Source organism: Calliphora vicina, chromosome 1, assembly GCF_958450345.1.
Source record: "Calliphora vicina chromosome 1, idCalVici1.1, whole genome shotgun sequence".
Taxonomy (NCBI): Eukaryota; Metazoa; Arthropoda; class Insecta; order Diptera; family Calliphoridae; genus Calliphora; species Calliphora vicina.
The window spans coordinates 80,261,355-80,549,712 of NC_088780.1; the positions used below are offsets into that span (position 1 = coordinate 80,261,355).

The following is a 288,358-nucleotide window of genomic DNA, read 5'->3' on the forward strand; positions in this document are numbered from 1 at the left end:
TTTGTGTCGAATTTTAGCATGGTAAAGGTATTTATAAGAAATTTATAGTACTTACCGATTTTCGGAAGTGGACCTTATATGGGAGCTATGGTCAAATATGGACCGATATTTACAAAATCCTGTGGTATGATTTCTAAATATAAATTAGAGATTTGTGTAAAATTTTGTATTGATATTTTTTAGATATTTATTTATGTTAATGTGTTTTTCGGAAGTGGTCCTTATATGGGAGCTATAACCAATTATTGGCCGATCTTCATAGAATTATGTACAGCGATTTTGGTATATATGGGGACTATTTATGACGAATTTAAACTTAATAGCGACATTATTTATGCTTATTTAAGTGGTTTTCGGAAGTGAACTTTATATTGGGGCTATATTCAAATATGGGCCGATCCACAAAAAAATTGTTGTTGTGATTTTTTTAAGCACGAAACATAGTTTTCCTGAATTTGGTGTGGATACTGGAATTTTGTAGGCATCTACATACCATAGAACCATATTTTGGGAAGAAATTTGTATGGGGGCTAGGTGAAATCATGGACCGATTCTTATAATTTTTACCAGAGTTAGTCCTTTTAATATAAAAATAATTTGTGCAAAATTTGATGGTATTATCTGCGATATATTTGCACATATAACAAAAACAATTTTAAAATTATCATGTTTTATTTTAGGTTGTCTCACATTTTGGTTCATAACTCTGGTTTTCAATACCAAACTGCTTAGGAGAACAACAAACATTTTTCTTGCAAATTTACCAATTTTGTTTGTCTATTTTGGACGTGAGCGTGTTTTACACAGACAGACAGACGGACATAGCTCAATCGACTTAGAATTTCATAAGGATCAATAATATATATGGGGCATTTCACGTCAAGTGAACCAACTTTTGAAATCGATGTCTTCCGATCGCGATGAAATTTGCACCAATGTTAGTTCTATTGGATAGTAATTCGGACATCATTTTTCAACAAGATCGGTCAAGAACTCTCTGAGTTATAGGAGGTCAAAATTTGACATTTTGGCCAAACAGGTGTTTTTTTTTATCCATATAACTTATTACCTATTGTTCTTAGCAAAATGTGTCCCAAATAGTTTAGATAGCTTTTTATGCAATCTTTCGAAAAAAAAAATTAAAAAAATTTAATAAAATATTTTTGATTTTTTTTTTTTAAAATCAAAAATATTTTTGACTTTTTTTTCAAAATGGTCCCTTTTTATTTTTTTTTTTTATTTTTTTTAAGAAAGCTTAGGTCTTTTCCTAAGCGACCTATATGGTCGCTTAGTGGGATGCGAGTGGGATATCTATCAAAAAAAATATTTTGTAACTCAAGATTTAAAATTTTTGATTTTTTTTGCAAAATCAAAAACTTTGTTGACTTTTTTTAAAAAAATGGACCCATTTTTTAATTTTTTTTTTTTGCTCAGAAGAAAGCTTATGTGTTTCCTTTAACACACTTTTTGTCGCTTAGTGGGATGCGAGTGGGATATCTATCAAAATAAATGTTTTGTAACTCAAGACAAATGTTTTTAAATTGATTTTTTTCATATTTGTGTGTAAGTGTTTCTAAAACCTTAAAAATAAAAACCACAACAACTGACCGATAATAGCCACTGGAGGGGTGCAATATGAGGCCGACCGCTATTAATTTTCCACCCCCAAAATTTGTCTGAGTTTTGTATCTTGCGGCTTTTTTAGTCAATCCTAGAGGTAGTTTTCAGCGCACGTGATTTTCATTGTTAAAATATCAGGTGCCCCAGAAACAAATTTTTGGAATCAAGTGGAAATATTTTATGGCCCTTCTCCGAAGTACCAGTTTATTTATTATTTTATGACATTTGACTTTAAGAAGTGGGTGGAGAGGTAGAAGTTGACAGGTAGGTTATTTATATGGTGGTTTATTTTTATTATTAATTGTAACATTTGGTTAAACTAGGTACTTTAGTATGTATGCATCTTTCAGTCTGAAGCCAAGATTCAAATTTTAACTCCTCAATACATTCTCGATCAAAAGAGTTGATTAAATTTTCTTTGATGGATGTGGTTTCCGGGCAATTCGAACATTCACCTAAGTGGCAAGAAGTTGTAGCATTAGGGCACATAGTCAATTTAAGGCAATCGCGGTAATGGTGTAAATCTTCTGATGAATCATCTTTTAAGTAATTTAAGTTGATTTCCTTCAACATCAATTTAACATTTTCATGGTAAATACAAACACATACTGTGTGAGTTCCGCAGCTTCCTGCCAAAACGCAATGTTTTGGCCTCAGTTGTGTAAATTTTGTGAATCCAATTTTGACATCCTCGTATTCAGATTGAAATGTTGCGAATAATTCATTCAGGTTACAGAGAACCATTCTCTTCTGCATTTGAACTTTCTTGCCATCGATTCGTACAGACATCCAGTCTTTCATCCCTGGCATCAGGCGACTCATATCATCTCGCTGATAAAACTGAGTTATTAGAGATTTAGTATCGCACTCCAAAGTTTTTCCCTTCTTCTTGTTTGGGAGTGTGAGAATCCCATGCTCAGCAACCAATTGTTTAGCAATTCTTGCTTTTCGTTGAGACGTTCCAAACTCAGTCATTGTTTTTGCAGAACTCCATGTTCTTGGAGCAAGCGTGAGAAGTTGAATTCTTTCAGCTTCACTCTGTGACGTTTTGTATTTCTCTTTTATTTGTTCAAGAACTTATACTGCATCCTTATGGTATTGGTTTCGACACTCATTCGTTGAATTTGAAAAGTTAGAATAACCATCATCATCAACAGTTCTGTCTTCATTCTCGGAATTACTTTTGTCTTCATCTGGAATAACTTCAACGCAAGGCTCATTACTATTCAAATTCGGTAATTCGTTCAACTTTCCGAGCTCTTTCCTGCATGATCCACAAATTTTCAATCGTTTTGACAGCGTAGGGAATTTTTTTTAATAAGCCGTCGGAAATATTTCGCATATCTGATGATCTGTGCTTCATTTTGTTAAAGGGATTAAAACAAAAAGACGAATAAATTTCATTTTCAACCTTAGCCTTTTTAGAAGTCGTAGACATTTTGAATTTTGTAAGTATTTATGTAAATAACACACGTCTTAACTTTAACGCTGTTTCTAAAAAAACTGATTTCCGTATGTCTTCAGAATGACAATAAATAGTTTTTTAAGATCATATAGGTAGTACGTTTTAATGAATGAGTCTAAAATCTTTTATTAGGGTCAAGAAGGGCTTACATACTAAAGTACCTAGTTTAACCAAATGTTACAAATAATAATACAAATAAACCACCATATAAATAACCTACCTGTCAACTTCTACCTCTCCACCCACTTCTTAAAGTCAAATGTCATAAAATAATAAATAAACTGGTACTTCGGAGAAGGGCCATAAAATATTTCCACTTGATTCCAAAAATTTGTTTCTGGGGCACCTGATATTTTAACAATGAAAATCACGTGCGCTGAAAACTACCTCTAGGATTGACTAAAAAAGCCGCAAGATACAAAACTCAGACAAATTTTGGGGGTGGAAAATTAATAGCGGTCGGCCTCATATTGCACCCCTCCAGTGGCTATTATCGGTCAGTTGTTGTGGTTTTTATTTTTAAGGTTTTAGAAACACTTACACACAAATATGAAAAAAATCAATTTAAAAACATTTGTCTTGAGTTACAAAACATTTATTTTGATAGATATCCCACTCGCATCCCACTAAGCGACCAAAAAGGTTTTAAAGGAAAAGACCTAAGCTTTCTTTTGAGAAAAAAAAATTAATAAAAAAAGAGTCCATGTTGGAAAAAAAAAGTCAAAAAGGTTTTTGATTTTTCAAAAAAAAGTAAAAAATTGTATGTCTTGAGTTACAAAACATTTTTTTTATAGATATCCCACTCGCATCCCACTAAGCGACAAAAAGGGTGTTAAAGGAAAACACATAAGCTTTCTTCTGAGCAAAAAAAAAAATTAAAAAATGGGTCCATTTTTTTAAAAAAAGTCAACAAAGTTTTTGATTTTGCAAAAAAAATCAAAAATTTTAAATCTTGAGTTACAAAATATTTTTTTTGATAGATATCCCACTCGCATCCCACTAAGCGACCATATAGGTCGCTTAGGAAAAGACCTAAGCTTTCTTAAAAAAAATAAAAAGGGACCATTTTGAAAAAAAAGTCAAAAATATTTTTGATTTAAAAAAAAAAATCAAAAATATTTTATTAAATTTTTTTAATTTTTTTTTTCGAAAGATTGCATAAATAGCTATCTAAACTATTTGGGACACATTTTGCTAAGAACAATAGGTAATAAGTTATATGGATAAAAAAAAACACCTGTTTGGCCAAAATGTCAAATAAATAACTCAGAGAGTTCTTGACCGATCTTGTTGAAAAATGGTGTCCGAATTACTATCCAATAGAACTAACATTTCATCGCGATCGGAAGACATCGATTTCAAAAGTTGGTTCACTTGACGTGAAATTCCCCATATACTTTGTTGGGTCTCAGATGAATATTTCTCAATGTTACACACGGAATAACAAACTTATATATACCCTCACTCACCACTTATGGTGGATGGTATAAAAACATTGAGTGACTATTTAATTCTGTTGTTGTTGTACATTTTAAATAAATAAAGAGTTGTTACAATTTTTAAACTACTAAACGGCTTTTATTTGCAATCAAAAGTATCCGGTTTATTTAAAGGAAATAAACAAACGTTTTGAAAAGGTTAAAACGATAGGCCAGTCAATAGTGTGCTGAACTATTAATCTGAGGGTTGCGGGTTCGATTCCCGCCAGAGACTCTGGGTGTAACTGCAGACAAGCAAAACGCTTCGCAGTTTGTGTTTGTTTTAAAAAAAAAAAAAAAAAAAATTACTAATATAGTATCCATCTTATTTATCAATTAAGTTAGAGTTCTAAATTCGAATCTTAATTATATAATAAAAGGTGAACTGAAATTTACCCTTTTTATAAAAACATAATTTTTTGTGATAAAAACTTCAAACCCCAACATTTTAAAAATCGAATATTATAAAACTCTTGATTTCTCAAGGACTTCTAAAAAAAAAATATCAACTTATTCCAAAATCGATGAATCTACTTTTTGAAAACGGACAATAGTGAAATTTAGTATTAACAATATAATTTAAGTTTTTTTTTTAAATTTTGTCTTTTATAAATACATATAAACTTATGGGGACAAAATTGGGTATTTCAATTTTGAAATGGGGATTTTTTGGGGACATCGACTTTCAAATTTGGGACATGAGGTAAACTTTGTCTGGCAACACTGCATAAATACAACAATACAAAAACAACAGGTACTTTGTTTTTGTTAAAAGTTAGGCGAACTGTCAAAGTTGGCTGTTGTTGTTGTTGTTTTTGCTTTTGGTTTTTTTTGTATTTTTTGCCACAACAAACACAAGTGAATTGACAGTTCAATTATAATCAAGGCGAATTCATACAAGGTGGTGTCAGTTCTACAAAAACAAACGTCAAAACACCAAAATGAAAAATTAAACAAATAAGTATTTAAACTTAATATGGTGTAGATAATTGAATAGAGAGGGCTTTATTTATTTATGTAAACAATAAATATTTTGTTAATAAGCTTAGAATATGTAGATATTTAAATATAAAAACAAGCTTTGACAGTTGTTAGAAACAAAAAGCGAAAAAAAAAATTATCAGCTGTTTGACTGACTCCACCTTGTATAAATTCGCCTTGATTATAATCAAAATATTAATCAGCTGTTTCATCGCAGTCACCTTTCTAAGTGTGCCCTGACCCCGAATATAAGTACATACCAAAGTAAATTAATAAAGTAGCGACAGTACTACAACAAATACAACATTTACAAAAACCACAAGCAATTTTGTTTTTGGTTTAAGGTCTGAGCTGTCAAAGTTGCCTGTTGTTGTTTTTGCTCTTGGGCTTGTTGTATTTTTCGCCACAACAACCACAAGTGAATTGACAGTTCAGACTGAATAAAAAAAATCAGCTGTTCTACTGAGTCTACTTTATTAATTTACTTTGGTACATACTGTACAAGGCGAATTTGTACAAGGTGGTGTTTCACTTGTTTAGAGGCTCGCTCGAGCTATCAATTTCACTAGTATTGTTGTTTGAGCTGTCAAAGTCTGCCTGTTGTTTTTGTTTCCTTTACACTAGTAAATTTGACAGCTTACACATCTAAACAACTAAAGTAAACATTAATCAGCTGTGCTATCAACACCACCAAGGCGAATTTATGTGCAAGGTGGAAAATACGAGCGAATTTATTAATTTTTTATATATTGAGTTTGACATTCGAAACAATGAGAGAGTTGTTTTAAATATCAAACTCTATATATAAAAAATAAATGAATTCGCTCGTATTTTCCTGAATTCGCCACGGACACCACCTGGTACATAAATTCGCCTTGGACACCACCTGGTATATAAATTCGACTTGGTTCCAGCCAACATAAACAAAAACATATTGCATGTGGTTTTTGTAAATGTTGTACATAACAAGTATGTACAACATTTACAAATCGCTCTCACCTTATAATGAATTCCCCTTATACATGTATTTATTTCAGCTGTCAGTCGCAGTTGAAGCGAAAGTATTGTGTGTGTTCAAGGTGCATTTAATAAGGTGCCATCGGCAGCACAGCTGATTATAGAAATAGCACGCACAAATGTCAAACTACATATATAAAAAATATTCGCCCGTACGTCCGTATGTCAAACTCTATATATAAAAAATAAGTGAATTCGCCTGTATTTATTTCAATTCGCCACTGCTGTCACCTTGTTAAATACGCCTTGTGTGTGTTTTTGAGCCAAGGCGAATTCATACAAGGTAAAGTCAGTCAAATAGCTGATTAAATTTTTTTCGATTGTTTGGTTCGAGCGTCCGTCAAAGCATGTTTTTATATTTCAATATCTACATATTCTACGCTTATTAACACAATATTAATTTTTTACATAAATAAGTTAAGGCCCTACAATTCAATTATCTACACTATATTAAGTTCTAATACACATTTTTTATTTCGATTTTTTGACATTTGGTAACACCAATTGTGGTTTTTTAGAACTGCCACCAACCACCTTGTATGAATTCGCATTTATTTGGTCCTTATTACGATGTAATATTGAATGTATGTATGTGTGCATGATATTAATTTTCTCTTCTCCTCTGTTCTGTTATGTTGTGCTCTTTCTCTTTTTTTCCGTGATGTTATTGTTACGAGTATTATTGAAAATTGGGTGAAGGCGAGTGAGTGCGTGTTGCCACTGTATACATTTTGACAACTCTTTGTACTAAAATGGAATAAAAAAAGAAAACAAATAAGTTCGTATCGTATTCGTCGAATTGTTCGTAACGCTGGAGTTGGTGGTTGTGGTGGTGGTGATAGTCGATGGATGGATATACATACATATAGATAGACTAAGTTCGTAATGTTAAAGTCCAACAACATTGTATAGATAAAAGTGAAAAAATACCACAGAACAAAGTTGTTAACAATTTTATAAAAAAAAAATAATAAAAACCCAAAATAAATACATATTATAAAGAGACAATTAAACATTTATAACAACCGATAAATGCAGCATGCAAATAACAAGAATTCCATGAAGGAAAAGGATTAACCAACATTTTAAATACAATTAAGGGTACGCTTTTAAAGCAAAATAAAATTGTTGAATAGAAAATTTTGCAATTGTGACAAAGAAATCCTTCACATAAATACACACACATACATACATATACAATATTATTTTTGCCATCACGCATACATTCAGAAGCGTTTAAGCAAAGGTACATATGTATGTGTGTGTATGTTTGCATATACAAATACATTAAAAACATCCGCAGATACATTCGAAGGCGAAAAATGTTTTTTGGTGTTTAAAATTTTCGCTAAAAGTTGGAAAATATATTCAAAAGTGATTTTTTTTCCAAATGGCTGATGTTGTTTTTAAATATTTTAAAAATAATTTTAAATTCATACTTTAAATTAAAAGAAAAAAAAATATTTCTAGCATTTGTGTCGTTGTCCCACCCAATCATTGGAGGGACTTCACACATACATTCATATATTGATTATAATATACAAATGTAAATGTATAGATACATACATCTATGGATGAGCATACATATGTACGTGCATACATATGAATATTTGCGTATGTGAACGTGTAAATAATTCTGTTACACGAACTAATAGAGACCATCATCATCTTCATCACATCACCATAAACATCCTCATCATCATTATACAGAATACAAATGTATATGATGAATGTGCACTCGTATGTATTGCTAATTAAATAGTACAAGTCCAGAATTTTTGTTAAAATTAATTCAAACGTATGTATCTACATATTATACATATATGGAATCCAAACAAGAGTGTGGTGCACTGTTAAACTAAAAAAATACCAAAATAACAGTTCCATGTGCAAAATCTTAATAATATTTAAGTGTCAGCAGTGAGTGAATGAATGGGTCCATGAAATAGACAATTTTGTTTAGTTGACATACATACACCAAACATTAATACTAATACATATGCATAGATATTTGCATTTGAATTAAATATAAAATAATATACATATGCACATCTATGTACCTACATATATAAGTGTACATATGTATTTTACAAAATTCTTTTGTTGCTAACCTTTTATCAACATCACATAGTTGTTATTAAAAACATTATCTTCCTTATCAAATGTAATATTTATTAGTAACTTATTGTTATTTAAATTAGTGAATTCACATTAAACATTATATACAAGCATATTAATAACAGAGATATCTCTGGACTGTCAACCCTTGATTATAATCCGGAAAACTCCGAGTTGTATTTATAAAGAAGACTTCAAAAACATGTACAAATTATTCTTTTCAAATGCTTAAGTTTCTTTTGAGCAAATTCTCATAAGCAGAAATATCCCAGCTAGCATTGGCTGTTTTTTAGACGATTGTGTTTAATATACAACTCTTAAAAGAATCTTCTGATGATGATCTGATGAGTAACAATTTACATTTTTATAGATTTTCAGACACGCGCGTCTTTTAATCTTGGAGTGTCTAACAAGCTAATCTTAAAATTGTTTTATTAACAAATATGCAATTTACTGTTATAGATAAACGAAAACAAGCAGCGTGTCATAGTTTATTCTTCGTTTTTCATCAAACTTTTATTTCAGTTTTGAATTTAAAGAGTTCAGTTGGTGATTTTGTAATACATATGTTAAAATTGCTTAAAAAAACTAATAATTAAAAAGTGAAGTGTGTGTGAAATTAAAAACTAAGATTAAAATTTATTCGATGATTTTAATCTTATAAAAATTATACGGCTGAGCATTTCACGAGTTGTAAGATAATCCCTACATGAGTCTCATACGATTTTTGGCTTACTCTTTAGATAATCTCTACACAAATCTCAAACGATTCTCTCTATGATTAATGTTAGCGTATTTCGCTGTGTTGTGGAAGAATCTCACAGAAGAATCAGCTGCTGAAACAGTTACTCCAGTGCAAGGATCTTCTGTGATTAAAAAATGCGCTCGTCGACGATCAAAAACGCACTTCATGAGAGTGCTGGGTTACCTACACATTCATACAAAAGTACTAGTATCGAATATTAAAGATTTTGTCTTTATATAAATGAAACCTTTCCACGTTGGCAATATTGTTATTATTATTTCACTTTCCCATTTGGTGTTTCTAAGTTCTTAAAAAAACTAGATAACTATTAGTCTGAGGGTTTGATTCCCGCCAAAGTCTCTGGTAGATAATCCAAAAGGCATACATTAAAGCGACTTACTTCGAATGTTGATGGATAAAGTGATGTTGTTACACCTCTCCAAATAAACCTGGGTAAGATTTATGGTGTTTTCCAAAATGTTTAGAGCCTAGTGATAACCGTTCGCAAGGACCGTTAAAAAAACGTTTAAATTGTTTCAAATACAACATCTTGTCATGTATGTAGTCATGTGCAACAAGGTCCTTATTATTGCGATATTCCTAAATATAAATGATTTTATTTCAAATATTTAAAACTCTATTAATTTAAGTAATGATTTGTTAATTTTATTTTTAATATATTCGTACTAGTTCGCGTGTTATCGGAAATTCGGTATATTAATTAAAAAGATTAAGGAATAACCACAGAGGTGAATATACGATTCCTCTTTTTAAAATGATTGTAGATGGGCAAGATTGCATCCGGACTATAGATAACAAGAAAAGAGCAGGAAACGGCAAGAACACAATTTACGTTGATTTACGAAACATAATCTAACTCAAGGCGAATCTATACAAGGTGGAGTCAGTCAAACAGCTGATAATTTTTTTTCGCTTTTTGGTTCTAACAACTGTCAAAGCTTTTTTTTATATTTAAATATCTACATATTATAAGCTTATTAACAAAATATTTATTGTTTACATAAATAAGTAAAGTTCTCACTATTCAATTATCTACACTATATTAAGTTTAAATACTTATTTGTTTAATTTTTCATTTTGGTTTTTTGACATTTGTTAAGACCAATCGTTGTTTTTGTAGAACTGACACCACCTTGTATGAATTCGCCTTGATCTAACTAAAAGAGAGCATTATGTACTTAATACAGTGGAACACACTACACAAATTTTGTACAAAATTGTGAATATTTTTAATATTAAAAACAATGTCACCGTTGCAATGGAGAAAAAGGACTATGGGAGCAGAGCGACATGATGGACTTTCTAAAATCCACTAAGAAGAACACCCTCTTACACCATCTAGTGAGTTATGCAAATTTCTGACCAATATATTGAAGAAGTTGACAGATTCTTCTATTTACAACATAAGGGATGCGGTACAATATGGACGAATATTTAGTTTCCTTTGGTGTGGTATCACTTTTTCGAAGTATACCAGTGGTCTACGTAATGGAGATCATTAAAATAAATGGCAGAAATATACATGAATTTTAATATTTTGGGTTCAACAGAATCACCCAATATGGCTGATAAGTGATGGAGGAACTTCTGGAAACTTGTATAAAGAATCTTGAAGAAAAAGTCCAGAATTTTTACGAAATATATGGGATTGTAAAGAAAAGTGCAAAAGAAAATAACCTGAAACAACTAAATTCATTCCACCACAAGATTCAATTGTCAATGGAGAAAAAATAGACGGACTAGTTATACGAATTGAAAATATTGTTACATTTTTACCTTTTAAAAATGGGGGTTTATTTCCTTCAAATAAACCGGATACCGGAAGCAAATAAAAGCCGTTTAGTAGTTTAAAAATTGAACCAACTCTTTATTTATTTAAAATGTATAACAACAACAATTTTAAATTGTCACTATGTGTTCTAATACACACACGCTTTATAATGTACAAGAATTCACTGGAAATACAGCACACTTTAAGGCACAGCGTTGATGTTTACTCGAACAGTGTTCTCACGGTCAATTTATATACACTGCATTACCATCTAGAAAGCTTTATTTCTACAATGATCTTTAAACTAGAAAATTCGAATTCTAGAGCTTTCGATATTAAATAATTACAAACAACGTTCAACTCAAAGCTTTTATTCAATGTTAATAATACCCACAGATCTGTTACAGTTTGGGAGGCACTGCTGGTAGAAAGCATTATGCAACTTTAAATCAGCCGTTAAAATCGCTTAAGCCTGTTCGTCCCGAATAGGCATATATTTACTTCTCCGATAGGCAGCTAGTCGTTCTAGATACGACCTTCATTTTAGATCTGTCGTCTAATTTCTTAACAACCCTATGTGGTCCTTTCAAGTGATTCTGTAGTTTGGAAGACAACTCTTTATTACGTTGTGGGCTATATCTGGTTTTCATTTTGTCGTTTGTCACTGTAATTCATCTCCGAACGAATTCATGTATTTCTTTGGAGAATTTATTGCCAGTATCTTTATCACAATTACTCACTGCCTCTGCTGAAGTACATTCACCCATCTTTGAACCCGACCTGATGATCTTTTCACTGAGGGACAGACCAAGCACTCCAAGAGGAACCATTCCGTCGTTGCACTGTTCAACGAGGGCCTCCATTGTTAAATGGCCACTTTTCACATCTGCTGGTTCCATCACCAACAAACCACTGTCTATACAATCCTCCACTTCCTCAAGGGCCCATGCCAAATCCTGTGACTGCGGTGGCAACTTTTGGTGCTCAAAAAATACTAGCTTTATTACTTGAGACTTGATCTCATATGCGACGTCAATTTCGAAAATTAATGACTTTTTGTCCCATATCCAAAGTAATGCTGTGAATAATAATGAAGTCTGCACCAATGATAACTTCGTCCACAATATCGACAACAACAAAGACATGATTTACGCTAATGCCACCAATAGTTAGGTTCACATTAACTTTACCATGTACAGTGGCAGGCTCTCCAGTAGCGGTGCGTAGACTTACATTGCAAATTGGTTCCATTGATTTCTTTACTAAATCTGTTCTCATGATAGACTGCTACGCTCCCGTGTCCATAGTAAGGATGTGCTTCCGACCGTTGATGTACCCACTAGCAGTAAGATTGTTATTTTCCTGCTGCAGTACTGATATGGAGATGGTAGGGCCATCAGGTGTGGGTGTCAGATCCTGACCCTCAGTGCTAGCTCGCTTTAGAGGTGGCTCCTGTAATACTTGATGATTCGCCAGCTGGTTATTTCTTGATGGTGAAACATATCTGATTCGCTTTCTTGGTGCTCTGCAGTTTCGCTGAATGTGACCCATTTTTCCACAGTTATAACATTTAACTTTGGCTTTAGTTTGTCTCTTACTTAAAGCCTTTAAAACTGCCTCTTTTAATTCCTTTAATTCGTTGATCACATTTCTATCATTTTCAGCGATAACCTCGATTTTCCGCACATGTCACATCTGGGGTTTTGCTGTTTCTTGTACCAGCGCGAATGATACGGTTCCAGCGAATGATGACTTTGGTGTGGCACATACCGCATATTTTATTTCAGGATCGCGCATACTATTCACAAATGCCTCTATCTTCAAATGCTCCAAAATCGATGGATAAATAAGCTGTAGCAAACGCTCGATTTCCATAGCAAAATCTTGTAGCGTCTCATTGGCATTCTGCACTCTACCATGCAATTCCATTCGGTATAATTGCTTTTTATGCTTACCACCATACTTACGTAGCAGCGCTTCCGTTATGTCAGCATACAAATTTCTGTTGCTCGCTCGCACACTTTCAAGATCTACCGCTGCATTTCCTTTTAAGGCCAAAATCAACTCGATAGCTTTTTCTGGAAACTTGAACACATTAAATGGTGTGCTGCCATCAAAACTAGGAGCCTTGATTCTACTCGATGCTTCTGAAATAATTTGTACCGGTCCATCTTGGCATTGAAGAAAGTCTATTTATTTTCATTTCCAGATCGAGAAATTTGTTATCAACATTTTGGGATTGTTTTTCTAGGCCGCTCTCTAATTCGGACAACTTTTTGTCAAATTTGGATACTTGCATTTCAAGGTTATCTTGAAGTTTCTCGTCTGTAGCTTCTCGTTGTTGACCTGAACTTCAGCAAGAAGTTTATCGTTGTTTACTTTAGATGTTTCTTGAACTTCAGACAGAAGTTTCATACATCAGAAAGCACATTGAAACATGACAAAATGGATAACACCAATCTATATATATAAAAGAGTAACGTTACTGACTCACTGACTGACTGATTCATCATCGCACAACCCAAACGACTGAAGCTAGAATCATGAAATTTTAACTGTGGGTTCCTCCCTCTCCAAAACTATCCGATAAGAATGGATTTTTGGAAATTCGAACGTTTAGGGGGTAAAAAGGGTAAAAACGGGTAAATTCGGTAACCTTATATCTTAAAAACTAATAAAGATACAAAAAAACTTAAAACTGCATGTTACTCCATTCAAAAAATAAGCTGACAGGTGTTTCGTACATTTTCGAAATTCGAAACTTTTAGGGGAGAAAACGGGTAAAAACTGTATTTTGGTACTTTTTTGGCACCCTTTGTATCTTTTAAACCAATAAAGATAGAATCAAAAAATAAAAAATACAAGTTTGGTACTTTTTGGAAATTCGAAACCTTAAGGGATACAAATTGTGTTTATTTTTGGTACTTTTTCATAAAATATGTTTTAAAATACGTTACAGAAATTTATTTGAATAAAATTGTACCACCTCAATGGGGATAAAAAAGGTACCAAAAAAGGGATAAAATCGGGAAAATACATTATATTTGAAATTATTATGCCAATTTTGATCATTTTTTTAACGTTGGTTCCTGGATTCATACAAAAATTAACTAACAGGGTGTTATTTGGAACTCGAGTACCAAGGTGTATATTGGGCCAAATCCGGGTAAACAGTTTGGTACTTTTTTTAAAACATATTTATTCTTGGGCACATTAACCAGGTTTTAATATTTTGAGACATGCCAGTAGCATAAACAATTTTGACAAAATGGAATATTTTTAAATTTCAAACTTGAGGGGTGTTCAAGGAAGAAAAGGGAAATTGGTACTTTTCTCCTAATGGTACTTTTTTAAAATTTTAAATTAATTCAGTTATCGACATTAAAGTTAGCTGATATGTATCTGAGTGAAGTTAGTGTTAGGAATAGGGGATAATATTTAGGTACCAAAATGTGTGAACTGAACTATAGGTACTTTTTTGTTCTTCTAATGGTACTTTTTTGAAATTTCTATAACAATGGACTTAGAAACATGAAATTAAACATATATAGTCCTAAGTGAGTGAGAATTCTAGGGGGAGACTTTTTGGTACTTTTTCTTTATTGGAATGGTACTTTTTGTAATTTCTTCACCAATGAATCTAGAAACATGAAATAAAGCTTATATATAAACCGAGTGAGTGGGAAACCACAAGTGTGGGTTTTTTTGGTACTTTTTCTATATTCTAATGGTACTTTTTTGAATTTTCTATAACTATGGACTTAGCAACATGAAATTAAGCATATATGGTCATAAGTGAGTGAGAATTCTAGGGGAGACTTTTTGGTACTTTTTGTTTATTATGATGGTACTTTTTGGAATTTTCTATAACAATAAACTTAGAAACATGAAATTAAGCATATATGGTCCTAAGTAAGTGAGAATTCTAGGGGGAAACTTTGTGGTACTTTTTCTTTATTCAATTGGTACTTTTTGTAATTTCTTCACCAATGAACCTAGAAACATGAAATAAAGGTTATATGGACCAGAGTGAGTGGGAATCCACAAGTGGCTGCTTTTTGGTACTTTTTCCATATTCTAATGGTACTTTTTTTAATTTTCTATAACAATGAACTTAGAGACATGAAATTAAGCATATATGGTCCTAAGTAAGTGAGAATTCTAGGGGGAGACTTTGTGGTACTTTTTCTTTATTCGAATGGTACTTTTTGTAATTTCATCACCAATGAACATAAAGCCATGAAATTAAGCTTATATGGACCCGAGTGAGTGGGAAACCACAAGTGTGGGCTTTTTGGTACTTTTTCTATATTCTAATGGTACTTTTTTGAATTTTCTATAATAATGGACCTAGAGTTTCCAAAAAATCTAAGAATTTCAAAACCGCGGTTTCGGTTTTAAAAAATTAAAAACCGATCGGTTTCTGTTTTGTGATAATTTATTAAATATTAAGTATTATAGAAACAAAATTAGTTGATAATATAGGAAATGATATACAAATCTAAAATTCAAACTTGACGGGTTATGGTTTAGTGAATGCGAATTTAAAAGTGATAGTCAATGGTACTATTTCCTTATTGCAATGGTAGTTTTTGAATATTTTATAATAATAAACCTAAAAATTTAAAATTATGAACACATTTTGCATTTTCTATAATAATGGACCCAGAAATATGAAATTAGACATTTACAAATAGATTCACAAAGTGAGACTTGATAGTACTATTTCTTCTAATTGGGGTGGCGAAGCGCACCGCGTCAGCTAGTGTTATATATAAGTATATGATTAGCTTTATTACACACAAAAAATTCTATAGGTTACAATGCCCAAAAATATAGTATAAATTCAACTAAGCGCAAGGGTAGAATGGCATTTACAAAGTTATTTAGTAAATATGCCTAAAATTTTAGTTGATTTCCTTGTTCGAAAAATCAACAAAAATTTTGGTTAAATTCACTTATAAACATTTCAAAATTACAAATGATAGCAAAGTAAATTTATTTATTTTATTTTTGGTAAATTATCATAGTTGGGGGTAGTGCACTAATTTTTAACTATCACTAATAGTTAGTGGTAGTGTAAAATATTTCACTAATTTTTTTAATGTTTAGTGATGAGTTGAAAAATATAAGCCTCACTCAATAATATTGATAGTGTAGTTAAAATTTTTTAACTAATAATATTTTGAAAATAGTTAAAATATTTTTTTTGCAGCCTAATGAAATAATTTTTTCTACACTAAAATTTTTAGTTAAAAAAAATATTCCTGCACTATTTTTTTCAACAAAGAAATGTTTTACTCTATTGATAGTTTAAGTTAATATATTTAAGGAAAAAACGTAAAAGCGGTATATAAATACACAAATTACAATAAAAAGAGTAATAAGCAATTACACAGAAAATAATTAGCGACTATTGGCTTTAAAACAAGCTTTCGAATTACTTAATTTATTTCTCGGAGGAGAATCCACCATTCCACTAAAAGAAAATAAACGCTCTACTGGAGCAGAAGAAGCCAAAGGCGTGTTAAATTTAAAAAACATTTGCCTTATTATTGGATATTTTTTGAGACTGCAAATATCAGTGTCCGAGCTTAAAAGGAATGCACGTATTTCACTATGCCATCTTTCTGAACAAAGGTTGAAGGTCCTAATATTGAAGATGTTAATAAACTAAGTAATTTCTTCAATAACTTTTTCACTTACTGTCAATTTCCCCAAAATCTAAGAATCCTACATTATCAGTGTTTTTTTGTGTTATTATTTCTTCGGATGCTGAAAAACACTTTGAAGCTTGCTCAACAAACATCTGTATATTTAATATTCTAGTTTAAACTGGAATAACTTCATGATCACTAATTTTGAATATATTAGTGCAAAGAAAATTATTCAAGCTTTTTTTTAGTTATTGTTAAATTTTTTAACTATTTGAGTTTAGTGCTTATTTCTACACTACCACTCAATTGATTTATAGTTAAAAAATATCACTATCACTAAAAAATATTAGTGATAAAAATATAAGCTTCACTACCACTAAAGCTGATGAAAATTAGTTAAAACTATATTTTTTAAAATAATATTTAGTGCTAGTGAAATGTTGATTGCACTCAACATTTAGTGCACTACCCCCAACTCTGTAAATTATCTATGTAATAAAATATCTGTTTAGTTAAATTAACTATTTTTTCTATGCTCTAGTACTAATAATTTATCTTTATTAAATAATAATAAAAAGGTTATATTAATGTTTATATATCATAAAAGTACTTATGGAGTAAAATGTTACAAAAAAATTTATGTGCAAAACAATTACTATCCAACCCTATGAATGTGAATGGTACTATGTGGAATATTCATCTCTATCTCTTGATCTGTTTCAGTACTAGTCATAATATACTTAACAACTAATTGATTACAGTATCACTAATTTTTACTGTACTGGAACAGATCTAGATATAGAGATGGACATTCCACATTCATAGGGTCGGATATGAATTATTATCTAAATAATGAAAATAATTAATTAGAAAAACAGTGGTTGGTTTATAGCGATGTTGAAGAAGATGAAAAGACGAAAAATATTTAAAATGATACTGATTACAAACAACATAACATATTACAAAAATTACATTGATTTATTTTGTGAATTGCAGTGGCCAGTATGACCCATGTTCTTCACGAATTCTCTGTAAAAAATAAAATTTGTGTCATAAAGTTAATATGTTAATGTAAATACGAATATTTATGTAATAATTACCTTAAGAAATCTATACAAACAGGATTAATATATTTTTCTAAAAATATACAATTATTAAAATAAATTTTATTAAATATATGTATGTATTTGTACAAACCCTTTTTCTTCATAAATGTTTTTAAAATGACAATAAGTTGAAAAAACATAATAATGTGCCAGAGTTGGGAAACTTTAACCCCTCCTCAAATGAAATTCAGATGTAAACTTTCAAAACGCCGATACACGTGTATTTTTTTTTGTCTCCTCTATCAAAATTTATTGGTCGGATCTTGTAATTTTGATTTTGTTGTATAGTGTTATCCAAGTAAAAAGTGTGCTGGGAACAAAAAAAAGTCTCGAAATGCATATCTAAAATGTTTGTGTTTTCCTCAAATTCTGAAGAAATATAATTAACATTTTTAATTATAGATACAAATGGTTAAGAAATAAAATATTATTATTCAAAGTGAACATAAGCACTATAAAATTAAAATAAAGAATGTCTAAAAATGTAAAATCTCCAAAAATGGATGTAAATCCCCAAATTTTGTTAAAATCTCCAATACCTCACCACGAAATTCTGTCCACAAAAAAATCTTGAAATCCCCAATTTGGGGACAAATCCCCACATCTGGCTACACTGGTTGTGTCAGCCACAAAATTTCGAAGAATTATTTTTTTTTACTCTCTGCTTACTCTTCTAACCAGGGTTTTCAGATTTTTTTACCTCCATCGCCAAAAGCTAAGCGAAAAATCGCCAAAATATTTTTTTTGAGTTTTTTATTGTAAAATACATACTTACATACTAATTTTATGTATTAAAGTCAATTTTTTTCGGTTTAAATCTAGTACATTAGTTATTTATATTAAATTGATATCAAAAGTATACATTGTATTAGAATTAAACATTTTTAACATTTTATCTGTAGGCTGAAATGAATTGGAAAAAAATTTCAAATTAACATTCTTATCAATGAATCTAAAAGTTCATATTGAATTTTATTACGTAAGCAAGTTTTGGTATAAGTTATAATAGAAAATACCATTTCTACGCCAATGCTATGTCTTTAAGATGAAATGTTCCACCTGCATCGCAAAATTGTGGCCAAAAATTTAACAAATTTTTTTTGGAATTTTGCCTTTAAAGATCTGATTTCAATTGATATATGCTAATTTTGACCATTGCAATTCATATTCCCCTGCAGATACTTTTGAATTTAAAAATAAAGTTAATGAATTTTGAACTACCGAAAATTTCCATTCCATTTCAATATTGAAAATTCATTATATACTTTAAAAAGAGTTATATTTTCTGGTAACCATTTAAGAATTTCTTTTAAAAGCTTTTTAAGTACATAAAATTAATTTTCTTTTAAAATTTCTACATCATATATTCCTCCATTTTTATATTTTGTAATTCCATTTCAAATTCTGTGCCAAAATCGACAAATTCCGGATTCCAAAGAAACTGTCGAAACAATAGCCAATTTTAATGAGCCTATTAAGTTATCAATATATCCATTATTATTTAAAAATGGCGGCTTAAATATTTTAGAAAAAACTTAATATTGTTGAAACTATTTGATCATGTGTGCTACCTGCATCCAAATGATCAGATAATAAATATCAAAAAAAATATTTCAAGAAAAACAAATAATTTGTTAAAAAAATCGCCAACTAGTCTGTAAATCGCCATGTCGCCAATTGGAAATTTTGGTGCCCAAAGGCAATGAGAAATCGCCACGTTTTTCGAGAAATGATTCAAATATACAAGGTTACTCCACTTCTCTCTCACAAAAATAGTTTTGAAGTTTATTGGAATTATTTGAAAGTATTTTTTTTTGTAATCAAAAGTAAAATCGTTGCCACATATGGAAAAAGGGATATAATGTTTAAGAAATGTTTAATTTTAATGTGTAATTTATATTAATTCATAAAAGATATATATTTAATGAAAAACACAAAACATTGTAGCGAAAAATATTTTCCCCACTGAAATGTTAGCATCAAGGTACATTTAATAAGATGCCATCGGGAGCACAGCTGAATATAGAACTTGCACGCGATAATGTCAAACTACATATATAAAAAATATTCGCCGGAACGCCATTATGCCAAACTCCATATATAAAAAATAAATGAATTCGTCTGTATTTATTTCAATTCGCCACTGCTGTCACCTTGATAAATACACCTTGGTTAGCATGTTTGCAATACACTCAGAGTTGCATTATATATTCTGGAGGGAAAATAAACAGGGATGTTTGTATATTTATTATTTATACCATGTAGCTTAAATATAGGTTACGCTATGAAACTGCCTACGCTCCATGGAATATTAAATAAAAAATTTGTTTGAACAATTTAGAGGAACTCAATTTAAATCTATTCTATTTGTACTACCATAAATTAAATTGCTGTTCCCGTGGCACTGACCACGTTCCATGGAATATTAAATTCCATTTTTATTTCTGACCAATTTGGAGGAACATGATTTTCTCTGAAATGAGTCTTCCGATTTTTTGCACGGAAAGCGTTTTTTAATCTATACCATGTATACTTTCATCTCTAATATAGGTAACCTCTTGGCACTGACCACGTTCCATGGAATATTAAATTCCATTTTTGTCTGACCAATTTGGAGGAACTTAATTTTCTCTGAAACGGGTCTTTCGATTTTTTGCACGGTTAGCCTTTTTTTAACCTATAGTATGTATGCTACCATCTCCCATATAGCTGTTCCCGTGGCACTGACCACGTTCCATGGAATATTAAATTCCATTTTTTTCTGACCAATTTGGAGGAACTTAATTTTCTCTGGAATGCGTCTACTACATACCACCTGATTTGTATAGAAAACTTTACAAAATATTTCTAAATTTATTTCCAAAATTTCTCATAAATTCATATCAAAAATAGCTAGATTGCAACAAGCTAGAAATAGCGGAGTTCAGTATTAAGTGCGAATGGTATTGCATCATTACAAATGCAAAATTGTAAATGTTTTTGTGTGTATTTTGTTATTGGATTACGGTAAAATTTTGCATTTGCAATGATGCTAGATCATTCGCACTTAACAGTGAATACCGCTAATATTTTTCCCGCTAAAATGTTAGCATTTTTGCTATACACTCAGAGTTGCATTATATATTCTGGAGGGAAAATAAACAGGAATGTTTGTACAGTTATTATTCATAGCATGTAGCTTACATATAGGTTGCACTATGGAACTGCCTACATATATATCAAATATAGGTAACCTCGTGGTACTGACCACGTTCCATCGAATATTAAATTCCGTTTTTTTCTGAACAATTTGGAGGAACTTGATTTTCTCTGAAATGGGTCTTCCGATTTTTTGCACGGAAAGCTTTTCTTAATCTATAGTATGTACAATACCAACTCCCATATAGCTGTTCCCGTGGCACTGACCAAGTTCCATGGAATATTAAATTCCATTTTTTTCTGACCAATTTGGAGGAACTTAATTTTCTCTGAAATGGGTCTTCCGATTTTTTCCACGGAAAGCTTTTCTTAATCTATAGTATGTACACTAGGCATATAACTAATTTTGGCGAAATTTTTGGCATACCACCACGTGATGGCCAATGTTATATAAGTAATGAAAATCATTTTTTTAGATCATTTGGAATCAAAAGCATCACGCACCAACACCAATTTCTAAAATAAACCAAACTTTTATTTCTCTGAAAAATTATATAAATTATTTCATTTTTTTTTTTGCAAGTGTGAGGCATACTTCCCTTATTTAAAAATTATATCTAAAAGTATGTCCGCAGTTACTATTAAAATAAAATATATTGTGTTTCAAAATAATTGAAAATATTTCATGAAAAACTTTATTGCGTTTGGTGCGTGAACTTTTTAACAACCGCGAAAAAATAATACCGTGGTTTTTTATATTTTTTAATGCTGTATTTGACTATGCTATACCAATTTGCATATTTGCAAAAATTGTCAATATTTATATCCCTATTGTACACTCCCACTCCCATATAAAAGCTACCAGCTCCCATCAAAGCTAGTAATTTCTAGTGCTTTCTCATACATACGCCATCTGTGGTGTACTTTCTACAATGTTCTTTAACTGAGTGTTCGAATTCGAATATACTGTCGCAGCAAACAGCGTTGCCATACTTACGATCAATGGTCAACTGAAAGCTTTTATTCAATGTTAATAATGCGCACAGATATGTTACTGTTTGAGAGTGCAGTGCTGCTATATGAAAGCATTATGCAAGCCGTTAAAATAGTTATATTTGAATTCAAGTACAATTTCGTAACAATATTTATTAATTTTACCTTTACTATTACTACGTTTATACGTAGCCTATTCGCAAATAAAAATTATTTGCAATTAACTAACTCACTGTTTATAAGTCGGAAATTTTTTGTTTTTATGTAATGCCGGATGGTAAACTTTAAAAATTTGGTAGTAAGTCCCGGTCCACACTGTGAAACATTTGCTGCAAAACATTTGAGTTTGTCGATGAAAGGGGAAAGAGGAATGAAAAAGGGAACTTTGTTTCATGTACATGAAGTTTTGGTTGAGTATGTTATCCACATTTATTCGTTCGTATTCGTACTGTACAGAAATGTCAAAAACTGAAAAGCAAAAACTCCACACAGTGAAGTACACGAATGCAGTTTCAAAAGAGAATTTAAAAATGTTTTGCAGCAAATGTTTCACAGTGTGGACCGGGACTAATGTTTTTGAAGAAAATATGATAATTTCTTTGTTTTTTTAAATGCAAAAATTATAAAATCTAAAATTCATATTTGTTTTGCAATCCAATTAATGCAAAAACACAATGAAATATTTCAAAAACGTCTTAATAAACTAAAAACGTTAAAACATATGGCAATTGTTAAAATCTTATTTGAAAATAGTGTCGTTAATCAGGAATTGTTTTCGTGAGTTAGCTATTCGCAAATAAAAAATTAATTCACTGCGGCAAATTTTTCTAAATGCAATATTTTTATTTGCGAATAAGCCGTGCGTGTAACGTAGTATATATCTTTTTGCTCATAACGGTTGCAGTTTTTTAATAATCCTATAGGGGAAGAAAATCAAAAGATATTTTATTTTTATACCACTTTGCTCGAGCTAAATTACAGCTCAGAGTTGGTAATGCAAAGTGTGTCCATTTATTAAAATTTTATTGATTATATACTAAATTAATGCTTACATTGCATTTTAACCTAAAGTGGAGAATGTAGCAGTTGGGCAGAACATTGAACGCAAGAATCACATAAAAATGAAGTAACGATTAGTATAACACACAAAGTGTTTACTGTTTTGTCGTTTCTGTAATATGATATTAATTCTTTTGTATTTCAATATTCTGTCGGTATAGTTGACATATGGTTTATGCTACACCTCCCTTTTACGGAAGAATGTTCATACAGTTTTTAAATGTATGGACATTCTTTAACAAATGATTACAATAACCTTAATATTAAATTTTATTACAAAATATATATCTTATAAGTAATTTAAAATATGTCTACGTAGACTTTATAGTGGAAAATTTTAATTCTATTCATTGTTAAAAATCTTAAGTCTATTCTTATGAACTATTTGCTCTTTGTTATTTTTCTTATCTATTATTGTTACATTATTTCTTAAATCAATATTTTTAATTTCAAAAGGTCCTTTATATTGTGGATCTAATTTATGACCTGCTTCATTTTTAACTAAAACTAAATCTCCTATTTTAAATGTATAGTCTAACAATGTCTTATCATAATTTAATTTCTGTTTTAACTTATACCTATCAATTAGTTCTCGGGCCCTCTTATGTGCCACTTCTAATCTATATCTAACTTCCTTAGCATAATCTTCTACATTATATACAGGAGCTATTGATTGAACCTCATTAAATTGTTGAAACCCATTAGGAAGCTTACCAAAAACTAACTCATAAGGACAGTAGTCATGTACCGTAGATGGCGTAGTATTAAAACAATAAGTGAAATACTTGAGCCATTCATCCCAATCGCTTTTGTCAACGGATATGTATGATCTTACATATTCGTTGAAGGTTCTATGACTTCTTTCCACAGTTCCTAGTGTCTGATGATGATAAGCAGTCGATGTAATATTCTCTATTTTTAAAAGGTTACACAATTCATTAAGTACTGAGTTTTTGTACTCTGTACCCATGTCCGTAATGAACGTCTTCATCGGACCATAAGTAAGAATAAAATGTTCAAATATAGCTTTCGCAACTGATTTTGCGCTTTTATCTTGTATGGGTACCGTTACAAGATATTTTGTCATGTCACATATTATTGTGACAGCATAAGAATTTCCGTTATAAGATTTTGGTAGTGGACCTATAATATCCACTATTACCGTATCAAATAGTTTAGTCGGTGTGTTTGTCAAAGTCAATGGCATTTTTGTGTGTTTTGTAATTTTAGCCGACTGGCATTTTTGACACATTTTAACATATTTCGTAATATCACGAGTCATATTCTTCCAGAAATAATATCTTTTTATTTTATTAAGAGTTCTTGAAACACCAGAATGTCCTCCTTCTGCTGGATCATCGTGGTATCGTTTAATTATCTCTGTTATTAATTTGGCATTTGTTACGTGGATCACCTCATTAAGTAGCGCTACTTTTAATAATTTTAATAATTTATTGCCCATTTCTTTAAATTCATTAATAGAGATAAATTCGAAAATTTTCTCACTAGGTGCCACTTGTAATTTATTAATGTTTAGTTTACCGGCCACTTCTTCGAGCCTTGGGAAAAATTGTCCTAAGTCAAATTTCCCATTAATAAACAATTTATTCATTTGTATACATGCTAATGCAGATTTGCCACGTTTAATATAAAACTTTTGTGGGGTAATCTTTAGCTTACAAAATTTTCTGACGTCAGAATTCATAATTGGTACAAATATATTGGGCTTCTCATTTTCATTTTCTAAATGCCGTTTGTTTATTGTAACTGGAGACTTTTTAAGTGACTCTTTTGCCATTGATCGTGTGTTTATTTTGTATATATTGTTATTTTCATTGTTTATTTTTTTCAAGTCATTTATGGATATACGTGATAATGCATCAGCAACATAATTATCTTTTCCCCTAAGATATTCAACTGTAAAATCATATTCCTCCAAATCAAGTCTCATTCTTGTTAACTTTGAGCTTGGATTTTTCATTGAAAACAAATAAGATAATGGTCTGTGATCGGTGCGGACTAGGAAATGTTTGCCATAAATGTATGATCTAAAATATGTTATTGCCCAATGTATGGCAGTCAACTCCTGTTCAATGGTGGATTTGTTGCTTTCACCCTTTGTAAAGGCCTTCGACGCATATGCTACAGGCAAATGTTGTCCTTCATACTCCTGTGTTAATACAGCGCCACAAGCTTGTTTGCTTGCGTCTGTGGTTATGCAAAATTGTTTTGTGAAATCAGGATATTGAAGTAATGTTGGGCTCATTAACTCCCTCTTTAGGTATTCAAATGCATAATTGCAATCTTCTGTCCATTCGAACTTTGCACCCTTCTTGGATAATTTTGTTAAGTGTCTCGAATATTCTGAAAATTTTTTTATAAATCTTCTATAATAGTTGCAAAAAGCGACAAATCTTTTCGCACTATCTGCATCCAATGGTGTTGGATAATTTTTTATTATGGAATATTTACTATCATCTGGAAGTATTCCTTTATCAGTACATTTATGACCAAGATAGGTTACTTCTCTCATAAAGAATGAGCATTTTGCTGGATCCATATACAGGAAGGCTTGATCTGGTTTTAATCCACTAAAAGCGAGAGTCATCATTCTTTGAAAGGAGTTAGGAGCTACCTTCAGACCATAAGGTAATCTTGTAAATTGGTATGAACCATTATTGGTTGAAAATGATGTTAAATTTCTTGATTCTTTTTCTAAACCAATCTGGTGAAATCCAGACATAAGGTCTAAACAAGAAAAATATTTTGCTCTACCAAGTTGATCTAAAATATCGTCTATTCTAGGCAAAGGGAATTTGTCTGCTATTAGTTTTTTATTTATTTGCCTATAATCGATCACAAGTCTCCACCTCTTGTTTTCAGAATTTGGTAATGATTTCTTTGGTACCAATAAGATTGGACTATTATACTCAGAATTAGAAGGTTCAACTATTTTGTCATTTATAAGTTTTTTGACTTGTTTATCTATTTCTTCCTTGTGTGTATGAGGTATTCTGTAATTTTTTATGTATACTGGAGTTGAATCTTTTATTCTTAATCTTTGTTCATAGAAATTATTAACAGTTATAGTTTCTGTTTCCAAACCAAAAATGTCACTATATTCAGAACAGATTTTTGTTAAAATTTTATCGAATTGTTGTGGAAAATTTGTCTGTAATTTTTGTAATATCAATGACTTCCTATCTTCGCCAGTGCAAGATTTCTCTGTTACTATATCATAATCTGCAATCTTCTCCGTCCTTAAATTTTCTTTATTTACTACTGAAATATTATCATTAGTATTTGGAATACGAATATATGCATTGTCAGATTTTACCAGAGTATTTGCTATGAATACACCTGGCATTATTTCCTGATTTGGTATTAATAACTCTTTTTCGGAAGTGGGAAGATTTACTTTTCGTATCGTTTCTGATCTAGCTGGCAAGACAATGTCATTGTTTGTTAGTGGTATTTTTATAACTTGCGAAATATTAGAAGGTCTAAGGATAAGGTAATCGTTATCGTCATTAAAATCCAATACACAATTGAATTTTTTAATGAAATCCATGCCAATGATTCCATCGCATGGTATTGGGAAATCATCAGGTACCACATGAAAAACATGAGGTATCAGAAAATTTTGATATTTTAATTCGAAAAATTTAACCGAATCGCTTTCATTTTCGATTGCGTTAACGTAGTTTCTATTCCTACGGTTATTATTATTATAATTTTGTCTGTTTCTGTAGTTGTAATTATTTCTGTTATTGTTGTTATCGTTTTGATTGCTATTCTTGTCATTTTTTCGTGGATAGTTATTTCTTCCACGAAATCTATTATATCGTCCACGATAATTGTTGGAGTTTTGCCTATAATGAAGTATTGCATTCTGTTGTCCAGTTGCTTCTGTACAACTATTTACGAATTTGCTTATTGCGTCAATCATAGTATTGAATTGACCTGCTTCCATGATAATTTTTACCTTATCTATGGTACAATTTTTAGTTAGTGCTTTTACAGCTACTTGAGTTGAGTATTTGCTTGCTAACTCTGTTTTTAAGCCGTCATTTATGTAAGCACTTTCTAGCGATTTTGTCAAATTTTCAATTTCGCTGCAATATGCGTTTGCAGTTTTATTGTTTTGTTTAATGTTCATGATTTTGGCAGTCAGTACCTCGACTGATTCGCCTTTAATGCTATTATTTAGCTTATTTATAATTGCAATTATTGTGTTTTCATTTTCAATATAATTTCTTGCTGTTCCTTTTAATTTTGTTTTGATAATGGATACAGCAACTGCTTCGTGTTCGCCCTTAATTGAATCAACAAGTTGCAATGAGTCAATGAAAGAACGTAGGTTTTCAGACTTTCCATCAAAGTCATTAATAAGCTTTGAAGCTGTATTAAGAAACTCTACTACTGTTTGGGTCATTTTGGAATGTTTTTTGAAATCTTTATTTGAAAATATAGTTTCGATTTTTATCTTTTCATGTATAGTGTCTGGAAGTTCAATTTCAATTTTCTTTTTGGCTGCTAATGTTGTTATTCTATTCTTGACATCATTAAAAAATGCCTCTGCTGCAATTTTATGTGCAGATGTTAATCGTTCATAATTTACGTTTAATACTGTTCTTATTTCCTCCAAACAATGCAAAAGAATGTTAAAATGTTTGTCTACTGTTTCTTCCTTAGTTGGTCTGTCAACATTTAGACACTTATATGAGCGGTCAAATTCTTCTCTAATTAATCTAACCTTGTTCACTATATCTTGCCACTCCATCTATACTCTATCTAAATTATTTGCTCTACTCGTGTATTTCTTTTTTAATCTTTTATTGTGTAGTGCGTAAACACGCAAGACCGAATTTAAACCTATCAAAAGTGTTATTATTATTAAGCAAAATTCAATTAATTCTAAATTTACGTTTCCCTGTACTCATTGACCACGTTGGCTGAAGGATTTTCTATTTTTGATTGAGGTTTTCCCATTTTAATTTTCGAATTTCCTGATTAATAAAATCTGCAATAATAATGTTTTTATACTTTCTACTCTATTTCAAAGGACCTTAAAATTTTTTACTTAATTAGAACTAATTAATTTCTATTTCATAAAAATTATTTATTAGAATTAAATTTTTTTTTTTTTTTTATACATACATATGGGGGATTTCATGTCAAGTGAACCAACTTTTGAAATCGATGTCTTCCGATCGGGATGAAATTTGCACCAAGGTTAGCTCTATTGGATAGTAACTCAGACACAATTTTTCAACAACATCGGTCGAGAACTCTCTGAGTTATAGGGGGTAAAATTTTGACAATTTGGTCAAACAGGGGTTTTTTCTTATCCATGTAACTTATTACCTATTGTTCTTAGCAAAATGTGTCCCAAATAGTATAGATAGCTATTTCTTCGATCTTTCGAAAAAAAATATTTAAAAAAAAAAATAAAAAATTTTTAATATTTTTTTTCCGAAATCAAAAACTTTTTTGACTTTTTTTTAAAATACGCTATTTTTTTTTATTTTTTTTTTTTCTTAAAATAAAGTTTAGATATTTTCCTTGAACACCTCCTTGGTCGCTTAGTGGGATGCGAGTGGGATATCTATCAAAATAAATATTTTGTAACTCAAAACATAAAATTTTTGACTTTTTTTGCAAAATCAAAAACTTTGTTGACTTTTTTTTTTCAAAATGGACCCTTTTTTAATCTTTTTTTTTAGGTCAAACAAAAGCTTAGATATTATCCTTGAAGACCCTTTTGGTCGCTTAGTGGGATGCGAGTGGGATATCTATCAAAATAAATATTTTTTAACTCAAGACTTACAATTTTTGACTTTTTTTTTTGCAAATACGATTTTTTTTCCAAATGGGCCCTTTTTTTTAAATTTTTTTTGTAGTCAAAAGAAAGCTTAGGTCCATTCCTTTAAGATATTTTTAGTCCCTTAGTGGGATGCGAGTAGGATATCTATCAAAATAAATATTTTGTAACGCAAGACATACAATTTTTTAATTTTTTTTTGCAAAATCAAAATTTTTTTCCAATATGGGCCCTTTTTTAATTTTTTTTTTTTGCTCAAAAGAAAGCCTAGGTCCATTCCTTTAAGATATTTTTAGTCCCTTAGTGGGATGCGAGTGGGATATCTATCAAAATAAATGTTTTAACACAAAAATTGTATGTCTTGAGTTACAAAACATTTATTTTGATATATATCCCACTCGCATCCCACTAAGCGATCAAAACCATCTTGAAGGAATAGGCCTAAGCTTTCTTTATAGCAAAAAAAAAAATTACAAAAAGGGCCCATTTTAAAAAAAAGTCAAAAAAGTTTTTGATTTTGCCAAAAAATCAAAAATTGTATATCTTGAGTTACAAAATATTTATTTTGATAGATATCCCACTCGTATCCCACTAAGGGACCTAAAATATCTTAAAGGAATGGACCTAAGCTTTCTTTTGACTAAAAAAAAATTTTTAAAAAAATGCCCATTTGGAAAAAAAATTCGAATTTGCAAAAAAAAAGTCAATAATTGAATGTCTTGAGTTACAACATTTTTATTTTAATAGATATCCTACTCACATCTTCCTAAGTGACAAAATAGGTCTTAAAGGAAAAGACCTAAGCTTTCTTTTGAGCAAAAAAAATTTTTAAAAAAAAGTCCCATATTGGAAAAAAATTTCGATTTTGCAAAAAAAAATTAAAAAATTGTATGTCTTGCGTTACAAAATATTTATTTTGATAGATATCCCACTCGCATCCCACTAAGGGACTAAAAATATCTTAAAGGAATGGACCTAGGCTTTCTTTTGAGCAAAAAAAAAAATTAAAAAAGGGCCCATATTGGAAAAAAATTTTGATTTTGCAAAAAAAAATTAAAAAATTGTATGTCTTGCGTTACAAAATATTTATTTTGATAGATATCCTACTCGCATCCCACTAAGGGACTAAAAATATCTTAAAGGAATGGACCTAAGCTTTCTTTTGACTACAAAAAAAATTTAAAAAAAAGGGCCCATTTGGAAAAAAAATCGTATTTGCAAAAAAAAAAGTCAAAAATTGTAAGTCTTGAGTTAAAAAATATTTATTTTGATAGATATCCCACTCGCATCCCACTAAGCGACCAAAAGGGTCTTCAAGGATAATATCTAAGCTTTTGTTTGACCTAAAAAAAAAGATTAAAAAAGGGTCCATTTTGAAAAAAAAAAGTCAACAAAGTTTTTGATTTTGCAAAAAAAGTCAAAAATTTTATGTTTTGAGTTACAAAATATTTATTTTGATAGATATCCCACTCGCATCCCACTAAGCGACCAAGTAGGTGTTCAAGGAAAATATCTAAACTTTATTTTAAGAAAAAAAAAAAAATAAAAAAAAATAGCGTATTTTAAAAAAAGTCAAAAAAGTTTTTGATTTCGGAAAAAAAATATTAAAAATTTTTTATTTTTTTTTTTAAATATTTTTTTTCGAAAGATCGAAGAAATAGCTATCTATACTATTTGGAACACATTTTGCTAAGAACAATAGTTAATAAGTTACATGGATAAGAAAAAACCCCTGTTCGACCAAATTGTCAAAATTTTACCCCCTATAACTCAGAGAGTTCTCGACCGATGTTGTTGAAAAATTGTGTCTGAGTTACTATCCAATAGAGCTAACCTTGGTGCAAATTTCATCCCGATCGGAAGACATCGATTTCAAAAGTTGGTTCACTTGACATGAAATCCCCCATATATATATATTTAATTTTTTTTATATTTTGTTGTTAAATTTTTGTCAAATGGCGGTTAACGCCTACTGACCCTATACGTGCAAATGGATGCAAAGTAGTTTTTTTTAAATTTATTATATACATATTTTTTTCTATATTTCTTTTTATATACATTTTATTTTGATGAGGCTTTTAGAAGGATATCGCTCCGGTCGATTTTTAACCACATGGCAGGATCTTCCTTTGGTTTAGGACTTCTTCTATAGTGATCGCCTTTGAGCCAGGCGATCTCATTCTGTACTTTGGCCGTACAGAACCTCTGGCGGAGACTTGGCTGTCCGCCAGGAACCACAAGATTACTTTGGGGTGCTCTTTTTTGTTTGTTAAGCACTCCAAAAGACTGGTGTAAATAAAATATTACAATTTGTAAACAATATTTTTCCTTGGGTGCTCTAAAATTAAGCACTCCGAAGGACAGGCAGGATCAAAAATATGCCAATATGCTTTTGGGTGCTTTTTTTATTTTCTAGCACTCCCAAAGACTGGCAGGATCGCCATATAGGGGAAGAAAATCAAAAGATATTTTATTTTTATACCACTTTGCTCGAGCTAAATTACAGCTCAGAGTTGGTAATGCAAAGTGTGTCCATTTATTAAAATTTTATTGATTATATACTAAATTAATGCTTACATTGCATTTTAACCTAAAGTGGAGAATGTAGCAGTTGGACAGAACATTGAACGCAAGAATCACATAAAAATGAAGTAACGATTAGTACAACACACAAAGTGTTTACTGTTTTGTCGTTTCTGTAATATGATATTAATTCTTTTGCATTTCAATATTCTGTCGGTATAGTTGACATATGGTTTATGCTACAATCCCTTCCCATGAGATCTATAAGACCCAAATTGAACACATTAACTGAGTGTTAAATTATGTATCTAATATACATAAGTTTATATATAATCAGCCCAATTATGAATAAAAAAGTCCGCGGGAGTTTGTTATCCGGGAGTTTTTTCCCATTGAATTTGAATAGGAAAATGAGAAAAGGGAAAAAACTCCCGCGCAATATGAAAGTAAAGGTTTATGTCTGTACTATAGTTAGATTGCTATTTTATAGAACCATTTGAATTCCACTAATGGTAAATTGGATGAAAAACTATATTTGAAAATAAAATAATTATTTTATGATAAATATTTGTCAAGTATAGACATGGGGTAAGAAATTATTCGAATATTATTTTTACTCGTTATTAATAATAATAAAAAATTATGAACTTTTAGTCGATTTATTGACAATTGACACAATGTAGATACTAGGATTGTCAATAAATTCTACATATCGTCACCTTAAATGCAAACGGACGTAACTTCATAAAAATTCAAAATCGAATTTTTGATCGATAATGTTTCTTTCAAAAATTAAAGTGTAGTTACGTCCGCTATAAAAGTGTAGTTACGTCCGTTTGCATTTAAGGTGATGATATATTAATTTAATAGAAGTGTTTGTTAGTGTTAATTAAACTAAAGAAGTACTGCATCAAATTGAACAATAGTTTACATACAGTTGCGAGCAAAAAAATGCAACGCTGTTATGTTATCTTCCACTGATCAAATATAACAAAGCTATATTTATTAAAAAAAAAATGTTGTTCGTCAAGTTGTAGAAAAAACTTATGAGTTCGTGGTGAATATGTATGAATTGATACAGTTGAAAAAAACACTTGTATTTTAAAACAGTCCATATGCATACTACGCATTTCAACTAATTTTAAAGTAATGGTCAGAAACCCATTGAAAACAAGTAAGAAAGTATAGTGGGTCAAGCTCGACCATGTGATATGGTGACGATGGGACCGATCCACACTGTGGTAAATCACAAATCTAGCTGGACAAAATTAAAAAATAAATGTCTGGCAATATTCCTTCTGATCATTTAATGAGCTTCTCAATACAATAGGGAACTGTAATTCAAGTTTTTTTTGGTTTTTAGCTCCGATTAGGAAAAACTAAGCTTTAAAGTCAGTTGTTGTCAACTGGTACATTAAGATTTCAAAGAGAAGTGTATTTTTTTTAATTATTTCCATTGTAACTATTAAAAAAAACTATTTTTTGTGAGATCAGAAATTGGAAAAAATAAAATATTTCCTTTTTTCAAGTAGAGTTAAAGCTATATTTGGGTTAATCTGTCAAGTGTTCACTTTAAGGTAAATCAAAAACATCTTGCGCATTTTTGCGACCGCCATACATTTTTTTTCACTTTGCCAGTATGACCTACACAAAGAAAAAATAAAATATTTCCTTTTTTCAAGTAAAGTCAAAGCTGTTTATTCCGGATAGTTCCAGTTTAAAACTATATTTGAGTTAATCTTCAAGGTAAATCAAAAACATCTTGCGACCGCCATAAATTTTTTCACTTCTCCAGTATGACTTCTACTTTTTCACGAAAGAAAATTTTTGAAGAATGGGTAAAAACTCCCAAAATACATTGCAAAAAAAAAAGTTGTTTTTTTATAATCGTTTATATATTTGAACTCATTTTTTATATGATTCATAAGTGAGAAGTGAACCCAACGTGATTTATTAATTTTGTCCAGTTAGATTTGCGATCTACCACACTGTGCGATCGTCACACAATTTGGTAGTGCGGCTTATATAAAACTTATTTGTGCTGAATTTGGTTTGGATATCTATATAACTCTGATATTTATGAGAGTTTATCTACACAGAAAAAATTAAGTAGTAAAAAACTGAACAAACATTATGGCTGTACACTGAGGGAAAAATGACGTTGCAAAATCGACAACGGTTGGTGTCATTTTGGCACCATACGGTGTCACTTTTTTTCGACATCGTACGTTTACAAATTGTAAACAAATGGGTACGAATCGACAACGCAATGTTGTTAAATTAAACGCCGACGCATCTCAACGTGAGTTGCTGACAAGTTATTGTCAAAGTGTTGCGGCGAAACTTTTTGCTCTGCTTTGTTTTTATAAGTGAGTTTTAAATTTTATTTACATTAAAAAAGTGATAATATTTAAAAATGAAAATATGTATAAAAGAAAGTGTAATTGTGTTTAATAGTGAATTTGTGTTGACGCAGATGAAGATCCAGGCAGAAATGAGAAGATCACCGAATCCACTGACGACATACAACTCCAAAAATTCCTGGAAACAATAAACATACAGTTTTTGTACAATTAAAAGGAAAGTAGAGCTATATATATAATTATCAGCAATGTAGAATACAATAAGTATTTGTTTTATGTTTTAGAATGATGACCTGTGGAAGCAGTGCCACAATTAGGGATGCTATTTGAAATTTCACATACAGGAACTCCGACAATTGCCACCAATGTTTTGCTAAATTTAAACATGAAATTTATATGTATTTTATATTTAAGTATTTATTCGTATTGTATTTAAAAATAAATGTAAAACATAAAGGAATTATTATTTATTTCAATTACCAAATCGTACACGAACGGTATCAAATCCACAACATATGGTTTCAAATTGACAACGGTGCGGTATCAAATTGACAACGGTCTGGTGTCAAATCGTACACGAACGGTGTCAAATCGACAACGGATGGTGTGAATTCGACAACTGCATGGTGTCATTTTTTCGTTGTCAAATTGACACCGTTCGTGTACAATTTGTGCACATACGGGGTTGATACACTATTGACACCGAATGGTGTCAAATCGTACACGGATGTGTTAATTTTTTCTCTGGGTGTAGTAGAAAACAGAATAAAACGTTCAGCTTTACGTTGAACGTGCGTTCAGCTTTTTCTATATAGAGTTCAGATTGTGCAAAAGTAAACGGGCATTCTCTTTTTAACTATATTCATTTAATTTTCGCAAGACTGAACGAGAGTTTAGTTTTATATCAGATGCGTTAAATTTCTTCATTACTGAACGTAAGCTTATTATTTTACCAGCTGCGTTCAGAGAATTAAATAAAAGATTTTTTTTAATATTATCAAAATTTATTCAATATATTTTACAAGCATTATTCATACATAAATTTTTACATAAACAACTATTTCTATAAACTCACCGAAACCTGCTCTTCTTGAGGAAATTCCTGCATATGTCATCGAAAATTACAACTTTACTGCATTTTGCATTCAGTTATGCTAAAAGAGTGTTCAGCGAAGAATTATTTAATTGATTTTAAAAATCTGAACAAACCGTTCTGGTCGCTAGTAGGAAAGTTTGGTTTTTAATATGCTGCGTTCAGAAAAACTTTTGATTGGTATATTACGAGCTGAACGTCGCGTAGTAAACACCAAATAAGCGTTTAGATCTTGGATATTTGAATGCGACTTTAAAGGGGCGTATTAAATCCGCCTAGTAGCATTCAGTTTGACTACTTCTAAACGAAGCGTACAGATAATTTAGTTTTTTGTGTGTAGGACTAGGAGAAATAATGGACCGATTCTAACCAAATTCAATAGGCTTCGTCCCTTGGGCAATTTAACTTGTTCCAAATTTTGTAAAATTATCTTTGAAATTGCGACCTGTAGTTTGATTACAAGGTTTACATGGACAGACGGACAGCGCTTAGCCGACAATGAATAAATTAATACCGGAACTTTTTGTCATTGCAAGTATAAAAAATATCCTGCGATTTAAAAAAATCTTGATACTTTTTTTAAGTTACAATTTCGTATGATTTTACAACGGTCAATGATAGGAAAGTAATTTATAAAAATTTAGAAGACTCGAGCTATAACAGTTCTTAAGATATTCGAAAATAACTATTTTCTTTGTATATTTTAATATCACCCATTTGCGTTCAGTTCTTCTCACGCAAAGTACTGAGAATATCACTATTGTAATAGATAGGCACGTCCCTATCTCCCATCCCCTTAATTTTTGGCATAACAGGACAATGCATCAACATAATTCACACAATGATTAAAGTTCAGTTGATATTCGAAAACAACTAAATAAGGACTGAAATCGAAAAAACCTTAACACACGTTTTTCATTAAAACTTTTAACCCAAGTATTTCCGGAAAAGGTTCACAAATTCAACACTATTGATTAGAACTACATACATATATAAATAAAATTTTTTGTAAATTGTAATAATAATTTCAAAAATATCAAAACTGAAAGTTTAGTGGTTTCATTGCTATTAACATATATTTATGTTAAGATTTTTTCGGTCTCAGTCCTTACTTGGTATGGAAGTTCCACTCCACTGTTCTAATCCCACATATTTTTATATGTTTTATGTACAATGATAACAAAATAACTAATTTCAAGCTTTACTTTAACTATGTATTATAATTCTCCAGATTCTTAATTATAGAATAACTAGAAAGTGATTCAAACAAAGCATAAATACTGTCGCAATTACAATTTACTTTCTTTCCGATCTTGCACTTCCGTACTAAGCTTAAAGACTTTCACAATTATTGTTCTCCAAATATTCGAAAATTACTAATCCAATCCTTCAAAATTTTACAGATTTCTCTAATACAGTCCACAAGTTATTTAATAATATCTATTAATTTTGTAAATTAAAAAAAAAAAAAATGTTTCAGACAATGTTTCAGGAATCTCGCAATTTTAGTTATACAGATATTAAAAATTGACTATGTACTTTGAATGGGAGGTGCCACACCCACTCCAGACCATTTTAAAATAAACTCCGTACAGTAATATGAAATTGATTCATACTAAATTTAAATAATTTACAATTATAGTTCTCCAGATATTCGAAATTAACTAATTACTTTTTATGGGAGGTTCCACGCCCACTGATCTAATCCCGACCATTTTTTTGAGCTCAAGCTAATTTTTTAAGTCAGGTAATGCTTCAAATGCTTGATCAGACCTTTCATCCTCATTCGTCATCAGAAATGTCAAGACCATCGTAATTTTTCAGGTCATTAGTAGTTGTATTACGCAATTTAAACCAAAATAATTACAAAACGTAATCAAAATTAGTTTTGCAAAAAGCATATGGGCAAGTCCCATAAATGAATCAAACTTAGAATTCTTAATTGTATTATTAGACTAGATATGTATATTATATTTTATATATATACAAAATGTATTTCGATGGTCACTCATACAAAAATGATTACCAAATCCAATACTAGCTCAGATATCTTAATATTACACAAAAAAATTTTAATTTTTTAATGTGTTTTTATCATTACTTAAATGTTAACAAGATGGTTCGATTGTCAGCTATATTTTTGACCATTCAATTTAAATACAAATTAATTTTGAGTAATTTCACTTTGAATGGAATTTTTCGCAACTTCTCACGGAAAAGGAGATAATTTTCTAGCATCTGGATAATTTGTAACGAGCGTCACGTAACGTGCGTCACAAAATGTTCTCGGCTTTTTATGAAAACTGCAAATGTTTTGTCATGCAAATAAGTTATATTAGAATTCTCTTTCATTCCTTTCTTTTAGGAATAAGATTTTGTGTGCTTTATTATGCCAAATTCGCTAAAATTACGAATAAAAACTTCAACTTTTAATGTTACTTCCACTTTTTGTAACGCGCGTCACAAAATTTTGCGATCAATTATTTCGCAAGAAATGGCAATTAAAAGGAAATGTCTTATGCCATTTGGAATTGCACTTAAATCTCACTATAGCGTATAGTATACATACGTTGGAAGTATCTTATTTGAAAAACCAAAAAATTTTCATATTTAAATATGAAAACGTGTCACGCAGGATTTGCCCATATACAAATGATTATTGAAAAATACCCTCTTACCTTTTTTCAATAAATAATTTTTCGTAAATGAATTCGAAGAGTGCAAAACATATTTGTACACATGCTTAACTTGAATGAAATACCTAATTGTTCCCATCTACAAAGATTATTAGCTTATAAACCTTTAAAATGTTTTGTTGCCAATCTTCAACATCGAGTTAAATAAATGGGTATATCAGCATTTATCATATTTTTACACTTATTTAAGGTAAATTGCTGAAATGGAACATGTCTCTGTAAAAGGTTAAAGCTCTAGCAGTAGTTCAAGGCCGTGTTGATAAACATATAACACCGTACTACAACAGAAAAAAATCGTTAGACGAACCGGATGATATACGTAAATGGAGAAAAACTGCGTTTTCAGTTTTTTATTTCGTGATCCTGTTTCCTGTTAAAAGGACTTACAATTTTCAGAGGAGTACATTTTTAAAAAATGTTTTAAAATACTTCTGATCATCATACTATGCCAAGTTTGGTGTCAAATGATCAAGAAGAGTGGTAAAATATTTTGTATTTTTTAATTTATCCTTTAAGGATCAAACGATGTCAGAAATGCCCTTTCAAATTTTTATCCTTGAATATCCTTTTAGATTTCCAATAATTTTTTTCCAAAAAAATAGTGAGTTATAGATCCAAATATTCTATACTAAATGTTAAAATGTCACCCTTTATATATATAAAGTTCAAATTAAAATATAAAAAAAAAAATTATTTGTATACAAAAAAGTTTTATCAAGATAAGTGCATGTTTATAACCTACACCAGCATAGTGGGGGAGGTATAATGGGTTAGGGCTGATGTTTGCAACATACAAAAATATTGTCCCAATACCCACCATAAAGCATACCAAACTGCTCAGGATCACTTTCTGAGTCGACTAAGCCATGTCCGTCCGTGTGTCCATGTAAGCATTGTAATCAAACTACAGGTCGCAACTTTGAAGATAATTCGACAAAATTTGGCGCAAACCTTTCCATTATTTCTCATTGCCCCCATACGATTGTCCTATTTGAAAATAGTTAAGCTCTCATAAATATCTTAATTATAAACATATTAAAATTAAATTCAGCACAACTCTCACGACCAAATTTTGTGACGATCGGTCAACAATGTTCCATAGCTCCCATATAAGCAACATTTTCGAAAATGTCATTAATATACATAAATCTCTGAAATATGTCAGTATCTAAACAAAATTCAACACAAATACGTTTCATATATTCGCAAATCATCCCACCAAATTTTGTGACGATTGGTCCATAATTAGTCATAGCTCCCATATAAGGCTCACTACCTAAAATGTTGGTATTCAAATAAGATTCAACACAAATAAGTTTCATATCAAAAGAAATCTCTTTATAATCATATACTCGGTGTAGGGTATCATAAGGTCGGGCCCGTCCTTCAAAAATATTCCACTTTTTCAAGAGCTCTTTTAAATAACTAAAACTCGAATGCTTCGCAAATGTCGAATTTGGTACCAACAAAGCCTCAAATGGGGGAAGTTTGACTTCTTTGAAAAAAGTGCCGCTGAAGCACACCGATTGATCATCAAAGCTGATGGTGAATGTGTTCCATCGGTTTCAACGTGCGAGAGATGGATTGTGCGGTTCAGACAAAGATAGCCCAGACCAGCCAAAAAAGTTGGAATTGGAGGCATAACTCCATGAAGATTGTTGTAAAACTCAACAAGAACGCCACTGATTAATTTTAATCGAGCATTGGCCGAAAACCGTAATATTCCATCATGACAACGCTCGGCCATGTTGCAATAACTGTTATAAAGTATTTATAATGAAGTTGTTGGGAGGTTGTGTCTCAGCCGCTTTATAGTTCAGACCGTGCCCCGTCCATTTACTATTTCATTCATCGATTCAGAACGCTTTCTTTAATTTTAATCGAGCATTGGCCGAAACCCGTAATATTGCATAATGACAACACTTGGCCACATGTTGCAATAACTGTTAAAAAGTATTTAGAATGAAGTGGTTGGGAGATTGTACCTCAGCCGCTTTGTAGTTCAGACCATGGCCCGCCCGACTACTATTTCTTTCGATATTGGCTTGATTCGTTCTTAGCTTCAAAAGATTAGCAGTTCGTTTGGCTCGGAATATGTATGTTGCCAGAACGCACTATAAGTTAAACAGCTACCAAAACTATGCTAAAGTCCAATTTTTCAAATGCACTTTTTTAATGCCATTGTTTTTGGTAAATATTAAATTCCATTTGACAACACGCAGTCAAATACATTGCATCGTAATTACTTAATAAATTTTGTTGAAAAGCCTGTCTGTATTGCTTTCAAATTTTCAATTGCATGTTTAAATAATTTCGCGAGTTATAAACTAGAAAGTGAAAATGGAGAAATAAATTAAGTAAGTAATGTTTTTTGTTAAATAATGTGATAAAATTGTTTAACTTGCTTGAAATAAATCCACTTTTTTAACATAACCTTAAAAGTGCTGCGATTGTTTTCAAAATGTAACTTCGTGAAAGCTTTTAAAATTTCGGCAGTTCGGTAGATTAAATGAAATCAGAAATGAATATATTGAAATGTTATAAACCAATTTTCATTTACATATAATAGCCATTTTTAGCCGTTTTCGAATAATACTATTGGTCAATTCACAAGGTCTCTTATCATGTCATATTGTCATAATGTCCTAATATTTCACAATGGTTTTTATTGTTTTTCAAGCAAAAAATGTCCTAAAATAATACTACTATGTATGTTATGTTTATTGTGTTATCGTAACAAACCAGTAGAGACTTGCGCCGAATGTCTAAGAGTCGGTTAAGCCGAGCCGTGATATATTAGGACATTATGACAATATGACTGATAAGAGACCTTGTGAATTGACCATATATTTTTTAGGTTATTGTTTGAAATTTGGCTTAACGAAAATTCAAAAAAAGAAAAATTGTATACCATTTTCAAACATGTAGACAAAATTGAAGTAAACATATTTTCAGATGAAGTGGAAAAGCATATAACGAAAACAATAAATTTGTTATACCCTACACCGCCATAGTGGGGAGGGTATAATGCGTTTGTGCAGATGTTTGTAATGTCGAAGAATATTAGACTAACACCCACCTTAATATGGTACATATAATTTTTTCGGCCCAAGGACGAAGCCTATTTAAATTGGCTGAAATCGGTCCATTATACCACCTAGCCCCCATACAAATTTTCCCCCGTAATTGGACTTTATCGGCCATAAATGTTTAATTTATATACACAGAGAAAACTGATTCGTGATAGCAACCGAATTTGTTGCCAATCGAATGATTCTGCCTTAGTGACCGAATTTTACAGTTGTGACTAGAAAATTTTAGAAGGGGTAACAAAAGATTGGTTTCTTCAACTGAAATTCTTCTTTATCAACTGACTTTCTGTTGATAGAACCGAAAAATTCTATGTGTACAACCGAATCATTCGATTGGCAACAAATTCGGTTGCTATCACGAATCTGTTTTCTGTGTGTAGGTATCTACGCAAATTTTGCTCCAAATAAATCTTATATACAAAATTCATGTCAGCTAATTTTATGATGATCGGTCCTTAATTAGTCATAGCTCCCATATAATACCCGCTTCCGAAAATAACTTTAACGTGCATAAATCTCTTTAAAATTTTGGTATACACAGAAAATTCAACTCTCATAAAGAAAATAATCACACGACTTAATTTCATGACGATCGGTCCATAATTGGTCATAGCTCCCATATAACCCACTTCCGAAAATCACTCACGAATATAAATTATTGAAATTTTAAAAGCAAAGTTTCTTTGCAATCTATTTTCATATTGCTGAAAAATTTTTGAGATGCAAAAAGACGATGTAATGGAAGCGGGGAAGACATATTCTTTAAGCTCCGAAGCTACCTCAGATCCATTAATTTCCACATCATTTTTAGATAGGCGCTTACAAAACCGGAAACGTTCCACACTTCTACCAGAAGTAATTCAACTGTTATGTTGCAGTGAACCCATGGAAGAATTTCACTTTAGCCACCAAGACGATAAAATTAATGAAAGCGAAGAGGACCTTTTTGATTTAAATTTACAAAATGAATTAGATTTAAGCAATTACTAAAAGTTTTAGTATAATTAAAATAAATAAATAAATAATTATTAAGTTTGCATTAATGATTGTAAATGGGTTAATTTTTGGTCGTTAGTGGGTTAAATTCCATTTTTTTAATAGAATTATTCTTACTTTCGAAATTCTTTAAGGTTTTGGTTTGAATACCATGATTTTGTAGTCGTTATTAATTTAGCACAGAAAAAGTAATCATTTAACCTATAGTTGAACGATGGGAATAGGTCATAGCAAACAATCGCCAATACTTTGAATAAATTTATATTGTACAAACGTTTCAAAATAAAACCTAAAAATTTGAAAAATCCCTAATTTTTAAGTCATACACCCAATAATTATTTTCAAATAGATTTAAATTTCTAAGCACATAACCGTGGAGTACAGAAAATAGGAATAATTTCATAACTTAAGGTAGGGTCACATATGGCAAATATTTGCTCAAAAAAGCGTAACCGCTTTTTTTAGCACAAATTTGTTTGACGTGTTCACCCTTACAATTGATTTGTAAAATCAAACAGCATCAAATAAAATAAAAATAAATTTTTTGTTTTGAATCATCCAAAGTAAAATAAGTTTTTGGAATAAATAAAACAATTCAAATATATTTGATTTAGCGATTACATCTTTTTCGTCAAATATTTGTCATGTTATTAATATTAATTATTCTTTTAATTCCAGTTCAATAAACATCTAATGGGATAATGACATTTTGAGAATTTGACTTGAAAACTTCAACATTCTCAATCGGTACTTTATCTTTTGGAGCTAAATTGTTCCCTATAGCAACTAAAAGAATTATTTTTAAAACAATTGGTTTCACTGCAATCTACAGAATTCTTAACTGTGGGATATTATATAAAGATGATAATACAAGATAATGGTAACGAATCGATAAATACAGTCGGCAGCTGTAGACGTTGACGGTGTACAACGGTATTACTATAATACGTCGTTGATGTTTATGGTGTCATTTGTTGACATAATAGTTTAGAGAAGGATCTAAGTAGCAAATGGATTCAAATAAATTTTATTGTCGTAATACAACGCCTGTTACGTCAACATCATCAGTGACATCAAATGGAGTCGGTACTACAACGTCGCAGCAGGAGTACGCGCCTAGTGATTCAAATTATTCTGCGAGTGCGTTTAATTGCAGGGAATCACTTTCACGCAGTAACCACGGCAGTGGAAAATCTTCGCACAACAACTTGCGCGTCAATAACTGCAATGTTGCATACGGTAACGCTACCAGCAATAGTGCAGTTATTGCCGTATCAAGTGCTGGCTCTGTAGCTTCAAGCATAAATAACGGCGGCCATTGCAACAATTCCAATGGAGCTGGGAATTACATAAATGTAATGTCAGTACCAATGGGAACACTACAATATCATCGAAGAAAATTAACACCACAAGAGTATCAGTGAGTAAACTAAGATAGAAATGTAGCAAATACATATTTTTCCAATCCCCTATTTTAGATCTCGATTGTATCACAACACTGCCGATTACAGGTGTCGCGATGATTATTATTCGGGCAGCAGTGGAACAGCTGGAGGTGGAGGAGGAAGTAGTAGTGTTACTGGCCGCATTAATACAGCTTCACCGTCACCCTCAATACAATTACAGGGACAAGGACAGCAGCAACATCAACAACAGCCACAACAAAATCATCAATCGCAACATCAACAACATCATCATCACCACCATCAAATGTCTCAGCAACAAGCTCACCAACATCACTACCATCATTATAATCAGCAACAAACAAATTCTGCTGGTGGTATCCAGCAACAACTACAGCAGCAGCAGCAGCAACAGCAGCAACATCAACATAATAATACGTGTAGTCCCACTTCAACAGTTGATCCTGGTGACGATACATTGAGCTGTAGTTTAGCTTTAGGAAATGGTCGTATGGTGGCAGCGACACAAACACATCTGAATAATAACTGCGACCAAGTGGTAGCTCCCACATCGTTGGCAATGAGCTCATTACCGTCTCAAGTACCACCAATAATGTACACAGTACATCGAGTGGTGACCACGGCGCAAATACAAACAGCTGGTGGCAACACATTCACGTCATCGTCGAGCGTCTCTAGCGTAGTTAGTGCCGTACGAAACGAAACAGATAACATGGGGAATGTTTTAACACCGGTATCCTCCTCATCAAATCCAGGATGTTTTGTTGGTGCCGGTGATATTTCCGGTTGCAGTGCTAACATTGTTGCCGATGGAAATATGACATCCAATGTCACAGCCGCTCAAACACACGTACATTATTCCCCAGGTATGTAAACAAAACATGAGCGATCTGTTTTTCATAAGTTTTCAGTAGAACGGAAAAAAATTAAAACGAAAATTAATTCTCCATAAAACAGAATTTTCTTTGGAAAATTAATTTTATATAGCCCCTAATATTCAGTGAAAACACATCTCGGGTGTTCATTGCACTTGAAATAAATTATATTTTACAGTATATTTGTAGAAGTTAAAAGCGTACAGCAGAATGTAATACATTAGTAATAGGAGGTTTACACGGTATGTATTGCATGTATTTTGTGACAATGTACATTTTACATACCGTGTGATACATATGAATCTTTGATTATGTAAAATACAAGTTATGAAGTTTAAAATAGAATATGTTACAATGTGGTGTACTGCTTATTTATTTTATTATTTTCTTTTTATAAACTTATTTTGCTTACTTTATAATTAACAAAAACTTATTTTAACCTAATTTCAATGTTTGGTTTTTATACAATTTTTATAAAAGCTTAATTTGCAAGAATATAGTTTTATTTATTTGTTTAGTAATCGAATATTGTAATTGGTTGTTATTGGTGGTATTTGCCGGATATGTTAACTACCCCCCTTCTTAAGTATCAGTATACCACTGATCAAGTAAAGCAAAATTTATTTTATTTTGAGTTCAGGAAAATAAACAGAAGGTGGAAATTGTACTGATCTTTGGCGATTCTTACATTTTGAATATAATTGAATAGTTAGGATTATTGAAAAACCAATTAGAAGTAAAACGTAATAAGAACCTATATGAAAGGTTATATAAGTGCTCAATGTTCTTGAGATGAAGATGGTGAAGTTATTGTAAATCCAATTTGATTTCCTTCTCTGTCAAGTTGCCCTGTAATATTGGTGGTATAATTTCCATTACTGATTTTTCAGATGCCTTGTTTTATTTTAACTATTGGTTGTATTGTTGTATATGCAGATATCCACAGTTGCCCCTGTCCAGTGTTCAAGTTTTTAAATGGGACTTGTGAATTTTGTGTTGTCGGTAGTAGTAATTGTGACGATATTATCTTTCTCGACCGTTTGCTTGAAATATAAAGGTTTATCTTTTCCCTTAATCTTTTTGAAACTGTGGCTCCAGTATCATACTTCTTTGGCTTTTGTTTTTTGGCGTTTTGTCTGTAGAGTTGTATTTTCTGATTTCTAGCTATTTAATTTTTCAAATCATTATTTACTATTTTCTTAAAGACCGCTAGATTTTAATAATTAATTAATTCTTTCTACTCGATTAAAAAAAAATGTCAACAGACTTCCTTTTTGTAACAGATTGTAATGCTAATTAGTTCCTTAGTAGAATAATCTGGATACTTTTCTCGAAGTCATTTCAATGATTTTTGAATGGGCTCTTTCAATCGTACCATTTACTTCATTACTTCAGGTTTCGATTCCAAGAACTTTTATATAATTAAGTACTATAGGGCTAATGAAGCTGCCTTCATTATCCATTACAAGTATTTTCGGTGCGGAAAATAAATTAAGTAATTTTATCGTGAATATCTAAAACTGACTTATTTTTAATGTGAAAAAATTTTGCGTACTTGGAAAATTTATCTACGCATGTAATAAATTTTTCTTTTTGGATTTCCATTATGTCAATGTGTAATATTTTAGTAGGGTATGACGGAATCAGTGTTGGTTGTAATACGAAGTTTGGAGGATGTCTATCGTATTTATTCTTATTACATATTTTACACGATTTCGTGTAGTCTTTTACTAATTTCGACATTTGTGGAAAATAATACTTTTCTAGGATTTGGTTTTTGTTCATTTTGGATAATTATGAATTGCTGATCCTCGTCTCTAATGTCCTCTACCAACCCCTGCGTTGTTCTTATTAAAAAATGTTCTTTACAGACTTCTTGCAATAGGACAAGATGTTCCTCTGGTATTTTAATTCCTATTAGCTTAACACTTATATTTCAATAATTGCTTTTTATAGAATTTATTTTAATAACCTCATGGTGCCGATTTATAATTTGTCATATTGGCCAGAAATCATTTTATCCGATATCTTCAGTCTCAACGAAAACCTAGAACCAATACTGGATACATGCAAGCGTTATAGAACTGTATGTGAACTAATAAATGTTTCTTTTTTATACAAATCAAAAATATAATTTTCCATCCCTGCTTCAAGTATTTTATTGCTCTCTCACCCTCTCAATCATACATTCAACAATTTTATTTTTAATCATTTGCTTAGACAGTCAAGTCAAGTTCAAGTTTTTTTTCCTTTATTTTGTTTTTGAAATTTAGAGGTTTTTTAGTAGTTTTTTTGATAACAGGTTTTTTTAAATATAATTTTAACATCTACCACTTTTTCAAGTTACTTTCATTTTGTTCATTTCAAGAAATTACGTTTTTTCAAGAAAACAAAACTTTATAAATAAATTTCTTCAAATTTAATTACAGAAATATTATAATTGGGAGAATTTTTATTAATAAAATGAACTTAAAAGAAATAATAAAAATAGATTAGACAGGTTAAAAATAGTACTAAAAACCTACAGGTATCCTCTTCAATAACAAAATAAATTGTTGTTTTTGGTCAGTTTTTAGTTGCGGTAAATCTTGCTGAGACATTAGACTTGAGCAAGTTCAATTTGGCATATCTTTTAATTTAATTATAAATAATACATCAGAAAAATATTCAAAATTCGTTGAATACACTTAAACAGTAAGTTTAAAATATCTAAAAGTCTCAACTTTAAATTAACTGATGCAAAATCCCCCATTCTTCTAAAACATGAATAAATCTGACTAGATCACTATAAAAAGATCGAAAATTCATTTAAAAAAACTCTTAAAATTTCTATAAATATCTCCAAAACAACACATTAATATTAATATACATATGCATGAATATATAAAAAGCCATAAACTAACTAATTAAATACCTATTTTATATTGAAGTTAATAAAAAAATATTTTTAATTTAAAAAAAAACATTTTTGATAAAAAAATTTTATTTATTTTTCTAACCATATACTTCGTGGCAAAAATGGCAAAAATATGCAAATTTGAATGAAATACATTAAAACTAATAAATGAAATCAAGTTAATCGTCTTTCTAAATACATATTTTTGTGACTGTATTGATCTAAATTAAAAATGTTTTCTTTTAACCTTCGCTTTACCAATACCCACCCGGGTGACCACATCGTTTTTATTGGTTTAATATTTTTTTTACTGAACAAATTTTAAGGTTCTATAGAATTTAATAGAAACACTTTAAACTTTTTAAAGGGTTTTTTAAAATTTCATTCGTCGCATATACATATAAAAGTATAGAGTCACCCGGGTGGGTATTGGTAAACCCGGGTGGGTATTGGTAAACCATGTAAAAAGGGTTCTTTTCCCTTTTTTGTCCCTTTATAGTCCATGTTGTGAAAATAAGTATAGCCTATTGATGCTTCCAAGTAATAATCTACCTATATTCGAAATATCAATAAAATCGGTTCAGCCGTTTAGTATTTATTAGGGTATTCGAATTATTCGATTTTTATCATGTTCGAATAAAACGAATAATCCGATTAAGAGATTTTAACTTGTTCGAATAATTCGATCACACGTTTAAAATTACCGAATAATTCGAATAATTTAAATTTTTTTAAAAAAGTAAAGACTGATGTTTTGATGTCTTGTTAAAGAATAACAAAAAATGCTTTAAAAAATTTGAGCAGTTGGACATGATCCTGAATTCAAAGACAATATACACGTATTAAGAACTTTTTTATGTCGTTCATTAATTTGGGTTTTAAATTGAATAACTAATTCTTTATTATTTCTAAATTATTTATAACAAATTGTATTATACATCAAGCTCTATCAACGTTGCCGAATCTTTGCTTAATAAAGTGGTCTTGGGGAATTAAACAATAAAGGGAATCTGTGCAAAGTTTGATATCATTGTCAGCGAACGTAGCTAATTTGAAGTCAGGCAGTGCATGATTGACGCATTTACAAATACGCAAAAAGTTTATTACCATGTTAGGCAAAAATGTTCAACGATGTTCAAAATCATGTATAAGACGAACTTCATGATTTTCTTGCAACAAAACGTTAGTTTGCAACATTTGTGTTTATAATTAGATTTATTAAATGTGTATTTTGCAACACTTACGTACGTGGTTAATAACATCACTTATGTATATACATATATTTTAAGATCACGGCCTTCATCTATTTCAATGTAATCATTATAAATGTCATCCTCAATATCACTTTCGACGACCGTTTCAAAATCACATTATCCATCACATTCAACTCCACTTTAATCTAAGTTAAAATTTTGATTATTAATTACGATTCTTCTAATATTTCGCCAGCTAAATAACAAATATTTTATTCCGAACCTTTTATTTTCATTGGTTCAAGTCCTAAGTTAAAAATTTTGAAAGATTTGTTTTTAGAATTGTAACTTCTTGCAGTAATATTTATATATTTATAGAAGGAGCTATCGGAACACTCATCTACAGTTGACGAGTCAACCCATCTACAAAATATAAAATTTGAATTAATGTAAAATTTTAACAATTAAAGATATCACAACAAAATTTGGAACCAATATAGACTCAAATATCCTTAAATCAATGGCATCAGCATTTTTGAAATTTCTTATTTTCAAATACCGAAATTCCTAAAACGGGGAAAATGTGTTCCAAAAATTGTGTGATAGTAAAAATACGTGTGATAGTAAAAATACTTAGTAGGTATTTAAGAACCATATGAGGTTATACAAGTATGGCACTTTTTCGTGGATCGGTATTTGCCTTTTTAGAATTTTTTACTGAAACCGAAATTTTTTTTTAAATTGGCCAAGTTTGGATAGGACTGGCTTAAGTGATCCAATTTTTTCTTTACACGCTTTTGCATTAAGTTATCTTTCCGGATCATATAAAAATTCTATATAGTCCCGAAGAAATTTTTTCTACAAAATGGGCTTTTTTGGGAAAAAATTTAAAAATACGGCCCTTTTTACAAGTTCCAACTTCGGATGCGTATAACTTTTTATAGGGAAGAGATAACTGTTAGCAAGTTGTTTTTATTTTATTTAGAATTTTATCCCTTCAACTAATAGATACAACCTACTCTTGTAAGCGTAGATCTTCTCAAGGACTATTTATATTCAAAATTTCAGCTCATTAGGATCATAAATGGATTTTTGGCGATTTTTTTTAAAAAAATTTAGACCCGAGTTGACCAATTTTGAGGGACTACGTACTGGCCCCCATTAGCGCTAGGAAGCTGAACAAACGTAAATAAATTCAGAAGCACCTCAGCTCAAACCATGTGAAATTTCGTAACAATATCTCCAATAGTTCGCAATACACCGAATTATTTCCATTTTTAAACCACTGTGCAGTGATCGAGAGTCCCTTTGTCTTTAGTTATTTGTCGAATTTCAGAAACAATACAATTTTTGTGACTAATTTGAAATTATGAAATATTTATATATATGAACATTTATTTGTTTTATTCGATTATTCTACATAAAATTTTTTCGAATTATTCGTTATTCGAAAATGGCCATTTGTAAATTGTTCGAATAATTATTCGTAAGAAATTATTCGATTAATCGAACGATCATTAGTCGAATAAATACCCTAGTATTTATTGTTTAAAAACCAGAGGTACAGATTTTACTGGTTTTCCCCCTGTTTATCTCTTTGTGGTCCAAGTATTGAAAAAAAAAATAGCCAATTGACGCTTCCAAGTAAGGATCTATCTATGTTGCAAATTTCAATAAATTCTGCCGTTTAGGCAGAACCGATGCCTTACAAAGGCATTTATATATTTATGTATATAGATTTAGTTTCAAGTTTATTTATTTAATTTAAAAATATTTTAAAAAATTTTTAATAATTTCGGTTAATGGTCAAGCATTTAATTACTTAATCATTTTTGTAATTATTTTCTGTGTTATATTATTTCAATAGGCCTCAGTACAAATGCAAACAACTATTTGTCAGATCAATCTAAGGGTGGTGGATCAACGGATGTGTCTAGGACAGGAAATTTGCCGATAGGAAATGCTCCATCAACGTCAACTAGCAGTTCTGCAAACGGTGTCAAAACTACATCTTCGATTTCTAGACCACTTCAAAATGTAAGACTATAAATTATTTATGTTGTGCATTAGACCCGTCTTTAAAAATATATATGGGGGATTTCACGTCAAGTGAACCAACTTTTAAAATCGATGTCTTCCGATCGGGATGAAATTTACACCAAGGTAAGACCTAATTTTTCAGCAAGATCGGTCCAGAACTCTCTGAGTTAGAGGGGGTAAAAATTTGACATTTTGGCCAAACATGTGATTTTTCTCATCCATGTAACTTATTACCTATTGTTCTTAGCAAAATATGTTCCAAATAATTTAGACAGCTATTTCTTCAATCTTTCGAAAAAAAAATATTAAAAAAAAAAAAAAATTTTTAATATTTTTTTTCCGAAACCAAATACTTTTTTAACTTTTTTTAATATAGGCCCTTTTTTTTCTTCTTAAAATAAAGCTTAGATATTTTCCTTGAAGACCTATATGGTCGCTTAGTGGGGTGCGAAAAAAATGTTTTGTAACTCAAAAATGCAATTTTTGACTTTTTCTGCAAAATCAAAAACTTTGTTGACTTTTTTTTTCAAAATGGACCCTTTTTTAATTTTTTTGCTCAAAAGAAAGCTTGGATATTTTCCTTTCAGACCTATTTGGTGGCTTAGTGGGATGCGAGTGGGATATCTTTCAAAATAAATGTTTTGTAACTCAAAACATGCAATTTTTTTTTTTTTTTTTTCAAAATCGAACTTTTTTTCCAAAATGGGCCCTTTTTTTAAATTTTTTTTTTTGCTCAAAAGAAATCTAGTCCTTTTTGATTGATTTTTTTTGGCAAAATCGAACTTTATTTCAAAAGGGCCCCTTTTTAAATTTTTTTTTGCTCAAAAGAAAGTATAGGTCTATTTCTTTAAGAGCTTTTTGGTCTCGTAGTGGGATGCGAGTTGATTTTTTTTGATAGATATCAAACTCGCATCCCACTAAGCGACCAAATAGGTCTTCAAGGAAAATATCTAAGCTTTATTTTAAGAAAAAGAAAAAGGGCCCATTTTGAAAAAAAGTTAAAAAAGTTTTTGATTTCGGAAAAAAAATATTAAACATTTTTTATTTTTTTTTTAAATATTTTTTTTCGAAAGATTGAAGAAATAGCTATCTAAACTATTTGGAACACATTTTGCTAAGAACAATAGGTAATAAGTTGCATGGATGAGAAAAATCACATGTTTGGCCAAAATGTCAAATTTTGACCCCCTCTAACTCAGAGAGTTCTGGACCGATCTTGTTGAAAAATTGTGTCTGAATTACTATCCAATAGGTCTAACCTTGGTTAGATCGGAAGACATCGATCGGAAGACATCGATTTTAAAAATTGGTTCACTTGACGTGAAATCCCCCATATGCATTAGATGGGTTTTTGTACATATGTATATGCACATTGTATGTATCTAAAACTAATGGATGCAAATCGTCTAAAATTGGAAAATTTTCGTTTTATTTCGTCAAAAAATATGATATTTAAAAAAATATGTTTTAACTTCTGAAACTGGGAGAATCCATATCAAAACTGACAGATGCTATTTTCGGATTTGACATATTCGATTTTAATGAATTTTACCACACATATTACGGTTCCAAAGGGTTCCTCAAATCTATGACTATTTCATCGGAGAACCTTTCCATTTCAAAAATATCGTGATTTGAAAATTGAAAAATTTGTTAAAACTGTCTAAAATTATATACACATAACATAACATTGAAGCTACCATAACATTAAAGCTAATCAAAGTCCAACATAATTTTTGATTCAATTTTAAAGGCAAAGCTATTGTCCTTAAAATGGTGTGAATAAAATTGTTAACTTCCAAAAGGTTAAATGTTAATTTTCAGAGTATATATTTCAATATAAAAAATATCAAAGATCGCGGTGTTAAAAATTCAAAAAGAAAATGGTATGAGGACACCTAAATTCTCTACTATATTCGTGCTTTGCCTTTAAAATGGAATCAAAAAATAATTTTAGACAATTTTAACAAATTTTTCAATTTTCAAATCGCGATATTTTTACATTGGAATGAGTTTCCATTGAAAACGTCACTGATATGAGAAACATATTTCATTAAAATAGGAGATGGTAAATCCGACTGATGTCCTCTTTGACATGGATCTTTCCAACTGATCTCACATTCTAGAAAAAAATATCTTTGTAAAAATTTTCAAGTTACATATTTGCATTTGTAACACAATTGATTAAAAACTTTTTTGCATCTAAAAGTTATTTTCTAACTAAAAAATAATAAACTGCTTAGCGTAAACGATTTACTTAGAATTGTTTGATTAATTTGCGGTGTGGAAAAATACGTATAACTTGGCTATTTTTCATTCAAAGTTAATGCTTTATATCCTGTAACTACTTATTTACCCAATTTTATGTACATTGTACATCTTTAAATCGTTATTCAATTGCGATTTGAACTACATAAAAAAAAGTCAAGACAAGGCAATGATGAACAATTTCAAATTGTTTGTTTCAAATGATTTGACAGTTCTGGGAATTTTTGCCATACAGCAATACCTTCTGCTAACAATTTTTCATTGTCATTACATTGCTAACATAGCTTTAGTTTTATATACTAAATAACTGAATACCCAAAGCAAATATATTGTTCTAAGGGCAGGTCTGCATATTTACGTATACATACATATATGAAATTGCAAATAAATATATTTTATTCTAATAATAATGCAGGTGATACCAACATGTGTGTATTTAATGTCACGTGTTGCTGTGCATATGGAGATTGAGGGGACTGCCCAATGTCCATCTCAGGTGATGTTAGCTGCTGCACTAGGCTGTGAAGAATTGGGAATAGCAAATAAGTTGCTGGCACAAAGTATATTTGGTCTGTGGATGACAAGTGCGCTTCTAGAAATTCAACTTAAATCACACCATCGACCTTATGTTGTCCGAGTTGCATGGCCAAATTTACTGGAAAAATTTAGTCATGGAAATCCGATCGAAAAGAAATATGACGAACCTATGATTATGTTGAAACGAAATGTATTTTTCTCGAAACGCGATGAGGAGAAAATAAAGTGAGTATAAGTTAACTTCTTATTATCTTTTTGCAGATAATGGTTAGTAAACTAACCATTTCACCACACAAAAAACGGAATGGGGTGGTTTTTTATGTTTTGATTTATTTTTTCTTACTTTTTATAATAAACTAACCTTGATTAAAGTAAAAATGCAATTGTTTTGATTTTAAACTTATATACAAAAAAGCGTGACTGAAAGAGTTATCCTTAATGGGGTTTAAAAGTTCCACTAACAAGAGATGTTATAGTTTAATCTATTAAAGTATTTTTAATTAATTTTAAATTTGCCGTTTTTAACGGAAAAAAATTAAAATTTCCCGAAAATTCTCGACAATAATAATTTTACTCAAACCCTAGTAGGAAAAAAACGGACTTATCTGTCAAAATTAGCAGTCTCAATGAGCCGCATTTCCTTTTTTCAGAGTTGGGGGTAGTGAACTAAGCATTTCACTAGCACTAAATATAGCGGGACAAATTTGATTGTTCACTATTTTATCAATAGTTTAGTGATGGTGAAGCATACATTTACTACCACTAAACTATTTTAGTGATAGTGTTATTATGTTACACTATCACTTAATTTAGTGGCAGTGAACAAATCTGCACTAAACTCAAATAGAGTGAATAAATTAGTGGTCATTATTCGAGCCAAATACCTGTTTATCTTCGGCTGTCGTGGTGTTTAAAAATAAAAATATTTTTTACAGAGGTGGTAGCCCCGCGAAGGAACAAGTTAAGCGATTACAACTTAGATAAGTTTGTTATAATTTTGAATTTCGTTTCCTTATCTACTGAGCTTGTGCTATTTATACCTTACACCGCCATAGCACGGTGGTCAATTCCGGCCAAAAATCTATAACTTCTTTATTTCTTCATAAAAATGTTTGAAATTTGGTATTTGTATTAAGAATAACATAAAGCAAAAAAGCATGGACGTTCTAAAAGTATCAAAAAATTTAATATAAGCGGTTGAAATTTATTCCAAAAATAAAGAATAAAATATGTGATCGAACAATTAATTTAATGTAAATGCCTGAAATTTGGTGTATATTTAAGAAAAACACACTTGATCCATCTCAAAAAATATTATAAATTGCATATAGGAGTTGGCCAAATAAACATTGACGTTATAAAAGTATCGAAAAAAGTATGTCATTTTTGTAAATGGCTTCAATTAGGTTTATAATTAAAAATAACATAAATGATCCATTGAAAAAATTTCGACATACAAATACATGGTTTGGCCAATTCAACATAGACGTAAATAACTCTCAAACTTACATAATTTTTGAAATTGATCAAAAAAATACAAAAAAAATGTGTAAAATATGTAGGCACTGAAATCGTTCTGGTTATTAGAATGGCAGATAATTGCAGCTGAAATTTATAGTACTTACTCTTGATACTTTACAGTATTAGATTCAAACTTTTTTTAATTTAGTTTCTATAGATTTTAAACTAGTTCCAAATCATTTCACTTTTATACGTAGAATGGTTAACTGCTAACTGTTTTATAAAAGCATGTGCTAATTTGCAAAAAAAAAAAAAACCTTAAAGAAAAAAGCTCAGGCTACTTCAATTCAAAAGTAAAAAAATCCGATTTTTCTAATATTAAAATGACAAGAAAAAGCCTTTGACTTTACAGCTCTATAAATAACCATATAGTTACTTTATAGCCAAAATAATTATGATACTGTATATTCTGAAGTGTTAAGAAAAATTTACCATCAACATTTTATAAAAATTAAAAAAACAAAAAAAAACATTTTTGGCCGGAATTTACCACCGTGCATAGTGGGGAAGGTACAATGCGTTTGTGCAGATGTTTATAACGCACAAAAATATTATTCTAACTCCCACCTTAAAGTATTCCGATCCACTTAGAATCACTTTCTGAGTCGATTAAACGATGTAAACCTTGTACGCAGAGTACAGTTCGCAATTTTGAAGATATTTGGATAAAATTTGGTACATATAATTTATTATTTATAATTTTTTCCGCCCAAGGATCAAGCCTGAAATCAGTCCATTATTTCACCTAGCCTCCATAGAAATGTACTCCCGAAATTGACTTTATCTGTCATAAATGTTTAATTTATACATGTATCTACACAAAATTCGCTCCAAATAAATTTTATATATATAAAATTCATGTTACCAAAATTACGATCGGTCCATAATTACTCATAGCTCGCATATATAAATCTTTTAAAAATGTTGGTATACACACCAAATTCAACATAAATGACTTTCATATAGACATAAATCACACGACCAAAAATAAATTATTGATATTTTTAAAAGAAAAATGTTTTTGCTCTTTTACTTAGTGTAGGGTATTATATGGTCGGGCTTGACCGACCATACTTTCTTACTTGTTTTGTATTACATTTTTTCTTTTCTTTGATTTTGTTATTTCAATTTTGAATTTGTGAATGAAATATGCATAATAAACTGTTAACTTAATCTTTCAATTTAGTGAAAAATTTCTCTGTTCCAATATTATTAGTGCTGGAATTTGTTGCGCACTATTAAATTTAATGAAGAAAATAATTTGACACTATCACTAAATTTTAGTGAAACATTTGTCTACTACATATCATTATTGTTTAGTGAGGTTAATATATTTGTACTCACCACTAAACATCAATAACTGTAGTGAACCATTTTGCACTATCACTAATTTTTCAATTTCCACTAACAGGAAACTGAAAATTTAGTGCAACATCCTCAACTCTGGTATTTTAAAATAAAATTTGCACGCAACAAGCGTTTGCTAATTTAGCTTTGATTTAGTTTAAGTTTGATTTTTAAACAAATATTTTCTTTTACAGAGATCATCGAATACTGGAGTTGCTATATGAAGAAGCCAAACATAATGTATTGTCCGGCCGATATATTATGGAATCTGTACATTCACTAATGTTGGGAGGTATACAAGCTCGTATCGAACTGGGCCCCTTCAATTCACATACTCATACGGTTAGTTTTTTTAGGTAAGTCGTTGACATGTTGTTTGAGGTCATTGACTAAGAATTTTAATTTGCATAATTTTATTTTTAGAGAAAATCAATCAAGATTTTTGCCTCAACATGTTGCTAAAAATTCGAGTTGGTCATGGCTTCCGGTTAGTCGGAAAAATTCAGCAGAAGTTCGCCTATTAGAACAATTCAAACGTGTGCCACAAACAGCGACGACACGTAAATTAATGCGAAAATATTTGGAATTTTGCTGGGCTCTTCCTTTCTATGGGTATGTTAATCTGTTGTTTCTATGAAAATAGTTATCGATTTAATTGTTTATACGAATATGTTTTTATTTTCCATATTTCACATACCTACATACTATATAGATTCATATCGTTAGTTTAACGTACACAAAAACGTTCTAAAACTATTTGTTTTAAATATATTTTAATACAGTTTTATTTCTTATTTGGAATGCTTTTTAAGGTATTTACTGATGACAATACAGGGTATTAATACTTTACAAATTTAAAATATTATTGAAGCCATTCGGTATGTCAAGAAATCATTTCGAAAAACACATTTCGTGTTTACACTATAGTGTTACAAATATTGTATTTGTTTGTTGATTGATATTTTTCTGCTAACTTTATTATACCCTTGAGAAGGGTATATATAAGTTTGTCATTCCGTTTGTAATTTCTACATTTTTCATTTCCGACCCTATAAAGTATATATATTCTGGATCATTATTGACCTATATCTGGATTACTAAGACATTAATATAGACAATATGGATATATAATGATAGATATTTCAAAGACATTTGCAACGACGTATATAAGACCATAGTAAGTTGGACCTACAATGGGTCAAAATCGGAAAAAAAAAAATTTTAAATTTAAAAAAAAAAAAAAATTTTAATTTTGTAGAGTTTTAACTCTGTAAAGAGAAATAACGCAAACGATTTCTCTTATGGTATGGTAAATCTCTTTTATTTAGATTGCACTTTGTATGTATGTATGAATTCGCCTTGTATTAAGCCATTGCTGCAAATAATCTTAAGCAACAACAATAACAGAGATTTACTTTGTCATCTTGCTTTACCTTTCAATTTATTAGTATGTAAGTTCACTCGTATTATAGACAGAAACGAAGTAACACATAAATAAATAAATAAATAAATAAATAAATAAAACAAGAAATTAAGAATAAAGTGGTTTTTGTATATACATACATACTGTAGAGTTTATTACAGTGGCGACGAGGATAGACTAAAAAAATAAGAAGAACTGCAAATTGGTGGAAACAAATTTTTTTTGCAGTAACAAATTGTTTGGTTTGTAAAAATAGGACAAAAAAAATGACTACGCAAATCATTGGGAAGGTGCCGTATTTTGACCATACGCAAAAAAATTGGCAAATATTTCAAAGCCAAATGGATCAATTTTAACTGGCAAACGAAATATTTGATTCCGTAAAGAAAAAGGCAATTTTGCTGACGTCATTGTGTGAAACTTCGTATATGCTGTTAACAAATTTGTTGAGTCCAGCCACAGTGGAAGATGCTACAACAACTTATGATAGCTGTGTAGCGGTGATGAAGAAGCATTTTAAACCACCGACATCAGGATTTGCAGAAAGATACAAATTTTATAATGCATCAAAATCTAGTACGGAGACAATAAACGAATGGGCCGTAAGGGTTAGAGCATTAGCGGTATATTGCGAATTTGGTGCAATTCGTGATCAATTTGTAATGGGGTTGGAAAAGGGTCCGGCCCGAGACAATATCTTCATGGAATCGGTGAGTTGTACTTTTGATAAAGTACTAGAAATTGCAAATCAAGTTGAGTACACTAAGCATCAGTATGACACGGTGGTAGTGAAAGAAGAAAATGTCAATTTCATCAAAAAAGCAAGTGGCAGCCGAGACAAGAAGGAGTCGCAAAAGAGAGGCATGCAGCAAAGTCACAAAAAGAGCGACCAACAACAACAATGTCAAGTGTGCGGTTATAAAAACCACAAAAGCGAGCAATGTAAGTTTAAAAATTATAAATGTAATTTGTGTAAACAAAAGGGTCACTTGAAAAAGATGTGTAAATCACAAAATATTAATTTTTTAGAAAATGATAATAGAGAATTAAGTTTATTTTCTTTTTCTAGTCCAAAAGACGGACCAATTAAAGTTACAGTAAATATTAATGATAAACCATTTGATATGGAGTTGGATACGGGATCTGAGAATAATGTAATTTCGGAAAATACGTACAGATCTACTTTTAGTAATTATGAACTTCGCGAAATAGATTTGCTATTGAAAACATATAATGGTTTAAATATATTGCCTATCGGTGCTTCTGATGTGTTAGTTCAATACGGTCATAAATGCAAACGTATCCCAATTATTGTAATAGAAAATGGCGGTCCACCACTTTTGGGTAGAAATTTTTTAAAGGCTTTCGGGATTGAAATTTGCAATGTAAATTATTCGTCTGAGCTAAACAAATTTAAGAATGGTCCCATATTTTCAAAATTTAAAGACGGTGGTTTGGGAAAATTTAAAATGGGTAAGGCCGTGTTGAAAGTTAAAGATGATGCATCACCAAAATTTTTTAGGCCTAGACCTTTGCCGTTGGCTCTTAAGGACAAGGTGGAGGCGAGTTTAGAAAGTTTAGTTAAATTAAAAATTTTACAGCCAGTCGACTATAGCGATTGGGGGACGCCGATTGTTCCAATTATGAAAAAAGATGGTAGTATTAGGATTTGCGGGGATTTTAAAGTAACTTTAAACCAATACTTAATGATAGAGAAGTATCCTTTGCCTCGCATTGAGGAAATTTTTACAAAATTGTATGGTGGCGAAGAATTTACAAAACTGGATTTAAGTATGGCGTACCAACAAATAGAGTTAGATGAAGAATCACGCAAATTTACTACTATATCTACTTCGAAAGGTTTATTTCAATATACTAGGCTTATATATGGTTTAGCTTCAGCGCCGGCGATTTTTCTGCGAATAATGGATTCACTCTTGGCAGGTTTGGAGGGTGTGGTTGTATTTTTAGACGATATTTTAATAAGTGCTCCGAATCGAAAGTTACATTGCGAACGTCTGGAACGGGTTCTAACTGTTTTAAGTGATGCCGGGTTTAAATTATCGCTAGAAAAATGTGAATTTTTCTGTAAAGAGATAAGATATTTAAGCCATGTAATTGACAAAAATGGATTGCGTATGAATCCCGAAAAAGTTCGCAATATTGCTGAAATTCCATATCCGAACAATGTAAAAGACCTTTAGGATTTTTTAGGGGTCGTTAACTTCTATAGAAGATTCTTGCTGAGCGTATCCACAATGTTAAATCCATTACATCAGTTGCTTAAGGCCGATACTGAATTTAAATGGACGCGAGATTATTCTGAGGCCGTTGATAAGATAAAAGAGTGCTTGTTGGCTGGGAATTGTTTAGCGCATTTTAATGCTAATTTTGAAACTCAAGTGACGGTAGATGCCAGCCCTGTAGGGGTAGGTGCTGTGTTGTCACAGGTTAATGACAAAGGCGAAGATAGACCAATTGAGTTTGCTTCGAGAACGTTGACACCTACTGAAAAGCGATATTCACAATTAGACCGTGAAGCCGTGTCAATTTTTTTGGAGTAAAAAAGTTTCACCAGTATTTGTACTGTCGTTCGTTTACTTTAGTTACGGATAATAAGCCTTTGCAGCGTATAGCGTTAACTCTGACAGGTTATCAATTTGATATTGCTCATATTAAATCAAAATGTAATATTGCTGACTATTTTTCAAGATACCCTATGGAAGATGATATGAAAATTGACGATTCGCCAAAGGATATTTTTGTTAATTATGTTCAAGGGATTCAGAGTGATAGAGGATTTTTGAATTTTGAAAAGATTGTTTTATAAACAAAAAAATTGCAGAAAGTTTGTAGTTTTGTTATAGCGGGCTGGCCGCCTAAATGTTGGGATCCCGATTTGCATCCATATTTCTTAAAAAGGCATGAGTTGTCTATGGAATCAAGTTGTTTGTTTTGGGGCTATAGGGTGATTATACCAAAACAATTAAGAGCAGAGGTGGTTGCATTTTTGCATGCTTCACACATGGGCATAGTGAAAATGAAATCTATGGCTCGTGAATGTTGCTGGTGGCCAAATCAGGGCAAAGATTTAGAAGAGATAGTTAAAGCGTGCGACCCCTGTTTAATGACTCGTCCCAGCCCTCCACAGCAGGATTTAATCCCTTGGGCTAGGCCAGAGGAAGTTTGGTCCAGAATACACATAGATTTTTTTGGACCGTTTTTAAAGCGTTGGTGCTTAGTTGTAGTGGATAGTACCAGTAAATGGGTGGAGTGCATTGATATGGGCAGTAATACGACAAGTCGTGCAGTGATTTTAGTTCTAAGGGAACTATTTGCTCGTTTTGGTTTACCAAAATGTGTTGTTTCGGATAATGGAACATCTTTTGTTTCCAATGAATTTAAATTATTTTTAAAATTTAACGGAATTGAACACATTACAAGTCCTGTAGGGCATCCGGCTACAAATGGGCAGGCTGAAAATTCAGTAAAAACTATTAAAAATGCTCTTAAGCGAAGTTTAGATAATATACCAATATCTGAATTCAATAGTGTTTTGTGTAGATTTTTATTTGATTATCGAAATACTGTGCATTCAAGCACTGGTTTTTCTCCTGTTCAAATTATGTTTAACGAACGCAAATTAAGAACTCGGCTTGATTTAATTAATCCTAAGCGCCAGGTGGTAAATGTAAAAAGAAATGAAGTTGAAGTTTTTGCGAAGAACAAACAGGAAAGTCAAATAAAATTTTATAAAGGGCACAATAAAAATATATTTCAATTGGACGACCATGTATTGGTAAAAGTCTATTCCGTTCCGGGAAAAGTGTCTTGGCTTAGAGGTTCAATACATAAAAGACTTGGGAGGCAAACCTATTTAGTTAAAACAAAAAATAACAAAATTTGGAAAAGACATGCAAACCAAATAGTTTTATGTAATGAGCCACTACAAGAAAAATTTCCGACAACACTATTAGATCCATTTCAGAAAATCCCCAATATCCAACAAAGTATTCAAAATAATGTAACTCATAACACTCTTGAAGAAAATATTGCACAGATTGAAGAAAATATTGTACCTATGGAAAAAAATATTGTACCTTTTGAAGAGAATATAACGAGTAAAGATGCACAAAAGAAAATGTTACATTAAATAAACCGCAAAATGAAATTGTAAAATATAATTTAAGAGAAAGAAAAGCAAAAAAGATGTAAATATTAAGTTGTTAAACTTGAACTGAAACTTTAAACTTTGTAATATATTTTGTAATACTGTAAATACAGTGGAGTCGGGTTAGAGTGAACACTTGATAATATGAACTACTGGATAGTATGAACACACAAATTTTTACATTGGAGACTCTAAAGAGTGAACATCGCACAGTGGGGGATCTGAAAAAAAAGTGGAAATAAATCTGTAACTTCTAAACGAATAGCCCGATTTTAATAAAATTTCCCATGGCTATATAGGAGGTGTCGATAAGTTTAAGTTTTGAATTTGGGCTTAACCAAGGGGGGGCCGAGCCACAATGCCCCATAGTGGGGCACCTCGGGTATATCAAAAATTAAAAATGATGCCAAATTTTTGTTTGCGATCCGATTTGAAAGATTTTTATATATATGGAATGTACTAGACGAGATCTACAAAAAACATTGCTTTAGCCATATATTATCTCTTATAGTTTACGAGTTATTCGCATTTGAAAAGTAAAATTTTATTTTTTTTGCCTACCTTGGTCTGCCATTTTGCTAATAACGAATCCAATTCTTTCCCGATTTTCTTGAAGTATATTTAACAACAAATTTATTAATAATCTTAAGAAAGAATTGTTAAAAAATATCTACTGAGTCAAAAGTTATGTGCATTCAAACTTAAAAAAAATAAAAAAGTCGTTTTTTCGCCATTTTTTTTTTTTCGAAAAAAGTACCTACATTAATTTTAAATTATACAGAAAATGAGAAAAAAATAAATAATGTGTTTATATTTTTCTGAAAGATAACATTTCGGGAAATATTATAAAAGCAAAATAATATCAAAATTCGTATTATTGCGTGGTCCAGAGCTTTCCGAAGTAGACCCATTTTTTATGTAAATTTCAACTTTAGACAACATATTCTAAAATCGCATAGCTGCTTTCAAAAAATTAAGACCAGTTTTGTATGTCCCAATCTGTTCTTCAATATCATGCAAAGGGATTTCATAGCCCCGAGCTTGGTACCTTCAATAGATCCAAAAATCAAAAACATCCCAATTTTGGGATTTTTGAAAAGTTTTTTGGGAATTGTGGGATTCTCAATAACAAATCCAAATCCAAATTTTCACTTTTGCATTCCGACAAAAAAATGTCTATATAATTGTAAAATTTAATTAAAAAATATTCATAAACCAAAAAGTTATAGCAGTTTAAAAATTTAAATTTTCAACAAAAAATAAAAAAAAAAATTATCTTTTTTTTGCAAAAACTCTTCTATGAAGTTTTTAATTTTCAATATATTTAAACATTTTTGAAAAGAAGATGCAATTTCCAAAATATTGATGTATAATATGTCTACCTTATTTTGTCCACGTGTCACAGTAATGAACGAATGATTAACATGTCTAGTGAAATTTCATCACCAAGTTATTTTCTTCCATAACAACTTCAATGTTAGGTACTTATATAATACATAAGTTCAAACATTAAGCGATTGCAACTCTTTTTTAACAATGAATCCCAGGTATAATATGAAATACCTGGGATATCCCTAAAACATATTTCATATTTTTTTACTACAGGTAATAGAACAGGTAAATTTCCAAATATACCTTCATGAAGAATAATTAATATATAATCATACTCAATCCACAAAAAACATTAAAAAAAAAATTTGTCCTCCATTTTACTTAAACATAAAATGGATCAATTTCAAGATAAAGTCAACCTCATATTGAAATTTATCGAAAGTACGCATAATAATAAAGTGGATAAAACGGAATTATGTAAAATCGAAAAGTTTGTTAAATCCTTTGACATAAAATGGAAAACCGTAAAATTTTCTGCTACGAAATTTGAATCCAAATATTGTGATTGGTTGGATGAAAATATAGAATTTTATGTGTCCACGTCTGCCTTTGGTGCTCCCCGTAAGGAATACATGGAATTGTGCCCAAAATCCAAGAAAAAGCGGTTATCGGATTCACTATCAACCCTGTCTGCTGAGGAAGTTTCGGATACATTTAAGGCTATGTTAAAGCAAGAAAAACAGCCTTTGGAAGCTGTTAAAATCGCTGATATTCTTCCGAATGCATCGCCTAGACGATTAAAACGAATTGTTAAGAGCATACCTACACCATCATCTAATACTGCTTTTACCGAAGAAGAGGCTATTGCGCTTATGTTGCAGCTGGGACTAAGCCGTGATAATTATATAACTTTAAGAAAGGCATTGTTGGGAAAAGGAGTTGAAGTGTTACCATCATATGGCTCAATTCAGGAAAAGAAAAAGAGTATTATACCATCACCTATTGAAGTTACTGATCGGAAAGCTAGAATTGGACTCTCCACTCTACTCGAAAATACAGCATTAAGGATTGCTTGCGACTTTTCTACAGAACAGCTAAACAAAATAAATACTTATGATCTGCAACTAATCTGTAAGTGGAGATGTGATGGCTTATCATCACTTTCGGAATATAAGCAAACTACATCGAGTCAAACATCATCAGAGTATAAAAGTGTATTTATGTCATCATTGCACAGTGGTCGGTGCTGTATGGAGTTGGCGGCCAAAAATACTTCCAGTGTAGGTATCAACTTGTAATTTCGGTCACGGCTTTATAAATATGTCAGAACTATTTAATGATAAAATGGGAGTGGTTGATGACTCATACCCTCCTCCTACCATACCTTAGCATCCAAATTCACCACAACGCGCAGTGCGAGGTTATGACATTCTAGTTAATCAAAATTCCATATCTCGGTAATAAATAATAGTACATTTATAATTTTTGGTACAATATATAATAACGATATTACACACATTTTTTTCAAAAATAGGCGTAATTGGACAACTGCCACACCCACTCCCTATATAAGTGAAACTATATACTTTTTAAAATTGATAAAAAATTAACAATCAATAAGAAATCTTACCAAAAAAATTGCAAACTAAATCTGGGCGTGGTCCGCTCGCTCGTGTGAGTTTAATAAAATCGACTCCTTTTAATCAAGCCAATCAGAATATGTATTTTGAACTTTTGTTTTTATACGATTGCATTTTTGCCAAAATTTTGAAATTTTTTTGCAATTATAATTTAAGCGTGTTTCTAAATGACTTTCTTTAAATGTGTAGCCCTCATTTTTAATATAGTTTTTCACGACATCCTTCACTTTTCGAGCTTTTTCAGCATTCTAAGCACCAAATATCAAAAATATGTGAGCGCGAAAGTTTGCAATTATAAGATGTGACTATTGCAAATACAATTTATAATAAGGACCAAATTCATAAAGTGAAAATATTAAAAGTCCGTGGAAAAGAAAAAAAACAAACACAATTCTTTACATGCATAACAATAACAAAGCAACGCGAACATAAACTAACAAAACACCTCACAAAAATTCAAAGTTGGACATCAAAAACAACGAGGCCGTTTTGGTGTATGGGAGATAAATCAAAGAGATGCAAAAGGATGCAGCTGAAATTTACAATTTTAGAATCTTGGAATATTAACTAATAAACCAATCCCATTGGAGACATCAGGGGGAAAAACAACTAAAACTCTAGTTGAAATTGAAATATATGGACGAACGAACACTAAAAATGATACTGGGCAAATATTAATTTTATAAAAAATACACAAGAAGCTAAACACATTGTAATTATATTAAAATTAAGTTAATACCTTCCAATACAATATTCATTTTGATTTTTTTCAAAAAAAACATTTTTTTATATGGTTTTAATTAATTTAAAGTTGCGCTTAATTTTCCACTTTTTCACTCTGCAAAAACCAACTGTAAACATGCTCTCACTTTTGAAGCTATTCTTGAAGAGTATAGTTGGAATAAAACAAAAACAACTATAAATATTAAAACCTTGTTTTTATAAGAAATAGTGATGACACATTTGGTGACAAACTTTTCACTTTGTTTTTTTTATTTTTGGCCTATGGGATCGACCAGTGTGCATTGGTTCCATTAAGAATTCGGAAGTATGCTGCCAGTGATTCTCCATCAACTAGTTTTGAGGATATATGGATTAATTCCACTCCTGGATCGAAAGCCTTTTGTAGGCCAATATGTTTCGAATATACAAAATAAACAAAGATTACGACACAAGATTTGATCAACTTAATTGAATCTGAAATTAAAGACTTGGTACCGGTTACAATCCAAATAGCTCAATATTCCTTCAACGTTTCTTTTAATATGAAACTAACGATGATCGATGGAAAAGTCAGCAACGCCATAACAGGAACATCATCTACTTGGAACTGTTCCATATGTGGTGAAAAAAATCGGAATTTTCGAATATATCCAAGGAAAGAACAATTAACGAGGAAGTGCTCAAATTCGGAATATCTCCTCTACATGCCTGTATAAGATTTCTTGAACATTTTCTACATCTGGCATATGATTTAAAATATAGAAGCATACCAGAAAATATCAATAAATCAGTAAATAAAAATGAAGAACTGATGGAAATGAGAGCCACGGAGAAAAGAAGAATTCAAAAAGCAGATTGGATTAAACATTGATAAACCACTCGTAGGATATGGAAGCACAAATGATGGAAATACAGCTAGACGATTTTTCAAAGATTTTGAAACAACCTCAGATATAACGGGAATTAATATGGAATTACTGAAAAAAGTCAATATTATTTTAATGGCAATAAATAGTAAGCACAAAGTGAATGCAACAAAATTTGGCGAGTATTCCACAGAAATTTCAAAACTTCTATTATCGTTGTACCCTTGGAAAGAAATGACACCAACAGTACATAAAGTATTATGTCATGGAAAAATCATAATTGAACATAATATTTTGCCCTTAGGAGAACTTACAGAAGAACCCCAAGAATCGAGAAATAGGGACTTCAAGTATGTTCAGCAGTTCAGCTCCAGAAAGTGTTCTCGACAATCTCAAAATGAAGACATTTTGAATAATATAATTTTATCGTCAGATCCAGTCTTATCATCTATGAGGAAACGTTGGATTTGCTACAGAAGTTTGACGTTTGAAAATAGTCATGACTTTAAAGATTGGCTTTATCTTTTAGATGTGGATTGCTCTGTTTCTGATTATTTTACTAAATTAAGCTAATTATAAATTTAAAAATAAAAAATATTTTCCCAAAAAAACATTACTTGTTTCTTTAGTTTTTTGTTTATTTATCAAATATTTCACATGAAATGTATGCTATGAAATCTACCTGTTCTATTACCTGTAATAAAAAAAATAGTATTATGTATGATATATGTTTTAGAGATATCCTAGGTATTTCATATTATACCTGGGATTCATTGTTAAAAAAGAGTTGCAATCGCTTAATGTTTGCACTTATGTATTATATAAGTGCCTAACATTGAAGTTGTTATGGAAGAAAATAACTTGGTGATGGAATTTCACTAGACATGTTAATCATTCGTTCATTACTGTGACACGTGGACAAACAATGAATCCCAGGTATAATATGAAATACCTAGGATATCTCTAAAACCTATATCATACATAATACTATTTTTTTTACTACAGGTAATAGAACAGGTAGATTTCATAGCATACATTTCATGTGAAATATTTGATAAATAAACAAAAAACTAAAGAAACAAGTAATGTTTTTTTGGGAAAATATTTTTTATTTTTAAATTTATAATTAGCTTAATTTAGTAAAATAATCAGAAACAGAGCAATCCACATCTAAAAGATAAAGCCAATCTTTAAAGTCATGACTATTTTCAAACGTCAAACTTCTGTAGCAAATCCAACGTTTCCTCATAGATGATAAGACTGGATCTGACGATAAAATTATATTATTCAAAATGTCTTCATTTTGAGATTGTCGAGAACACTTTCTGGAGCTGAACTGCTGAACATACTTGAAGTCCCTATTTCTCGATTCTTGGGGTTCTTCTGTAAGTTCTCCTAAGGGCAAAATATTATGTTCAATTATGATTTTTCCATGACATAATACTTTATGTACTGTTGGTGTCATTTCTTTCCAAGGGTACAACGATAATAGAAGTTTTGAAATTTCTGTGGAATACTCGCCAAATTTTGTTGCATTCACTTTGTGCTTACTATTTATTGCCATTAAAATAATATTGACTTTTTTCAGTAATTCCATATTAATTCCCGTTATATCTGAGGTTGTTTCAAAATCTTTGAAAAATCGTCTAGCTGTATTTCCATCATTTGTGCTTCCATATCCTACGAGTGGTTTATCAATGTTTAATCCAATCTGCTTTTTGAATTCTTCTTTTCTCCGTGGCTCTCATTTCCATCAGTTCTTCATTTTTATTTACTGATTTATTGATATTTTCTGGTATGCTTCTATATTTTAAATCATATGCCAGATGTAGAAAATGTTCAAGAAATCTTATACAGGCATGTAGAGGAGATATTCCGAATTTGAGCACTTCCTCGTTAATTGTTCTTTCCTTGGATATATTCGAAAATTCCGATTTTTTTCACCACATATGGAACAGTTCCAAGTAGATGATGTTCCTGTTATGGCGTTGCTGACTTTTCCATCGATCATCGTTAGTTTCATATTAAAAGAAACGTTGAAGGAATATTGAGCTATTTGGATTGTAACCGGTACCAAGTCTTTAATTTCAGATTCAATTAAGTTGATCAAATCTTGTGTCGTAATCTTTGTTTATTTTGTATATTCGAAACATATTGGCCTACAAAAGGCTTTCGATCCAGGAGTGGAATTAATCCATATATCCTCAAAACTAGTTGATGGAGAATCACTGGCAGCATACTTCCGAATTCTTAATGGAACCAATGCACACTGGTCGATCCCATAGGCCAAAAATAAAAAAAACAAAGTGAAAAGTTTGTCACCAAATGTGTCATCACTATTTCTTATAAAAACAAGGTTTTAATATTTATAGTTGTTTTTGTTTTATTCCAACTATACTCTTCAAGAATAGCTTCAAAAGTGAGAGCATGTTTACAGTTGGTTTTTGCAGAGTGAAAAAGTGGAAAATTAAGCGCAACTTTAAATTAATTAAAACCATATAAAAAAATGTTTTTTTTGAAAAAAATCAAAATGAATATTGTATTGGAAGGTATTAACTTAATTTTAATATAATTACAATGTGTTTAGCTTCTGTGTATTTTTTATAAAATTAATATTTGCCCAGTATCATTTTTAGTGTTCGTTCGTCCATATATTTCAATTTCAACTAGAGTTTTAGTTGTTTTTCCCCCTGATGTCTCCAATGGGATTGGTTTATTAGTTAATATTCCAAGATTCTAAAATTGTAAATTTCAGCTGCATCCTTTTGCATCTCTTTGATTTATCTCCCATACACCAAAACGGCCTCGTTGTTTTTGATGTCCAACTTTGAATTTTTGTGAGGTGTTTTGTTAGTTTATGTTCGCGTTGCTTTGTTATTGTTATGCATGTAAAGAATTGTGTTTGTTTTTTTTCTTTTCCACGGACTTTTAATATTTTCACTTTATGAATTTGGTCCTTATTATAAATTGTATTTGCAATAGTCACATCTTATAATTGCAAACTTTCGCGCTCACATATTTTTGATATTTGGTGCTTAGAATGCTGAAAAAGCTCGAAAAGTGAAGGATGTCGTGAAAAACTATATTAAAAATGAGGGCTACACATTTAAAGAAAGTCATTTAGAAACACGCTTAAATTATAATTGCAAAAAAATTTCAAAATTTTGGCAAAAATGCAATCGTATAAAAACAAAAGTTCAAAATACATATTCTGATTGGCTTGATTAAAAGGAGTCGATTTTATTAAACTCACACGAGCGAGCGGACCACGCCCAGATTTAGTTTGCAATTTTTTTGGTAAGATTTCTTATTGATTGTTAATTTTTTATCAATTTTAAAAAGTATATAGTTTCACTTATATAGGGAGTGGGTGTGGCAGTTGTCCAATTACGCCTATTTTTGAAAAAAATGTGTGTAATATCGTTATTATATATTGTACCAAAAATTATAAATGTACTATTATTTATTACCGAGATATGGAATTTTGATTAACTAGAATGTCATAACCTCGCACTGCGCGTTGTGGTGAATTTGGATGCTAAGGTATGGTAGGAGGAGGGTATGAGTCATCAACCACTCCCATTTTATCATTAAATAGTTCTGACATATTTATAAAGCCGTGACCGAAATTACAAGTTGATACCTACACTGGAAGTATTTTTGGCCGCCAACTCCATACAGCACCGACCACTGTGCAATGATGACATAAATACACTTTTATACTCTGATGATGTTTGACTCGATGTAGTTTGCTTATATTCCGAAAGTGATGATAAGCCATCACATCTCCACTTACAGATTAGTTGCAGATCATAAGTATTTATTTTGTTTAGCTGTTCTGTAGAAAAGTCGCAAGCAATCCTTAATGCTGTATTTTCGAGTAGAGTGGAGAGTCCAATTCTAGCTTTCCGATCAGTAACTTCAATAGGTGATGGTATAATACTCTTTTTCTTTTCCTGAATTGAGCCATATGATGGTAACACTTCAACTCCTTTTCCCAACAATGCCTTTCTTAAAGTTATATAATTATCACGGCTTAGTCCCAGCTGCAACATAAGCGCAATAGCCTCTTCTTCGGTAAAAGCAGTATTAGATGATGGTGTAGGTATGCTCTTAACAATTCGTTTTAATCGTCTAGGCGATGCATTCGGAAGAATATCAGCGATTTTAACAGCTTCCAAAGGCTGTTTTTCTTGCTTTAACATAGCCTTAAATGTATCCGAAACTTCCTCAGCAGACAGGGTTGATAGTGAATCCGATAACCGCTTTTTCTTGGATTTTGGGCACAATTCCATGTATTCCTTACGGGGAGCACCAAAGGCAGACGTGGACACATAAAATTCTATATTTTCATCCAACCAATCACAATATTTGGATTCAAATTTCGTAGCAGAAAATTTTACGGTTTTCCATTTTATGTCAAAGGATTTAACAAACTTTTCGATTTTACATAATTCCGTTTTATCCACTTTATTATTATGCGTACTTTCGATAAATTTCAATATGAGGTTGACTTTATCTTGAAATTGATCCATTTTATGTTTAAGTAAAATGGAGGACAAATTTTTTTTTTAATGTTTTTTGTGGATTGAGTATGATTATATATTAATTATTCTTCATGAGTTTCATATAATAGGTTACCTGTAGTCAACGTTTATATAGGTGAAGGTATATTTGGAAATTTACCTGTTCTATTACCTGTAGTAAAAAAATAGTATTATGTATGAAATATGTTTTAGGAATATCCCAGGTATTTCATATTATACCTGGGATTCATTGTTAAAAAAGAGTTGCAATCGCTTAATGTTTGAACTTATGTATTATATAAGTACCTAACATTGAAGTTGTTATGGAAGAAAATAACTTGGTGATGAAATTTCACTAGACATGTTAATCATTCGTTCATTACTGTGACACGTGGACAAAATAAGGTAGACATATTATACATCAATATTTTGGAAATTGCATCTTCTTTTCAAAAATGTTTAAATATATTGAAAATTAAAAACTTCATAGAAGAGTTTTTGCAAAAAAAAGATAATTTTTTTTTATTTTTTGTTGAAAATTTAAATTTTTAAACTGCTATAACTTTTTGGTTTATGAATATTTTTTAATTAAATTTTACAATTATATAGACATTTTTTTGTCGGAATGCAAAAGTGAAAATTTGGATTTAGATTTGTTATTGGGAATCCCACAATTCCCAAAAAACTTTCCAAAAATCCCAAAATTGGGATTTTTTTGATTTTTGGATCTATTGAAGGTACCAAGCTCGGGGCTATGAAATCCCTTTGCATGATATTGAAGAACAGATTGGGACATACAAAACTGGTTTTAATTTTTTGAAAGCAGCTATGCGATTTTATAATATGTTGTCTAAAGTTGAAATTTACATAAAAAATAGGTCTACTTCGAAAGGCTCTGGACCACGCAATAATACGAATTTTGATATTATTTTGCTTTTATAATATTTCCCGAAAAAATATAAACACATTATTTATTTTTTTCTCATTTTTGTATAATTTAAAATTAATGTAGGTACTTTTTTCGAAAAAAAAAAATGGCGAAAAAACGACTTTTTTATTTTTTTTAAGTTTGAATGCACATAACTTTTGACTCAGTAGATATTTTTTAACAATTCTTTCTTAAGATTATTAATAAATTTTAAAATTTTTTTTAATTCAAAAAAAGATACTTCAAGAAAATCGGGAAAGAATTGGATCCGTTATTAGCAAAATGGCAGACCAAGGTAGGCAAAAAAAATAAAATTTTACTTTTCAAATGCGAATAACTCGTAAACTATAAGAGATAATATATGGCTAAAGCAATTTTGTAGATCTCGTCTAGTACATTCCATATATATAAAAATCTTTCAAATCGGATCGGCATCATTTTTAATTTTTGATATACCCGAGGTGCCCTACTTTGGGGCATTGTGGCTCGGCCCCCCTTGGTTGTTTAAGCCCAAATTCAAAACTTAAACTTATCGACACCTCCTCTATAGCCATGGGAAATTTTATTAAAATCGGGCTATTCGTTTAGAAGTTACAGATTTATTTCCACTTTTTTTCAGATCCCCCACTGTGCATCGCCTGCCTCTATAGAGTGAACTTTTTGTTTCTTTGCAAAAAAATTTAAAATCAAAATTTTTTATTTGTTATTTTTTGTCTACTGGCAGTTTTGACTCTAATTTATTATTATAAGTGGTATTTTTATACCACTTAAACTAATTTTCATTATTTGTTTACACAAATTTTTTATACAACACCGTTATTTTTGGTTTTTCTGAGATTTTTGACTTTTTTTTTTTTATTTTGACCCTATTTTTTGCTGTATAATCCAAAAAAGTTTCTTTCTATAAAAGTTAAGCAAGAAATAATTAAAGATATGGACAATGGAGTGGGAATTTCAATATATGGCATTAAAAAAATACAATGTGGAATTCTAGTCACGATAAAAGTGCTATAAATAAAAAACTTTGCGAAAAGCGGAATATCCTAGCGTCGAAAAAATACTCCATAATTGGCTTAAAGAAGCGATGTAAAAATTTGCCTGTCAGTGGAGAAATGCTTAAGGCAAAATAAAAAAAATACACGAGCTGTTACACGATACAGGAGCTTTCAATGTAAGCGCTGGCTGGCTTCAAGGGTATAAAGCCCATTATAGAATTCGCCTATTAAAAATTACCGATAGTATTGCCGTTGATCCATTTAAAAGAAAATTGGATGTTTTAATCAAAGAACATGGTGTGTGTGATGAACAAATTTACAACGCAGAAGAATCTGGACTGTTTTGGAAGATGTTGCCGAAAAAAAACATATGTTTGTAGTAATAAAAAAACGGCACCAGGAAGAAAACTTAAAAAGCGAGAACTTTTTAGCATGCACTAATGCTACAGGTCTGCATAAGTTGAAACCATTTGTAATTGGTCATGCCAAAAAACCACGATCGTTTAAATCCGTTAACGTACCGATCGAATATAAAAGTTCCAAAAATGCATGGATGACAGCAATATTTAAGGAATGGTTCCATCGTGCATCCGTCAGGTTTTTTAACATTTTAGGTAAAGTATAATTTACAGCAAAAAGGCTTACCAACCATTTTGCTCCCGAGCATGCTCGGTGTCATCCGGCGGAGAAAGACGTTATATCTGAGGATGGATCTATTTTTGTGGTATACATGCCACCAAATGTGACTCCAATTATCCAACCGTATGAGTTTTTAAAAGTATTAAACCTAAAAGATGCCACTTCTGTTCTTTTGTTGGCATGGGAGGAGTTATCGTCAGATATGATAAATAAATGTTGGGTTCCTCTATTAGGTGGTTGTGTGATTGCAGAAGATAGTGATGACGAATAAGAAAATCTGTGATTTAGCAGTACAAAAAGCCAAAAGTACATGTACAAAACAAGCAATCACTAATTATTTATTTGTTCCTTTATAAAAATATAACAAAATGTACATTTTTAACATAAAATTTTATGATTTTTTTATTATTTTTACAGTATCGATTACATTAATTAGGCCTTGCATTAATTAGTTCACTCTATCCCGACTCCACTGTATAAATTTTTTTCTCTTCCAATATATATTTGAAATAATATTAATGAATTTTTGGAAAAAGATATTATATTGGTTGAGAAACAAATTTATGAAGGGGGTAGTTGTAGAGTTTTAACTCTGTAAAGAGAAATAACGCAAACGATTTCTCTTATGGTATGGTAAATCTCTTTTATTTAGATTGCACTTTGTATGTATGTATGAATTCGCCTTGTATTAAGCCATCCCAGCGTGAAAAAATGATAGGACTTCAATTTGTAGGCCTTCTAAAAGGCATACTTACACATTCTAAAAGATCCGATACTCATTCCACCCTGCCTGCTCTTAGAAGGTGTTCAAGAAGCCCTATGAATCCCCTTCTAATAACAAGTGAGCTTGTTGGCTGCCAACAGCCCATCATAAGTAGGCCTTCTCTCAGCCCTCTAACAGCAGCGAGTATGCAAGGCCTTGGCTCGCAATGACACGCCGTGTAAAATTGAAATGATTTTGCAATGCGGCAAAATGATTTTGCAAGTCCTTGTGTCTGCAAAATGAGGCATTTAGGAAGGCCTCTTTACTGCATCTTTTTCCCGCTGGGATTGCTGCAAATAATCTTAAGCAACAACCAAAGCAAATTAATAAAGTAGCGACAGTACTACAACAAATACAACATTTACAAAAACCACAAGCAATTTTGTTTTTGGTTTAAGGTCTGAGCTGTCAAAGTTGCCTGTTGTGGTTTTTGCTTTTGGGCTTGTTGTATCGCCACAACAACCACAAGTGAATTGACAGTTCAGACTGAATAAAAAAAATCAGCTGTTCTACTGAGTCTACTTTATTAATTTACTTTGGCAACAACAATAATGCATGGAACACATTGAAGACAGCAGGCTACCAACTGCAATCTGTCAAAATTAGAATACACACGTTTATATGAAGACGATTCTTTTGACGACAGCACAGCTACACGACCACACGATTGCTTTTGCCGCTGTAGCCGAATTAAACTAATTTCTATTTCTGTCAACTACAAAGCAGAAATAGTGTTGCTAATATAATAAAAAATGTAAATCAAATGTGTGCTTAAAAAAAATATATTTTTTTTACTTAATTAAGAGAAGTTTTTGATAACCATATTGATGTAAATTAATAACAGGTACATAATTAATTATAACCATATATATGTATATTAGAGTGACAATCAGTTGTATGGAAAAAAAATTTTGTTAAAATTTTGAAGAGTGCCGGGTGGAATATTGTGACACTAGGCCTAAATGTTAAGTGCTGAAAATTTGAGCCAAATCGGGCAACGATTTCTGGACGCGCATCGAGGTCAAAGTTCAGATATATGCAAAATTTTACTGTTAATATGGAATAAATAGGTGAAACTCGTTAACTTTCTGCATTGTTTTCTAGAAATAGGTAGATTTATTTATATTAATGAATATTACATTCAAAAATTTTTTTTGGAAGTTAACCCTGCATCTCCTTTGTGTCAAAATGACCCAAAAACTGTATTATCGCCAAAATTCGGAAAAAATGCAAATTTTTCAGATATTTTAAAAATTTTGCTACTAAATAAATACTTTTGCAATTGAATGCAAAAGAATCGAAATGTTTACGTAATTATCGTTGTAATGAGATATAAGTGACAAAATTTGGTTAAAAAATGTTAAAGTTATTACAAATTCGCCAGACCATTACCGTGTTTCAGGCCAATTGAACAAAAAATTTTAAAAAAAATTTAGATATTTCGAGAAAAATTAAAATAAAAGCTCATTTTTACTTAAAATATGTCCATATTTACTTGTATATAAGTTTTTGTCTTCGTAGGATACCGTTAACCTATTCGCAGGTATGGCCAAAAAAAAATATTTTTTTTAACGGCTGTTTCAAAACTCCATTTTCAAATTTTTAAACATTTTGTTAAACAAATTTCAGATTTTTTCGATCATCACATTGGGGTTTATTGAGATCAAAATAGGAAATAAAAATATGAAAAAATTATGTCAATACCTCTTACAGTTTTTCCGTACCTGCGATTGAAATTTTGCGTTTTTCAAGAAAAACTAATTTTTTGTCCATATTTAGGCGAATGAGTCCAATTTCCTTACTGTTATAAATTTTAAGTAAAACCTATTCATAATATTATAGTCCTTGTAATTTTAAATATGTTCTGAAAGTTTTACTGAAATCGGAAAACGATAACCTTTGAATCGTGAAGGTCAAAGGTCAAATTTTTCAATATTTGGAATTTCTAATGAAAAGATAGCGAAATGTTACATATTTTTGGGCCGATTTTCATGAAACTTTAGGAAAATATATATTGGGGTCTAGCATTTACAACAACAGTGCAAAAATGAATTTTAACCTTTAAGAGGACTTGGGGTCAAAATTGTTGTGTTTTTCTTGATTTTAAAAGTTGAGAATAATTTGGACCCCAAGTGCTGCTAAGGGTTAATTTCCATTTTTGTGCTGTTATTTTAAATTCTGGACTTTATGTTATATTTTCCGCAAGTTTCATGACAATCGGCCCAAAAATATGTAACATTTCGCTATCTTTTCATTAGAAATTCCAAATATTGAAAAATTTGACCTTTGACCTTCACGATTCAAAGGTTATCGTTTTCCGATTTCAGTAAAACTTTCAGAACATATTTAAAATTACAAGGACTATAATATTATGAATAGGTTTTACTTAAAATTTATAACAGTAAGGATATTGGGCTCATTCGCCAAAATATGGACAAAAAATTAGTTTTTCTTGAAAATCGCAAAATTTAAATCGCAGGTACGGAAAAACTGTAAGAGGTATTGAGAAATTTTTTTTCATATTGTTATTCCCTATTTTAATCTCAATAAACCCCAATGTGATGATCGAAAAAATCTGAAATTTGTTTAACAAAATTTTTAAAAATTTGAAAATAGAGTTTTGAAACAGCCGTTAAAAAAAATAATTTTTTTTGGCCATACCTGCGAATAGGTTAACGGTATCCTACGAAGACAAAAACTTATATACAAGTAAATATGGACATATTTTAAGTAAAAATTAGCTTTTATTTTAATTTTTCTCGAAATATATTAATTTTTTTTCCTAAATTTTTTGTTCAAGTGGCCTGAAACACGTTAATGGTCTGGCGAATTTGTAATAACTTTAACATTTTTTAACCAAATTTTGTCACTTATATCTCATTACAACGATAATTACGTACACATTTCGATTCTTTTGCATTCAATTGCAAAAGTATTTATTTAGTAGCAAAATTTTTAAAATATCTGAAAAATTTGCATTTTTTCCGAATTTTGGCGATAATACAGTTTATGGGTCATTTTGACACAAAGGAGATGCAGGGTTAACTTCCAAAAAAAATTTTTTAATGTAATATTCATTAATATAAATAAATCTATACATTTCTAGAAAACAATGCAGAAATTTAATGAGTTTCACCTATTTATCCCATATAAATAGTATAATTTTGCATATATCTGAACTGTGACCTCGATGCGCGTCCAGAAATCGTTGCCCGATTTGGCTCAAATTTTCAGCACTTAACATTTAGGCCTAGTGTCACAATATTCCACCCGGCACTCTTTGAAATCTAAAAAAAAAATCGGCTGTCACTCTAATGTATATATGTTTACTCAAAATAATTGTTTAAATCTTAATTACTTTGGAATTTGTACGGTTATTTTTTATTAAAGTGGCACCACTGAATTATAAATCAGCTGTTTACTTTGTAGCTGTCGTCTTCAAAATAATTCAGTAGCTGCCACACGACTACAACTCCAGCCAGCAGAATTTGTGTTCGTGTAGTCGTGTAGCCTGCTGTCTTCAATGTGTTCCATGCATAACAGAGATTTACTTTGTCATCTTGCTTCATGAATGAAATAAACAAGATTACCATGCAAGGTATATTAATTATAAGGTAGTGTCATCGGCGAATTCAGAATACCGAGCGAATTGGTTATAATTTTTTTATATGTAGTTTGACATTGTGCCTGCATTTGAAGGCAACTAACTAATCAAAGCGAATTTTTGTTAAACAAAAAATGTTTACAAATTTGAATCTGTTTGTAATTTAATTTGATGTTTTTAAAAATAAAACTAATTTCGTGTAGTATTATTATTGGTTTTAAAACATAAACGAATTTAACAGCAAAACAAAGTTTGACATTTACAAAATGTAAACAATGTTTGACATTTATAATGCACTACGGCGAAAAATTAACATAGTAGCAAAAAACGATCAGCTGGTCTGATAACACTACCTTATAATTAATTACCATGAATGAAATAAACAAGATTGCGCCTTCGCTCTCTTAAAAAAATTCTCTTAAGCTCAGTGACGTCAACATTGACTTAAACTGATTGTATTATATGAAAATTGTATGTGATTTATAATGGAAAAGTCAATAATTATATTTAAAAGTTATTTATGTTTAATAAAATAAAATATATTTTAGGTTTTATGTTATTGTTATATTTTAGTTCACGATTTTGATTTTTTATTATTATCTTATATATAAATAGGCCACACGTTTTTTTGTGGTACACTTTTAAGTATGTTATTGTCCACCAATATTGATGAAACATATATGATTTTAAAGGTTATTTTCTCTAGATTTGCAGAACATCATTTTCGAATTTCGGCCACCGGGCGTTCCTAGTTATTATTATTATTGCAATTTTTGACTGTACACCACATTTTAATTTTTAATTAATTTTTTTATTTATTTTTCACTATTTGTTTTGAGTACACTAAAATAACGGAATGGTCGATGTCGTAATCTTGTTTATTTCATTCATGCAAGATTACGACATCGACAATTCCGTTATTTTAGTGTACTCTTTTATTCTTTTTTGTGACGTCAGCAATGATTGTTTTCTTATGTTTTGAATGTAAAATACTTACTTTTTATATGAAATTTCAAAACAAATAGGACAAATAAATAAAAAAAATTAATTAAAAATTAAAATGTGGTGTGCACTCAAAAATTGCAATAATAATAATAACTAGGAACGCCCGGTGGCCGAAATTCGAAAATGATGTTCTGCAAATCTAGAGAAAATAACCTTTAAAATCATATATGTTTCATCAATATTGGTGGACAATAACATACATAAAAGTGTACCACAAAAAAACGTGTGGCCTATTTATATATAAGATAATAATAAAAAATCAAAATCGTGAACTAAAATATAGAAAAAATATTGAAAATTAATAAAGTAAAATATGTCTAATAACATAAAACCTAAAATATATTTTATTTTATTAAACATAAATAACTTTTAAATATAATTATTGACTTTTCCATTATAAATCACATACAATTTTCATATAATACAATCAGTTTTAGTCAATGTTGACGTCACTGAGCTTAAGAGAATTTTTTTAAGAGAGCGAAGGCGCAATCTTGTTTATTTCATTCATGATCTTGCTTTACCTTTCAATTTATTAGTATGTAAGTTCACTCGTATTATAGACAGCAACGAAGTAACACATAAATAAATAAAACAAGAAATTAAGAATAAACTGGTTTTTGTATATACATACATACGTTAGAGTTTATTACAAATTAAAAAAAAAAAAATTGTAAATAATTTAAAAAAATTAATATGTATGTACAATTTTTATTCAGACGATGAAATTGTATTATGATTCTTCAGTTTTTGACAAATATTACTCAGTATTGTCGTCTATAAATACCTTTAATGATAAATAATCATAATATGTATTATTTTGATTAAAGTAAACGTAGCAAATTTTCTTATATATAAAATGTTTTCTTTATTTTCATCGTTTCAACTCTGATATTTAATTAAAAGACTCTAATTGTCTACAAAAAGTTAATGGAGCAACATTTTTTATATAAGTTTTTTGGTTAAAATTAAACGAATGAATTAATAATTAAAACCAGTTTAGCGCTATTATATATTTAATAACGTTGTAGTACTCAGTTCCATTTGATTGAGATACACTCTAATAAATTTTCATGTAAATTTCCTACATTAATAGTAGGAAACTTTTCTCCTTCTATAATTAGGGTAAAAATACATGTTGTGTGTAAATTCAAATTTTTTTTTTGATAACAAATGGTTTTTGTTTTTTTAGAAATAAAATATTGACAATTTGTATATTAAACGTTTAAATTAGTTTACACACTTTATGTGTAAAACTTCAATTTATGCACAATATATGTAATTTTAAACATAAAATGCCTATTATGTTATAAAAATTGAGAATACAACATTTTGTTTGTATTTTTGCTGAAAAAAGTATGTAATTGATTTTGATAAACATATTGTGCTTAAATTTACGCATATTGTGTAATTTTACATGAAAACTTACTTATTTTATAGTAGTAGATTTACATGCATTTTTTAGAGTGTACACTCTAATAAATTTTCATGTAAATTTCCTACATTAATAGTAGGAAACTTTTCTCCTTCTATAATTAGGGTAAAAATACATGTTGTGTGTAAATTCAAATATTTTTTTTTATAATAAATGATTTTTGTTTTTTTTAGAAATAAAATTTTGACAATTTGTATATTAAACGTTGGAATTACTTTACACACTTTATGTGTAAAACTTCAATTTATGCACAATATATGTAATTTTAAATATAAAATGCTTATTATATTATAAAAATTTAAAATAAAACATTTTGTTTGTATTTTTGCTGAAAAAAGTATGTAATTGATTTTGATAAACATATTGTGCTTAAATTTACGCATATTGTGTAAGTTTACATGAAAACTTACTTACTTTATAGTAGTAGATTTACATGCATTTTTTAGAGTGTAGTAATTTCCAATATTGAGAAAAAAATGGACTTAGGACGTTTGCATACCACTAAATGGACTTAACACTTTTGCATACCACAGTATAACAGAGAGAAAAACTAAAAAATTTAAATGTTTTTTAATCCTCATAAAATCTGAACTTAGTACATTTGCACACAAAGCTAACAATATGTTAGTATTTTTGCTGGGCACCACAATATTGCTCCCATTCCATTCATATAAAAAGTTTTTATATACAAAATGTTAGGAACTCGCCTATATTCGCTACTTTTAATTATACCCTACACCACCATAATGGGGAGGGTATAATGCGTTTGTGCAGTCTAACACCCACCTTAAAGTATACCGATCTTATAATCACTTTCTGAGTCGATTAAACGATGTCCGTCCGTCCGTCTGGCTGGCTGGTTGTCTGTCCATGTAAACCTTGTGCGCAAAGTACAGGTCGCAATTTTGAAGATATTTCGATAAAATTTGGTACATATAATTTGTTCGGCCCAAGGACCAAGTCTATTGAAACTGGCTGAAATCGGTCCATTATTTCACCTAGCCCCCATACAAATGTTCTCCCTCAATTGGACTTTATCGGTCATAAATTATTACGGATATATGTATGTATCTCCACAAATTTCGTTCAAAATAAGTTTTATATATACGAAATTCACGTCTCCAAATTTTGTTACGATCGGTCCATAATTAGTCATAGCTCCCATATAGACCCGCTTCCGAAAATCACTTTAACATGCATAAATTTTTTAAAAATGTTGGTAGACACCAGTGTTGCCAAGTCATGGTGAACAAAAAGGTCTAAATACTTAGAAAAAAGGCTAAAAAGGGCTAACACTTTTAATTAAAAAAATACATACATTTGACACAAAAAATAACTTAGAATGTTACATTTGGCTATGCCGAATAGACATACAAAAATGTATGAATATAACACACGTTCATGTATGTTGATCCTTAACTTTAAAATAACGTAATATGGGGCCAGACGTATATCATGTGCCGATGTTTTTAAAGCTTCGTATTTATCACCTGGACTGTAAAATGCTCCTAGGCATTTTTTTTATATGAAAGACAAATTATGTATAAAGTAATCCTTTGTGATAACTTCGATGGAGAATATTTTGATAAGTGAATATATGGCAAATATGCCTCTCATGTAATGCAGAAAAAAAATATTCTAAAAATTATACACGTCGCCGGACAGAATTGATTTTCATGGGCAAAAACATAAATTTTGCCATTAGTTAGTAAACATATCAAAACTGAGGTATCCAAAATATGTAAACATAAATATTTAATTTTGGAAAAAAGTTAATTTTCTATATTTGATCAGATAAAAATGATCATAGCTAAATTATTATCGATAATGAACTGAATTTTTCTTTTTAAATTGGTTGGATTGTAGTGTTATAAAATATTTGTTAAAGTACTATATTTACGTACATAATACATCGATAAAGTTAAAAGTATTCTCTTTAACCCTATATATGATTTTATAAACGCCCGGACCCGCGCGTAACATTAACATGTTTATTAACAATTTTTATTCAAATAACGTCCATTTTCTCTATATTAGTTATGGCATTTTTTTAATGTATGGAAGGTCCAACAATTTGTATGTGCTTAAATTGTTTACTGGTTCAACATTTTTAGTTAATTTTTGTCATAATATTTTTTACAATACTTTTTTGCTCAACATTTTAAAAATGTTCACTGTTGCTAAGTTTTAATAAAACGTTTCAAGATTGTTACGACATAAAGAGGCACTTAACAAACAATACATGTACATTAGGCATATAACTAATTTTGGCGATATTTTTGGCATATCACCACCACCTGATGACCAATGTTGCATAAGTAATGAAAATCATTTTTTTAGGTTATTTGGAATCAAAAACATCACGCACCAACACCAATTTCTAAAATAAACCAAATTGTTTTTCTCTGAAAAATTATATAAATAATTTCATATTTTTTTTGCAAGTGTGAGGGATACTTCCCTTATTTAAAAATTATCTTTTGAAGTATGTTCGCAGTTATTATTAAAATAAAATATATTGTTTTTCAAAATAATTGAACAAATTGAATGAAAAACTTTATTGCGTTTGGTGCGTGAACTTTTTTAACAACCGCGAAAAAATAATACCGTGGTTTTTTATATTTTTTAATACTCTATACGACTAAAGCTATGCCAATTTCCATATTTGCAAAAATTGTCAATAGTTATATCCCTAATGTACATATAAGTTCTGTTTATTTTACCGATTTGAATACACAGAAAAAAAATTTCAACTTAAATATTATTTATGTTGAAATTCATTGATTTCAATTCATAACATTTACATATAAATAATTTCTTAAATGGTATGATTTTTTTCATATTTTATGTTTTCAAAAAAAAATCTAGAAGGCTTGTAAAATATTATTTCAATTTCATTTATATTTTTATGTTGTTCAAAAATGTTAGAAATTTTCCTTTGAAATTTTTTTATTTTTTTTATGATTTTCAGCTACAAAATGAGAAAATATTCGAGACATTCATTAAATTTTGTTAAGAAGATGAAATGCTTTAATTTTTGTAGATGTTTTATTATGATTAATTATATTTTTTAATTTTCAGATATTTATAATTCATCTTACTACCATATTGGACAATATATAGCTATTGTGCAAAAATGTTTAAAATAATTAATTAGATAATACAATTATAAAATAGCATACAATTTACGTAAAAAATTTTACAATTCCATAATATTTATGAACGTGTTCTTGTTCTGAATTGAAATAGTTTGGGAAAAAAAGTCAAGTTCGATTAATAATATTTATTACAAAATTCATTCCAATTATGAATTTCTTTTTTCTGTGTAGATGTAGATATTTAGTATTATGCAATTTGTACATACTAAACATTTATTTCATTTATTATTTGCAGAGCTGCCTTTTTTCATGGGCAGGTTGAGCAACCTGTACGGGGTCTAATGAGTTTAGTAAATCATAAGGATGTCCAAGTGCTAATTGCGGTAAATGAGCGTGGAGTTTTCATCATAGATCCTGCGGAATGTGTACGTATATATATAATAAACAATACAATGCTTCGCAGACAATTTTTTAGAAGATTCCCAAAATATTTTTGTTGAATGTTCGCATTTTTCCTGGACTGTTTTAAAAAGTTCTTTAAAATTACGGCTTTCTTTAAATATCATACTCGATATACTTGTTCTGATCAAATCAAGGTTGGCTACTTATTCAAAAGGTAACGGTTACGCTGATTTAGAGTATTTCGGTAACGGTATTTTAGTTATGTCCGTAACGGTACCATAGTAGTATCGGTATTTGCTGTTATTTCGGTAGCGGATTTTTAATGATAATTTCATCCTGCATTAAATTATTAATACTCATATATAAATTCAAAATATTCTTACCAATATTTACGATGTCGAAATTATTGTATGTATGTATAGATACGGTATTGGGTATTTTGAGCCCTATTGTAGATGTTGAAATTATATTGGTTTCCTTATTTGCAAAAAGCAAAAAATGCTGATAATATTTTTTAAAAAATCTAAATAAAATGCTGAATGTGAAATTTGCAGCAAAATCAAAATAAATAATGCTAAATTCAGCTACAAAAATTCTAAAATAGTCACACTGGTTATTTTGAGTCCCGAAATTCGTAATATTATAATAAATTCCGGGATCCAGATTACGTGATCCCGTGAATTTGGGGATTTTGGGAATTTGTTCACATTCAAACTACATTTTAAAAAAATGTTTTAAATTTGTATGATTATTCAACCTCTGACCTATAGTCCTAAAAAATGACGTGTCTGAAATTCCAAAAATATTTTTTTTTGATTTGTGTAACAACATAGTTAATCAGTTTTTCAATATTTTTTTGGATGTTATCTAACAAAACTCAATTTAAATCAGAAAAGCCCATTTCATAGCAGCCCATTGTGCAAGCTAACCACACACATATTCTTACAGCCATATGCATAACCATTTACAAAAGGTTTATAAACCAATTATAGGAAAATTTTCATAAAGTTGTATTCATAAACGATTAATATCTTAAAATACCTTTATTAAACAATTGTTAAATGTACAAATTTTAAAGTAGGTTCGACCCTACTTTAAACCTACTATAAGGAATTCTTTTTATTTTTTATCTTAAAAAAGGGGATTTAAAGATAAATTTGGAATAATTAACGATACTATTGCAATTGCTAAACACAATTTCCATTCCGCTGGTGAATAAGTTCCATTTTAATAGTATATGATTTTGTTTGATATTCCTCCGGCAGGGAACTACATGAGGTTCACAAGTAAGTTTGATTGGCATTTTTGTCATTTACTTTTAACCTGCAACGCCATATAGTAATAAAATGTGTAGACATTGTGGAAAAAGGTCCATATAATCTAATATTACCACTCCGGAAATAAAACTATGTGTTTCCACATAGAAATTCATTAAATTTTGTTAAAATTTAACAAAATGTCAATAAAAATAAATTAATAAAACAAATTATAACACAGTGATGTTTATTTTATCACAGAATATTCGTCATTCGAACACTCTTAATAACAACTATATAAAAAGTTTGTACATTAATATATTATAGCTTAATATAAATTTAATAGAATCAGATATGTATACATTTTTTATCTAAAAATTAGTTGTTATCTTCAAAAATGTATTATTACTAAAAACAATCAATGAAAAAAAGAAAATTAACGAATATTTTATCCTAATTGAAAGCAACACTACCCAGCAAAAACTTTACTTACCTAATATGCCAGCATGTATAATTGGAGCAAAACGATAACTACTTATTATTTGACTGAAACACTACTTACCGTTGTTCGAGATTTTTAAAAAATTCAGGGGTCAAGCTTACAAATGTACTTGTAAGCTTGACCCCTGTAAATTCACAACAAGAATATGTAGCTAAAAAAAAACACAAAAAATATTGCCTTGTGTGGAAATAGAACAGTCACATTATTTGCTTGTGTTTGATAGTCAAGCTGCTAACTCACTGCTCCATGTACGAGTTATTTTATTGGAAGTTAACAATAGTTTTAACATCAACATATAAATGAATATGATATGAACAAAAAAATTAATGGCTTTGACAGGTGGCGAACCACTAACCTCCCGTTTTCCAGTCAAACACACTAGATAGCTGTGCTAAATGCAAAAGTTCATTACCAGCCTGCATAAAAATAAGTACTTATTCTAGTAAATAAAATAATGTGCTGGGTAACCACCACTCCTTACAAAAGAATGCATGAAATAACTAGTTGTCATTACAAAAATTCACAAAATTTTTGCTGGGTAACAACGAAAAAGGGAAAATAAATGAGAAGCATTGCCAGCTTAGACAAAAATCAGTACATTAGTTACTGTGCCTTTAACAAACGTTTATGAATACAATACCTTTATAAATGATTTTTAATGCTAAAGTGTTTGTTAACTAAATTGAGTTTTAAAATTTAAATCTACATTGTAGATTCTACAATAAGGTTTTTTTATGTATATAGCCGTTATTCTCTTTGATTTAGTATTCACTGAGACAGCGACGAATAAACATACTAAGCGGTTGTATTACTATTTTTTATTTTTTTTTTAAATTTTTGTTCATGATCACTGAAAGAAATATTTGGATTGTTTAATATATTTCGAACTTTAAAAAATTATTGCAGATTTGTCTGGTTTTTCACCTCAATTTACTTCTGCGAACAATTTTTTTCAGATTTGAAATGATTTTAATCAAAACAACTTAAAATAAGAAACAAAAATATTTTACATATTTTAAATATTTACAAATTTGTCGAAAATGATTAATATCGAACTCTCCATTAATGAGCTATGATAATATGTCGCCGAAAATTTGTTGACTTGATTATTATTAACAAATAAAGCCTTAATAATATTGGCATCTTTTATTTAGTTCACTAAACTTTTCTTTGAGTGGATCTCTTTTTTGCTCACCAACACAAACACAGTTTTAGCTTTGGACATCTCTGATTTAAATCTTCACCATTCGTTTCTTTGCTGTCATTACATTATTGCGTGATGGTGCGCCTTCTTGTTCGGAGTTTGTGTCGGATTAGGATCTGTCTTCATCTGAAAAAAATCAGTTGTTTTTAAATTCGTCTGCTGAATTTTGTGACATACTCTCGGAGGAAACTCCCATTGTATGTTCTTCATCTTCGTTGTCGGGATCGTACGATTTTTGCGACCACCAACAAATTTTAGCCAACAGCGAGTACAGCCTTTTGCCTTTGGCCACTTGATGGTAACGCTCGCCATGCTCATCCGACGCTGAGGCTAACTGCTGTTGAAGTATACGAGATGGTGATGCAAGGAGTGAATTTTGAGAGACATGTTCACTTAAATTTTCGGGAAGTATTGCAACATCAACATCACAAGAGCTGGTAATTTTGTTTGTAGTTATTTACTTCAAAACTAAAAGTAGTCAAAATCTACTAGTGTTTTTGTAGTCTAAATGTAGTATTAGATGATTTTAAATGAGTTTTGTAAGATAACTTACGAAACAAATTAAGAAAAACTGATTTTGCAATAAAAAATGTGAGTATGTTTATATTATATTTGATCACAAGTTAAATTTTGAGTTGAATTCTTCATTGAACTAAAATCGTAATAGTTAGACATGTTTTCTAAATTGTCCAGCTCACAAAAACGAACAAATATTTGTTTGGTAATCATTTAAAAACAAATGTATCTGGCTATAAATTAATAATTGGAATAATTTCTAACCAGTACATTTGTAACTTCGTGAAATTGTGGTGCTTTTTAACTTATCCAATTTATGTAATATTTTTAAAAACAATTTAATTTTACACTCATTTCTTAGACTCTACTCCTCGGATTAAGATATGAAGATCTTTCATGGGATTTTGCTAAGCCTAGTGCCACTGACGATCCAGAATGTCAAACATGTATATTTCTTCAGGTAATGAGACTTGTTAAAATTATATTAATATTTTTTATGGATGCCTCATTAGTCAAAAAGATCAACTCTCTAACACATTAGCAATTAATCTTCCTTATCATAATTAAATGACTTAACTATGACTGACTGACGGAAAATTAACTCACTATACAAATCATAAAAAATTAGTTGTTATTAGAAGGTGAAATTAAAAGGTGAAATCGAAGTAGTTTTTAACTGTTCTTAAAAATCAAGAAAATTATTTTTAAGCTGCGGAATATTGTTTTTATGTCAAATATTAAAAACTAAAACCATTTTTTTGTGAATTCTTGGAAAAATAAGAATTTTTTCGAATGTGGGGCAGAATAAATTTTTTTGGAAAATAAATCTGGCATTTTTAAACGGCTGTACAATCGAAATAAAATTTGACGTGAGCGTAGACAAGGAGTATTCGAGTTTAAGTTATAAAATGGACCCTACATATGCTCCTGGCGCTATGGGGCTCAAAGTGGGGTACCTTCGACATGTAAAATTATTAACCACGTGTCATTTATATTTTTGGAAAGCACTCGGCTATTTCTTGGAAAGCATGCTTGCGTATGCTATTTATCTCTTATAAATTCCAAGTATAGGCATTTGAAATTTGTTTAAAAATATAGGGAGTAGTTTTGGAGTGTTAGTTAAAGGGGGGTCATACGGCATGTATTCCTTATGTATTGGGACATGTATTCGATACATATGGAATTCCATGTGGTGCCAATGCATGTAACAAAACACATGCAATACATTAAATTGACTATATTTCATCTCAGATTGATCGTTCAATGTTTGTCGTAAGACTCGTTTAACACAGCGCACCATTCTCTCCCATATTCCACCCTCTGCACAGTTGGGGAACTGAAAAAAAGGAAATAAATCTGTAACTTCTAAACGAATGGCCCGATTTTAATAAAATTTATTATGGCTATAGAGGAGCTGTTGGTAAGTTTAAGTTTTGGATTTGGGCTTATAATACTAAGGGGTGCCAAGCTACAATGCCCCAAAAGGGTGCACCTCGGGTATATCAAAAATGAAAAATTATGCCAAATTTTGCGATCCGATTTGAAAGATTTTTACATATATGGAATCTACTAGAAGACGTCTACATATATATTAGCTCTTATAGTTTATGAGTTATTCACATTAGAAAAGTAAAATTTTATTTTTTTATACCCTACACCACCATAGTGGGGTTTGTGCAGATGTTTGTAACGCCCAAAAATATTAGTCTAACACCCACCTTAAAGTATACCGATCGACTTAGAATCACTAAGTCGATCGGTATGTCCGTCCGTCCGTCTGGTCGGCTGGCTGGATGTCCATGTAAACCTTGTGCGCAGAGTACAGGTCGCAATTTTGAAGATATTTCGATGAAATTTGGTACATATTATTTCTTCGGCTCAAGGACCAAGCCTATTGAAACTGGCTGAAATCGGTCCATTATTTCACCTAGCCCCCATACAAATGTCCTTCCGAAATTGGACTTTATCGGTCATAAATGTTTAATTTATAAATGTATCTCCACAAATTGCGCTCCAAATAAGTTTAATATATACAAAATTCATGTCACCAAATTTTGTTACGATCGGTCCATAATTAGTCATAGCTCCCATATAGACCCGCTTTCAAAAATCACTTTAACGTGCATAAATCGCTTAAAAATGTTGGTATACACTCAGGTCTCGTTTTATGCGGATTTTTTATGCAAATTCAAATTCATGCGATTTTTAAATAAATTTTTTAGAATTATATAAGATTTTAAAATTTTAGATTTTTTTAAATTAAACAAATTTGGCATTACTGATATAGTTTGTTCTTTACAAAATTAAATTCTTATAACAGATTCAGATACGAAAAGAGCATTAAAGATTCATCGCGGACTGACTGATCTGCTTTCCGGATATCTAGAGTTGCATAAGCAACTTAAAAATTCGAAATCGCAAATTTTAATGACAAATTATTTCGCAAGAAAAGAAACAATTGAAGCTCCTAAAAATTCTTTGATTTCGTCTCCTATTCACTTGATTAATTCTAGTGATGAAAATGATATTTTACCATTTGATGACAATATGATTATATCATCTAGTGATGAAAGTGATGTTGAACCAATTCCAAAACGATGCAGACAATTATTCAGTGATTCAGATTAATCATACATATTTACAGAATTTCCTTAAAAAATGTGTTCTCATTTTTTTTTGGATCATTTTCACTTTTTCTGTAATTATAAATATTTTTGTTTCTTTTTTTTAACGTATTTTGTTTTTATTGTTTAAGTAAATTAAATAAATATATTTTTGTTGATTTTTTTATGCGATTTTGTTCTGATTTTTTAATTAAAATCTGAATTTATGCAGTTTTTCAGAATTTTGGAACGAATCATAATTTTTTATATGAAGCTAGAGTATCGTTTTATGCGAATTCAATTTATGCGATTTTTTTTGGAACGCATCTATCGCATAAAACGAGTGAGTGTACTCACAAAATTCAACATAGTAAACTTTCATATAGACATAAATCACACGACCTAATTTCATGGTGATCGGTCCAAAATTGGTCATAGCCCCCATATAAGGCACATTCCGAAAATCACTCAAAAATATAAATTATTTAAATTTTAAAAGAAAAATGTTTTTGCTCTTTTACTTAGTGTAGGGTATTATATGGTCGGGCTTGACCGACCATACTTTCTTACTTGTTTTGATATGTGTTTTAGCTGAATTACCCCAAAAGATGGGTCTAATAACAGTTTTATATATAATGATTTTGTTTTTGGAGTTGAGCTGCGATCGCTTGTTGAGTAAGGGCTACAGGGCTCTGAAACATTTTCAGGCTTTGTCGACGATATGCTCTATATGTTTTGCAAATGTTAGTTTTTTGTCAAGTTTGATCCCGAGATATGTGACAGTATTACTAAATGGTATACCCGCGTTCTCGCTACGAAGTGGAATAGATGGAACACGTTTTGGGGACTTGTTAAAGGGGAACAGAATAACTTTAGTTTTATCTGCGTTTATTTTAATTTTCCATTTCTTATAGTAGTCAATACATTTCTGGAGATTTTTTAAGTCTTTTAATCACCACGTTTGAGAGTTTGCCTTGAACTACCATAGCCATATCGTCGGCGTAGAGCGCCACTTCTGTACTTCTTCTGGGGACATAATCGGACACATACAACGAGTATAAGGTAGGGGAAAGAACTGCTCCTTGAGGTACACCGGCAGGAATACTTCGTACAGATGATAAGGTGTTGTTTATGCTGACTTTAAATGTTCTGTCTGTTAAAAACGACTTTATTATTTTAATAATATTGTTACGTTTTAACCTTTTCAAAACGCTGGTTTATTTCCTTTAAATAAACCGGATACTTTTGATTGCAAATAAAAGCCGTTTAGTAGTTTGAAAATTGTAACAACTCTTTATTTATTCAAAATGTACAACAACACAGAATTAAATAGCCACTCAATGTTTTTTTATACACGTTTATAAATTCTCAGAAATACAGACACAATTTATAATGTACACGAATTTACTTGAAAAACACAACACACTTTAAGGCACTTAGTTGATGTTTATTCGAAAAGCGTCTCTGATAAACTCACTCACGACTGCAACCTCTGCCACTATTTATAACACTGCATTACCATCTAGAAAGCTCTTTAACTGTCAAAGTTCGAATATTCTAGATCATACGCCATCTGTGGTGTACTTTCTACAATGTTCTTTAACTGAATATTCGAATACAGCGTTGCCAACTTACGATCAAATCAACTGAAAACTTTTATTTATAAATGCCCACAGATATGTTACAGTCTGCCATTACATCACTGTTATTTGAAAGCATTATGCTACTTTTAAATCAGCCCTTAAAATCGTTATATTTGAATTCAAGTACAATTTCGTAACACTGCCCCCCGCTTAAGCCTGTTCGTCCCGAATAGGCATAGATTCACTTCTCCCATAGGCGGCTAGTCATTCTAGATGTACGACCTTCATTCCCGATATCAGTCTTCCACATTTCCGTATTCTATAAACCATGTCGTCCAATTTCTTAATTGCCCTATGTGGTCCTTTGCAGTGATTCCTTAATTTGGATGACAAACCCTTATTACGTTGTGAGCTATATCTGGTTTTCATTTGGTCATTTGTCATTTTAATTCGTCTCCGAACGAGTTCATGCATTTCTTTTTCTGCTGAAGCACCTTCACCCATCTTGGAACCCGGCCTGATGATCTTTTCTCTGCGGGACAGACCTATCACTCCAACAGGAACCATTCTGTCGTTGCACTGTTCAACGAGGGCCTCCATTGTTACACGGTTACTTTTCACATCTGCTGGTTCCAACACCAACAAACCATTGTCTATACAATACTCCACTTTCTCACGGGCCCATACCAAATCCTCTCCCTCAGTGCTAGCTCTTTTTAAAGGTGGTTCTTGTAATGCTTCTTGATACGACTGCTGGTTGTTTCTTAGCGGTGAAACATATCTGGTTCGCTTTCTTGGTGCTCTACAGTTTCGCTGAATATGACCCATTTTACCACAGTTATAACATTGTTTCTCATTTAAAGCCTCTACAACTGCCACTTCTTGACATTGAACGTTATTCAAGTCCGACACTTTTTTATCAATGCCATCCACCCTGTTGTTAATAACATCAGACACTTTCTGAATTTTCTTATCTGTGGCTCTAGAAGATTCTTGAAGTTCTGTTAGAAGTTTATCGTTGTTTACTCTGAAAGTATCTTTAACTTCAGCTAACATCTTCTCGTTGTTTACTCGAAGTTCAGCTAGAAGCTTCTCGTTGTTTACTTTAATAGTTTCTAGAAGTTTCATTTGCATTCCTTCCATCTTTTCCATAATAGCCGCAAACATTGTGCTTAAATCCATGCTGCTTGTTGCTGAACGTGTAGAAACTTCCATTTCTTCCTTATACTCGAATTCGTAAGTACCGATGTCAATATCACGCCGCTTGAATTCATCTATTAGCCTTTTTTGCAATTCTGCCTTGTTACCTGCTGTTGGTAGCTCCAACTTACTCAGTTCTTCCTTGAGTTGTTCAACTTTTAGTTCTTCAAACTTCATGCTTATTATTTTGCAATCCCACTTCTGACACCAATTGTTACGTTTTAACCTTTTCAAAACGCTGGTTTATTTCCTTTAAATAAACCGGATACTTTTGATTGCAAATAAAAGCCGTTTAGTAGTTTGAAAATTGTAACAACTCTTTATTTCTTTAAAATGTACAACAACACAGAATTAAATAGCCACTCAATGTTTTTTTATACACGTTTATAAATTCTCAGTAATACAGACAATTTATAATGTACACGAATTTACTTGAAAAACACAACACACTTTAAGGCACTTAGTTGATGTTTATTCGAAAAGCGTCTCTGATAAACTCACTCACGACTGCAACCTCTGCCACTATTTATAACACTGCATTACCATCTAGAAAGCTCTTTAACTGTCAAAGTTCGAATATTCTAGATCATACGCCATCTGTGGTGTACTTTCTACAATGTTCTTTAACTGAATATTCGAATACAGCGTTGCCAATTTACGATCAAATCAACTGAAAACTTTTATTTAACAATGCCCACAGATATGTTACAGTCTGCCATTACAGCACTGTTATTTGAAAGCATTATGCTACTTTTAAATCAGCCCTTAAAATCGTTATATTTGAATTCAAGTACAATTTCGTAACAATATATAGTGGGAAATTGTATTGTTTTAATTTATAGATTAATCCATCGTGCCATATGCTATCAAAAGCTTTTTCTATATCCATTATTATAATACCGGTTGATAGCCTGCGCCGTTTATTCATACGAATCATGTTGGTTATTCTCTTTATTTGGTGTACTGTTGAATGTTGATGACGAAAACCAAATTGTTCTTTATTAATTAAATTATTATTTTCAATAAATACATTCAGCCTAACTACGAAAGCCTTCAAGTCGACTTTAAGTCCATAAAGTTGACTATTATTTTAAATTTCGTACCATAAAACAAATTTCTATATAATTTAAAATGTTGTTTTATTATTTCAAAAAAAGCTTTTTGTTTTGAACTTTTATGTACAATTTGTTTTTATAATTTTTGGAAATTTCTTCTTTTTATTCATTGAAAAATATTTTCAATTATTTGAATGTATATGTTGGAAATAGTTTTGAAGCTTTTTTCAAATAAAAACAAAAGTTCTATTTTAAAATAAAGTCGACTTTAACAAAAATTAACTTTAAAATTTCTTTCATAGTTAGGGCCATTCATTCTAGAAAGGATTAGTTTCTGAAATATTTCATCAATAGAACTGAGTAGGCTTGGTCTATAACTGCTGGGTAATCTAGGATCCTTTCCTCGGTTATGTATAGCTACAACCTTTGCACATTTGAAACTAGTTGGGAAGAAGCCTTGCTTTAAACACGCATTAAATATATTCATTAAAAAATTATATGCAACATCGGGTAATTTTTTTAAAAATATGTTAAGAATTCCATCGAAACCAGGCGATTGTTGTTGTTTCTCAGCTTCATGATTTGAAGTTTTACCTCTTCAAATGTTATAAGATTTCGCTGTCGAGCATTGGAATTTGTAGATTATTTAATTCGGCGATTCTTTTACTTACATTTTTCAGCTTCATGATTTGAAGTTTTACCTCTTCAAATGTTATAAGATTTCGCTGTCGAGCATTGGAATTTGTAGATTATTTAATTCGGCGATTCTTTTACTTACATTTTTCGGGTTTTATCAAGATCTTCGTCAAATTCTTCATCATTGTTCTTAAGTGTGTTTATTTTGTTGCATTTTTTCCCTCTAAAAGCTCTAGGTATGCACCAAAATCGTTTTGATCCAGTGGGTAGCTTTGATAGAAATTGATTCCTATTCTCATTCTTGACCTTCCATACATTTTTGTCTATGAGTTTGTAACTGTCGTTTCATTATGTTTCTAGTTCGAATACACAGTTTAGTGTTGAGGATAATTTTAACAAATAAGGATAGGAGGATTTTGTTGGTAAAGACGACTAAGCAGTGTTAATTACATGATTAAATGTTTTTAAAGCATTTTCTATTTGTTCATTTGTAGAAAAATTATAGATATTAATATTAGTTTGAGAAAGTAACTTTTCTATAGTATCTTTAAACTGGTTCCAGTCTACATTTTTTAGATCGAGTTTTGTTGTATCTTCCACAAATTATTCGATCTGGACTCACGCAGATATATTGGTTGTGGCTATAATGATTTTATTCGTAATCACCATATTTTCCACTCTTATTATTATCCTCGCTCAAGAAAGCGAAACGAAAAAAAAAATTTGTTTACCTAGAAATATTTAAAATTTTTATTTTGAAGTATAATTTGGTGAAGGGTATATAAGATTCGGCGCAACCTAATATAGCTCTCTTACTTGTTAAAACTATACTGTATTTAAATTTTTCATATTTTCTTTTATGTTTTGTTCTAAAGCATGGCATGTTTAACCAGGTGGCAACGTAACGCCAGCAGATTGTTTTTATACCAGGGAAAGGCAAAACATGGGCGCCGCGTTTTTCATTTACTCTTCTCTTACGTACGTGTGCACACCAGGGATGTTAAAGTTGGTACAATTGTACTTTTTTTGGTACATTTTGACCGACAAAAGTACCGTGGTACTACCGCGACTTATTTGGTACAATTTAAAAATGTTTTCCCCTCTTTAAATTTTTAGTATACCAAACAAATTATTAGCGGAATTCACTATTAAGTGTGAATGGTCTTGCATCATTGCAAAATTGTATAGGTTTTTGTGTGTATTTTGTTATTGGATTACTGTAAAATATTGCATTTGCAATGATGCAATACAATTCGCACTTAATATTGAACTCCGCTATTGTGTTCATTTCATTGCATTTATGATGTACAACAAACGCATACATTTTTAAGAGACATTTTTGTTAAATTTCGAGCAGATATTCGCATTATATTTAAATATGCAAAAACCAGATGGATTTCCCGGCAAGAAATCGTTGACCGGATTGTGGTACAATGTGAGCCAATACAATACTATTTTAACTTAGAAAATTTTGTGGAGGATGCCAGAAACGAAAAATGTATAGTTTCTTTCATCAGGATTTAAAAATCCTTCTTTTAAATTGATTTTTTTATTTATGTAATATGCACTTGCAATTATTATCATGGTAAATTTAGAAATGCAATCAGAAGATGCGTGAATGCATATATTTTTACAAAAACTAACTTTTTTATTCCGCCTCATTACTCATTGCTCTTTGAAGAAATTTATTGCGGAACAGAAGTGGTTTTATTTATATACAAATTTCTACAACTAATATCAATATTGATATTGTTAAAGAATGAAAATATTTGTAGTTTTTGATCGGTAGTAGCTAATTTACAAAATCAGATGAATGTCCATATGTTTCCAGACATTTCTAGAGTCGTTGCTGGAATTTTATCCATTCCATAGGAATTTTATCATGTACATAGATTTCTTGCAAAAAGTGAAAAATTTTGAGTTACTCTCTTTAGAAGAACCAGCGCGATATAATGAATGTTAATGTTAATATTTGTTTTTTTGTGCACAATTGAATTTTTATGTATTTTTTTATTATGTTTCAATAAATTAAAAAAAAATGGTACCGCGAAGGTCCAAAAAGTACAATTTTTTTGGGAGGGTGGTACAAAATTGAAAACCCCATTTAACATCCCTGGTGCACACGCATTGTAGAGAAATAAACAACTTTTAATCAGGTTGTGTATCATTTTTTATCGGACAATTTAAGAATCAGCGTTGCCAGTGAAAAAAAATATATATTTAAAGATGTATGATGCACTCTAAAAAATGCATGTATATTTACTACTATAAAGTTAGTAAGTTTTCATGTAAAATTGCAGTAAGTGTGTAAATTTAAGCACAATATGTTTGATAAAGTTAATTACATACTTTTATATACAAAAATACATACAAAACGTAGTATTTTGAATGTTCTTTAACATGTTTATAATATAATAGGCATTTTATGTTTAAAATTACATATATTGTACCTAAATAAGAATTTTTACACACAAAATGTGTAATCTTACTTTGAAAGTGTAATATACAAATTGTCAAAATTTTATTTAAAAAATAATAAAAAGCATTCGTAAAACATTTTTTCTAAATAAAATATGAACAAATTAATACAAATTAATATACATAAATTGTGGGAAAATCATATAACTAAATGTAAGTAACCTGAAAATAATCAGTTCTTTGTCACGATTTAGCGTGATAGGATAATCTTTATTACAGCTAACTCAATTTCTATAAGGGAGACTGTTCAAAATAATTAAAATTTTATTGTAAGTTGAGACTGCCGAATGATCAAAATGTAAATCAAATCATCACACTTTATTTGATATTTTTGTAACAGGTCTGCTGTCATCGTAAGTTCTTCCATGGAGTAAATACTTCCGGTTGATACAGCTGTCGCTGAGTTGCCGATATTTGGCGGAGTGTTACTCGGGTCGTTTTTATGATTCAATTGTGGGGGGAATGTTATTTGAAGTAGCTGGTATGTAATCAAGATTTGTAAGAGGTTATAACAATATGGATGACAGAATGAAATTATCAAAATCTTTATTAGAATTCTATCGTCCTTGTTGTTCATATGTCCAGTTCGCAAAACTACAAAGGGAAATACAAAACTAACAAGAATGCAACTTAATCTAATAAAACAAGATGCAAATTGAATCTTCCAGTGACTTCCAAACACGTTGCACACATTTTGCGAAACGATGAAAACATAAAATGGAAAAAACCGAAATGTAAACTAATGCTAAAAAAGCACCATAAAGAAAATCGTCTAAAATTCGCAAGAAAATATATGAAATGTACAGATGAGTGGAAAAATGTAATTTTCTCTGACGAAAAAAAAATTAATTTAGACGGTCCTAGACGATGTTCGGATGTCAAAACGTAATTTCGGTGGTGGTAGTATTATGGTTTGGGCAGCGTTTTCTGCAGTTGGCAAGTCGAAAATATGTTTTGTTCCGACAAAAATGAATAATGCGATTTATAACGAACTGTTGGAAGATGCTCTTCTCTCATTTATGGATTGAAAAATGGATGAAGATTGCATATTCCAACAAGATAATGCAGTAATTAGAGATGCTAAACGGGGAATCCCGTTTCCGAAAATCCCGGGGTTTTCGGGATTTCCTAAATCCCGAAGCCCGGGATTTTTTAATTTTAAATCCCGGGGTTTTCGGGATTTTCCAAATCCCGTTTTTCATAAATAAATAGGGGAAATTGTAATTTTTGTGTGCCTTTTTCATGCATTTTGACATTTTACAAGCCCGAATATTGCAAAGTGATGTTCAGCAAAGTTGTTAAGCTGAACTTCTTCTACAATATAGTTAATGGTATTTTTGGTATTCCTTGAGTGGGGCTCTAGAAAATCAATTCTTCACCTTTTCTTGAATCGCTCTACAGAAAAATGTGCGTTTTAAGGTGCGTTGAACCAACACAAGGAGTGAAAATTTTCCAAAAAAAAGGACGCCATTATTTTTATTTACGCAAAAACCTTCAGAAAAATTATGATACCCGCAAATCAAATTTTTGAAATTAACTCTAATTTCATTCTTTATTATTATATCTTCTTATATAATGCACTTAAGCAAGTACTCTATATGAATTGCTAAATAAAAAATTTACTTTCAAGACATAATTAGGTACGTTTCCTTCGAAAAATCTAAAATCCCGAAACCCCAGGTCGGGATTTTCAAAAACCAGTCCCGATTAGCATCTCTTACTATTACCCTTTACTATTTATTAAAATATTTAAAATTTTTTAATGTAAATAAAATTAAAACACACTTATAAAAATGCATCGCGAATAATTTAACAACATTGCGTTGTCGATTCGTACCCGTTTGTTTACAAATTGTAAACGTATGGTGTCGAAAAAAGTGACACCGTATGGTGTCAAAATGACACCAATAGTTGTCGATTTTGCAACGTCGTATCAGGAGTAGAGATGCTAAATGGGGAATCCCGTTCCCGAAAAGCCCAGGATTTTTTAATTTTAAAACCCGGGGTTTTCGGGATTTTCCAAATCCCGTTTTTCATAAATAAATAGGGGAAATTGTCATTTTTGTGTGACTTTTTCATTCTACATGACCGAATATCTCACATTATACATTTAATTTGGGCAAGAAATATACCATTTTAAAGGGATTTATTCACAGAAGTGCAGAATATATATTTTATTGAAATCGGTTCAGTTTTTTAGGAGTTATAAGCGTTTAAAGATGTTACTAACACATATGCAAAAACGTGTACATATGAACCTTAAGCTAAAAAGTAAACAAAGCAGTGCGTGTTTGTTCAATTTGTTGTTGTAAATAAATAGGAGAAACAATTATTGTTTTCGCTCTGTTTTAGGTGAGAGTTGTTATAGAAAACAAAGAAGAAGAATTTAGTAATTTAAATTCGCTTTAATAAATATATTTTGAAGGTGTTTTTTTATTTTCTAACTCCCATATGCATAAATAATTTTTAAATGTATCAAAGGTTTATAAAACAAAATTTATTTTATAAACCTTTGAGAAATTTAAAAAACTGTTTATGCATATGGGGGTAAATATGTAATTGCAGATAAGTAAATAGTTATTTTATAATTGTGACGATTTTCAACGGTTTACTGCATGAAGTTTAATGAAAAATGGGACGGGTCGGAAAAAATGGTGAGTCGCCTCCCATACAATGTAAATAGTTATTTCTAACTATTTTGTGAAATATAATTGCAAGATTCTTCAAACTTAGTCTAAATGGCTCTTTTATAAATTTTCATAGTTTCGCCGAAATTGTTCGGGATTGGAATAGTGGGCGTGGCACACCCTATACAAAATATATAATTAATTTCGAATATCTGTAGAACTATAATTGTAAAAGTGTTTAAACTTTTAGCGAATTTAGCTGAATATAGACGGAATTAGATTAGAGGGCATAGCACCCAAAATTGGAGAGGTCGGAAAAGGATTGCATTAGTGGTTATGGCGCAAAGTAAATAATTAATTTTGAATATATGGTGAACTATAATTCTAAAAGAATTTAAACTCTGTATCAATCAATTTATTACCATTCTAAGGAGGTTAGCTAAAAACGAATTTATTCCTGATCCCTGTTCGAAGTTTAGCTAAGCATGATCGGCTTAGTAGGAATGACCCCTCCCTTATAAAGGAAAGTTAAAGTAAAGCTTGATATTTACATAAAAGGTTTAAAAATGGGTGGGATCAGAGGAGTGGAGTGGTATCTCCCATACAAAATTAGTTAGTTATTTTCGACTATCAAGTGAACTGTAATTGAGAGATTCTCAAATTTTGTATGTGTTATTTTCGTATTTCCATTCATATTTTTTTAATTTTACTAGGGTAGGGGTAGCGAAGTGCACCGGGTTATGCTAGTAGTTAATAAAGGAAAACGGTATTTTTGGTTTTCCTTGAGTGGGGCTCTAGAAAATCAATTCTTCAACTTTTTTGTAAGTTATCTAACAAAACTCAATTTAAATCCTCTTCAAATGAAATTGATTTTATCTCAGATGAGGAGCTCGAACAAAATGAAAATATTTCGATTGCTAAAAGGCTAAAAGATATTATTAATAAATGTAAAACCCCCAAATAACAATAACGAAACCGAATTATAATGTAGATTTTCAACTTGCAAAATAAATACATCATTTTATTTCTGAAGGAACAAGAGGAAAATACTTGCAGATTTGTTATAAGTATTTGCATACGGGTTTGCCAATGTGAAAGATGTTTTTCGGCAGCAGCATATGTCGAAAACAAAATTCGTTCCAGAATGGCAGATGAAACCATAGATGCAATAGTATTCTTAAGAAGCTATTTAAAATAAACACGTTTTATACTAAAGTACGGTTTTTCACCAGTATGTCGATTTTTTTCCCGAAAAATCGTATAGCAGAAACGCATTCTACGGAAAATTCTAAGAAGAAACCAGAGGTCTAAAATCAAATCCTATCGCATTTCGTTTTTTATCCAATGATATTTCAGTATATATAATTTTTTTTAATAGTTTTTTTATTGGATAAAAGAGAAATGCGCAAGATAGGATTTGATTTTAGACCCATGGTTTCTTGGGGATAATTTCATAGAATTTTGCGTAGATTGCGTTTCTGCTATACGATTTTTTACATTTTGATCGTCCATACAAATCGACCCGGCCTAATGTACATACTTTATTGTTATTTCTTCTTATATAATGACTCATGCAAGTATTTTATGCTTTTTAGTGTCTAATAAAAATGAATTGCTAAATAAAAAATTTACTTTCAATTGTAAAGACATAATTATGTACGTTTCTTTCTTATAATTTTCGGGATTTTAGATTTCCCGAAAATACCGAAACCCCGGGTCGGGATTTCGGGATTCTTTACCAAATCCCGAACCCCGGGATTTTTAAAAATCAGTCCCGATTAGCATCTCTAGCAGCAATCCATGTTTCTAAGCAATCGAAATCTTGGTTTAATGAACATAGCATTCCTCTGTTGGACTGGCCGGCTTGTAGTCCGGACTTAAATCCAATGGAGAATTTGTGGGGATACATGGCCCGTAAAGTTTATGCAAATAATGCCCAGAATGAAAGCATAATGACTGTGACAGAGCTGAAACTATGAATTAAACAAGTCTGGGAGGAAATTGATTCCAATATGCTTAAAAAATTAGTGGAGTCAATGCCAGACCGTATTTTTGAAACAATCCATAACAAAGGATCATCCACACATTATTAATAATGCTACAGTGGTTCATAAATTAAAGTGCGTTTATAGGAAAATACCCTTAAAAATGGCTATTAATCTAGAAAATTAAGTAAAAAATCAAGTAACAGAGCTATATTCGGCTGTGCCGAATCTAATGCCATGTTTCCACGGCAGTCTGAATTACTTAATTCGCGTTTTGAATTACGATTGCGAATTAACCTGTTTACACGACAACATTCGTAATTCAGTTTGATATTTATTTATTTCTTCTTCTTGGTTTTTCTTCTGTTTACATGTTTTGTTTTTTTTGTTTGTTTGGTGCGAATTTTAAATTTGTAATTTGGCAATGAATAAAAAAGGTAAGTTAAGGCATAAAATTGTAGCAGTATTAATTAAACAAATATAATTTAATTATTATTTTCATTATTAGAAAAAAGAAAAAGTGCAAGCAAGTGTGACCAGAGCAGCGCAGCAGCTACTTCTACAAATGAATTTAACTTTGATCAGACTTTTTATTTCTTTTAATTTATTTAATACAAAAATCTTTTTCTTTATTTTATTTTGACATTTTTGTTTGGACAGCTGATTTTGATATATAAACAATCGATAAAAATTAGAGATGACAGTAATTCGTTCGTAATTCATAAGGTAATTGAAACTGAATTACGTACGAACAATGTAATTCGCACTTGAAATTTTGTATGGCGAATCATGTAATTCAGTTCGTAATTGGGGGTTGAATGACGAATGAGAGCTTGAATTACGAATAATGCCGTCGTGTGAACATGGTATAATATACCCTTCACCAAATCAGTCCCTAAAAAAATTACCGTTTTTTAAGTAAAATTACCGTATGCAAAGTTTTGTACAAAAATAATAATATTTTCTTATTGAAACAGGTTTATTTTTATAATTCAATATTACTTGAGTTATTAAAATTCGGTATGCTACAATTATTATTTTAAAGCAACTACTGAATCTCACATACAATTTGTTTTTAAAATTTTGCATTATTTATATTTTCTTCTCAAATATTCAATGTGTATGTATAAAAATGATAAGATAGAGGATTTTGCATTTTAATAGAATTAAATTATTTTGATTTCATGTATGCCATCTGTCAGTTTTTAACGTGATTTATTTAGATAACGGCTAATAATACAACATAAGATAAAAAACACTTTAAAAGTAGACACTTTTTAAGCAAACTCCAACTTTAACCATTAATTGTTATACCATGAAAATTATCAGCCCAATTATGAATAAAAATTCCACGGGAGTTTTTTCCATTTTTCCTATTCAAATTCAATGGGAAAAAATTCCCGGGGAACAAACTCCCGCGGAATTTTTTATTTATAATTGGGCTGTATATTTTCCAAAAACAAAAACGTAAAATATTTCCATGGTAATTCATTTTTTTAAATGATTGAAAAATGTAAAATTCATGTTCAGCATTCAAAAATTAGTAAGGACACATGAATTGCAAGAAGAAATTATTCCAAAAAAAAAAATATTTGAAAATTAATTATTTGAAAAGATAGAGACTTTTGCATTCGGAAAAAATTAATTGTATAACATAGAGAAGTAACAAAAATGCATATAAAATAGCAAAAAACAATATGCTTGTAAGAAATTCACATCATAGATGAGGACTGTTTTACTGAACATTTTACCATCAAAAACTAATTTTCATGAATATCAAAGATAGAGGGTTTTGAATATAGGACCAAGTTTGTAAAACAGCAGAATGCCATTTATACATATTTTATTTGCCTTATAAGCATAAATTCCTTATCAATTTCATTAAATTCATCCATTTGAACATTTTCTGGGAAATGAAAAACTAAAGGATATTTTAATATTACAGAAATATTGGTATCGAACAATTGGGGATTTATTACGTCAATGTTTTTAATGATTGCAATCAGTTTTTAATACTAATTTGTTTGTATTTGTATCCATACTTGAAAGACTTGCGGTAGTTGGTTATCATCATCCTCAAAATTTTATTATTATTTTAATGAGAAATATGTATATCATATGTAGACACATTATGGAAATATAACTTTTGCAATATAATTCTTAAAAATTTAAACTTTTTAAAATTACCGTACAAATGTAGAAATTACCTGCCTACCGTACGGAGGACTAAATTACAGTACAAAACGGTAATTACCGTACGGTTAACATCACTGCACCAAAGTATGCCTTACCGAAGGTTTGTGTATTGAGAAAAAAAACAACAACAACACATATACCAAAAACATGACGAAAGTCATAAAACCGAACAATCATACGTATTTACACTACGAATGCACAAAGTATACAGAGGCGTCACGAGACAGAAAATAATATATGTAGTTCTATATTTGTTTCATTTTTAGTAACTGCCCTTTTCATTTTGTTTTAGTCTTAATTTTCTGCCGCAATAATTCAATTTCTTTCCGATTTAGTTTGATGCAATCATTTATTTTTATAATATTTCACTTTTAATTGCCATTGTACATGTGGAGTTTTATTTTGCAAATGTAAAAAACAACCAAGAATTTTGTTTCATTTAAATTTACACGTAAACAATACACACATTTTTATAATTTTCCATTTTAAAAAATTTTGTGCCACAGACTACGAAAAAATTGTCTTTCAAATTTATTTGTTTGTTTTGTTCACATTTCTTTGTCTACCAAATTCGTGTTGTATATAGCGTTTTGCTTTAACACATCACTGATATTGTAGTACAAAATATATTGCTATCTCTTTTTATGAGAACTGCCCTAACATCTGATTTGGCGTTTTTTAAACGTCAAATTTGACACTTCTATATATTCTGTGACGAATGCTCAGTCAAAACTAACCAAATAAACAAAACAAGACTTGTACAATTGCATTTTGAAAAAGAAATAACAACAACAAAAATAAAAAAAACCAATAACAGAGCTATATTCGGCTGTGCCGAATCTTATATACCTACAGCAGGGAAAGGCAACCTATACTATTGCATTTTACGATTGTATGAGTTATACACTCTCTCCGCTCTCACCACGAATCGGTGTTGCCAGTAAACTTCGTCACTTTTCCCTAATTAAAAATGTAAAATCTCATATTGTTCATCATACATTTTTAAAAGTTGGGACATTATTTTTTTTCACTGGCAACGCTCATTCTTAAATTGTGCGATAAAAAAACGATACACAACCTGCTTGTTTGAGTTCTCAAGCTAGACTGATTAAAAGTTGTTTATTTCTCTACAATGCGTGTGCACACCAGTGATGTTAACCGTACGGTAATTACCGTATTGTACGGTAATTTAGACCTCCGTACGGTAGGCAGGTAATTTCTACATTTGTACGGTAATTTTAAAAAGTTTAAATTTTTAAAAATGATATCCTAAACGTTATATTTCCATAATGTGTCTACATATAATGTACATATTTCTCATTAAAATAATAATAAAACTTTGAGGATGATGATAACCAACTACCACTAGACCAAATATATCTACGCGGTAAAGTAATCGCAAGTCTTTCAAGTATGGATATTTCAACATACAAATTAGTATTAAAAACTGATCGTAATAAATCCCCAATTGTTCGATACCAATATTTCTATAATGCCTTTAGTTTTGCATTTCCCAGAAGCTGTTGAAATGGATGAATTTAAATAAATAGATACGGAATTATTTGCCTTATATATTATAAGGCAAATAAATGATGTTGATAAAAATGGCATTCTGCTGTTTTACAAATATGGTCCTATATTCAAAACCCACTATCTTTGATATTCACGAAAATTACATTTTGATAGTAAAATGTTCAGTAAAACAGCCCTCATCTATGATGTGAATTTCTTACAAGCATATTGTTTTTTGCTATTTTATTTGCATTTTTGTTATTTCTCTATGTTATACAATTAATTTTTTCCGAATGCAAAAGTCTCTATCTTTTCAAATATTTTTTTTGGAATAATATCTTCTTGCAATTCATGTGTTCTTACTAATTTTTGAATGCTGAACATGAATTTTTACATTTTTCAACCATTTAAAAAAATGAAAATATTTTACCTTTTTTGTTTTTGGAAAATATAATTTCCATGGCATAACAATTAATGGTTAAAGTTGGAGTTTGCTTAAAAAGTGTCTACTTTTAAAGTGTTTTTTATCTTATGTTGTATTATTAGCCGTTATCTAAATAAATCACGTTAAAAACTGACAGATGGCATAAATGAAATCAAAATAATTTAATTCTATTAAAATGCAAAATCCTCTATCTTTTCATTTTTATATACACATTGAATATTTTGAGAAGAAAAACCCTCTAGCATACCAAATTTTAATAACTCAAGTAATACGCGACAAAAAACAGTTTTTTGGCTTTCCTGAAAAGTTGTTTTTTAAGATAGAGAGTTTTGAATATAGGCCCTCGATATATTGAATTATAAAAATAAACCTGTTTCAATAAGAAAATATTATTATTTTTGTACTAAACTTTGGATACGGTAATTTTACCTAAAAAACGGTAATTTTTTTAGGGCTGTACGGTAATCGAAATTAAAATGTTAACATCACTGGTGCACACGTACGTAAGAGAAGAGTAAATAAAAAACGCGGCGCCCATGTTTTGCCTTTCCCTGACCTACAGCAATGATGTTCATTTCGTTGTGCTTTCGCGCTGAGTAACAACACACATATTCTTATTCTCTTTAAAAGAGTATAACAAATGTCTCATTTTTTCAGAAATTCATTAAGCATTGTTGTTGGTTGGTCTTTGGACGAAGCATAGCAAACACACGCGTTTCAATTACAATTGAACACAAAACAACAAAGTCAGAAATAAATAAAAAAAATTGAGAGAATTTCGGCCGTATAATGTATATTCTTTTATTTCCTTAAAATTTAAATTACATTCATTTAATAAATTGGTTATATCTGTCAAAAATTCTAAATCTAAACATTCTTTATTTTGTTCTTATTTTAAGTGTTTGACATTATGTTTGCTGGGTAGCTCTCTCACCAATGCCAAGACGATTAAAAGACGTCATTAAAGGCTACCCCACAAAATATTAAACTATTTAAAAAAACTATTTTCCTATTAAAAATTAGAAACTGTGTGAATATTTTTGTCCCCCTTAAAATCGAACTTCGAAACATTAGATAATTATTTTTCTGAAATGTGCCACCTTATGTTTAGTTTTTCCATATATTTCCATAAGTTATATGTAAATAAATATTTTTGTTGAAATCCGTACGAATGTTGGGGCCTTCGTTTAAAAAATATGGACGATTAAAGATAAATCTGTATGCTGTGTGAATATTTAAGTCCGGCACTGTATATACTTTATGGGGTCGCAAATGATTTTACAAACCTTGCCACTCATGGTGAAAGGTATAAAAATAAATGAAGTACAAGTTTCATTAAAATCGGCCCAAAAATATATAACATTTCGCTACCTTTTCATTAGAAATTTCAAATATTGAAAAATTTTACTTTTGACCTTCACGATTTAAGGGTTAACGTTTTCCGATTTTAATAAAACTTTCAGACCATATTTAAAATTACCAGGACTATAATATTATGAATAGGTTTTACTTAAAGTTTATAACAGTAAGGATATTGGGCTCATTCGCCAAAATATGGACAAAAAATTAGTTTTTCTTGAAAATCGCAAAATTTAAATCGCAGGTACGGAAAAACTGTAAGAGGTATTGAGAAATTTTTTTCATATTTTTATTCCCTATTTTGATCTCAATAAATCTCAATGTGATGATCAAAAAATTCTGAAATTTGTTTAACAAAATTTTTGAAACAGCCGTTAAAAAAATTAAATTTGTTTGGTCATACCTCCGAATAGGTTAACGGTATCCTACGAAGACAAAAACTCATACACAAGTAAATATGGATATATTTTAAATAAAAATAAACTTTTATTTTAATTTTTCTCGAAATATGTTAATTTTTTTTCCTAAATTTTTTGTTCAAGTGGCCTGAAACACGTTAATGGTCTGGCGAATTTGTAATTACTTTAAAATTTTTTAACCAAATTTTGTCATTTATATCTCATTACAACGATAATTACGTACATATTTCGATTCTTTTGCATTCAATTGCAAAAGTGTATTAATCTAGCAGTCAAATTTTTTCAAAAACTGAAAAATTTGCATTTTTTTCGAATTTTGGCGGTAATACAGTTTTTGAGTCATATTGACCCAAAAGATATACAGGGTTAATTTCCAAAAATTTTTTTTTAATGTAATATTCATTAATATAAATAAATCTACATATTTCTAGAAAACAATGCAGAAAGTTCACGAGTTTCACCTATTTATTCCATATAAATAGTAAAATTTAGCATATATCTGAACTTTGACCTCGATGCGCGTCCAGGAATCGTTGTCCGATTTGTCTCAAATTTTCAGCACTTAACTTTTAGGCCTAGTGTCATAATATTCCACCCGGCACTCTTTGAAATCTAAAAAAAAAATCGGCTGTCACTCTAATACATATACATATGTATGTACTAAAAACTTTAAATAAATTTTTGTAAAATCAAAAAGGGTCAAAAATCTGAAAAAGTGGCAGATTTAGTACAGGAAAGGTACACAAAAAGTGGCACGGTAGCTGAAAAAGGGTCAAAATGCGACTTTAGTCACACAACGGTAACGCTGGTTGCAGGACTTATGTTTTTTTTTGTCTCTCAGTAACGCTTCTTTGTATATTGTATTGAATGACCATAACATTCATTGTATTAATTTTCAAATCAAATGTAAATCAAACATAACCCAAACCTACATATCGCTGGCTTAACATGCAAAGGCTCTAAGTCCAAATTTTAAAATTTTACAGGAGAGACAATAAATTTTAATAGAGGAGACCAAAAAAAGACACGTGTATCAGCGTTTTGAAAGTTTACATCTGAATTTCATTTGAGGGTGGGTTAAAGTTTCCCAACTCTGGCACATTGTTAATCGTCATAAGAAACCATATGATCCTTACATTTTATGTATAAAATGCGTTCAGCAAAGTTATGTAAAATGTTATTTTAAAAATGAGCAAAAAACAAAATGTTACGAAGAACATTTTTGTATAATATGTTAACCCTCTAAATCCTCAATGCGAAATTAACCCTAAGCTCTCTTTTGTTGTGTCTTATTTCTGACTTTCTTGTTGAATTTTATGTTTTGGTGTATTCATGGACTTATTGTAAAATTTCACGGATAATTTTTTTCCGGAACATTTTAACCCCTTAAATCCCCGTTTTAATGTAGTTTGTTGTTCTCTTTTAAAAGAAGGACAAAAAATACCCATGCCTTGAGGATTTAGAGGGTAACATATTCTACAAAAATGTTCTCCGTAACATTTTGCATAAATTTTCTGAATACATTTTATACCTAAAATGTTCTTTAAAATAAAATTCTTCATAAATGCGAAATTAACCCTCGGCTCTCTTTTGTTATATATCATATTTCTGATTTTCTGGTTGAATTTTCCGTTTTGGTGTATTTAGGGACTTATAGTAAAATTTTACGGATAATATTTTTGCGGAACATTTTAACCCCTTAAATTCCTGTTTTAAAATAAGAACAAAAAAGACCCATGCCTTGAGGTTAACATATTCTACACGTGTCTTTTTTTGTCTCCTCTATCAAAATTTTTTGGTCGGACCTCGTAATTTTGTTTGGTGTTGTACAGTGTAATAAAAACAATAATTTATGAAAATATCAAAACTTAACAAACTAAATGTGGAAATAAAATGTATCAAATTTACAAATAAATATGATAATTAACATGTGTTTTGTTATTGTAACAAAAACAAAATACATATAAAATTTCCACTCAAAGCACTCGTTTGCTATAGAAAACAGCACATAAATATATTAATCCTTTGAAAATATGTAATTAAATTTATTTTCAAATATAAGAAAACTGAATTTTTGAAAGTGATATGGAAGAAGATTAAAAAAAAACAATGATAATTACTAATATATAAATATTTGTGAAGAATTATAATGATTTTGACATAAGCCAACATATCAAACAAAAAGATGGGTGGGCCGATTTGTAGAGACAAAAATTGATCGATATTGTGCCATCGATTTTTCGATAGCTTTTGGCATGAGGAAAAAGTTCCACTACGACATCTCAAAAAAAATAATTTTCGAATCTCCCAAACTTAAATTTTTTAATTTTTTCTCCACTTTTATTTCTAAGGTTTTTTCAGTAGGCTGATTTAAATTTTTTTAATATTACCTTTCCAAAGTGAAATTGTACGCTAAAAAATATGGCGATAGCAATTTTTCCAAAAAAAAAAATGTTTACGCGTTAATTTTTAAGGTTTTTTTTAGTTTTTATATCCTATACAATGTAAAATTGTACTCTTAAAACGATGGCGATATAATTTTTTTTTATTTTATTATTTTAAAGGCCCCAATCCAATTTTAATGTGTTTTCTCCCGTATCAAATTGGTCATTTCTAAAGAAATTCGAACGTTAAAGGCGATGGTGATATCAATATTTCGAAAAAAAAATAATTTTGAACGAGTTTCGGTTTTTTTTTCGAAATGATATCGCCATAGTTTTAACCCTTTCACGCACAAATCTTGTACGCAAAAGTTTTTGAGAATCTGAGTGCACTTTGTGAAGTATAAGTTTCCATTTGGAGTTGTATGTCGTCACTGGATTCGGTGGTCTTCTCTGCGTGGATCTTCACTGACTTTACTGCCTGGATCTTCATCTTCATCAACGCAAATTCGCAATCAAACACAATTACACTTTCTTTTATATTTTGGTTTTTAAACTTATTTACATCACTATTACTAGAGATGCTAAACGGGGAATCCCGTTCCCGAAAATCCCGGGGTTTTCGGGATTTTCCAAATCCCGTTTTTCATAAATAAATAGGGGAAATTGTAATTTTTGTGTGCCTTTTTCATGCATTTTGACATTTTACAATATTGCAAAGTGATGTTCAGCAAAGTTGTTAAGCTGAACTTCTTCTACAATATAGTTAATGTTATTTTTGGTATTCCTTGAGTGGGGCTCTAGAAAATCAATTCTTCACCTTTTCTTAAATCGCTCTACATAAAAATGTGCGTTTTTAGGTGCGTTGAACCAACACAAGGAGTGAAAACTTTCCAAAAAAAGGACGCCATTATTTTTATTTACGCAAAAACCTTCAGAAAAATGATGATACCCGCATATCAAATTTTTGAATTTAACTCTAATTTCATACTTTATTATTATATATTCTTATATAATGCACTTAAGCAAGTACTTTATATTAATTGCTAAATAAAAAATTTACTTTCAAGACATAATTAGGTACGTTTCCTTCGAAAAATCTAAAATCCCGAACCCCGGGATTTTCAAAAACCAGTCCCCATTAGCATCTCTAACTATTACCCTTTACTATTTATTAAAATATTTAAAATTTTTTAATGTAAATAAAATTAAAACACACTTATAAAAATGCATCACGAATAATTGAACAACATTGCGTTGTCGATTCGTACCCGTTTGTTTACAAATTGTAAACGTATGGTGTCGAAAAAAAGTGACACCGTATGGTGTCAAAATTACACCAATAGTTGTCGATTTTGCAACGTCGTTTTTCCCTCAGTGTATCAGGAGTAGAGATGCTAAACGGGGAATCCCGTTCCCGAAAAGCCCGGGATTTTTTAATTTTAAATCCCGGGGTTTTCGAGATTTTCCAAATCCCGTTTTTCATAAATAACACTAATTTACAGGGTTTTTGCTCATGAATTGAAACATATGGGAATTTATATATTTAGGTCTTCTAAATTCGGAAAAAATATTAAAAAAAATCCTGGACGTCAAACTTTTGAGATATTTATTAAAAACGAAACATATCAAAATGTACATTAAATTAGGACAAAAAATTAAAAGTGAAGTGCTTTAGTCCTCTTTTTATAATTATTTTCATTTATCTCCCTCACGACACTACAACAGTAGTCTCCTAGCATATTCAGATCCCAAAAACCTTGATAATTCCTCTCGAAAAACTTCAAATCTTGATGGAAACGCTCTCCATGTTCGTCACTCATGTGTCCGAGGTTTTCTGGGAAAAACTCCACATGAGAATCTAAACATTGAATTTTGAGGGACATATTTACACCCATCAGTTCAAAATTATGTAATAAATTCGCAACAATATCTCTGTAATTTTGACTTTTCTTATTCCCCAAAAATTCTTGAACAACAAGTTTAAAAGAATTCCATGCTACATTTTCAACATCGGTTAATAGACACTCAAATTTGGTATCAACCAAAATTTTTCTTATTTGAGGACCCACAAATATCCCTTCTTTTAATTTAGCCTCGGAAAGACTCAGGAACACGCTGCATAAATATTGAAATGCTGGTTTTGTCTTATCTAAAGCTTATACCACATTTTTTAATGTAAATAAGCAATTTGCAGTGTTTGTGTTATAGTAAAACCTCGATTTGACTGAATAATTTTTCCGCAAATAAAACATAAATGGTCTGGGTTTATTTAACACTTTCTAGAAGAAATTTTAAAATAGTTTTTACTTTAGAGTTTTGTACTTAATAGCGATTTATTAACGTTTATCTACAGTAAAGATGTACTTTTAAACAGTATTTATTTTTTCCCGTTAATAAAGGAAAACGGTATTTTTGGTTTTCTTTGGTTTCTTCAACTTTTTTTGTAAGTTATCTAACAAAACTCAATTTAAATCCTCTTCAAATGAAATTGATTTTATCTCAGATGAGGAGCTCGAACAAAATGAAAATATTTCGATTGCTAAAAGGCTAAAAGATATTATTAATAAATGTAAAAACCCCAAATAACAATAACGAAAACAAATTATAATGTAGATTTTCAACTTGCAACATAAATACATCATTTTATTTCTGAAGGAACAAGAGGAAAATACTTGCAGATTTGTTATAAATATTTGCATACGGGTTTGCCAATGTGAAAGATGTTTTTCGGCAGCAGCATATGTCGAAAACAAAATTCGTTCCAGAATGGCAGATGAAACCATAGATGCAATAGTATTCATAAGAAGCTATTTAAAATAAACACTTTTTATACTAAAGTACGGTTTTTCACCAGTATGTCGATTTTGTTCACGAAAAATCGTATAGCAGAAACGCATTCTACGGAAAATTCTAAGAAGAAACCAGAGGTCTAAAATCAAATCCTATCGCATTTCGTTTTTTATCCAATGATATTTCAGTATATATATTTTTTTTAATAGTTTTTTTATTGGATAAAAGAGAAATGCGCAAGATAGGATTTGATTTTAGACCTATGGTTTCTTGGGGATAATTTCATAGAATTTTGCGTAGATTGCGTTTCTGCTATACGATTTTTTACATTTTGATCGTCCATACAAATCGACCCGGCCTAATGTACATACTTTATTGTTATTTCTTCTTATATAATGACTCATTCAAGTATTTTATGCTTTTTAGTGTCTAATAAACATGAATTGCTAAATAAAAAATTTACTTTCAATTGTAAAGACATAATTATGTACGTTTCTTTCTTATAATTTTCGGGATTTTAGAATTCCCGAAAATACCGAAACCCCGGGTCGGGATTTCGGGATTTTTAGAAATCAGTCCCGATTAGCATCTCTAATCAGGAGGTAATAAATACATTTTCAAACTGAAATAAAGCATTGATTTTAATTAAACAAACAAGGCGTAAATATATAAAAATTTTATAAAAACATCATAAAAAAATTAAGGGAAAATTTCCACACTCTCGACCGATTTCATGCATATTGGGACACCGGTGTCCCTTACAAGAAATCTCGTATTGCGGATATTTCACAATCTTCTTTTTAGCAAAAATCAATTTAGTCATAATCTTTACTTACCATTCTAACAAAATCAACCGAAAAACTGTTTTGAAACTGTACTAATGTATTACAAATCACTTTTTAATATTATGAAAAAAAACTTCGAAATTAATAAAAATAAAGTTGAATTACAGTAGGTTTGACTTACCTGCCTTTCACTTAAGAGCATTTTGCATATAAGTGCACAAAACTTGTGTTTTGTATATTTAGTTACCAAACTCCATATAAATTCGTAAATTTAAGTGCATTGTTTTCATACCTGCACATTTAAGATAAGTGCATAATACTTTTGGAAGCTATAACTGGTTTTCATGAAAAAAATTTAATTTAGCTGCCTAATACAAAATTAAATCAAAACAAATAAGAAAAATACGATTTTGAATGAAAAAATATGTTGTACACTTCTTAATAATTTTAAAAGTAGCTAAAATATCAATTTGACGTTATTTTTAGACGGAAAAATCCCAAAGCTTCGTGTAAATTATTTGCCGTTAGCTGCTTTTTTGGGCAGTAAACTGTAAATGCACTTACCAGCATCAATGAGCAGGTAAGTGCATTGTTAACTGCATTTTTAACTTACCTGCACAAAATTTCGTGCAAAGTTGATTGTGCAGGTAAGTCAAAATTACTGTATTTGTTTTACTTTTCCGATCAGTGGTACCAAAATTCAAAGAAAATAAAGTTTTGTTTATAAATAGTCGCTTTGTATTGCAATTGATTACAAAAAGAAGTTTAGTTTGAAAATATCCAATGTTAAACATTTGGGACACCGGTGTCCCATATGCGTCAAAGGGTTAAGTGTACAATTTTACCATGGATAGGATATACTCAGTGTTACCATATGTCAAGTTTTCCCTTTTTTTGTAAGGTTTTTGAGATGCAAAAAGTTTTATTTTTAAAAAAAAAAATTTTGGGAAAATTGTAAATTTATGATATCAATAAGTTGAACCATTAATTTCAAAATGATAGTCCCCAAATTCATTTACTAAATGGGGAGATTGATTTCAAAATATTTAAACTTTAAATATTTTGAAATTTAAATTTAAAGTATCTCCAGCACTAAATTTACATAAATTATCTCACCCCCATTTTCTCAATCTCTGGTTATTTTTTATCGTGACGATAAACTTACAGTTCTCATACAAAAAAAATGTTAATTGGAGGTTTATCGTTACGAAACACGATAACCAGATATTGAAAAAATGGGGTTCAGTCTGATTACATACACACCGTTACAAAAGTATAAATACGATCGACTTATTGGGCTTTTTTTGTAAACATATTTTATATAAAAATACAAGGCCTGACTCATTCATTCACTCACTCACCCACTCACTGATGAGTCAGTGAATGAGCTTTGGTCCAATTGGACCAAAAGTGGTAGATTTTATTTACAAGTATTGGTTGGTTTGTTCAATTTTTAATTTTTTGGTAGGAAATACAATTAATATTTTTAAAATTTATAGTTCTTAAATTAAAAGATAACAAATAAAAAACATGTGTGCAATAAAATAGTTGGAAACCCTGATTATTGAACTTAACGCCGTTAAATGTATAACATCTTTGCATTTATATGAAAAACATCAAAATATATATATATATATATATATATAAATATATATATAGTGTCAGTGCAATTTAAATGTAAACAAACACTTGTATTTCTTAAACAAAAGGACGCAAAAAAGTTATTTTTTTTTTTTTACAATTTTATTTAATAACATAAATAATAATAATTTGCTTCGGCTAAGTGATATATCTTTAGATATTAATGCTCGCATAAATTTGTTCGGGAAAATGTAAGCACACTTAAAGATGGATTCAATGAACTCTGTTATAGTGACTTATGTAATTTTATTTTTAATATACTTTCACTTCTAAATAGTTCTGCTGCTGCAGAACGAAAACATAATTTATGACAAACCCTAATATAATAGCAACTTAACGATATATATAAAAATCGATTAATTATTTTCGAATTTATTCACAATTAAGTGAATTCGCTCATTTTCACAAAATTTTACTTTTTTGTTTGATATACATAAAATTGAGTAGGTAATGGTTCTTCTTTCGATTGACTGAATTTTGAAAAAAAAAATATATTTTTTATGTAAAAATATCCAATTTTTTTGTTTTATAAAAATCATGAAAAATCGAAATCGGTAGAAATTGTTCAGATTTATTGCATTATGACAAACCCACATGTAATAGCAACAAAATGATTTTTTTGCCCTGTGTAATCAAATGCTTATATTTATTTAGAATTAATTGTGGTAGGATAGGACATAATTTGGTAGGTTTTAGAGTGCATGGTGGTAGGAAAAATATTTTCTTTGTGGCAACGCTGCCAGTAACTTTAATTTAGAGAGTAAAAATACATTTACTCTCAATCTAAAAAATATCCAAAAAAGTACGCGAACAACAATTTGTAAAAATAAGTTGTATTTTATTATAAATCAGTTAAAAAAGTTTGTTTTATGTTATTTTACTTTTTTTCTTTGCAAGACTTGTAAATTGTGTTAATTTTCAACTTTTTCGTTTTGTTTACATTTGCAAGAAATGTCCAGTAAAAAATATCATGTTCTCTATCTACGATCTGTCACTTTTAATACTCTCTTGCTCTCTCGTTACAAGTTTTTAAAAGTAAACGAACGGAATCTCGTAACTTCCAGTGATAATTTGTACAAATTATTACAAATTACACAACTAATATCACCACTGCCTTAACAGTAATATACATATAATCAATTTGACAAGTGAGGCATTCAATGTTCAACATTCAACTATGTACAAACTACATACACTGAATCAATTAAGTATCCGTACAGACATACTCTTAATATAAACTAGATATTTATGGTCACTTTTCAATACATATTTAAACCTTTTTTTAATTCATTTTATAAAAAAACTTATAAACTAGAAATCAACATAAAAAAACTACAAACATTTTCATTAAAAACATAAAAATTTACATAAATTCAATAATTGTACGAAAAGTATCACCAAAACAGTCTCCGTACAGTTAACCGTTTTAAGGCAAGGAATCCCAATATTAATTTTAATTGAATTTAATATGTGGTAGGTCCTCCTTTCTGAGCAATTGCAGCATTTTAATGGCGTGGAATGGACCAGCTTTATTGTTGTCAGGGAATCTATTTTATACCACTCTTCCATTATAACGACTTTTAGCTGATCTTTTCTCGTTATATTGTGCTGCCGAACCTTTCTTTCCAAGTGATCCCATAGATGCTCAATCGGATTGAGATCAGGTGACTGAGCTGTGCGATTTAAGTGCTTAAGAACATTATAAATAAGACATTCCTCTACTAATCTAGAGGTGTGATTAGGATCGTTGTCTTGTTGGAAGCAATACAAACGTCCCAAGCCTAATTTTCCAGAACTTTGTTTTAAGTTTTCTTTTAATATATTGTTACGAAATTGTACTTGAATTCAAATATAACGATTTTAACGGCTGATTTAAAAGTAGCATAATGCTTTCAAATAACAGTGCTGTAAAACTGTAACATATCTGTGAGCATTATTAAATAAAAGCTTTCAGTTGATTTGATCGTAAGTTGGCAACGCTGTATTCGATTTCGAATATTCAGTTAAAGAACATTGTAGAAAGTACACCACAGATGGCGTATGTATTAGAAACCTCTAGACAGTTAAAGAGCTTTCTAGCTGGTAATGCAGTGTTATAAATAGTAGCAGAGGTTTCAGTCGTTAGGGAGTTTATCAGAGACGCTTTTCGAATAAACATCATCTAAGTGCCTTAAAGTGTGTTGTGTTTTCAAAGTAAATTCGTGTACATTATAAATTGTGTCCGTAATTCTGAGAATTTATAAACGTGTATAAAAAACATTGAGTGGCTATGTAATTCTGTGGTTGTTGTACATTTTAAAGAAATAAAGAGTTGTTACAATTTTCAAACTACTAAACGGCTTTTATTTGCAATCAAAAGTATCCGGTTTATTTAAAGGAAATAAACCAGCGTTTTGAAAAGGTTAAAACGTAACAATATTAAGGTACGCATATTTATCCATAGTGTTTTCAACAAAAATAAGATTTCCCACCCCAGATGAAGCCATGCAACCCCAAACAATAACGTTACCTCCTCCATGCTTTACGGTTAGCGTCAAATGCTTCGGATTCATTTCAGTATTTGGCTTTCTCCATAACATTTCTCTTCCATCAGAACCAAAAACATTATATTTACTTTCATCGCTAAAAATAACTCGATCCCATAATAAAAAGTCTTTATCAATATGCTCGATAGCGTAATCCAATCTCTTTTTCATATTCACTTTTCGAACAAGGAGCTTCTTACGGCTTACTCGACCATTGTATCCATTTAGTTTAAGAGCGTTTATTACAGTTTGGGGGTTTACCGTTAATTCATCACTAGTTTTCAAGTTTCCCGTAATTAAACATGCGTTAATTTTTGGATTACCTTCTATGTGGTTGTCTATTTTTCTTGGATGGCCAGTTCTTTGTTTATTTGCCATTGTTTCGGTTTTTTTGAACTGTTGAACAACGTACTGAATGGAAGAGCGTGGTCTTTTTACAATATCCTTGATTTCGGTTAGATTTTTTCCTTCATTTTGCAAGTTAATAATAATTTTCATTCTATCCATTAAAATTTGCATATTTTTGGATTCCCTGACAACAACAAAGCTGGTCCATTCCATGCACAGCCATTAAAATAAAGCAATTGCTTAGAAAGGAGGACCTACCACATATTAAATTCAATTAGGTTTAATATTGGGATTCCTAGCCTTAAAACGGTTAACTGTACGGAGACTTTTTTGGTGATACTTTTCGTACAATTATTGAATTTATTTAAATTTTTATGTTTTTAAGGAAAACGTTTGTATTTTTTTATGTTGATTTCTAGAGTATAAGATTTTTTATAAAATTAATTAAAAAAAGTTTTAAATATGTATTGAAAAGTGACCATAAATTGCTAGTTTATATTATGAGTATGTCTGTACGGAGACTTAATTGATTCAGTGTATGTATGTATATATCTTTAAATATTTTTAAATTAATTATTTGTGCATTTCAGTTTGATGCTGTGGAGAATGGAATACAAATATCAAAATTAATGCAAATATTCTCTAAACAAGCGCCAATGATCGATGCCTTAATATCTCACTTTGCAGAAAACATGAGAAAACGAAAATTAGAGGGTAATACATCAGATCAATTTCATGATGGTAAGTAATATGAACAAACGAATAGACATAAGGGTTTGAAGCAAAAATCATTCTGTATTTAAATCGAATTTCTCTCATACGAGTAGTAAGTACATGACTCGAAATAATAACACTGTCCAACAGCATGTTGAGTAGATCATTTTTGTAGAATAAACTTATAGTCAAGCTGGTCTGAATTTTTTTTTACACTTGGTCAAAGTTTTAATTTTTTGATCGAAGGTAGCTTATACTAACTGAAAAAAATGTTGAAAGTTAATATCTGAGAGAATTCTTATTGTCAGGGGGTTAATTTTTTGAAAGATCTTAACCCTCTATCTCCCCTCTTTAGGGGCCAATTTGACCCTTATTTCGAGAAAATCACAAAAAGTCCTTTCAAAAGGATTAAAATATTCTACGAAATTTTTTGCCGGAAAATTTTAGTGGGGGTTACCAAAGATATAAAAGTTGTAAATAAAGCCCTTTACGCTTAATTAACAAAATTACACGCCATCTCGGGTCTCACATTTCTTAAAAATATCTCCAAAAATCCAAGTATGATCCTTAAGGAGATCTACAAAATATCTCCAAATATATGTAAGTTATCTCTTTTAGTTCAAGAGATATTTATGTTAATTTATTTCTTTTTTTTAATTCAGCTCGATCTTTTTTTGGTTTTTTAGATAAGGGGGACCTATGGATGTTCGAAATTTTTTTTTAAATATCATCTATATTTGCAATAAAATTTCGAAAACAATAAAAATAATATTGTTACATTTTAACCTTTTCAAAACGTTTGGTTTATTTCCTTTAAATAAACCGGATACTTTTGATTGCAAATAAAAGCCGTTTAGTAGTTTGAATATTGTAACAACTCTTTATTTCTTTAAAATGTACAACAACAGAATTAAATAGCCACTCAATGTTTTTTTTATACACGTTTATAAATTCTCAGAATTACAGACACAATTTATAATGTACACGAATTTACTTGAAAAACACAACACACTTTAAGGCACTTAGATGATGTTTATTCGAAAAGCGTCTCTGATAAACTCACTCACGACTGCAACCTCTGCCACTATTTATAACACTGCATTACCATCTAGAAAGCTCTTTAACTGTCTAGAGGTTTCTAATACATACGCCATCTGTGGTGTACTTTCTACAATGTTCTTTAACTGAATATTCGAAATCGAATACAGCGTTGCCAACTTACGATCAAATCAACTGAAAGCTTTTATTTAATAATGCCCACAGATATGTTACAGTTCTATAGCACTGTTATTTGAAAGCATTATGCTACTTTTAAATCAGCCGTTAAAATCGTTATATTTGCATTCAAGTACAATTTCGTAACAATATGCTAACAGTTATCTCATCCCTATAAACACGCATCTAAAGTTGGAACAGGAAAAAATGGTCATATTTTTTACATTTTATATAGAGATGCTAAACGGGGAATCCCGTTCCCGAAAATCCCGGGGTTTTCGGGATTTCCTAAATCCCGGGGTTTTCGGGATTTCCTAAATCCCGAAGCCCGGGATTTTTTAATTTTAAATCCCGGGGTTTTCGGGATTTTCCAAATCCCGTTTTTCATAAATAAATAGGGGAAATTGTAATTTTTGTGTGCCTTTTTCATGCATTTTGACATTTTACAATATTGCAAAGTGATGTTCAGCAAAGTTGTTAAGCTGAACTTCTTCTACAATATAGTTAATGGTATTTTTGGTATTCCTTGAGTGGGGCTCTAGAAAATCAATTCTTCACCTTTTCTTGAATCGCTCTACAGAAAAATGTGCGTTTTTAGGTGCGTTGAACCAACACAAGGAGTGAAAACTTTCCAAAAAAAAGGACGCCATTATTTTTATTTACGCAAAAACCTTCAGAAAAAATATGATACCCGCAAATCAAATTTTTGAAATTAGCTCTAATTACATACTTTATTATTATATATATATATAGATTGTTGTGTTGTGATTTCTTAAACATTTAATTAATTTATATCATCTATAAAATTGTGCTCCTGATACAATTCATACAGATAAGTATTTCCTGAAAAATTCTATATAATTGAATATTCAAGTGGTGCAGTTTTATTTCAAAATAAAGCCTTATTTTGTTTATTTTTACTTATATTTATTGTTTCTAAACAACAACAATAATAAAACATTTCAAGTTTTTATTACTCCATACAATTTGTTCTTGTATTTTTTCATTTACATTTTGTTTCTTTTTGTTTGTCAAATTGACAAAGCTACCAAACCACATAAAGTTGTTCGATTGATTTTGTCCACAACATTGCCAATCTGTTCAAATTGGAATATTTAGAACAAAACTTTGGTTTGTGTCTTTACTAACTATTCGCAACATTGCCAATATTCCTTAATCCTATAATCCTGTGGTGTGTGTATTGAATAACATTTGATATGGACTGTATAAATAAAAATTGCAGTATCTCCAGTGATGAACATATGGTATTCTGTTGGCTGTGTTTGGGAAATTACCATTTAAAATGTAGTGGACTGAAAGCACGTGATGCAGATGCCTTATCCGATAAAACTAAAAACATTCAATGGACATGTCCAAGCTGCAGAATAATTGGTATCGAATTCTACAATTTCTTTAAAAGTTACAAAGCAGAGTTCGATGGAATTAAGAAGGATTTCTCAGCTTTACAAGGTAAATTGACTAAATATGGTGAACTTTTCTCTAAATTCACAAATTTAGACACCTTTGCTGCCTCACCGAAACCCAAACGTAAAAGAACTGCTAAGTCATCATCAACACCTCCTATGAACTCGAATGTTGTTGCTGCCAATCAGTTATCTACTACTCAATCTTACACACAAAATCAAACTCCAAATAGTGGTCAAATTCCAATGGCAAATTCCAATAAAAAATTTACTTTCAAGACATAATTAGGTACGTTTCCTTCGAAAAATCTAAAATCCCGAACCCCGGGATTTTCAAAAACCAGTCCCGATTAGCATCTCTAACTATTACCCTTTACTATTTATTAAAATATTTCAAATTTTTTAATGTAAATAAAATTAAAACACACTTATAAAAATGCATCGCGAATAATTGAACAACATTGCGTTGTCGATTCGTACCCGTTTGTTTACAAATTGTAAATGTATGGTGTCGAAAAAAAAGTGACACCGTATGACCGTCAAAATGACACCAATAGTTGTCGATTTTGCAACTTCGTTTTTCCCTCAGTGTATCAGGAGTAGAGATGCTAAACGGGGAATCCCGTTCCCGAAAAGCCCGGGATTTTTTAATTTTAAATCCCGGGGTTTTCGGGATTTTCCAAATCCCGTTTTTCATAAATAATTAGGGGAAATTGTCATTTTTGTGTGACTTTTTCATTCATTTTGACATTCTACATGCCCGAATATCGCAAAGTGATGTTCAGCAAAGTTGTTAAGCTCAACTCCTGCTACAATATAGTTAATAAAGGAAAACGGTATTTTTGGTTTTCCTTGAGTGGGGCTCTAGAAAATCAATTCTTCAACTTTTTTTGTAAGTTATCTAACAAAACTCAATTTAAATCCTCTTCTTATCTCAGATGAGGAGCTCGAACAAAATGAAAATATTTCGATTGCTAAAAGGCCAAATAACAATAACGAAACCAAATTATAATGTAGATTTTCAACTTGCAAAATAAATACATCATTTTATTTCTGAAGGAACAAGAGGAAAATACTTGCAGATTTGTTATAAATATTTGCATACGGGTTTGCCAATGTGAAAGATGTTTTTCGGCAGCAGCATATGTCGAAAACAAAATTCGTTCCAGAATGGCAGATGAAACCATAGATGCAATAGTATTCTTAAAAAGCTATTTAAAATAAACACTTTTCATACTAAAGTACGGTTTTTCACCAGTATGTCGATTTTTTTCACGAAAAATCGTATAGCAGAAACGCATTCTACGGAAAATTCTAAGAAGAAACCAGAGGTCTAAAATCAAATCCTATCGCATTTCGTTTTTTATCCAATGATATTTCAGTATATATAATTTTTTTTAATAGTTTTTTTATTGGATAAAAGAGAAATGCGCAAGATAGGATTTGATTTTAGACCTATGGTTTCTTGGGGATAATTTCATAGAATTTTGCGTAGATTGCGTTTCTGCTATACGATTTTTTACATTTTGATCGTCCATACAAATCGACCCGGCCTAATGTACATACTTTATTGTTATTTCTTCTTATATAATGACTCATGCAAGTATTTTATGCTTTTTAGTGTCTAATAAAAATGAATTGCTAAATAAAAAATTTACTTTCAATTGTAAAGACATAATTATGTACGTTTCTTTCTTATAATTTTCGGGATTTTAGATTTCCCGAAAATACCGAAACCCCGGGTCGGGATTTCGGGATTCTTTACCAAATACCGAACCCCGGGATTTTTAAAAATCAGTCCCGATTAGCATCTCTAATTTTATATCCATATTGTCTATATTAATGACTTAGTAATCCAGATATAGGTCAAAAATCGAGGTTGTCCTGGTTTTTTCCTTATATCTCAGCTATTTGTGGACCGATTTTCTCGATTTTAAATAGCAACCGAGCTATTAAGATATGAATCGTGTATGTAAGTTATTTGGGGGCTTCGGAAAGTTGATTTTAACAGACAGGCGGACAGACAGACGGACATGGCTTAATCGACTCCGCTATCCAAGTAAATATGGATATATTTGAAGTAAAAATAAGCTTTTATTTTAATATTTCTCAAAATATGTATGTTAATTTTGTTCCCATGTTCTAGTGGCCTGAGACACATTAATGGTCTGGCGATTTTTTAATAACTTTAAAATTTTGTCCTTTATATCTTATTAGAACGAAAATTACGTACACATTTCGATTCTTCTAAGTTAAATTGCAAAAGTAATTATTTAATGGCAAAATTTTTACAAAAACTGAAAAAATTGCATTTTTTCCCCTTGTAAATGCACCTCAAAACTTCAGCATCGTTGCGGCACCAGTTAACCTATCATCCTAATATTTTACGTGTGCGTGGCATACTGTTAAAGTCAAACATTTTATGTCATTTTATAAAAAATGTGATTTTTGTAAATTTGATCAGAAGTAAATTATCATTACTCGCAAACTGTTATCGATAATTGGATGATTTTTTTTTCGTTATGTTGATTTTTTTTCGTTTGTCACTGTACCGTTTACACCTGCTGTGTTATTAATTATTTTCTCAGGTACTATAATTTAGTCAAATTTGAATTTCAGTGGAAACAAATTGCTTAGGGTCAAAAGGGGTTAAACAAATTTTACTACCAGGAGAAAGGCCAAAGTATCCTCTTTAAGCCCATATATACTTGTTGACCTGTTTTGACCTGTTTGTTGAACATTTTTTTCATTTGAATGAAATTACTCCCATTTTTTTTTCTATTTTTATACTACTTGTTCATTCATATGACTGCAGCAAAGTACAAGACGCAATTTTGAAGATATTGCAATAAAAATTGGTACATAAATTTTTTCGGCCCGATGACGAAGCCTATTCAAAATGACTGAAATCGGTCCATTATTTCACCTAGCACCCGTACAAATGTTCTCCCGAAATTATACTTTATCGGTCGTAAATGGTTAATTTATATAGGTATCTACACAAATTTTGCTCCAAATAAGTTTTATATAAACTGAATTAATATCACCTAATTTTATGATGATAGATCCATAATTAGTCATAGCTCCCATATAAGGCCCGCTTCCAAAAATCACTTTAACGAGCATAAATCTCTTAAAAATTGTATACCAACAAAATTGTATACCAACACAAAATTCAACAGAAATAACTACCATATAGAAATAAATCACACGACCTAATTTCATGGCGATCGGTCCATAATTAGTCATAGCTCCCATATAGTGTTGACAGCCTGGCTGGACTTGGCTGGATTGTCCAGCTTTTTTGATGCCTGTCCAGTTTCAAGCTAAAATATCATTTGTCCAGCTAAATATAAATTTTCGACAATAATAGCTATATTACTTATTACTTCAAATTTACTTACTACTAATTAGTACACAGTAATAACTTATGCAAAAAAGTGTATGTATTTTTTGAAGGAAGGAAAAAATAAATGCCAAAAAGTTTTATGGGAATACGTGTCATATGGAATTTCTGATAATGATGTCAATAAAGAAGAAGAATGTAAAAGTTAAGGATTATCAGAAGCATTTTTATATTTTATGCAAAACATAATGCAGGAACTTCATACAACTATTTTAGCTCTTGAGAATGAATCTTGTACAGTTTTAGAGTTGCTCGATATAATGATCCTACTTGTAAATAGCCTCAAAAGTAAAATAAATTAAACATTTTTGGCACCAAAATTAACAGCATTTTGAAAAAAATTTCGCCTAATGAACAAAAAACTTTTCAGACTGAAGTGGAGACTTTTTAATAACAGCGGTCAGCTATTAAAAATCGTTTTTTAAAAAATAGCATTTTAAATTTTAAAAAAAAAACATGTTTTCTTGGGAAGAAAAACTTCCGCAAAACCCTGAAATATCTGAAGAAATAGATAACGATAAATTATAGATATATCAAAGCGACCAAGTGGGGGTTGTAGACCCCCGTTTTCAAAGATTTTAAACCACCCTCAAAATGTTGAGTTATTTTGAAAAAACTGTTTTACGATAGGTCGTAGTACTTTAGTACCTCTAACTTACATAATTTTAGACAGAAAAAATTTAAACAGTTATGGAAAGGCAAAGAATTAAGCTTTTTTTTGTGTACAATGTTTTAAAGAAAATTGTATATAGAAAAAAACGAGACATTACTTCTTAAAATCGTTTTAAATTTGCAAAAGTTTATAAACTTTTTCGAAAAAGTTCGACAAAGTTCGAAAAAAATTACTTGTAAATTAAAAACTACAAATATTTTACTAAAAAACGTATTAATCAAAAAATGCACGACATTTTAAAGCGTAATAAATTTTCTTTCTAAACCCGTTAAAAAATTAAAATCGGACAAAAACTGACTGAGTTACTGGTCGATAAGTTGACGAACATCACATAAAACGGGTTTTTAGAACAGGGATCAGCGTTGCCACTCATAAAATATTTTTCCTACCAAATTTCTGATTAAAAACTACCAAAAACTACCACAACCTACCAAATTTTAAATATTTGAGAAATTCTATTTGGATTCGTTTCAAAATTAATAGTTAAATTAAAATAATATTAATGCTGTTATAACATTACCCAGAGGATGAATATTATTTAATTACACTACAATCATAAATATGTCACACCTAAAAATTGAGTGTGAATCGTTTCATTATTCACCATAGCTCCCATAAAGTGTTGGTATCCCGACAGAATTCATCACAAATTAGTTTCATATGGAAATAAATTACGCGTCCTAATTTCATGGCAATCGGTACATAATTGGTCATAGCTTCTTCTCAAAATCACTCACGAATATAAATTATTGAAATTTTAAAAGAAAAATGTATTTGCTCAGCACAGGCTATTAATTATTACTTCTTTTAACATGACTACGCACAATTTAAATAATATTTGTTATAATTTGGAAGATTTAGAATATGTAAATTAAATTTTTCAAGAAATCTTGAGGCAGCAGAACAAGAAATGATAAGAAAATAAAAGTATTGCGAGCCCTTTGGCATGAACTCTACGAAATACGTACACATTTACCTGACTTAACTAAAAATTTAAGATAATTCTGTCTTCATATCTGTGGTCACAAGCAATAACCGCCTAATTCAAAAAACATGTTTTTGAGAAAAAGCAATTTATAGTTATAAAAGCGTTTCTGCGAAAAATAAAAGAATGCATTAGAAAAAGTAGAATGCAGAATCAAAGCTTCTTACCCTTACAACGCTAAAATGAAAAATTATAACAAAAGCTTTATTTATTAGAGAAATATTTAATAAAAACAAATATCATCGCTTAATGCAACTCAGAAATACTAAATTGAAAGTGCTAATGTCTGATTAGGCGTTTGTTGAAAACAAGTGTTTTGATTGTTGCTTGGCATGTGTTGAGTTAAGCTGTTATTACATATTTAAATATTGACATGTCAAGTAATTAAGCCAATTTGCAATAATCGCTTGTCTTTAGTTTGGCTATTATAATAGCACTCTTATTTATGAAAATTTATTTTGTGAAAAATAACAATAACAACTAAAGTCTTTATAAGCTATTTAAACAAAATAAAATATAATTGAATGTTTTCTTAAGTATATTTTGGCGTTTATTGTAAATGCAATAGTCTTCCTTAGGACTTAAGCCAATATGTTTCTAATTAATAACTTTTTAAATAAGAAAGTTAGGAAGGTAGGGATTTCACGTATACATACAGTTCTATGAATAGTATAATGTCGCATATATATGTAACTCAAATCTTTCTTAAGTCGACTTAGGTGGTTATTGCTTTTTAGTTGTTTTTTTTTCAATTTCACTTTCTGATATTATTGAGTTTTTTTGTTCTCCTGTAAAGTAGCTAAAAGTTGAGTTGACCTTTCTATATTAAGCCATAGATATGTTGATTACAATGCATAAAAATATTATACATTTTCTCAGTGATTTTTTTAATGTTCAGTTTTTTTTGATTTGTCCAGCTTTTTAGACCCCAATGTCCAGCATTTTGCAAATCTGAATCTGGCAACCCTACTCCCATATAAGACCCGCTTCCGAAAATCACTTTAACGAGCATAAATCTCTTAAAAATGTCGGTATAAACACAAAATTCAACACAAATAACTTCCATATAGACATAAATCACACGACCTAATTTCATAGGTCTATAATTAGTCATAGCTCCCATATAATGCCCTCTTCCGAAAATCATTCACGAAAATAAATTATAGTGTAGGGTATTATATGGTCGAGCTTGGCCGAACATACTTTCAACAACTGCTGAACCGATTTTAATGAAATTAAAACTGGAGAAAAATTCATCAAAAAAAATTTCTAAAATATCTCTATCGGTTCAAAAGTTACGGAGTTTTGGCCGATGAAAAACGATAATGAGCCACGGTGCGCCGGCACCCTTCAAAATCCGAACCATAATTTTTTTCCATACAACTGATTTTCACTCTAATATATGTATATAGATCATTTAAAAATATTAATAAAGAAAAAGTATCATAAAGATTCACCCTTGGATTCATTCTCACTCAGGACCATATATGCTTAATTTCATGTTTCTAGTTAAATTATTACAAAAAATTCGAAAAGTGCCAATAAAAGGAAGAAAAATACTAATAAATAAACATTTTCATTCTAACACACTCAAACATATGTGTCTAATTTCATGATTCTAATTTTCATGTCCATTACAATAAATGTATTTAAAAAGTGCTATTCTAATAAAGATTCCCACGATTCGCTCGGAACTTGTAGATAAAAGGTACCACTAAATTCTCATTTTGTGAATTCGAATACATTAAGGAACATATTTGTCTAATTTTATAATTCTATGTTCATTATTATGAAATATTTAAAAAGTACCATTAGAATAAAGAAAAAGTACAAATAAGGGGATATTTATTTGTGGATTCCCACTCGCTCGGATCCATATAAGCTTTATTTCATGTTTCTAGGTTCATTATTGAAAAAATACAAACAATTTTGAATAAACAATAGTTACTATAAATTAACCCATTTCATTGTATATGCTTACTTTAATTTTTCTAGATTTATTATTATAGAAAATTCAAAAAGTACCATTAGAATAAAGAAAAAGTACCATAAAGTATCCCCCTTGAGTTTCAACTCACTTTAACCATATATGCATTAAACACATTCAAGGCAACAGGCTACACGACTACACGAACACAAATTCTGCTGGTTACAGTTGTAGTCGTGTGGCAGCTACTGAATTATTTTAAAGACGACAGCTACAAAGTAAACAGCTGATTTATAATTCAGTGGTGCCACTTTAATAAAAAATAACCGTGCAAAATTCCAAAGTAATTAAGATTAAAACATTTATTTTGAGTAAAAATATATATATGGTTATAATTAATTATGTACCTGTTATTAATTTATTTCAATATGGCTATCAGAAACTTCTCTTAATTAAGTAAAAAAAATATATTTTTTTAAGCACTAATTTGATTTACATTTTTTTATTATATTAGCAACACTATTTCTGTTTTGTAGTTGACAAAAATAGAAATTAGCCTAATTCGGCTACATCGGCATGAGTAGTCGTGTGGCCGTGTAGCTGTGCCAGGGTTGATAAACATGGTACAATTGTACTTTTTTTGGTACATTTTAGACTCAGTTGGTACTACCGCGAGCCATTTGGTACAATTTTAAAATAGTCCATTTTCAAATACTCAAACTGATGTACATATATTAAATTAATTATACATTTATGAGGTATTGCCTTTTTAGTAATAGTTCAAGACAAAGAAATGATTTTATTAAATTTGAAGAATATTTTGGAACTGATATCCATATTATATTTAAATATCCATCCACAAGATGGTTATCACGGCAAGAATTCGTTGGACAAATTAACTAGTGGGGGCCTCTTAATTATTATTTTACATTAAATGATTTTGAGGCTGAACCCTAAACCGATCAGGCCTTCATAGCCCGTCTTCGTAGTAACCTTTCTATATAATCTAGTAAATTTGGAAATGTCTTAGGAGGGGCATAGGCTGCAATATCCTGTTTTATTAGTTTCTATAATAAATAACCAAAACCTGTATCTCAAAATATATCATATTTATTATATTATATGTTTTTTTACTAAGTATTTTAGAATTAAGTTAAGATATGAAGCAAGTCATGATGAAAAAAATCATGATAAGAAATTTATATTGCTGAGTTTGCTTCAACCAAATAGACATTGCCTCGTTTGAGAATTAGCTCTAAAATTAACAAAAAAAAAAACAAATATTATTCATATAACTATGTACATATTTAACAAATAGTTACAAATATAACGCTTTGTCAAAATTAAGCCTTTTTGAAATTGAAATCAATAGTTTTTTCAAAATACTTAGTAATGTTAACTTACATTTTTTATAAGTTTTTTTGTTAAATTTTATTATTATTAAAAATGGTACCGTGATGGTCCAAAAAGTACATTTTATTTATATAGTTGATACAAAATCGAAAAAGCTATTTTCCATCACTGAGCTGTGCTGTCGTTAAAATAATCGTCTCCATATAAACGTGTGCATTTTATTTTTGACAGATTGAAGTTGGTAGCCTGCTGTCTTGAATGTGTTTAATGCAATACGCTTAATTTCATATTTCTATGTCCATTATTAGAGAATATGCAAAAAGTACCATTATAATAGAGAAAATGTAGCATTCCCAAACGGACGGCATCATATAAGCTTTATTTCACATTTCTAAGTTCTTTGGTGAAGAAGATAGAAAAAGTACTATTCGAATATAGAAAAAGTACCATAAAGACTCTTCCTTAAAGTCTCACTCACTTATAACCATACATATACTTAAATTTATGTTTCTAAGTCCATTGTTATAGAAAATTGAAAAAAGTAGCATTATAATAAAGAAAAAGTACTGTTACGTTTTAACCTTTTCAAAACCTTGGTTTATTTCCTTTAAATAAACCGGATACTTTTGATTGCAAATAAAAATCGTTTAGTAGTTTAAAAATTGTAACAAATCTTTATTTATTTAAAATGTACAACAACGGAATTAAATAGTCGCTCAGTGTTTTTTTATACACGTTTTTAAATTTGCAGAAATATAGACACACTTTATAATGTACACGAATTCACTGGAAAATACAGCACACTTTAAGGCACTCAGTTGATATTTATTCGAATAGCGTCTTTGATAAACTGAACTCACGACTGCGACCATGGCCACTATTTATATTCACGCCATCTCTGGTGAACGTTCTACAATGTTCTTTAACTGTCGAAAACTCGTATATTCGAAGTCTAGAGCTTTCGAATTCGAATATACGAGTCGCAGCAAACATTCAGCGTTGCCATACTTACGATCAATGATCAACACAAAACTTTTATACAATGTTAATAATACCCACAGATACATATGTTACAGTTTCTTAATCACCTTGCATGGTCCATCCCAATGGGTTTGTAGTTTGGGAGACAGTCCTTTCTTGCGTTGTGGGTTATACAGCAGTACAAGTTGGCCTTCATTAAATCCCTCAGAATTCGCTGCTCGATCGTATCTGGCTTTCATTTTGTCGCTGGTCATTTTTATTCGTCTGCGTACGAATTCATAAAGTTCGTTAAGGTCATCTTTAGTGTTTATAAACCGGTTAACCGAAAAACCGGGTTTTCTTCGAAATCTCGGTTTTTTGCGAACCTGTTAATTTAAAATGTTGATTTTCGGTTATCCGGTTTTTATCACTCGGTTAACCGGTTTTTAAAATTTGGGTCTAAAATTTATAAATCTCACGTTTTTGTGCATTTGAAACATAAACTGCTGATTTACAATACAAACCTCTTTTAGATTAATATTTTTAAGAATTACAATGATTCTGAATAGTTGAGAACGATGAGTTTTAGTTAAAAACTTTTTCAGAATAAATTGCACATAATGAAACTATTTTACCAAACTTTAAATTGAATTTGATGTACATACCTTCTTTCAATAAATTTGACTTCATTAGTGTGTTTTGTTCTTAAAATTTTATTTTATTATTCATTTCGTTAGCTTAGTCCCGGTCCACACTGTGAAACATTTGCTGCAAAACATTTGAGTTTGTGGATGAAAGGGGAAAGAGGAATGAAAAAGGGAACGTTGTTTCATGTACATGAAGTTTTTGTTAAGTATGTCATCCACATTTATTCGTTCGTATTCGTACTGTACAGAAATGTCAAAAACTGAAAAGCAAAAACTTCACTGTGTGGACACGAATGCAGTTTCAAAAGAGAATTTAAAAATGTTTTGCAGCAAATGTTTCACAGTGTGGACCGGGACTTAGTGTACAAAGTCCTTTTTAGAAATATTATAGGAGAGACAAACAACGTTCTAAAATCCATGATTTGAATTATTTTTGAAGTACCGGCTTAGCCAGGCATTGCCACCTTATTTTGATCAAGCGTTGCCATCCAGTCATCCTCCAAGGGATTTCCCAAAAAAGTCTCTGACAACGCACTTCTTCATAGCTGTGATTTTTTGTCATTATAAATCATACCAAATCCATATGTAAGTAATAAAACTCCATTATCAGATTTCAAAAATATTTCAAATCATGGATTTTAGAACGTTTGGGGCCCCACGTTGGGCGCCATTTTGTCAGAGACTTTTTTGGGAAATCCCTTGGAGGATGACTGGATGGCAACGCTTGATCAAAATAAGGTGGCAATGCCTGGCTAAGCCGGTAAAGAGGGCGTAAATTCTACCATCCAATCACCCTCAAGCCTCTGAACAAAAAAAAATTCTAAATATAATAATATATATTTTAAAAAAGAAATAAAAAAAAATCTAACGTTCAAATTTCCCTATTGTTGAATTTTCCCCCCTGATTTATTCCTAGGCATCGCAACTTCCTACTTCCTTGGCCGCAGCGGATGTTTGCTGCTTGGCCTGCCCACCCTCTTCCATGGCAAACCTTTGGCCCAATAATTATGGGTTTGCCCCTAAATATACCCTACAGCCTTAAAATTAGCTCACTTACCTTTTGTTGTTTATTCCATCTTCATTTTCAGTCCTCCGGAACACACAAAGGAATTTTAAGAATCAGGGCGAGATTTATGTCCGTCTGCGGTTTGGTCTAATCTGTCCGTCTAAAACTTCCCGTCATCGTGATGTTTCCTTTTTTGTGTATTTGTGTTCTAAGGGTGTTGATTTTCGCGACTGTGGTATTTTAAATTTGTGTTTTTATATTTAAATTTTGTGTATTTGTGCTTTATGTGTTTAAATTTCTTTTTGTGTATTTTGTTTTTTTTTTTTTTAAATTGTTTAAATTTTGTGTATTTGTGTTTTATGTGTTTTAAATTTCTTTTTATGTATTTTGTGTATAAAATTGTTTAAATTTTGTGTATTTGTGTTGTATGTGTTTTAAATTTCTTTTTATGTATTTTGTGTTTAAAATTGTTTAAATTTTGTGTATTTGTGTTTCATGTGTTTTAAATTTCCTTTTTGTCTATTTTTTTTTTATTTTTAATTTCTTTTCACCATAAACCAAAAAATCATTAAAAAATCTACACCACTAAAAAAAATAAAAAAGAAACACGTCTCATCTTCATCACCTCTCGAACCAAAAAAACAAAAACTCTTCCTCTTCCTCCTCCTGTTCCATATCCTACCCGTTCCCCCATTCCTAACATTTTCCCGCCCTTTCTCCATCTTTTTCCCGTACCAATCGTTCCCCTGAACAGCTGTTTCAAGGTTGCATTCAATTATAATTCTATGTTTTGATTTTCCTTCATTACTTTTGAATGCAACCTTAAACCGTTCAGGGGGCGACATGACAGCGTTTGCATCTTATTGATCCTTTTTTTGGACATTTTCTGTTCCATATCAGAAAGTTGAGGTAATAATAAATTTTAAAATTATCAAATATTTAATTAAAAAATTTATGTACATTTTTTTTGTTGAAATTTAATGAATAAACCAATAATTAAAACAAGTATGAATGTATTATATATTTAGTGACATATTTATACTCAATTCCATTTGACTGAGATAATAATTTTGAAATTTTTTCAAAATAAATGGACTTAGCACTTTTGTATATTTATAGTTACTAGGATCGCCTGGTGGTCAAAATTCGACCACTAATAACGAAATTATACAGTTACTTTGAGTATACGCAAAAATATTTTTTCACGTTTGTTTACAAATACACGTGTATTTAGATGTGCATAAACATTTTTTTTATACGTTTATTATAATATTATTCCTGCCTTTAATTTCTAGGCCTTACAATATGTAATTAAATCTTAAAACTAAACAATTATTGTTCTCTCAGTGGAGAATCATATTTGGAAAATTAGATGAGTGGTAAATCAGCTCACGTAGCCTCGAGCCTTGAGTTACTGTAAGTAGCCTTGCGAGCGGGTTCGGATGATGATGTAATTTTGATAAATAAGCTTCACGAGTTTTTCTGAATTCATCTTTGACCAAGGGTACATCTAAGTCTCTGTGGATGTTCTCGTTTCTTATGTACCATGGAGCTCCCGTCATGGTTCTAAGAATTTTGGATTGTGCCCTCTGTATAAGATCTATACTGGTATTGCTTGCTGTTCCCCATAATTGGATTCCGTATGTCCAAATTGGTTTTAAGACTGTCTTTTACAGGATGACTTTGCAGTTAAGGCTTAATTTCGATTGGTGGTGGATTAGCCAGTGTAAATTAGAAGCTTTTAGTTTCACGTGGAGCCGCTTGGCTTCTATGTGCCGACGCCAAGTAAGATGTCTATCTAAATGAATGCCAAGGTATGTAACATGGTCAGACTGTGGGATGTTCACACTGTTTAGTGTCACTGGTGGACAATGTGCATAAACATGTTGTTGTTGTTGTTTTTCAAGCAAATTTAGAACGCTTTTTAACAATTTTATGGAAATAATTTTTAAAAAAAATTTATATTGTGCACATCTAGAGAAAATAATCTTTTAAACCATATATGTTTCATCAATATTGGTGGACAATAACATACTTAAAAGTGTACCACAAAAAAACGTGTGGCCTATTTATATATAAGACTAGGACCGCCTGGTGGTCAAAATTCGACCACTAATAACGATGTTATACAATTACTTTTGAGTACATACACACAGCCTCAAAAGTGAGTAAACACCCGCGATCTTTTTGATTTTTTTTAGGATCATGAAAATCATTATAGTCCGACTTAAATCTTTTTTTCACATCCGAATCTATTATTCAACTCAATCTCCAACAAACCGAAACATTAAAATTTGAATCGATGAATACATTTTAGAATTTTCATTATCTTAAAAAAATCAAATATTTGTTGGTGTATACTCACTTTTGAGGCTCACTGTATATGCAAAAATATTTTTCACGTGTGTGTACAAATGCATGTGCATAAACATGTTGTTTATAAAAAAGGTAAATTTTCGGTTAACCGACAAGCCGGTTTTTTAAAAAGTCGGTTTTTTATAAACACTAGTTATCTTGCTCTTGGGAAGTATTTTTATTATTTGTGATGAGGGCTTAAACCGAATTCAACTTGAGTTCTGTCCCGAAGACAATTTTTGCAGGTGTTCGAGAGGTTGAGTCATGAACAGCTGATCTGTATGCCAATAGAAATTTTGGTATGTGTTCATCCCAGTCCTTCTGGTGTGCACTTAAATATTCCTCCAGAGTGCGATTGAATCTTTCGACCATGCCATCAGATTGAGGATGCATTGGCGTTGTTCTGGTTTTTCTTATTCCGTATAAATCGCACATTTACTTGAATAAGGCGGATTCAAAATGTCTTCCTTGATCCGAGTGCAACTCCAGTGGAACACCATAGCGGCCCACCCAGTTGTTCACAAATACGCTTATAACCGTTTTAGGTTCCTGATTGGGTATTGCATATACCTCTGGCCATTTGCTGAAATAATCCACAACCACTAGAACGTAACGGTTTCCAGCATCACTGACAGGGAAAGGGCCTGATAAATCCATAGCAATCCGCTCGATGGCGCACCTGAGTTATACTGCTGAAGTTGTCCACGACTTCTTCTTACTGGGCCCTTCGCTGCTATGCATTGTGGAAAATTGGACACCCAATAAAAACGTTGTTTTAACTTTTCTAAGGTTTTTGTCACACCAAGATGACCACCACTGGGACCGTCATAGAACACTTTCATTACTTCATTTATTTTAGAGGCAGGCACCACAATTAGATTTGCCACCGTCAGCACTTTCCCATATGCGGTATAAGCTGCCATTTAACAACTGTAGACTATTCCATAGGGCCCAATATGATTTCATCAGTGGACTTTCGGCCGATATTTCATTGGCCTTCTACCTTCTTCTATTGCCGATATTATTCTCGCCAGTATAGGGTCATTTCTCTGCGCCACAGACCAATTTTCACTGGACTCTATGTACATTAGTCGAACATCGATGACACATTCCTTTTAATCGGCTTTGCAAGGCCGTCTTGAGAGCGCGTCCGCATTGCCGTGTTTCAAACCCTTCTGGTGATCGATACTAAAGTCATAGCTCTGCAGCCGTTCAATCCAACTCAGTTGGAAGCGCTGACCATACAGATACTTGTGGTAATGCTTCACACACTCTAATACTGCCAGGAGTTCAAATCGCGTTACGCAGTAATTTCTCTCAGGCTTGGAAAGTATTCAGCTGTAGTAGCCTATGACCCTCTCCGCCCCGTTGATCTCCTGCGAAAGCACACCCCCTATTCCGTATCCACTCGCTTCGCTGTCCAGCACAAACTTCGCCCCAGGGATGGGATATGCCAAAATTGGTGCTGTACACAACAATTCCTTTAACTGCAGGAATGCCTGTTCTTGAGATTCACTCCACAAGAACGGTCGCGACTTCTGGTTTAGCTCGTGTAAGCGGCATCACTGGCGGGACCAAAAGTCATTAAGCCTGTTGCTCCATCCTGATCTAAGTTGTGCCAGAACGACTCTTGTTCCACGCGGCAGAATCTTCTCGGCGTCTGCTATCGGTGGTGGGCGACCTCCAAGTACGACATTCATACGGTATCCTGCTACCACGGAATTGATAGCGTCTCTGTGAATGTCGTTCAAAGCTGTCATATACGAGCGGCGATCAAATGGATCCTGCACATACCTCCGTATGTTCTCCTCGTATTTCCGAAGGTCCTGTCTGACATGCCTCGGGGGAGATTCCAACTGTGTGATGTTGAAGTTTGGATGACTCCTCCGATGACATCCCAGAAGGAACTGTTGCGTCAACATGACGTTGTGTTCCTTGACCGGTAGAACCTTGGTTTCCTCGTGAAGGTGGTGTTCGGAGGTTATTTGAAGGCAGCCTGTGACGGTCCTTAAGGCTGCGTTTTGACAGCTTTGAATATTTCTCCACTGGGTATCACCCAACGAAGGCGACCACACTGGAGCAGCATAGTTGACCACTGACCGGCCAATCGTCTTGTAGGTAGCAAGCAAGGTTTCTTTGTCCATATCCCAAGTACTGCCAGCTAGTGCTTTGAGGACCTTGTTCCTATTTCGCAGTTTATGCGTGATTGCAGTGGCGTGTGCTAAGGAGGTAAAAAGGCTATCAAAAGTGACACCCAAGATTTTCGGGTGGTTCACTGTCGGAATTTGTACACCGTCGACCATGATTCAGTTTTACCTCCTTCGTCCAGGTGGTGAAGAGTGTTGCTGATGACTTCGTTGGTGATAACTGCAGGTTATGTGCAGTGAAGAAATTGTGGATTTCATTGAGATAACCATTTACCATACCGCAAAGCTCATCAACGTTGTGACCTGTTGCCAATATAGTGCAATCGTCCGCATACGAGATTATCTCTACGCCCTGTGGGGGCACTGGAAGTTTAGAGAGGTAGAAGTTAAACAGGAGCGGCGACAGGACCCCGCCCTGAGGGACTCCTTGTTTAACTCTACGGGGTTTTGAGCATTTGTCTCTAAAGTCCACGAACGACTGTGTGGCGTGACTGACAGTGTCGAAGGCTTTCGACAGGTCATAATCCGTGTGGGGGAATCATCATTTAGTGTGCATAAGGTGGATTCGTCAATCTGTTCCGCCAGTGACGCTCCTCTCTGGTCTTCCCCAAGACTTGAGTGCCAGAGCTGATGGTGAGCGTTAAAATCCCCTAGGAGTATCACCATCTAGTAAGGTCCTAATGTCGGGATGGTAGCCTGTTGGACAACTGGCGGAATGTAGACATTATAGAGCTCCAACTCCGTATCTCCCGATCTGACCGCAATACCCTGAACTTCAAGATATTGGTCTCTAGAATTCAGATCGAGAGAAAGATACTGCACGGTGTTGTGTATAATAAATGCGATGCCTCCACCGTTGCCTCTGGTGCGGTCTTTTCGGAGAACGTTGTATCGGTTGCAACTTTGCAGACTGGAATTACTCGTAAGTTTTGTCTCCTGGACCGCAGCGACCACGATGTTGTGTTGGCGCATAAATCGGGTTATCTCAGATATTTTCCCTTGAAGGCCATTGCAGTTGAACTGCAATATGGATATCACCCCAGGTCTACGGACTGCAATCGATGGTGTGAGCGGCGATGGTTGTTGCTTCTGCTGTTGTTGTATTTGCTGCAGTTGTTGTGATTGCGGTGGGGAGGGTGGAGGTGTGGCGTATGATGACGACGATGATGCCGAAGACGCCGATGAACTACGTCGCTGGCAGCATGGGGCAACGTAATTCTCCGACCACTCCCTTTCATGATTTAGTCCGGAACAATTCCTAAGGTGACACCAGCCCAAACAAGAGTTGTACCTTAATTGTGTTGACATGTGGTGCAGTCGGTTCTGGCAAACCGTGCAGAACCATGGTCCGGGATTTACTTCAATTCCAGCACGGACCAACATTCCCACGACAGCCGGTTCTACGCACCGGAATGACTCGAGTTCACTCGCCCAAGGGCTGTCAACCCAGCAACAACAACTGGGCCTAGAAAACTGCGCAATTCGTGAAGATTTTTCGGACGAGGCCAGTCCTTTACGGCTCGTATTTTATCTTCATCTGTTGATATGCCGCCTGCTGTTACGCGATGCCCTAAATACTTAACTTCTTTCTGGAACAATGCACATTTCTTTACGCTAAGTTTATGTCCAGCCGCAGATATTCGTTTAAGGACTTCTTCAAGGTTTTTCAGATGTTCATCGAAAGACTTCCCCTTGACAATTATTTCATCGAGGTACACCAAGCATGTCTTCCAGTGGAGTCCTTTCAACACATGTTCCATTAAACGCTCGAATGTGGCCGCAGCATTGCAGAGTCCAAAGGGCATGACATTAAACTGCCATAATCCATCACTAGCACTAAACGCAGTCCATCACTAGCAAGTCCAATGTGGAGAACCATTTTGTTCCAGCTAATGTGTCGTCAATTCTTGATAGCGGGTAGCTGTCTTTCTTGGTAACGTCGTTCAGCTTTCTATAATCGACGCAAAATCTAGTGCTGCCGTCTTTCTTTTTAACTAACACAATAGGCGAGCTCCAAGAACTTGAATATGGTTCGATTACTCCATCCCGCTCCATTTCGTTAACCAGCTAGTTCACCTCACTTCGTTTTGCTAGAGGAATACTTCTGGGCGCCTGCTTAGGACCATATACGCTTAATTTTATATTTCTAGGTGCATTATTATAGAACATTCAAAAAGTACCATTAGAAGAAAAAAAAAGTACATATAGTTCAGTTCTAAAATTTTGGTACCTAAATATTATCCCCTATTTCTAACTCTAACTTCGCTCAGATACATATGAGCTAACTTTAATGTCGATAAGTTAAATAAATAAAAATATTAAAAAGCATCATTAGGAGAAAAGTATCAATTTCCCTTTTCCTCCATGAACACCCTCTTATGTTACAGACATGTCTCAGACGATTAAATCTCTGTTATTCTCCTCAAGAAAAATATGTTTTAAAAAAAGTACCAACTGTTTACACGGATGTGGCCCAATATACACCTTGGCACTCGAGTTACACATTTTGTTATTTATTGATAAGTAAATAATACGATTTAAAATTTGTTACCATGTTTATTGGATTAAAAGCGTGCCAAAAAGTACCCAAATACAGTTTTTACCCGTTTTCTCCCCTAAAAGGTTCGAATTTCGAAAAAATTAGTGGATCATTTTGGGAAGGGAGGAACCCACAGTTAAAATTTCATGATTCCAGCTTCAGTCGTTTGGTCTGTGCGATGATACTCTTTTATATACAAAATTATCAGAGAAGACAAAAATGTTTTTTTTTGGCGTTTTTGCTGTTTTTTGCTTCTTTTGCAATGTGGGTGCTTTTTTTGCACACTTGTACTACCTTTTATTATACCCTTCACCTTCGTGAGAAGGGTATATATAAGTTTGTCATTCCGTTTGTAATTTCTATAATATTATTTTCCGACCCTATAAAATATATATTCTGAATCCTTATAGTTGAAATCAATTTTCTGAAGACCCCAGATATCTTTGGGATCCAAATCTTCAATAATTCTGTCAGACATGCTTTCGAGAAGTTTCCTATTTAAAATCAGCAAAATCGGTCCATAAATGGCTGAGATAATAGGAAAAAACCAGGACAACCTCGATTTTTGACCTATAGCTGGATTACTAAGTCATTGATATAGACAATATGGATATCTAATGATAGATATTTCAAAGACCTTTGCAAGGACGTATATAAGACCATAGTAAATTGATCCTACAATGCGTCAAAATCGGAAAATTTTTACGCATTTTTTTTCACCAAAAAAAAATTAAAAAACAAAAAAATTGTTTAACCTTTTGGAGGTAAACAATTTTATTCACACCACTTTGAGTAGTTTCAATGTTATGGGCAATTATCTGTATATAATTTTAGACAATTTTAAATTTTTTTTCAATTTTCAAATCGCGATATTTATGAAATGGAAAGGATTTCCTATGAAAAGGTCATTGATTTGAGGAACCCTTTGGAACAGTAATATGTGTGATAAATTTCATTAAAATCGAAGATGTCAAATCCGAAAATAGCAGTTTTCTGTCTGTTTTCAAATTTTAATATTCTACGTCCATTAGAGTGTCCCAAATTTTTTTTTTTTTTTGGAATTTTGGAACGCATATATATATAAAACTACAGTTAAATATGAAATTTTGTCTTTCTATCATGATTGCAACCCGTGCCGACTTGCGATTTAGTTTTGAGGTGCTCTTACAAGGGGAAACAAATGCAATTTTTTCATTTTTTGGAAAAATGTTGCCATTAAATAATTACTTTTGCAAATTAATTTAAAAGAATCGAAATGTGTACGTAATTGTCGTTCTAATAAGATATAAAACACAAAAATTAGTTAAAAAATGTTAAAGTTGTTAAAAAATCGCCAGGCCATTAACGTATCTCAGGCCACTAGAACAAGAAATGTAGGAACAAAATTAACATATTTTGATAAATATTAAAATTAAAGCTTATTTTTACTTAAAATATATCCATATTCACTTACATATGAGTTTTTGTCTACGTAGGACACCGTTAACCTATTCGCAGGTATGACCAAAAAAAATATTTTTTTTAACGGCAGTTTCAAAACTCCATTTTCAAATTTTTAAAAACTTCGTTAAACAAATTTCAGAATTTTTTTTATCATCACATTGGGCGTTATTGAGATCATAATAGGGAATAAAAGTATGAAAAAATTATGTCAATACCTTTTACAGTTTTTCTGTACGTGTGATATAAATTTTGCGATTTTCAAAAAAAAACTAACTTTTTGGCCATATTTTGGCGAATGTCCAGAATATTACAGTCCAGGTAATTTTAAATATTGTCTGAAAGTTTTCCTAAAATCGGAAAACGCTAACCCTTAAATCGTGAAGGTCAAAGGTCAAATTTTTCAATATTTGGAATTTCTAATGGAAAGATAGCGAAATGTTATACAGTTTAGGGCCTATTTTGATGAAACTTAAGAAAAATGTAACATGATGTCTTGTATTTATAATAATAGCACAAAAATTAAAATTAACCCTTAATAGCACTTTGGGTTAAAAAGACACCCAACTTTTAAAATCACAAAAAACACATTCAATATGAATGGTGCTAACTTTAATGTTTTTCAGAGTTAAATAAACTCAATCATTCAAGTTATTTTTTAAATTTAGTAAATCAAACGTACTCTAAAGGGTTAAAATCAATTTTATTATTCAAAAATTCTCAATAAAATATTAATTACGTTATTAAAGCAAAAATCAGGTATAAATACAATATTTTGCCGTTTGAAAAATTTGTGGCCAAAATTGAACAAAATTGTGAACATTTTTCAAAATGGCTTCGTAATACTATTTTCTTTCTAATACACAACACAATATTTTAAAGTTTGTTTCCTATAAAAATCTAATTGAAATTGACTATTTTTTAATGGTTTTAGAAGTTTGGGGTAATTTTAACCCCAAGTGCTATTATGGGTTAATTTTAACTTTTCAGAATATGGCCAAAAAATTAGTTTTTCTGGAAAAAAGCAAAATTTATTCCCTATTATGTTCTCAATAAATCCCAATGTTAAGAATAAAAAATTCTGAAATTTGTTTAACAAAATTTTTAAAAATTTGAATAGGTGAACGGTATCGAATAGGTTAACGGTATCCTACGAAGGCAAAAACTAATATACAAGTAAACATGAGTATTTTCTAATAGCGTAGACAGACGACAGCGTTAATTTGCATTAACATTCTTAATTCAAATTAACTTGTGAATTATCGCCATACTAATGCGCATTAGCTTTGACGTAAATACACAAAATCAAACTGAATTTATACTGAATTTAGCTATTTCAATATGGCAATACCGTCGAAATCAATCAGCTGTAGGAAAATTATTTACTATTTTAAAAGAAAACGTAACACAGTAGAATAGAAAAAAAAATAGGGAAATAATGCTGTAACTTCTAAACGGTTAGTCCGGTTTGTATGAAATTTCACATTCTCAAAGAGGAAGTGTTGTAGAGTTTAAGTTTTGAATTTGGATCACCTGGGCTCACCAGGGCCGCGGCCACTGGTCCCCAAAGTTGGACTCATTGGGTATGTTAAATTTTTAAAACGATCCTATTTCTTCCTTTGTATTCCAATTTCAAGCAAATTATATATATTGAATCTCCCCATCGAGCACTACAAACAACCTCCTCATAGCTATCAATTATCTCTTACAGTTTAGGAGATATTTGCATTTGAAAATTAAATTTTCTAAACTTTTACCCACCCTACTCCAGTTTTTTGATAACAGCGGTTATTTCCCGATTTTCTCCAATTTTCCTCTATTGGACTGACAACACATGTATGTGTCAAATAGATATAGAATTTTTCAAAAATAATGACTAAGTCCAAAGTTATATGCCTTTGAATTTAAAAAAATTTAAAAAGGTAATTTTTTCCTAATTTTTTTTTTTTGGAAAAAAATACTTTTTCTCTTTTTATGTTATCGCAAACAATTTCTAAGACCATGTATAAGGAATTTATACTTTTTGAAAAGCTAACATCTCATCAAATATTTTAAATGAAAAAAAATTCAAAAAACGCCTATTTTTATGTAAAAATAAAAATTCAAGTTTAGGGAAAAAAATCTCAAATCGCATAGTCAATATCAAAATATAGTAACCCATTTTAGATGGCGTGTTATATATCCATTGATATATAACACGCCTTTTCAAATTGTGTTTTTTACGTGGCAATTAATTGGGAAAAGCTTAACATCTAGCAGAGAATTTACCGATTTGCAAAAAAATTTTTCAACATTAAACAGTTTACAAGCAAACTGCTGTTTACTAAATGCAAAAACTGTCGTCTGTCAGGGTTAAATTTTAATTCACATTAGTGTGCTGTTAATGCAAATTAACTCTGTCGTCTGTCTACGGTATAAGTAGAATAAGCTTTTATTTGAATATTTCTCAAAAATTTCAATTTTGTTCCTACATTTCTTGTTCTATTGGACTGAGATACGTTAAAGGCCTGGCGATTTTTTAATAACTTTAACATTTTTTAACCAATTTTTTGTGTTTTATATCTTATTAGAACGACAATTACGTTCACATTTCGATTCTTTTAAATTAAATTGCAAAAGTAATTATTTAATGGCAAAATTTTTACAAAAACTGAAAAAATTGCATTTTTTCACCTTGTAAGTGCACCTAAAAACTAAATCGCAAGTCGGCACGGGTTGCAATCATGATAGAAAGACAAAATTTCATATTTAACTATAGTTTTATATAAATAAAAAAAATAGACGGTATGCGTTCCAAAATTCAAAAAAAAAAAAAATTTGGGACACTCTAACGTCCATCTGTTAAAGGATTTTTAACAGATTTTTTTTTTGGAATTTTGGAACGCATACCGTCTATTTTTTATATATATATAAAAAAATAGACGGTATATATTTATATAAAACTATAGTTAAATATGAAATTTTGTCTTTCTACCATGATTGAAACATTGGGATTTATTGAGAACATAATAGGGAATAAATTTTGCTTTTTTCCAGAAAAACTAATTTTTTTGCCATATTTTGGCGAATGTGCCGAATTTCCTTACTGTTATAAACTTTAAGTAAAACATATTCAGAATATTATAGTCCATGCAATTTTAAATATAGTCTGAAAGTTTTACTAAAATCGGAAAATGCCAACCCTTAAATCGAGAAGGTCAAAGGTGAAATTTTTCAATATTTTGAATTTCTCATGGAAAAATAGCGAAATGTTATATATTTTTGGGCCGATTTTGATTAAACTTAAGAAAAATATAACACAAAATCTAGTATTTACAAAAACAGCAGAAAAGTTAAAATTAACCCATAATAGCACTTGGAGTTAAAATTACCCAAACTTCTAAAACCATTAAAAAATAGTCAATTTCAATAGTGCTGATTGAAATTAGATTTTTATAGGAAACAAACTTTAAAATATTGTGTTGTGTATTAAAAAGAAAATAGTATTGCGAAGCCATTTTGAAAAATGTTCACAATTTTGTTCAATTTTGGCCACACATTTTTCAAACGGCAAAATATTGTATTTATACCTGATTTTTGCTTTAATAACGTAATTAATATTTTATTGAGAATTTTTGAATAATAAAATTGATTTTAACCCTTTAGAGTACTTTTGATTTACTAAATTTAAAAAATAACTTGAATGATTGAGTTTATTTAACTCTGAAAAACATTAAAGTCAGCACCATTCATATTGAATGTGTTTTTTGTGATTTTAAAAGTTGGGTGTCTTTTTAACCCAAAGTGCTATTAAGGGTTAATTTTAATTTTTGTGCTATTATTATAAATACAAGACATTATGTTATATTTTTCTTAAGTTTCATCAAAATAGGCCCAAAACTGTATAACATTTCGCTATCTTTCCATTAGAAATTCCATTCGCCAAAATATGGCCAAAAAGTTAGTTTTTTTTGAAAATCGCAAAATTTATATCACAGGTACAGAAAAACTGTAAAAGGTATTGACATAATTTTTTCATACTTTTATTCCCTATTATGATCTCAATAAAGCCCAATGTGATGATAAAAAAATTCTGAAATTTGTTTAACAAAGTTTTTAAAAATTTGAAAATGGAGTTTTGAAACTGCCGTTAAAAAAAATATTTTTTTTTGGTCATACCTGCGAATAGGTTAACGGTGTCCTACGTAGACAAAAACTCATATGTAAGTGAATATGGATATATTTTAAGTAAAAATAAGCTTTTATTTTAATATTTATCAAAATATGTTAATTTTGTTCCTACATTTCTTGTTCTAGTGGCCTGAGATACGTTAATGGCCTGGCGATTTTTTAACAACTTTAACCAATTTTTGTGTTTTATATCTTATTAGAACGACAATTACGTACACATTTCGATTCTTTTAAATTAAATTGCAAAAGTAATTATTTAATGGCAAAATTTTTCCAAAAACTTAAAAAATCGGCACGGGTTGCAATCATGATAGAAAGACTAAATTTCATATTTAACTGTAGTTTTATATATATAAACAAAATAGGGGGTATGCGTTCCAAAATTCCAAAAAAAAAAAAATTTTGGGACACTCTAATGGACGTAGAATACTAAAATTTGAAAACAGACAGAAAACTGCTATTTTCGGATTTGACATATTACTGTTCCAAAGGGTTCCTCAAATCAATGACCTTTTCATCGGAAATCCTTTCCATTTCATAAATATCGCGATTTGAAAATTGAATTTTAAAATTGTCTAAAATTATATACAGATAATTGCCCATAACATTGAAACTACTCAAAATGGTGTGAATAAAATTGTTTACGTCCAAAAGGTTAAAGGTCAATTTTCGGAGTATATATTTCAATGTAAAAAATATCAAAGATCGCGGTGTTAAAAATTCAAAAAGAAAATGGTATGAGGACACCTAAACGCTTTACTATATTCGTGCAAAAAAATTTCGTATAAATTCATATAAAAATTTAGCAAATAGAAAACAGAACACAGTTGAATCAATTTCAAATTATGTGGTAAAACACTTAAATTCTTATATAAATTTATATGAAACAAGTAAGTGTACTATATTCGGTCGTGCCGAATCTTAAATACCCTCTACCTAAATATGATGGTATAACAACTGAAATAATATAACAATTGTTAGTAAGACTAGGTTACGTAGAAGATATTTTATTTCATATGTACAAAAAATTGTATCTAATTCAGCAATTTATAATTGAAATTCATATTAGAACGTATGAAATTTAATAATTTATATACTTAATTGCCCAATTCACAATTGATATCGTAGTGTTGTAGGATTGTATGTCATAAATATTTTTCAAACAAATTTTTCGAAACAAAAACAAAACATTAATAAAAAAAATACGACATACAACGATACAACGCTACGACACCAATTGTGAATTGGGCAAATAATAAGTTGATAAGTTAAGTTTGGATCAATATTTTTTCCTTTTTAACCTCAAGTGAAGAAACAGAGTATAAAAATGGGTATACAAATATATTTAGACAAATTTCAAGATATTGGGTTGTGGGACTTATATGGGAGCTATGACCTATTATGAGTCGATTGTCATATAATATTTTAACGTGATTTTTATGTATCCCAGCAAAAAATATTCTGGATTTGGAAGCAATAAATATGATTACTGCATCTTCTACTGCTACATTAATTGCATCCTAAAATTATTGCCTTACAAAAATGATTTTGGAAGGCATACATTAAGCTATTCGTATAGGTGGTGAAGAACTTAGAAAAAATCAGCGCTTCTTGTTAGGCAATCACTGGGTCTGTAAGATTTTATTGCTTCTCAGCAGCTTTAAAATCTGTGTGCACAATTGTTTGCACATATTTAATTCAATGAAGTCAGGTTAATTTTAAAGCTGTGAAATATGCTAATTTTGGATTCCTTATGCAGAGCCTCTACGCGAGGAATCCCATATAAAAATCATGTAATCTTTCATGCGAAGTGGTAGCAGTATACAAGTGGTCTCTGCCTTACAAACCTGCTCCCGAGGAAGCACAATTTTTTGCTGGGATTTATATGGGAGCTGTTGCCAAATATGGACCGATATTCACAAAATTCAGTAGTATGATTTTAAAAATTACTGATCTGTGTACTATTTTGGTTCAATATATAGAAGCTATGACCTATTATGGGCCTAAGTATTTGAGTGCTATTTTTGTACAATTTCATATAAACAACGCCATTAACAAGAGTAGAACTTATATGGGAGCTATGACGAATTATGGACCAATATTTAAAAAATCTTGTAGTACGATTCTTGAATACAAATTACTGATCGGTGTAAAATTTTGGTTCAGTACAGATTATTTTGGATATTTGTGCAGGTTAATATGTTTTCCGGAAGTGGTTCTTATATGGAGGCTATGGCCAATTATGGGCCTATCATCGTAACATTTGGTACATTGATTTTTGTATACATATATTGAACAAATTTGTTTCGAATTTCAACCTTCAAAAATATCTGCAATTCTCATGAGAAGCAGACGTGTTTTTTATTCGCTCCGCGATTTAAGTGGTTTCAGTGAAAGTTTAAATAAAAAAGAAAAATTTAGCGATTGGATGCAAAAAAAAAAAAATATTTCTCTAAGTGTTTAATATAAACAAACAAATAAAAAAATATACAATATAACAAAAAAAATAGAAATTTGTTTAAAAGTGCTTTGTTTATTTTCTTTTTTCAAATTTCGTTAAATTACTGTGATCATATGAACTCTCATAATGAGAGTAGACTCAGTTTAAACGGCAGAAATGCCTACATATTTTTGAACGGGGAGGGTGAAAATAGAATTGCTAACAAAAATATAAGAGATCCAGACTTTAACAAAAATTATTTAACCGCCAAACCGTGGCTAGATTTGGGTTTTAGCCATTTCTAGCCATTTTTAATTCAAAATCTAGCCATTTGCTGAGCTGAAGAGTTGGCAACCTTGCCCGTGATACAAATACATGAGAACAATATTGCATACACATCATCACCTAGTAATGCTTGTTTAGAACAAAGCATAAAAGAAAATAAAAAGTGTTCTGGTACAACAACAACAAATACTGCAGTAGAAATAACAGAGTCAAGATTGCGCCATCGACAATTCCGTCATTTTAGTGTACTCTTTTACTCTTTTTTCGTGACGTCAACAGTGCCCCTTTTCTTATGTTTTGAATGTAAAATACTTACTTTTTATATGAAATTTCAAAACAAATAGTGAAAAATAAATAAAAAAATTAATTAAATATTAAAATGTGGTGTGAAGTAAAAAATTGCAATAATAATTATAACTAGGATCGCCCGGTAGCCGAAATTCGACCACTTTTAAACGCTTTTTACCAGTTTTATGAAAAGAATTTTTTAAAAAAATTATGTTCTGCATATCTAGAGAAAATAACCTTTTAAACCATATATGTTTCATGAATAATGGTGGACAATAACATACTTAAAAGTGTACCAAAAAAAAACTTGTGGTAATAAAAAATCAAAATCATGAATTAAAATATAGCAAAAATATTGAAAATTAATGAAGTAAAATATGTCTAATAACATAAAACCTAAAATACATTTTATTTTATTAAACATAAATAATTTTAAACATAATTATTGACTTTTCCATTCTAAATCACATACAATTTTCATATAATACAATCAGATTGGGTCACTGTTGACGTCACTGAGCTTAAGAGAATTTTTTTAAGAGAGCCATGTCGCCATCTGTGTTTATTTCTTTATGAAGTCAACAATTATAAATACATAAGCTTATGATAATCCACTAACAACACCTAGTGAGAGTTTTAATGTATTGTTACGTTTTAACCTTTTCAAAACGTTTGGTTTATTTCCTGTAAACAAACCGGATACTTTTGATTGCAAATAAAAGCCGTTTAGTAGTTTGAAAATTGAAACAACTCTTTATTTATTTAAAATGTACAACAGAATTAAATAGTCACTCAATGTTTTTTTTTTATACACGTTTATAAATTCTGAGAAATACAGACACTTTATAATGTATACGAATTCACTTGAAAAATACAGCACACTTTAAGGCACTCAGTTGATAGCGTCTCTGATAAACTGACTCACGACTGCAACCTCTGCCACTATTTATAACACTGCCATCTGCACTCTAGATAGTTCTTTAACTGTCAAAATTCGAATATTCTAGATCTTACTAATACATACGCCATCTGTGGTGTACTTTCTACAATGTTCTTTAACTGAATATTCGAATTCGAATACAGCGTTACCAACTTACGATCAAATCAACTGAACGCTTTTATTTAATAATGCCCACAGATAATGCACTGTTATTTGAAAGCATTATGCTACTTTTAAATCAGCCCTTAAAATCGTTATATTTCAATTCAAGTACAATTTCGTAACAGTATTTAACACTGAAAATACCGTGATGGATGATAATGGTACATCAAGGGGTGCTATGCCTAGGTTGGAAATAAGATAAGTAAAACTAAATCTCCAGTTCAAACACGTAAATCGTGAAACTAGCTCTAATAGCTTAGTGAAATCATTTATTGAACTCATTGGAAAAAATAATTTTCATATTGTTCCAATAAGAAAAGGAGGTGTGCAAGAGACAAAAATAGTTGTATACACTGAGGATTGTTATAGAAAAAAAACTGGACGTGTTTTATTTTTACTCCGAGTTAATGCGTTATTTTAATGTATCTATCGGAAAATAAATATCACCTGTTTATTATTTACGCGAAAGGACGCTTTTATTTTAATAATATTATTAAATAAAAAAATCAAAACAACAACTAAAAGACAAATAAGTAAAGAAAATTATTTACATTTTTTTTTTGAACCTTTTTTGAGCATTGACTATTAAATAAAGATCAAGAGTGTTTACTAAAGTCATGAATGAAATAAACAAGATTGCGCCATCGCTCTCTTAAAAAAATTCTCTTAAGCTCAGTGACGTCAACATTGACTTAAACTGATTGTATTATATGAAAATTGTATGTGATTTATAATGGAAAAGTCAATAATTATATTTAAAAGTTATTTATGTTTAATAAAATAAAATATATTTTAGGTTTTATGTTATTAGACATATTTTACTTTATTAATTTTCAATATTTTTGCTATATTTTAGTTCACGATTTTGATTTTTTATTATTATCTTATATATAAATAGGCCACACGGTTTTTTGTGGTACACTTTTAAGTATGTTATTGTCCAACAATATTGATTATTATTGATATATGGTTTTAAAGGTTATTTTCTCTAGATTTGCAGAACATCATTTTTTTTAAAAATTCTTTCCATAAAAGTGGTAAAAAGCGTTTAAAAGTGGTCGAATTTCGGCCACCGGGCCTAGTCCTAGTTATTATTATTATTGCAATTTTTGACTGCACAGAAAATAATTCGAATCCACTGGATCAGAGCCTGATCTCATTAATAGGAGAGAACTCTTTTTACGTTATCCCAATCAAGAAAGTCACGATTCATGAAACTAAAATACAGGTCAATAGTGAAAACGATTATAAAAAGGTTGTAACATATTTTGAAACTCAAAAGAAAAGTTTTTACACTTATCAGCTGAAAGGAAGCAAGGGTCTGCAAGTTGTAATAAAGGGTATTGACTGTAATGTTGAACCACTCGAAATAAAGCAAAGCTTAGGAGATAAAGGCTTTAAGACAAAAAATGTAATAAATATTAGAAATCGCGAAAAAACCCCAACCACTCTTCCGTGTTGAACTTGAACCCGGTGACATAAGCCTGAAAAAAATGAAACACATCCCATATATAACCTGAAGTACTTATTGCATCGTAAAATTACGGTAGAAGAACCACACAAACGATTTGGCCCCGTCCAATGTATGAACTGCCAAGAATATGGATACACCAAGGCAATTTCCACCAGTATGTGTTATTTGTGGAGAGTTGCATAGCACATCCCAATGTAACAAATCCAAAGATGATCCTAAAATAAAAAAATGCAGCAATTGCGGAGGTAACCACACAGCAAACTACAGGGGTTGTCCTGTCTACTCAATTGTTAAAAAATCATAAAGCCAGAAACCAAAGATTTTCCCCGCTCAGCCATTAAATAACATCAATTTGAACTACCCCCCGTTGCAATAGACATATGACAACAAAGTAACATATGCAAATGTACTTAGAAACAACCAAACTCAGACGCAAATCCGTCAACTCCAAAACGAAAATATGAACCCAGAGGTAAGAGAGCAAACGCCAATTTTCAATTTTACCCGACTAGAATCTACAATAGAAACTCTAGTGCAATCGGTAAATAACTTTACAAACTCAATGAGTAACATGATGCAAGAAATGCTTAAGATGCAATCAATGTTATTGCAGGCTGTGCTTAACAGACCATGAACTGCCTAAAAATATGTTTTTGGAACGCTAACGGCATTCGCCAACATAAAAACGAACTCGAGTATTTTCTTAAAAGTCATGAAGTTGATATAATGTTAGTTTCGGAAACCCATTTGACGTCTAGAAGTTTATTTAAGATAAATGGATATTTTTTTTGCGGCATGAAATAGGTACCGTGAAATAACTCCTAAATGAAATAACTCCCCTCGAAAAAATGAAATAAGATCCAACAAATTTTTCATACAACTTGGGAATTATTTATGGCGTATGCCGTGCCAACACAAAAACGAACTCTAATATTTTTTAAGAAACCAACAAATTGATGTAATGCTGGTTTCTGATACTCATTTGACGTCCAGAAGTTCATTTCGAATAAATTGATGTGATATATAAGACACCAAAGATCCCAGAGGTAGAGCATGCGGAGACTCGGCAATTTTAATAAAAGCTCGAATCAAAGACTACTTAATGTGTGATTTTTGCGGAGATTATCTTCAAGCTACTACAATCTGTCTTGAAGATTTTCATTGAAACTTAGTGATTTCATCGATATACTCACCCCCTAGATTTTCAATTACAGAAAGTCAATATAATAGATTTTTTAAATCACTAGGCCCCCGTTTCCTGGCTGCTGGTGATTATAATGCTAAACACACATTCTGGGGGTCACGACTGATTACCCCTAAAGGTCGTGTTTTGTTCGATACAATTTCTAAAATGGATTTGAATGTCCTTTCGAGCGGCCAACCTACTTACTGGCCTACTGACTCACGAAAAATACCGGATGTTATTGATTTTAGCGTGATGAAAAATATCCCTAGAGAAATGATTCAAATTGAATCCTCGCTGGAACTATCTTCAGATCACTCACCCACTTTTGTTACTTTATTGAGCCCCCTAGAAATTGTATACCCGACTGGTAATTTAGCGATGGAAGGCTCAAGAATAAATTGGCTCAAATATAAAAAATACCTCAGTACACATTGCTCGGAAAACATACCGCTAAGAACACCAGAAAACATCGATCACTCTCTTATAAATGTCAATAAAAATCTCAAACTGGCTGCTCAACATGCTACCCGACAAATCAGATATAATAGAATTAATTCTGCAGATGTCGAACGGCTCTTAAATGAAAAAATAAGATTTCGAAGAGAGTGGCAATTGCACAGATCCGCTCAACTAAAATCGAAGCTTAAAGATTGTATAAAAAGTCTTAAAAAGCTCTTGGAATTTCGAAAAATGGAATGAATAAATATTTAGAAAGCCCGGACGCAACCCCGCAATCGGATTACTCATTATGGCGAGCAACAAAAAGTCTTAAAAGACCCGTCATATGTAAGTCCCCCTTGCGAAATTCAAGTGGTGGTTGGGCAAGAAATGATACTGAAAAAGGGAATCTGTTTGTTAATCATTTAAAAAAAGTATTTACACTGGAGCAGCCGTACCCCTACGTTTTGAGATTCGAGAGATCGAAAAAGCTATTGTTGAATAAAAATAATTATTTTTATTTTTAATGCTATATTACGACTTGAATATTCTCCAGAATGGAAGGTTTAACTGGTTACCATTACCATGAAGCCGGGAAAAGATCACACAAAAGTAGAATCATACAGACCCATCAGCCCATTGTCTAATATATCAAAGCTATTTGAGAAGATACTTATGAACAAGTTGAACCCCATGTTAACTGAAAACAATTGTATTCCGAATCATCAATGTGGATTTAGAAGTAAACACAGTACTATCGAACAAACCCATACACTTGTAAATATGGTGAGAAAAGCGTTAGAAGAAAAGAAATACTGTTCCGCACTCTTCATCGACATCACTCAAGCGTTTGATAAGGTATGGCATGCTGGATTAATATACAAATTGAGTCAAAATTTACCCGCAAACACATATAAGCTGTTGGAAAGCTATTTAACTGGTCGAACAATTAAGGTTAAAGAGGGAAACTTTTTAAGTACTGCACAACCCATTGAAGCTGGAGTCCTCCAAGGCAGTATCCTGGTACCTTTTTATATTTGATATTGTTACGAAATTGTACTTGAATTCAAATATAACGATTTTAACGGCTGATTTAAAAGTAGCATAATGCTTTCAAATAACAGTGTTGTAAAACTGTAACATATCTGTGGGCATTATTAAATAAAAGCTTTCAGTTGATTTGATCGTAAGTTGGCAACGCTGTATTCGATTTCGAATATTCAGTTAAAGAACATTGTAGAAAGTACACCACAGAAGGCGTATGTATTAGAAACCTCTAGACGGTTAAAGAGCAATCTAGACTGCAGATGGCAGTGTTATAAATAGTGGCAGAGATTGCAGTCGTCAGTGAGTTTATCAGAGACGCTTTTCGAATAAACATCAACTTAGTGCCTTAAAGTGTGTTGTGTTTTTCAAGTAAATTGGTGCACATTATAAATTGTGTCTGTATTTCTGAGAATTTATAAATGTGTATAAAAAACATTGAGTGGCTATTTAATTCTGTGGTTGTTGTACATTTTGAATAAATAAAGAGTTGTTACAATTTTTAAACTACTAAACGGCTTTTATTTCTAATCAAAAGTATCCGGTTTATTTAAAGGAAATAAACCAGCGTTTTAAAAAGGTTAAAACGTAACAATATATTCGCCTGATATGCCAACTAACAATCGCACTCATACATCAACATTTGCTGATGATACTGCTATTCTAAGCATTCATGAAAACCCTCAAGAAGCGTCTCGTTACTTACAAAACCACATATTTGAATTAGAAAAATGGTTAAAACAATGGAAAATTAAAGTCAACGAGCAAAAATGTACACACATTACATTTACATTGCGTAGAGAATCATGCCCCCCTATTCATATCAATAACCAAACAATAGTTCAACAATCGGAAGTGAAATACCTCGGAATACATCTCGATCGTCGCCTTACATGGAAAAGTCATATAGATGCAAAGTTGACTCAAATGAAATTGAAATCAATTGAAATTAACTGGCTTATTGGCAGAAACTCCACGCTTAGTTTAGATTGTAAACTTCTACTTTATAATACGATCATAAAACCGATATGGTGTTATGGCATACAGTTATGGGGCACGCCTTATCGTCAAATGTAGAAAAGATCCAAAGACGCCAAAACAAGTTTCTAAGAATGATCACAGTTGCCCCCTGGTATATCAAAAACGCGAATATACACAAAGATCTAAACGTGACCATTGTAAAAACTGAAATCTCGAAAAATGTACAAAAATATTAAAAAAAAACTTGAAGTTCACCCAAACCCGCTGGCCCGCAACATATCAACTTAAGAGTTGCAAGGACTTGATAATAGTAGATACAAACGAAATCAAGGAGGCCCTGGAAGAATTGGGCTATCAGAATGTAGTCAATATATTTAATAGAGACAAGGTTCCCCAGCCAATTTTTAGGGTTGAGTTAGAGCCTGATGATGGGAAATTAAAAAATAATGAAACTCACCCTATATACTCTCTAAGATATTTGTTGAATCGTAGAGTAAATATAGAGGAACCTCTTACGCGTAATCGTCCAGTTCAGTGTAGTAATTGTCAGGAATTTAGACATACACGTAATTATTGTACCCTACGCACAGTATGTGTTGCATGCTTCGTCACAATGTGATATAGTTGAGAATGGTCTCAGTAGGAAAAGTGGTAATTGCGGTGGAGATCATTCCGCTAATTATCGCGGATGTCCGGTCTACAAGGAGTTACTAAAAAGATTAAGAGAGAGGCAAAAGCTGTTGAGAGCTGAAATAGTTGAATCAACACCTACAAATTCGGTATCTACATCTAGGTCACTAAGCTCTGGAGTAGATTTTTCAAATGATAAAATAAATGCGGCTCATCTAATCTCACAGGAAAATAGCCAAGGAGCTACAATTAATGCTGGAGCCAGCTCATACGCCAGTATTTTAAAAACGGGTTATCAAAAGCCAAAAGTCCCCCAAAATATGGGAGGGTTGGAAAAGCTTATGCAAACACTTACTGAGAATATTTATTCTCTTAATCAAAATATGACTAACTTCATGTCATCCATGCTAAACACAATACAAGAGCTTCTGAGAGCACAGAACCAAATGATTCAAATTCTATTAACAAGAAAATGAATTTTTTGAAGATATGTTTCTGGAATGCAAATGGATTAAACCAGCACAAATCGGAAATTTCCCATTTTATGTTAAATAAAAGAATCGATGTGATGTTAATTTCGGAGACACATTTTACAAATAGATATAACTTTAATATATCAGGATACTCATTTTATTACACAAACCATCCGGATGGTAAGGCACATGGCGGTACCGGTATCATAATTAGAAACTGATACAGACACTATGCCCTAGATGCGTTTTCAAAGGATTATATGCAAGCAACATCTATTCGCCTTGAATACCCAGCTGGAGACTTAACTCTGAGCTCTATATATTGCCCACCACGTTTTTCGATGACCAAGGAGAAATTTAATGAATTCTTTATAACACTAGGAGATTGGTTTCTGGCATGTGGTGACTACAAAGCCAAACGTACATATTGGGGTTCGCGATTGGTAAATCCCAGAGGCAGACAGCTGTATAAAGCTCTAGTTGATCGCAAAAATGATGAATGACCTGATCTAATAGACTTCGCCATATGTAGAAATATTATTCGAAATGCAATATCCACAGAAATATCCTATGATCTATCTTCTGACCACTCTCCTGTAATTATTAATTATTGTGAGAGACCCAACATCCCAAGATTTCCTAAGGACTCTTTGTATTTTAAGACAAATTAGCTAAAATATAGGAAATATATCAGCAGCCATATCCACACAAATCCTAATTTACAGAGTGAGGAAGACATTGATAGGACCGTCAATGACTTCACGTTATTGATTGCTTCGGCTCTGGAACACTCTAGGTGCCAAATCCCTCCAAAAACTAATACGCCTATTTCAAATTCGGATATTGAAAGACTCCTTCTCGAAAAGAGAAGACTCAGAAGAGAATGGCAACATAATAGATCACCTGCTGCAAAGCAGAGGCTGTCCGCAGCAGTACGAAAACTGAAAAGAGCCCTTCATTACGAAAATTATATTAAAAGTTTGACGAGTACAAAATACACAAATTTCTCTCTTTGGAAGGCAACGAGGAACATTAAGCCACCGGTAGAGGCACAAGGTTAGGTTAGGTTACGTGGGTTGCTCGCAATTTAGCGAGTTCACTCGGAGGCCTTGTGGCCCATTGTGATACCCTTAGAAATACTATTCCCTTATGCTGAAAATTCGTACATAAAGTGAGAATAGTTTCCCTCCCTAATTTCGTTGACTATGTGATTTCTGTGATCCCCGTGAGAACCATCCGGTACTTCTAATAAATCTGATCATATTTACTAGTGACACATCTCTGAGACAGTCCAGATCATGGAAAAGAGCTCTACCAAGATGTAGTAGTCTATGCTCTTGTAAGGCTGGGCATTCACATAGAAGGTGCTGTACCGATTCCTCCTCCTCTTTATATAAACAACTTATACAGTAGCTATAACGAGGGTAACCCATACGTTCCGACATATGTCCAATCATACAGTGCCCAGTAATTATACCCGTAAGAAGCCTGATCGAATTCCTGCTAAGATACAAAAGAGTCCTAGTTCTATCCTCTGTCAGATTGGGCCAGAGCATTCTTGATATTCTACAAGTGATGATATTTGACCACCTGAGTTCCGTCTCACTCAAAGTCCATTCATCTATCAATTTCGATATTGTCACCAGGGGAGTGTGAATATCCCTTTGCGCTAGAGATACGTCCAGGGACGACCCGTTGGTTGCGCACTCATCAGATACTTCCTTTCCCCGGATGCCCTCGTGTCCTGGAACCCATATCAACTCGACGTGATGTTGTGTCAGTTGTGCCAGTGATTTGATACAATTGAGAAGACATTTCGACCTGATCACGTTGGAGTTAAGAGCCTTGATTGATGCAAGGCTGTCCAAGTAAATATGTATAGTCGAATTTTCGAGATTCAGTTCCCGGATTCTTCTCGCGGCTGTATCGATGGCATAAATCTCTGCCTGGAAAACCGTGCAGGTGTCGGGTAATCGAATAGACATCAGAAGGTCTAGTTCATCTGAAAAGATTCCCGAGCCCGTGCGTCTTTCTGTCTTTGAACCATCAGTGTAGATTGAGATCACGTCATCCCTTAGGACAGAGTTCGCGGCGCAATCATCCCTTGTCGGTATTCTAGTCTTAAAAGTTCTGTCAAAATTCGGTGTAGGTATTATGTAATCCGTTTCCCGCCCTATGATTGGCCTGTCTATCTTTTGTAGGATGGTGCCATGACCAATACGATCATGCTTTAGTCCGCTCGACTGTTTAAGTCGTAGAGCAGACTTAGCTGAAATGCATTTGATATATGGGGCATTTCATGTCAAGTGAACCAACTTTTGAAATCGATGTCTTCCGATCGGGATGAAATTTGCACCAAGGTTAGCTCTATTGGATAGTAACTCAGACACAATTTTTCAACAACATCGGTCGAGAACTCTCTGAGTTATAGGGGGTAAAATTTTGACAATTTGGTCAAACAGGGGTTTTTTCTTATCCATGTAACTTATTACCTATTGTTCTTAGCAAAATGTGTCCCAAATAGTATAGATAGCTATTTCTTCGATCTTTCGAAAAAAAATATTTAAAAAAAAAAATAAAAAATTTTTAATATTTTTTTTCCGAAATCAAAAACTTTTTTGACTTTTTTTAAAATACGTCCTTTTTTTTTTTTTTTTTTTCTTAAAATAAAGTTTAGATATTTTCCTTGAACACCTACTTGGTCGCTTAGTGGGATGCGAGTGGGATATCTATCAAAATAAATATTTTGTAACTCAAAACATAAAATTTTTGACTTTTTTTGCAAAATCAAAAACTTTGTTGACTTTTTTTTTCAAAATGGACCCTTTTTTAATCTTTTTTTTTAGGTCAAACAAAAGCTTAGATATTATCCTTGAAGACCCTTTTGGTCGCTTAGTGGGATGCGAGTGGGATATCTATCAAAATAAATATTTTTTAACTCAAGACTTACAATTTTTGACTTTTTTTTTTCCAAATACGATTTTTTTTCCAAATGGGCCCTTTTTTTAAAATTTTTTTTGTAGTCAAAAGAAAGCTTAGGTCCATTCCTTTAAGATATTTTTAGTCCCTTAGTGGGATGCGAGTGGGATATCTATCAAAATAAATATTTTGTAACGCAAGACATACAATTTTTTAATTTTTTTTTGCAAAATCAAAATTTTTTTCCAATATGGGCCCTTTTTTAATTTTTTTTTTTTGCTCAAAAGAAAGCCTAGGTCCATTCCTTTAAGATATTTTTAGTCCCTTAGTGAGATGCGAGTGGGATATCTATCAAAATAAATGTTTTAACACAAAAATTGTATGTCTTGAGTTACAAAACATTTATTTTGATATATATCCCACTCGCATCCCACTAAGCGATCAAAACCATCTTAAAGGAATAGGCCTAAGCTTTCTTTATAGCAAAAAAAAAAAAAATACAAAAAGGGCCCATTTTAAAAAAAAGTCAAAAAAGTTTTTGATTTTGCCAAAAAATCAAAAATTGTATATCTTGAGTTACAAAATATTTATTTTGATAGATATCCCACTCGTATCCCACTAAGGGACCTAAAATATCTTAAAGGAATGGACCTAAGCTTTCTTTTGACTAAAAAAAAATTTTTAAAAAAGGGCCCATTTTGAAAAAAAATTCGAATTTGCAAAAAAAAAGTCAATAATTGAATGTCTTGAGTTACAACATTTTTATTTTAATAGATATCCTACTCACATCTTCCTAAGTGGCAAAATAGGTCTTAAAGGAAAAGACCTAAGCTTTCTTTTGAGCAAAAAAAATTTTTAAAAAAAAGTCCCATATTGGAAAAAAATTTCGATTTTGCAAAAAAAAATTAAAAAATTGTTACAAAATATTTATTTTGATAGATATCCCACTCGCATCCCACTAAAAGACTAAAAATATCTTAAAGGAATGGACCTAGGCTTTCTTTTGAGCAAAAAAAAAATTAAAAAAGGGCCCATATTGGAAAAAAATTTTGATTTTGCAAAAAAAATTAAAAAATTGTATGTCTTGCGTTACAAAATATTTATTTTGATAGATATCCCACTCGCATCCCACTAAGGGACTAAAAATATCTTAAAGGAATGGACCTAAGCTTTCTTTTGACTACAAAAAAAATTTTAAAAAAGGGCGCATTTGGAAAAAAAATCGTATTTGCAAAAAAAAAAGTCAAAAATTGTAAGTCTTGAGTTAAAAAATATTTATTTTGATAGATATCCCACTCGCATCCCACTAAGCGACCAAAAGGGTCTTCAAGGATAATATCTAAGCTTTTGTTTGACCTAAAAAAAAAGATTAAAAAAGGGTCCATTTTGAAAAAAAAAAGTCAACAAAGTTTTTGATTTTGCAAAAAAAGTCAAACATTTTATGTTTTGAGTTACAAAATATTTATTTTGATAGATATCCCACTCGCATCCCACTAAGCGACCAAGTAGGTGTTCAAGGAAAATATCTAAACTTTATTTTAAGAAAAAAAAAAAAAAAAAAAAAAGGACGTATTTTAAAAAAAAGTCAAAAAAGTTTTTGATTTCGGAAAAAAAATATTAAAAATTTTTTATTTTTTTTTTTAAATATTTTTTTTCGAAAGATCGAAGAAATAGCTATCTATACTATTTGGGACACATTTTGCTAAGAACAATAGGTAATAAGTTACATGGATAAGAAAAAACCCCTGTTTGACCAAATTGTCAAAATTTTACCCCCTATAACTCAGAGAGTTCTCGACCGATGTTGTTGAAAAATTGTGTCTGAGTTACTATCCAATAGAGCTAACCTTGGTGCAAATTTCATCCCGATCGGAAGACATCGATTTCAAAAGTTGGTTCACTTGACATGAAATGCCCCATATATATTAAGGGGAGTTATCGTCTCTAGACTGGCCTGAGGGGTAGAATTCATAGAGCCAGTAATTGCAAGACATGCTAATCTTTGCACCTTGTTTAGAATAGAAAGGTGAGTCTTAGTGTCTACCAATCTCCACCAAACAAGAGCCCCATAGGTCAAAATAGGTCTTATGACCGCGGTGTACATCCAGTGTACAATGTATGGTTTAAGACCCCATCTCTTCCCAAAGGTTTTCTTACATATATAGAAGGCACATAAAGCCTTCTTCATTCGACTCTCAGCATTACGTTTCCACGAGAGCTTAGAGTCCAAAATTACGCCAAGTTATTTGGCTTCGCTTGAAAACTTCAGAAAAGTACCATCCAGTCGTGGAGCTCTAGAGAGTGTGGTGTGCCTCTTGTCACAACTTTCCTTGTCCTACCAATGCCCATATTAGAGTTAATGGCCCTGCTCCTAAGCATATTTTCTGTCCAATTTCTTATCCGCTGATCAACACCTAGGTCACCCAATGCATCAACTATTGCGGATATGTTCACATTATTAAACGCACCCTCTATATCCAAGAAAGATGCCATAACATACTCCTTTTTGTCAAGTGTTCCCTCTATAGTTCCGACAACGTCGTGCAAGGCAGTCTCCACCGACCTCCCTTTAAGGTATGCGTGCTGTGCCCTACAGAAATTATCAGGGGAGAGGATGTTCCTGACATGGATATCGACCAATCTTTCCAGTGTTTTCAATAAAAACGATGACAGACTGATCGGTCTATAGTCCTTGGCGGTACTGTGGTTTACCTTTCCCGCTTTGGGGATAAATACCACTGTAACCTCTCTCCATTCTTTAGGAATGTATCCTGTTTCCAGGCTGTACCTAAATATCATTATAAGCCATGGCATGATGGTTAAAATCGATTTTTGGAGTAACGCTGGGAATATGCCATCTGGCCCTGGAGATTTAAAGGGCTTAAAAGATGACACCGCCCACGAAATTTTCTCCACGCTAACAATGGAGCTAACTAATGCACTTATGTGGATTTGAGAAGCTGCAAGGTGCTCCGATGCGGAGCCCTCATTTTCATCATCCCTGCAACCCGGAAAGTGTGTCTCCATAAGTAGTTCCAAAGTTTCGGTACTGCTTTCTGTAAAGTTACCATCTGGTTTCATCAGGAATCCAGGCGTACCAGGATCTTTGGATAGTACCTTTCGTAGACGCGATGCCTCCGTGGTATTCTCCAGTTCCTCACAGAAACGCTCCCAAGATTCCTTCTTTGCCCGTCTGGTTTCCCTTTTGAAAGTGTTGAAGCTTTGACGATAATCGTCCCAGCTTAACAAGTCTTGATCCCTCTTCGCCTTATTAAAAAGTTTTCTACATTCCTTCCTTAGCTGCATTAGTCTAGGATTGCACCATGGTTGCCGGAATTTCCTAGGTCCCTGCCGCTCCCTACACGAAGCATAGTAGGCTTCCCTTAATGACCTGGATAGAAACTCTACCGAGTCGTCCAAGTCCCGTGTACCATTTAGTCCATCCATTGCTTGAGGTGGTATGGTGTCACTAAGATTACTGAATTTGACCCAGTCGGTTTTCCTAGGATTTCTAAAGGGTTTTTCCCTATCCAGTGTAAGCTGTATCGTAAAAACTATCCTGTGGTGATCGGAGAATGAGCACTCGAGTGAAACTCTCCAATCAAGAATTCCCTACCAAAGTAATATCAATGACCTGCTCCCTGATCCTATTGAAGAACGTTGGTCTATTACCCCTATTGCAAACACTTAGGTTAGTAGATAGAAAGTATTGAAGTAAACACTCACCCCTGTCATTTATATCCGAGCTCCCCCACAGAGTATGATGGGCATTTGCATCGCATCCTATGATGAGATCATGGCCCCTTGTGTTACACCAGTCTACAAGTGTGCGTACAGCACGTGAGGGCGGATTAACTTCTTCGTATGGTAGGTACGCAGATGATATGATTAGGGTTGGTAACCCTTGTCGCTCTAGTGCAACTACCGTTAAATCACCAGAACTGTAATTAGATAGAAGGAAAACCTTAATGTCTTTCCTGACCAAAATACAGCTCCTTACTTTACCTTCAGGGGTCGGAGAAAGGAGCACATAGTTTCGTGACCGGACGCCTCGAACTTTACTGGCTACAAGCCAGGGTTCTTGGATTAAGGCCACGTGGATAGCTTCCTTCTCCATGAAGCGCAGCAAATCGTCCGATGCTGCTTCGGAGTGGTGCAGATTAATCTGTACCACTCTCAGGCCGCTTTGGTTCATAACTGCGCTTCACCGCGGGCAAGATCAACCGGAGTTGGTTTAGCCCGTACTTAATGACGTCTTGCGAAGAACGCAGGAGTCGGAGGGAATCTGGACCGATTTTGATGAGATCCTTGCCTTCTCCTTTGTCCCTCGAGCGTCCTCGTTCGATCGTCCAGTCCTCTGTGCCAAGTTCCTTGTTCTGACGCTTTATAAGTGTTAGCGTGGCTTCGTCCTCCAAAAGAAGAGGAGGAACCCACACTCTCACCGTCGTACGAAAAGGTACTTGATCCAGTGGGACGATTTCGATTTTTGCATTGGGCCAGAGTTCGCCAACTCCTCGGATACAGTTTCTGAGAAAGCCTAGAGCCTTCTCGTTACCACACCCGATGATCTTGACACCCTTTAACCTTTAATTTGGCGCCGTCGAATGCAGTGAAGGAATCATCCTCACTGCATGCCAGTTCGTCAACTAGTGCCCGCAAGATCTTCTCCTCCTGAAGCAGCCATCTGTCCGTAGTCATTTTCCCATCAGGTTGACTACGATCAATGATGGCTACTTGTAGCTCAGGTGCTGATGATAAGCTAGTTGATGGTTTCAGCCGCTTACCCTCAGACACCTGCGTTTCACCTGACTTTTGCCGCTTAATACTAGGCCTGCTAGCTGGACCTTTGGCAACCGTCGCGGTTCCTCGAGTAGAGGAGATTGCGGACAGCACCTTGGGTGTTGTGCTAGCAGACTTCGTCGTGCCGCATTGGTCATCACCTCTCTTTGGTCCCGACGTGGCCCTCTTTGATGTAGGTGGGCGTACGTCAAGATCCTCCGAGACGGTGATCGTGTTCGGTCCAGTGCTGGCATGGGGCACATGTTTAGATGTGATCACCTGCCTGCTCTGGTTTGGTTCGGTCGTAGTCTTGACTGGCCTGACCTCCACAACAGTAGTATTTAGCATAGCCTCATACTTCTGTATGTGGTAGGTATGTTTACGCCGTAAACGCTTTTCCCTGGTGGTCAAGGACGCGGAATCTCGTGAGTCCAACGTCCTGACATACCGGAGAGAGCGTTTGTAGCCCGCCAACCTTTTCCGTTCGTCCTGTTCTGAGTCCTGTTTCTTGTTTTTCTGTTCTTTGTCTCCCTTTGCAGGGTCATGGGCCTCCGGATTGTGTACGTCTTCCTTCGCTTTTAGCGGCTCGGAGGACACCATGAGTAAGTCCTCCTCATCAGTCTCATAAAGGTTTAACCCTTTCAGACCTGAGAGGTTGTCGTCACTGTCGTCCAAAGTCACTCTTTCCTGTCTTGTCAGAAAACTGTTCGGTCTGTCGTTAATCCCAGTAGCATCACCGACTACCAGACCCGGGATATTCGTCTGATTCGTCGCAGTCACAGTAGCTCCAGTGGCACTCAGACCTGTGGCTTCCGCCTGAGTACTCACGTTACCCTTGGAGATTTTAGTACCCTCGACCAAGAACATAGGGCCGTCTTTATTTTTTGACATTTCATGGGGGGGTGGGTGTTTTGGCAGTTTATACCTCTACCATAGGTAAGAAAAAAGACCACAGGAGTCAGACGCAGACCATGATGCCGCTCAATGTGAGTCAGACGCATCCTGGAATTGAGTTTTTTACCAAAATCATTCGGACTGACAGAACCAGATCGTACTTTCCAGCCGCCCTTAACATAGGGAACAGACGCCAGATGGTACGGTTATGTTGCCTAGGTAACCCAACCACAGTCCCGGACCGACATCAAAAATGCAGACAGAGGAAATTGGTAGCCGCCCTAACTAAGGGAACAGACGCTACCAATTGAGGTCGTGATCGCTAGGCGACCGAAGATGGTCATTTACCCCACAGCCGCTCTTAACATAGAGGACAGACGCTATGAGGTATGGGGAGGGTAGTTCTTAGATCACATCCTTAGGATGCTTAAGCCCCTGTATCGTGCCCGAAGACTCAAGGTGACTACCCACAGCAGGGGTAGAGGCACAAAGTGCTTTAAGAAAAGCTGACGGAACCTGGGCACGAAGTGCTATAAAAAAAGCCTCTGTATTTGCTGAACATTTAAGTGAAGTATTTCAACCCAATTCTACGGCAAATGAGTTTAAACTAGAAGAATTGCCAGCTTCAACAATGGCTAATGCAGCCCAATTCGATATTAGTCCTGAGGATGTTAATAGAATAATTAAAAATAAAATTATTCTATTAACATCCTCAGGTGTTAATTTAACATTTATGCTTATTTAAGTGATTTTCGGAAGTGAACTTTATATATACCAAAACGTTTGGTGTTGTGATTTTTTTAAGCACGAAACTTTTTTTTCCTGAATTTTGTGTGGATACTGCAATTTTGTAGGCATTTACAGACCATAGAACCATATTTAGGGAAGAAATTTGTATGGGGGCTAGGAGAAATCATGGACCGATTCCTATAATTTTTACCATGGTTAGTCATTTTAACATAAAAATAACGTATGTAAAATTTGATGGCATTATCTGCAATATATTTGCACAAATAACAAAAACTATTTTAAAATTATCATGTTTTTTTTAGGTTGTCTCACATTTTGGTTCATAACTCTGTAGTGGGATTCACTAATTTTATCGAATTTGCTATTCAGTAAAATTTGTAACGATATTCGCTGTCGGTTGCAGTAAGTGTACCAAGTGTACCAAATTGCAATAGTTTTAGTTTAATGTTGAAATTAAATATTTTTTGAACAATCTAAAATGTCGACTTTTATCGACTATTCGACTTTTTTCGACTAAATTCGACTTTTATCGACTATTCGACTTTTTCAGACTTTTATCGACCATTTTCGACTTTTATCGACTATTCGACTTTTTTCCGACCAAAAAGTTGATTTCGACTTTTCGACTTTTTTCAGAAAAAAGTCGATTGTTCGATCAATCGACTTATAGAACCCTAATATGAAGTTGTCTACTATCGTTTAAAATAAGTTAGAGCATCACATAATCTTTACTGCAAACAACAAAAATTGTCGACTAATGTTGCGATTGTAGGATCGTTAAAAATTTGTGAATCGCACTACTGGTTCCACTGAACCGATTTTGCTGATTTTCAATACCAAACTGCTTAGGAGAACAATAAACATCCGTAATTTATATTTAGAAATCATACTACAGGATTTTGTGAACATCGGTCCATATTTGACCATAGCTCCTATATAAGGTCCACTTCCGAAAATCAGTTAAGTACTCATAAATCTCTTATAAATAGCTTTATCATGCTAAAATTCGACACAAATAATAAGCATTTACATATAAATCACTGTACCAAATTTTACGCAGATTGACCGATAATTGGTCATAGCTCCCCTATAAGGCCCATTTCCGAAAAAGATATTAACATTAATAAATATTTAAAACAAATCGATATCAAAATGAAATTATTCAGAGATCAGTAATTTGTATCCAGCAATCATACTAATGTGAATATCGGTCCATATATAACCATAGCTCCCATACAAGGTCCACTCCCGAAAATCACTAAACTCCTCATAAATTTCTTACAGGTTGACATTTTTTTTTTTAAAGCTTTATTGATTTATTGAATCTGTCTGTTATCGAGCTTACAATAAGTATTTAAATCTTATAACTAAAATTAAAACTATTTGCTCTTCAACAAGAGAGCCTTAATGGTTAACTGTCACTCATTTTCGCGGGGTGGTAGATCTGCTCTACGGAGCCTGGATCGGGTTCGGGTCTGTACAAGTTGCCTTGCAAGCGTATTGGGATGGTTTCGCAGCTTCACAATATATTTCTCACGGACTTTCATGAACTCCTCCTTTACCAATGTCACTTCTAAGTCTCTGTGGATGTTTTCATTTCAGGCATGTCGGAGGTGTAAATCAAATATAGCGTAGGTCCTAGTACACTTCCCTGTGAAACGCCAGCTCTAATCTTGTATTCTCTCTTCACATAATCATTGTACTTAATCCTGAAAAGTCTATTCGATAAATAAGACCCAACCATTTATGAGTACATAGTGGTAGTAAACATTTGATTTTATGTACTGGACCTTTATGCCATACCTTGTCATAAGCCTGAGCAACGTCTAAAAAGACGGCAGAACAATATTTCTTTAATTCAAAAGATGTTCTATTCTCTCCAGTTCAACGATTGACCTGTTTTTATACCCTCCACCACTTATGGTGGTGGAGGGTATAAAAACGTACTTTTAATAACGTTATTATTTATAACTCCTGAACTAATCGAGTCTCCATCAAATTTTTTTTTGCACGAATATAATAGAGAGTTTAGGTGTCCTCATACCATTCTCTTTTTGAATTTTTAACACCGTTTAGATTTTTACATTGAAATATATACTCTGAAATTTGTCCTTCAAATTTTACATGTGTTTTGTTATTGTAACAAAAATTTTAACAAAAACAAAACACATGTAAAACGTACACTCAAAGTACACGCTTCTACGCACACACAATTTTATGAAAATAAGCGAATTCACCTAATTGTGAATAAATTCGAAAATAATCCATAGATTTTTATGATCTATATCTCATTTTATTCCTATTACATGTGGCTTTGCGATAAAGCAATAAATCTAAACCATTTCTGCCGTTTTCGATTTTTCATGATTTTTTTAAAACAAAAAAATTGGATATTTTTACATAAAAAATATATTTTTTGCTTCAATTTGTTATTATAACTCCGAAACTACTGATCCGGTTAAAACACAGTATACATATATGTAAAAATTTGTACATAGCATGGGGAAAATGTTTTCAACATTCAATCAATCGAAAGAGCAACATTAACTACTCAATTTTATGTATATCAAACAAAAAAGTTTAATTTTGTGAAAATGAGCGAATTCACTTAATTGTGAATAAATTCGAAAAGAATCAATCGATTTTCATCTTCGAAATCTCATTTTGTTGGTATTATATGCGGCTTTGCGACAAAGTAATAAACCTGAACCAGTTCTGCCGTTTTCGATTTTTCCTGAGTTTTTTAAAACAGAAAAATTTGCAATTTTTACTTAAAAAATATATTTTTTGCTTCAATTTGTTATTATAACTCCGAAACTACTGAGCCGATTAAAACGCAATATATAACCGGATTAAAGGAGAATATGTGGAGAAATATTTAAAAAAATTCACAATTTTAGAAACAAGTTTGTTAAAAAGAATCTATCCATAGAATTTAAAAATTTTACCATTTTTGTACTACTGGAACCACAATACATCAAAATTGTGTAGTGGTTTAAAAAGCCTCCACAATTTTTTCGATTTTGTTGCCCTATGTTATCAGTAGGGTTTGGGGTCCGGGAATTCCCGTAAAAATATTGCTGGGAATTTCCGTGAAATTTAAATTTTTTTCTCGGGAAAAACGGGAAATTTAAAATAATTAAAAATACTGGAGGTTTTAAACCCCATTAAGGATACATTAAGCCGACATTTTGCTATGATGAACACTCTTTATGAACAGCTGTTATCTAAAAATTCGTCGATTTCTCAAAAAATGGTTCTTGTATTAAAATGTAATGTTAGTAAACAATATAACAACAGACTTATGTAAATTTCCTAATAACTAATAACAAAAAGACAATGTCCACACATACGCCTATTTGACCGCAATGTTCCCTCATCAGTTCAAAGCAATGATGATGATGTTTCCGAAATACAAATGGAGCAAAATTTTAAAAACGAATTAGATTATTCAATCAATATTAAAAAAGAAAATCCTAAACATTTAAAATCAAATGTTGAAAGTCGTTTTAAGCGGCAATTAGCTCTATTTGAAGCAAGAGCAATCGGAGAAAAAAATTTAGATTGTCAGATTTGTCAGATTAGGCAGTTAAGTGGTTTATTTTTGACAAGTCATAATACAGCTGACTTCAGGATAAAAAAATTTAATAAAAATATGGACGTTGTTAAGAAAAAACTTTGCTGCACATACATATAAACATACCTTTCATTTTCGTTGTCCATATTATATAAAAAACACTTTTTAATAAATTTTTTAAACTTTTTCTTACAGTTTGGCTATTTTTTAAAAGAAAACTGTTTTTATATTTTTGAGCAAATGTCAAATGTTACCAGCGTTGCCAGAAAAATGTTGAAAAACAGAGTTGCATTAGCAAAAACTAGTTACAAACCTGTATTTGTTTTGTATGGATAAACAAGTTTCTCAAACTAGTTTATCACCATTAACAACTTATAACATGTTTATGACGTAGGTGTAAATGCACTATAATATAAGAAATCGTCAAATGACTTACTGAATGCATTTTGAAAACTCAATTTTTTAAAAAAATAGTTCTATGACGAACATATAGCATTATTTATATGAAATAATAGCTGTATTCACAATGTAGAGTACTTTCTCTAGCAAAGTAGCAAAAGAGCAGTTTAGCAGAAACCAGAAACAAAACACATTAGAAGTTCTTTTTTACTTATTTACACTTTTTAAACTATATGATGTAATTTTTGTTTTGGAAATGAATTAAATTTTATTTTAAAATATATTTTATAAACAAAATATAATAAAAAATATGTATAACAGAAAAATTAAAAGAATGAAACTAAAACCTGCATTACAAATGCAATTAAAATATTGATCGACAGTGAATTATACATTCACAATTTATAAAATTTTGTGACACTTAATAGCTTAATAGGACAAGAGCTCTACATCATTAATATCGCTAATATTTAATTTTATAGTAACAAATGATCACCTAATATTTTATACAACTTTTTTGTTTTATGTTAGTAGAATTGAATTGTAATGTATTGTTTTTCATTTTCTTTTAATAAAATGAAACAATTTTGTAAAATAATTTTCATTTTTACTTATTTTTCTAGTTGAAAAGAAGTGAAATTTTTCATTCCCGGTTCCCGGGAAATAAAATTATCCGGGAAACTCCAAACCCTAGTTATCAGTCATATTTAGGGTTTTTATTTTCCCGACGTTTTTTTGATTCCCGGGAATCGGGAATTTTTTTCTACATTCCCGCGTACCCGGCTATTCCCGAATTATATAATGATACTGTAAATTTCATATAAAAACTTACCCCCATATGCATAAACAGTTTAAAAATTTATCAAAGGTTTATAAAACAAATTTTGTATGGAAATTTTGTTTGATAAACCTTTGATAAATTTATAAACTGTTTATGCATATGGGGGTTAGCGTTATAATTATTAAATATCAGAGCTTCGAATTAATTAATAAAATTTGAGCTAAATTCACTAAAATCTTAATCCGTAATTAAAAAATTTCATTCCATAAACCCATTCCTAATATTTAATTTTTTAGATTCATTCCAAAGCCTTTGTTTAAACTGAATTAATTTTAAAGTTAATTAATAACAGAATTTATTATAACTTTGAATGATTAAATCTTTGTTAAATCAAATCATATACAAAATGAATTGAAAAATTTGTCTTAAACATTTTTGTACTAGATTTTAATTTAAATTTTTCATTTAATAAATTTTTGAAGCTATTTTGTTATGGATTTGAAGAAGAAAGTTAAAGAAATTAGAATGATTCAATAAGATATAATTTCTATAAATATTGAATTCTCTTTTTAAATTTTCATACGAAAAACCCCAAATAATTAATCGATAATAATAAGCGGTCTATTATTGCCAAGATATAAGCACTGTTTTTTGGTGAAAAAAAATATAGTTCTAATTTGTTTTCTATGTTTTTTCGTCAGTTTTTAATTCCCGGGATTCCGGATTAAAAATCCCGCGAATCGGGTAGTGAAAAATTGGCAAAATTCCCGGGAAATTTGTACTGGGAATTCCCGGGATAAAAACCCTAGTCATATTGTCATAATGTCCTAATATATCACGACTCGGCGGCTCGGCTTAACCAACTCTTCGGCATTCGGCGCAGGTCTCTGCTGGTTGGTTACGATAACACAATAAACATTTGTTTAAGCTTTGAAATTTTTACAAATAAAGCGAGATTGAGTGTCTGTAATTCTCAAACACTCTATAGCTTTATTTGTATAATATCTTTAGTTTTTCTAAAGCCTTTTGGGAAAAGGTTTCCTGATGATCTGGCCTAAGCAACCAGTGAAATGCGCATAGGAACTAGCTTATCCCCCAACAATAAATTTCAGTGAATTTATCATATTAAAAATTGGGAATTTAGCACAAAATAATTTTACTAAAATACTAATTTTGTATTCCCGAATAACCTTTTAACGATAAACTTTTTGCTTTAAAAACAATAAAAACCATTGTGAAATATTAAGACATTATGACAATATGACATGATAAGAGACCTTGTGAATTGACCAATTGTATTATTGTGTATGTGGTAAATTTCATTACAATTGGCGATGGTAAATCCGACTTGGACATGACTTTGACATGGATCTTCCCATTGTAATAATTTTGATGATATGGAAGAATTGGAATAAAATAAATTTTAAGTGCTTGTTTTTGCTGTTCTAAACAATTGTTTTTTATAATTTTTTTTTTCTGTATTGTAATTTCGATAGTCTTTAAGTTTTGTCTGTATCACTTATATTTATACGGAATCGGCTTAATAGGAATGTCCCCTCTCATATAAAGGAAATATGTAGTTATATTTGAATAAATACAGTATAAAAATGGGTGGTATAAGATCAGTAGATTGATATCTACTAGGGTAATCGAATTATTCTCTTGTTCGAATAATTCGAATAAGAAATTTTAAATTGTTCGAATAATTCGATCACACGCTTAAAATTAATCGAATTATAATTTAATAATTTAAATTTTTTTTAAAAAAAGTAAAGAATGACGTTTTGAAGTCGGTTTTTTAAAATAAGCTAAAGTTAACAATTCAAGTATTGATAATGTTAAAAAACATTCGAAAACAAAGTCCATCCTTAAATTGTCATAAGAAATATTCTGATCAGATTAACTCACGAACAATCTACAAAACAATTGACTAGCAAACACTTTAGTTTCCGTTTTGGAGCTATGCTTTAAGAAATTTGAGCTAATTGGGCATGATACTGAATTCAAATACAATATACAGGTAGCCCTCCATTTACGCGGTTTGTTGGGCCCAAAAAAATAGCGTGTAAATCAAATTCGCGTAAAACTGGGTTCTAATTTAGAACGTAATGATTTTGTGGGGCCAATAATTTTTTATTTCGCGTAAAACAATACATCAGTCACATAACAAAAAATAAATTGGGACCTTAAAATCGCGTTAAATGAAAGCGGACGTAAGTACACAAAAATTAAAAATCGAGTTTTTTATTGATTAAACAATTGCCAAGAATGCTCTATTATTATTGATTTTATAACGTATCCTGTAAACAGAATAAAAATGTAGTTACGTCCGTTTGCATTTAAGGCGACGATATATACTTTAAGTAAACTTATTTTATTTGTACTTCTAAAAACTTACTTAAAACAAAAGTAAAGTAAAAAACTCAACTAAAAAAATTATTTCTTATCGAAAATTAAGGAAAAAATGTCAATTAAAAAAACAAAATATTCTAATACATAATACACGATTAACCGTTAATCGGTTAACCGATTAATTTTGGACGGTTAACTGTTCGAATAATTTGAAATTGCCGATTTTCAAATAACAAATAAACCGATTAATTTGTGTCGATTAACCGAAATTCCTTTTTTTTGCACTTTTTTGTATTTATTTTTCCGTTTCAATTCAAATACAAATTTCAAATTAAAATTAGATTTTTTTTAAACATGATTAGTGAGTATGTATAACAACTGACTTACATGTATACGAAACTATTGAAATAATAAAAATCTAAAACAATCCAAAAAGGAATATTTGGGGGATTCAAACGGTCTCCTATTAGGACGTATTGTCATAATATCATAAAATATTTTTTTAGTTTAAACAAATTTTTGTTGAGTTTAAAACAAAAAAGTTATAAACTAATAAGACTTTTTGAGCTATGCTTATTAGTTTGTCATAAAATAACACTTTTTTTGTTTGCAAAACAACAAGAATTTGTTTAAACTAAAAAAATATTTTACGACATTATGACAATACGACCTAATAGCAGACCGTTTGAATCCCGCAATTCTTTATCATGCTTTTGATTTCTCCAACATATACAATCAGCGAGAGAGTTTTTTTTTCCAAGAAAAGTTTTATTAAATCTAAAAAAAAAATCGTTTAAATTATATTATTTTTATAAATGATTATTTCAGAAGATCTCACTAAAACCCTAAAAAACTCACACATCGCTCATTTGCTGATAATTCAAAAAAGTCGTTTCGAGAAAAACGTCTTTGAATATTTTATGACATTTTACTATTTATTAAATAAATTTTCAACAAATCATGCGATTTCATTTACACTCTCACACACAAAAAAGAATTGACTTTTTTGAAAACTGATGAAACTATATGAAAGATTATAGAACAGCGTATATTTTGTATTACTCAGTTCATAAAACACGGATTTTGAGTTATGACGTTGTTGCAGCAAATAGGCAATATGTTTATAAAAATGATCTCAAATACCTTATTTGCTGTTTTTTATGTTTTTGTACACAAAATTCGTTGTTGTATTTTCAATTTAAAATGAAAATATAAATTATTCGGTTAATCTAATAATTTTAAATTAACCGATTATTAACCGAATAAATCTAAACCTCGATTAATTATTTGCTCGATTAACCGATTAAACCAGAAACCCGATTAATTGAATACCCTAATAAATACTGTTAATAGAAGACGAAGAATCGAGTTTTGTCGACAACATTTGAACAAAGACATTTCATTCAGGAAGACCGTTATTTATGGATTTCTCCAAACACAAGATCTGAAAAAGTTATATTTGCTTTCATCTGCAAAAATAACGGACTTCCTGAATGAAATGTCTTTGTTCAAATGTTGTCGACAAAACTTGATTCTTCGTCTTCTATTAACAGTATTTATAAACGGCTTATTTCGGGCAGTCCTTCCATCAAAATTTGCCTAGCGCAGAACCCGTCAAACTTAAATATTTTTCAACTTTGGAGCACTTAAATTGGGTTTTTCTTTAACTTTACGGACAATCCATTTCTTATCTGCATTATTAAATAGTTTATTTGACGCAGATCTACCCTTATCGTCTATTCTATTTTCGTTGCGAAACCTTTCTATAATGTGCTGGACCGTTGAGGAACTAATTGCAACAATTTCAAAAATTTATCGTTGGATTTTGCACTGTTTAAAATGACGAATCGCGTCAATAAAATTTAAAATTTTTTCAACTTGTTTTTATAAAAATTCTTTGAAAATGACCTTAGCTTAGCGCCTAAACAGAAAAAATGCTTTGCACCGTTATTTCATTATCAGAGAATGTATAAAATATACTACATCATTTAAGCTGTGAGTTTATTTTAACGAGAAAATTATTTTTTTCATTAATATTTCTTCAATTAGATTGGTTTTTGTTATTTTTTCTTCCTCAGCATTATATCATTACATTTGATATAAAATTTGATTGATAAATTGAATGAACATTGAATAATTTTCGATTTTCTAAAATAATTTTACCTGCATCAAATAAGCTGTGAGTCACTGTATATTTATAGAAGGAGCTATTCGTAAGAAATTATTCGATTAATCGAACGATCATTAGTCGAATGAATACCCTAGTATCTACTACACCAGGCGCGGATCCGCGGGGAATGAAAAAAGGAAATTTTCCTTGCCAAAACTAATATTTTTAGAACCAAATATAATATTTTTATATACAGAGCAGGACACATGTTGATGGAAATATTTCACTTTCCCCTCCAAACCATTGAGTTAGATCCGCGCCTATTCTGTACCAAGTTAGTTAGTTATTTTCGATTATCAAGTGATCTGTAATTGAGAGATTCAAAATATTTTGCATATACATACTATTTTCATGCTATTGTACGTAGTTGGGTTGTATCAGAAATCCACTCATATTTTTTTTTATTTTTTTACGATATGAGTAGCGAAGCGTACGGGGTTATGCTCTTTATAAACGTGCATCCTACTTCAGGCAAAGTTTATCATTAAATACAAAAATGTCACATCGAGTTTTTCAAATTTTAATTATAATAAATATATTTATTAGACAGTGGACCAAATTTTTAAAAAATAGTGTTACGTTTTAACCTTTTAAAAACGGTGGTTTATTTCCTTTTAATTGCAAATAAAAGCGACCAGTAAATTTTTAACAACTCTTTATTTATTTAAATTTACACAATAATTTAAATAGTCACTCACGAATATACTGGTAATACAATTGATGTTTACTCTAACAGCGCCTATGATAAAAATTAAATCATTGAAACTTGCTGTTACTATTTGTATACACAGTACCATCTTCTAGAAGTTTAATGAATTATCTATTTTTAGAGCTTTTAGCAGCTTAATGTTAATGTTAGTAGCTTTAACAGTTAATGTTGTTATACTTATACACAATGTTAATAACAGCGTGTCACCAACATTGTTGATAAGTAGAAGTTTATAAACATGATAATTTTACAAGCAGCCGTTACAGGCCGGTAAATTCAAATCGTAAATGCAATTTCGTAACAATATCAAAAATCTAACATACACTGTGTATTTATATTGAGAAGAAATATATGTATGTATTGAAATTAAGAAATCGAAATTAATGTTCAGGTAACTCTAGTTCTAAGACTATAAATTAATTTTTTTTAATTGACGGATTGAAAATCATTTTTCAGATTAAGTAAAAAATATAAAAAAAACTCTAATTCAAATAATGTACGTTCAAGATATCTACTTAACACATTTATTATTTCATTATAACATGTATCTCAACTAGGGTTTGGGGTTTTTTGGAATTTTTTTTGAATTATTTTATAAAATTGTGTAATTTTTGTTTAAAAAAAGAAGAACACTACATTACAATTCAATTCTACTAACATAAAACCAAAAAAAGTTGTTTTAAATATTTGGAGATCATTTGTTACTATAAAATTAAATATTAGCGGTATTCATGACGTAGAGCTTTTGTGCTGGTAATAGTGTAAATGAGCAATAAAGTGTCACATAATTTTATAAATTGGGAACGTAAGCATGTTATGCATTTGTAATGCACTTTTTAGGTTCTTTCTTTAGAACTTTGTGTTATTTTTTTTTCTATAAAATATATTTGAAAATAAAATTGAATTCATTTCCATAACAAAAATATCAACTATCAAATATCATGAAATATCAAATTCAAAATTACCTCATAAAAGTTGAAAAAGTGTAAAGAAGTAAAAAAGTAGTTCTAATGTATCTTGTTTTTCGTTTCAACTAAACTGCTCTTTTAATACTTTACTAAAGAAAGTACTCTACATTGTGAATAATGTCATAGAACTATTTTATTGAATTAGTGGTCGTTTTTAAATATTTCATACGCTCTTCATCGAAAAACATATTTTTTTCTTTTCAAAGCGAGATAGAAATTCTAGTGTCACGTTAAATATATATTTTATAACTATTTGATCTCAACAAAACATAATCAAATGTTTCTTAAATATTCCGATTTTTGTTTTGCTTGAATTAATTGTATATTGTAATTTATTAATTTTATTAATTACAATATTTTTTTTGCAGAACCGAATCCAATACAAAATAACGGAAATGGAGTGCTGTGTAATAAGCTGTCACGTCTAACATTAGCCACGTTTGACGAAGAAGGACGATGCATTGGACAAATGGGATCATTATCAATAAGCTATTAACAATTGTTTTATTTTTGATTTTCGATTCTTGTAATATATAATATAGAACTCAATGTAAATCAGATTTACTTGAAAAATAATTAAATCTCTGTCACTGGAATGGCATGTGCATCCTCTATCCCTGAATGGATCAAAATACAACATGTTACTTTTAAATATTTTGATCTGTTCATCAAAATATATGTATATGTATACATACAAGTTAGTCCCAATTATTCATTCAAACATTTCGGATTAAGGAAAGTTTTAGCATGTGTCTTTATTAATCAGTAAACAGGGTGTTTGAACTGCGGTGTACGAGTTTCAAACAAAATGTGTATATTTTTGATTACTGCCTTGTATTTGTTTTTATTTGTTCAATTCACAAATCCCTTGTATCATTGTATCGAGTGTATTATTGTATTAAAATACAATAGTTTTATATGTTTTTAGCACAATGTCGAAATTATTGTTTTCGCTAAAAAAAATTAATTTACTTATCTATTCTATTTTTCATTTTATTTCCAGAAAACCACCTTCTGAATACAGCTTTTATTTTTTTATTTGGTTTTTGATGTTTTGATATTCGACAAACAAACAAATAAACAAAAAGTACATACAATACAAGATACATGATACAGATTGTTGTGAATTAAACAATAGTTTGTGAAAACCGACTTATTTCACATAAGAATCATATTTACAAATTAATTTGTTTTTCAGTTTATTTTAAAGTTATTCTTAATTCAACTTTTCTAATTGCATTTTCTATAAAAAAACAGCGTTACCATTGTGAAATTTCAAAAAGAGCCGAAGAAGAGGGTAAAAAATGTAGAACTCACTGAAAATCTTTTTGTTTATATAGGTTAAAATAAAATTTATGCCCTAATTTTGTAAATCACGTCACCAAATTTCATAATTTGAAAATTTTGTATATAAAACAAATTTTTAAAATGTTGTTTTTACTTTCCACATACATACATACATACATACATACATACATACATACATACATACATACATACATACATACATACATACATACATACATACATACATACATACATACATACATACATACATACATACATACATACATACATACATACATACATACATACATACATACATACATACATACATACATACATACATACATACATACATACATACATACATACATACATACATACATACATACATACATACATACATACATACATACATACATACATACATACATACATACATACATACATACATACATACATACATACATACATACATACATACATACATACATACATACATACATACATACATACATACATACATACATACATACATACATACATACATACATACATACATACATACATACATACATACATACATACATACATACATACATACATACATACATACATACATACATACATACATACATACATACATACATACATACATACATACATACATACATACATACATACATACATACATACATACATACATACATACATACATACATACATACATACATACATACATTAGGCACATTAGGCATATAACTAATTTTGGCGAAATTTTTGGCATACCACCACGTGATGGCCAATGTTGTATAAGTAATGAAAATCATTTTTTTAGGTCATTTGGAATCAAAAAAATCACGCCCCAACACCAATTTCTAAAATAAACCAAACTCTTTTTTCTCTGAAAAATTATATAAATAATTTCATAATTTTTGTTTGCAAGTGTGAGGGATACTTCCTTTATTTAAAAATTATCTTTTGAAGTATGTTCGCAGTTATTATTAAAATAAAATATGTACATATATTGTATTTCAAAATAATTGAAAATATTTCATGAAAAACTTTATTGCGTTTGGTGCGTGAACTTTTTTAACAACCGTGAAAAAATAATACCGTGTTTTTTTTTATATTTTTTAATGCTCTACGACTATGCTATGCCAATTTGCATATTTTCAAATTGTCAATAGTTATATCTAGGGTTGCCAGACGGCCTGGAATGGCCTGGATTGTCCAGTTTTTTTGTGTCTTGTCCAGTTTCCAGCTAAAACACAATTTGTCCAGTTAAAAAATAATTTCTTTCATTTTGCAAAATATTTTTTTATTAATTATATTTTTTATTAATTAATATTTTGTACAGAAAAAAATTGTACAGTTATATAATTGTAATTGCAAATGTATAGTCAGTTGTATTTTTTCCTTACAGTGATTAGTACCAAGCGAGCAACCGACCGATTAATATATCCTGGTCAGCAGTAAAGAGGTAAAAATACCTCTTCAAAACGCTTGTCGAAAAGTCACATGGGAATTTGTTATAATCATTGGTAGGCAAAAAGAGGCATTTAATTTGTGTGCTCTTTTGGGTAAAAAATAAAATATCCACAACAACATCAAGAAACTGAATGAATTATGTGAAACTGAATGAATTGAAATTACGGCATACAAATTAATCATATTATGATCAAAGTACAAAATTTAATTTTAATGTTCTAAATTCCCAATTTAAATTCACTGAAATTTATTGTTCGCATTAGGAATACTAAATATACTACTTATAGAAGTAAGACTAGAGCTAATTAGAAAATCGGACACTAAAACTTTACTTGTAAAAACATCATAGCTTAGACAAACACCAACAATAAACACTAATGCAAAAGCACTATATAAATGGTTTGAAACAACTCTCTTAGGGCCGTTTTCTCATTAGGTGATTATCTTTTTTCCCAACGAAAAACTGCAGATTAAAGAAATTTGGGTTCCTCAATGTCTCATTTGATTCAATTCTGTCGCAAAGCTAACCCGACCTCACCTGCCAATTATTTATCGTACGGATAAATTCAATCAGCTGTATTTTTGTAAACGAATTAGATTTTATAAAAAAAAGTTTAATATAGGAATTAGCATTAATTTGATGAAGGATAAACTCGAAGAACATGAGTTCCAAGTGAATTCTGAAAGAGTTTATCATGCCAGGCATAACTACCTGGCAGACATGCAGGATAATGAATTTTTCAAAGGTTTCCGGATGTCGATGGCCACATTAAACAGTTGATTTATGTAAACATGTTGTCACTTGAAGGCAAGGCTCCCAACTATCACATATATTTTGAGAGGTATTGCCACCTGAAAATAATGTTTTGTATCGGTACATGTTTTTTCTAGAAGCGTCAATAGACTGTATTTTTTCATTGACCAGAAGGGCATACAAAGTAGCATTCACAATAATATGTGCTTATGTATTAGAAAAGTCAAACTTCGAAATTTTAATAAAGGGTAATAAGTAGGGAAACCGGAATATGTATGCTCTAAAAAACTGTTTTATACGCTGTCGTTTATCAAATGATTAGTTTATTATGCAATACAGCTGAATTTAGAATTCCAACAATAAAATTTATCATATATATTTTATTATGAAATATATGTAGTTCATTATTCAGAATCAATAAAAACTAATAATAAAATTTAAAAATTTGTATATTAAGTGTTGCCATTTTGACGCTTTTCGGGTATTTTATTACGCTTTTCGAGTATTTTATGACGCTTTTTAGGTCTCGTTACCCTTTTATTTTTTCCAAATACCCTTTTTTAAAAAAGGGTATTTTTGACGCTTTTTCCATATTTTGTGGCGCTTTTGGTGCTTTTTGTTAAAACCATGTGATTTTGTAACAAATCAAACTTATAAAAGACCTGGGGGCTAATTATCGCAGTCGAACACGATCGAATACTTATTCGAACGTGCGTTTTTTAATTTTTGGTTTTCTCATAATTGATATCGAATAAATTGTATAGAATATTATAATGTTTGCGTTCGAAATTTATTTCGATTATGCGTGGGACAATTTGCCCCCTGAGTATTTCATTAAAATCGTTTTGTGGCCCGGTGATGATGTTTATTAAAAAGATGTATTTGAAAATAAAATTGTTCTATAAAAAGTTATCCTTAATTTGTTTTTTATTGAATTGTTATTTTATTTTAAGGTTTTGTTTACTCCTAACCCCCAGTAACACGAAGTCTGGTTATGTGTTAACTAATAGTTATACTGACAGTTTTCATACAAAAATAATTTTAACCGACAGTATAACTGCTTGTTAACGCTTAACCAGGCTTCGTGTTAAACCTGCTTTTTATATTTAAAGTTTTTTGCTTTTTATCATTGTTTTGAGTGCCAATTTTATTACCGTTTTTACATGTTTTGAATGTGTTATTTGCAAAGCGAAAAAATAAATTTTCAGTTTTTTTTGTTAAAATTTTCCATTTTTTCTCTAGGCGCTTTTTACTCTTTTTTTTGTAATTTTTTTTACCCGTTTTTAATATACACTTGACGCTTTTCTTCATTTCTAAAATGGCAACACTGATTAAAAGGATAACAATGTAGTAAAATATGCTATTTTTCTGCTACCTTTTTTTATATTTTTTTATATATTTTTACAATAAGTATTCAAGTCTTAACCTAAACTGCAACCTTAATGAATTTTATTTTTGCTAAATGGTGTCTGTACGGATATAACTGCAATATACAGTGGTGGCCAGCTAATTAAGAACAAAATTGTTTGCCAAATTCCATGTGATTCTCAATTAATTTTTCAAATATTTCCACAAATATGTATGCATAGGACTGTTTTATTCAACTGTGCCAATTCATACATATTCTACAACTTGACCAACATCATTATATTTTTGTTATTACAAAATATTAAGACCAAATTTCGTATTTTTAGATTCATTAGTTTCGGTCATATCATGTTATTAACAGCTGATGTTCGCTGAGGTGGGTCAACGTATTTCCACATATCTTTATCCATATATGTTGTACTGATTTTTCCAAACATTTTTGAGAAACTAGAAATATTAATAATAAATTTCGCACCCTTGGGTCCTTTTGTTTTGGCTCTATCCCACTTAAAATTCAGTTGATGAAAAAAATGTAAGTATTTAAATAGCTGGCCACCACTGTATATAGAAAACATGTTTAATTATGTTAATTCAAAAATTGGATTTGCGGAAATCCCTTTTTTCTGTCTGGTCATTATTTTTTGCATTTTATAAAAAAAAATATCGAAAGCCCCAAAATTTTGCACTTTTTTCGCACAACGGTAACGCTGCATATGTATGGATGAGTATGGGTGTGTTCGTAAATGCAGTAAATTTGTGCATCACTGATGCCACGACCTGCAAACTTTTACAACATATAACTTAATGATGCATTGGTTGCAGAAATTTGGGGCATCACTGCCAACAATTTGCATTAAAAAACGTTTAAAGTAAAGCAATAATCGCAAATATGCTTTTTCGAACGCTAAACTTTTAATTTGCTGCAGTGATGCAATCATACTGAATTTACGAACACACCCTATATGTAAATGATGTAATGTATGTTTTATACAAATTAGACCGCTCTTAAAAAAAATGTCTTTGGTATCTAAAACTACGTAATTCCCATCGGAAGATGGAAATTCATACGGAAATCAATTTAAAGTATTAAAATCTCACATGTTTGTAAACATTGATTTTGCAAACAAATATTTGAGTAAGATACATATGTGCTAAGTTGGCATATACTACGTTTATACGTAGCCTATTCGCAAATAAAAATTATTTGCAATTAACTAACTCACTGTTTATATTTCACATTAGTTACGGAAAATTCTTGTTTTTATGAGATGCCGGATGGTAAAATGTAATTATTTGGTAGCTCTTTTATTGAATAAAATATGATACATTTTTATTTTTTTAAATGTAAAAATTATAGAATCAAAAATTCTTGTCCGTCTTGCAATCCAATTAATTCAAAAACGCAATGAAATATTGAAAAAACGTCTTAATAAACTAAAAGCGTTAAAACATATGCCAATGCTTAATATCTTATTTGCAAATAGTGTCGTTAATCAGGAATTGTTTTCGTGAGTTAGCTGTTCGCAAATAAAAAATTAATTCACTGTTTATGCAATATTTTTTTCTAATTGCAATATTTTTATTTGCGAATAAGCCGTGCGTATAAACGTAGTAATATTTTATTTATTATTTTATATATTTTATTTAAAAAAAAATATTATTTTAGTCGCAAATATGTTTGTAAAAATCATCTGTCATTATCCGTATGACTTGATGTTAAATAGTTCTAGAATCTAGATGCTAAATAATAAAAGAAATATAATTATTAAGAGGCAGCTCCAGTATACATGTCAGTAGATATGTAATGCACCTGTACTTTCAGTAATCCATTTTGTATTATAATCAATATTATGTTAGTAAGAAATAAGAAAAGTATCATTAATACGACTATATATTATTATTTTATTAATTTAATTGTCATTTATTTCTCCAAATTCGAAAATTAAGTATTAAATTGCCCATAAAGTGTTCAAAATATCTTATTTATTGTACGCTAATATTTGTTTAAAAAACTTATTTTATATGTAATAGGAGACAACAACAAATACATAAACCTAAAAGGAAATGAACTAACAAAATTTAAATATTATCTTTGAATATTTTATCTTCCGACTGAACAATAATTAAAAATTCAGTTTATTTCGTGTAAAAACAAAACAAATAATGTAAATATAAAAAATAAATCAGTTGTAAGTAATTTAGAAAATTAAATCAAATTGAATAAATGAAAATAAAACACAATAAAATATCGTATCTCATACCACCACTAAGTGATTTCATAGTTTAGCCAAATACCAACTTTGAATTAATTACAGCGCATCTCGAAAATAAAACTTACATACATAGATACTTACTTACTTACTTACATATTATGTACTTTTGTTTTGAATACCAAAACAATAACAAAAATAAAACAAACAAAAATTAATTCAATTTAAAAGAATAAAACATATTTGTAATTTTTCGTGTAAATAGAAAATAATATACATACATAATATAAAATTGTAAATCAATACATCATAACATAATTGTGTAACTTGTGTGCAAATTGTGTACATAATTGTGTAACTTGATTTATTTTTACTACAAACAAAGGATTTCCAAAACAAACAGCCATAGTCTGCTTTTACACAGGGCAATTTTTCTTGCGCAAGTCTAGAGTTTATAGGAGAGAGAGGCAAGAAGAAAAAAGAGGGGTACCCACTTGCTTGTACTGGCAAGTCTCTTCAAATTTCTTTTGTTTTCTCATTTTCAATATGGCGTCTATTAGGTTTTGCCATACAAAATTGCTCACAGACTTGCTGTGTGTAAACAGACGAGCAAGTTTAAAAGGGAATCGACGAGACTTGCTTCAAGTAAACTTGCCCTGTGTAAAAGCAGACATACTTAAATTATTATTTCTAAATAACATACAGTTTGAAAAAATGTTAAAATTAATTACTTATTACCAGGCAAGTTTAAATATGAACAAACCAATTAAAAATATGCAAGCAAATAAGTGGAAACAAAAGAACGAAATTGTAGTCCATATGATACCCTACAACGAGTTTTCTTTTGATAGGACACTTATTTGTATTGAATATGAATTTGAGGTTTTTATCACGTTTAAAACAAAATCTTAGAAGCAATTGAAGAAATTTTGTGATTTACTTGAAACTATGTATTATGTTACCTCAGAAAACCACCTTTTTGACCCTTAAAACAAAGTGTTAGGTCTACATTTTTTGTGAATGTACCAACATCGCAAAAACATCCAAATAAGAGGTATTTTCTTAAATTTATAAGAAAAAGGTCATTACCACCACCTTGCGTCCATTTTTTGCAACAATTGGTGAAACAGAAAAATATATAATTTCAAAACCTTTTAAAAGAAGTATCTAGACGTAAAAGTAATTAATAGTACACTGAATGTGTTTTTCTTTAAGTTTATTAATATCAAACGACTTTATTCAAAGTTATTCAATTTTATATATGGGGCACTTCACGTCAAGTGAACCAACTTTTGAAATCGATGTCTTCCGATCGCGATGAAATTTGCACCAATATTAGTTCTATTGGATAGTAATTCGGACACCATTTTTCAACAATATCGGTCAAGAACTATCTGAGTTATAGGAGGTCAAAATTTGACATTTTGGCCAAACAGGTGTTTTTTTTATCCATATAACTTATTACCTATTGTTCTTAGCAAAATGTGTCCGAAATAGTTTAGATAGCTATTTCTGCAATCTTTCGAAAAAAAAAATTAAAAAAATTTAATAAAATATTTTTGATTTATTTTTTTAAATCAAAAATATTTTTGACGTTTTTTTTCAAAATGGACCCTTTTTATTATTTTTTTTTAAGAAAGCTTAGGTCTTTTCCTAAGCGACCTATATGGTCGCTTAGTGGGATGCGAGTGGGATATCTATCAAAAAAAATATTTTGTAACTCAAGATTTAAAATTTTTGAATTTTTTTGCAAAATCAAAAACTTTGTTGACTTTTTTAAAAAAATGGACCCATTTTTTAATTTTTTTTTTTTTGCTCAGAAGAAAGCTTATGTGTTTTCCTTTAACACCCTTTTTGTCGCTTAGTGGGATGCGAGTGGGATATCTATAAAAAAAATGTTTTGTAACTCAAGACATACAATTTTTTACTTTTTTTTGAAAAATCAAAAACCTTTTTGACTTTTTTTTTCCAAAATGGACTCTTTTTTTTATTAATTTTTTTTCTCAAAAGAAAGCTTAGGTCTTTTCCTTTAAAACCTTTTTGGTCGCTTAGTGGGATGCGAGTGGGATATCTATCAAAATAAATGTTTTGTAACTCAAGACAAATGTTTTTAAATTGATTTTTTTCATATTTGTGTGTAAGTGTTTCTAAAACCTTAAAAATAAAAACCACAACAACTGACCGATAATAGCCACTGGAGGGGTGCAATATGAGGCCGACCGCTATTAATTTTCCACCCCCAAAATTTGTCTGAGTTTTGTATCTTGCGGCTTTTTTAGTCAATCCTAGAGGTAGTTTTCAGCGCACGTGATTTTCATTGTTAAAATATTAGGTGCCCCAGAAACAAATTTTTGGAATCAAGTGGAAATGGCCCTTCTCCGAAGTACCAGTTTATTTATTATTTTATGACATTTGACTTTAAGAAGTGGGTGGAGAGGTAGAAGTTGACAGGTAGGTTATTTATATGGTGGTTTATTTTTATTATTATTTGTAACATTTGGTTAAACTAGGTACTTTAGTATGTAAGCCCTTCTTGACCCTAATAAAATATTTTAGACTCATTCATTAAAACGTACTACCTATATGATCTTAAAAAACTATTTATTGTCATTCTGAAGACATACGGAAATCAGTTTTTTAGAAACAGCGTTAAAGTTAAGACGTGTGTTATTTACATAAATACTTACAAAATTCAAAATGTCTACGACTTCTAAAAAGGCTAAGGTTGAAAATGAAATTTATTCGTCTTTTTGTTTTAATCCCTTTAACAAAATGAAGCACAGATCATCAGATATGCGAAATATTTCCGACGGCTTATTAAAAAAGTTCCCTACGCTGTTAAAACGATTGAAAATTTGTGAATCATGAAGGAAAGAGCTCGGAAAGTTGAACGAATTACCGAATTTGAATAGTAATGAGCCTTGCGTTGAAGTTATTCCAGATGAAGACAAAAGTAATTCCGAGAATGAAGACAGAACTGTTGATGATGATGGTTATTCTAACTTTTCAAATTCAACGAATGAGTGTCGAAACCAATACCATAAGGATGCAGTAGAAGTTCTTGAACAAATAAAAGAGAAATACAAAACGTCACAGAGTGAAGCTGAAAGAATTCAACTTCTCACGCTTGCTCCAAGAACATGGAGTTCTGCAAAAACAATGACTGAGTTTGGAACGTCTCAACGAAAAGCAAGAATTGCTAAACAATTGTTTGCTGAGCATGGGATTCTCACACTCCCAAACAAAAAGAAGGGAAAAACTTTGGAGTGCGATACTAAATCTCTAATAACTCAGTTTTATCAGCGAGATGATATGAGTCGCCTGATGCCAGGGATGAAAGACTGGTTGTCTGTACGAATCGATGGCAAGAAAGTTCAAATGCAGAAGATAAAATGGTTCTCTGTAACCTGAATAAATTATTCGCAACATTTCAATCTGAATACGAGGATGTCAAAATTGGATTCACAAAATTTACACAACTGAGGCCAAAACATTGCGTTTTGGCAGGAAGCAGCGGAACTCACACAGTATGTGTTTGTCTTTACCATGAAAATGTTAAATTGATGTTGAAGGAAATCAACTTAAATTACTTAAAAGATGATTCATCAGAAGATTTACACCATTACCGCGATTGCCTTAAATTGACTATGTGCCCTAATGCTACAACTTCTTGCCACTTAGGTGAATGTTCGAATTGCCCGGAAACCACATCCATCAAAGAAAATTTAATCAACTCTTTTGATCGAGAATGTATTGAGGAGTTAAAATTTGAATCTTGGCTTCAGACTGAAAGATGCACACTGAAAACCATAATTTTAAATGTGGATGATTTTGTGGAAGAACTGTGTAGAGGATTGCTAAATTTGAGAACCCATGACTTTTTAGTCAAAGAGCAGTGGTCATTCTTCAAGGACTTGAAAACACATTTGAAGTCTGGTGAATTCATTATTTCATTTGATTTCGCAGAGAACTATAAATATGTTCTTCAGGATTCCATACAAGCATTCCACTTCAATAACGACCAAGCAACTATATTCACAGTAGTTATTTACTACATGAAAGAAGAAAACCTGGAACACAAAAGTATGGCAATCATATCCGACGATTTAAAACATGACACCGTTGCAGTTTATGAGTACCAGAAGATAATACTAAATTATCTAAAATCAAAATTTACAGTAGAAAAGGTATACTACGTTTCGGACGGAGCTCGTCAACATTTTAAAAACAAAAGTAGCTTCGCAAATCTTACAGCTCATGAAAAAGATTTTGGAATGCCAGCTGAGTTGCATTTTCATCCTACTGCTCATGGTAAAGTAGCATGTGATGGTATTGGAGCAAACCTCAAAAGAAATGCAGCGAAGTATAGCCTCCAGTGCTCTCATCAAGATCGCATCTTAGATGCGACTGCTTTATTCCATTGGGCAAAGAATTATTGTAAAGAAACTAAAATAGTTTTTAGTAGCAAAGAGGATCATGAGGAAACATTGAAAACACTAAAGAGCAGATTCGATGCTGCGGTAACAATCGATGGCACTGCTCAATACCATGCTTTCATACCGCTTGTCGATGGAAGACTCAAATTAAAAAAGTTTTCTGCATCTACTCAATGCGATTTCTTTCCAAAGCCAAAAAAGAAGCCAGCAGCGAAATCAGTAGCTGAATCTAATATCGCCAAGAAAGGATTGACAAAAAAAAGCAGCTAATAAAGGTGACAAATAAGGAGGATAAAATTATGGATATTTGAAAATTTAAAAACTTCATAAATTAAGTGTAAAAATAGTTATTATATAAATTGATCTATTGTGATTAAGAATAAATTTTACTAAATTATTCATCTTTTTATTATTATTATATATTAAATTAATTATTATTACAAATAAATAACAAAATTAAATTATTCAACATTTCCATAGAAAAAAAGTGATTTTTATTCCTGAGGTTAACATATTATGGGTATTACAGTATCGAGGCTATGAAATTTTAGTTGGGTATGTTACATACCATCGGAAAGGCTAATGTGTCTAGTTTCTCTGCGTAAGTTTAATTTTTAAGGTTTACACACAAATATGAAAAAAATTAAAATAGTGCAAATTTAAAAACCTTTGTCTTGAGTTACAAAACATTTATTTTGATAGATATCCCACTCGCATCCCACTAAGCGACCAAAAAGGTTTTAAAGAAAAAGACCTAAGCTTTCTTTTGAGAAAAAAAAAATTAATAAAAAAAGAGTCCATTTTGGAAAAAAAAAGTCAAAAAGGTTTTTGATTTTTCAAAAAAAAGTAAAAAATTGTATGTCTTGAGTTACAAAACATTTTTTTTATAGATATCCCACTCGCATCCCACTAAGCGACAAAAAGGGTGTTAAAGGAAAACACATAAGCTTTCTTCTGAGCAAAAAAAAAAAAATTAAAAAATGGGTCCATTTTTTTAAAAAAAGTCAACAAAGTTTTTGATTTTGCAAAAAAATTCAAAAATTTTAAATCTTGAGTTACAAAATATTTTTTTTGATAGATATCCCACTCGCATCCCACTAAGCGACCACAAATGTCGCTTAGGAAAAGACCTAAGCTTTCTTAAAAAAAAATAAAAAGGGCCCATTTTGAAAAAAAAGTCAAAAATATTTTATTAAATTTTTTAAATTTTTTTTTCGAAAGATTGCATAAATAGCTATCTCAACTATTTGGGACACATTTTGCTAAGAACAATAGGTAATAAGTTATATGGATAAAAAAAACACCTGTTTGGCCAAAATGTAAAATTTTGACCTCCTATAACTCAGAGAGTTCTTGACCGATCTTGTTGAAAAATGGTGTCCGAATTACTATCCAATAGAACTAACATTGGTGCATCGATTTCAAAAGTTGGTTCACTTGACGTGAAATGCCCCATATATCAAAATTTGTCACAAATAGTTTAGATAGCTACTATTTCTTCAATCTTTCGAAAAAAAAAAATTAAAAATAAAAAATATTAAATTTTTTTTATCAAAATTAAAAATGTTTTTTATTCTTTTCAATTATCAAAAAAAAGTCAAACATTTTTTTATTTTTAATTTTTTTTTTCCAAAGATTAAAGAAAAGCAATCAAACAAATTTTTCTAAAAGTAATAGGTAATAAGTTACATGGATGAGAAAAAACACCTGTTTGGCCAAATGTCAAATTTTGACTCCCTCTAACTCAGAAAGTTCTTGACCGATCCTGTTGAAAAAATGTGTCTAAATTACTATACAATAGGACTAATCCCGATCGGAAGACATCGGTTTTAAAAAGTTGTTCATTTCACATGAAATCCCTTATATGTAGGTACAGTGGACACTAGAGTGTCCCAAATTTTTTTTTGGAATTTTTGGAACGCATACCCTCTATTTTTATATATATTAGGGTGGCCCTTAATAAACTAAATTTGGATTTTGGGCATTCTCACCCCCCAGTTTGGTGAACATTAGTAAAAAAAAATCATCCTGAACAAATTTTAGGTAAATCGGTTGGGGTTAAGACGTACCGCAAGCCCTCTGAAGTTTTGAGATGCATTCACAAGGGGAGAAAATTCATTTTTTTTAAGTTTTTGTAAAATTTTTGCCATTAAAAAATGACTTTTCCAATTTAATTTAAAAGAATAGAAATGTGTACGCAATTGTCGTTCTAATGAGAAATAAAAAACAGAAATTGGTCAAAAAATGTTAAAGTTATTAAAAAATCGCCAGGCCATTAACGTGTCTCAGGCAACTAGAACAAGAAAGGTAGGAACAAAATTAACATATTTTGATAAATATTAAAATAAAAGCTCATTTTTACTTAAAATATGTCCATATTTACTTGTATATGAGTTTTTGTCTTCGTAGGATACCGTTAACCTATTCTTAGGTATGAACAAAAAAAATAAATTTTTTTAAGGCAGTTTCAAAAGTCCATTTTAAAATTTTTAAAAATTTTGTTAAACAAATTTCAGAATTTTTTGATCATTTCATTGGGATTTGTTAAGAATATAATAGGGAATAAAAATGTGAAAAAATTATGAAAATATCTATTATAGTTTTTCCATACATGCGATTTAAATTTTGAAATTTTCGAGAAAAACCAATTATTTGACAATTTTTAGGCGAATGAGCTCTATTTCCTTACTCTTATGAATTTTAAGCAAAACTTATTCAGAATATTATAGTCCAGATAATTGTAAATATACTATGAAACTTTTACTAAAATCGGAAAACGTTAACCCTTAAATCGTCAAGGTCAAATTTTTCAATATTTGGAATTTTTCAGGGAGAGATAGAGAAAGAGATATATAATAACTTAAGAAAAATATAACATAAACTCTAGGGTTTATAATAACAGCACAAGAATGGAAATTAACGCTTAATGGCACTTGGGGTTAAAATGATCCCAAACTTTTTAAAACATAATTTTTTTATGGTTTTAGAAGTTTGCGGTCATTTTAACCCCAAGTGCTATATAGGGTTAATTTTAATTTTTCTGCTGTTTTTGTAAATAATAGGCTTTGTGTTATATTTTTGTTAAATTTTATCAAAATCGGCCCAAAAATATACAACATTTCGAAAGATATAAAACACAAAATTGGTTAAAAAACGTTAAAGTTATTAAAAAATCGCCAGGCCATTAACGTGACTCAGGTAGAGATGCCAAACGGAGAATCCCGTTCCCGAAAATCCCGGGGTTTTCGGGATTTTTTAAACCCCGAAGCCCGGGATTTTTTAACTTTAAATCCTGTAATTTTCGGGATTTTCCAAATCCCGTTTTTCATAAAAAATAGGGGAAAGTGTAATTTTTGTGTGACTTTTTCATGTATTTTGACATTCTACATGTCCGAATATTGCAAAGTGATGTTCTGCAAAGTTGTTAAGCTCAATGCCTGCGAAGACATAGTTAATAAAGGAAAGCGGTACTTTTGGTTTTCCTTGAGTGGGACTCTGGAAGTTATCTATCAGATGAAAATATTTCGATTGCTCAAAGGCTAAAAGATATTATTAATAAATGTAAAAAACCCCAAATAACTATATCGAAACCAAATTATAATGTGGATTTGCACTTGCAAAACAAATAGATTATTTTATTTCTGAAGGAACAAGAGAAAAATACTTAGAGATTAGTTATAAGTATATGCAAACGGTTTTACCAATGTGATAGATGTTTTTCGGCAGCAATATATTTCTGAAAAAATTCGTTCCAGAATGGCAGATGATACCATAGATGCAATAGGATTCTTAAGAAGATATTTAAAATAAACATTTTTTTACTAAGATACTGTTTTTTACCATTATGTACACTAGGGTGGGTCGATTTTTTTTCACGAAAAATCGTATAGCAGGAACGCATTGCTATACGATTTTGCATTTTGCTTTTTAGTGTGTAATACAAATTAATTGCTAAATAAAAACTTTACTTTCAATTGTAAAGACATAATTATGCATGTTTTCTTTTTTATAATTTTCGGGATTTAGATTTCCCGAAACCCCGGGTCGGGATTTCGGGATTCTGTTTCTGCTTAGCATCTGTTTTATATTGCATCTCGATCTCGATTTTAATATACAGTGTCGGACAAAGTCGGTGAACCAACCTTCAATGTTAATACATAGTGGCATTTCGGCTGGTTCCAATGAATAAAAAAATTCAGTATGGAAATTTGTTATTCATGCACCTAATATGCAAGAGTAAACAAAATTTTTTATTACATACCGAAAATCAAAAATCTCACTTTACACTGTTACCCAAAAAGGCTTTTCTTAAGATTCCGTGAAAATTTCATCAAAATCGGCCAAGCTTTTTTTGAGTCTATACGGAACATACATACATACACACATTTTTATGAAATATAAGGCATTAGCGCTATAATGTAAAAATTGGATTTTTACATGCCCCTCCGCCCACAGACCGAATATCAAAAATCTGACTATACAGTGATAGTGATAGAAATTCCAAATATTGAAAAAATTATGCAAAATCTTTGGCCTTCACTATTTAAGGGTTAACGTTTTTCGATTTTAGTAAAACTTTAAGACTATATTTAAAATTACCTGGACTATAATATTCTGAATAGCTTTTACTTAAAAATCATAACAGTAATGAAAATCGGCTCATTCGCCAAAATATGGCCAAAAAATTTGTTTTTCTCGAAACTCGCCAAATTTATATCGCAGGTACGGAAAACCTATAGGAGGCATTGTCATACCTTTTTTATATTTTTATTCCCTTTATGCTCTCAATAAATCCCAATGTGATGATTAAAGGATTCTGAAATTTGAAACTGCCGTTAAAAAAATTAATTTTTTGGCTATATTTTTTGACAAAAACTCATATACAAGTAAATATGGATATATTTTAAGTAAAAATAAGCTTTTATTTTAATATTTCTCAAAATATGTTAATTTTGTTCCTACATTTCTTGTTCTAGTGGCCTGAGATACGTTAATGGCCTGGCGATTTTTTAATAACTTTAACATTTTCTACCCAATTTTTGTGTTGCGTACTCATTTCGATTCTTTTAAATTACATTGCAAAAGTAATTACATATTTAATGGCAAATAGAGGGTATCCGTTCTAAAATTCAGAAAAAAAATAAAATTGGGACACTCTACCGTACACCCCCTAATATAAAGTATTTCTGCAAGGCAGTTACGAAAATATTTTTTTATTTTTTTTGGCGAACGTAAACTCTTTAAATTTTTCGTTATATCTTCGTCATTTTCAGTCGGATCTTAATGTATGATATATCAATGAAGACCAATGTTTTTCTCCTAGGTTAGCAAAAGTTTAATGATTTCTTGCGAGCTTTAATTTTCTGACATTACGATTAGTGTTGTCAAATACTTGACATATTCTAAAAACCGGTTTTTAGACTTTTTTGTCAATTTAAGAATTAAGGTATATTAAATTATTTTTTTCATTAAAACAAATTAAAAAATCGTTCAGTCAAATTACACAGAAGTCCTCGTTTTTTAAGTTCAATGGCAGATATTAAAAGTTTATGGTTAGTTGTCGTTAAATTGTCATTAATATAAAACGGTCGATCACCACCGAGTCCAAAGTTGCATAATTTGAGATCTGTTCTATTCGCCCTCCGATAATTAGCCAGACATTTTAAGATAAAGTTTTTATCATAGGGAGAACACTGTCCGGTGAGTAGTCCCGATCTTTGTTATTGTGGTTTTGAAGACGATATAATGATGTTATCGCTGGTGTAGAAACATTTAAAACATCACATATGGACTTAAAAACTTCATACAAATTCTCAATCTTCTTATATGGTATGCCGTTTATATGTAAATCAGATGCTACGATAGAATTCTCCTGTCGCTGCAATTGTGTTTTCAAATTTTGAACTTCACCCTTCAGACTAACAATTTCCTCAGCCACTGTTTCAAGCCTTGTTACTCGTAGTTTAATGTCAACAATGTTTCTCTTAAGTTCAACAAAACTTTTATTAAACAGAGATTCCATGCGAGCTTCCATACGAGCTTCACTCTCTTCGAACATGGATTTAATAGTAGCGAGCAGGGCAGTCAGATGTGGCGATTTCTCGCCAAACGTGGCGACTTTTCATTGCCTTTGATGACCAAAATTTCCAATTGGCGACATGGCGATTTTTTGGAGATTTACAGACTAGTTGGCGATTTATTTGGCGATTTTTTAACAAATTATTTGGTTTTCTTGAAATATTTTTTTTGACCGAACCGAATAGTTAATAAAATTAATCATTTATAATCTGAACATATGGATGCAGGTAGCATACATGATCAAATAGTTTCAACAATATTAATTTTTTCTTCTAAAATGTTTAAGCCGTCATGACGCGTCATTTTTAAATACTAATGGAAATATTGATAACTGAATATGCTCATTAAAATTTGCTATTGGTTCGACGGATTTTATGGAATCAGGAATCTATCGATTTTGGCACAGAATTGGAAATGGAATTAAAAAATATAAAAATGGAGAAATATATTACAAAATATAAAAATGGAGAAATAGAAATTTTAAAAGAAAATTGTTTTTTGTACTTAAAAAGCTTTGTAAGAAATGCTTAAACGGTTATCAGAAAATATAACTATTTTTAAAGTATATAATGAATTTTCAATATTGAAATGAAATGGAACTTTTCGGTAGTTCAAAATTCACTAACTTTATTTTTCAATCCAAAAGTATCTGCAGGGGAATGTGAATTGCAATGGTCAAAATTAGCATATATCAATTGGACTCAGATCTTTCAATGTGAAATTCCAACAAAATTTGTTAAATGTTTGGCCACAAGTTTACAATTATTAAGATGCAGGTGGAACATTTCTCTTTAAAGACTTAGCATTGGCCGTTCTTAATATGTTAATTTTACCAACCAGCAACGCTTACGTAGAAAGGGAATTTCAATATGAACTTTTAGATTCATTGATGAGAATAACAAGTTTTGATGCAATTCATTTCAGGCTACAGATAAAATGTTAAAAAGTTTAATTCTAATACAATGTATACTTTTGATATCAATTTAATATAAATAACTAATGCGCTAGATTTAAGACTTTATAATACATTTTACAATAAAAAACTTCAAAAATTTATTTTGGCGATATTTGGCGATTTTTCGTTTAGCTTTTGACGATGGAGGTAAAAAAAATCTGACAACCCTGGTAGCGAGGACGTTATCAAATCTCTTATCAATTTTCTTATCAACAATTGTTAAGAGCTTGAAAGGAGAGTCGGTTACTGAAAGTCTTGGTGTTTTTGTAACATTACCTATAATTGATCTTTGGGCAGCCCAAGGCGAATTTATGTACAAGGTGGTGTCGGTGGCGAATTCAGGCAAATACGAGCGAATTCATGCATTTTTTATACATGGAGTTTGACATTCGAAACAATGAGAGAGTGGTTTTGAATGTCAAACTCCATATATAAAAAATGCATGAATTCGCTCGTATTTGCCTGAATTCGCCACCGACACCACCTCGTATATAAATTCGCCTTGGGGCAGCCTCTCTACTTCTTTTTGGTACATTGAGAATCTATATATATAAAAGAGTAACGTTACTGACTGACTGACTGACTGACTGATTCATCATCGCACAGCCCAAACGGCTGAAGCTAGAATCACGAAATTTTAACTGTGGGTTCCTCCCTCCCCAAAACGATCCGATAAGAAGGGATTTTTGGAAATTCGAACGTTTAGGGGGTAAAAAAGGGTAAAAACGGGTAAATTCGGTAACCTTATATCTTCAAAACTAATAAAGATACAAAAAAACTTAAAATAGCATGTTACTCCATTTAAAAAATAAGCTGACAGGTGTTTCGTACTTTTTGGAAATTCGAAACTTTTAGGTGAGAAAACGGGTAAAAACTGTATTTTGGTACTTTTTTTGCACCCTATGTATCTTTTAAACCAATAAACATAGAAACAAATTTTAAATCGTATTCTTTAATTAACAAAAAATAAAAAATATAAGTTTGGTACTTTTTGGAAATTCGAACCCTTAAGGGATAAAAATTTTGTTAATTTTTGGTACTTTTTCATAAAATATGTTTTTCTATAATTTGACATAGACATACGAATATTTTATTATGAGCTCCCACCACGTTACAGAAATTTATTTGAATGAAATTGTACCACCTCAATGGGGATAAAAAAGGTACCAAAAAGGGGATAAAATCGGGAAAATACATTATATTTGAAATTATTAAGCCAATTTTGATAATTTTTTTTAACGTTGGTTCCTGGATTCATACAAAAATTAACTAACAGCGTGTTATTTGGAACTCGAGTACCAAGGTGTATATTGGGCCAAATCCGGGTAAACAGTTTGGTACTTTTTTTAAAACATATTTATTCTTGGGCACATTAACACAGATTTTAATATTTTGATACATGCCTATAGCATAAACAATTTTGGCAAAATGGAATATTTTTAAATTTCAAACTTGAGGGGTGTTCAAGTAAGAAAAGGGAAATTGGTACTTTTCTCCTAATGGTACTTTTTTAAAATTTTAAATTATTTCAGTTAGCGACATTAAAGTTAGCTGATATTTATTTGAGTGAAGTTAGTGTTAGGAATAGGGGATAATATTTAGGCACCAAAATGTGTGAACTGTACTATAGGTACTTTTTTGTTCATCTAATGGTACTTTTATGAAATTTCTATAATAATGGACTTAGAAACATGAAATTAAACATATATGGTCCTAAGTGAGTGAGAATTCTAGGGGGAGACTTTTTGGTACTTTTTCTTTATTGGAATGGTACTTTTTGTAATTTCTTCACCAATGAACCTAGAAACATGAAATAAACCGAGTGAGCGGAAAACCACAAGTGTGGGTTTTTTGGTACTTTTTCTATATTCTAATGGTACTTTTTTGAATTTTCTATAACTATGGACTTAGAAACATGAAATTAAGCATATATGGTCATAAGTGAGTGAGAATTCTAGGGGGAGACTTTTTGGTACTTTTTCTTTATTCTAATGGTACTTTTTGAATTTTCTATAACTATGGACTTAGAAACATGAAATTAAGCATATATGGTCCTAAGTAAGTGATAATTCTAGGGGGAGACTTTTTGGTACTTTTTCTTTATTCGATTGGTACTTTTTGTAATTTCTTCACCAATGAACCTAGAAACATGAAATAAAGCTTATATGGAACCGTGTGAGTGGGAAACCACAAGTGTGGGCTTTTTGGTCCTTTTTCTATATTCTAATGGTACTTTTTTGAATTTTCTATAACAATGGACTTAGAGACATGAAATTAAGCAAATATGGTCCTAAGTGAGTGAGAATTCTAGGGGGAGACTTTTTGGTACTTTTTCTTTATTCGAATGGTACTTTTTGTAATTTCTTCACCAATGAACCTAAAAACATGAAATTAAGACCGGAGTGAGTGGGAATCTACAAGTGACTGCTTTTTGGTACTTTTTCTATATTCGAATGGTACTTTTTGAATTTTCTGTAATAATGGACATAGAAATATGAAGTTAAGCATATATGGTCCTAAGTGAGTGAGAATTCTAGGGGGAGACTTTTTGGTACTTTTTGTTTATTCTAATAGTACTTTTTTGAATTTTCTATAACAATGAACTTAGAAACATGAAATTAAGCATATATGGTCCTAAGTAAGTGAGAATTCTATGGGGAGACTTTGTGGTACTTTTTCTTTATTCGAATGGTACTTTTTGTAATTTCTTCACCAATGAACCTATAATCATGAAATAAAGCTTATATGAACCCGAGTGACTGGAAAACCACAAGTGTATACTTTTTAGTACTTTTTCTATATTATAATGGTACTTTTTTGAATTTTCTATAACAATGGACTTAGAAACACGAAATTAAACATATATGGTCCTAAGTGAGTGAGAAGTCTAAGGGGAGAATTTTTGGTACTTATTATTTATTCAAATGGTACTTTTTGTAAATTCTTCACCAATGAACCTAGAAACATTAAATAAAGGTTATACGGACCCGAGTGGGTGAGCAACTACAAGTGGGTGCTTTTTGGTACTTTTTCTATATTCTAATGGTACTTTTTGAATTTTCTATAACATAATGGACCTAGAAATATGAAATTAAGCGTATATGGTCCTAAGTGATTGAAAATTCAAGCGGATACCTCATGGTACCTTTTGTTTATTCTAATGGTACTTGTTTTTTAATTTTCTATAGCAATGGACTTAAAAACATGAAATTAAGTATACATGGTCCTAAGTGAGTTAGAATTCTAGGGGAGACTTTTTGGTACTTTTTCTTTATTCGAATGGTACTTTTTGTAATTTCTACACCAATGAACCTAAAGCCATGAAATTAAGCTTATATGGACCCGAGTGAGTGGGAAACCACAAGTAGGGGATTTTTGGTACTTTTTATATATTCTAATGGTACTTTTTTTGAATTTCCTATAATAATGGACCTAGACTTTCCAAAAAATCGAAGAATTTCAAAACAGCGGTTTCGGTTTTAAAAAATTAAAAACCGATCGGTTTCGGTTTTGTGATAATTTATTAAATCTTAAGTATTATAGAAACAAAATTAGTTGATAATATAGGAAATGATATACAAATCTAAAATTCAAGCTTGACGGGTTATGGTTTAGTGAATGCGAATTTAAAAGTGATAATCAATGGTACTATTTCCTTATTGCAATGGTACTTTTTGAATATTTTATAATAATAAACATAAAAATTTAAAATTAGGAACACATTTTGCATTTTCTATAATAATGGACCCAGAAATATGAAATTAGACATTTACAATTAGATTCACAAAGTGAGACTTGATAGTACTATTTCTTTCTTCTAATTGGGGTGGCGAAGCGCACCGGGTCAGCTAGTATTTGCTAAATTCTCATTATTGAATTCCCCAGCGGTAAAAATACACATTACGTAAGCGCTTATCTAAGCAATATTTCGTAGCAGTCATTGGTGATTCTTTCGCTTATTTTCCCACTTAGATTTAACATAAAAGTGTCATAGGCTATATAATCGGTGTGCTCTCGCTTAGAGTGTAAGCCACAATATCAGTAGGTGTCACTACTATTTAATTTACATTAAAAGTGGAGTTCTAAGCGAACTTTATGATACGCCTATAAAGACTTGCAAATTAAAATGTAATAAATGTAGATTACAATCCTATTTGCATTTGCAAGTTAAGGAATAGTACCATGCATACTGATTTCGTAATTGAAGGAATACTTTTGTATATTTTCATATATAAATTTCTGGAGGAAAAACCTTCAATTTTCATTTAATTTATTTATAATTTTTACGGCACTAAAATTAACACCTTCACTTACAACATAAATATAAATTTTATCGATTTTGTTTTTCATGTATAAACAAGAAAGAAACGGTAGTTTATTTATTTTTAGTGAAAAATAAAAAAAAAAAAAAAAAAAAAAAATAGCTGCTGACTATCCGCTTAAATCGTAATCGAAGTTATAATTAGTACATGATGTGTTGGATTACGCACAGATTATACTCTAAGTACTTAGATTGATCGCTTAGAATATCATCCTGACGTTATCGATTATTATCTAGGTACTTTGTTTCATTTACCGCTGGGTCCTCATCAGAGTGGTTTTCCGTTCTGTTATTGTGGTTGTTGTCGTCGTGGGTGTTGTTGTAACTCATTTTATTTGTTGTTTTATTTTTAATATTTTATTGGTATATTGCATGAATTAAATAAACAAGATTACGACATCGACAATTCCGTTATTTTAGTGTACTCTTTTACTCTTTTTTCGTGACGTCAGCAATGATTGTTTTCTTATGTTTTGAATGTAAAATACTTACTTTTTATATGAAATTTCAAAACAAACAAGTAATTGTAGACAAAATGGCGGACTTTTTCATCCAATAATTTCTTATAGCCCTTAGGAATAACAGGAGCACTAATTTTCTTCACAATATATTTAATAATAGCATCATACTTTGTGTCTTTTGGGCGTTCTATTAGGCAAATTTCAAAAAGTTAATTTTTTTATAGCACAGTAACCTAGAAAAAAATTAAATTACTCAGAACGCAGTATGAAATAAAGTGAAATGAATTCACAACATTTCAATATATTTATTTATTTCAAAAATGTTAACGTTTATTAACGTTAACATTTTTTTAAAAGCTTCTATAAAATTAAAATTATGTAATCAAAAGAAATTATGTTTAAAAATTGTAATTTTTAATATAAAGGGAAATAGTTTCCAAATATTTAGGAAAGAAAAATTAAGTACTAAAGGTAGGGTCACACATGGCAAATATTTGCTCAAAAAAGCGTAACCACTTTTTTGAGCACCAATTTGTTTGACGTGTTTACTCTTACAAGTGTTTTGTAAGATCAAACAGCATCAAATAAAATAAAACTAAATTGTTTGTTTTGAATAATCCTAAGTCTGCTTTTACACAGGGCAATTTTTCTTGCGCAAGTCTAGAGTTTATAGGAGAGAGAGGCAAGAAGAAAGAAGAGGGCTACACACCAGATAAACAAGCCGAATTAAAATGATCGGCGGCGGCGGCGGGGTATATTTTAGTCGGCGGCGGCGGCTTAAACAAGAATGTAACGGCAGCGGCTTAAATGTCGGCTAAAATTGATAATGTATTTTTATGACAATACTTAATATTAAATTCGGATTAACAATGTTAGCAAGATCTTCAATGTGTGATTGTTTTAAAAATAATAGCAGTATTCATGATGTATAGTTCTTGTCCTTGCAGTAAAAGAGCAATTAAGTGTCACAAAACTGTATAAATTGTGAAAGTACCTTTATGATTCGTAGTCGATTAATTCGTTAATTCCACTTCTATAGTGCATGACTTCATCCATTATAAAAACAAGTAAGAAAGTATGGTTGGTCAAGCCCGACCATATAATACCCTACACTAAGTAAATGAACAAAATTTATTTATTTTCAAAAACATCAAAAATTAATATTCGTGAGTGATTTTCGGAAGTGGGCCTTATAAGGATGCTATGAGCAATTATGGACCGATCACCATGAAATTAAGTCGTGTGATTTACGTCTATATGAAAGTTATTTATGTTGAATTTTGTGTGTATACCAACATTTTTAAGAGATTTATGCACGTTAACGGGATTTTCGGAAGGGGGTCTATATGGGAGCTATGACTAATTATGGACCGATCGTAACAAAATTTAATGACATGAATTTTGTATATATAAAACTTATTTGGAGCGGAATTTGTGGAGATACATAAATAAATCAAACATTAATGACCGATAAAGTCCAATTTCGGGAGGACATTTGTATGTGGGCTAGGTGAAATAATGGACCGATTTCAGCCAGTTTCAATATGCTGTCCTGGGGCCAAAAAAATAATATGTACCAAATTTTATCGAAATATATTGAATACTTGAATTCAAATATAACGATTTTAACGGCTGATTTAAAGGTAGCATAATGTTTTCAAATAGCAGTGCTGTAATAGCAAACTGTAACATATCTGTGGGCATTATTAACATTGAATAAAAGCTTTCAGTTGACCATTGATCGTAAGTATGGCAACGCTGTTTGCTGCGACCGTATATTCGAATTCGAATATTCAGTTAATGAACATTGTAGAAAGTACACCACAGATGGCGTATGTATTAGAAAGCTCTAGACAGTTAAATAGCAATATAGAGTGCAGATGGCAGTGTTATAAATAGTGGCAGAGGTTGCAGGCGTTAGTCAGTTTATCAGAGACGCTTTTCGAATAAACATCAACTGAGTGCTGTATTTTTCAAGTGAATTCGTGTACATTATAAAATACATTATAAAATATGTGTATAAAAAACAGTGAGTGACTATTTAATTCTGTTGTTGTACATTTTAAATAAATAAAGAGTTGTTACAATTTTCAAACTACTAAACGGCTATTATTTACAATCAAAAGTATCCGGTTTATTTAAAGGAAATAATCCAACGTTTTGAAAAGGTTGAAACGTAACAATATTGAAACTTGCGACCTGTACTCTGCGCACAAGGTTTACATGGACGGCCAGCCAGACGGACATCGTTTAATCGATCAGTATACTTTAAGGTGGTTGTTAGACTACTATTTTTGGGCGTTACAAACATTTGCACAAACGCATAATACCCTCCCCACTATGGTGGTGTAGGGTATAAATATGTATGTTTTTGATACCATTAATACATTTTTAATACTTTAAAAATATCTCTAAACTTTTTCGAACAATATTTCTTGAAATGAAAATTTTCAGATTCTGATAGAGAAACGACGAAGAGTTACTGCAAAATTTTTCGATGTTGAAAGAACTTAGTCGTCAGTATTTGATGATGATCATACAAAATTCTACAAAAAACTTGTTGTAGAAGGTGATATAAATATTTAATTTGAAAGTTGTATTATTTTTTAAAATTTATCCACATAAAATCCTAACAAAATAAATTTACAACTGATCATCATGCCTTTGATTAATCTACTGAAACACAAATCAATTATTTTTTTTCCATAAAATGTAAAAAAGCAGCCGATACATAAGAAAAGCAGCCGATAATATTAATAAATATTTTTAAATTTTTTTCTAAAACACTGGAAAAATAATACATACTTTTCCATGTGTTATTTCTAAAAAAATATTGATGTGTAAAATAAAACACATAATTGGTTTCAGCGGCGCAGATAATAATCGGCGGCTTTCTTTGAGCCGGCTCAGCTTTTAAGCCGATTCAAGTCGGCGGCGGCGTGATAATGAAAAATTTACCAGCGGCGGCTAGCCGCCGATTTTCAGCCGATCGGCTTGGTTCTCTGGTACACACTTGCTTGTACTGGCAAGTCTCTTCAATTCTCTTTTGTTTTCTCATAGGTTTTGACATACAAAATTGCTCACAGACTTGCTGTGTGTAAACCAGTGATGTTCAAAAATGAAGATGTATTGCTGAGAGAGCTACCCAGCAAACATAATGTCAAACACTTAAAATAAGAACAAAATAAAGAATGTTTAGATTTAGAATTTTTGACAGATATAACCAATTTATTAAATGAAAGTAATATAAATTTTAAGGAAATGAAAGAATATACATTATACGGCCTAAATTCTCTCAAATTGTTTATTTATTTTTGACTTTTTCTTTTTTGTGTTCAATCGTAATTGAAACGCGTGTGTTTGCTATGCTTCATCCAAAAACCAACCAACAACAATGCTTAATGAATTTCTTTAAAAAGAGAGGCATTTGTTACGCTCTTTAAAAGAGCACAACAAATGTGTGTACATTTTTTAAACAATTGTTGTATGGGGTGAACATCACTGGTGTAAACCAGTGATGTTCAAAAATAAAAATGAAGATATTTGCTGAGAGCGCTACCCAGCAAACATAATGTCAAACACTTAAAATAACAACAAAATGAAGAAAGTTTAAATTTAGAATTTTTGTCAAATAAAACCAATTTATTAAATGAATATAATTTAAATTTTAAGGAAATGAAAGAATATACATTATACGGCCGAAATAATCTCAAATTTTTTATTTATTTTTAACTTTGTTTTTTTTGTGTTCAATTGTAATTGAAACGCGTGTGTTTGCTATGCTTCATCCAAAAACCAACCAACAACAATGCTTATTGAATTTCTGAAAAAATGAGACATTTATTACGCTCTTTAAAAGAGCGTAACAAATGTGTTTAAATTTTTTAAACAATTGTTGTATGGGATGAACATCACTGGTGTAAACAGACGAGCAAGTTTAAAAGGGAATCGACGAGACTTGCTTCAAGTAAACTTGCCCTGTGTAAAAGCAGACTAAGTAAAATAAGTTTTTGAAATAATTAAAAGAATTCAAATGTATTTTATTTAGGGGTTACGTCTTTTTCGTCAATTATTTGTCATGTGTGCCCTACCTTTAGACGTCTCGTTATTTTCCATTTTAAACATTATTTAAATTATTCACACACTTTCCACAATTAACGGTTAAAAGTTACAATATAATATTGATACTATTCACATTTTTAAAAATGTATCGAAACTTTTACTTTGAAGGTATGCTGTCAAGCAGTATTTTGTATTTTACAAAAACCAATTGCGAATTTGATTGCATTGGAGTTTTAGTAACAGGTTGACAACAAAAAATAATGAATAATAACAACTTCGAAATTTGAATTTCGCACGGAAAAAGTGATACTTTGAACTATAATGCAATGTTAAAAGTTTAAAAAAAAAAATTTTAAAAAGTTTAAAGTTTAACTTAAAACCAAATAAAATTTCACAAGAAAATAATTTGATTATACAGTCCTATTGACGCAGTGTTATTCACAGTTTTATCACAGAGGTGTGAGAGTATACTAAGATATATTCACAATAAAACCTTAAAAATACTAAGTATGAATTATTTGCTACGATCGATTCACAATTGTACACTGCGTTATCAAAAAGGTGTGTGAATCGAATAAGAGCTATTCTGATATTAAAATCAGTAGCACTGTGTTACCATAATAGTTGTAGAATTAGCTAAGAATTCGACAGATTGCCAAAAAGGCAACCATCATTTGGGTGAAACTTATTGGAGTTTTACTATAAGAAAAACCCAACAAAAAGTGGACGCCAGATGAAATAAAAATTGTTCTGGATTATTTCGTGGCATTTTAAAACAATTTCTGTATATCAGCTGTTACCTAATTTGCATCTAGCATTACACTGCTTCTTAAAATACCGCTAACTGTCAATGCAATAAGGAATACGCAGGGTCGCCTTCTAGCATTAGTGGTATTCTTCCTTCATTTATTGAAGTGGTGTATGTGGGTATAAGTTCAGTTGCATGAAATAAAATACCAGATTCCTTAAATGCTGTTGCATCGTGAATGCTTCCGGGAAATTTAATTTCGTGTAAACTGTGACTTCATAGAATAACGGTTAATTGAAGATTTTAAGAACAATTTATTTTTGTTTGTTTATCAGAAGTGTTTGCTACAATAATCGAACAACAAATATAGGGAAAAAAGTTTTGAGTTTTGGCCAAAAAAAATGGGTCTTGGAGACCACTGTCATTCCTCCAAGTTTGAAAATATAATGGACTCTTACTGAGCTTCAAAATAGCATTTACTACAATATACTAATATTTATGTACGGTGTACTTAGATCACATCTCCCATTTCGGTGCATGAAGCTAATTGTATAAACAAATTGCAGTTTGTTTTTCCGGAGGAACAGGTACGGTTAAATGAAGCTTATGCTTAATCAGATGAGGTTTAATTAAATCGCACAATATGAGAAACGATGATTTTTTCATTCGCATTGATTCAAAGTATAACTCCTCGTTTTGTGGCTCTTTAATCAATGTCCAGTACTAGTCACTTCTAGGACTTCAGCGATAGATATCAAATAATCACTTTTAAATGTTTACAGGATTATATTCAGTCTGCCTTGCACAGTGGGGAACTGAAAAAAATTGGAAATAAATCTGAAACTTCTGAACGAATAGCCCAAATTTAATAAATTATATATGTTTTAATAATATGTTTATCTTTTCTTTTCCACTAGTCAAATTTATGTATTATGTATCTTGTCATTTTGTAATATTTTTTTGCACTACCCAAATACCTGAGAACACTACACGATAATTCGAATTACTGTGAGTTATGTGTTTTGAAGCCATTAACGAGACTAGCGCAAAAGAAAAGATATACATATTAAATATCAACGTGTAGGAAATTATATCCTCTTTTAAAAAATGTAGAAAATTATAGAAGACTTTTTTCAAAAACTTGGGAATTTTTTGTAAAAATTTTAATTTTTAAAATGCAATAAATGTTTTGTTTATTGGTCGTTTTTAGTGGAATTTTACACTTATATAGAAATATTTGACCGAAATGCAAAAGTGAAAAAGAAATTAGGGAATGGTTTTTGACAATCCCACAATTCCCAGAAAAAAATTAAAAAATCCCAAAATTGGGATTTTTGATTTTTGGATCTATTGAAGGCACCATGCTTGAAATACCTTTGAAGAACATATTGGGACATACAACAATGGTCTTAATTTCTTGAAAGCAACTATGCGACTAGAGAAAATGTATAAAATTTAAATTTACATAAAAAATAGGTCCACTTCGGAAGGCTCTGGACCACGCAATAATACGAATTTTGATATTATTTAACATTTATAATATTTCCAATGTTATATTTCAGAAAAATATCCTCCTATCAGAAAATGCTATAAATTTTGCGATTGGCCCCTAATGTCAGTTCTGTAGTAAACACATGCGAAATACACGTTAATAAACAATGTTACGCTACACTGCTCCAGAACGCGGAATATTGCTGACTATTTATTTGACCAATAATCGGTCGGTGACTTTGGCACAACGCATCGGAAGTTTACTTTTGCGCCACCTTGTATAAAATACATTAAGGGTACTCATTTAAACGCTTAAGTTTCCCATTTGTTCAATTGTGCAAATTTGCGCGACGTGTTTCATGAACCCACCTTATCAATTTTGTGCAAGTTTATACATTAAATTTCTCTCTATTTGATATAAATGTCAAATAAAAATAATTTCAACAAAAGCCTTAACAAATTTTTCAAATTGTATTAATTTTAATTTTAAAAATGTTGAATGAAAGTTAAATCTTTGGAACAAACGGTGATATACAGAGTTTGCAAGATTTTGTTTATATTCTAGCTGTTGATTAATGTTTTCATACACAATGCCATTTAATGCAATCATTCTGTTCCAAAGTTACAGAAAGGGTCCTCATGTAAACGCTTATATGCCTCGTAAACTGTGCAATCTGTGCATTTTTATACTCTCGCAAATGAACTGTAAAAAAATGTATGGAAATTCGTTTGCACAACTCGGATAAGTTTGCGCGACAATTTAGACTCGCAAACTTGAATTTATTGTGCATTTGATGAATCAGCTGCTTTTGTTTACTTTTATTAATAAGAAATAAAAATCAAATAAAATATAAAAATTTTGAGCATGTGAAAATTGTGTAACTTTAGAACAGAATGATTGTATTAAATGACATTGTATATGAAAGCATTAACCAACAGCTAGAACATAAATAAAATCTTACAAACTATGTATATCACCGTTTGTTCCAAAGATTTAACTTTCATTCAACATTTTTAAAATTAAAATTTATACAATTTGAAAATTTATTTTTTAATGTATAAACTTGCACAAAATTGAAAAGGTGGGTTCATGAAACACGTCGCGCAAATTTGCACAATTGAACAAATGGGAAACTTAAGCGTTTAAATGAGTACCCTTAGAATTTTCACATGCACAACATTTTTATATTTTATTTGATTTTTATTTCTTATTAATAAAAGTAAACAAAAGCAGCTGATTCATCAAATGCACAATAAATTCAAGTTTGCGAGTCTATATTGTCGCGCAAACTTATCGGGGTTGTGCAAACGAATTTCCATACATTTTTTGACAGTTCATTTGCGAGAGTGTAAAAATGCACAGATTGCACAGTTTGCGAGGCATTTAAGCGTTTACATGAGGACCCTTATTATTTATTTTTTGTTTCTTATTTTCTTTATAATTTAAAATTAATGGTAGTACTTTTTTTTGAAAGAAATGGCAAAAAAATTTTTTTTATTTTTTTTAAGTTTGAGTCATTCGAGGTTTTTAAACAATTCGTTCTGACGATTATTATGATAATTCAAAAAAAGTTATTTCAAGAAAATCTGGAAAGGATTGGATCCATTGTTAGCAAAAACGAAGTCCTAGATAGGTAAAAAAATAAAATTTTACTTTTCAAATGCGAATAACTCGTAAACTATAAGAGATATATGATAATCGCAAACACAAATTAAGCATCATTTTTAATTTTTGATATACCCGGCGTGCCCCACATTGGGGTATTGTGGCTCGGCCCCACCCTTGGTGTTATAAGCCCAAATTCCAAACTTAAACTTATCAACACCTCCTCTATAGACATGGGAAATTTTATTAAAATCGGGCTTTCGTTTAGAAGTTACAGATTTATTTCCACTTTTTTCCAGTTCCCCCACTGCGTGACAGCTCTAAAGTGTTTAACCCTCTAGGAAGCGTAAGTAGCAATAATTGCACACTTGTAGACGAGAAGATATGCTTACCCCCATTAACACGAAGTCTGATTAGGTGCTAACTATTATTCTGCATTTTTCGTGATCTCAGTTTTTACAAGGGGCACGTTTAGATCTTTGTGTATATTCGCGTTTTTGATATACCAGGGGGCAACTGTGATCATTCTTAAAAACTTGTTTTGGCGTCTTTGGATCTTTTCAACATTTGACGCTGAGGCCGTGCCCCATAGCTGTATGCCATAACACCATATCGGTTTTATGATCATGTTGTAAAGTAGAAGTTTACAATCTAAACTAAGCGTAGAGTTTCTACCAATAAGCCAATTAATTTGAATTGACTTCAATTTCATTTGAATCAACTTTGCATCTATATGACTTTTCGATGTAAGGCGACGATCGAGATGTATTCCGAGGTATTTCACTTCCGATTGTTGAATTATTGTTTGGTTATTGATATGAATAGGGGGCATGATTCTCTACGCAATGTAAATGTTATATGGGTACATTTTTGCTCATTGACTTTAATTTTACATTGTTTTAACCATTTTTATACCCTTCAGCTTCGTGAGAAGGGTATATATAAGTTTGTCATTCCCTTTGTAATTTCTACATTTTTCATTTCCGACCCTATAAAGTATATATATTCTGGATCCTTATAGATAGCGGAGTCGATTAAGCCATGTCCGTCTGTCTGTCTGTCTGTCTGTCTGTCTGTCTGTCTGTCTGTCTGTCTGTCTGTCTGTCTGTCTGTCTGTCTGTCTGTCTGTCTGTCTGTCTGTCTGTCTGTCCGTCTGTCTGTCTGTTGTAATCAATTTTCTGAAGGCCCCAGATATCTCCGGGATCCAAATCTTCAACAATTCTGTCAGACATACTTTCGAGAATTTTGCTATTTAAAATCAGCAAAATCCGTCCACAAATAACGGAGATATGAGCAAAAATCTGAGACAACCTCTGAAAATTTCATCAAAAAACACAATGTATTGCATGCTTTGACAAAAAAACAACAAAACGTATGGTTGGATGTGCAAGCTTTGCGTATTTTGTTTTTTTTTGTGTTTTATTTCTTTTGGCGTTGTTGTTGTTTTTTATACAACTAAACGTTTGTTTGGTTGTGTGTTGGTTTTTTTTGACAAAACAGCAACAAATCGTATGTTTGGATGTGCAAGCTTTGCGTATTTTGTTTTTTTTTTTGTGTTTTGTTTCTATTGGCGTTGTTGTTGTTTTTTATACAACTAAACTTTTGTTTGGTTGTGTGTTGGTTTTTTTGACAAAAAATCAACAAATCGTATGTTTGAATGTGCATGCTTTGCGTATTTTGTTTTTCTTTTGTGTTTTGTTTCTTTTGGCGTTGTTGTTGTTTTTTATACAATTAAACGTATGTTTGGATGTGTGTTAGTTTCATTGCCTTGCGTATTTTGTTTTTGTTTTTACTTTTGGTGTTCTGTTTCGTTTGGCGTTGTTGTTGTTTTTTGTGTTCTTGATAAATTTAGGATGTAGTGGGCAATGTACATACTAGGGTATTCAATTAATCGGGTTTCTGGTTTAATCGGGCAAATAATTAATCGGGATTTGGATTTAATCGGTTAATAATCGGTTAATTTAAAAATATTCGATTAACCGAATAATTTGTATTTTAATTTTAAAATGAAAATACAACAACGAATTTTGTGTACAAAAACATAAAAAACAAACAAAACATAACAATTCAACCAATAATAATAGCAAATATGGTATTTGAGATACATTTTGTATAGATCTTCAGAAATCATCTTTTAAAAAAAGAATATAATTTAAATATTCTTTTAAACGATTTTTTTTAGAATAAAACATTACTTGAAAAAAACTCTCTCGCTGATTGTAGATGTTGGTGAAATCGAAAGCATGATACATATATCCAATATATATAAAATTCTTTGTTATACCATTGGAATCCTTTATGGATTGTTTTAGATTTTGAATACTTTTAATAGTTTCGTTAAGTTCTGATAAAAGAATCGTTTGAAAAAAAAAGTTTCGTCTATATAAAAACAGAAAAAAAATATGTTAAAGTGCAAAAAAAAAGGAATTTCGGTTAATCGGTTAACCGAGACAAATTAATCGGTTTATTTGTTATTTGAAAATCGGCAATTTTAAATTATTCGAACCGTCCAAAATTAATCGGTTAACCGATTAACGGTTAATCGATTGAATACCCTAGTACATACATACCTATATACTAATTATAAAAAATAATAATGCATCCACAACAAAGGTGAAGGGTATATAAGATTCGGCATAGCCGAATATAGCACTCTTACTTGTTCTAATTCAAATATGTGATTTTGTAAGTAACGAGATGCTTCTTGAGGGTTTTCATGAATGCTTAGAATAGCAGTATCATCAGCAAATGTTGATGTATGAGTACGATTGTTAGTTGGCATATCAAACGAATATATCAAATATAAAAAGGGTCCCAGGATACTGCCTTGTTGGACTCCAGCTTCAATGGGTTGGGGACTACTTAAAAAGTCTCCTTCTTTAACCTTAAATGTTCGACCAGTTAAATAGCTTTACAATAGCTTATGTGTGTTTGCGGGTAAATTTTGACTCAGTTTGTATATTAAACCATCATGCCATACTTTATCAAATGCTTGAGAAATGTCAATAAAGAGAGCGGAACAATATTTCTTTTCCTCAAACGCTTTTCTTACAATATTTACAAGTCTATGGGTTTGTTCGATAGTACTGTGTTTTCTTCTAAAACCAAATTGATGATTCGGAATACAATTGTTTTCAATTAACATCGGGTGCAACTTGTTCATAAGTATCTTCTCAAATAGCTTTGATATATTGGACAATAGGCTTATTGGTCTGTATGATTCTACTTTTGTGTGATCTTTTCCCGGCTTAGGTATCATGGTAACCAGTGAAACCTTCCATTCTGGAGGATAATATTCAAGGCGTAATATAGCATTAAAAATAAAAAGAATTATTTTAATTGCTATCCGGGGTAGCTCCATAAGCATCTTGTTACTGATTTTATCAATACCAGGTGCTTTCTTGGAGTTTAAATCAACAATAGCCTTTTCGATCTCTCGAATCTCAAAACGTAGGGGTACGACTGCTCCAAAATGAGGTACAACAGGTGGCAACTCAATTGCTTCATTTGATGTGTTCGGTGTAAATACGTTTTTCAAATTATTAACAAACAGATTCCCTTTTTCAGTATCATTTCTTGCCCAACCACCACTTGAATTTCGCAAGGGGGGCTTACATATGACAGGTCTTTTTGTTGCTCGCCATAATGAGTAATCTGATTGCGGGGTTGCGTCCAGGCTTTCTAAATATTTATTCAATGATTCCATTTTTCGAAATTCCAAGAGCTTTTTAAGTCTTTTTATACAATCTTTAAGCTTCGATTTGAGTTGGGGGGATCTGTGCAATTGCCACTCTCTTCGAACTTTTCTTTTTTCATTTAAGAGCCGTTCGACATCTGCAGAATAAATTCTATTATATCTGATTTGTCGGGGGGTTTGGGTAGCATGTTGAGCAGCCAGTTTGAGATTTTTATCGAAATTGATAAGAGAGTGATCGATGTTTTCTGGTGTTCTTAGCGGTATGTTTTCCGAGCAATGTGTACTGAGGTATTTTTTATATTTGAGCCAATCAATTCTTGTGCCTGTCATCGCTAAAGTACCAGTCGGGGATACAATTTCTCGGGGGCTCAATAAAGTAACAATAGTGGGTGAGTGATCTGAAGATAGTTCCATCGAGGATTCAACTTGAATCATTTCTCCAGGGATATTTTTCATCACGCTAAAATCAATAACATCCGGTATTTTTCGTGGGTCAGTAGGCCAGTAGGTAGGTTGGCCGCTCGAAATCACATTCAAACCCATTTTAGAAATTGTATCAAACAAAACACGACCTTTAGGGGTAATCAGTCGTGATCCCCAGAATGTGTGCTTAGCATTATAATCGCCAGCAGCCAGGAAAAGGGGGCCTAGTGATTTAAAAAATCTATTATATTGACTTTCTGTAATTGAAAATCTAGGGGGTGAGTATATCGATGAAATCACTAAGTTTCGATGAAAATCTTCAAGACAGATTGTAGTAGCTTGAAGATAATCTTCGCAAAGATCACACATTAAGTAGTGTTTGCTTCGAGCTTTTATTAAAATTGCCGAGCCTCCGCATGCTCTACCTCTGGGATCTTTGGTATCATATATTACGTATCCATTTATTCGAAATGAACTTCTGGACGTCAAATGAGTTTCAGAAACCAGCATTATATCAATTTGTTGGTTTCTTAAAAAATATTCGAGTTCGTTTTTGTGTTGGCGTATGCCGTTTGCATTCCAGAAACATATTTTCAAACAGTTCATGGCTTATTTAGGATAGCTTGTAATAACATGGATTGCATTTTAAGCATTTCCTGCATCATATTACTCATAGAGTTGGTAAAATTGTTAACCGATTTCACTAGGGTCTCTATTGTAGCTTCCAGTCGACTAAAATTAGAAGTGGGATGTTGGTCTGCAAATTCCACATTGATATTAGGGTTATTTTCTTTTCCTATTGGTGGGTTTTGAGCAAAAGTTGGATTCGTTTTTAGAACACTAGCGTATGAACCTTTATTATTCATGGTTTGCGAGATTTGGGGATAATGGGTATCAACTAGGTTCTTTGATTGCACAGGATTAATACCGGGTTTCTGTGTTAATGTTCTTTTAACTATAGAATATACTGGGCATCCTCTGTAATTTGCTGTGTGATTTCCGCCACAATTGCTGCATTTTTTTACTTTTGAGTCGTTTTTGGATTTATCGCATTGGGTAGAACCGTGCAATTCTCCACACACCACGCAAACAGGGGATAGTTTGCAATATGCCCTAGTATGACCATATTCTTGACAGTTTAAACACTGGACTGGTCCCGATCTCTTATGTGGCTCTTCTATCGTAATTTTACGATGCAATAAATATTTTAAATTGTAAATTGGGTGTGTTTCATTTTTCTTGAGATTAACATCACCTGGTTCTAGTTCAACTCTAAACATTGGTTGGGGAATTTTCTCGCGATTTCTAATGTTGACTACATTTTTTATTTTAAACTTGTTATGTTCCAAAGCAGCCTTTATATCTTCAGGATCTACACAAGAGTCAATACCCTTAATAACAATTTGAAGCCCTTTGCTACTCTTCAATTGGTATGTGTAAAAACTTTGTTTATTGTTTTCAAATTCGGTAACAACCTTACGGAAATCATTTTCATGATTTACCTGTATCTTAGTCTCGCTTATGTTACCTCGCTTAAAAGGTACAACGTAAAAAGAATTTTCTCCGACCAACGAGATTAAATTCTTAATTAGAGCATTCGAATTTTGCTCTCTCAAATAAATAGGAGGGGGTTTGGACGACTTGGGTAATGTTGGGTGGTCAGCTGCTTCATCTTGCAAAATAGAAAATCTGTTTTCGGTAGTTTTCCTATCAATTTCCCTATCTTTAGGAATTTTTGCGGTTGATGCGATTTTTGAGGATCTTGGGCTGCGTCCTAGTTTCAGTACGGTAATGTACCTATCAATTCCCACTTGGATTTGTGGTTTTTGTGCACTATATTTGGGCTGAACATTTTTAGGTGTTGCTCCCGTACTATGGTTAATTGGGTTTGTACTTACTGTGCAGGTTTTTGTTTCAGGGGGTGAATTATTTAGCATACCTTCAGGCGCTACTAAAAGTTTACTTTTGGTTACCATATTTCCATCAACAGCTGTCAACGGCAAATTTTCTTTTGTTGTACAAACACCTTTCGTAAACAAAGCGGGGGATAATGAACAAGCTCGATCACTTTGTTTGGCGGTCAAATACAAGCTGTCATCAACTCTTGTATTTTTGTTTTCTTTCGAATTTTCTTCAACATTCACAAACACATATGCATTTCTGCCGTTCATGCTAAGCCTGCGCTCACTATGATTACCACTTGAGAAACTCATAAAGAGTATTCTCTGTTTATTTTTTTGCACTTGTGCTCTTTATTGGTGGAAAAAAGAAAACAAACACCAGAACGAAAATAACAAAAGATAACTTTAATTGGCACTTTTAATATTATATTTTATGACTTAATCAAAAAACGATTGTATATTTAAATATAATTTCGCGTCCATTCGCGTTAAAGATATATATATATATTCTTTTTTTTATATTTAATTTATTTTTAGCCGTCAATATCATCAAAAAAAACGAGATATTTGCGGAGATAGAAAAAAAAACACGTTCGTTTAGCTTAACTATACGCTTAACTATACGACTTTAACATAATTTTATTGTTTTTAATTTTCCATTTTAATTCAAATACAAATGTCAAAGTAAAATTACATATTTTTTCGAACATTCAAGATATATTTAATTTACATGTAATTGTCGGATGAGAACATAATAATAGACGAAACTGGAGACACTACTGAAATAAGTTTTTTTCACAACTTATCGAAATTATTAAAAGTATTTAAAATCTAAATAGTCCAAAAAGAACTCCAATGGTATAATGGAGGATTTTATATGCTTAGAAAAAACTAAAAAAATAACTGACAAATTGGATATTCTTTACCTTGTCTTACTTTCGATTTCTCCAACATCTACAATCAGCGTGAGAGTTTTTTCCAAGTCGAGTTTTATTAAAACTAAAGAAAATTATTTATTGTTTGGTTGAATTGTTATGTTTTGTTTATTTTTTATGTTTTTGTTCTTTTTATTAATAAAATACTTCAATAAGTACACAAAATTCGTGATTTAGTTTCAGTTTAACATTTAAATATAAATTATTCGGTTAATCGAATAATTTAAAATTAACCGATTATTAACCGATTAAATCTAAACCCCGATTAATTATTTGCTCGATTAACCGATTAAACCAGAAACCCGATTAATTGAATACCCTAGTGCTAACTAATAGTTACTGTCGTTTAAAATTATTTTTGTATGAAAACTGTCAGTATAACTATTAGTTAACACATAACCAGACTTCGTGTTAATGGGGGTTAGATATATGTATAAGTATAAAAGATGAAAGCACATTAAATAAGCAAAAGATAATTGAAAATCCCTTGTTAAAAAATTGTTATGCACTGTTAAGTGAAAATTAAAGTAACGATAAAGTTTGTAATGATAATTCTAGTCGAAAATCATTAAAACCACCTCCAATATTCTCTAGCGAACCTAGAAACATTATCCAAAGACTATTTTCAAGCAATATCAATCCGCTTAGAATGCGAATCAATGTTAGTATAGAAGATGTTCAGAAAATCATAAAAGACTATCTTATAATAAAAAATCTTCAGGTTATTATTTTCATGATTGGAAACCTACCAGATGTGACAATTATTGAGTTCACAGTATTATTCAATGCGATATTATCTCTAGGATTAATGTCGTATTTCGGGGTAATGTTTTTTAGGCAAGGGTCCTGTTTTGAAGGAAATTGATCTGACATTGGGAACTCCTATTAATATAAACATTAAATTTAATATTTCAGCCTATATATTTCTCAAATGCATTGTGTTATTCTCATAGTGGATAGACAAGAAAATAACATTGTGAAAAAAATACAAAAAATATATACAAAGATAAGCTGCTATTGTCCACCAATATTGATGAAGCATATATGATTTAAATGGTTATTTTTTTAATTCTTTCCATAAAAGTGGTTAAAAGCGTTTTAAAAGTGGTAGAATTTTGGCCTATTACTTATAAATATATTAAATATTACATCTAAAAATAAAATAAATTGTCGTTTTGTTAATGCAAATATTAACAATCCCACGAAAGGCAAAACCAGGGCACACTTAGAAAGGTGACTGCATCACTACAACAATACAAAAACAACAGATACTTTGTTTTTGTTAAAAGGTAGGTGAACTGTCAAAGTTGCCTGTTGTTGTTTTTGCTTTTGGGTTTGTAGTGAATTGACAGTTCAAACTGAATAAAAAAAATAATCAGCTGTTTCATCGCAGTCACGTAGTCGTTTTACGACGACAGTTTCGTACTAGATTAAAGAAATTATTCAACCTGATTCATTAATCTAGTACGATCTGTCGTTGTCGTAAAACGAGTACGCCTTACATGATAAGGCTGAATAATACATATCATATCGCACACCCAGTTCAAAAGTGCCACAACTCAAAATTTTATTTTTTCAGAAATCGAAAATAAATATATACCAATTGAAAAATAATGAATGACATATTTTTTTTAACAAAAGTTAACAACAACAGAATGCACTGGTATTTTTTGTATAGATAAACAAGTGTATTGTGCATAGTTTAAGTTCACTTTTTAACTGGGTGTGCGATACGATACAAAAGATCACATAAACTATTTAAGTGTAAGAACAACTACAAACGAGAGATCTCCTATCTCTCTTGCGACAAAACAATTTTGTAGAAGAAAGAATAAAAGAAAATATAAATAAACAAACAACTTATCCAATAGTTAATGAAAACATTAATGCTACTGTGATCAATGTCAAAAATAGTAGTAATATTAACACTATAAGAACCGGTGATGATAAGGAAAATTAATTAAGTTCTAAAGTACTGGCGCCATACCAAAAAATTATCAAAGTATAGTGAAAAACACGGGAAAATCCTAACAGGTAAGGACCATTATGTCACTATTACTAAATGCAAGTCCAGTCCTAGGTCTTCAAACTTGGAACAAAATTCAAAAGAGGTGAAAAAATCAGGTAAGTCAAAATCGTTTTGCAATTCTCGACAGCCAAGAATGTGAAATAGTACCCTTAAAGCCTGTAAAAGACTATAAACCACCTCCCCTATATTTGCGCGAACCTTCTACAAATGTTTATTTGAATAAATTATCTCAATTTGTAGGTAAGAAGAATTTGCACGTAGTCTCTCTGCGTAAAGGAAATATACACGAAACAAAGATACAAACATACTCGGAAAAAAATTTCGGAATAATAGTTGATAATTTCGATTCCGAGAAAAGAAACTACTATATATATCAACTGAAAAGTGCAAAAGGTTTGACAGTAATCATCAATGGTATACAATCTGAAAGCTATGGAATAAAGTCCGTGCACAATATAATTAATAACGATAAAATTCCTCAACCACTTTTTAGAGTTGAGATTACTTTCAACTCTGCTCAATTAAAGAAAAAGGGTGACACTCATCATATATATGGTTTTAGATAGCTCATCAATCGCAAAATAGTTGTAGAAGAACCTGTTAAGCGCAAAGGTCCACCTCAGTGCCTTGATTGCCAAGAGTTCGGTCACACCATAACATTGTGCATATTACCTTCTGTCTGTGTAAGATGTGGAAATATTCATAAAAGCGAAGAATTTTCCCACTCAAAAACAGATTTTGTAATATGTATAAGAAAATGTTGTCAAAATCACACCGCAGTGATCGTACCCAGCAAAAACTTCGCTTACAAAGGCTACAATGTCTTTTTAATAATGTCTTTTTTAATAACTTACTTTTTAAGTAGTAAAGTCTAAAAAAACAAAATAAACAAACAAAACAAAAAAACTGTTACTTTTTTTCAATTTGCCCATTTTTTTATTGCATGTTTATTTTTAGAAAAACAGAAAAGAATATTGCATTACTGTGTGAAAACCATTATTTGATGCACAATGAAATAACTAAGCAGTGGCGTAGTGAGCACAACGGCAGACTACCAAACAGAAGGTTGCAGGTTCGAATCGGGTCTGCGATTTACTTTTTTTTATTTTTATTTTTTTATATAAATAACTCTACTAACAAAACAACTTATTTCTGGCCAAAATATAAAGGATTACTTTTGGGACATAGCGAACAAAAATAATGAGTTCCTACAGTAGAAAAATAAGTAGTTGAATCGTTTCCCTCAAATTCCCCTTATTTTTCGGCTTATTTGTAAGAAAAGTTTTTGCTGGGTACATTTGTGGCAGCTATAGTCAGATTAGCCAAGTTTATCTTACTGATTTAATTCGTGATAAATATGAAAAAGTCGCGATTGTATTGGAGAGTACAGTGGAAAAGCGCCAAAATAGGACTTGGAAAATTTCCAATACGTGTGTGTGTTGAAGAAGATGCGGATAAGTTGCGACTATTAATTTTCTATAGTCTTATATCTTACCAATGCCCTTGTCATGTTCTGTGATATACGTGACAAAACTAGATGCTTAAAACAGTTGAAGCAGGTACATATTTGAAGAAATTGAAATCAAAATTTGAACAATTTTGAATTTAGGCACTCCTGCTACTCGAATAAAAGAAAGTTAATTTAACTAAAAATTTGTTTTCGTTACATTTGTTTATTAGCTACACAGAGAAAACAGATTCGTGATAGCAACCGAATTTGTTGCCAATCGAATGATTCGGTTGCACACATAACATTTTTCAGTTCTAACAACAGAAAGTCAGTTGATAAAGAAGAATTTCAGTTGAGGCAACCAACCTTTAGTTACGCATTCCAAAATATTGTAGCCACAACTGTAAAATTCGGTCACTAAGATAGAATCATTCGATTAGCAACAAATTCGGTTGCTATCACGAATCTGTTTTCTCTGTGTATCACTGTTAATCTAAAAAAGCTTATAAGTAATTCTAACTAAATTTTTTGTTGATTTTTCGAACATAGAAATCAACTAAAATGTTTGTTATATTAACTAAGTAACTTTGTAAATGCCATTCTACCCTTGCCCTTAGTTAAATTTATACTTTATTTTTAGGAAATATTATTGTGTGTATATATATGTATGTATGTAAATATCATATTTTGTACATATTTTGTGATGTGGTCATGCTGTGCTATCGCATCATGCAGTTATTTCTTCGGAAAAATGTATGATTTTCTCTCGTGTACCTGCGATTTCACCAATATATGTATTACTTTATGACAGACCCGCAACATCACAGCAACGTCCTTTTTAAATTTTTCTCAATGATTTACGACTCAATCATAAAGGCAGAGGCTTTCTATCGTTTGTAACGGACACGTACGTGTCCTTGATGAATTGCACCAAATTTAAAGTCAAAAAATTATTGATCAAATTTGAGTTTAGCGCATAAAGATTTTTATGACTTTTTGAATAGTTATGGATTTTTTACTTGTTCGAGTATTAGTGTGCTTATAAAATGCATAGTAAATATATGGCACTAAAAGTATGTCAGATTTGTCCTTTTGCACTGCAGGTATCGCTTTCCATTTCTACGAATAAAAATCGGAAATAGCTATTTTGTGGTACAATGTCATTTTTCCATTTCTGTACCTGCTTGAAAACAAGATTGTAAATTTTATTGTTCTACAACACTTGTTTTTTGAAATAACTATTCGAAGATTTGATGATGATATGTGGAATACAACATTTGGGATGATTAATCTCAAAGCGAACATCAGTCAGATTTTTCATATCCGATTTAATGAAATAGTATTACAATGTCTCTTTACTAGGGTATTCAATCGGTAAACCGTTAATCGGTTAACCGATTAATTTTGGTCGGTTAACTGTTCGAATAATTCAAAATTGCCGATTTTCAAATAACGAATAAACCGATTAATTTGTGTCGGTTAACCGAAATTTCTTATTTTTGCATTTTAACATATTTTTTTTGTTTTTAATTTTCCATTTTAATTCAAATACAAATGTCAAAGAAAAATTACATATTTTTCGAACATTCAAGAAATATGTTTAGTGAGTATAATAACCAGGGCAACCAAAAATATGCTCTAAAAAATGTGTTTTATGCGCATAAAATATGCAATTATAAACGAAAAATATGCTCTTAAAATATAAAAAATATGCACTTAAAAATAGTTGGTTACTGTTTGATTTCAACGTTTTATTAAAAAAATATGTAAGAAGTAAATAAAATATTGAGCTGATCATTTAAAATTGTTTATTATAGATTAAATTTCGATTGTACTGTCTTTTGCACTACTTGAAAATAGTTTGATTCAATTCATTTTATTATATTTAGCAATAAATTACTATCTGTTTTCTTAAGTTTTAAATGTTCAAACTAAATCTTTGTTTTAGATTTCCGTAGAGTTGATTTGTCTCATCTTTTAACACATCGATTTTATTGGTTTAATATTTTTTTTAATTTTGTTTCGATTTAAATGAAATTTGTACTCACTGAACAAATTCTAGAGTTCTATATAATTTAATAGAACTATTTTAAACTTTTTATAAGGATTTTTAAATTTTTTAAAATTTTGTTCGTCGCATATACATATTTATAGAAATGTAGTGTCACCCGGGTGATTGGTATACTATGGTAATTGGTAAACCATGTACATAAAAAACCTTTGGTAAAGCGAAGGTTAAACTGCCTTATACTTCAAACTTTGTTTTTGTAAGTAGTGGCATAATATTTTACTTGCTTAATCCATGTGCCCCATCTTCCGGATGTTCCGGATAAATATCTCGAAATATTTCTATTCTACATAAAGCTTTAAAAATCACTTTTATATCATTTGAATTATGTTTCAAAAACTCTATGGATAACGTGTGTAACTTAAAAATTGCAATCGTTTTTTTTTTTAATTCGGCTTCCAAAATTTAAATAGAATTATAAAAAAGAATTACAATAGTGGAATGATTTGTTCTAGTTAAAACTGCGACAATTAAAGAAATCTTCTTGTTGGAGTTTTATGATTAGGACTCAAAATACCATAACATTTCCTATTATTCTTCCTTTCTCATCCATTGTTTCGTCTATCGATATCTTTGTTACAATTTGTCTAAATCTATCAACGTGCTTTGAACGCAAGAATTTCGATGGATCTTAATATTCTGAAGTTTTGTTTAATTTTATATTAGTGGAAAACTGTTAATGCCCAATAATAACAGTCTCAACCTTAAGTTTCTTTTTTTAAATGTATCCAAAATTTTGTTAAGAAGTTACCCATAATAACACAATTTAGAAATTTCCATTTAGGCCCTAATTTTGTAAATCACGTCACCAAAGTGATATTTATATGGAAAGCAAAAACAAACTTTCAAAAATTTTAAAAATTTGTTTTTGTTTTATATACAAAATTTTCAAATTATGAAAGGCAAACCAACGCTTGAATTTTGGTGCATTTGTTCTGTTAAGAATTTGTATATAAAACAAAAACAAATTTTTAAAATTTTTGAAATTTTGTTTTTGTTTTCCATATAAATATCACTTTGTGACGTGATTTACAATATTAGGTCCTTAATTTTTTATGTAATTTTACTATTTGTTCAATTTTAATAATTGTGTGAAACTAAGCTCATTTAAGTCAACGAAAATTCATTTAAATAGTAAAAAATTCACCAAATAGTAAAATATAGAAATAAAAAACTACAATACGAACAATAAAATTGTATTAAGAAAACACACTAATGAAAAAAAAGAAAATATGCAATAAAAATATGCAGTTATGAGTCAAATATGCAAAAATATGCTATAAAACGCAAAATATGATAAAATATGCAGTAAAGAGCAAAATATGCAAAAATATGCACTAACAAATCGATGCCAAACTTCTTAAAATTGTCTAAAACGTATAAATAACTAACTCATATGTTTATACGACGCACAGCAAAAAATATGATATTGCATATTTTTGGTTGCCCTGATAATAACTGATATATTTAATTTACATGTAATTGTAGGATGAGAACATGATAATAGACGAAACAGGAGACACTACTGAAACGAGTATTTATCAGAACTTATCGAAATTATTAAAAGTATTTAAAATCTAAAAAGTCCAAAAAGACTCCATTGGTATAATGGAGGATTTTATATGCTTAGAAAAAACTAAAAAAATAACTGACAAATTGGAGAGAGAGTTTTTTCCAAGTCGAGTTTTATTAAAACTAACGAAAATTATTTACTTTTTGGTTGAATTGTTATGTTTGTTTATTTTGTATGTTTTTGTTCTTTTTATTAATAAAATACTTCAATAAGTACACAAAATTCGTAATTTAGTTTCAGTTTAACATTTGAATAGAAATTATTCGGTTAATCGAATAATTTAAAATTAACCGATTAAATCTAAACCCCGATTAATTATTTGATCGATTAACCGATTAAACCAGAAACCCGATTAATTGAATACCCTACTCTTTACTCTATGAAAATTTAACAAATTTAAAAATTTCACAAAAGTGTGAATTAGACATGTTCATAACAAATAGAAGTGCTTTGGATCGGTCTTATTCTTGTTCATTTGTAGCTAAAGCTAACTATTGAACAATAAAAGTGCAATCGGATAACTAGAACCCATGACGAAAATCAATTGAGGAAATTACCTTCTAACAACATAATAATAATAAGCCTTGCTCTAAAATTATTTTAGAGCTACCTCTCAATAAGAAATCTGCAACTGAAGCGTATATTTGCAATACTTTTTAGTTCTATCAAGTTAACTATCTTTCAATCGTTGAAAACAGGCAACTTGTTAATTTCGTTTAATGTTGAACGTCGCCAAGAGTTGTTTGGCCTTTTATTTATTTATCTTTATTTTGTTTTCTCATACAACAAAACTAATAATATTATAATTACAGTACAGGATGAGTGTATTGGAAGTAGTATATAGTTAATTTTGAACAAGGAATAATTTTTATAAATTTCAAGAGGTATATTAATTAACTAGCTTGACCCGGTGCGCTTCGCTACCCCTGTCGTAGTAAAATAAAAAATATATAGCCTATTGACGCTTCCCAGTAAGGATCTATCTACGTTCCAAATTTCAATAAAATCGGTTCAGCCGTTTAGTCGTGATGCTCAAACAAATAAACAAACCAACAAACAAACTTACAAAGATATTTATGTATTTATATAGATTATATAAACTAAAAATAGATTTCCTAAACTGCGTTGCATTGCTTTCAAATGGAATAAATGACGGTAGCGAGTTCCACAGACGAATGCAATGAATTAAAAGTTGCCATTCAGACACAAGTTTGTAATGTCGTATTTGAATTAAATTATTGTTTCCTCTAGAACGGGTGAATGATAGGCATAGACAACAACTAGATAGGTAACCGAGAGCCAAAAACCTAAGTCTGTTGTCAAAAATCTAATTCATGAGAATGTATTGCATGTATTTTGTTATTGTATCACCCGTAGTGTGAAAAGAGAGTAATTTTTCCATATATATTACTCTCTCCTTCCGTTCTATGTGTTTATTCTATGATGATAGGCGATTAATCAAATATGACATCTCATTAGTAAATATAATTTTCTGCATGAGTAACAATGATCTTATTTTTAGATGATCACAAAAACGTACTCCAAAAATTTTTCGTTAATACGGTCCACAGTGGGGCAGAATCGAAATTTTTTGGAAATAAATCTGGCATTTCTAAACGGCTGGTCCGATCGGTTTCCGAGCGCTTTCCAAAAATATAAAATTCTTTGAAATCGGATGGGAAACAAAAAAATGGCACGTGTTTAAAAATTTTACATGTCGAAGGTACCCTACTTTGAGCCCCCATATCGCCGCCCCTGGAGTATTTGTAGGGCCCATTTTAAATTTTATCCCGATCGGACCAGCCGTTTAGAAATGCCAGATTTATTTCCAAAAAAATCGATTCTGCCCCACTGTGCGGTGTTATGTGGGACGATCTTCTCAAATTAAATATAAGTATATCTCAATATAGAGTTATATTATTTAATTTTTTACTGCTTCGATAATCAGAACTTGCGAAAATTTCACAACCATATAAGAGTGTTGGAAGCAGATAAGTTTTAGCTAGCAACATTCGTATATGTACTGCAGTTAGATGTTGGTTTTCCACAGTGCGCGGAGCATTGAAAAAGTTTTACCTGCAACGGCGATTATATGATAAGACCAGGTTAGGGAAGAGTTGAAGATTATTCGGAGATTTTTTGTTTTATTAACAATTTCAATTCGTTGGTTATTAAGAATGACGTGAGGAACAATGTGCGTTTGAGTAGAACGAGAAATTTTTAAGCATTTGGATTTGGTGGGATTTAAGCAAAGCCCATTCGATGTAGCCAGTACTGCCAACTTTTTTTTTTGGAGAAATCTTCAATTTAAAAAAAATAAATCGTCAAAATCGTCAAGTTAAAAAGTAAAAATTCGTTAAAAATACCAAAAATATTTTTTTATTAACTTTTTAAATATTTTTATTTTATTTACATGTAAATAAATGTCACACATTTCTGTGTGACATTTTTTTAAATTGCTTTTCAATTGCTATATTATTTAACTTAATATAATATTTTGAAAACAATATTCTTTGTAATGTTGAAGAATCCAAAGCATTTCTGATTTTTGTTTTATTTAAATTTACAATATTAAAAATTATTGACTCTCTTTAAATTAGAAACATTTTTCCAATGTTTCGAGTTCGGTGAATTTCATATTACGTAATTCTCGAACTTCATTAACAAGTTCTTGATATTCTTTTCCATCTAAAAAATCTGGAATAAGTTTGGCCAATTGTAAAATTGAATAATTTTTTTGTTCAATGGAGTGTAATCATTCTAAAAGTTTATCGCAAAAATCAAAACGTTTTAAAATTTGTGAAACCAATTCAATATAAAATTGGACACTTTCTACCTTTCAATTTGTACATTGCAAAAGGGGACTTACAAAATTTAAATTTTAGGAAAAAAGGTTACCATATGTTTTGCTTTTAAAACATCGTCATTTTTGTTCGCGGGAAAAATGAAAAATCGTCAATCGTCATTTTAAAAAATCGTCAAAGTTGGCAGCGCTGGATGTAGCCCATTGATGAATTTTTAATAAGTCAGAGTTCAGTTTAATAACAGATTTTTTTTATTTTGCTGGTACATAGATATAGTTGTACGTCATCTGCATACATATGAATTTTACAGTATGACAATTGTTGAGAATAGATCCTTGAGGAACCCCTTTAGTTACAGGTAGGAGGTTAGATAGTTGGCCTTTTATATATACGTATTGAAATCTATTTTCAAGATAAAAGGACAGATGAGCTAAAATTTAACAGGTTGAGTTTCATACAAAGCAAATTATGGTTGACAATATCGAATGCCTTAGAATGATCCAAAAGCGCTAAGAATACAATATTACCACTGTCAATATAGCCTCTAAGCGGTAATGCAGCTATGTTTAGGACGAAACCCGGATTGTCTACTTGTTAGAAGACTATGAGCACATACATAATCAGCAATTTGTTCATATAATAGCCTTTCATGTACTTTTGATAAGTATGAAAGAATTGCTATAGGCCGATAATCATTCTTATTTTTGGATACGGGTATAATTTTAGCACATTTCCAATTTAGTGGAAAAACACTTTTAGTTATAATTGTGTTGAAGATATGTGTGTTATTTGAGGTAATAAAACAATTTAGGCTGAATATTACGGGAACAACTGCATTCGATTTTATACTAAAACATACATTAAATACATCAGCTTGTGTAACACATCTAAAGGAGAAATTCACGCTGCACAGTGGTATAAGAATAAAAAAAAGGGAAATAAATCTGTAACTTCTAAACCCTTACGCCGATTTGAATGAAATTTCACATGCGCGAGGAAGTATAGTCGAGTTTAAGTTTTGAATTTGGACCTCATGACCCCACCAGGAGCGGGACCAGGGGTTCCCAAAGTAGGACACCTCGGGTATGTTCAATTTTTAAAATGATCCTATTTCTTCGTTTGTGTTCCGATTTTAAAAAATTACACATACAGAATCTCCTCGTCGAGCACTACATAAACATTTTTTGAATGGACCTGGTAACCTCGGTATCAAAAATTATAAATTTTTTTTTCATTTAAAATATTTGGTGTAAAGTTAGCTTTTCAAAACGTATACATTTATTATACATCCTTTTAGAAATTTTCTAGATAACTTAAAAAGAAAAAATGTACTTTTATCCCAAAAAATAGCGAAAAATCGCATTTTTTAATTTTTCAAAATCAAATTCATGTAACTTTGGATTCGGATTGTTGTTAATCCTATGAAAGAAAATCGGGAAATATTTGGAACCGCGGTCACCAAAAAACTGGAGTAGGGTGGGTAAAAATGTTGAAAATTAAATTTTCAAATGCGAATATCTCCTAAGCTAGAAGAGATAATTGACAGCAGAGGTTTTATGTAGTGCTCAATGACAAGATTCTATATATGTAATTTTTTTTGAAATCGGAACACAAACGAAGAAATAGGATCATTTTAAAAATTTACCATACTCGAGGTGTCCTATTTTGGGGACCCCTGGTCCAGTGCCTGCCGGGCGCATGAGGTCCAGATTTAAAACTTAAACTCGACAACACTTCCCCTTTGCGCATGTACAATTTCATTCAAATCGGGCTAAGGGTTTAGAAGTTACAGATTTATTTCCCTCTTTTTTCTTTCTCATAACACTGTGCGTCGTCAATTACATTTGATATTTCTAAAACTCTGATAAGTTATACCACGATTAAAGCGTTTGCTTTAAATTTAGAAAAATAAATTTTGTTGTAAAGTAATTTGTCTTCGAAGTCATATTGAAGCTCTAAGTACGTAATATAATTTCTAATTTTAAATCTTTTTAAAAATTCTTACAAATTTGCTTCCATAAAACTCATATTTTAACCGATTGTTAAGGATATTCAAAATATATCTCATCAGTATCAGTTCAGTTGCTAGGTCTAACACTGCTGAAAAAAAATATTTTTCAAAATTAAAGAAATTTTTTTAACTGGACAATATGTATTTTAGCTGGAAACTGGACAAGACCCAAAAAACTGGACAATCCAGGACATTCCAGACTGTTTGACACAGTACATTCAAATGTATCGACACGCCAAAGTGGGTTAGTTAGCTCAGCCCAAATGCAGTTTCTATTTATTGAGTCAAATGCCTTTTCATAATCAACAAACAGCATGTAAAGGGGTGATTGCATTTCCAGAGATTGTTCTATTTATGTATGTATGTAAATTTTGAAATGTTTTTTCTTAAAAAAATGTTAATATTTTGTAATATATTTGATAAGACATGTGCCCTACTTCAGGCAATGTTACCATTGCTTTTTTTAAATTATAGTAAACATATTTTGTAACCATAGTAAATTATTCAGTAGCATTTTTTTAATTGCATTCAAATTATACTAAAATTTGAATTTAACGGTTTGTAGCAACTACTAGCAACACTCATCGTGTTTATGAACATTTCCATCAGTAGAAGCTTCTACTTATCAACAATGTTGATACCATGTGGTTGATTATAGAGGTCTGTATCGAATAACTATTTTACTGCACGTGTAATACTCAGTGTTGCCAGAAAATGAATTTCATATGCTAAAACTTGAAAAACTAAGTGCTAAAATGTTCTACAGAAGAAAAAAAAAGTGCTAAATTTTTTCAATGCAACAATACAATTTTTATTTCAAATGTTACAAATATAAATTATAGTTTTTTCTAATTTTGTTCATAACAATTGTTGACTTGTTTTAATAGATTACATTTCATATCGCTACCTTAATATAGAAAGGCCCTAACTAACATTTTCCTTACTTTAAAAGAGAAGAAAACAACTTAAAGTTCTGTAGTTTTGATTTTTTTTAACACAAAATTTTATGAAGGTCTTCATCCAATTTAATGTTGTCACATTTTATTTTATTAATGGTATATTACGGGATTGTCTATCAAAGTATGCAAAAAAACTAAATTTTGGAGAAAAAAAAACGAGTTTCTATATTAAGGTAAAGATATATTAATTCAACATTTTTTCTGAAAATAAATTGGGAATAAGAAATTGTAGGTTATTTTATAAAATGTAGTACAAAAATATTTACATATATAAATATTTTAATTTTTAACATATATATTATTATACAGGTAGGCCTCCATTTACGCGGTTTGTTGGGCCCAAAAAAATAGCGTGTAAATCAAATTCGCGTAAAACGAGGTTCTAATTTAGAACGAAATGCTTTTGTGGGGGTAATAATTTTTTATTTCGCGTAAAACAATACATCTGTCACATAACAAAAAAGAAATTGGGACCTAAAAATCACGTTAAATAGAAAACACAAATGTACATACAGTAGCCCAAGAAAGTCTACATACAGGAAAAATTATTATGTTACTTTAATTTAAAGCAGTTTTTTATGCGATATATAATAATACATGTCTTATGTCGATTTTAGCAAAAAAAAAATTCAAATAACGCCTAAAAGTTCACCGTTATTAGAGTTATTGATTCTGAGTAAAATAACGAAAAATTTATTTTCGGTCACGCCTACTTTTGGGTTGGCGGGGCTATTAAGTTTCATAATATTTTGAACATTAAAGCCCAAAAAACCAAAAAAAAATTTCGTTATTTGACTCAGAATCAAAAAGTCTAATAAAGGTGAAATTCTGGACGTGATAGGAAATGTTGCTAAACCCGACTTAAGTGATGTTGTTTTAATTTTTTTTAGTGTGAATTTATTTTTTTAACAAATATATTTCATTAATTTTAACTTACAAATACTGCTTTCAACGAAAGAAATTTAATTTGAATTCCTGTATGTAGACTTTATTGGGCTACTGTTCATACATATCGTCACCTTAAATGAAAGCGGACGTAACTACACAAAAATTTAAAATCGAGTTTTTGATTGATTGAACAATTGCTAAGAATACTCTATTATTATTGATTTTATAACGTATCCTGTAAAAACAATAAAAATGTAGTTACGTTCGTTTGCATTTAAGGCGACGATATATACTTCAAGTACACTTATTTTATTTGTACTTCTAAAAACTTACTTAAAACAAAAGTAAAGTAAAAAAACTCAACTAAAAAAATTATTTCTTATCGAAAATTAAGGACAAATTTCAATTAAAAAAACATAACATAAAATTCATAAAAATTAACGAAGTTTTCAAAAAAGAAATCTGTTATTCGCTTGTGTTTTTTTCATTTCCTGTTGTTTGTTGCCGCATTATATAAAAATCGTGTAAAAAAATGCGCGTATTTGAAAAAATGGTTGCAAATTTTATTTCGCGTTATATCGAATTCTCGTAAATAAAGTACCGCGTAAATGTAGGCTTACCTGTATTCAGATATGAATATTCTTTTATATATGTATTTTACATTACATTTTATAGTTTTTTTAAATATAGTTTTATATTGAATTTGTGTTTTTGTTTTAAAGAATAAAATAACAAATATTTTTTATAACTTCCATTTTTTAATGAAATAAGATTTTTAATTTATTAATACATTTATCAATATTATTCGATACAAAAGCTATTAGCAAGCATACCTACTGATTATACAAAATAATTAATTGAATCCAATATTTCTGATATATCTTCGTCTTTATCTTCATTTTGATATTTTTCAGATGTAACAACATGCATTTTTGAATTTCAATCCTTCTCGAATTTGTATTATTGAACTTAACAATTCTGGTTTAATTCGATTACGAATTTTATTTTTGATTAAAGCCATTAAACTAAAAAGTCTTTCAACTTCGGCATTAGAAAATGGTAAAACGAGTAATGACAATACAAAAATAGACAATTCTTTAAATACATTTTCACCGACAGAATTTTTAAAATTATATACTTTAATCCAAAAAAAGGCAAACGATTTCTTAGTTGATTAACAAGTTCTTTTAAAAATAAAATGCAAACATTTCGAATTTCCTTCTCATCTTCAATTGAAATTTTTTTAAGCTAAACGCTTGCTTTATTAAATTTTCAAATTCATATCCTAAATACGGAGATGGAAGTAAAAATTCATCAAAAGAATCTTAGTATTAATGTTTAAAAAAAAATAACTTTTATTATTTTCCCTTTTGTTTTTAATTACTTCCCAGCGGGAAAAAGATGCAGTAAAGAGGCCTTCCTAAATGCCTCATTTTGCAGACACAAGGACTTCCAAAATCATTTTGCCGCATTGCAAAATCATTTCAATTTTACACGGCGTGTCATTGCGAGCCAAGGCCTTGCATACTCGCTGCTGTTAGAGGGCTGAGAGAAGGCCTACTTATGATGGGCTGTTGGCAGCCAACAAGCTCACTTGTTATTAGAAGGGGATTCATAGGGCTTCTTGAACACCTTCTAAGAGCAGGCAGGGTGGAATGAGTATCGGATCTTTTAGAATGTGTAAGTATGCCTTTTAGAAGGCCTACAAATTGAAGTCCTATCATTTTTTCCCGCTGGGTTTAAACTTTTTTTTATATCAGTTGTAAAAATGCGTAACACATTACAAACATAGTTATAAAAAAAGCAAGTAAATTTATGCGTAGCAAGAAAGAAATTTAGTTGAAATATTAATAAAAGTTATTTTTTATTTCTCCAAAAGCATTTTTTGGAGTAAAATATTTTTTTGAAGTAAAAATTTTCGAAAAAAAAATTTTTTTATCAAGCAAATTATGCTAAAAAGCATTTAGCATAATTTTTAAAAATTTCAATGCATTTTCGAGAAACAAAATGCTAAATTTAGCACTGAAAGTGCTAAAATGGCAACACTGGTAATACTCGACTTCGAATAAAGCAAATATATGTATTCTCTTTTAGAGCGCAAATAGTGAAGAGAAGTGTATAGTCGTAACAACAAATATGTAGACACAATAAACGAGTTCCGATAAAAGTAAATACACGCAAAATAAGTACAATAAACAAAATGTATTACAATTACTATCAAGGTTGCTAATTTAGCCATTTTCCGGCTAGATCTAGCGATTTTATTTTATTTAGCCATAAAAAATGGATAGATTTAATCTAGCCGGAAGATCTAGCCATTTTGTCCTAGCCTTTTTATACCCTTCAGCTTCGTGAGAAGGGTATATATAAGTTTGTCATTCCGTTTGTAATTTCTACATTTTTCATTTCCGACCCTATAAAGTATATATATTCTGGATCCTTATAGATAGCGGAGTCGATTAAGCCATGTCCGTCTGTCTGTTGAAATCAATTTTCTGAAGGCCCCAGATATCTCCGGGATCCAAATCTTCAACAATTCTGTCAGACATACTTTCGAGAATTTTGCTATTTAAAATCAGCAAAATCCGTCCATAAATAACGGAGATATGAGCAAAAATCCGAGACAACCTCTGAAAATTTCATCAAAAAACACAATGTATTGCATGCTTTGACAAAAAAACAACAAAACGTATGCTTGGGTGTGCAAGCTTTGTGTATTTGGTTTTTTTTAGTTTTTTGTTTCTTTTGGCGTTGTTGTTGTTTTTTATACAACTAAACTTTTGTTTGGTTGTGTGTTGGTTTTTTTGACAAAAAATCAACAAATCGTATGTTTGAATGTGCATGCTTTGCGTATTTTGTTTCTTTTGGCGTTGTTGTTGTTTTTTATACAATTAAACGTATGTTTGGATGTGTGTTGGTTTCATTGCCTTGCGTATTTTGTTTTTTCTTTTGGTGTTTTGTTTCGTTTGGCGTTGTTGTTGTTTTTTGTGTTCTTGATAAATTTAGGATGCTGTACGCTGAAAGTGGGCAATGTACATACATACCTATATACTAATTATAAAAAATAATAATGCATCCACAACAAAGGTGAAGGGTATATAAGATTCGGCATAGCCGAATATAGCACTCTTACTTGTTTATTTTATACTTTTGTTGAACATTTTTGGAATTTTTTAAAAATAAAACAGTATTTTTTTTTGTCAATTGACATAGAGGTCTGCATCGAATCTTTTTAAACAAATTCGTCTTTTGATGATATGATGAGAATATTATTGGTTTTATGAAAACAGGCTTCAGGCATATTCAAAAATAAATTTTGGATTTTTTCAATGGATCCGATTTTGATTGTAAGTGCCCAGAAATTTGTTTAGTTTATCAAAAGAAAAATAAATTATATTGATATTACAATCTTTATCCCCATTTTCTCAATATCTGGCTATTTTTTTTCGTGACGATATACTGACAGTTCTCATACAAAATTTATATTAACTGAAAGTATGTATATCGTTACGAAAAACGATAACCGGAGATTGAGAAAAAGGGGGTTAATCTGCTAAACCCTATTAACACGAAGTCGGTATATATTATTTTTGAAAACTGTCAGTATAACTATTAGTTAACACATAACCAGACTTCATAAATGTAATATTTAGGAATTTGTATTTAGTTATTTTTGGGTTTTAGCCATTTCTAGCCATTTTTAATTCCAAATCTAGCCATTTTCTGAGCTGAAGAGTTGGCAACCAAGATTACTATATGCACTTCATGTGGTACCACGAATATTTGTGATGATTTCCAATATTATTCATATTGAAAAACATATTTAAAATAAATGCTTAAATGTGATTTGTTTATTAATATTATTTTTTTGTTGTAAATAAAAGAAAAATATGTATATTCATTTTTAAAGTGAGGTAAAATTTTTTTTTTTTGCTATTTTAAAAAAATACTTTATTATTTTTAAGTACAACAAAAATATTTTAATATATTTTTTATATCTTAATATAATTTGAAATTAACTTACTACACTGTCTATTTTACTTTTAACTCGAAAAGGTAATATAACCTAGAGTTGCCAAATAAAAACTTTGATTCCTAAACATGGTGTTTCGGAAAAACTTAAAACAAACTCGGATTTTATAATTTCAATATGAGTATATTTTAATATTTAGAATTGAAATTCAGCATAACCGTTATTTTTCTTTGTGAGACTGAACTGAACGTTGTACATGTGAGTTCTTCGTTCAGTTTAGTTGTCGTAACGTACTCTACTTGAAATATCTTTGTACTTTCAAATAAGAAAGAAAGTGGTACATGCATTTGCAAGCACCGAACATATTCGAATAACAACAAATAGTTTCTCGATGATTTTGTTGTACTCAAAAAAAGAGTACTCTTTTTTAGCGACACTTCGAATATGAGTATTTCTTTCGCAAGTACACGTGTACTACGCACATACAAATAGTGTTGTGCAGACCTCTAGTTGATTAGCATTGTTTATAAGTATGGCAACACTAAATGTTAAGCTGCTGACATTAATATTGAAAGCTCTAGAATTCAAATATACGAGTTTAATGGTCAAACGAACAATCTAGTCTACTCAGATGCAGATGGCACTGTATATAAATAGTGGCAGAGGTTGCAGTCGTGAATGAGTTTATTATAAGCACTGTTAGAGTTAACATCAACTGACTTGTACATTATAAAGTGTGTCTGTATTTCTGTGAATTTATAAACGTGTATAAAAACACTGAGTGACTATTTAATTCTGTTGTTGTACATTTGAATAAATAAAGTTCGTTTTCTCAATGTATCTACAAACTGCCTATTACTAAATGTCGACATAAATTTATTAGGCCGATAAACTGTCCGTTAACAATTTTGGTTTTCTCAATATACCGACACAAAACATTATTTTCAGTTGGCAATACGTCTCAAAATAGATGTGAACGTTGGGAACCCTGCCTTCAAGTGACAACATGTTTACATACAGTGAATGTCACTTAAAATCGTACACCATCGTAGTCAAAGTTTATTCATTAGTTTTAGAAAGTTGATGTTTTGGAAATATTTTAAAATGCTATTTTTATATTGTGTGTGCTATTACCTGTCAGAAAATTGGGTATAATTTTAATTGCCCTTATTCACAAATAAAAAAATTGGGTAAGACTGTCATTGCCCAGAATATCTACGCTTCATTTAAAATCGTAAAGGCACTAAAAATTAGCAAATGATACCCTACAAAGTATTAGGATTATTTAATATTAACATTTTTTTTAATTTTTAAAGTTTTAATTATAATTTAATATAATTGTACGAATTTAAGTGAAATATGAATTTTGTGATGTTCTTTAATTTTTATCAATATTTTTTTTAACGAATTGAGGTTTTGTTAACTTTTTTGTTGAAATACATATTTTTTGTTCCAATTAATAAAACTACTTTTAATTTTTTATATAATCACCTATTATTGCCTGTATAATTTCATAATATTTAAAAAAAAAAATATGTTGTATGATTTTGAGTGACACTCACTGTAAATCAGCTGTTTAATTCGACAGCCGGAATCTTTTGAAAAATGCATTATCCTGCACAAGGCGAATCTATAGAAGGTGACGACAGAACTACAACAAGTACAACATGTACAAAAACAACAGGTACTTTGTTTTTGTTAAAAGATAAGTGAACTGTCAAAGTTGCCTGTTGTTGTTTTTGCTTTTGGGATTGTTGTATTTTTCGCCACAACAACCACAAGTGAATTGACAGTTCAATTGTCTAAGCAACTGAATAAAAAAATAATCAGCTGTTCTTCTGAGGTCACCTTCTATAGATTCCTCCATCAAATTAATGTTAATTCTTTTATTAATTTTTTTATAAAATCTTAATTTCGTTTACACAAACACATAAGAACTCAGTCAGCTGATTGAATTTATCTGTACGATAAATAATTGGAAGATGAGGTCGGGTTAGCTTTTCGACAGAATGGAAGCAAATGAGACATTTTCGTTGGGGAAAAAAATTATTCACATAATGAGAAAACAGCCCAAAGAGTTGTTACAAATTTTAAACTACTAAACGGCTTTTATTTGCAATCAAAAGTATCAGGTTTATTTAAAGGAAACCAACGTTTTGAAAAGGTAAAAACGTAACAATATGTTCAAAATTATTTTTTCTGTTATTCATAAAATCATAACAAATAAATTTAAAAAATTATTACGACACCTTATGAGTAGGGGCGGATTTATATGCAAATGCATGTTATTTATCGAACGTATAAATATTATGAAGTGATCATACTTCGTTTGCAAACGCAGTACATTTATGCCATTATGATCTTATATACTTTTTACTTTACAATGACACGTCAATTTCCTGTCCAAAAATGTGTAAAAATTAAACACAATTTAAGAACACACTGTATCAAAATATTGAAGTAGGTGGGAATAATACCATAGTAGAAAAATAGAGGATAGTTTCATTCTCTCTTTATTTTTTAAAATTCTACGTCTGACATGCTTAAGGATTTTGACGTTTTCGTTAAAATAGTAATACCATATTAATTAAAAATTTTCCCATATATTCTTTGAAGTTTGTGAAAAAATTAATATTAAAAAAAATATGAAAAATATTTACTATCAAATTGGGATCAAAGGTAAGATTTTCATTTTCAAATATTTCAAAGCTAATTTGTGAACATTATTTTAAGATTTAACAAACATGAGTTGCATTTTCCCCAACTGCGAAAATACCAAATATTTTTACAAAAATTCAAATGTAAATTTTTTTAAAGTCCCTACATTACCTAACAAACGACAACAGTGGCTGGATGTATGTAAACCTTGTCAGAGGGTGGATTATACAAACCAAACACCAATTTTTTAAGCCTTTTGAAACGTTTAAATTAAATTTTTTTAAAATTTAATGAAAATTCTTTGTCATGTAGCCCAAATTATATAGCGAATGTTAGGAATTGAATCATTAACTTCCAACACAACATACTTAATACATTTTTATTTAAATACTAAATTATAAATTACACATTTTTTGTAAAAAATGTCTCTAAAATAAAAATCATTTTTAGGAATGTGGCAACGCTTTTTATAATGCTCACAAAATAAGGAAACTTCAAAAAACCTTATTTGAAAAAAAAAATTTGATTTAAACTACTTTCTATATTTTTATCATGAATAATACTGTACAGAATTTCATGTTTTTGGTTCGCCTCAATAATTTTTTTTAAATTTCAACTTTAACTGGTCTCTACTTTTAAACGCAATTAGTTCGAAACTAAGTTTAGAAATAATGCGTTCAAAATACACCTAATAACTATGGCTGCAGCGGTTTAGAAAAGTTTTTTGGGAAATAATTCGGTATCTCGGGAACTATTAGAGATATTTGTCAAAGGGGACAAGGTTTGTGAAACTTCTGAGGAGTAATTAAAGGCTTTTTATATATGTAAGTATTTGACATTGGTGAAAACCTTAGTTAGGACTTGAGGATTGATATTTTAGTAAAATTAAATAATTTTATAAAATTTTGGGACGTCTTTTACCTTAAAAACTAAAAAAATTATAATATGGTGATATTCCACGAATAAAAATTTGAATTAATTTAAACGGTTAAAGATATAATAACAAAATTTGAAATCAATATACTATATACTACGTTTATACGTAGCCTATTCGCAAATAAAAATAATTTGCAATTAACTCTGCTTATATGTCACTATGGTTACGGAAAATTATTATTTTTTTAAATGCAAAAATTAAAGAATTAAAAGTTCTTGATTGTCTTGTAATCCAATTAATGCAAAAACGCAATGAAATATTTAAAAATCAGGAATTGTTTTCTTGAGTTAGCTATTTGTAAATAAAAAATTAATTCACTGTTTATTCGGCTAATTTTTCAACTTTCAATATATTTATTTGCGAATAAGTCGTGCGTATAAACGTAGTAATAGACTCAAATGTCTTTAAATTAATGGCATTAGAAGTTTTGACATTTCTTATATAAAATTTAGAATTTTATCGCCAATATAGGTGATATTTTAAAAATAAATTTCGACCCTCAGTACGCCCGCCATATCTAAAAAACCATAAAAAGATCGAGCAAAATTAAAAAAATTAATCAATAAACCTGAATATCTCTTCAACTAATAGAGATAACCTACACATGTAAGCTTATTTTTTGTAGAACTATTTATATTTAAAATTCGGATCATAAATGGAATTTTAGCGATTTTTTTAAAATAATTTAAGACCCGAGGTGACCACATTTGATGGATTACGGACTGGCCCCTAGTAGCGCTAGGAAGCTGAATAAACGTAAATTAACTCAAAAACACCTCTGCTCCAACCATGTAAAATTCCGTAACAATACCTCTGTGGGCTTTGCGATTAACCTGATTAATCATTTTTATACATTGGTCATTGGTCAATTCACAAGGTCTCGTATCAGTCATATTGTTATAATAAAAACATTGAGCTGAACAGCTGACATACAAAATTAAAAAAAAAAACAAAAAAACGTAAACAGTAAAAGTAACCGGAACATCTAAAGAAAGAAAGTTGTTTGTTGTGGAAAAATGTAAAAGATAAGATTAACATCATAATTACGATATTTTGGTACTAATTTTATTGATAACTGTTCAATAATTGCAAAATCTCTACTAATATCTTGTAACTTAAACATTTTTTACTTTGTGACGAACTTTTTTACTCGGCGATGAACAGCTGATGCTGTTGTTAAACGAGTTAAAAACAACTTCAGCCAGTTTAATATTTAGAGTCGACTTCAGCGTCAGAAGTATACTTTAACTTGTCTATGATAGACCTTAAGTCCACTCTTAAGTAAAGTCGAGTTTAATTGTCTTAAAATGTACTTTATTTTTGACTATGATTATGGGCCATTGTGTTCAGTAACTAATTCTTGCAGGTGTTAATCTACTTCATTTTTAATTGAATCAGATTCACATACAATATACGCAATTTGTCTTAAAATTAGGTATAACGACCATTCTTCACAGTTAGGAACTAAGTCACATATAATCAATCTAAAGCATTCGAAAAATGTTAACATTTCAGAAGCTGAAATCACCTCTGAGTGAAAAATTTCAATTATAGATTGCGAATGTTCCAAAAAATCTTCTCTTATTATCAATTATGTGATATTCAAAACATACGTTTTCTTTTGGTTAGTATTTACACAATAGATTTTGCTAATTGTGACGGCGTTTATTTTCCAGGGGCTCAATATTCAACACTGTAAGTATTCAGTGCATTTAATTTTCTGAAATAAATCAAATTTTAATAAAGATTTGATTCTTATAACCAGGGCAACCAAAAATATGGTCTAAAAAAAGTCTTTTATGCGCATAAAATATGCACTTATAAACGAAAAATATGCTCTTAAAATATAAAAAATATGCACTTAAAAATAGTTGGTTACTGTTTGATTTCAACGTTTTATTAAAAAAAATTATAAGAAGTAAATAAAATTTGAGATCATTAATTAAAATTGTTTATTATAGGAATAAATTTCGATTGTACTGTCTTTTGGACTACATGGGAACAGTGTGATTCAATTCAATTCATTTTATTATATTATATTTTTATTTAAATTATTGTCTGTTTTCTTAAGTTTTAAATGTTCAAACTAAATCTTTGTTTTAGATTTCCGTAGAGTTGATTTGTCTCATCTTTTAAACTACCTAATACTTCAAACTTTGTTTTTGTAAGTTGTGGCATAATATTTTACTTACTCAATCCATGTGCCCCATGTTTTAAAAACTCTATGGAGAACGTGTGTAAGTTGTTGGTAAAAATTACATTCGATTGTTTTTTAATTCGGCTTCCAAAATTTAAATGGAATTATAAAAAAGCCTTACAATAGTGGAATGATTTGGTCTAGTTAAAACTGCAAAATTTTGTTAAGAAGTTACCCATAATAACACAATTTAGAAATTTACATTTAATTTTTTACGTATTTTTACTATTTGTTCAATTTTAATAATTTCATTTAAGTCAACGAAATTTCATTTAAGATAAGTCGATTATGGGTACTCTCATTTTTTCTTTAAGTAGCCTAGGACAATTATGATTGGACCTTAACAAAATAGTAAAATATAGAAATAAAAAATTACAATACAAACAATAAAATTGTATTAAGAAATCAAACTAATGAAAAAAAATAATAAAATATGAAACAAAAATATGCAGTTATGAGTCAAATATGCAAAAATATGCCCTAACTAATCGATGCCAAAATTCTTAAAATTGTCTGAAACGGATAAATAACTAACTCATATGTTTATACGACGAACAGCAAAAAATATGATATTGCATATTTTTGGTTGCCCTGCTTATAATATTACTTACATCAATTGATGGAATTTGATCCAAAGAACAAAAATTTGGCCAGGTACAACATTTTCTTGATTAAAATTAATGATTTCTGTATCGCCGGAGAATTCAAAATTCAAACCGGTTGTTGTTCAATGACTGGTACAATTTCATTGAAATTTGATTGTTTGAAATAGTCACTGGATTTTGATGTTGTCGAATTTATAATATGATCTGGAGCATCTGCCAAAAATAAGTAAATCAAGAACAGTTTTTTAAACATTAAATTGTTGCAGTTTATACTACACTTTATATACTTACTTAATTGAATATCCAATACAAAATAATTGCTGGAAATATATTGAGCTCCAAAACATGAAAATATATCCTCATTTATAATGAAATCGTTTGAAAAAACATTAACATTTACGTCTTCTGGCAGTTTATATACTTTTTTAACTAAAACAAAACACACATTAAGTAAAAAATTGTCCAAATGCTTCAAAGGATTCCGGATACCTTGTGTTAAAAGTATGTCATAATCTTCTTTACCATTAAAGTAAACACCAATAATTTGTTTATTATCTTCAAATTTTGATTTTATTAACTTCAAACATTCCATTTTATTTGTTTGGATCAACACTTGAATAAAGCTTTAACAATGATGACGTTAAAGTAAACAGTAATGCCAGATTTTAAGTTTTTAGTATAAACAATGTACTAAAATACCATATGTATACATATTTTAGTCTTAGCGATTTTTTAAGTTGAAAATTAAAATTTTTTAAATAAATTTAATGTTTTTATATTAAAAGGTTTATGTACATAAATGCTTAGTTTTAATCTTATAATCGTACATTATAATTATGCTTTTATAAAATAGTTACTTGACACAACGCACTGTGGGAGAAATCAACAATTTAGTGGCGCAAAATAAAAAAATAAAAAAACATTCGCATATTTGATTTATTGTTATGTAGTTTCAATCTATAGTTGTTGCAGTAATTAAAAATATTTAACATTTATTAATAACTTCAGTGGTTTGGTATTGACAACTATTTAAATGTAAAAAATGTTTTAGAAATTTTTTTATGAAGAATTGTTTTCAAAGTTGTTATTAAGCAGGATAGTACAAGGTTTTCTTTAAGTTGTATTTTTACTTTTTTTATGTAGATGGAATATGAGGCTTGGTAAATCAGAAAAATAAAAATATATTTTCCGCTATTTGTGATAACCAATGGCCATATTCTTATAGATTTTTTTTTACTTTTTGAATTTTCGGAAGGTTGCCAGTTACTAGGCTATCAAGGCTATATTATAGACTACATATGGTGAAAAATTTAGCTGCGAAAAAGTGCGAGGTCAATTTATGTAATTTTTTTAAGAAATTATTATCGTTGGGACGATGTAAAATCTCGTACTAAATTTGTTCCTTATTATACCCTTCACCTTCGTGAGAAGGGTATATATAAGTTTGTCATTCCGTTTGTAATTTCTACATTTTTCATTTCCGACCCTATAAAGTATATATATTCTGGATCCTTATAGATAGCGGAGTCGATTAAGCCATGTCCGTCTGTCTGTCTGTCTGTCTGTCTGTCTGTCTGTCTGTCCGTCTGTCTGTCTGTTGAAATCAGTTTTCTGAAGACCCCAGATATCTTCGGGATCCAAATCTTCAATAATTCTGTCAGACATGCTTTCGAGAATTTTGCTATTTAAAATCAGCAAAATCGGTCCACAAATGGCTGAGATATGAGGAAAAAACCAAGACAACCTCGATTTTTGACCTATTTTTTTTACCTATATCTGGATTACTAAGACATTAATATAGACAATATGGATATCTAATGATAGATATTTCAAAGACATTTGCAACGACGTATATAAGACCATAGTAAGTTGGACCTACAATGGGTCAAAATCGGGAAACAAATTTTGAACCCGAATTTTTTTTTTAAAAAAAAAAATTGAAAAAACCAAAAAAAAATTTTTAAAATTTAAAAAAAAAAAATTTTTAAAATTTAAAAAAAAAAAAAATTTTAAATTTAAAAAAAAAAAATTTTTTAAATTTTAAAAAAAAAAAAATTTTAAAATTAAAATAACAATCGAAAAATTTTTTTAATTTTAAAAAAAAAAATTAAAATAACAATCGAAAAATTTTTTTTCCAAAAAATTCAAAAAACAACTGGAAAAAAAATTAAATTTTGTTTACCTAAAAATATTTAAAATTTTGAAGTATAATTTGGTGAAGGGTATATAAGATTCGGCACAGCCGAATATAGCACTCTTACTTGTTTTTTTTTAAGATTGTATATAAGAAGTGTTATTGGTAATTACATTATATAAAAATGAAATGTATGTCGGGACCGGAAGCATTCTGGATAATCAATTTTCCCGGTTAATTGAGTAATTTTTTAAAGGATTTTATGTACATTTGGCCCTTAGCGCCAAATTATCGTAAGCGACATTTTTAAAATTTTTGTTTTATTGCAGAAATTAAAATTTTATGGACCGACTGATGTTTTAGCGTTCTCAGAATATCAAAATTGTTAATAACATCAAAAATATAGGGGGTAAGATTTTATCGTAAGTCAATGTTTATATTTTACAGTAAACAAATTTTATCGTAAGCGACACACAGTGGTATGGAGAAAAAAGGGGGAAATAAATCTGTAACTTCTAAATATTTAGATTGGTTTGAATGAAATTTCACGTGCGCAAAGAAGAAGTGTTGTCGAGTTTAAGTTTTGAACTTGGACCTCATGGGCCCACCAGGAGCGCGACCAAGAGCCCTCAAAGTAGGAAACCTCGGGTATGTTACATTTTTAAAACAATATTATTTCTTGGTTTTAGTTCTGATTTCAATAACATTATACATGTAGAATCTTCTCATCGAGCACTATAAAAAATCTCGTCGTAGCTATCAATTATCTATTATAGCTTAGGAGATATTCGCATTTGAAAAATAAATTTTCAACATTTTTACCCACCCTACTCCAGTTTTTTGATAACAGCGTATCCAAATATTTCCCGATTCTCCCCACATTTCCTTTATTGTCAAATGGAAAAAGAACTGTTTAAATATAATGACTAAGTCCAAAGTCCAAAGTATTTTTTGGGAAAAAAGAAGTTTTTTTCTTTTTAAGTTATCGCAAAAAATTTCTAAGAGGATGTATAAGGAATTTCTACTTTCTGAAAGCCTAGTCTTCATAAAATATTTTAAAGCAAAACCAATTTCAAAATTGTTGTTACCGATGGGTAAAATAAAACTTTAGGCCAAAAATTCTCAAATCGCGTATGCGATATCAAAATATAGTAACCGATTATAGGTGGCTCAATATGTTTCTAATTATTTTGTAAACGGTCCCGATAACACCGGCCCTGGTATGGATATTATAGCCAAAAAAACTAATATTACCATTTTTGGAATTTTTCAACACTTTTTTGGGAACAGCTGAAGATTTTTGTCCTAAGTTTGTGAATTCGCTTTTTTGTTTAATTTTGAGTGGAATATTTTAGCCTTTTCATTCACTATTAATCCAGAACTTTTGGTTCTTCAGCAGTCTTTAAATATTTTCAGTTTCGAATTGTTTTTGTTGTTCAAAAATAATCGAAAAACAAGTAAGAGTGCTATATTCGGCTATGCCGAATCTTATATACCCTTCACCTTTGTTGTGGATTCATTATTATTTTTTATAATTAGTATATACAGTGAGCGTCAATATAAAGTATACAATTTTTTTATTTATTTATATATTTATTTATTTTTTCTTATTTTACATCTTATTTGTTTTAATGTTAGTTTTTTTTTAAAAAATATTAATATTTTGCTCCCCGCTGCTATCCACTGCGTTTTTTTACAAAAACAACACGGCTGTATACTTAATATTGACGCGTTAAATATGAAGTCTTTTTGGTTTTTAATGTTTATCTTAAGTTGTTGTTGGAATATTGTTTTTATTTTTTTCTAGTTTTAAGCCCATTAATATTTTTTAAAAAAAACTAACATTAAAACAAATAAGATGTAAAATAAGAAAAAATAAATAAATATATAAATAAATAAAAAAAATTGTATACTTTATATTGACGCTCACTGTATGTATGTACATTGCCCACTTTCAGCGTACAGCATCCTAAATTTATCAAGAACACAAAAAACAACAACAATGCCAAACGAAACAAAACACCAAAAGAAAAAACAAAATACGCAAGCCAATGAAACCAACACACATCCAAACATACGTTTAATTGTATAAAAAACAACAACAACGCCAAAAGAAACAAAACACAAAAAAAAACAAAATACGCAAAGCCTGCACATCCAAGCCTACGTTTTGTTGCTTTTTTGTAAAAAAAAAAACCAACACACAACCAAACAACCGTTTAGTTGTATAAAAAACAACAACAACGCCAAAAGAAACAAAACACAAAAAAAAACAAAATACACAAAACTTGCACATCCAAACATACGTTTTGTTGTTTTTTTGTCAAAGCATGCAATACATTGTGTTTTTTGATGAAATTTTCAGAGGTTGTCTCGGATTTTTGCTCATATCTCCGTTATTTATGGACGGATTTTGCTGATTTTAAATAGCAAAATTCTCGAAAGTATGTCTGACAGAATTGTTGAAGATTTGGAACCCGGAGATATCTGGGGCCTTCAGAAAATTGATTTCAACAGACAGACGGAGAGACAGACAGACAGACGGACATGGCTTAATCGACTCCGCTATCTATAAGGATTCAGAATATATATACTTTATAGGGTCGGAAATGAAAAATGTAGAAATTACAAACGGAATGACAAACTTATATATACCCTTCTCACGAAGCTGAAGGGTATAAAAATTGCTTATAATCCCGCATAATTGAGGTAATTACGGTTAATCGATGCAAAAAAATAGTTGAAATCGATCCAAAATGTGTTTCTTTTTCTTTCACGTATAATTGATGTTGCCGGATAATCGAATCACGGATAATCGAGGCCTCACTGTACTTACAAGTTGCTAAACACAAATGCCCATATACTAAATTCTTTATTTAGATTAAAAATATAACATTTGCAAAGCGTTTTATGTCAATATTAATATATTTGTTTTAACGCTGTGTTATATCCACATTGTCCAGAACTTCATCTGCAAGCTATTTTAATCCATAAAAATAAATATTGATCATGCTTTTAAAACTTAAGATGACAAAAGATGGCAGATTATGGAAAAAGATGACAGATAGAGGACACAAATTTTATAGATGACAGCCAGTTAAAATAGATGATTGTCCTCTAAAAAAGAGGGCATATGGTCACCTACTTATAGGGGAGCTATGACCAATTATCGGCCAAAAATTTGGTACAGTGATTTATATGTAAATTCTTATTAATTCTGTCGAATTTTAGCTTGATAAAGCTATTTATAAGAGATTTATGAGTACTTAACTGATTTTCGGAAGTGGACCTTATATGGGAGCTATGGTCAAATATGGACCGATATTCACAAAATCCTGTAGTATGATTTCTAAATATAAATTACGGATCTGTGTAAAATTTTGTTTTGATATTGATATTTTTTAGATATTTATGTAGGTTAATGTGTTTTTCGGAAGTGGTCCTTATATGGGACCTATAACCAATTATGGGCCGATTTTAATAGAATTAGGTACAGCGATTTTGGTATATATTTGAATCAAGGACCTAAAATAACTGTTATCAAAATTTTAGGAATCGAAAAAATTGCCCTTTTTTAAGAAATATTTTAAAAAGTTGCACAGTAACTGTTATAGGCAACATAAAAAAATAAAAGTTGGTCATAACTGTTATTATTCAACTTATAATTTTTTCATTGTTTTGAAACACTTATATTTGAGAAATATTTGTTTTTCTTGTCAATAAAAATTATGTAGTAACGAATATTTTTTTATATCATTTTAAAACGTTGTCGAACAATTTTAATAAAGAATTATTAAAATTTTTTAATTTTAAGTAAAATTCATTTATGCAAATATTACTAATTTAAGAAGAATTGGAGCAAGATCGGATTAAAAATTAAATTAAAAATTAAATTAACAATATCGATGTTCGAAGTTGATTCGTCTTCGGATTACGATACAGAAAGAGACAGCAGATGCGCAAATAGAAAATTACAGACACCCAAAGGAGGATGTGGATATAAATTTACTGAATTACTGGCATGCACAGAAGTACAATACGCATTTTCAAAATCAATTAGCGTATATTATCCACTCTTTTCCTGCCGCACTAGTAACTGTAGAGAGGACATTTTCTGCTCTGCGACTTATTTTGGATAACCAACGCGTTGCAACGGTGTAACTTATCTGATGAAAAATTAAGATCAATAATGTTTGTGAAGTTAAACCAAAGTTCATTTATTTAGTGTTAATATTTGTCCAAATGTTGATTTTTTTAAAGTTGTTATTAATTAAAAATAAACCATGAATTAATAAAATAATTTATAAATATCAAATTTGTGTCTTTTATTGTTTCATTCAGTTAAATTTATGAATCTTAGGGCAAATAATTTTTATATTATAACAAATAAAAATATTTCTTAAATTATAACTGTTATGATCTAATTTTTTTTTATTTATTGAAATGTAATAATTATCTATAAGAAATATTTTTTTCGTTGTCTATAACTGTTATTAAACAAGGAAGAAAATATTAATTGGAATCAAATAGTTATGGTTAAGAAAAAAAATAAAAGTTGAAATGTAATAGTTATTTTTAAGAAATATCGCATAAAACTTATAACTCTTATGTCCTTGGAATATATTATATGAATATATTATGACGAATTTCAAGTTAATATCGATATTTATACGACATTTATGCTTATTTAAGTGATTTTCGGAAGTGAACTTTATATGGCTATGGTCAAATATGATTTTTTAAGCACGAAACTTATTTTTTCCGAATTTTGTGTGGATACTGCAATTTTGTAGGCATTTACAGACCATAGAACCATATTTGGGCAAGAAATCATGGACCGATTCCTATAATTTTTACCATGGTTAGTCATTTTAACATAAAAATAACGTGTGTAAAATTTTATGGTATTATCTGCAATATATTTGCACATTTAACAAAAACTATTTTAAAATTATCATGTTTTCTTTTTAGGTTGTCTCACATTTTGATTCATAACTCTGGTTCCACTGAACCGATTTTGTTGATTTTCAACACCAAACTGCTTAGGAGAACAATAACCATTTTTCTTGCAAGTTTACCAATTTTGTTTGTCTATTTTGGACGTGAGCGTGTTTTACACAGACAGACGTACAGACAGACGGACGGACAGACAGATGGACAGACGGACAGACAGACGGACATAGCTCAATCGACTTAGAATATCATAAGGATCAATAATATATATACTTTGTTGGGTCTCAGATGAATATTTCTCAATGTTACACACGGAATGACAAACTTACATATATGTACCCTCATTCACCACTTATGGTGGTGGTGGGTATAAAAAGGAGGTGGAGGGTATTAAACAGTAAAACCATAAATTTCGAATTGTGAATCCTAAATTCCGATATTTTTTGTTTGAATACAAATTGAACAGCTGTGTATAATCAAAACTCTTGTTTGTTGAAAATTTTAGAAAATACAAGTGAATTTTTATAGAGGAAGTACAGTGAATGTCACTTAAAATCGTACACCATCGTAGTCAAATTTTATTCATTAGTTTTAGAAAGTTGATGTTTTGGAAATATTTTAAAATGCTATTTTTATATTGTGTGTGCTATTACCTATCAGAAAATTGGGTATAATTTTAATTGCCCTTATCCACAAATAAAACAAGTATGAAAGTATGGTCGGTCAAGCCCGACCATATAATACCCTACACTAAGTAAAAGAGCAAAAACATTTATCTGTTAAAATTTCAATAATTTATATTTTTGAGTGATTTTCGGAAGTGGGCCTTATATGGGTGATATGACCAATTATGGACCGATCAGCATGAAATTAGGTCGTGTGATTTGTGTCTATATGAAAGTTTACTATGTTGAATTTTGTGAGTATACCAACATTTTTAAGCGATTTATGCACGTTAAAGGGATTATCGGAAGCGGGTCTATATGGGAGCTATGACAAATTATGGACCGATAGTAACAAAATTTGGTGACATGAATTTTGTATATATAAAACTTATTTGGAGCGCAATTTGTGGAGATACATTTATAAATTAAACATTTATGACCGATAAAGTCCAATTTCGAGAGGACATTTGTATGGGGGCTAGGTGAAATAATGGACCGATTTCAGCCAGTTTCAATAGGCGGTTCTTGGGCCGAAAAAATACCATGTACCAAATTTTATCGAAATATCTTCAAAATTGCGACCTGTACTCTGCGCACAAGGTTTACATGGACAGCCAGCCAGCCGACCAGACGGACATCGTTTAATCGACTCAGAAAGTGATTCTAAGTCGATCGGTATACTTTAAGGCGTTAGACTAATATTTGTGCACAAACGTATAATCCCCTCCCCACTATGGTGGTGTAGGGTATAAAAATTGGGTAAGACTGTCAGTGCTCAGAATATCAACGCTTCATTTAAAATCGTAAAGGCACTAAAAAATAGCAAATGATACCCTACAAAGTATTAGGATTATTTAGTATTAACTTTTTTTTTTAATTTTTAAAGTTTTAATTATAATTTAATATAATTGTACGAATTTAAGTGATGTTTTGTGATGTTCTTTAATTTTCATCAATATTTTTTTAACGAATTGAGGTTTTGTTAACTTTTTTGTTGAAATACATATTTTTCGTTCCAATTAATAAAATGACTTTTAATTTTTTATATAATCACCTATACATTGAAAAATGGTACACAGAAAAAAGAAATTCATAGTTGGAATGAATTTTTTAATAAATATTATTAATTGAACATGACTTTTTTTTTCTCCAAACTTTTTTCTTTCAGAATAAGAAATATTATAAAATTGTAAATTTGCTGATATTTGACAATAAATTGCATTACAATTGCCTTACATAATGATTTAGTTAAAATATTTTAGCATAATGACCAACAAAATCTGAAACATAGCAAATATCATTAAACATAATTAAACATGCTTTAACATTAAAGCATTACATCTGCTTAAAAAAATGCAGTAAATTTCGCGCATATTTTCACATTTTGTAGCTGAAAATCATAAAAAATAAAAAAATTTCCAAGGAAAATTTCAAACATATTTAAATATGTAAGAAAAAAATATACAGTGACTCACAGCTTATTTGATGCAGGTAAAATTATTTTAGAAAATCAAAATTCTAACTCAGAGAGTTCTCGACCGATCCAATAGAGCTAAACTTTGTGCAAATTTTATGAAATCCCCCATATATTTTTAAATGTATGTATACATACGAATTATCGAGTTTTGTCGACAACATTTGAACAAAGACATTTCATTCAGGAAGTCCGTTATTTATAGATTTCTCCAAACACAAGACTTCCTATCAGAAAGGTAATATTTGCTTTCATCTGCAAAAATAACGAACTTCCTGAATGAAATGTCTTTGTTCAAATGTTGTCGACAAAACTCGATTATTCGTATGTATACATACATACATATTCAATTAATCGGGTTTCTGGTTTATTCGGTTAATCGAGCAAATAATTAATCGGGGTTTAGATTTAATCGGTTAATAATCGGTTAATTTTAAATTATTCGATTAACCGAATAATTTCTATTTAAATGTTAAACTGAAACTAAATCTCGAATTTTGTGTGCATAAAAAATAAACAAAACATAACAATTCAACCAAAACGTAAATAATTTTCTTTAGTTTTAATAAAACTCGACTTGGAAAAAACTCTCTTGCTGATTGTAGATGTTGGGGAAATTGAAAGTAAGACATGATAAATGGATATTCATTTTGTCAGTTATTTTTTTTAGTTTTTTCTAAACATATAAAATCCTCCATTATACCATTGTAGTTCTTTTTGGACTTTTTAGATTTTAAATATTTTTAATAATTTCGATAAGTTCTGATAAAAACTCGTTTCAGTAGTGTCTCCAGTTTTGCCTATTATCATGTTCTCATCCGACAATTACATGTAAATTAAATATATCAGTTATTATACTCACTAAACATATTTCTTGAATGTTTGAAAAAATGTGTAATTTTACTTTGACATTTGTATTTGAATTAAAATGGAAAATTAAAAACAAAAAAAAATGTTAAAGTGCAAAAAAAATAAATTTCGGTTAATCGGTTAACCAACACAAATTAATCGGTTTATTCGTTATTTGAAAATCGGCAAATTTGAATTATTCGAACAGTTAACCGACAAAAATTAATGGGTTAAACGGTTAACCGATTGAATACCCTAATACATACATTTAAAAATATATGGGGGATTTCATAAAATTTGCACAAAGTTTAGCCCTATTGGATAGTAATTCAGACACAATTTTTCCACAAGATCGGTCGAGAACTCTATGAGTTAGAGGGTGTAAAAATTGGACATTTTGGCCAAACAGGTGTTTTTGCTCATCCATGTAACTTATTACCTATTGTTCTTAGCAAAATGTGTCCCAAATTGTTGAATTTAATTTTTTTTTCAAAATAAAAACTTTTTTGACTTTTTTTCAAAACGGGCCTTTTTCTTAAAAGAAAGCCTAGATATTTTCCTTAAAGACCTATTTGGTCGCTTAGTGGGATGCGAGTTGGATATATATCAAACTAAATGTTTTGTAACTCAAAACACAAATTTTTTGACCTTTTGTGCAAAGCGAAAACTTTGTTGACTAATTTTTTTAAATGGACCCTTTTTTCAAAAATTGTAAAAAAAGTGAACCACTTGACATGAAATTTCCCATATATATGCATATATAAAATATATGTATATATAAATATATTTATGTAGAATATAAGATTTATTTTATAATTCTAAAGATTAGTCGAAAAGAGTTACTCCTTATTTTATCATGCTTATCACAACTTTGCAAACATTTTACACTCTTATGTTTTCACTAAAAAATTTGTTTTTTAACAGATTCACTTTAAGAACTTAGAGATTTTCTTGCAGATATTTGTCGAATATTATAATAGTTTTTAAAATATTCAATGTTTTTCCAATTTTAATACAAAATATATATAAAAAGTTATCTAGTATCTGTACTTACTTTTAGTTAAACTCCACTTTCTTTAAGAAAAATGTTAAAAAACATGGGTTTTAGTGAAAACTTGAAAGTGCAAATATCTCGAAAACTGACGGTACTAGTTTAAAATGTATGTCATTTTTGTTATCGGCGTGATATAATTGTAATAAAAAATGTTTGGATGAAGAGACTTCTTCAACTTTTTTTTAAATCTATCGTCCGTTCTTTATTTTTTTCAATAAATAATATGCATAGTTTCAAATGAAATACATGTAAACATAAAATATGAATGTATTAATAAACATAAAATAAAATCGAATACAAATTTAATTCCAATAAACTTTATTTTGATCTTATCATTAAGAACTTTTTTCTAATTAGGACATTATAACAATATGACCTTATATCAGACCGTTTGAATCCCCCAAATATGTATTTTTTCCCTCATATCTCACATAATCATAATATTAGGATTCTGTTATGAAAACATTATAACACAAGTTGTGAAAACGGTCTTCAGCAGAGAATTGAAAACATTATTTAAAAATGATTTTGATTTCTTCTCATAAAAAGTTGAAAATTGTGAATCATTTCAACACTGCACTATGACCGAAAATTCCCAAGTAGCGGCAAAAAATATACGACAATCTAGCCTCACCAAATTTGGTATGCAGTCATCTAGTGCATTTTGTAGTGGGATTTTCGAAAAAAATTAATATTTCCAATACTATAATTACTAAAACTCTCCCTTTATAATTTGGAATATACATTTATATAAACCTTAAAAAATATTATGAAAGTCATGCCAGTTTTTTCAAGGGCTCCCATATAACTTACCTTTTGCAAAATCAGCATTAAATCCTTTAAAGGTAACATAAAAGTAAACTATCGCTTTACCACTTACTTTATAGCCTTTAGATCTCTTTTTACGGACCCCCATTTAATATATATTTAATATATTATAATTTTTTAGTTTCTAAGGTAAATAACGTCCAAAAAAATCATTAAATTATTTAATTTCACTAAACTATTAATCCTATAGTCCTAAGGTTTTCACCAATACCAAATACTTATATAAAAAGCTTACAATTACTTTTCAGAAGCTACACAAACCCTGTCCCTTTTAAAAAATGTTAACGTTTTTTCATATATTCATTCCATGAAAAATGTGTATACTTAAAAATACGGCCATTTTTACATGTTCCAACTTTGGATGTGTGTCACTTTTTATAGGGAAGAGATTACTGTAAGCTAATTGTTTTTATTCTATTCTCAGGCACTATTTATATTTAAAATTTTCAGCTCATTCGGATAAATGGATTTTTGGCGATTTTTTACAAAAATGTAATTTTGCTAATTAAGCGTAAAGATTATATTTACATCTTTGGTGAAATTTTCCGGCAAAAATTTTCGTGGAATATTTTAATCCTTAAATGTCCTTTATGATAGGACTTTTATTGATTTTCTCAAAAAAAGGTGTCAAATTGACACCTAAAGAGAGGAGCTTAACCCTAGCTAGCTATTATTGTGGAAAAAATGTAAAATACATCTGACAACCTTATTTTTTCACACGAAATAACATACGCAGCACTTATTTCGCACGAAATTAACACCAACAGCAAGCTGTCAAACACCATGTAAAATTTTTCGCATGAAAAAACCATAATTTTTCGCAAACATGAACAGAGTACTAAGCTTTAGATGAAAAAATTAAAACTTTGACCCATTGTAAAAAAACTCAGACAAGAAACAACATTATTTCTGTGGTCATAATAACCACTTAAGTCGACTTAAGAAAGATTTGAGTTATATATGCTATATTATTATACTGTTCATAGAACTGAATGTATACGTGAAATCCCTACCTTCCTAACTTTCTTATTTAAAAAGTTATTAATTAGAAACATATTGGCTTAAGTCCTAAGGAAGACTATTGCATTTACAATAAGCGCCAAAGTAAATAAATAGACTTAAGTCATTATAAGCTATTTGTTATTGTATATTTTTCACTAAATAAATTTTCATAAATAAGAGGGCTGTTATAAGAGCCAAACTAAAGATAAGCGATTATTGCAAATTGGCTTAATTACTTGACACATGTCAATTTTTAAATATGTAATAACCAGGGAAACCAAAGTATGCAAATGAATGTTTTTTCTGGTGAGTCTAATGAGCACATGGATAAGATATTTGCACGTTTCAGAACAATTTAAGAATTTTGGCATCGATTTGTTAGTGCATATTTTTGTATATTTGACCCTTAAATGCATATTTTTGCATATATTTGTTTTAAGAACATATTTATGTCATATTTTTGCTTTTTAGAGCATATTTTACTGTTTAGTAGCATATTTTAACTTTATCAAAAACAAATTTTGTCTTACTCATTTTTCGCTGTTGTTTTACAGGTTTTTAATTCCTTTGTTTAAAATTCAAAATTGAAAAATATGGCTTTTTTTAATATAAAATAAGCACTATTTTAATAGTGCTTTTTTTAATAATTTTAAAAGTGCAAAAAAAAAAAGCGCCATCTAAATATCAAATTTTAGTTCTAATTCAAACAAAACCGTTCTAAGTGTTAAAGAAATGTCTTTTAAATTTGCTCCTATAACATCAGTTGATGTTGAAAGAACATTTTCTATGTATAAAAATGTTTTCAGATCCAATAGACAACGATTTTTATTTGAAAATTTAAGTCAATATTTTGTAATGTATTGCAATAATAGCCTTAATTGAAGAAGTGACTTTATATTTATCTAAAATATCATCAAAAAATACCTCTCGAGGCCTTTTCATAGCTCAAGTTCCTATTGTTTTTATGTTGTATTTATTTTTTGTTACACCGTGATACAATTTTACATTTTTTTTGTTGGACTTGAACGACACTATACACATATGAAACCTGAGATCATATATAGTAGAACTGCGTTTTCAGTTTTTCATTTTGTGATATTTTCTCCCTTTTAAAGGACTTCAAAGTTTTAAGGATATACAAATTTCAAAAAAATTATTTAAATAGTTCTGCTCATTAGTTTTTCTTTATATGCATATCAAATGAAAGGGGACAATTTCTAGAAGTAGATAATTTTTTTTATTTTTACTTTTCAGGACGAAAAGTTGTAAAAAATGTCCTTTGAAAAATGTATCCTATTATATCCTTGAGAATTTCCAATATATTTTTCTAAAAAAAATATATGTTGAAACCATGCATATACTTTAACACATGCTTAAATTTCGTTCTTATAGCTTTATAAGTTAAGCCTAAACAGAAAAAAACATATTATTAAGTTCATTAAAAAAAAATACTTTTATCGATACAGCAATTAAGATTACAAAAATATTAGATAGTACTTTTTGGACTTGAACAAGTCCACACACACATGAAACTGGAGATCGTATATAGTAAATCTGCGTTCTCAGTTTTTAATTTTCTGATCCTTTCTTCTTTTTAAAGGACTTCAAAGTTTCAAGGATGTACAAATTTATAAAAAATTAAATAAATATTTTTATAAATGTTTGTCAAATAAAATAAGACGGTCACCAGAAATATAAACAATATTTTTTTAATTTTTCAGGACAACAAATTTCAAGGAAAATACTTTAAACATTTTTTCTTTCATGTCACAGATAATTTTCCTACTAATTCGTTTTTATTTATCAGGATACATTGTATATAAAAAGTTAAATATCTTATGTAACATCAAGCATCTAGTAGTTTTGAATTGACACGTCAAAATTCTTATAAATAATTTTTAATAAGTGGTCATTTTTAAAAAGTAATATGGAATGTCCTAATAAAAACAAATTTTGTGTTGTTTGTGGTTTATTTGTACCTTTTAATAAAGGAGAAATGTAACAAAGGCTTTTGTGGATAAGTATGAACAATATTTTTTAATAAACATGGTTCCGAAGGCATGGTATATACCAGAAGTTGTGTGTAATTATTGTTACAAGGGGTTACTACGATCTAAGCAGTTCCCAATAAAATATGTGTACCCAGTAATTTGGTTGAAGCGGAGTGAGCATTCGCGCGATTTGTGTTACTTTTGCCGAAATCAGCCGAATACCATCAGGCTGAAGAATCAAGATAGGGAGAAAATCGTTTACCATAAATGTGATTCAGTGCAGCCCGCGGTACTATGTTCAACATCAAATCCAAAGGCTCCATCGGAAGAGGTTCGCACAATTCCATGTGATGATTTAGAATTACTGAGTATCGGCTCTAGATCAGAACTTTATTCGGAATTTTTACCAATAGGAATATGCTAGCCGATCCATCGCCGACGAGATTTTGATGATCTCGTGTGTGACTAAATATTTCGCAAAGAAGTGCTGATGTATTAGGTTCCCGATTACAACAGTGGAAATTGGTTTCTGAAGATTTTCGGGTAACATCAGTCCGAAAGCGTTCAAACGAGCAATCATTTGACGCATGTTTCAAAGTGGATGACCAAACTGGCATCACTTACGCAGATGATGTTGAAAAACTTTTCGAAACTATTGGCCATTCCTATGACCCAAATGAATGGCGCCTCTTTATAGATGGATCAACGAAGAGCCTCAAAGGTGTGTTGTTTCACGTAGGCAATGTGTATCCATCAGTGCGAATTATTTATGGTACAGATGTTAAAGAAAATTATGAAAATATAAGCGCTATTCTAAAATTAATAAATTATGACCGACATTGTTGGATGATTTGTTCTGACCTGAAAATAGTTGCCATTTTAATGGGTTTAAAAAAAGGGTTTGCCAAACACCAATGTTTTTTGTGTCTTTGGGAAGGTCGGCGCAAAGATCTTCATTACACCGACCACAAATGGCAGCCTCGTATTGTTCATCAGCTTGGACAGGATAGCATTGAGAATATTCCGCTCGTGCCGTCATCAAAAATAATACTTCCACCGATACACATTAAATTGGGACTTATAAGAAATTTTGTTCGTGCACTCGACGTTGACAGTGCAGCTATGGTGCACTTGAAAAAAATTTTTCCCAAATTAAGCGAAGCAAAGATTGACGCCGGTAGGTTCGATTGCTAAATACTTATATTATTGTATTACCCTAAGTAATCTTTTATACTTTAAGGTGTTTTTAATGGACCCCAACTAAAAAAATTGTTAAATTGCAAGGAATTTCCAAACCTTCTATCACCTATTGAGAAAAATAGTTGGAGGAGTTTAGATGCCATAATAGAAAATTTCTTAGGTAATATAAAGTCTGAAAACTACGAAGAAATCGTCCGCAATCTCGTTCGCAACTTCGGTGATAATTTGGGTCATTTTAGTGACGAACATGGGGAACGATTCCACCAGGACCTAGCAATTATTGAAAATCGCTTTAGAGGAAAGAGCACTTGTCGCATGCTCGCTAAATACTGTTGGTCGATATGTCGAGATTCACATACTCCATACAAGCGGCTGAGTAAATTTCATTTTTCTCCATAATATATTTTTATATTTCTTCTTTCTTTTATATCTTTATTTAGTATTTAGTATAGCTTAAATATTTTTTTTATTATATAAATTTAATTTTTAAGTTATACTAAAATATGAAAGAATAAAATTTAAGTAACTCTTTTGTTTCATTTCCAATGATTGTCTTTTTTATTTGATACACATATTGACAAACATTTATAAAAATATTTATTTAATTTTTTATAAATTTGTACATCCTTGAAACTTTTAAGTCCTTTAAAAAGAAGAAAGGATCAGAAAATTAAAAACTGAGAACGCATATATGCTATATACGATCTCCAGTTTCATGTGTATGTGGACTGGTTCAAGTCCAAAAAGTACTATCTAATATTTTTGTAATCTTAATTGCTGTATCGATAAAAGTATTTTTTTTTTAATGAACTTAATAATATGTTTTTTCTGTTTAGGCTTAACTTATAAAGCTATAAGAACGAAATTTAAGCATGTGTTAAAGTATATGCATGGTTTCAACATATATTTTTTTTAGAAAAATATATTGGAAATTCTCAAGGATATAATAGGATACATTTTTCAAAGGACATTTTTTACAACTTTTCGTCCTGAAAAGTAAAAATAAAAAAAATTATCTACTTCTAGAAATTGTCCCCTTTCATTTGATATGCATATAAAGAAAAACTAATGAGCAGAACTATTTAAATAATTTTTTTGAAATTTGTATATCCTTAAAACTTTGAAGTCCTTTAAAAGGGAGAAAAGATCACAAAATGAAAAACTAAAAACGCAGTTCTACTATATATGACATAAGGTTTCATATGTATATGGTCCCGTTCAAGTCCAATAATTGCTGTCGCACGGTGTTATACTTATTTTAGTTCATGTTATTTTTGTTTATTTTATGTTACTTTACCTTTTTAGAAATGAATTGCATTGATTTTTTAAATACAAGTATATTTTTTGGTTAAAAGTTTGTTTTTTTATGAGCATATTTTTAAAATTTTAAGAGCATATTTTAAAGTTTATACTGCATATTTAAAGCGCTTAAAACGCTTTTTTAGAGCATATTTCCCATTTCCCTGGTAATAACAGCTTAACTCAACATATGCCAAGCAACAATCAAAACACTTATTTTAAACAAACGCCTAATCAGACATTAGCATTTTCAATTTAGTATTTCTGAATTGCATTAAGCGATAATATTGGTTTTTTATTAAATATTTCTCTAATAAATAAAGCTTTCGTTATAATTTTTCATTTAAGCATTGTGGGGGTAAGAATCTTTGATTCTGCATTACTTTTTCTAATGCACTCTTTTATTTTTTTCAGAAACGCTTTTATAAATAAAAATAGCTTTTTCTCAAAAACATGTTTTTTGAATTAGGCGGTTATTGCTTGTGACCACAGATTTATTCTATAAAAATGATCTACTCAACATTAGTGTTTATAAACCGTAAAACCAGGTTTTCTTCAAAATATCGGTTTTTTTGCGAAGATGTTAATTTAAAATGTTGATTTTCGGATAACCGGTTTATCCGGATAATATCACTCGGATAACCGGCTTTTAAAATCAATAAATCTCTTGTTTTAGTGATTTTTTTATATTCATTGCATACACATTATATCAAACATTTGGTCTGATTTGAAACCTAAATTGCTGATATACAATATAAACCTCTTTCGTAAATAGCAGAGGATGATGAGTTTACTTAAAAACTTTTTCAAAATCAATTGCACATAATGAAACTATTATTAAAATTAAATTCCGTTAAAATGAATTTGATTTACATACATTCTTTCAAAATTTGACTTCATTAGTGTGTTTTGTTCTTAAAATTTAATTTTATTAATCATTTCGTTAGTGTATACACTTATTTATTTTTATTTGCGTAAAAACCTTCAAAAAAGTGATGATACCCGAAAAGCAAATGACGTCACCTGGTCACAAACGAACTCTAATGTACACATACTTTTTTAATAGTGTTTTTATTGGATAAAATACGAAATGCGCAAGATAGGATTTGACTTTAGACCAATGGTTTCTTGGGGAAACTTTCTTAGAATTTTCCGTAGATTGCGTTTGTGCTATACGATTTTTTACTTTTTGATCAACAAGAGGGTATTAACTCAAAATTTTCAAAATTACACTTTTTGCAAGAAATCAACTAACAACATCAATATCTATCTACTGTAAAAATTTCATCGTATTCCGATTAATCTTTCATCTTGAAAACCACATTTGAGACCATTTCCGTGATAATTAGTGACTACTAGGGTATTCAATTAATCGGGTTTCTGGTTTAATCGGTTAATCGAGCAAATAATTAATCGAGGTTTAGATTTAATCGGTTAATAATCGGTTAATTTAAAATTATTAGATTAACCGAATAATTTATATTTTCATTTCAAATTGAAAATGCAACAACGAATTTTGTATACAAAAACATAAAAAATGGCAAATAAGGTATTTGAGATCATTTTTGTAAACATATCGCCTATTTGCTGCAACAATATCATTACTCAAAATCCGTGCTTATTGAACTGAGTAATACAAAATATGCGCTGTTCTATAATCTTTCATATAGTTTTATCAGTTTTCAAAAAAATAAATTATTTTTTGTGTGATGGTGTTTTTTTGTAGTAAACATTGTAAAAATTCATGTTTTCTCGTATATTTGATAAGTAAAAATTTGGGTTAAATACAGATTAGAAAGATATTAAAATCTCCTATTTAAATTTCTGAAATCGCATGACTTGTTGAACATTTATTTAAGAAATAGTAAAATGTCATAAAATATTCAAAGATGTTTTTCTCGAAACGACTTTTTTTGAATTATGACGTTGTTGCAGCAAATGAGCGAAGTGTGAGTTTTTTATAGTTTTAGTGAGATCTTCTGAAATAATCTTTTATAAAAAGAATATAATTTAAACGATTTTTTTCTTTAGATTTAATAAAACTTTTCTTGGAAAAAACTTTCTCGCTGATTGTATATTTTGGAGAAATCAAGAATATTCCTTTTTGGATTGTTTTAGATATTGATTAATTTAATAGTTTCGTTCAGTTATGATAAAAGACTCATTTCAAAAAAAAAGTTTCGTCTATACATGTAAATACAAACAAAGTTGCAAAGACATGTAAATTAAATATGTCAGTTTTATACATACTCACTAAACATGTTTATTGGATGTTCAAAAAATATCTAATTTTAATTTGAAATTTGTATTTGAATTGAAATGGAAAAATAAATACAAAAAAAAAAAAAAGTGCAAAAAAGGGAATTTCGGTTAATCGACACAAATTAATCGGTTTATTTGTTATTTGAATATCGACAATTTCAAATTATTCGAACAGTTAACCGTTAACCGATTAACGGTTAATCGATTAAATACCCTAGTGACTACCTTGTATCAACAAAAAGGTATTATTTTGAGTTAATACAAAAATTTAATTCGTATATTTTCATAAAAAAATTTATTATTTTGAATTGAGCCTTTATTCAAGTTAAAAATAATCAAATTGTTTTATTTAAAATTGGTTGTATTTTGAGTTGATACTGTTTTGTTGATAAAATAATACAAAAAAATATCGAGAAGTTTCAGAAAAATGGTATAAACTCAAAAAATAGATTTATTTTGCAATAATTGCAAAAATTTAAAAAAAAAAAACAATGTAAAGCAAAAGGAATTTGCTTACTATGATGTATTCGGATTTTCAAATTCTCTTAAAATGTAATCACAAACAGTTTTTGCCCTCTACTGAAAATTTTTAAATTTTGAGTTAATACAGTATTGTTGAACGGGTGCGATATATAATTAAAAAAATTATTATTTACATTTTTTGGTTGAAATTTAATGAGCAAACCTATAACACTATACAACAAAATCAATAAATCCGATTAAATTTTGCAGTAGTTAGTTTTAGTGGCTAATGCACAAAATAAGACCCATCCAAAGCAAATCTATTTTTTAAGGGCATGTCTAGTGCGCATGTATGATGAAATTGTTAACCATGCTCATTAGATTCTGTTGACAATTTGACATGCGCACCCATTGAAGAACGCTATAAATTCAAAAGCATTCATTCGCTTATCGCTGAAATATGCTGGACATTGTACGGTTAGGAAGTGGAATTGCCTAGAGCTAAAAAATGTAAATAATGAATACTTCCTATCAAAATTTGCTATCGAAGGTGATATAATAGAGATATTAGTGATTTTTAGTTATATTTGAACTATTTCTTTTTCATGCTAAATTTTTGGGGTACTTTAAAATAAAATTCTTAATAAATGAGAAATTAACCTTAGGCTCTCTTTTGTTATGTCTTATTTCTGACTTTCTGGTTGAATTTTACGTTTTGGTGTATTCAGAGACTTACAGTAAAATTTCACGGATAATATTTTTGCGGAACATTTTAACCCCATAAATCCCTTTTTAATGGAGTTTTTTCTCTTTTTTAAAAGAAGGACAAAAAATACCCATGCCTTGAGGACTTAGAGGGTTAACATATTCTACAAAAATGTTCTCCGTAACATTTTACATAAATTAGCTGAACACATTTTATACCTAAAATGTAAGGATCACATGGTTTCTTATGCTGATTTACAATAAGAATGTGCCAGAGTTGGGAAACTTTAACACCCAATCAAATGAAATTCAGATGTAAACTTTCAAAACGCCGAAACATGTGTCTTTGTCTCCTCTATCAAAATTTATTGGTCTGACCCTGTATTTTTTTTGGTGTTGTACAGTGTAATTAACAGGGTTTTCAATTAATCGGGTTTCTGGTTTAATCGGTTAATCGAGGAAATAAATAAAAAAAAAATGCCAATTTTCGGTTAAGCGACAAAACGGTTTTAAAAAAACTAGGTTTTTTATTAATACTGCTCAGTTCCAATCAAAACGTCTTATTGTTTATGAATAAGAGTTAATACTTTCTAATAAAAAGTTATATAAAATTCTTTCTTTTTTTTAAATGCGGTATTATGGGTCGTGGAAAAACAATAATGTTTACATTTCTGGATTTGTCTTCAACCAATCTTTAATCCTGGGGTGACTGGTTCAACTTTATTTTTTTGTGTGGAGACCGAACCACTCTACTGTGGGTCTTCCATGCAGCGAAGTTATACTATATACATACATATATATTAACCAGATGTCGTGGATTATGTTCAAAACAATTTCGAATATAAAATTGATGAATTGCATTATTTTTATTTTACTATTTAAATATTTGAGACGCTGAACGATTAATGAATAAAGTAAAGTAAGAATAAAAAGGCAGATATCTGGTATCTTTGGTGACCTCCACTAAAATTTTCGTAGAATTTTAATCCTTAAATGGACTTTTTTGATTTTCTCGAAAAAAGGGTCAAATTGACCCCTAAAAATTTATCCCTAAATTATCCCCATAAAATTCCACAATATAACTCTGACAATAAGAATCTCTCAGACATTAACTTAAAACATTTTTTTCAGTTAGTATAATGTTCCCTTCGTTCAAAAAATTAAAACTTTTACCCACTGTAATAAAAATCAGACCAGCTGGACTATAAGTTTATTCTGCAAAAATGATCTACTCAACATGCCCTTTCAGAATTATAGGGTCGCTATTCTGTTCCAATCAAAAAGTCTCAATTTGTTGGACAGTGAAATTTCTTAAACGTGTATTTTGAAGTCTCTCAGCGGGAGCTAGGTTTTGATGTTTGACCATAGTGTCTTGGGGAAATTTTCTTAGAATTTTTTGTAGATTACGTTTTTGCTATACGACTGTTGACCAAAAAAATTTTACCCACCCTAATGTGTAGGTTATAACAAATTATTGAGTTACTTACATTTACGGTACAAATACATATATTATTTATTGGTGCCACCAAAAACAATTTTTTTTAAAGTTCTAGTCAAAACGGACAAATAATCATTTCACATTATAATAAATTAGATATAGGCATTAGATAAAATTAAAGAGAAATTAAAATTGATTAACATGTTTTTTTGCAAAATTAAATCAAACTTTTTTGATTTTTTTGGATTTCAGCTAAAAAAATTTAAAACTTCAAGAACTAAATAAAGAACTATTAATGTACTTTATGCCATAAAACTACTCTTATCAAGTAACGCAATATTTCTTAGTTATTTAAAAGAAAAAATGGTATTATTTTATAAAAAACCAAAAATCTGGAGTATTTCCCCAAACCATCAAATTGAAAATTTACGAAATGTGAATTTATAAAGATAATACTTAAGGTATTTATAGACGGCAATACTGAGTATTAATATTTGTCAAAAATTCAAGTATCATAATACAATTTCATCGTCTAAAAAAAATTGTATTAGATTTTCAAAAAATACGAATGATTTTTTTGATTTACGGTCGGTATTCAAAATTTGTTTAGAACAATTCAAAAACATTTTATTTTCATATGTATCGGGTATGTATTTTTAAATACAAATAAGGCAAACAAAAATGTCAAGAAAATATAAAATAAAAATAAAGTTTTCACAAAAATATCAATCAACAAAGAAATAAAATATTTGTAATAGTATCGTGTAAACAATAAATGTTTTTTCGAAACGATTTTTTGAAATACCGAATGATTTCAATAATATTTTAAATTTGATAAGTGTTAATACTCAGTATTGCAGTCTATAAATACCTTTAAGGCTATTCTAGAATAAAACATAATTAAAATCGATTAACATGTATTTTACTAATATTCCAACAAAGTTTTGGTATTTTAGACTTACAATAATAAAAATTATCATGTCAAGTTTTTAAAATTTTTTTATAAATAATAAGAAGTAATATTAGTATTTCTTGGAATTGATCCGCATGCACAAAAACGTGCTCAGAGGATTTTGAAAACATAGTCAAATTTTCAGTAACATTTTATTCAATTGCATACAAATTATTACAAATTTGATTACTTATTGTCGTTATTTAATCACTAAACTTTATTACCTTAAAACGAACTTGAAATAGTTTGTAGTAAATGCGTTTATAAGATTAATTTGTCAATTTTCAATTTGCATATTTTTCAAAACGTATTTCCGTTTCTGTGTAAAAAATATGAATTTCATAAAACGGAACTAAAAGTTTCCAACCTCTTAAGGTGTCATAATCAAACGTTAAGAAGTTTTATTAATTTATTAAGTTACAGATTTATTTCGCTCTTTATTTTTCTACACCACTGTACAGCGCCCTCTAGCGTGAGTTTTAGGTAAAAATAAATATCAAAAATGGATTCCTCGACCCCAAAAATAGTAAGATACCACAACTTTCCGGAATAATAAAAATAAATAGGCATTGTTTTATCAAATTTTTAATGATTTTTTCTTGTTAGTAAGCTTTCCAAAATCACTAACTTCCAATGCGTGTAAAAAAATCTAGCGCTGAACCAAAAAAAGCCTTGAGGGTTTTGTTATGGAAAACGTAAGCTTTCATTTGCTTTTGGTTTCATTCCATTCCGAGTTTGGTTGTTGCATAGTGTTATCAGATTTAATTTAATACTTACTATTAAAGGTATTTATAGATGGCAATACTGAGTATTAATAAAATTTGTCTTCTAAACAAAATTTGTATTAGATTTTCAAAGATATTCAAAATTTGTTTAAAACAATTCAAAAACATTTTATTTTCATATGTATCGGGTATGTATGTATGTATGTATGTACCCTGCCAGCAATTGGAAGTTATATTAAAGTCATATTAAGTTAAGTTATATCATTATTTTATTTATTTTTAATGTAAATAAGTATGTATATGCATAATGTTTTCATAACTGGAATGCAATAAAATATTTCCATTTTAATGCAAGAAGCAGAATTGGAAACATTATCTTCTCTCTGGACACTTTTTAGACATAAATTTAGATATAATAATAATACACTAAATGGATAGTAGGTATCATATGCGTGCAGTGTTGCCAATTTAGCCCTTTTTGGGCCCTTTTCAATCTTGTTTAGCCACAAAAAAATTAATTTAGCCTTTAGCCTTTTTTCTAGCCTTTTTTATTTTCATTTAGCCATATATATTTACTCTAATGAAAATTATATATTTACTCTAATGATCTGAAATTTTTGCTGTTGAAAATTAGTAAAATCAGTTCAAAAAAATTGGCAGGGATATTATGTCAAAAATTAACTAAAAATGTTGAACCAGTAAACAATTTAAGCACATACAAATGGTTGGACCTTCCATACATTAAAAACATGCCATAACTAATATAGAGAAAATGTACGTTATTTAAATAAAAATTGTTAATAAATATGTTAATGTTTTACGCGCGAGTCCGGGCGTTTATAAAATCATATATAGGGTTAAAGAGAATACTTTTAACTTTATCTGGGCGATGTATTGACGTAAATATAGTACTTTAACAAATATTTTATAACACATGACATGTAGTATACCGTTTTCAAAGACTACAATCCAACCAATTTAGAAAGAAAAATTCAGTTCATTATCGATAATAATTTAGGTATGATCATTTTTATCTGATCAAATATAGAAAATTAACTTTTTCCAAATTTAAATTAAATATTTATGTTTACATATTTTGGCTACCTTAGTTTTGATATGTTTACTAACTAATGGCAAAATTTATGTTTTTGCCAATGGAAATCAATTCTGTCCGGCGACGCACGTTGGGTTGAATCATGGTCAAAGTGGCGCTTAATTGATTTTTTAGAATTAATATTTATTTATTAAATTTGGTACCGGGTAAAAGTAAACAAAATTCTACATCACTAATAGCTAAAATCGTTATTCTAGGTTGCATACTTTTTCTGCAGTATTCTGTCAAAGTGGAAAAATTTTTCGTATTTTTAGATAAAGTAATAAAAATGGAAATTAAACACAAGTAAAATAATTTTTTTTTTATTTAAAACATTTAGATGCAAACATTTTATGATGGAACCATCAACTTCAGATATTTGGGTATATGAATAAGAATCTTTTATTTAGATTGTTTTTGGAAAAGTATTTTTAATTTTTTTTTTCTAAATGTTCCAAATTTAGAGTATTTTTAATTTTTGATGGATAATAACTAAATATGTTTGTATTTGTTTGTTTTTAAACTATATAATAAAAAAAACTACAACATTTAGGCTTTTATTTTAACAAAAAGACTTTGCGCATTTTTGCGCGCCTTTCTTTAAATTAAGATTTTATTAAAAGACTCGAGCTGCACTGTGGCGGAAATGAAAAATTGGAAATAAATGAAAAAAATGGAAATAAATCTGTAAATTCTAAACGTATTGTCCAATTTTAATAAAATTACCCATGGCTATAGAGGAGGTGTAGCTAAGTTTAAGTTTTAAATTTGGAGTTATATCACTAATACGAGCCGAAGCCTCAATGCCTCAAAGTGAGGTAATTCGGGATGAGAAAAAACACCTGTTTGGTCAAAGTGTCAAATTTGGAATCCCTCTAACTCAGAAAGTTCATGACCGATCTTGTTGAAAAATTGTGTCTAAATTACTATCCGATAGGACTATCTTTGATGCAAATTTCGTCCCGATCGGAAGACATCAGTTTTAAATTTATTTTCAATGGACTTGAAAATTTGTTCTTTTGTGAAAATTTTTTTTATAAAATTTTTTATTTAAAAGTTTTTCTATTTTTTTTACTTAATAAGGCATAATCTTTAAAAAAAAATATATAGAAAAAATCTAACATTATTGCCTGAGTTAAGCGTCACTTTGGATGCGATTCAACCCAATGTGCGACGTGTATAATTTTTAGAATATTTTTTTCTGCATTACATGAGAGGCATATTTGCCATATATTCACTTATCAAAATATTCTCCACAAAGGATTACTTTATACATAATTTGTCTTTCATATTAATAAATTTGCATAGGAGCATTTTGCAGGCCAGGTGATAAATACGAGGCTTTAAAAATATCGGCATATGATATACGTGTTTTAAGTTATTTTAAAGTTAAGGATCAACATACAGGAATAAATATTCTTATTTTCTTGCATTTGAACGTGTGTTATATTCATACATTTTTGTTTGTCTATTCGGCATAGCCAAATGTAACATTCTAAGTTGTTTTTTGTGTCAAATATATGTATATGTATATATGTCAAATATATGTATTTTTTTAATTAAAAATTTTAGCCCTTTTTTAGCCTTTTTTTTTAGCCCTTTTTTAGCCTTTTTTTTCTAAGTATTTAGCCCTTTTTGTTCTCCATGAATTGGCAACACTGTATGCGTGGCACGTTTTTTCCCGCACTGTGACATTATTACGATAAGAAAGCGATATCATATTCGATGAGTTTCAACTTCAAGATGATACGTTTGGGACACTTTTTGGATAGTAATTGTTGGCAGGGTATGTATGTAGTATGTATTTATAAATACAAATAAGGCAAACAAAAATGTCAAGAAAATATAAAATAAAAATAAAGTTTGCTGAAAAATATCAATCAAAGAATAACAAGAAGGGAAGCCTCTCTCTTTTTCATTGCCTTTGGCGACCAAAATTTCCAATTGGCGACATGGCGATTTTTTTTTGGCTATTTACAGACTAGTTTGCGATTTATTTGGCGATTTTTTAACAAATTATTTGTTTTTCTTGAAATATTTTTGTTGATATTTATTAACCCAATAGTTAATAAAATTAATCATTTATAAACCGATAATATGGATGCAGGTAGCATACATGATCAAATAGTTTCAACAATATTAATTTTTTCTTCTCAAATGTTTAAGAGGTCATTTTTATACCCTTCACCTTCGTGAGAAGGGTATATTTAAGTTTTTCATTCCGTCATTAATTTCCACAATATAATTTTCCGACCCTATAAAGTATATACAGTAGCCCAATAAAGTCTACATACAGGAATTCAAATTAAATTTCTTTCGTTGAAAGCTGTATTTGTAAGTTAAAAGTAGTGAAATATATTTGTTAAAAAAATAAATTCACACTAAAAAAAATTAAAACAACATCACTTAAGTCGGGTTTAGCAACATTTCCTATCAGTTCCAAAATTTCACCGTTATTAAATTTTTTGATTCTGAGTCAAACAACGAAAATTTTTTTTGGTTTTTTTGGCTTTAATGTTCAAAATATTATGAAACTAAATAGTCCCGCCCACCCAAAAGTAGGCGTGACCGAGAATAAATTTTTCGTTATTTTACTCAGAATCAATAATTCTAATAACGGTGAACTTTTGGGCGTTATTTTTTGCTAAAATCGACATAAGACATTTATTATTATATATCTCATAAAAAAAAACTAAAAAAACTGCTTTAAATTAAAGTAACATAATAATTTTTCCTGTATGTAGACTTTCTTGGGCTACTGTATATTCTGGATCCTTATAGATAGCGGAGTCGATTAAGCCATGTCCGTCTGTCAGTGTGTCCGTCTGTCTGTCAGTTGAAATCAATTTTCTGAAGACCCCAGATATCTTCGGAATCCAAATCTTCAATAATTCTGTCAGACATGCTTTCGAGAAGTTTGCTATTTAAAATCAGCAAAATCCGTCCATAAATAACGGAGATATGAGCAAAAAACCGAGACAACCTCTTTGACAAAAAAGCAACAAAACGTATGTATGTTTGGATGTGTGTTGGTTTCATAGCTTTGCGTATTTTGTTTTTTTTTTTTGACAAAAAAGCAACAATACGTACATATGTTTGGATGTGTGTTTGTTTCATTGCTTTGCGTATTTTGTTTTTTTTTGCGTTTTGTTTTGTTTGGCGTTGTTGTTTTTTATACAACAAAACGTATGTTTGGATGTGTGTTGGTTTTATTGCTTTGCGTATTTTGTTTTTTGGTGTTTTGTTTCGTTGGTAACTTCTACAATTTTTAAAGGTGTTCTTGATATAGTATTTATTATTAAAAAAAATAATAATGCATCAACAACAAAGGTGAAGGGTGTACAACATTCGGCATAGCCGAATATAGCACTCTTACTTGTTAAGTAATAAAATTGGCTATTGGTTCGACGGATTCTTTGGAATCAGGAATCTATGGCACAGAATTTGAAATGGAATTACAAAATATAAAAATCGAGGAATATGATGTAGAAATTTTAAATGAAAATTGTTTTTTTTTACTTAAAAAGATTTTAAAAGAAATGCTTAAACAGTTACCAGAAAATATAGCTCTTTTTAAAGTATAAAATGAATTTTCAATATTGAAATGAAATGGAAATTTTAGGTAGTTCCAAATTCATTGGCCCATAATCATAGTCAAACACTAAAGTCGGTTCTTTTTAAAAACAACTTTAAAATAAAAACCTGCTTTTTATTAATTTGCAACTATAGTCAAAATTAAAGTAGCGGAGTTCAGTATTAAGTGCGAATGGTATTGCATCATTGCAAATGCAAAATTGTAAATGTTTTTGTATGTATTTTGTTATTGGATTACGGTAAAATTTTGCATTTGCAATGATGCTAGACCATTCGCACTTAACAATGAATACCGCTAGTATGTTTTGAATTGAACCGACTTTAACTGGGTGCCACCGCAAATGTAGAAAATGTTTTCATACAATATTCAACAACAAAACAGACATACAAAATTAAAAAAAATCAAAAAAAAGTAAACAATAAAAGTAAGCGGGACATCTAAAGAAAGAAAGTTGTTTGTTGTGGAAAAATGGAAAAGATAAGATTAATATCATAATTACGATATATTGGTACTAATTTTATTGATAACTGTTCAATAATTGCAAAATCTCTACCAATATCTTGTAACTTAAACATTTTTTTACTTTGTGACGAACTTTTTTACTCGGCGAAGAACAACTGATGCTGTTGTTAAACGAGTTAAAAACAACTTTAGCTAGTTTTATATTTAGAGTCGACTTCAGCGTCAGAAGTATACTTTAACTTGTCTATGATAGACCTAAAGTCCACTCTTAAGTAAAGTCGAGTTTAATTCTCTTAAAATGTACTTTATTTTTGACTATGATTATGGGCCATTAACTTTATTTTTCAATCCAAAAGTATCTGCAGGGGAATATGAATTGCAATAGTCAAAATTATCATATATACATTGGACTCAGAACTTTAAAGGTGAAATTCCAACAAAATTTGTTAGATTTTTGGCCACAAGTTTACAATTATTGAGATGCAGGTGGAACATTTCACATTAAAGACTTAGCATTGGCCGTTCTTAATATGTTAATTTTACCAACCAGCACCGCTTGCGTAGAAAGGGAATTCAATATGAACTTTTATATTCATTGATAAGAATAGTAAGTTATATGAATGTTAATACATTTTGTTGCAATTAATTTCAGCCTACATATAAAATGTTAAAAAAGTTTAATTCTAATACAAACTTTTGATATAAATAACTAAATAATAATTAGATTTAAACCGAAATAAATTGACTTTATAATACATAAAATTAGTATGTATGTATTTTACAATTAAAAACTCAAAAAAATTATTTTGGCTATATTTGGCGATTTTTCGTTTAGCTTTTGGCGATGGAGGTAAAACAATCTGACAACCCTGACAAGTAGTATGTGAACTAGAGTGCTCCAAAAAAATAAAATTGCGAATTTTGACCGTCCCCCCCTCTAGAATTGTTCTATGTATTGTAGAAACACATTGTGTAAAATATTAGGATGATAGGATAACGTTAACTGGTGGCGCAACGACGCTGAAGTTTTGAGGTGCATTTACAAGGGGAAAATATGCAATTTTTTCAGTTTTTGTAAAAATTTTGCTATTAAATAATGACTTTTACAATTTAATTTAAAAGAATCGAAATGTGTACGTAATTGTCGTTATAATAAGATATAAAAGACAAAAATTGGTGAAAAAATGTTAAAGTTATTAAAAAATCGCCAGGCCATTAACGTATCTCAGGCCACTAGAACAAGAAATTTATGAACAAAATTAACATATTTTGAGAAATATTAAAATAAAAGCTCATTTTTACTTAAAATATATCCATATTTACTTGTATATGAGTTTTTGTCCTCGTAGGATACCGTTAACCTATTCGCAGGTATGACCAAAAAAATAAAATTTTTTTAACGGCAGTTAATTTCCATTTTTGTACTGTTATTGTGAATACTAGACTTCATTTTACATTTTTCTTAAGTTTCATCAAAATCGGCCCAAAAATATATAATATTTCGCTATCTTTCCATGAGAAATTCCAAATATTGAAAAAATTTACCTTTGACCTTCACGATTTAAGGGTTAAAGTTTTCCGATTTTAGTAAAACTTTCAGACTATATTTAAAATTACCTGGACTATATTATTCTGAATAGCTTTTACTTAAAAATCATTACAGTAAGGAAATTCTGGTCATTCCCCAAAATATGGCCAAAAAATTAGTTTTTCTCGAAAATCGCAAAATTTATATCGCAGGTACGGAAAAACTATAGGAGGTATTGACATACTTTTTTCACATTTTTATTCCCTATTATGTTGTCAATAAATCCCCATGTGATGATCAAAAAATTCTCAAATTTGTTTAACAAAATTTTTAAAAATTTGAAATTGGAGTTTTGAAACTGCCGTTAAAAAAATTTTATTTTTTTGGTCATACCTGCGAATAGGTTAACGGTATCATACGAGGACAAAAACTCATATACAAGTAAATATGGATATATTTTAAGTAAAAATGAGCTTTTATTTTAATATTTCTCAAAATATGTTAATTTTGTTCATAAATTTCTTGTTCTAGTGGCCTGCGACACGTTAATGGCCTGGCGATTTTTTAATAACTTTAACATTTTTTCACCAATTTTTGTCTTTTATATCTTATTATAACGACAATTACGTACACATTTCGATTCTTTTAAATTAAATTGTAAAAGTCATTATTTAATAGCAAAATTTTTACAAAAACTGAAAAAATTGCCTATTTTCCCCTTGTAAATGCACCTCAAAACTTCAGCGTCGTTGCGCCACCAGTTAACGTTATCCTATCATCCTAATATTTTACACAACGTGTTTCTACAATACATAGAACAATTCTAGAGGGGGGGACGGCCTGTACCTAGAAAGTTTTTTTCGTCCATACAATCTTGGAGCACTCTAATGTGAACATAGAGAAAACACATAGAGTGGAAACTCTCCTGTCAAAGACCTAATTCAGTTGTCAAAAACCTAAGTGGTGAGAATGTATTAGAAAAAAAACTACGTGAAAACAAAAACAACACTCGTATGTGTAACTTTTTTGAGTAATTTTTTTGTTTGAGTTTTTTTTCGAGTTTCCGCTCTATGTATGTGAATTCAACACACTTGAGAGTAGGGTTGCCATATTCAGATTTGCAAAAAGCTGGACATTGGGGTCTAAAAAGCTGGACATATCAAAAAAAAACTGGACATTTTGCTATGTAAGCTTATACAAATTTATAGCAATGTATAAAGAAAATTTAGTTCTTAACAAAACATGGTTTTATTCAACTTTTCATTAATACGTTTTTTAGTAAAATATTTGTAGAGTTTTTAATTTACAAGTAAATTTTTTCGAACTTTTTAAACCGATTTTAACAGGTAATGTCTCGTTTTTGTCTATGTACAATTTTCTTTAAAACATTGTACAAAAAAATAGGTTTTCATAGAAAATACATTTTATGTATACATTTTATGAAAGCTTAATTCTTTGCATTTCCATAACTGTTTACAAATTTTCGGTCTAAAAATTAACTAAAAAATTTGAGGTCTACAACCCCACTTGGTCGCTTTTCAAATTCTTACAAAAAGTATTTTTTTAACAGTGTGTTAATATTTAAAAATTTTGAATCACAATTAAATATTTTCATTTCATCCCTTAAAATTTATTTAACTAAACTTAAATTTGTTCGGTTCAGTCCGTCATATACATATTTATATTATTAAATACTAAAAACACTGCCTCATTATTTCGTTTTTGAGCTTACGGATTTTGGCCAATTCCAAACTTAGAGGTTTGTAAACAATTTTGAAAATTTTTACAAACTTCCTATAAATTTTTTTGTATTAATATTTCATTAAAGATTTCATAAAAATATTTAAAGATTGTTTAAAATAGTAAAAAATCGTTCACAAAAAGCTTTGCTTACTGGTATTGAAAATACGAAGCATACAGCTTTTCTTAAAATCTCGAATTCATTCGTTTCACCTTTGGTAAAAAAAACGGACCATATCATTTGACAAATCTCTTGGTATTTGTTTATAAACTTCACGAAGGCTGCAGTAATCAATATATGTATAGTTTATAGTTATCTATTTCTTCAGATATTTGAATGTTTTACGTAAGTTTTTGTAAATCTTGTAAAGAAAGCATAATTTTTTTTAAATTTAAAAATGCTATTTTTTGAAAAAACGATATTCTAAATAGCTGACCGCTGTTTTTAAAAGGTCTTCTACTTCAGTCTTAAAAGTTTTATGTTCATTAGTCGAAATTTTTTTCAAAATGCTGTTAACTTTGGAGCCAACAAATTTGTCATTATTCTACTTTTGAGGCTATTTATAAGTACGGTCATTATATCGAGCAACTCTAAAACTGTACAAGAATCATTCTCAAGAGCTAAAATAGTTGTATGAAATTTCTGCATAAATGAAATTGACATTTCTTACATAAAATATAAAAATGCTTCTGATAATCCTTAACTTTTACATTCTTCTTCATTGACATCATTATCAGAAATTCCTCGTGACACGTATTCCCATAAAACTTTTTGGTATTTATTTTTTCCTTTCTTCAAAAAATACATACATAAGTTATTACTGTGTACTAATTAGTAGTAACTAAATTTGATGTAATATATAATATAGATATTATTGTCGAAAATTTCAATTTAGCTGGACAAATGAAATTTTAGCTTGAAACTGGAAATTCATAAAAAAAGCTGGACAATCCAGCCAAGTCCAGCCAGGCTGGCAACCCTACTTGAGAGGGAGATTTATCTTCTAAACTTTTTATTGAAAATTGCAATAAAATTGCAATTCTAACACACACTTTCACAATCACATACACTTTTTTAATTTTTTTACACACCACTATAGGTCAAACTATCACTTTTTCCGTGCGAAATTAATAACTATTAAAGTATTCTACTGTTTGATAACAAAATTATACCATAGGTAGAAATACTTATATTTTCAACAAATTTAAGAAAAAATTAACCCTTTGTCGACCATTAACCCATCAGGAGAAAAATAAAGTAAATTTATTGCTTTTGATTAGAAAAAATTTATTTCATATTAGTTTTCAGTCAAATTAGTTGAATCAGTAATTCATTTTGTGAACACATTTGATTCAAAATATTAATTGAAGTATCAAATAAAACTTCGCATAGTGGTATAGAAAAAAAGAGGGAAATAAATCTGTAATTTCTAAATCCTTAGTTAGATTTCAATAAAATTTTACATTCGAATGTATTAATACCTTGTGTACTGTGGATGTCATTGGTAATCAAAGATACAAATCTGAAAGCATATATCACCATTAAGTAATATAGTGTTTTCATTTCGAAAATCATCTTCCATTCTACTGCATTTTTGACATTTTACTTTTAATTTGACATTTTACAATAATTTCTTACAGCCCTTAGGAATAACAGGAGCACTAATTTTCTTCACAATATATTTAATAATAGCATCATACTTTGTGTCTTTTGGGCGTTCTTTCAGCCAAATTTCAAAAAATTGATTTTTTATAGCACAGTAACCTAGAAAAAATTTAATTACTCAGAAAGCGCAAAAATGCACAGTATGAAATAAAGTGAAATGAATTCACAACATTTCAGTATATTTATTTCTTTGTATTTCAAGTTTAACAAACGTTAACATTTTTTTAAAAGCTTCTATAAAGTTAAAATTTTGTATTCAAAAGAAATTACTTTATGGTTATGTTTAAAAATTGTAATTTTTAATATAAAGGGAAATAGTTTCCAAACATTTAGGAAAGAAAAATTAAGTACTTAGACGTCTCGTTGTTTTCCATTTTAAACATTATTTAAATTATTCACATACTTTCCACAATTAACGGTTAAAAGTTACAATATAATATTGATACTATTCACAAATTTTTCAAAATGTATCGAAACTTTGACTTTGAAGGCGTATCAAGCTGTATTTTGTATTTTACAAAAACCAATTGCGAATTTGATTGCATTGGAGTTTTAGTAACAGGTTGACAACAAAAAATAATGAATAATAACAACTTCGAAATTTGAATTTCGCACGGAAAAAGTGATACTTTGAACTATAGTGCACACATATAAACCATTAAATTAACCGAAACATACATATCTTGCACAAACAAAAAATATATTTTTTTATTTTTTTTGACATTAAATTTTTGGGTGTTGAAATTAAAACTAAAAAAACACATTTGTAAAATTTCGTACTGAAAATTAATACAAAATTCAAATAAGTTTAATTATTGCACAAATTATTGAATAAAAAAATTAAAATCTATTTATAAAACTTTTACAGTTCAAATATAAAATAAATAATTTGAGAATTGTTCGATTTTTTAAATTTAATTGTAATAAAATTTTGTTACAATTTTTAAGGTCGCTTTTTTACAACCCTGTGTGTTTGAGGAGTGTGGTGAAAGTGGTTTCATCGCCAATACATATAAACAATATGTTACTAATACATTCATATAGTTAGTTTTTTTTGACAACCGATTTAGGTTTTTTTGACAGCGTTTCACTTCTTGTTATTATTCTTTGATATCAATCAACAAAGAAATAAACTATGTAATACTATAGTGTAAACAATAAATGTTTTTTCGAAACGATTTCTTGACATACCGAATGATTTCAATAATATTTTAAATTTGAAACGTGTTAATACTCAGTATCATGATAAAAATCAAATTTTTTTTTCAAATAAGGTTTTTTGAAGTTTCCTTATTTTGTGAGCATTATAAAAAGCGTTGCCACATTCCTAAAAATGATTTTTATTTTAGAGACATTTTTTACAATAAATGTGTAATTTATAATTTAGTATTTAAATAAAAATGTATTAAGTATGTTGTGTTGGAAGTTAATGTATTAACTGAAATATTGCTTTTAAGGAAATGGTCGGAGCACACCATTGGCTCTTTTGGCAAATCTTCTTCGCAAGATTTACATACATCCAGCCACTGTTGTCGTTTGTTAGGTAACAAAATTTACATTTGAATTTTTGCAAAAATATTTGGTATTTTCGCAGTTGGGGAAAATGCAACTCATGTTTGTTAAATCTTAAAATAATGTTCACAAATTAGCTTTGAAATATTTGAAAATGAAAATCTTACCTTTGATCCCAATGTGATAGTAAATATTTTTTATATTTTTTAATATTTTTCAAATTAATGAAAATTATGTATTAATTTTTTCACAAACTTCAAAGAATATATGGGAAAATTTTTAATTAATATGGTATTACTATCTTAACGAAAACGTCAAAATCCTTAAGCATGTCAGACGTAGAATTTTAAAAAATAAAGAGAGAATGAAACTACCAAAGTATACCAAGTAGTCCAACTCTCTATTTTATAAATTTATTCTCTCACATATACGGGTACTGTGTAAATTCAACACCCTTGTGAGAGAATTATACACATCAAAAGTCTCGAAATTTTAACTATAAATTGTCCAATAAATATAGTTTGATACGCGTAAATTCACTAACACCATTATTTTATAATTTTTTTCAACACATTTAGCACTTTTTCTTTTCCGAAGCAAGTCCATTTCGCACAAACTAAAAAATATTTTTTTATTAATTTTGACGTTTTATTTTGTTTGTGGTAGGTTTTAAAATATAGAACAGAGTTTCAATTTTTGGTATTGAAAATAGAACAAAATTTAAATAAATTTAAATTTAAACATTTTTTTAGAACTCTGTGTGTATGGTGTAAATTCAAAAGGAACCAACACATATACATTTTTGTAACTAACACATATTTAGACTTAGGTACTTTTTCACTAACACATGTATAGAGTTAGGTACTGCTGTCAAAGAGTTGGACTACTTGTTATACTTTGGAAACTACCTTCTATTTTTCTACTATGCTCAGTATTGCCGTCTATAAATACCTTAAGTAATTATAAGTTTCTATAATATTTATATATAAATGCACGCGATTTTAGTTTAAAAAAAATGTTTTGCGGATTTTAAAATTGTTTAAACGTTGCTTTTATTAAGAAATATTATTGCTTTCATATTTCAAGTATATATTTTATATATACCATGGTCTTCGTATATTTCAACGGAATCATTATAAATGTCATCCTCAATATTACTTTCGACTTTTTTTCAAAATGGTTCCCTTTATTATTTTTTTGCTTAAAAGAAAGCTTAGGTCTTTTTCTTTAAGAGCTATTTATTCGCTTATTGGGATGCGAGTGGGATATCTATCAAAATAAATGTTTTAACACAAAAATTGTATGCCTTGAGTTACAAAATATTTATTTTGATAGATATCCAACTCGCGACCAAATAGGTCTTCAAGCAAAATATCTAAGGTTACTTTTAAGAAAAAAGGGCCCATTTTGAAAAAAAAGTCAAAGAAGTTTTTGATTTTGTAAAAAAATATTAAAATTTATTTATTTTTAATATTTGTTTTTCGAAAGATTGAAAAAATAGCTATCTAAAATATTTGGTACACATTTTACTAAGAACAATAGGTAATAAGTAACATGGATGAAACATGCCTGGCCAAAATGTCCAATTTTGACCCCCTCTAACTCAGAGAGTTCTCGACAGATCTTGTTGAAAAATTGTGTCTGAATTAATATCCAATAGAACTAACACGATCGGAAGACATCGATTTCAAAAGTTGATTCACTTGACATGAAATCCCCCATATACATACTGATATAGTATGTCAATGTTTTTTTTTTCAATCCGAAATACTAAATAAATAATCTTCTATTTTAAATATTTTTGAAAACTGTTAATGCAGTTTTATAACTTAATTGGTATATAATCTCGGTTTTTTTTTTGCCTTAACACACCTTCTATTATTTTTATTTTCTTGTTATGGGGCTTAAAACAATTTCTTATACAGCTTTTTCGTAATTTTTATCGTTTTAACACTGTTATTTGATTTAAAGTCTCTATTGTCACTAAAGTTGCTCTTAAAAGGCTATGGAGTTATTATATAACAACGAGAAAAAACTAAATAATTGTAATCTTTTTATAGCAAACTTATTCTAACGTTTTGTATTCAAATGTCAATTTTCATAAAAAGTAGACTTATCACGTTTGCACACTAATCTTTATTTTTATGAATGTATATCAGGTTATATTTTTCCAAACAAGCGATTTGGAGCAAAGTTATTCAAATTATAAATAACATAATCACTGCAACATCAACGCCATTTTTTTGTTTTTTTTTATCGAAAATATGTATATTTTTGAGTATATTTTTTAGCTTAAATTTCAAAATTATAGAGTGACAAGCAAGAATCGATGTTGATTGTTCTTTGCAAGAGCACCTGTTCATAGATTAAGAAGCGACTTACACCGTCATATCGATCGACTAAATGCAAATCTACTATTTCCTAATTCCCGCTTCTCACTTGCTAGTACGTTTGCAACCCAAAAAGGATTTACATATCCGGATAATCCTTTCTTTTGGTTGCAAATTCTTTTAGTAAGTAGGTAGATATTTTCAAAATGTAACAATGTATGTAGTTAACAATCTGTCATACATGTTATTCGCGTTATTTGGCGCGTTTTTTTTATTTAAACTGTGTACATATACTACTTAAAAATAATATGAAACATTTGCATCGCTGGAATGTTAATTTTTCTATATTTTTTTCTTTTAGAAACCTACACACGCAAATACAATTTTACCTGGCATCTTTCTTACGTTTGTATATCCACTATTCCGACCATCTTATATAAATAGAAAAGGGGCATTGGGATTTTTAAAATTTAAGCGCGTGCTAAACATATAGAAAATAAACATACAAACATTCATATGTATTTACAAGTCTGTTGTTAGATGTTCAAACAGATTGCTTGATGGAGGAAGAAAGAGTTTGTCAGAGGATGTATTATGTATGTATGTTTGAAAGTACATATGCGTAAAAAGAGAGAAAACAAGAAAACATACTTAAATATCCTCGTGCAATGAGAAATGTAGTACATTTGAAGTAGAATGACTGACCAACAGTAAAATTGTCCTAAAGCAACATAGATCTCAAACTGAGCATTCGTCAGTACATGTTGCATCAAACGTGTTGCAATTTGTTTGGACAGACTTGTATAACAAACAAAATGTGTTACAACATGTCGATGTTCGCATCAAATAGCGTACCAACTTCAATTTCAGTCAGTATGTGGTCGTAGTATGTATCTGACAAATTCGGTTTGCAATTGCGCACTGATGTCGCGCGCCAATATAGATAGCGGCATTGTGATGGTTCATTATGATGATGGTGAGTAACAAGTTGTTGTCCCATTGATGTTTGCAGCACACATATACAATACATACATATTGCTTTGCATATGTGTGAATACTATATTCACAGACTCATCGAACTATTCGTGCAAGGATTTATGATGTCGCACAATTGTGCTCACACAGTTTTGTTGTGTTTACAAATGGAAAACTTTGTGCTCTTCGCCGCATTTATTACGGCCTGTAGCGCTTCTACAATTGGCATGAAAGCAGCGTAGTTCGCGTAATCAAAATCATATCCTTTTGTTAATCCAAGGAGTGCACAACAAGAGGACAACATTTGAAACAGTCTCGCGCTAATATTCATCGAGAAACATTCGCGACTACTGTATACGGATAACACTTTGCATTCGTCAAAGCTTGCTCAACGTGACATCGTGAACTATAGAAAAAAAAATATTTGAAATTAAAATCGTGAAAGTCAATTTCGTTGCGTTAAAAAATTAAAAAATAAATTTCTTAAAAAACGAACATATTTAATTGTTGTCCACGAAAAACGATAAAAATATAATTTTCTGTCTAACCCAGCAATATTTATTATAAAGAGGTGTGTATTTTAGCTGGACCTAATTGAAAATAAAATTTGAACGAAATTTGTCATTAATAAAAATATACTGATTTGTGGACTTTATCTTCTTTGAATTTTAGTGAACTGACATTTGAACTAATAGAAAAATGGATATTTCCGCATACCAGCACATGAACATACGCATGAGTACTCGGGGAAAGCGCCCGCTTCGTAATTTGACGCCATCCGATAAAGTAAGGGCTATACAACGTATACACAATGGTGAAACTAAGGCATCCGTATCACGAGATATTGGAGTCCCAGAGTCCACTCTCCGAGGTTGGTGTAAAAATGAGCAGAAATTACGTTTTATGTGTCGTCAGTTAGGAGGGGCTGCAGACCAAATGTCACCGATGGCTGGCATAGAAAATCCCCCCGAGAAACGTCCCCGTTTCGAAAATCACATTCAGACCCCAAAATATCCGGCTTCCTCCAGCTTCGATGAATTTGGATACAGCCGTTTGCCGTTAAATGGTCTCAGCTTTCCGTCAAATGGCAGCAATGCAATTTTAGAGAAAATAGCTTTAAACGAGATTATGAAGAAACACATTATGCCAGCAGATAGTGCCAATAAACAACCAGTTGATAATATTTCCAATCAAATGTCCGGCATGATGGGAGGCCCAATTCAGTTGGGAGGAGACTATAATGCGCAACTATCCATGATGCAGAATTTGAATTTATTATCCCTGTTAAGTCCAAGTTTGACAGCATTGCCAAACCTCAACCCAAATGGTAATGGCTCTATAGATGCTATCAAGAATAAAATACCGCTGCGCTTAACAGACGAAACTAAAGATATTACCAAAAACAACTCTAATATTACCAGCAATAGCAACAACAACAACAACGATAACAATAGTATAAACAATACAGTTTCGTTGTCGGTGAAGAATTGGGCCAAAGATCCTGCAGATAAAAATTTGTTGAATTTGACAAATCAGGGCATCATAAACACTTCAACCACCACCACTACTAATAATACCATTGCAATTAATCGCAACATTCATGATTCGAATAATAACAATGTAAAGGACAAAAACTCTTCGAACGTTCCGAATTTTCCACCACCTTTGCCACTAGGTCTACTACAAATTCCCAATATCAACAACATATCCGATTCGGAAAATGGCAATAACACTGCCTTACTAGAATGGTGCAAAGTCTTCAATGCCAGCCTTAACTTTTTGGCTTTAGCTGCAGCCGCCGCCGCTCTCCAACCTAATGGAACTCTGAATGCTGCTGGCATCATTAAAAAGGAGGACAATATTCTCTACAAGGAACTCACCAAGACTGCAAACAATTTCGATTCAGTAAATAATCCTACTTCATTCATTGGCAGTGATGTCTCCAATGACAGCTACTTTGATAGTGAACCAGAGGATTTATCAGTACGATCAACTGCCACATCCAAACTGTCCAGTCCAGCCAATAGTCGATCCCAAAGTCCTGTCAAAAGCAATGGTTCCAGCTCACCCTTGCACAGTGATGGTGAACACTAAGTTGTCGATGTGAATGCTTGTGTGTGATTTTGAACATGCATATGTGCTGTAACCGCTAGTTTAATCGATTATTATCGTCCTTTTTTTAATTCTTTTGTACATAAATACATTTTAATTTCTCTTCAATTTCATTAATAACAAATATTCCTACCCAATTCATACATACATACACACATATACAATAACTAACGCGTAAAACAATAATTAAAACGTAATTCATAATTTCCACATTGCAATCTACTAAAACCAAAAACAATTATCAAACAACCCATTCAACATACAAATATCAAATACACATACATATGTACATCCTTACACACATAGAGTATATATGTATGTATGTACATAAACACATACATACATACAGTGAGCCTCAAAAGTGAGTAAACAGCAGCGAATTTTTTGATTTTTTAAGATCATGAAAATCATTATAGTCCGACTTAAATCTATATTTTTCACAACCAAAGATATTATTCAAGCCAATCTCTATCAAACCGAAACTTTAAAATTTTAATCATGGATAAATTTTAGAATTTTCATTATCTTAAAAAATATCCAATAATTTTTGGTGTATACTCACTTTTGCGGCTCACTGTATGTATACGGATGAATTTGCAACATTCATTCATCTATTCATACTATGTGTAGACAGACAGACGAACGGACGGACGGAAACACCACCATCCAAACTTCCAAATAAACAAACACACTAACATCCATGCATAAATAAATTAATAAATAAATAATTAATTAAATAGATTTAAATACGGAAATATGTGACCATGTCATTAACTAGTAACTAGTATAAATTTAGATATTTTTTGTCGTTCTAGTGTAAATTAAATTTAGATTGTAATTAACTAAACCTTACATACAAAATTAACTAAAATGTTGTACATCAATTAAAATTCACTTCCATTTACATTTCGAAAATTGTTCTTTTATTTTAATTTCGCATTCACTCGTATTTGTATTTGAAATAGTTGTATTTGTTTACAAAACATATCATTTTCACAAGTTTTCGAAGTGAATCCTATTATATATGTATGTATATGAATGTGAATGTGAAGACGTAAAATAACCGTATGTTTTAATAAACGAAAAATTGGTTGTTTTTTCTTTAATTAATAAAAATAAAAAATGTTTAATTATGAAAAAAATAAATGTGTTTATTCTTTGATTTGTATCCTGTAAGATAATGGATTCCCATCGTTTTTTGCTTCACGGACCCTTTAATAAATTTATATAGTTCTGCAGACCCCTATACCCTAAATAGTTTTTAAATTATCAAATTGCAAAAAAAGTAACCAAAAAATATATGTTGCAAAAGTTAAGTTATAAACTAACTGGTTTCTTTTAATATGCACAAAAGTATGAAACCTAAACTGTTTTTGTTTTCATATACATAGTTATTTTTTTAATAATACATTCTCACCATTTATTTTGGCAGGAGAGTTTCCGATCTATGTGTATTTATTAGTGTATTCATTCGAGTAATGGTCGTTCAATTAATCGAATAATTATTCGTAAGAAATTATTCGATTAATCGAACGACCATTACTCGAATGAATACACTAATATAATTTAAAAATGATCATTTTCGAATAACGAATAATTCGAAAAATTTCATGTAGAATAATCGAATAAAACGAATAAATGTACATACATATTTAAATTTACTAAATTGCATAAAATTGTTCATAATTCCAAATTTAAATAAGTAATAATGACTAAAAAAATTGTATTGTTTCTGAAATTCAACAAATAACTAAAGATAAAGGCAATCTTTCGATGACTGTAGATGAGTGGTCCGATAGCTCCTTCTATAAATATTTATATAAATATGACTGCATGAAGTTACAATTCTAACAAGTAAGAGTACTATATTCGGCCGTGCCGAATCTTAAATACTCTCCACCTAAATATGATGGTATAACAACTGAAATAATTTAACAATTGTCAGAAAGACTAGTTTACGCAGAAGATATTTTATTTCAAATGAACAAAAAATTTTATCTAATTCCATGATACAACAATAACCAGGTAGAATCAGTAGGGAGAGTTTAAAATTGTATGCCTTGTTATGTCAAATATGAGAAAATGAGAAAAAAATATATGAATAAAAATAAAGAAAATTTAAAAATTATTTACATTTGAAAAACAGTAGAATCTTTATTTACCTAAATTACAGTAGAACATGGATGTGCGTTTTAATAATTATACATATATAATTCAAATAAAAAACAAGTAAAAAATTGTTTTAGATAAACGTAGTATTTAAACAGTCTGAATTTATTAAATAAGTGTTTTAATAATTTTTTTGTTTACAGATAAGTTTAGTTACTAACACACGTACAGAAGAATTATATATACAAAGAATAAAGATAATTAGTTAATACGTTTGGATCAATATTTTTCCCTTTTAACCTCAAGTGAAGAAATAGAGTATAAAATAGGGTATACAAATATATTTAGACAAATTTCAAAACATTGGATTGTGGGACTTATATGGGAGCTATGACCTATTATGATTCGATTGTCATAAAATATTTTAACGTGATTTTTAGTATTTATATGGGAGCTGTGGCCAATTATGGACCGATACTCACAAAATTCAGTTTTATGAATACAAATTACTATTTTGGTTCAATATATGGATGCTATGACCTATTATGGTCCTAAGTATTTGAGGTCTATTTTTGTAGAATTTTATATAAACAACGCTATTAACAAGAGTGGACCTTATATGGGAGCTATGCCGAATTATGGACCAATATTTAAAAAATCTTGTATTACGATTCTTGGATACAAATTACTGATCGGTGTAAAATTTTGGTTCAGTACAGATTTTTTTGGATATTTGTGCAGGTTAAAGTGTCTTCCTGAGGCTATGTATATATTGAATAAATTTGTTTCGAATTTCAACCTGATAACTATATATTTAACTATATTTTTGCCTGAGTTAGTATTTTTAACATAAAAATAACGTGTGTAAAATTTTATGGTATTATCTGCAATATATTTGCACAAATAACAAAAACTTTGTTAAAATTATCAAGTTTTTTTTAGGTTGTCTCACTGATTTTCAATGCCAAACTGCTTAGGAGAATAACAAACATTTTTCTTGCAAGTTTACCAATTTCCGTTGTCTATTTTGGACGTGAGCGTGTTTTACACAGACAGGCGGACAGACGGACATAGCTTAATCGACTTAGAATTTCATAAGGATCAATAATATATATACTTTGTTGGGTCTCAGATGAATATTTCTCAATGTTACACACGGAATAACAAACTTATATATGCCCTCATTCACCACTTATGGTGGTGGAGGGTATAAAAACAAGTCATTGAAAATGTTTAATTTAGGACTTGAACCAATGAAAATAAAATGTACGTAATAAAATATTTGTTATTTAGTAAAAAAAAGGCTCAATGATTTTAGAATTGATTTCGAAATAAAAATTTTAGCGTCTAAACATGAACATATGTATGCTGGCGAAATATTAGCAGAATCGCAATTAACAATCAAAATATTAACTTAGATTAAAGTGGTGTTGAGGATGGAATTTATAATGATTACGTTGAAATATACGAAGGCCGTGATCTTAAAATATATATAAGTGATATTATTAACCGTTTACGTAAGTGTTGCAAAATATTTAATAAATCTAATGATAAACAAAATATTGCAAAATTACTTTTTATTGTTAGAAAAACATTGATTCGTCTTATACATGATCTTAAACATCGTTGGACATCTTTTACCAACATGGATTTTTTTTTTGTTTTTTTATTTCATATTTTTTTTATTGTATCTTCACAAAATAATGTGAACGAAAAATTATGTTTAATTTATAGATCCTATCATCAGCGCAGGTCTGTTGGATTCCTTCTTCAACAACATGGAAATAAACTTTTTGCGTATTTATAAATGCGTCAATCATGCACTGCCTGACTTCAAATTAGCCACGTTCACTGACATTGATATCAAACTTTGGACAGATTTGTGTAATTCCGTAAGACCTCTTGATTAAGCAAAGATTCGAACGTTGATAGAGCTTGAGGGTATAATACAATTTGTTATAAATAATTTAGAAAAACTGAATAATTAATTTCCTAAAGAATTAAAGCACCAGAAGTTCAAAAATTTTTAATCTTATTTTTGTTAATTTTTTTTTAATATTTTACTGCTTTACTAAATTAGATATATCTCAATTGTTTTACTATATAGAAATTCATACTTCAAAACATAGATAAACATTGATATATGTTTTTATTAGGTGTATACCTTATATTTATGGGCCTCTCCATTTTCCTGTTATAGTCCTTTAAACTTGGGACTATACTGATATTTTTTTTTCTAAGAATATTATAAAGCATGCCAAAAAAAAGACCGTCGAAGCCCGTCCAATGACTATATACATCATTTAAAGAAACTTCAGGGGAATGTCTTTGTAAAAAAATTATAGCCGCCACCACCCGCCGAAATTCTTTTTTTTAATTTTTACGGAATGGAATTTTTAGAAATATTTTTTTTTATTATTGATTTTTATATATCTAACTTGATATATAGTAAATACAGATCTTTTTAAAAATTTAGTTTCAGAAACACATGAAAACGTTTTTTTTATTTTTTTATTAATGATTTTTATATGTATATCTAGACCCTACTGTACCTTGAATAAAAGTTTATTTTGACCTTTTAAACATTTTTTTTGGATTTGGAGACACCAATTTTATATAAAAAGAGCGCCAATTAATTTTGAATTGTAACCACAGTGCACTAGGCCCTTCCAAACGATTAACAAATTGCGATGATATTTCACGGACGATTTAAAGATTCTGTTGATTTCAATAAACTCAATTATTGAAAACAAAACTAAGTACATACATATGTATGTATTTTTATAATTTATAATTATTCTTAAGATAATTGCAGTTATTTCAGTAACGGTATTTTAGGGTATTTTAATGATAGTGGGAGCTCAGCGTTAACGGTAGCCAAGTTTGCTTCTCTTATCGAAATTGCAGTTGGTCCAAGATTTGCATGAAATGTACAAATAACTCGATTATTATGTCTCATACTTGTACAGAACTAATTTTAGAGATTAATTATTTGAACATTTTATTGTATATAATTTGGAAGTAAATTTTTAATTTGGCTCAAGTTCATTTATTATAATTACTCTGTAATAATTCAAACAATACCACTGAAGGTTAATTTTTAGACAATTGGCAAATTGAAATGCATTTCATAAAATTGTACAATAAAAACTATTTTGAAAAATCCCACATATTTCTTTTTGAAGGCGCAGCCACAATACGTTAAATATGTGTTAAACTACTAAAAGTTACGACAACATGCAAAATTTACTGATAAAAAGCTTCAAAGCTTTCAATATTTAAAACACAGTTTTGAATTAATTAACGCAATTAAGCATAATTTACTAAAATTTTAGTTCAGGATTAAAAATGTTATTCTATAAAACCATTCCTCACAAAACAAATTCGTTAGCTTTATTCAAATGCTTTTATTCGATTTATTGTTGAATTAATTTATTAAATTTTTGATTCAATTTTTGTTAATTCAAATTAAATTAAAAATGTACATATTTTCCTTCAATTTCTTTTTAATCATTAACAAAATGATTCAAACAATTCGTCGCCCCGAAGATATCTTCACGTAACACCAAAACTTTTTTTTGGGAAATTGAATTTTAAATATCAACCATTTATATAAAAAAAATTGGGTCAAGAAAGTTGTTCGACATTTTTGTATGATTATATGTACATCGATTATTGTTAAAATTTCCAAAGTCATGGAGGAAATTTTTCAAGTTATTGCAATTTTTAGCTCCAAACCATTTTGGTGCAGTAAACAAAATAAACCTAAAATACAAAAGGGCCTATCAACACTTTATTTAATTTTACAGGAGAGACATAAAACATAATAAAATTTAAAGTGTTGTGGTTACAAATATGAGTTTCTTTCTTCAACAATATCCATAAAAAACTCAATTTTGATTTTTTTTGATTGTTACGCAATTTTGCATTTTAGGTGACGTTATTTATTTACTAATTAGTAAGCAATTAAATCACCAATCTTTATTTTCGTGATCGCTCTGGAAACGACAAGGCTAGTTCTAAATTGTATTTTTTTAAGCCCAATAGAACTTTAAATTGTAAAAATAACACAAAAACATAGGCGTCAATTGTTGCTGGTTTAGCAGCATAAAATCAGTGACTTCACGTGGCCCCACAGGAAATAAACGAGACTTCTGGCCAATTGGCATATACCGCATAATTTTGATTTCAATAAACCGATGGTTGCGGTCGCCGTATGACACGTAGCGCCATCCTGCTGAAACCACACCTCGCCTGGATCAATGTCATTCATATTTTCAAAAATACACCAACCTGTGCAATGCACCTTAGAAAGGCAATTCATTGCAAAAACTAAAAATATTTTCACAGAGAAAAAACTCCACTTGAGCGACCTCTAAACCTCTTCCGAAAAATCTAAAAAAAATCTCAAAAATACTTTACCCTATAAGCTTTCAAATTATGCTTGAGCCCCAACAAAATTTTTTTTTGGAACACGCTACTGTGCATGTTTCTGTATGTAATGGAGCATGTGGAGCATGTTGTGGATTGGTCTCACTTCATATGCAGCAATTTTGTTTATTAACAAGTCCGTTAAGCTAAAAATTGGCTTCATCGCCTAACACAATTTTGCGATAATATAGTCGTTTATAAGTTGCGCGAATCGATGACTGATTTTCAAAGTAAATCTGGATAATTTGGTAGCGCCGTTCAAGGGTCAATCTATGTATGATCATTTGCCAGAATATACTGACCATAAATGTCAAAAAGTGTTTCGTTCACATAGTACATGAATCTTCCAAGGCAGTCACCGATGACCAACGCATGGGCCACATTTTTTCTAAGCTAGATAGTCGCCAAAAATACAGTCAACTTGAATCAAGTAGAAATGTGCTTGATTAAAATTAAAATTGTTAGGTCGGGAAATTAAAAACCCTAGTTCAATGTCTTTGGGTCGCCTATATGTAGAAACATCATGTGGACCATTCCTTCTATCTGAACCAGGTTTTCTATCCCGATACTGTTTAATAATATTGGAAACTTTTTTCTCGTCACTGATTTTAATCCGATTAACAACAAATGAACATAACTAATTGACATTAAACATAATAACAGACATATTCTTCAAAGGTAAATTGATAAAAAAAAACAAAAAAGAGTGCTATATTCGGCTTTGCCGAATCTTATATACCCTTCACCTTTGTTGTGGATGCATTATTATTTTTTATAATAATTAGTATATATGTATATTGCCCACTTTCAGCGTATAGCATCTTAAATATATCAAGAAAACTTGTAAAAATTGTATTAGACAGACAGGCGGACATGGCTTAATAGACTCCGCTATATATTAGGAAATTGTGGAATTACAAACGGAATGACAAACTTATATATTCTCACGAAGGTGAAGGGTATAACAAGTAAGAAAGTATAATACCCAACACTAAGTCCCGGCCCACACCGTGAAACATTTGCTGCAAAACATTTGAGTTTGTTGATGAAAGGGGAAAGAGGAATGAAAAAGGGAACTTTGCTTCATGTACATGAAGTTTTTGTTGAGTATGTCATCCACATTTATTCGTTCGTATTCGTACTGTACAGAAATGTCAAAAACTGAAAAGCAAAAACTTCAATGTCTGCACACGAATGCAGTTTCAAAAGAGAATTTCAAAATGTTTTGCAGCAAATGTTTCACAGTGTGGACCGGGACTAAGTAAATGAGCAAAACGATTTTTCTTTTAAAATTTGAATAATTTATTTTCGTGAATGATTTTCGGAAGAGTACATTATATGGGAGCTATGACTAATTATGGACCGATCACTATGAAATTAGGTCATGTTATCTACAGTTGTATCCGTACAGTTATTTCATTGTAATGTATTCAAAAAAAATAGTTTTTTGCTTCTACTGAACATTTTTAAATTTATTTACACACTTTTTTTAAATATTTACACACTTACCTCCATTTTCTAATAACAAATATATTTTTTTTCTTGCTTATTTGGTTCTCCTTCTTTATTTGTTTACATTTGTTGTGTTTTGCAACTAACTTCACTATTAAACTCGCTGTCAAAATTGGATTTTCTAATTGCAAAGCATTGCCGCCGCGCTATTTCGGTATGCTTCATACAAATTGTATGGTCTTGAGAATTTTTGACAACTTGAAAACTCTTGCCGGTCTTGTTTAGCTATTAGGGTATTCATTCGACTAATGATTCGAACAATTTAAAAATGGCCATTTTCGAATAACGAATAATCGAATAAAACGAATAAATGTTCATATATATTTAAATTTATTAAATTGCTTAAAATTGTATTGTTTCTGAAAATCGACAAATAACTAAAGATAAAGGGACTTTCGATCACTATAGATGAGTGTTCCGATAGCTCCTTCTATAAATATATAAATATTACTGCAAGCAGTTACAATTCTAAAAACAAATCTTTAAAAATTTTTAACTCAGGACTTGAACCAATGAAAATAAAAGGTACGGAATAAAATATTTGTTATTAAGCTGGCGAAATATTAGAAGATTCGAAATTAATAATCAAAATTTTAACTTAGATTAAAATGGAGTTGGATGTGACGGAGAATGTGATTTTGAAACGGTCGTCGAAAGTGATATTGAGGATGACATTTATAATGATTACAATGAAATAGATGAAGGTCATGATCATAAAATGTACATATGTACACTGAATCAATTAAGTCTCCGTACAGACATACTCATAATATAAACTAGCTATTTATGGTCACTTTTCAATACATATTTAAACCTTTTTTTAATTAATTTTATAAAAAATCTTATAAACTAGAATTCAACATAGTGATACTACAAACATTTTCATTAAAAACATAAAAATTTACATAAATTCAATAACTGTACGAAAAGTATCACCAAAAAAGTCTCCGTACAGTTAACTATTTTAAGGCAAGGAATCCCAATATTAAACTTAATAGCATTTAATATGTGGTAGGTCCTCCTTTCTGAGCAATTGCTTGATTTTAATGGCAGTGTATGGAATGGACCAGCTTTGTTGTTGTCGGGGAATCTATTTTATAGCACTCTTCCATTATAAAGGCTTTTAGCTGATCTTTACTCGTTATATTGTGCTGCCGAATCTATCTTTCCAAGTGATCCCATCGATACTCAATCGGGTTGAGATCAGGTGACTGAGCTGAGCGATTGAAGTGCTTAGGAACATTATAAATAAGACATTCCTTTAATAATCTAGAGGTGTGTTTATGATCGTTGTCTTGTTGGAAGCAATACAAACGTAACAAAACTAATTTTTCAAAACATTGTTTTAAGTTTTCTTTTAATATATTAAGGTATGCATATTTATCCATCGTGTTTTCAACAAAAATAAGATTTCCCACCCCAGATGAAGCCATGCAACCACAAACAATAACGTTACCTCCTCCATGCTTTACGGTTACTGTCAGATGCTGCGGATTCATTTCAGTATTTGGCTTTCTCTATAACATTTCTCTTCAATCAGAACCAAAAACATTCAATTTACTTTCATCGCTAAAAATGACTCGATCCCAAAATAAAAAATCTTTATCAATATGCTAGATAGCGTAATCCAATCTCTTTTTCATGTTCACTTTTCGAACAATGGGCTTTTTACGGCTTACTCGACCATTGTATCCATTTAGTTTAAGAGCGTTTCTTACAGTTTGGGGGTTTACCGTTAATTCATCACTAGTTTTCAAGATTCCCTCAATTACACATGCGTTAATTTTTGGATTACCTTCTACAAATCGTACAATTCTTCTCTCTAACTGGTGGTCTATTTTTCCTGGATGGTCAGTTCTTTGTTTATTTAC

General features: G+C 30.4%; 3 protein-coding genes across 3 annotated transcripts; 2 read left to right on the plus strand and 1 right to left on the minus strand.

Annotated features, from left to right (window-relative positions):
- The first annotated feature begins 42,494 nt into the window (after positions 1–42,494).
- Positions 42,495–175,616, plus strand: Bili (FERM domain-containing protein 8 Bili). The gene is made up of 10 exons (XM_065514998.1): positions 42,495–43,176; positions 43,235–44,046; positions 50,012–50,181; positions 52,868–53,214; positions 56,052–56,213; positions 56,281–56,469; positions 83,301–83,430; positions 87,247–87,345; positions 118,047–118,197; positions 175,425–175,616. Exons 1-10 carry the CDS (start codon positions 42,767–42,769, stop codon positions 175,550–175,552), a joined length of 2,598 nt encoding a protein of 865 aa, XP_065371070.1. The 5' UTR covers positions 42,495–42,766; the 3' UTR covers positions 175,553–175,616.
- On the minus strand, positions 136,935–137,651 carry LOC135948892 (uncharacterized). The gene has a single exon (XM_065498343.1). It carries the CDS (start codon positions 137,649–137,651, stop codon positions 136,935–136,937), a length of 717 nt encoding a protein of 238 aa, XP_065354415.1.
- Positions 175,617–276,539: 100,923 nt separating the features above from the next.
- danr (distal antenna-related) lies at positions 276,540–279,518 on the plus strand. Its single transcript, XM_065499090.1, has 2 exons — positions 276,540–276,894; positions 276,996–279,518. The coding sequence occupies exon 2, from the start codon at positions 277,023–277,025 to the stop codon at positions 278,415–278,417; it is 1,395 nt and encodes a 464-aa protein (XP_065355162.1). The 5' UTR covers positions 276,540–276,894; positions 276,996–277,022; the 3' UTR covers positions 278,418–279,518.
- The last annotated feature ends 8,840 nt before the right edge of the window (positions 279,519–288,358 follow it).

Coding starts and splice junctions, on each gene's coding strand:
- danr (XM_065499090.1), top strand. CDS start 277,023: ATGGATATTTCCGCATACCAGCACATGAACATACGCATGAGTACTCGG.
- LOC135948892 (XM_065498343.1), bottom strand. CDS start 137,651: ATGTTGGTCCGTGCTGGAATTGAAGTAAATCCCGGACCATGGTTCTGC.
- Bili (XM_065514998.1), top strand. CDS start 42,767: ATGGATTCAAATAAATTTTATTGTCGTAATACAACGCCTGTTACGTCA. Junction 44,047..50,011: donor ACACGTACATTATTCCCCAG/GTATGTAAACAA, acceptor TTATTTCAATAG/GCCTCAGTACAAATGCAAAC. Junction 83,431..87,246: donor TCATAGATCCTGCGGAATGT/GTACGTATATAT, acceptor CTCATTTCTTAG/ACTCTACTCCTCGGATTAAG.